Here is a 253,891-nt window from a genome sequence, read left to right as displayed (position 1 = left end):
TTAGCTCTCGTCCCCTAATGCCCCTACTCTACTTGCGCTACATTGATGACATCTTCATCATCTGGATCCATGGAAAAGAAGCTCTTGAGGAATTCCACCATGAGTTCAACAATTTCCATCCCACCATCAACCTCAGCCTAGACCAATCCACACAAGCAGTCCATTTCGTAGACACTACTGTGCTAATAAGCGATGGTCACATAAACACCACCCTATACCAGAAACCTACTGACCGCTATACCTACCTACATGCCTCCAGCTTCAATCCAGGACACACCACACGATCCATTGTCTACAGCCAAGCTCTAAGGTACAACCGCATTTGCTCCAATCCCTCAGACAGGGACAAACACCTACAAGATCTCTATCAAGCATTCTTAAAACTACAATACCCACCTGCTGAAGTGAAAAAACAGATTGACAGAGCCAGAAAAGTACCCAGAAGTCACCTACTACAGGACAGGCCCAACAAAGAAAATAACAGAACGCCACTAGCTGTCACCTTCAGCCCCCAACTAAAACCTCTCCAGCGCATCATCAAAGATTTACTCTCGTTCTATCCTGAAAAATGATCCCTCACTCTCACAGATCTTGGGAGACAGACCAGTCCTCGCTTACAGACAGCCCTCCATCTTGAAGCAAATACTCACTCTCCAGCAACACAACACACAACACACAACAAAAACACTAACCCAGGAACCTATCCTTGCAACAAAGCCTCATGTCAACTCTGTCCACATATTTATTCAAGTGACACCATCATAGGACCTAATCACATTAGCCATGCCATCAGGGTTCGTTCACCTGCACATCTACCAATGTGATATATGCCATCATGCGGCAGCAATGCCCCTCTGCCATGTACATTGGCCAAACCGGACAGTCTGTATGCAAAAGAATAAATGGACACAAATCTGACATCAGGAATCATAACATTCAAAAACCTGTAGGAGAACACTTCAATCTCTCTGGCCACTCAGTAAAAGATTTAAGGGTGGCAATTTTGCAACAGAAAAGCTTCAAAGACAGACTCCAAGGAGAAACTGCTGAGCTTGAATTAATATGCAAACTAGATGCTATTAACCTGGGTTTGAATAGAGACTAGGAGTGGCTGGGTCATTACACATATTGAATCTATTTCCCTATGTTAAGTATCCTCACACCTTCTTGCAACTGTCTAAATGGGCCATCCTGATTATCAGTACAAAAGTTTTTTTCTCCTGCTGATAACAGCTCATCTTAACTAGTTAGCCTCTCACAGTTTGTATGGCAACTTCTTCGTTCTCTGTATGTGTGTATATATGTTCCAGTCTATGCATCTGATGAAGTGAGCTGTAGCCCACGAAAGCTTATGCTCTAATAAATTTGTTAGTCGCTAAGGTGCCACAAGTACTCCTGTTCTTTTTCCTGAGGGAGGAGTTTTTTTGAGTAGCCAAGCTTAACGAGAATATTTGAGTGAACTTGTGTTGTACTCTTCAATGTAGGGCTACCTTAGCTGACTTGAGTAGGCCCAAGTTAAGACAAGACAAGCCTGAACAAGTAACTGCTGAACAAGTCTGAACTAGTAATTGCTGAAACAGTTAACTATTGTGAATATGTTTATAGTAAATAAGGGAGGCAGAAACTAACTGAGCTAACTATTGTGAATATATTTATAGGAAACAAGTAGACAGGTACACCCTGAATTTATTAACTTGCTTTATTCAATCTGCAAAGCGATTGGCCCTTTTTAGGGTCGCCAACTTTCTATTCACACAAAACCGAACACCCTTGCCCCGCCCCCTGCTCTGCCCCTTCTCTGAATTCCCGCCCCTTCTCCAAAGTCCTGCCCCCAGCTCACTCCATCCCCCGCCCTCTCTGTTGCTTGATCTCCACACCCTCACTCACTTGCTCATTTTCATGGGGCTGGCTCAGGGGGTTAAGGTGTGGGAGGGGGGGTTCGGAGGACAGGAGGGGGGATCAGGGCTGGGGCAGGGGATTGGGGCACAGGTGGGGGTGAGTAGTGCAGACTCTGGGCGCCGCTTACCTCAAGCACCTCCCAGTAGCAATGGCATGTCCCCCCTCTCCGGCTCCTACATGAAGGCATGGCCAGGCAGCTCTGCATGCTGCCCATCCACAGGTGCTGTCCCTGCAACTCCCATTGCCTGCAGTTCCCGGCCAATGGAAGCTGCAGAACTGGCTTTTGGGGTCGGGGCAGTGTGCAGAGCCCCCTGACTGCCCCTACATGTAGGAACCGGAGGGGGGACATGTCGCTGCTTCCAGGAGCCGTGCAGAGCCAGAAGGGACCCCTGTGATCATCGATTCTGACCTCCTGTATAAGACAGGCCATAGAATTTACCCACAATAATTCCAGAGCAGATCTTTTTGAAAAACATCCAATCTCAATTTTAAAATTGCCAGTGCTGGAGAACTGGTAAATTGTTCCAATGGTTAACTACCCTCATTTATGCCGTATTTCCAGACTGAATTTGTCTAGCTTTAACTTCCAGCCATTAGATCTCGTTATACTTTTTTCTGCTGGATTGAAGAGCCCATTGTCAAAGATTAGTTTCCCATGTATGTACTTACAGACAGTGATCAAGTCACCCCTTAAACTTCTCTTTCTTAAGCTACACAGCTTGTTCTCCTTGAGTCTATCACTATAAGGTATGTTTATTAGTCCTTTAATCATTCTTGTCGTGCTCCTATGGACCCTCTCCAATTTATCAACATCCTTCTTGAATTGAGGACACCAGAACTAGACACAGTATTACAGCAGCAGTCTCACCAGTGCCAAAAACAGAAATAAAATAACCTCTCTGTTCCTACTTGAGAGTCCCCTGTTTATGCATCCAAGGATCGCATTAGCTCTTTTGTCTACAGCACCACATTGAGAGTTCATATTCAGCTGATTATTCACCATAACCCTCATATCTTTTTCAGTGTCACTGCTTCCGAGGATTCAGTCCTCCATCCTGTAAGTATGGCCTACATTCACAGGCACTGTCTTTCCAATGTGCCAGGGAGGGCTCGACCCCAGGCCCCACCCCACTCTACCCCTTCCCCCAAGGCCCCACCCCACCCCATGCTCCACCCCCATGCTTCACCCATGCTCCACCCCCACCCCACCTCTTCCTGCCCATGCTCCATCCCCACCCTGCCCCTTCCTGCCCCATTCCACCCTCTCCCCTGAGCACGCCACACCTTTGCTCTCCCCCATCCCCCAGAGCCTCCTGCATGCTGCGAAACATCTAATCACAGTGGGTGGGAGGTGCGGGAGGGAGGGGAAGGTGTTGATTGGCAGGGCCTGCTGATGGGCAGGAGGCACAGAGGAAAGGGGAAGTGCTGATAGAGGGGCTACTCGTGGGTGCTCTACCCCCAGAGCACCCATGGAGTCAGTGCCTATGCCTACATTCTTTGTTCCTAGATGTATACATTTACATTTAGCCATAGTAAATAAATACTGTTTGCTTTTTCCCAGCTTGCCAGGTGATCCAGATCACTCTGTCAGTGACCTGTCCTCTTCATTATTTAATACACCCCCAATTTTTGTGTTATCTGCAAACTTTATGTTCTCTCCCAGGACATTGATAAAAGTGTTCCATAGCATAGGGCCAAAGAGTGAGTTGATTTATTTATTTAGATTTCAGTCTAAAAGAAACTCCACACCAAAAGACCCCCATCTAAAGTTTTGGGACATACGGAACATAGGTAATACAAAACATAAAATCATCAAAAACCGTAGCACTTCTCCTTCTTCTCCCTCCCATGTATAACTGAATCATGTCACCATGTGGACCCATACAGCTTACCTGCCCTTCCTCTTCCCCAGCACTTTCTCATTAGGCAGAGCACCAAGCAGTTTCCACTCTATCACGTGTGTGGTCTGCAGGCCAGATTCCAGTCCTCACTCTGTCAGCTTGGTGCTGGTTTGGCAGTACAAAACTGTTAAAACCAGTAGATCTGGGCCCTGGTGAACTCCCATCGTTATAATCTGGTGCAAAGGCATGTCTGGGAGAAAGAGGTGTGTGACTGGGCATCCTTATGTCTTGGTTAACCCTTCTGCCAGCACAGCCCCTTGGGGTCATAAGCAGCCCGGAGCCGCTCTAATTTGTACTAAGAATCAAGGTGTGTGTAAGGGTTGGTTACAGCTACCATTGCTGATGAGTATTGTCTCCTTATGCCACCTGTATCTGTTTGTTGTATCCACCTGTTGTCTCTGGTCATACTTAGATTGTTGCAGGGACCATCTCTTTCTTGTATGTTTGTACAGTGCCTACCACACTGGAGCCCTGATTCATGACCAAGAGCCTCAGGTGCTACTTTAATACAAATAATAAATGTTAATAATGATAGCATGAAACCATTTTTTATGCAGGCTGTGAAAGGTGCCTGCTCACATACTTAATTAGCTCAGAGGTGTTATGGGAATTAGTTAGTTCATTACAGAAGAGAACTTTGAAAATATAAAACACTTATGTAGTGTTGGGTATTATTCTGTCTCTTGTTAAGACATTTTTTACAGTTAAAAGTGCATACAAAAGCCCTGTTTTAAGCTTAAGGACCATCCAGTTCTACATTTTACATAATTCAAGAATTATCTTAGGGTGTATAACCTAGGTAGAATTCCTTATGTATTTCCTATGTTCCAAAATCCTTACTCATGGTGAGCAGCACCTTATTCCACAACTGCTTGTGTAGATTTCAATGGGAGCACTTGTGGAGTAAAGCACACTTCAACCAAAGTTAAGGTATCCAAGTCTGTCCCTAAAACTCATTGTTGATCTCTGTTATTCTGACAGGAGGAAAGTTTTAAGAAAAAATGGCACTTGCAAATTATATATTATTTCAGTTTTGTGCATGAGTTACATCCTCATTTATCTTTGTCAAAACCAAAATAATTTCACAACTGTGGTGTGCCTGACTCAGCAGGGGAGCAGGGGGACAAGTGACTCACGTGAAACTTTTTATTAGCTCCAGCCCCTGCTTCTCACCAAAATCAAGAAGTACAGCAACCCAAAGTATCTTCATGTGCTTTACGGAAGAACTTTCCAATCTTTAGGGTAAGTAAAGCTTTAGGGTTCTATTCTAAAAGGGCTTGAAGTGGAAAATCAGTTAACTGTTTGTAACTATTAAGTACTGATTTTACACTGTTAAAAAATTAAATTAATATTCCAGGACTAAGCATTCACTTTGAAGACCAGATTCTCAGCTGGTGTAACTCACGGAAGCTCCGGTAAAGTTAGTGAAGCTACAGCAAATCACACCAGCTGAAGATCTGATCCTAAATGATGGCGCTGCAGTTCAGCTTTAGGCTTTTTCCAGAACATAGGTGCTTCAATTGTACATTCATACAAATATTTGGGGAACTAATCTAAATGCAAGTTACATTTGGGATTTCCCACACAATTAACTCTGGCTGCAAACATACAAAAAATTACATTTGTGCTTGAAGTTAAGCATGTTTTTAAAGGTCTGGAGCATCGGGGCCTGTGTCCATAACATTGTGGGGTGTTGTTAGCAATGTTCCTATTAGAAAAATGTATACCTTCCTCCATTTTCTTTTAGTAGCTGCAAGACTTACTATCGCTGTCCCATGGCATAATCACTATGTGTCTTCTGTGAGCATCTGGCTCAGTATTGGATGTGTTTATAGGGGAGAAACTTACTAGCCTAAAGAATAAAATAAATCCATTCCACCTTGCACTATTTATTATCTTTACTGAGTCATATACCTCAAAGGTGGTCAATTGTTATTTGATCCTTATTAAGAACGTGTGGTGTTTAGATACATCTTTGTTTTTGTCTGTTTATGGATAGTTACTTTACCTAATTTTCTTTGTATTACCGTATGTTTCTATTTTAGTTACATATTCATGTATGTATCATAATGTATTGTAATTGACATGTGTTTGTTGCCATCGCTCCCCTCTCTAAATACAATTTAAATATACGAACCTTCCATTAAACACCAAGGGCCTGACTGAAGTCAGTAAGGGTATGTCTACATTGCAGTAAAACACCAATGGCTGGCCTGTATCCACTGACTCGGGCTTGTGGGGCTGCGGGGCTATAAAATTGCAGTGTCGACATTCGGGCTCAGGATGGAGTCTGGGATCAGTAAACCTCTGGGACCAGCCTGAGCCCAGACGTCTGCAGTGCAATTTTATAGTCCCACAGCCCAAGTCAGCTAACATGGGCCAACCGTGGGTATTTTATTGCAGTGCAAACTTACCCTAAGAGTCTTTCCATTGACTTCAGTGGGCTTCTGGGCCAGGCTCTAATTTCTGTGCTGAACGCCCCACACTTATCAAGCAATCAGAAGTTTTAACCAACTTTTCTACATTTATTTTTTCTCTTCACAAAACCCTCATAGTATTTCCTGGTGCTTTTAAAAAGGTGAAATAACAACTCTAAGTCTCAGTGTACCCCTGATGGCTGAAACGGGGTGGGGAGGTGGGAAGTGAATATTTTGAAACTCATATGTGATTTTCTTTTTCCTACTTTTATGTATTCTGTATACAGTCGGTGGATTTTAAAAAGCAAATTAGATAGCATGCAAAGCACAAGTATAATGCATGAGACAAAATCACAATGTCAAATGCAGCCATTAATAAAACTTTTGCTTTGTATAAAAATACTGTGTATTGTATGGGGAATGGTTTCATAATGCCACCCTTTCCTTATGAGTAATCTTTTGCCTTCAAGTAGCTGTTGAAATAATGGGGCCATTTGTGGTCAAACTATACTTGACTTTAGATAGGCATGAAGCAGACTGTGATTATGCAAGTTCCCACCCCCACCCAACAACTTGTGTATGGACTAGACAACATTGCAGTCCTTGGGCTTTTCCCAAGAAAAGTCTGTGTCAAAGTGGAGTAAGGATTTCAGTATTTGACTGTATGCCTTTACAATATGCAATCATGACTTTCAAATAAGCCATGTTTATATTGTTTCATGGTTTGATTTAGAATTTGCACTGACAAGTCAAAATATTTTGTGGAAGCTAGTTTATATTAGCTGACAAATTCCATTAATTCTCTCACTTTACATTTTTATGAGACAGAATTTTGCATGCTCCTTCCAAGGTGAAAGTCATTTTTAAAAAAAGGCAATAATGAATTTGAACCAGGGTAGTGAAGCTGTATATCAGTAATATAGCTCTCATTACATTATATATGTAGCAGACTACAGCATATAGAGATGTTTTCAGAAACGTTCCCATGTTGGTCTCCTTTCCCTTCGGCACCACTGATACTTCTTGTCTTTGATTTTAGTTCTAGAATATGAATGTGAAGTAAAAAGGAATAGCTAGATTATCGGTGATCAAGAGATTGGGAGAGGGTACAAGAAGCAACCTCCCCGACCTGTGATCCCGCAGAGGTGACAACTACCCAGCAAAGTAGATGATTATGAGGATTCCCATTTTAAATAGCTAAATTACAGTTGGGGAAACTGAGGCACAGATTCACTGAGTGACTTGCCTGAGGACACAGGAAGAATCAAGCCAGCACCAAGTCAGCAGTCTCTGGCTCCCATCTTTTGCTCGGATCACTAGGATCCACCTTCCCTCAATAATATATAGATGCTGACAGAAAATAGGAATCTAGTGGGGGAATTGCTTTCCCAAGCTGGTTTCTCTTTTTGTTATATATAATAGCAATGATCCCCAAAATCAGTGTATGCTGGGGAATACAAGGATAACCATGTTGCATTCTTAAAAGGAAGACATGGGACTTGTAAAAATGAAAGTGCAGGGTCTCTGGCGGGCAAAATGCTCCAAAACTAGGCAATAGACACAAAAGGATGAGGCCCTTTGGTGGAGGGCACTTTGCCTCGATATTACAGTAGATATAGAGGGGTTGTTTTTTCCCCTCCTACTAAAATGCGGTGTAGCCATATGTTAGCATAGCTTCACTGATTTACTTTTTCCATATTAGAAGTTCCAGAAAGCTCTCAGACTTTACCACTTGTTTTAAGGACTGACTCATGATTTTTAGCTGAACCATTTCACACAGATCTGTTTCTAATTCTGAACCAAGGTGTTAATTTCTAGCCCCAAGGATGATCAGCTGTTTTAGAGAGCAAGTAGCTGATGCAACTCCAAAGAATTTTTGGCTTTCAAGACTTTTGTTTTTTTTTGTTGTTGGTTTTTTTTTTTTTTAGAAAGTCCCCAGTGTTCACCCTTTTTAGTGATCCTGCTATATTCAGGTGATGACATTTTATATTTAAGAATTGGGTGGTGGGGGAATAAAACAAACAGCTGCTGAGCAGGTGGGTTGCAATCAGTGATAATTGTGTGATTTTGGCACTATTCTGAGTAGGCTTTGAGGTGGAGCTGTGGGAACTGGGGACGGGATTGTGCACAATCACTTTCCGAGCACTCCCAAACGCAGGCACTGTACTGACTGCCCTGGGTGACTATGGAAGGAAAATGGGGCTGTCAAGGCTGAATCCCGACTCTGTCACTTTGAGTACAGAAGGGTGGGGGCCCTCAAGGATTTTAAAAATTAATACTTGCCACTCCAGGCTTTTATTAAACTCCCAAGGTTACAGCTTTTCTCTGACCATAGCTTGGTAAACACAGCCACCACCCAAATACAAAAAAATGCCCTTGGACCTAGGAAGGAGCACTTGGGAATTCCTCCCTGTGGGGTACTCTCAAGTCCTTCACCACCACCCCTCAGGGGAAGAGCTGAGAAAGAAAACAAAGGAAAATAGCCATTACTACCAGCTAATCAAACAACATGCACAAACCTCTTAGGACACCAAAATCCAATCCTGTTCTTAAAAAAGGTAAATTTTATTAAAAACAAAAAGAAAGAAAATACATCTGGAACTTAGGCTTTTGCTAGATTTTAAAAGAGCAATTCCCAAAATTAAGCACCCAAAATAGCTTTCTTGGGGGTTAGCTTAAAGGTTACAAGCAAACAAAAGCATCTGGGATTAGCACAGAGAGATCCACAAGCCAAAACAAAGAAATAAACCTAATTGCATCTATTTAAACATTCCCTGTTCAATGATTTCTTCTAGGTATGGAAGATGAATTTTTATACCCGGTTGAAGCCTTACACAGCATTGCTGCTTATAGCATTGCTGCTCTGTCTCTCCTTCTCCCAAGAACAACAGAGAAATGGAAAGTTTCTTTCCCAATTTTAAAAGTTCTAGCTTTCCCACTGGCTCTTTTGGTCAGGTGCCCACTCCTTTTCTTTTAGCTGTGGGCTTGTTAACCCTTTACAGGTAAAGCAAGCAGAGAACAGACACCAAGAGGGATTTTACAGCTAACTGGCTGGCTGGGTGTTCATAAAAGGGAGCTCCCTGCCCCCACTCTTCATTTATCACAGGGGCCATGGGACTCTGACCATTAATAGCCCCTTGTGAATTCCCCACTGCATATCAGCACAAAGACTAGGGACAATCTGGCCCCGTATTTGCTAAACTGTAGTGAAGTGATATGCAAACACATGCCAATTTTTGCAACTCATAACAACAGCCCATTCTTCCTGGAATTAGACATTCAAGTTTGTTTTCAGAGTTTATGCATATTTCATGGATCCACCATCCTGGCTTTTCGTGTCCAAAGTCTTGCTTTGGTATTTCTTTCTCTCTTCATCTCCCTAATTTCAGAAGCTATCTTAGATCCGGGCGATCTTTTCTGTGATGTATGCTGAGCTCCCTGGCCATGTATTGCTGCCTACATATTTTTTGGGAGTATAATCATTAACAAACAATAATGCACTGAAGTATCTATATAATAAGGAGAAGAGGAATAGAAAATATGCTTGTGTAAAAGGGATGGTGCAAGAGAAATCAACCTTATAATTTGTGATTGTCTCACATTTGAGTGCTTGCCTTAATGTTACATTAATGCTAAAAATATGTGCATTTGATTTATATAAATTATTCATTAAAGAACAGAAATCCAGAACTTTTCAGTATCCTAGGTCAGATCCTCCAGTCATATCTCCATTGTGGCCCTCCAGTTCTGTGCTTGATTCCATTGTGGAGCTATGACAATTTTCACCAGCTGACCCATAGAACTTACCAAAGCTTCACCATCAGAGTTTGTAGTCTCCTTGTTCTGGTTTGCGGAGCTTATAAGCTTCGCCTGCTTCCTTAGCAGAGCTTAAAGATTTCTTGTACCACCACAGGACTACAGCTCTAAGTATCTTAGGAGTTTCATAGAAGGTCTCTGAGCCCAGGGCTGTCCTTAGGATTTATGGTGCCCTAGGCAGGATTATTAAAGTGGTGTCCCTATGCCTGACTTGCTCTTAGCAACACAAACATAAGCTTACAGTACTGGAAAACTTGCCACATGCACTTTATTAAAAACAGTTTAACTTAATTAAGCACACCGTAATGTTGATGGACTAGCACTAAAGAAGTAGCGCTATAGAAAAAATTCTGATTTATTGACAGAATGATGCAAATAATATATTTTTTAAAATTTGTCAACATTTTATTGGAAATTTTTATGAAGAGGTATTGAAACAAGGATTTGTTTTTAATTAAAAACGATTTTTCTGGCTTTTTTGGCTGCAAAATCAGTAATAATGTCATCGTATGACAAAGACAAAGTGATGTCTTGTTTGATTGTAAGAATAGCAAGACCAGTCAATCGTTCCTGACTCATTGTAGAACGGAGATAGTTTTTAAATGAGCTTTAGTTTTCAGAAACTCGGTTCTCCTGTTGCTACTGTTACAGGAATTGTCAGTAGAATACAAGTGGCAATGTACACATTAGGATATATGTCAACAAGTTTCCTGATATGAATAAACTGTACAATGTCCATCACTGATTTTGCATGTGGCAACATTGATGACAATGTACTCAATTCTTAGTACAGTTCAAGTCCATTTAAATCAAAACTATCACCGTGCTTCATGAGGCTCTCTAGGCTCTTGCACTCCGTCATTTGCTGCTCTTGTTTTCCTATTTCGTTGAATTTAGTTATGTCATACAAAAAGCCAAACTGTTCATGGTATGCTCGTAAGGTATTAAACCTTTCATCAACGGCAGATATTGCTTTATCCATCACAACATTAAAAAATTCAACCTCAAATTTCTTTTCTGGATCGTCTATGGGCTCATCTGCGCCTTCATATTCTGATTGCTGTTTTTTCCTTGAAACTCGTTTCACATTCAGACATGGAAATTTTGGTTCTACACCGTGTACCTGTACAAGCTCTCTTGCTGTAACCTGTGCTTCTTTGAATCCATTTTCTCTGTATTTCACTAAAAAGTCTCCTGTGTTGTTTAGTAAGGTAAGTGTTGAATCAAGCTGCATCACTGGACTCTGCATTATTTTGCTTACACTTGAGATTTTAACAAGAATGTCATACCAGATTAAGACAGATATTAGAAACTTGAAGCTGGATATTTCAGAGGCCAATGATTGTGCTTCACTTTTAGCTTTTGGATCTCTGGCTTCTTCCAGAATAGGAACCAGTGCTTTGTACACTTCCTCAGATTGATATCTCAATGTTTTTGCACTTTCTACTCTGCTTTTCCAGCATGTCTCAGATAGAGGCTTAACAGTATTGACATGTGCTTTGAATATTTGCCATCGTTGAGTGGAAGCTGAAAAGAGCACGTAAATGCGTTGCAGCAAACCAAAAAAAGAAATAGGTTCTACAGAAGACTTGGCCATATCACACAAAATCAAAGTAAGGCTGTTGTATGCACACAGAACAAAAAAGGCTTGTGGATTTTATGCCAGCAATCTAGCTTGCACGCCAGAAATGCATCCTCTCATATTGGCACCATTATCATAGCCTTGTCCTCTAATGTTCATTACGGACAATCCCATTCGTTTTAGTTCATCAAGGAGAGCTTGAAGAAGTCCAAAACCTGTAGTGTCCTCTACTTCTAAAAATGTGATAAATGATTCCTTAACTGTAATCTGTGCTGAATCACTAATGTTGACAAATCTCACTACTAACGACATCTGTTCTTGATGACTTATGTCCGGAGTGCAATCTAGAATTACGGCAAAATATTTTGCCAAAGTAACCAATTAAACAATTTTGTCTCTCACTTTATCACTCATTAGCGTGATCAGTTCATTTTGAATTCTTGGTCCCAAATAGTGCTCATGTATTTCATTTTCAGTTACTCTTCGGAGATGTTCACTCATCACTGTGTCAAATTTTTCCAGCAGTTGTACAAGGCCCAAAAAATTGCCATTTTTGGGCTGAAATCATTTCTTAACGCTTCCTCTAAAAGCAAGATTGTTTGTTGATAGATATACTTTCAATGTGGTGTTGTGCCTTTTCATGTTGGGGTAATATGTGACTAAGAGTTTTCCAATCATTAATACCCATGATTGCTATCTTAAAATTGCAACTATTGAAAAGCTTGCATTGGAAACAAAATATAGCATCCTTGCATTTAGAGTACACAAGCCACCATCTGTTGACAATTTCACCATTAGAAAGTCTTTTGTAGTAATTCTTTTCTGTGAATTTCCTACCTCTAATGTGTTTAGGATATTCAAGACCTTTTATTCTCCTAGGGCATTTCTTAAGTATAATGGCACAGAATTTGTTGTTTAAAGATTGTGGCCATGTGCCAATGTCATCTATATCCCATGCTAGTACAGTTTCAACTGTTGTAATTTCTTGTTTTGTGTCTGCATCTGTTTCAAATGATTGTTCTGTGTGTTGTTGCGTTTCTTGAGCTTCATCTGCATAAAAATTTTCTTCGGCAGTTACTTGATGATCTTGATCAACTTTGTTGTTTTCATGACATACAAACTTAAGTATAGAACCCTTCGGTGCTTGTACAGCTAATCCTATTTCATCTTTCCATTTTCTTTTTTGTGACACGGAAAGTTGTTTTCGATATGACATAACTTATAAGATTTTTTTTAAAAAAATAACTGTTTAAATTATCAGATTATCAGAAATATTATTTAAAATAACTAATATAGGATAGTCGTGAGTCTGTGACCTTGAGCTAGTGTGAAGACACCTCACAAGGCGCTCCGCCCTGACTGAGACACAGTAGAGTTGGACACCCATGTCATTTTTACAAAGCCACTTTTTAGTTTTAAATGTATAGTGGGCATCAGTCTTAATGTTAGTTACAACTCTCTATCAACCTTATACTGTAACTAGATCAATGGCATTATCCAGTTTAATCAGCTGGGTTTCCAAGCAGTGGGAAAATATAACCCTAGTTTTACTCCTAGGTAAAGCACAAAGGGACCAAAATGAAGTCAGCCCAGAATCATCTCCTCTCGATTAAGGCAGCACAGAAATGTGACAGGAGTCCTATTGTGCCTTATTTTTGTTTGGAAAGACATTAGCAATAGCAGCACATTTTGGGCACGGCCAGAAATACATGACAAATCACTGCCTCTAAAGTTCCATCAGAACCTGACATTCTCACAGCTCCAGCAAGATCTGCTGCACAGATTGTTCACAAGGAAGCGTCCCTGGCCTTTTTAACTCATATTAACCGTGTATTTACTTTATGAAAGTTGGACAAAACATTGTGAAAACGTAAGACATTGGCTGCTCAACCTCTAGGCTGGCAGAAGCTACACTGACTCACTGGGGAAAAAAAGCAAGAGACTCTTAGTACAACATATGGTCACTCTATACACTAGTAAGGAGCTGAGCATATTACAGTTGTTGGAGGGCTCTATTTAGCAGTAACAGGGCTATAGGAAAGCCAGTCAACATTTTTTGTTTCTCTGATGAAAACTGGCCCACTCCCTGCCCCAAACAAAACTTGTCACAAATAATTGTCAACAACTTAATTTTCTGGTTTTGGCTAAGATATTGATTTTTTTTAAAAAAATATTGAAATTGGATTCAAGATTGTTAGCAAGCATTTTTGGAAAACAAAGTTGTTAAATCTTCTTGTGGCACCTTAGAGACTAACCAATTTATTTGAGCATATGCTTTCGTGAGCTACAGCTCACTTCATCGGTTGCATCCGATGAAGTGAGCTGTAGCTCACGAAAGCTTATGCTCAAATAAATTGGTTAGTCTCTAAGGTGCCACAAGTACTCCTTTTCTTTTTGCAAATACAGACTAACACGGCTGTTACTCTGAAAGTTGTTAAATGACAATCTAAATGGCAACTCAGTACTGCTTTCATGCTTGGCTCACTCACCCCCCAGCCTGCTGGTCCAACAGCTGCAGTAGAAGAGGAGATAGGTGGAAAACTGCAAATCCACCTCTTGGGGTGCAGAGCGGCAACAGCAGCAGCAAACCCTCAGGTCTGATCACATGCCAATGGGCACCATCACCAGCCCAACGGACCAAGGTGAAGTTAGCACAGCATCTGATCTCAGGGACGGGGCACCCCCGGAGCCACAGCAGCTCATCCTGCCCTGCGCAGCTCCCCCCGGATAAGATGGATCGCTGCCAGCCCGGGGAGAGACACGCTCCCCAGCTAGGGTGACCAGATGTCCTGATTTTATAGGGCCAATCCTGATATTTAGGGCTTTGTCTTATAGAGGCACCAATTACCCCCACCTAGGGTGACCAGACCACAAGTGTGAAAAATCAGGATGGGGGTAGAGGGTAGTAGGAGCCTATATAAGAAAAAGACCCAAAAATTGGGACTGTCCCAATAAAAGTGGGACATCTGGTCACCCTACCCCAACCCCCACCCTGATTTTTCACACATGCTATCTGGCCCAGCCAGCTGCGTGTGACCCTTCCAATCCTGGCTGGCTGCCGAGGAAGTGAGTTACTTTCACTTTCATTCCTCAGCACGCACCCACTCAGCCCCCCCACCTTCCCCTCACCCAACCCAGCCCTGCCGGAGGGGAGGGGGGAGAGAGGGGTGCTCCGTGGCGGGAGTGGGGGAGAAGAATGGATGTTATGGGGGGCAACAAAGGATACTGCAGCCGCCGAGCCTGCCTCACCTCAAGCCAGGGGGGAGAGTCACACTCACAGGTGAGTTCCTCCTTCCCCCACCCCTACCCCCGCCCCTTCCCAGAGACCCCAGCAGCCAATCCCCTCCCTCAGACTGTGCTGCATTCGGCTCTCTCTAGGACCCCGCAGCCCTGCTCTTACATGCTCCACTCTCTCCGGACTCTCTCTCTCCGGACTCTCAGCTCAGTGGTGCCCTCGGCAGAGTGGTGCCCTACGCGGCTGCCCTATTCTGCCTGTGGCTAAGGACGGCCCTGTGTCAGCCTGCAAAAAATTGAACACCAGATCTATTTAACCTAACTCATTTGAGGACTGGAGTATTGTAATAGGGGCACGAGGGGCAGGAATCCTCCCACACAAGCTGTGGGGTAAAATCTCTGCTGCTCTTTAGATGCTACACCAGCCTAATAGGTGGAGTAGTTTCCACAGTCCTGGACCCACTCCCTTTGCTGAGGGGAAAGACTAAAGTACCTGCAAAGCTGCAAATCCTCTGATCCCTGGCCCTCTGCTGATCCACCTCTGTCCCGCCACTGTGCACATGGCTACTATTAAAATTTAAATACGTGTATTTGTTTTCTAACATGTAGATTAAAGGTTTCCTTATTACGTGAGACTATAATAATCCATTTACAAAATCCTGCTACAATAATAATACGTAAGTAATCCCTTACCCGTGCTAACTACCAGGACAAATTTTTTGGTGGCCTCAGAATAGGACCACCAACTCTTGCTGGTGGCCGCACTCACACTTTTTCATAAAATACTTAATTAGCTTTAGGAAAACCAAATAAATATGCATAAATTACAATGATTTGGACGTGTATTTATTTATTGCTAGCTAGTAAGTCTGTTGTGAAAAGTGATATTTACAAACATACAAGTATCACTTTTCACAGCAGGCTTACTCAGCCCTGGCAAGCCTGGGGACAAATAAAGCCCTGAATGGAGAGTCGGGGGAGGCAGTGGGGGCCAGGGGAGATGGAGGTTGGGGGCTGGAGGAGGTAGCAGGGGGCTGGAGCCTGAAGCCCTGCTGCCAGAGCCTGAAGCCTTGCAGCTGGAGGACGGGGCCTGGAGATGGAGCCCGAAGCTGTGGGGCTGGAGTCTGGGGCCTGCCGTCGTGCAGCCAGAGCCCAGGCCTGGAGCCTGAAGCCCCAGGTCTAGAGCCTGCCACCCCACCACCCCAGGGCTGAAGCCCAAAGTCTGAGCCCCACCGCTCCTGGGAAGGCAGGGAACTCATTGACTGCCTGGTCCTCCAGTGTTGTGCCCCAGGTGACTCCAGAGGGGAGCAGGATCCAATCCCTGCTGGTAGCCCCAGCAACCAACATCAAGGCAGTGCATCCAGGTGCAACAGGGAGGGGGGGGGCCCATCCCTCTCCATCACAGCCCAGGAGGCTGTGGCCGCAAGAAAAGCCCCTGGTGGTCACATGTGGCCATGGAGGCCACATCTGAGGAACGCTGAACTAGACTACATACTGTAACAGAGTTACTGTGCTGGCTAGGTGTTTGCCTGTGCCTCACATCCGTAGCCAGCCCCTAAAGGCCATGGCTCCTCCAGTTTGGAAGGACCCCTGGCTCATGGAGTAACATTGAGAGGAATTTTTCAGCAACAGAGTGTGATTCTGTCCCCTTTTCCAATAATAAATACATGTTGTGCGGTGACTGAGCTCATGTCATCATTCCAGGGACTCTGTCCTTGTGTACTAACCCACCAGAAAGGAGATCATGAGCTCACACAGCAATACATACAATGCATAAGGAGATGAGAATGCACACGATAGATTAGATAGGAAGGAAAGGAATACTTGTGGCACCTTAGAGACTAACCAATTTATTTGAGCATAAGCTTTCGTGAGCTACAGCTCACTTCATCGGATGCATCTGATGAAGTGAGCTGTAGCTCACGAAAGCTTATGCTCAGATAAATTGGTTAGTCTCTAAGGTGCCACAAGTACTCCTTTTCTTTTTGCGAATACAGACTAACACAGCTGTTATTCTGAAACCTGTAGATAGGAAGGAGCATCTTTTCTAGTGGCTAGGGTAAGAATTTGGTTTCTCCCATGTTCTCTTCCCAGTTCTGTCCCTGAGTCACTTATCTGAAGCCTGGCATGATACCTTCCACCTGAAGGTCCCAGAATACTTTACAAACATTAATTATAACGTTCCTCTGATGTGTCAAGCATTATAACTACCAACTGCTACTGCACTCATTTTACAGCTGAGTAAACTCAGGAACTGAGATTAAATGGCTTCTCCAAGCCTGATAGTGGTAGGGGTTCCATATTTCCAAAGAGCTGTTGTGCACCCTACATTCCCATTGAAAGTCAATGAGCGCTGAGAGCATGCAGGAGCCATTAGGTTATGCTCCACACCTGGATGGCCAAACCACAATGAGGCAATGACAGAGTGGAGAATAGAACAAAGAAGTCTCAGACTAGAACATAGCTGGAATCAGGGCCCTGCTCTAACCACTAGACAACTTGCTCCTCTCTTACTTTGTATCATATGCAAACTTGCTCCTCTCTTACTTTGTATCATATGCAAATACTGCTAAAACCAAATAAGTAACAACAAGGAGAAGAAGAGACACACAATACAATGAACGCTTCAGTGAATTCATAAACTCAAGTGCAAGTAAAATACGGTATTTGTATGAACTACTAGCCTAATTACTGGTAACCTGCTGTGTTCAGGCGAAAGAAAACCCAGTGTAATATCTTCAAATGATATTTGTAAAGACAACAGCTTCCTATTACAGGACAAAATTGCAATAGTTTGTCTTATTTAATTGGTATCTGACATAATAATATGTTAAAACTTTAATATGCATATAAATTTGTCCTGTATCTTTGGAGAAATCTCACTATAAAGAACATATTGTAAAAAATGAAGGGAAAAAAGGATGTGGTTGCAGGAAATATATTATTACCTAGCAAATGTTGATTTAATTTCACAAAAATGCTCTAATTTAAACACATACATACACACACACACAGCGGCACATAGGAAATAAGGTTATAGAGGGCAAGAGTGAGTCTTTAAGGTTATAGGGTTACCATATGTCCAGGTTTTCCTTGACACTGCCTCTTTTGCCTTTCTCTGTCTGGGAAATTGGTGAGAGATAAAGGACTGAATGGGCATACAGCTGGAGCTATCCTTTTGCACCATAGAAGTGATCCTTCTGGTTCAGAGACCTCTCTAGCTGCCCCTCTTCCCAACCCCTCTGCAGATTTTGTAATGCAAAGAGTTGTTGGTCAGTCAGTTGAAAGCATATTACTAATAGACTGCAGCTAACTGTGACTAATGCCATGTTTTGTTTTCCTTTATTTCTAGTATGAGCCAGCAGTGGATTACCAACCTTCAGAAGAAAATGAGAATTTTTGCCTCAATAACTCAACACATTTGGGGACTTTTTGTATCAGAGAGGAAGCCTGGATGGAAGAATCTGTTGCAGCTTTTTGCAGTTTGCTGTACTGTTAGCTTCATCATAAGCAGCCTCTTATTTCTTGGCTTGCATTCCTTTCTAGCACACTATCCTTTGGTTTCCTTAGCAATTTCTGGGTCCACCTGGATTGGCCTGTCTATTGGGTTGTGTTCCTCCAAGCACATGCGCTGCTTTGGCACGCTGTTTGTTCTTTCTTGCAGCTTGCGTGAAGGTAGAAATGCGCTTATTGCTGCTGGGACTGGTGTTGTGGTAGCTGGCACGATCCAAAATATTTTTCACAACCTAAAGATATTGGCAGACAGTATAGCTTGCAATCTAGAGATTGAGCAATTTGCCTTTATAAAACTCTATATTAAAATAATTCAGTGGATTTATAATGAGGCTAAACGTTTAAGTAACCCAGTGGAAGAAGTAGTATCACTGAGTGACAAATTCAGTGTCTCTTACTTAATTTCAGATGAAGATTTGAAAATGAAGTTAAACGCCACAAAACAACAAATCCAGAGTGTTACTAACCATATATCTTCTATACTGGCTATACAGCCCTATATAAGCCAGAGGCTGTTGCCTATAATAGGGATTCTTCTAGTTCCTCTTGGCACATACCTTTTCTTCAGAAAATTCTTGGGCACTCATAGTGTGAAGTTTAAGAATATTTACATTACAAAACAGTTCATTGAATTTGATGAGCACCAAAGGCAGCAAAGAAAGCCCTGTGTTCTTCCACTCAGTAAAAAAGAAAGAAAAGAGTATGTGATAGTCCCATCCCTCCGCCTAACACACAAGGAAAGGAAAAGCATAGGACGCATTCTAATCCCTATATTTACTAATCTTTGCATCTGGGTTCTGTTTGCAGCAGTAGATTATTTGCTTTACTGGCTAATTTTTTCAGTGAGCAAGCATCTCCAAGCATTACCAAAGCTAGAGGTTAATTTGAAAGTCAGGTACCAAGTAAGTACCTTACCTATAATACAATATATTGCTCCTGATAAGTTTTAGTATAGAAAAATTCCTCTTGACTTCAGTGGATGCTCGATCAGGCCCATAAATACTTCTCTCGACTCTTTCATTCCAGAGAAGTCACCGTTACCCACCTAGTCACGTATTTCTAGTAGGGCCATTACCATAGTGTCTGTGCGCCAAATACAATGCTTCAAGTAATTTTGCTGTATGGGACCAGACACCTCTCTGCTCTTTCTTTGGTTTCATATTTCTAGGGGAAGATATATAGGAGAAGGGACAGTTTCACCAGCCATTCTGTATGTTGATGTCTTATGGGGAAGGTCCACACAAAGAGATAAGTTTTGCATTGCATTCTAACAAGATGCTCTCTGGTGGTATGGAGTTCTACAGAGAGGTCCTTCTGCTTGAAACTCTCTGTCCTTTGCTCCCAAGAGCATAATCCATGAAGCCTATTAGTGATAATATCCCTGAAGGTCACCACTTTTATAGTAAATGATATTACCATGAAAGTGACATAAGAGATGTCTCTGTGTGCAGCTGAGTTGTTTAAAGATTTCACCATTTAACAGAATATTGAATCACCCAGGAGCAAACGTTAAAACTATTTTACCAGTCCCCCAGTGTTCCTCAAATATATTGCACAGTGACACTTACACATGTATTTCATGCAGTCTCCAATTTGGATTTGCTCCTGAGTGAGGAAGAAGATCTCTGTGACCACATTTTATTTAAAGCATTCCCTTGAGCATTTATAACATAAAAATGGCTCCCATCTAAAAGAACCGCCTGCAACTTGCAGTAGGCCAAAGTAGGGTGCCGCAAACAAAATCAGTCAGGTAAATGGGTGGGGTGTAAACTTTATTCTAGTTAGACCCTTACACAAAGTAAGTTCCAGGTCATGTCTTCCATAAGGAACTTCCAGCCTCCCTGTGGTTTCTATTCACAACAGCTTCCCCTTCATAAATTTGTGCCACTTGAGCCCAATCACCATAAACTTTCTGGCAACGAGTTACCCTGAATCTTCACGTATTGTTTAAATACAAACTCTTGGGAGTGTGACATTACTGAAAGATTTCTTAGGGGAGGGATTGAAATCACAGAATATTTTAAACAGGAACCCGTACTCTGACACAAAATGGTGATGCCCTTGGTTTATCACAGAGGAAGGCAACAGATGGAAGATATGTCTCAGAAGAAAGCTCTAGTGTTTAATTCCTCTTTATGAATAACTTCATTTCCTTTTAAGCACACAAGGATTCCAGCTCTCTATACACAGTACTTTTTGTACTGGAGGCCATTTTAACAATTTATACTCTTTATTCTGGGCTGCTTTACCCATAACAGCATCATCAGCCACCCAAGCTGACTAACAGGCATTGAAAGCTTGTGTGCTAGGAAGAGGATTCCACCTAAATGGTCTATGAATTCTCTGGTAATTGGCATTCTAAATACTTACAGTGGATCTCACAATGGAATGCCACAGGGAGGGAACAATCAACATTTTACCCTCAAATTCTGATACTTGCAAACAAAGTTCGTGATCCTGCAAGCTGCTCCATGGGTGGAGCCACATAGAGATCAGTGGGGCCTGCAAAGGCACAGGAGGTCTGCCCACCCCAGGTGGCTTGCAGGATTAAGGCCTAAAAACCTTACATAAAGTACACAACTTCTTGATACCTTGGGGAATCAAGAAGTTTCAAAAGGATTTCAAGATGTTTAACTATGTGTACAGTGTAGCACGTGTTCATTCCTCTACTGTTGATTTCTTGCTGCTCAGCAGGTACATTTCTTATTACTTCCTCTTGGGGTTAATTGTGCTAACTCTAATTCTCCCCCCCCCCCCAAAAAAAAAAAAAGAGTTCATTTATCCAAGAAGCAATTATAAAAATCTCAAGTGTTCTGAAGAGGAGGGTTCTTAAAATGAGGAAAATAATTAGGTATTTTGCTTCAAGTTACAACCAAACAGAAAGGGATTTAAAATTACTTAATATTCGATCTGCCAAGGGATTTTTTTCCTTTCTCTTACTCATTTCAATAAATAAAATAAAATTGATGGCCCCTCTTCGAAAGGGAAGTATAGAAGAAACTCACCTTAAAAACCCAGAGACTACCAAATTCAAATCCACTGCCTCTCATATTTCTGGGGGTGGTCTACAATGCTATGGAGAAAACCTGAGTTCAGGTTTCACTCCCAGTTACTGCTTTTTTATTCCCTAGCCAGTGAGCACTGCGAAGGATTCTCATATACAGTCCTTGAAATCAATTTGCAAAATTTCTGGAAGTATGTTAGCATAAACAGTATAATGGAATGAACTATGGCAGCTCTACTGCACATCAGGGCCACTCTGATCTTCACAGCAAGCATGGGGTAGAACCTCAGATCCCCCTTCTTCAAAGGGCCAGACTTCCTGCCTCTACAAATTTTAAGCAATAAGCATGGTAGGCCTGGGGAAGAGGGCTCTGGGCTACACTTGCTCTTCTTTGGGACCCACAGCTACTCAGAGGGCCGCCTGTGGGAGAGACCTTGACAACCCCAACCAGATGGCTGGGGACCTCCTCCCTCCATTCTGCATCTAAGCAGAGAGTTCTAATGCTCTGGCTTTCTCCCAAACTGCGTAAATAAAGATCCATGTGGGGATTTTCATTGTGTCACTCAGACAAGAACAGTGGCGTCCCTGAAGGATGCTCTTGGCTCTGAGCAGAGGGCTTTACAGGGAAGGTCCCACACCTAGATCACTTTGTAGGTGGCAGCCCCCACTCACAAAGAGGACTGTTGTGGGAACATCCCCCAGCACAGCAATAGGTTCTGTAGGAAGGGTGAGAGGAATTCCCAACACAGTGGGTTCCATGAAGATGCTGGTCCACTGCTCTCCTGAGCAGTGGCCTTTCTCGGGATAATGGTCCCTCAGCCTTCCCAAACAGTGTGCTTTATGGCACTCTCACACACTTCTTATTTTTTCAAGTAGTGGCATCTGTGAGTGTGCTTGTCTCCACCTCCACCCTACTATAAGCAGCAGGCTCTGTGCTTCTTTCTTTCCCCTCACCCTGCTACAGGAGTGGATGTGGATGGGGTTGCAAGGGAATGGGACTACTAAGAGGCAATTGCCTTAATCCAACCCTTCTTCTCCAAAGGTAGAGAGCTGTTCACTTTACAAGACTAGTAACTGCAGCTGGTCAAGAATTTGCAAACAAAATGTTTTTCCTGTTGAAAGCGTGGTTTCTGCACAATCAAAGATTTCTGTGGGAAAATTGAAACAAAACGTTTTGGATTGGGATTTTCCCCAGTTGAAACATTTCAGTTTGTCTAATTAAATCTACTTGTACCACTGCAGTGTCTCATGGAACTTATAGTTTGTGGGCTTCATTTTCCCCTATTGGGTAGGCTCTCCATCCAGATAACATACATGATACATTGCAGTTTCCCCTCTGGGTGGGCCACTGTGGGATATAATGGGAATCCTGTGGTCACGGTGCATCATGGGGGATGTAATCTGGCTGCGGGGCCAGATCCAAAGATGAGAATGGGGATATGAGGCACTAGAGTTGCAACTCCTTTGCGGCAGCAGGGCAGCTCAGGTGAAGGAATGCAGTTCACTGAGCGGAAGCAAAATGTTTCCACATTTCATTCAGGACTTTTAATTTCCCAAAAATACTCAATATTTGAACCTGGACATAAGCGATTGTCAAAATACCAGAATTTCATGGGATGGAGATTCTGACTTTTGATCAGTTCTACCTGTACTGGACAAATGAGCAGTATTGAGTCTCTGTAATAGAGGGCAGTAGCACACAAACAGGATAATCCAAACTGTGTTCTGCAGAGAGCTGTCTGGTCACGTAGAGATGGATTTGACTGAACAATGTAGCCTTCTGCTTACTGTTCAGTTTTCTGCTGTGTGGGAAATGAGTACAATTCCTGGTAGATTTGAGCCCAGGTGGCAAAGTTCAAACCTTTATTTCAACTTCCTTAAAGTCTATGAAATTTGGATCCTATGGAGCAGTTCTAATACCCTGTAGGCAGGTATCCACATGAAAAAAACCACCCTATCTTCACCACAGTTGGCCCCATAGTTGTCAGTCTCAGAGACAGAGGCCAAAGACTAGTCAAGCAGAATGAAGCCTGCAACCTCTTGAGCACTTAACTCCTGATAAAGGCAGGCATAATCTAGCTCCATTTTTTGTTATCTATGTTTCATATTGAATGTCTAATGTGGTCTTTCTTCTCTTATCCACTGGCTCATTTACACAGTATCTTTGTGAATAAATTTCCCTCACCCGCTCTTTAGCTACTAATCATCAGATATACCAAAGAGATCAGAGAAAAGCAACAAAAGTTACTGGGCGGGGAGTAAGGGGGTAGAGAGAGTAAATTATGAGGAAAGATTAAGAAGTAAAATATCACTTTCATTTACACTCCTGTAAATCTGGACTAAAGGAGAGTGTAATTAGCTCTTGCCTAACTGAAAAGTAAGCAGAGACATGACTACAAATATCTGAAGGGTGCAAACACCAGAGAGGAATAATTGAAATGGTATACAGTAGGAAAAGGATAAAATTAAGGAGCGGGACAATATCATCAAGAAAAAGCTCCTGACAGTTTGACCCCTTAGACTGAGGGACAGACTCCAAAGAGACATGGTGAAAATCCTATCATTTGGCACATTTCAAACACAACCGGAGAGTTCACTAGTAAACATACTGTTATGAACAATCCTTCATTGACCGGAGATGGGCTAGAATGATCATCATGTCTAATACAGATAACTCTGCACAGATGAATATTAAATGCAATAACTATTTTAAAAGTAAGTAATTAGTACTAAAACCAGCTTTTTCCCCCCATACAGAAAAATGAAAACACGTTTATTTTCAACAATGGGGAGCGCAAGACAATGAATCTTAACTTTAGCTCTTCTCTGTTTAAGCATGAATGCCTCCCTAAGCCAGAGTTTTTGCTCTCCTCAACATGGATCCAGCTTGGATGCATCATCTTTTGTCTAATAATATTTGCATTATTCTCCACCACCCTGATGCAACTTAAAATACTTGTGTCAACTTCATTTTATCCCAACATAGAGATGAAACGGATACATTATCTGCATGCAAAACTACTGAGAAAAAGATCAAAGTTTCCACAGAAAAATGTAAAAAGGAAATTGAACTCATTTGCTACAACGGTAAGCCATGAACACTATGGAAAAAGAGCTCTCTCTCTCTCTCTCTCACGCGCGCACATGCGCTCACACACATGCTTTCTCAGAATAACTGCACAGTTCAGATTCAGATCAGAACTTTTCCAAAGTCCAGGTGTAGCTGAATCCAGGGTTTTGGTCTGCTTGATCATAAAGGCCCCAGTTCAGGAAAGTACTTAGACGTTAGCTTAACTTTAAGCATATGCTAATATACTTTCCTGAATAGAAATGGACTTTAGTACGTGCTTAAGTGTTTTCCTGTATTGGGGCCAGAGGTAAGTTGCAGTTCTATCACCATGTTGTCCTATCCACACAACACATGAACTGTCTTTGAACACACAGGCACACCTAAACAGGCCAGATAATCATGCACTGGCACAGTTCGACTTCCCAGACTGAGCTCTTCAGGGCAGGGACTGTGTCTTCATATATGTGTGGAAAGTGCCTACTTTATAAATGGTGTTCTCATGATCCAAACATGAAATAACTGGTATTAGTAATCAGCTTCTTACTGTTAACAATGTTCAGTTTCTAGCAGATCAAGATGCACTATGGTTAATGCAGTTCTCTTTGTAAAACACAATTGGATGGATACTGCAAATAGCATATAGCGAGAAGAACTTTTTATTTTCACGTACAAAAAACAATGAACTACCCAAATACATATTTTAATGGATTTCTATGCAAAAATAGCTCTTGGTGTTTAAGATGCTGGACGGCAGGGTCTGTGAAGGACTGGTACTCAGTGGTAACATATCACTAACACACCTTTTCTGTCTTTTCAGCTCCACTTCTGGTTCCCAGTATTCAAGGCAATGGGGATGGTCAGGAAGAAAGAAAAAGACATGATAAACATCAACAGTGTTTGAAAAAGGCCAAGTAACCTTTTGGATAAGTTCACAGTTCTTTGGTTCAACAGGTCCCTGTATATTGCACCTGTATTGCTCCAGCTTTGTAAAATATTTCCATAAAGTGCTGCCAGTTAATTTGCATATTATATATACATTTTAAATAAGTAAAAATAGATGTCAAAAGATAGCAGCCTGCAATATTTTGGTAAAATTTGGGAAACTGTAATAATATTTAATCCTATTATTTAATCCATTTTCAACTCTGATTCTACACTGCCTTGTACATTGTGCAGACAGTTAGGGCCTGGTTACCATTCCTGGTACGACCACCATACGTTGTTGTGGAAGTATTACTCTGTAATTTACATTTGCACCCACCTTGAATACCCTGTACTCTGCCACAGTGTGTAAAGTGGCTCTACTGTAAAATAGGAATCAGGCTCTTAGTCTCCAATCCAACAGTATGAGCTGTCCCATGGAAATCACTGAGCCGAACATCTTCTTAAGTATCCTGCTGAACTGGTGGCCTTACACACATGTGAAGTGAGAGCAAGATGTTACTATTCTGAACTGGTAGCATCTGACAACCACTCTGGACTCTTTTTACACATACAGAAATGCTACAAAGTGCAAGGAACTGGAAAATCCAGCCTTCTGTGTCCTTGTTTTTTCTTGGATTAATTTATTCTCCCCCAAGCAATTTCAGGGGACTTCACTGGTCGTATATATGGTTAGGGTAATATAAGGTTGCCTGGGCAACCTTGATTCTGGCATTTCCTAACTTTCTTCTTGCAATATTAATAATGTTCTGTGAACATAGGGTTTTTTGTTTGTTTGTTTGTAATTTCCTAGGTTTTTAAAAAAGCAAACTGTAAAAACATAAATTCCATCATGTGGCAGCTTATTGATACTCACATTATTCATCTGCCAGGTGAGAATCTTTAGATCCATCACACAGACCTCTGACACTTGAACTAATAGAGTAACTGAGAGCAGAAGTAGGTTGTTGTCCTATATGTGGACCAGCATTAGAGGACAATGAGGCATACTCTTTGCCAGAACTTTACTGACAGTAGAAGAGTGGTGAGACTCAAAGAATCTTGGGTTCCATTCCAGGTCCTGGAGTAGAATGTGCTCAAATGGGCACAGAGAATCTCTGCCCATTTACCTCAAGATTGACCTCTCCTGCTCCATCCCCTCCAACCTGTCCTTTTCCCAGTCCTGTTTCTTACCTACTCTTGGTTCCTTGTCCCAGTCCCATTCTCTTTGCCTACTCAATGCCAGTCTCCATTCCCAGGTTTCTCATCCCATGCCCACTTCCCTTGTTCAGCCAGTCCCAGTGCCCCCTTACAAGTGCCTTGTCTGATCTGTCTCCCTCCACCCCATTGGTTCCCAATCCTAATCTCACTCTTTGGCCCCCTCATCCAATCTCAGTCTCCTTCCTACACCCTTTCTGGTGCTTTGCCCCAGTGTCTTTGCCCAGCCAGTCGCATTTCTCCCCTGCACCTCAGTTCCTTCTGAGATCTGAGTCACCTCCATCTGCTCTCATTCCCCCCACCCACAGATTCACAGTCTCTTTTTCCAGCCAGTCCCAATCTCCCATCTCCCCCCAGCTCCTTGTCTGATCTGAGTGTCATACCCCAGCCAATTGGTTCCCAGCCCCTCCCCAGTTTCCTTCACCAGCTCCAAATCCAGCCTCCCCTCCCTTCTTCCTGGCTCCCAGTCCAAAACCTCTTTCCCCCATACAGTTCCCAGGCCCAGCCTCCCCAGTCCCAGTATCCTTTCCCAGCCCGTCCCCGTCATGGTTTCTCTCTTCCTCACTCCAGTTCCATTCTCACCAAATTTCTTGTTACAATCTACTCCTTTTCCTCCCCTTGTCCAGCTTTTGTATCGTCTTTTGTATTCAACTCCTGTGGCTTCCTCCTCCATGCTGCCTGGGTCTCAGCAGGGATGTCATCAATCACATAGGAGAGTCAGGCCCCCTGCTCTCAGTTCCAGTGCCCAGCCCCACCCTGGCTCAGAGCAGCCATTATGAGAAAAGTCCAGCTTCACCCCTGTAGCCCTGGGCCAGAAGAAGCATGTTCTGCGCTGTGACAGGGTGGAGTATGCTCAGCTGCTCTGTGAAGATGGCATAGTAGCTGTAAGGGGATGGAGCATGCTCAGGTGCTCTGTAGGGATGGTGCACGCACAGTCTAAAAAGGCTATGTGTATACGACAGACCTTACAGCTGTGCCACTGTAAGGTCACCCGTGTAGCCGCTCTTTGCCAACAGAAGAGAGATCTCCTACCTGCATAATTTTACCATCCCCAGTGAGTGGCATTAGCTATGTCAGCTGGTGAGCCTCTCCTGCCAATATAGCACTGTCCACACCAGCACTTTTGATGGTGAAACTTATGGTGGCCAGGGGTGTGGACCAACAAAAGTTTTACCAACAAAAGTGGTAGTGTAGACAAATCCTAAGTAATAGTTGCTGTGAGAAGCTCAAGCATGGTCAGTGAGGATGAAATCTTTGGACATTTTAGCTGCTAAAGTAAAACAAGTCTCTACTGAGAATGTTCAAACTGTGATTTTTAAAGGCTTATAATTTGGCCAAATGTGGGTGGGTTTTCATGGGGATGGCAAAAGGCCAATCCCTGACACAATATGTCCTGCTTGCTAACTTTCAAGTCCCTGCTTCACAGCATGGAGGCTCTAGAGCTGCTCAAATAAAAGGTTGCCAGAATTTTTAATATGGGCCAAACAATATATTTCTCCTTTGCCTCCTTCTCATGAATGGCTAAACTATTTTGGCTAACATTTTTCCAAAAGAAAGGTTCAGCCTGAGGAAGCCACTTGGCATGTAAAAGTTCAGCCTAAACAGTTAAAGTTTGGCAAAGTTATAAGCAACTGAAAAAAGTGTTTTATAATGCAAAGTGTCAGGCAACCTTAATATTAGCCCCTCCTATAATAATAATATGTGAATTATACTTGGTGGATTTTCACTTAATGGCCGTAGGGAAGAAGCATATTTTCAAGTACAGTTATGGGAGGAAAAGTGAGCATATTAAAATGGCTCCTTCCCACTCCATAGATCACTGTGTGTATATATAGAGAGCCAAATATGCTGACTTTAGAGACAAACACATTTACTACATTTGAATTCTGCAGGGATTATTTTCTGGTTCGTGTATCACCAACAAAATTGTTGGTAAAGTTCCATTGACAGTATCTGTATTAGGGGGGGTGAGGCATGGGCTGGAAGGAGGACAGTTTGACTCGCAGATTCCAGGTTGAGTTTATAGTTCTTTCATTGTAAACTAAGCAAATTTGCTATGAACTCATCAACAGGCATGATAGGCATGTTAATTTTACAGTCACTTTTCAGGGTAGAAATGCACTTTGAAGGTGATTGTGATCGTCGGGCAGCTGCTATGTAATAATCTCAGAATTCTGAGTTGTAATGAAGTTATGAATACTGTGTCTAACCTAGCTATCAAGACAGCCTGTACGCTTACGTTGGAGTAATATCCACTCTTCCTATATTGCTTTAATTCAATGGGGGCTGAGGGAAGAACAAATGGGAAGGTAACTCAATGATTCTCAAGATCAGAACTTCCCAGCACACTCTTGAAAGACTTAAGCTATTAGCCTTGAGCATCCTATATCCTGTCTGCAACCCAAAGTGACACAGCTGTTTTGGCAATGCTGGGAACTATCAGACCAAAGGGCTATAAACATTTTAAAAATGACTTAGTCTCTGGGAAGGAGGGTGATCAAAAAGACTAAACAGCTTTTACAGTAGACTCTCCTTGCAGCTGGGGGGAGGAGTAGAATGGGGAGGGAGAAATGGTTTGGGAATGAAGGGAACAGACTATGCCAATCAGACCCTAGAGGTCTCAAGGGAGTGAAGCTATAGGAATCTTAGGCCTACCAGGCACCCCATGTGGAAGATGGATAGTTATCCAGTAAACCAGACGTGTATAGGACTGCTGTATTATTTTAATACAGGTTTTCTCTGAAATGCGTTGGTGCAAAATCATTAATACTCTGCTTTAAGAAGGCTGTTTCATTATTGGATACACTGCCATAGCTCCCAGACATAGATGAACTGCAGATAGTGAACCCAAGTCAGGCCTGCTGAGGTCATCACAGCTGATCAAAGGGGACTTCAGCCCAGAGCCCGGTCTGAGAGCGGAAGAGTTGCCTGATTCCACCCCAAGACAGGTGATGGCTAGAAGCCTGATACCTGAGAGGAGGCATGCTCCAAAAGACCAGGTGGGGTCAGAGTTGCAGTTAGCCCAGTAACTGTGAGAATGGGGAGAGAGGGAACATGGCAAACAAGAAAGGAGAGTGTTTCCAACACGTGAGGGTAATGGAGGGGAGCACAGAGGGAGATGATTCTGTGAAGAAGGTTTAGGAGGAGTGTATGTAGCAAGGGTAGGAGAAGAATTGTGCGGTACTTTGAAGTCTTCAATCTGAGGGTCTCAAATGGATTTAGCAGATGGGATTTTCAAAAGTACTTAGTATTGACCTAGCTTTATTTCCATTGAAGTCAGTGATAAAGTGCCATTAACCTCAATGGGAACAGAGTTAGGCCACTGCTGAGTGCTTTTAAAAATCCACTCTATTAATATTAATAAATTAAGCCTTCAAAGACCTACGTTACTGGAGGTGAAACTGAGGCACAGACAGATTATACCTGACTTGACCAAGATCACACAGGAAGTCTATTGCAGAGCTAAGACTAGAATCCAAAACACCTGAATTCCAGTCCTGTGCTTTTAGCCATAAGAGCATCTTTCCCCTCTACGCAACCTCAAAATAGCAATTACACACCATTACTCTGTACTTTGTGCATAAACCCCATTAAGTCATTAACACAAGGCTCTCCAACCTACAGTAATAAAGCCATATTTAAAGTTTTCCAGCACTGATGTATGAATATGTGGTTCCTCTCCGCAAATGGCTGTCTTATTAAGCTAATAAAACCGTATAGGCAAGTAACCCTGTTGCAGAGAGATATTGCTTTTCTACCCTGCTTCTGAATAGGTTAATCCCCCACAGAATGGTATTAACAAACACATACCGGCTACCCCAAACCACTCAGTTCTCCACCCTGTCCCATGAAGAAATTTATGATGGGTCAGCATGAATGGTGCATTGTGCAACACAAAGCAGTGCCAAGAAGTAAATCTGCACAGGATTAGTCATCATCAGCTACTTGGGAACGCTCTGATGCTGAATGCTGAACTGAACTTCCTTTCCAAGGCAAGTCAAAAATAGAGAACTGGTTTTAATTTTGATGTCTACTTTAAGCAGGAGTTACTGACTGCTGTCACCTGTTAGATCTCACATCTTTATCAAATGCTAAAGCTAAGCATCAAAGTCCATTTGGTCCATATATACTACTAATTCTGAAACAACACTTGCTCCTTTGTGGATATTGGTGGTGGGGTGACCCAGTGCATCAGCCTTTTGACTCTAGACACTTGAGCTCTAGAGTGTAAAGATAGGCTTCCTAGGGGATGTGGTGAATCAGTGTAATTTCTGAGTGTCCTGGTCATGACCCCGCCCTGGCTAACACTGCCTGCTATTGGCCAGCTACAGAAGTCCAGGTAGTCACCAAGTATTGCTGAGCTGCCTCTAGTTGGGCTAACAGCAATTTCACTTTGAAGTGCAACTGGAGAGTAAGAAGAAAAATGAGTGGGAAGAGGCCAGAGGCAACAGAGGGAGGAAAACCAGACAGTTAGCAGAAGAGTAACTGCTGTACTCCACCCCTGCAATGACTTCTCTCATCAGTATTACCCACTCTGCGTGACACACTAGCCCCAGTCATTGCAGGGGCTTTTTTAAAAAAACATCTCTGCTTGGCTCCCACACTCTGACCATGTGTGCCAGGCAAATCATGGAGGGTGGCTAGTAATGCGGGGGAAAAGAATGGACCAATGGTAAGAAGTACTGCCCTAATACTGGTGAAGAAGGAGAGAATGGAGCAGAAGGGCAAAAGTATAGGAGGAAAACTCCAAATTTCCCTCCAGTCCTGTAGCCTTTGGGGGTGTCCATCCTACGCTCCATGTATGAATGCCACAAAGCCAGCGGGCTACTCTGGCATCATTGATAGTCTTTGCTAAAATAGCATAAAAAGGGGTGTGGAGGGGTCACATTCCTCTGCCCTAGTTATTATATGGAAAGTGATAGGGGATGGCAAAAAGGCATTAATTCTCAGGAAAAATTGATCAGCAAGTTGACCAAGTACTGACAAACTCATTGCTGGTGTGATTCTTTGTGATCCCTGAAAGAAGAGCTTTTAGAGCAGATGGCTGGGGACAGGGGCTCCCTCGTCCTCCTTGTATTTCCTTCCATGGCGCTGATTAGGATAGTAAAGAGAAGCAGCTATTTTGGCAGACATACTAGTGTGGATGTGAAGGATTGTGGCATACTTGGTAGCAGGAATACAAAACTACTTACCTTGTATGACTAGTGTGTGCATGTGTCTCTCTCTGTGTTTTGTGCATGGCTGTTTACCTGGCTCTTTTTCTTGTATTTCTTTCTTCTCTGTAAGATGGCTAGGAAAGCTTCATGGTGCAATGGTAAAGTTGTCCTACAACAGCCGGAAGGGGATTATACTTGGGCTAGGTGCCTACAATGAGGGGTGTGGGGATTTTAAGATTAGGAGTTTACTACTAGATTTATACTGCATTCATGTTAGTGTTCCTTTAATGAAACTAGGCCTGCTGGGATAGCTGGTTGAGAAATAACAGCTTGTTGGTCCTTACTAGCTCAGCTGGGCTAGAAATGTTTACAAAGTGTAGCATCAGCTGGAAATGCTGCTGCTGCTAGTTGGAAGTGCTTTTCATTGGTTATTTGCTGTTTGGTTGGCCAATTATAATTTACTTAGCCTGACAATATGGTTGGTGTTTTACAAGAGAGAAGGTAAAGACAAATCTCTGCCCTGAACAGCTAAGAATAAAATTGCAATAACTATTCAGATGAGTTATAGACTCACTTTTATCCAGCTGCATGACCCCTCTCACAAAGAGGTTTCCATAAATGTAAATGGCTAGAAATGTACTACCAAAGGTTGGGTTAGTCTGTGAATTTAATGTGCAAACTCCAGGGTGCTTTCTCCTAAACTCTATCGTTGTTACACCCAGTTCTTGGAGGAATATTTTAATTAACTGACATGTCACTTGCTCATCTGCCCTCTTGCCTACCACAAACCACTAGTGAGGAATGAACGAGTAGCCGCTAAAGGATGATGAGGAACGCTATGCTGCTCTTCTGGGGCAATGCCAGACTCACAGCTGTCTTCCACATTCGGTTTCTGGGGAGCAGTCTGCCTGGTTACCAACATTTAAAGAAAAACAATTTCTAGGGAACATTCTAACAAAAGCTTGGCTATCCCAGGGGGAAAGGGAGAATTCTATGCTTCCTGATGACTTCTGTGTTCTAAATATAATGATCTTCAGGGCCTCAAAGAGACTGGGGCTCAGACCAGCACTAAGAGCTTTGGATACAGAACTGAACCTATGGAGGCTCCTTGATCCTCTGTTCCTTAACTACTAGGGTGACCAGATGTCCCGATTTTGGGGTCTTTTTCTTATATAGGCTCCTATTACCCCCCACCTCCTGTCCTGATTTTTCACATTTGCTATCTGGTCACCCTACTTACCTACCCCCTTTATCTCAGTTGCCTTCTGGGGTGGGGGAAGCCCAGTGGCCTGAAACCCTTCCTCCAGAACCTTCAGAGAGGAAAGACAGGTCTCTCTCCCCTCTGGAGTCTTCAGGGGACAGGTGGGTCTCTGGGCTCCCTGGTCTTTCTCCTGTTTGTCTCTGTCCTGTGAGTAGGGGAGGTTTGCAGTTTTCTTAATCTTCCAGTGTCCCCTCGGTGTGTTGTCTGCATATCCCCCTTCAGTGTTCCTCATCCCCTGGTGTGTATGTCCAAGTGTGTTTTCTGCCAGTGATCCTCTTATGTTCTCTTGTGAGTTTCCTGCAAAACATTCTGTTCCTCTCCCATGTGCTCCATATCCCCCAATGGGTCTTCCTTTCTCCATCTCCATGAACTGGGAAGGGGTGGGAAAATTGAACTACCATCTCCCTCATCACTCACAACAGGACCCAGGAAACTGTTGTATCTATTCCCAGCTCCCCACTGTGGCCCCAGTCACCGGAAGTCCACTTTGTTATCTAATGAGCTAAACCAGCTGCCCTGGACTTCACCTGGGATTGAGATCACCCAAGTTAGTCCTAGGAAAACCAGGAGAGTTGGCAGGTGTGGGCCTGCCTCTTCTGTACATTAACAGTGGTATCATTCTGTGGTGAATGTTCCCATATGGGTTTTCTGTGGGGAATTTTCTTTTTTTTTTTTTAATGGAGTTAGTTTGTCTTGCAAGAGACTGTACAAATCAGCTAGTGGAGATATTGAGGACTCATCAAAAAGGAATCAGTTGCAATGCATGGCAATTACACACTGGGTAACCCAGAAGAAAGGCTGACATGAAGAGTGAAGGTGAGAATAAATTATGAGGCCTGCATGTGAAAAATGAAGTCTGTGGCACTTCTGATATTATCAGACTGCAAGCTTCTTGGGGAAGCAACCTTGTGTCATACCTGCAAACTGTCATACATACATATGGTGCTATCTGAATAATCTTCCATTTTGATACATAGCTCATATTTAATTACAAAAGGTCTGTGCTGTGAAATCTGTTACCAGCTCCCTCTGTAAACTCTGTTCAACCTCTCTCAGCTGCAGACAAAGTCTAAGTTCTGGTAGGAGGGTTCATCTTCCATCCTGGTAATGCTTTTGGCGAGGAGGGTAACCCACTGTCTATGTGAGCTGAGGTCAAGTCCCCAGTGTACAGTGCAAAGTGTGGTAGATCAAACCCCAAACACACCATACGGCCCTTCCGTGGAGGAAGCATACCTACCTCTGACAGATACTCAAGGGATAGGTCTCCCTGATACTTTGCTGACACTTGCATAATTTGTCATGCAAATAAAGTTTCATTGAATTTAAATGAAAAATGTATGACCGGCACCTATGTCTGCAGGACCAGTAACACCTGAGCTCCTCTGACCATTTGTTTGATTCTGTGCTTAGGGAACCTGTGCACAGATTTGACTTGGAGAATGTAGGAAACTAAAGAGCTCAAGAAATAAGCTATCAGGGTGAATCATGATCATGGTGGGAGCATGAGATCTAGTTATCCAAGGGTCAGATTTTGTTATCCATACTCACGCGGGGTTGTATCTTACTTCATGGTTAGTCCCATTCATTTCCAATTGATTACCCAAGGAAGAAGGTCCTATTCCATGTGAGTAATGGTGGAAGAATCTGGCCCTATAATTTTATGCCACATCCCCCACCACAGTATTGTTCTGGTGCTGTCCTGCTTCCAAAGGCTGTTTGGGTCTCACTTCTTGCTCTTTCTCTCCCTTACATTTCCAAACAACACAGAACATTATATTTTCTCCCCTGTCCCTCAGCTCCTCCTTGGCTGTTTTCCTGTTTGTTTTGGTGGATTTTACCTCTCCTTTTACAGATTGCTCAAGTAACATTGGTCCCCCAGCCACCAGCCTTTTTATCTCAGTTTTTCCACAGATGTAAGACATTAATTTTTTCTTTCAACTCAACACTGACTCACTCAGTATAAATGTGAAATTAAGGGTTTTATTTATTTGCAGCCAATAGTTAATGGATTTACTCTGAGAGAGAGGTTGGAGGGGGTGGTCACAAGCAGCAGTGAGAGAAACACTAGGAAGTGAGTCCCAGAAGTACAGCTCACACAGCAAAGACTCACACTGAAAGAATGAACCAGACGGCTGGATTTTCCCTTTGATTCATCTGTCCCTTCTCTTTTGCCTGATACTCCAGTGCTCAGCTTCCCTATTTAGACTCCCTTGGTCAGTAAGGAAGGTGTTTCGTTTACTGTGAAAAATCCCCAAATCAATTCAACTCCTGTTTGCAAAATTAATGAAATGCTGACCTGATTGTCTATTGAGACTGGTGTGATCTAAGTGAGGGGAACAGGGATTCAGAAGGGTATTAACCATCAATGGTCTGAGTCTGTGTACTCTCTCCCTCACTACTAAATGTGCCATGCTCCAGCTTTGTCTTCCTTCAAGGCCAGGTTAAAGCCTTTGTTTCTCTGTTAGTGTTGTTGCTGAATTTTGTGTGGGTGGGCTAGTATTATAGATGTGAGGATGCAGGGCTTACAACGGGCTCTTACTCTGCTCCTGCCTTGCAAATATTGTGACATACTGACTCACTTTGTTTTCAGTACAGTCTAAATTGCCCAGAGGCAGTTACATGCTAAGAAATTAAACATTATAAAAAGCCTTCAGTTTTGTTTTACGTTATAAACATCCAATGGCTAGATGTTGAAGCTAGACAGATTCAGATTGGAAATAAGCCATATTTTTGTTAACAGTGGGAGTATTTGACCACTGGAACGATGGACCAAGGATCACGGTGACAATTTTTACATCAAGATTGGATATTTTTTCTAAAAGATATGCTGCTCTAGGAATTATTTGGGGAAAATTCTATAGTCTGTGTTATACAGGAGGTTAGACTAGATGATCATAATGGTCTCTTATGGCCTTGGAAACTATGAATTTTACAAAGTTCTAAAAGTCAGGGTGAAAAGATTAATCTGCACTTATTAAAATAAGCCTGAGAGTCAGGGTGTTACCTTAATGAGGGTGATCATAATAGGCTATGAAGTAGTAGAAAGTATGTAATGTACTGCCTAATGTCCTTGTGACCAACTTCCCTCTACTGCAGGGGTGGCCAACCTGTGGCTCCGGAGCCACATGCGGCTCCTTGTATAGGCACCGACTCTGGGGCTGGAGCTACAGGTGCCAGCTTTCCAATGTGCCGGGCGGGGGCTCACTGCTCAACCCCTGACTCTGCCACAGGCCCTGCCCCCACTCCATCCCTTCCCGCCCCCTCCCCTGAGCCTGCCGTGCCCTCGCTCCTCCACCTCCGAGCCTTCTGCATGCCACGAAACAGCTGATTGGGAGATGTGGGGAGGGAGGGGGAGGTGCTGATCAGTGGGGCTGCCGAGCAGGAGGCACTGGGAGTGGGGCGCTAATGGGGGGCAGCTGACATATTACTGCGGCTCTTTGCCAATGTACATTGGTAAATTCTGGCTCCTTCTCCTCTCAGGTTGGCCACCCCTGCTCTACTGGATATGTAATATCAGAACTGCCCTCCCGTGGCCCAGAAAAGATATACACCATAATACTACGATTGTCAGTGGAGATTCTTCTTTAGTTCAAGTCACAGCGGGTATCTACTTTAGGAGCAGGAGGCCTGGAATTATCTCACTACTGATGCCTATGAAATCTATGCATGTGGAGTAGAGCTTGCTGAAAGTTTTCATCCAAAGCTTTTTCTTCATCCAAAAAATAAATAAATAAATAAAAAGTGCAGATTTGCATTGACTTGCATTTTGCAGATTCATGTAGAATTTACCAAATTGTTTAAATTAAAAAAATTTCTGAAAATTGTAATGTTTCATTTTGTCATTTTTTAAATGAAACTGCTTGATTTTTTAATTCAAAACTACTTCAAAATTTACTTCAGTTTTATTAAAAAATAAAAATAGCAAATGTCAGACAAAACAAATTTTGTTTGAACCAAATCTAAATTTGTTTTGTTTTTTTTGATTTACCAAACATTTTGAAAAAAATTCATTTCAGGTTGACCCAAAACAATTTTCTTTTTTTGGTATGGCCAGGGAATCAATCAGTTATTCACACAGCTTTAATCTAGGGTGGGTGGATCTCTGATGAACCTGAAGTCTGATTGACTAAGGGAACTAGTATAAGTACTTGTGACTATAAAAGTGCACCTGAAGTCTCCTCTGCATGGACAATACTGGAGAGGAGGTAGGACACAGAATCAGAGTTGTTTCTTTTCACCCTGATGAAGAAGTTCTAACCGTTGTTAATAGTGAAAGGGTGTGATGACCTTTCTTCTCAACAACAATGTAACAAATCACTTCCATTTTAGGCTGCTGAAATCTATTGTTTATAGCATAAGTCCACTGCTTGGCAGGGAAGGAAAGCTAAGAAAGGACAACACCAAGAAGGCTGAGCTCTTTAATGCCTATTTTGCATCAGTTTTTGCTAATTGGGACCGATGCTTAACACAATTAATATTAAAGTGGAAGGAACACCAGCTACAATAGGGAAAGGACAGGTTAAAGAATATTTTAACAAGGTAGATGTAGGCAAATCAGCAGGGCCTGATGACATTCACTCTTAGGTATTTAAGAAACTAGCTGAAGCAATCTCAAAACCATTAGTGATTATCTTTGAGAAGGATGGGTGAGGTCCCAGATGACTGGAGAAGAGCAAACATAGTACTGACCTTTAAAGAGGGGAACAAAGAGGACCTAGGAATTATAAACCAGTCAGCCTAACTTTGATTCTTGGAAAGATACTGGAACAAATTATTAAATTATCAATTTGTAAGCTCTAGAGGATAAAAGGATAATAAGGAATAGCTAGCATGGATTTGTCAAGAACAAATCATGCCAAACCAACTTAATTTCCTTGTTTGAAAGAGTTATTGGATAGGAGGGAATGGATAGGAGGGATAGGAGGGAAGCAGTAGTGACGGATTTTAGCAAGGCTTTTGAGACAGCCCCGCATGACGTTCTCATAAGCAAATGGGGTCTAGATAAAATTACTATAAAATAGGGGCTCAACTGGTTGAAAACCCACACTCAGAGAGTAGTTATCAATGGTTTGCTGTCAAATGGAGAGGACATATTTAGTGGAGTCCCACAGGGGATTGTCCTGGATCCAGTACAAGGCAATATTTTCATTAATGACTTGGATAATAGAGTGGAGAATAGGCTTATAAAATTTGTGGATGACACCAAGCTGGGAGAGGTTGCAAGCACTTTGGAGGACAGGATTAGAATTAAAGATGACTTTGAAGAATTGAACTTAAATCATCAAGATTAAATTCAGGAAAGACATACAAAGTACTATACTTAGGAAGGAAAAAATCAAACGAACAACTGCAAAACAGGGAAATAACTGACTAGGCTGTAATACCACTGAAAAAGATCAAGGAGTTGTAGTGGATCACAAATTGAGTGTGAGCCAACAATGTGATGCAGCCGCAAAAAAGGCTAATATTCTGGGGTGTATTAACCAGAGTGTTGTATGTAAACCCAGGGGGTAATGTCCTGCTCTACTTGGCACTGGTGAGGCCTCGGCTCGAGTAACATGTCCTTTAAGGAAGATGTGGACAAACTGGAAAAGAGTCCAAAGAAGAGCAACAGAAATGACGTATGTCCTATGAAGAAAGTTTAAAAAAAAACTGGGCATGTTTAGTCTTGAAAAAATGAAGACTGAAAGGCAACCTAATAAATATGTTATGGTCTGATATAAAGGAGACCGTCACTGATTGATCTTCATGGCCACTGACGGTAGGACAAGAAGTAATGGAATTAATCTGCAGCAACGGAGATTTAGGTTAAATAAAAAGTTTTTCCCAATAGCTCTAAGATTAGTTAAACACTGGAATAGGTTCCTAAGCGAGGTTGTGGCATTCCAGTCACTGGAGGTTTTTAAGGGGGAGGTTTAAGTTGGATATTAGGAAAAACTTTTCCACTAGGAGGGTTGTGAAGCACTGGAATGCGTTACCTAGGGAGGTAATAGAATCTCCTTCCTTTGAGGTTTTTAAGGTCAGGCTTGACAAAGCCCTGGCTGGGATGATTTAGTTGGGGATTGGTCCTGCTTTGAGCAGGTGGTTGGACAAGATGATCTCCTGAGGTCCCTTCCAACCCTGATATTCTATGATTCTAAGAACAGGTTAGATAAACACCTGGCAGGGATGGTCTAGATTTACTTGGTCATTCCTCAGTGCAGAGGGCTGGACTAGATGACCTCTCAAGGTCCCTTCCAGCCCTAATTTCTAAGATTCTATGATTAGGGCCTTAGTGTCTGTATCTGCAATGGGAAAATGACCATTTAGCACAGCAAATGAGATGACCTAACTATCTTGCAGTAAATCATAAATTTTCTTGTAGCTAAAAATCATACATAAGGGCAAAACCCAGTTACAGTCTGTGAATAAAAGCGTAGTTTGTATTCATGAAATCTATACATTAGTTAAAAAGCTAATTACATTTAAAACATATATAAACTAATAGACATCTCATCCCTTCATTAATGACCAATAACCCAAGGCCTCCTCCTTTAAGGAGTACAAACTCTGGCATAAAGCTGAAGAAATCCAAATAGAAATGGCAAGTTTTGTGGTAAAGATATGAAATGTAGGTTCTTTATTTCTCCTGCCATAAAAATATGTGCAGGGAGCCTTCAAAGATTATATATTTTTCACAGATAATATACTTTCATGGTTTAGAGAGCTCAGTTTACATACATTTTTATATGACTCATAAAACTACTCTCTGTATCACACTGTGAAAACATCTGTTTTTGGAAAAATCACTAATAATTCCTGTAATGATTTGCAGCCTTCTGATCTCAGCAGGGCCACCTCAGACAACTCCTGAGCCCAAAGGACATTTGAAAATTCTGGGCATACTTACACTATCCAGCTGACTGACAGTCTTGACTTCCAGGCTCTAGTTTTGATTATCACAGAGTCACTGGTTGACCGTCACCCTGGGCAAGTCACAGAGGCCAACACTTTCAAACTTGAGATCAACATCTTTATTTAATTAGCTAAAAGAGTGGCCTGATGTGCAGAAGTGTTGAACAGTCACAGATCCCAGAACCATACAATCAGTGTAATGAGATCTATGAGCCTCACAGGTATGTGGTGTGAGGCTTTTAGACCCTTGGATGAAAGGCAGCCTATCAATGCAAATTACTATTTTTACATGCAAATGTTTATCTTCTCCTGTCCTCTCCCTGTTTTCACACTTCTGTCCCGTCATCTACCCCCCTGCCCCCGCCTCCCCGGCAAACAGCAAAAGATGTTAATAAGAAAATGTAGTGGCTCTGTGACTGACAGCAGAAGCCACAGAGTGGGGCAGACTGCAAGAATCTGAGGTTCCACGCATGTTTGAAGTTTCCACTCATCAGAGATGAAGAGAGTTATCACAAACATTTCAGCAATACTGTATGGATAAATTGCCCTGCTCCCTTTGCCATCTCAAAGCTAATCTGAGTAGTGGGAATCCAACTTAGTTCCTCCTGAATGTCCTTATTGACCACCCTGCTGAGATATCTCTACATTGTTATCCATAGGCATAGGACTTTATTGGCCTTCCAGGAGCTTATTTCTCCCACAAGCCAGTAAGTGACTCTGGGACTGTTTTTAAAGCAGAAGTCATGATTCTTAACTGTCAGATCTAGCATCACAGCCCCTACCATGCCTCTTCTGTACTTCTATTAAAGCTGCAGTATTCATAGATGGGTGGCAAACACTATCAGCCTCTGAGCTGACTTCCTCTCCTGCTTGGTCGATACATGAAAGCAGGGTGGGGACAAAAATCTTCCCACACCTCATGAAAGCTTCTACTGGTCCCACACATAGGACTGGGAGCTCCCTAACACTTCAAAGTTGGGACCCAATGGCTCCAAGCATGACAGAAGGTTTGCTGGGTTCACCACTCTCCCAAGCTTTCTGAAGCACATGCTTTCCCAGCAACTGCTGTCAAATAAGGGACAATACAAGGAAACATTCAGTTTTAAAAAAAAACACACAAAGCAGGATTGATGTGTAGCAAAGGCCCTACTTTTGGCTGCTTACATAGGAACAGAATACACATATAATGTCGAACCATGATATTAGCAGTAACATAGGCCTTCTGGGAATATAGTTACCTTCCAAAGAAGAAAAAGGGTTGAAATTTAAACAAATGAGAAGGTTTTTTTTGTTTGTTTGTTTTTTTTAAGAAACAGACTCAAGGAAACACTGACTTTTGTTAACATTTCCTTTGTCTAAACCCAGGTTTTGGTCCATGAAAAAAATCCAACAATGATTTTGAATAAAAAAAACATTGAAAATAGGTCTGTTTCAAACTCTGCAAAATTGAAAGTACTGCAAAAAAATTAAAATTTGAAGCTTTTTTTTTAAATCAGCTCTCATTATTGCTAACATACTCTGGACCAAGTTGCCCTGTTAAACTTTTATTGCATCCTGTACTCATGCTTCTCTATGCGTAGTGTGTGTCATTGTTCATTGTAGAACTGATCAATGAAATTGTTTTTAATTGTTCACTTTATTAATATAACTTCATAAGTAAAGTATTATGAATGGAACTACATTCATTCATAAAACCAGGTACCCCAACAACTGGCTAATTGAGTTTCACTTTCAATCCAATTGCTGCTTAAATCTCTGAAACTTGCACTGCTTCAACACTGTAACTTCTGTTCACTGTTTGCCATTCCTTACACTTACCCATATTTCAGAGTAACAGCCGTGTTAGTCTGTATTTGCAAAAAGAAAAGGAGTACTTGTGGCACCTTAGAGACTAACCAATTTACTTGAGCATGAGCTTTCGTAAGCTACAGCTCACTTCATGCTCATGCTCAAATAAATTGGTTAGTCTCTTAGGTGCCACAAGTACTCCTTTTCTTTTTACTTATCCATGTTGTAACCCAAACTCCATTTTAAAATGTTCACTTCATTTTTGCAAAACCCTGCTGTAATCTGATTAGTGTAGTTTAGATGTGTGAATGGGGTATGTATGGATGATAGAACCAACTTCCAGCCCCAGACTGTCCTGATGAAATAAAGTGTAAACACCAACGGCTGAAGATCCAGACAACAGCCCTGGCAAAGCAAGAAGAGTCCACCCTAAAAAGAAAAGAACAAAAGTACAACTGAAGAAACATCAAAGCCAGGTCCCAGGCTGAAAGTCATGTCTGCAATTGACGGGTGGTCAATCACACCGGACCCAGAGGCAGCGTGACACAGCAAGACCTACAGCCTCTGGATTCAAACTGAAGCCTACAAAAAGGACGGGTGAGATGGAAGACTTTGGAGGGTAACATTCTGCTGCCAACATGGAAGGGCATCAGTGCATGCCCAACAGAGACCCAGCCCTTCCTTGTGCCCGGCTTTCCTGGCCAGTTAGCCGCCACAAGCTACAAACCCAAGCCACAAACTCAAGCTACATTCAGGACTGGTAACTATCTAGCAGCTGCAGAACATTTTATATGTGTGTGTGTACATAGGTATTAGATAGTAGTTATTGGTCATAAATCAAATTGTGTTATTATAATAAACGTGACATCTTGTCTTGTCCCCTGAAACGCTCCTTTGCAGCTGGGTAATGCTAGCAGATTTGTAGGATCACCACCAGTTTTCTCACCACCTAGATTAGCCTGGGAGAGGGGATAAAAGAAGCACCTGACCAGACTGGTTGGAACAGATCCCCAGGAGGGCCAACATCTAGTAGTGACAGGTTTCAGAGTAACAGCCGTGTTAGTCTGTATTCGCAAAAAGAAAAGGAGGACTTGTGACACCTTAGAGACTAACGAATTTATTTGAGCATAAGCTTTTGTGAGCTACAGCTCACTTCATCAGATGCATACTGTGGAAAGTGTAGAAGATCTTATTATATACACACAAAGCATGAAACAATACCTCCTCCCACCCCACTCTCCTGCTGGTAATAGCTTATCTGAAGTGATCACTCTCCTTACAATGTGCATGATAATCAAGTTGGGCCATTTAAGCACAAATCCAGGTTTTCTCACCCCCCCCCCCCACACACAAACTCGCTCTCCTGCTGGTAATAGCTTATCTAAAGTGACCACTCTCTAGATCAGAATAATCTCTTGCAGCATCTAACTTCTTCCAGGAAGGCGGAACCAAGTACAGCACTTGATCGCAAGATTGCTGTAATTCATCCACAAGCTGTTGAACTAGATTCAGGAACTACTGGGAGAAATTTGTGGCTTGTATTGTGCAGAAGGTCAGACCAGCCAATTATAATGGTCCTTTACTGGCCTTAATCTGTGAATTCGTGAACACAGATCTCCTCTCTACCATGTGAAGCAAGAGATTTAGACTTAATCTATGGTGGCTTTATGGGGCGAGAATAAAGAAAACTTGTGTTTAAGCCCTAGAAAGAAATGTATTAAAGCCTTATTATTTTGCTCGACTAGGTGATGTTTTTAAAAAGTAAAATGTGAAGAAATACCATCCCAGCAGTCAGAGTTTAAGACTTTGCAAGTAGCTGTCATGTTAACATAGCTTTGCTTTTTTGTGTTACTCTTCTGTTATAAATGTTTGGTTCAACTAACTAAATTCCTCTAAAGCAATTACTAGAATGACAAGAGGTTTCAGAGTAGCAGCCGTGTTACTCTGTATCCGCAAAAAGAAAAGGAGTACTTGTGGCACCTTAGAGACTAACCAATTTATTTGAGCATAAGCTTTTGTGAGCTACAGCTCTGATGAATTGAGCTGTAGCTCACGAAAGCTTATGCTCAAATAAATTTGTTAGTCTCTAAGGTGCCACAAGTACTCCTAGAATGACAGCATTCACTCATTAAAGCATATTAAGATCTGTAGTGCCTATTTTGGCAGCTGGTAAATTTTGGCTCTTCAGAAGTTGATGCTGGACTTACTCACGATGGGCACCAGAATGCATTGCTTAGATGGGGCAAGCAGGATCATTTTCATCTGGCTTTATCTACAGAGAAACAAGGAAGACAATATGATACAATCTTTCAAAAGAAAGACTCGCTACTTTGCCTTTTGTCTCCTGAAGTGGTAATAACAGAGGGAGAGCACTAAGAACTGGAAAGAATGAGTACAGCTCCCTTGCTCTGTTGCAGATTTAGCCTTTGTTGCTCTCTGTTACAAGAGCTCTCTCCCCTATGACAGAGGAAAACAAACAACATGCTGTTCATTGTTACTGCAACTGATGCTCTGGATGAAGCTTCACACTGCTGGAGACGTTCACAGAACCATAGAAATTAAAGATAGAAAAGATAAGTCCATAATCCTGCCATTGCAGGTTTGTTCCCAGCAGTGTATTTATTCATTGGTGCCTTGTATAGCTGCGTTTTACGTGACTCAAGTAATGGAGCTTCTTCCCTGTCTCTTGGGATACTGTTCCACTGGCTAGCAGACCTCACTATTAGCAAATTTCTCCCCCAATGATCAGCCTAAGTTTTCCTTTGCTTACTTTTCATCTGATGACTCCTACGTGCTTGGCCCATCTTCAATTATTCCCCTGCCATGAGGCATACACCCTTCACATACTTGTTGTTTGCGGTCATTTTGCCCTCTCATTACTGTTTAGTGAATCGATAACTTTTTAAAAATTTCTTTCTGAGTCAATCCCTTCTGCTTCTTAAACACTTAATGGCATTTTTCTGTAGGAAAGAAAAGATGTGACCAATACCCTTCTAGTGGAGCCCATCTTCCTTGAGGCAAAGGTGCTGAAAATGCCACCACCAAAAAATTGACATTTACCAACAGTAGCCACAAGCAGTATCTGAAATAAACCTGCATTGCTCTGCTTAGAATAGGGAATAACAAAAAGAACTGTAACTTAGATACTAAGGTGTGGTAACTTGGTTAATGCAACTCACTTTACTAATGCACATTGTACAAATGTATCTACTTAGCATGCTTACTAAAGAGTATGAAATGTGTATCATCATAATTAATACTTGGCAATTACACAGTGTCTTCACTCACCAAAGCACATTATACACAAACACACTCATTAGGTAGGTAGGGCCTCCTTATGCCTTTTGAATATATGGGGAAACTGAGACATAGACAAGTTAAATGACTTGCACTAAGTCGCACAGTGAGAAAGGAGCAGAACTGGGGATAGAGAAGATTCCTGCTCTCTCACAGGGGACTGCACTGCCTTCTTATCATATCGTCAGTCAGCTAATATTAACTCCTTTCTTCTCTCTTGTACCTTCTGAGTCAACTAAAATGTCTCTGACATGGAGCTCATCTGTCTCCTTCTGACAGAGGTTTGTGTGCTTGCCAGAAACATTATACCCCTTGGTGAGTGTGTTGATTATGAAACAGGGGGGCTGTAAAATTCTTTTTTTTTTTTTTAAAGCTCGTTTTACTAAAAAACATCAGGTTATTTCCAATTTTTCAGTAAAATTTTGTGTTGGATTTTGAGCCATTCTGTGTTTAGATTTTGTTACTGCTCCTGTTGCTGTCTCAGACCTTTTCTACACTACTGGGGTAAGTCGACCCCAGTTATGCTACTCCAGCTACGTTATTCATGTAGCTGAAGTTGACGTAGCTTAAGTCAACTTACTGCAGTGTCTACGCGGTGCTGCGTCAATGGGAGACACTCTCCCGTTGACTTACCTTCCTCCTCTCATTCTGGTGGAGTACTGGAGTCGACCAGAGAGTGCTCTGAGGAGACCCACTAAATTGACCCCGCTGCATCCATCGCAGCAGCATCAATCCCCAGTAAGTGTAGACATGGCCTCAGACATAGCTCCCTTAAAAAGGGGCGTGTTATCTCAACAATCGACTTAGCGCAACCTTTTCACTCTTCCTCAGACCCAAGTTTCATTCAAGCACTTAATTCATCCAGGCTCCAGCTCAGTTATCCCATAGGATTTCCTCTGTTTGAAGCTTTCATCGGCAAGAGGTCTTCCAAAGCATAGGCTATAGAACCTGCCATATATTTTCATCAAAATTAAAGATACAGGGCACCCACCCTCCAGGAGTGTTCAGCCCACACAAACTTGTCACATACAAGAGGGCTTGCAATATTTGCTCTGCATATGTGCAGAAAGGTGCAGAAAGGAAAGTAGAAAAGAGTTACCTGGAAGAGCCACGCTTTAGGGATATGTCTATTTTCCGCCCCTGCTGGACTGGACTGAGCCCACTTCTCCATATCGTGCTCGCTCAACAGGGACAGGCTGGCAAACCTACAAGAGAACAGTTCAGTTCTTTCTTATTTGTTTCCCTCTGCATTTGAAAATTGCACGTAACTGAAAATGAAGCCCGTTATTTCCTAGTTGCCTATTTCATGCCTCACAACATTTTCATCAGCTCTCTTGAAAATCCCAACCTACAGTATTTCAAAGTGCCCAAGAGAGTTTGACACTCAAATCCTAACAACCTTTAACTGGGGTTGGTTGGCTAACTCCCTTAAGTGCTGTTGAAGCCATTTTTAGGAACAGCTGGCCTTCTCCCATCTCATTTTACTCTCACTCCCCTTCCACTCCCAGCCTGTAGTCCAAACAGGGCCTAGAGCATTGGGGGATCCCTCAGTAACTAGTCAATGTTGCTCTGATTGCAGGCAAGACAAATGGGTGCCCAATAGTGATGCAAGATGTCCCCTCCCCTGCAGATCTGCACACCACCCCTCCAGCATTTCTAGCTCTTGTCGGAAAGAGATCAAGTTTGATTGAAGTCACTTGTAAAGACATTTTCTCTTCATGTTTTGTTTAGGGAAAATTCTCCCTAGTTCTTTCTGATGGGAAATGTAAACTGGCACAGTTACTGTAGTCTCAGAAATCCTGTGACTGCCAAGACTGTCCTTAGCTCAATTGTGAATTTGCCTCTGAAAAGATACATACAGTCCAGTTTTGTTCTTTTGTTTTTCAAGTGCCACAACTAATCTCAATTCCACATGTGGGTTGTTGCTTTAGCCATAATACCAGAATCTGGATGTAATGGTGTTCTGATACCAAGGCTCAGCCCTGCTGCGGAGACCTGCTAAATGAGCCTCTCATTACGTATTAAATAAATCATGGACCTTTCCCAGACGTGTTGATGAACATCTTGTATATTTGCTGGTGTAATATGGCTCCAGAAATGGTTTCAGCAGTAAACTAGCATTAGCATTAAATGTCATTTATTTTGCATTAGAAACCCACAGAGCCAAAGTTAAACAATGAAGACAGAGTACTAGTAATAAATGCCCTGACTTGCAAAGTGCTGAATGTTTCCAACTTCCAATGAAATCAGTGGAATTCAGGGCACACAGCACCTTGCAGGTGATGCTCAGCACCTCACAGGATTGGGTCAAAGGTGACAATTGTTAAGCAGAGCTCTGGAAAAAGCTTGACTACTTTAGGAATGTTTGAGAAAGTACACTATAGATACATTATGTAAAGCAGAGGTTCCCAAACACAAAATTCTTATAAACATTGAAAGGGGAACATAATATATATAAGAACTTGGGGAGATGTTTAAATGAAGAACCTGATTTCAAGGCAAATATCAGGCAAAGAATCAAGAATAATTTGGGTCAGATCCTCATTTGGTGTACATCAGGATAGCTCCATTTTACCCAATTTACACCAATCTATACAAGATCTGTATAGGATCCAGCCCTTCTTTTTCCTTTGTGAAGCTAAATAAACAGTAATCTCCTTTTAATTCTCAGCAAAAAGGATATATTTTTTAGGTGGTTGGCAGAGAGAAAAAAGCATTTTGTAACCCTATTTGTATTATGTATGTCAATTAGCAGGCAGGCTACCAATTCCTACAGGAAATGCATTTACAGAGCGGAAGTCAGTTGGAAGAGAGAGCAAGACCCACTTAACCTCTGGCACATATATTTCATCCGACCAGAAGAGGGAAGTACTGGAGCAAACAATATACCCAATTAATTGGTTTGGAAACATTTCAAACTGCAAAAAGCTCACATGTATGTTGATCTGTTTCAGGGCTAAGAAAGTGTTATGAATATTACTGATTCAGGGCAGGATTTTCAAAAGCACATAAGCGCTTTAGAAGCACAAGTCACTTAGGTGTTTTTGAAATCCCACCCCCCGAGGCAGCAAAGCTAAAGCAGCAAAAATATGTCTCATGACCAGTAGTACATGGTGAACAGGCATAAGATATTCAATCTAAATGTTTCACAGATTTCCTCCTTTAGTAATTTAGACACTTGATCATGGAAAATGCTGAGCATCAGTTTGATCCAGCAAAGCATTAAGCACATGCTTAACTTTAAGCATATGTGTAGTCCCACTACTGGGACTGTGCATTGCTGGATCATAGAATCATAGATATGTAGAACTGCAAGGGAGCTCAGTAGGTCATCTAGTCCAGTCCCTTGCACCGAGGCAGGACTAAGGATTATCTAGACCATCCCTGACAAGCATGTGTCTAACCTGTTCTTAAAAACCTCCAATGACTGAGAGTCCATGATGTCCCTAGGTAATTTGTCCCATTGCTTAATCTGGTCCTCCAAAGTGCTTGCAACTCCTCCCAGCTTGGTATTGCCTGCAAATGTTATGAGTGTACTTCCTATGCCATTATCCAAATAATTTATGAAGATATTGAATAGACCCAGACCCAGGACAGATCCCTGCGAGACCCCCCCCCCCCTTGATACGCCCTTCCTGCTTGATTGTAAACCATTGATAACTGCTCTAAGTAAACTTTTCCAACCAGATGTGCACTCACTTTACAGTAAGTTTATCTAGACTATATTTCCCTAAATTGTTTATGAGAAGGTCACGTGAGACAGAATCAAAAGCCTTACTAAAGTTGAGATATATCACATCTACTGCTTTCCCCTTATCCACAAGGTTGATACTCTGTCAAAGAAGGATTTTAAGTTGGTTTGACATGATTTGTTCTTGATAAATACATGTTGAATGTTTCTTATTTTCTTCTACATGCCTACAAATCGATTGTTTGCTCCATTATCTTTTCAGATACCGAAGTTAAGATGACTGGCTTATAATTCCCTGGGTTATCCTTATTCCCCTTTTTATAGATAGGTGCTATATTTGCCCCTTTTCCAGTCCTCTGGGAGCTCTCCTGTCCTCCATAAATTCTCAAAGATAATCACTAATGACTCAGAGATCTCTTCAGCCAGTTCCTTAAGTATTCTAGGACAGTGGTTCTCAAACTAGGGCCACTGCTTGTTCAGGGAAAGCCCATGGCAGGCCGGTTTGTTTACCTGTCGCATCCGCAGGTTCGGCTGATCGCAGCCCCCACTGGCTGCGGTTCGCCGCTCCAGGCCAATGGGGGCTGCAGGAAGCAGCGTGGGCAGAGGGATGTGCTGGCCGCCCTTTCTGCAGCCCCCATTGGCCTGGAGCGGCGAACTGCGGCCAGTGGGAGCTGCAATCAGCCGAACCTGCGGACACAGCACGGCAGGTAAACAAACCGGCCCGGCCCACCAGGGGCTTTCCCTGAACAAGCGGTGGCCCTAGTTTGAGAACCACTGTTCTAGGAGGTATTTTATCAGGCCCTGCCAACCTGAAGACATCTCACTTGTTTAAGTTATTCTTAACTTGTTCTTTACCTATTTGAGCCTCAAATCCTACAGTCTTCAGCACCTTGCAGGATTGAGCCCCAAATATCTAACTATGAAAGAGCTAGAAAATTGCTGATCTTTTTTCACAATTTAGGATCTCATTCTGTGAGGGGCTGAACATCTATAACTTCTGTTAAGTCAATGGCAATTACTGGTGCTCAGAGCTTATCATGATTAGACCAGTGTGACCACTTGTACAATGAATGGGACCAAGATTTCAAAGGCACATGATCCCAACCTCCAACTTACACAGATATACCTGAGAACTGGAGTTAGCCCCAGGTGTTTTTGTGTGAAAAGAGGAAGAGCAACCTACAGCTTCACCTCAAACCTACAGCTTCACTTTCTCCAGTCTGGACACATTCTGATCACAAAGGCAAGTGAAATAATCACAGAAACCCAGACCTCCTCCCCGCACAACCCAAAAAAGCTAGTTTTCCTCATATTGCACAAAGATTGCAAGTGCTACAGCAATGTATTGTTTTAATTAACCTCATCCTGCTGCTTGATTCTTTTGTAGACATATTCAGGGAATGGTTTACGTGTAATGTATTTGCCGTCTCCTGCTGTGACATTGAAAACGCCACCTTCGTACACCACTTTGCCTCTTGAAATTGTCACAACTGGGAGCCCATGGCAGATCATTCCTTCAAATATATTGAAATTGTTGGCATGGTGATGTGTCTTTGCAGATATAGTCCTGTTTTCAAAACAAACAGAAACCCAAACAAATTACTATTATCCTTACATTCGACTCCAACATAAAGCTCTGAGAAATGGAGGGGGAGAGAATTTAGCTGTATTATTAAACTGCAGCTTTGCACTATAGATCATGGAAGCAGCTGTAAAAATAGAATACAGCATTAACATTTCATTGAAAAGTAATTGCATTTCAAAAGAATAAAAAGGGATTTCAAATGCAAGAGACTTTGCAGCCTTAAATGCAGAATTTTCCACTGCAAAGAGGTTAGTGTAAAAAAAACAGATCAGATCCTTGTTTTTGGATTTATCTCATAATTTAACAAATATGTCTATGTTCAAAATTACAGCCTGGAAAAAATGTGTCCTTTCAACCAAAGTGAGCTTGCAACCTCTGGTTTGAAAAGTTTGGCTCTGGCAAGTAAGAGATTGAGAAGCATTAACAAGACAAGACCCTTGAGAGTCAGAAGTTGGTAATGAATATTGGTCACTGCTAGACTGGCCTGGATTTGAACTGGTGACCTAGAGCTCAACACCATGTCCCTACGCTATGTCACTTTACTATACTGGGGCTATGATGATACTACTTTGCACTATTGTAGTACCATTCCTCCAAGGATATAAAGCAATTTATGTTAATTAAACACCACAATACTACTTTGAGGTAAAGGAGCATTATTATCTCCAGTTTATAGATGGGCAGACTAAGAGACAGAACTAAGGGTACATCTACCCAGTGAGCGGTTGTAAATCTCAGAGCCCAGACCAACAGACTTGGGCTTACGCTATGGCACTAAAAATAGCTGCGTAAATGTTTGGGCTGGAGCTTGGGGTCTGAAGCTTAAGGAGGAGCTTCAAAGCCTGAACTCCAGCCCAAGCCACATTATGCCTACAGAACTATTTTAAGTGCCATAGCCCAAACCCGAGTCTGTCAACCTGGCCTGTGAGACTCGCTGCATAGATGAACCTTAAGAGATGAAAGGACTGTCTTAATGAGGAAATTGACCAGAATAACTCTTCTGTAATAGCTCCCTGTCTGGACATTCTATTCTGGAATAAAAATCACCATCTTGTGAAATAATTAGTGTGATTTATGTATAGCTTATTCTGCAATAGCTATTTCCGTACTGAGAAGCCCTACGTGGCTACAGAGTCAGCAGTAGAGCTGGGATTAGAACTCAGATGTCCTGGCTCTTTTCCCCCAGGCCTGATGCATGGCCTCCCATTAAGTGTATGATTGGGAGTGTGATTTTTATTTAGCTATTTTTCGTCTCCCCTCTCAGTTTTATTTTTACTCAGGCGTTTTGCCTTTTCATTGTTTACATTTACATTTATGTTTTCACTTACTGAACATCTTTTGGAAGTAGCCGGAGATTTTCAGCCTTGGCCACTCATGTTGTACAAAGAGGTATTATGTATGTGAAAATACAGCCCTTAACATGATTTCAGAGGCCTTGGTTTGTGAAAGAGAGTTTTCAAAGCCAAAGCTAAGATGGTATTCCCTATGTTCATCAGTTTTCAGAAGAGCAATTATAAGCAATAATTATATTTTTAATAAGAGCAATACTAAAAATCTTAATATACCTGACTGACTTTGAATAAATATTTTCTTGAGGGTTTACCATTTTCAATAGTGTTCATGCTTCAAGTACTTAAAGGATTAATTAGGCAAACAGATGCAGGAAAATCTTAGTGACTGAACTACCACACTTTTCCGGGTTTTTTGGAAGAACGTGTAGTTGTCCTTTCATATTGATCTGTAAATCATGAAGACTTAGTGGAAGTGATTGCTTTCAAGCGTTATAGCGAATCTCAGTGGCCCCTGACTTTTCATTAGATGCCTCACATGCGCTGTATTCTCAATGGCTGCTTTGCCCAAGGGAAAAGATGCTTTTTTATTTAGCACACTTTAAGTAGAAAACAGACATGTACACATGCTTCAGTGTCAAGATCATCTTCTGGAGTCTTGCTTATACGCATCTCCAAGATTGAAGAGATGGAAGGAAAAGCTCAAGAACATTCTCTCAATATTGATCAATCCCACCAAAAACTTTGAACCAGCACACCCACTGGCATTAACAATAACTATAGAAAGAGTGCGTTTCTGTGAGTAGCTTTCTGCAGTATCTTTATGGGTACAACTGCCACAGTGCCCGTGATGGAATTATCTTTAGGGATCATATCCTATCATACATTAGCACTGAACCACTAAACTTGGAAAGGTGTCAAAAAGATGTGGAAGCTAGTCAAAAAAATAAGATGGTTAAAATCCTTACACTCATCATGGAGGCTACTTCAGCATACTATAGCAGAGGCACATCAGGTAGACATATCGCTAAACAAAAAGAGACATGAAATTCATGGGAGATGGCACAAATAAGAAAGAAATCCAATGGCAGTGATAAAATTTACTAGATGACATAATGGATTTTCTGGACACTGCCTTCCACAAAGCTCCTTTACACCTGTGTAATATAGGTATTAATCTCCAGAAAGTACTGCATAAGCTTAGTACAGTCTCCTTAATAGCCGTTGATAAAATAAATTAATTGATTGATTTTAAAAAACTCTCCATAGTTACATGTGACCCTTAGGAGTCCCTGGTAATAGCCACAACAGTTGAAGTGTCCCAGGACTTGCAAAAGTAGAAAGAATGACCAAACACCTGATTAAACAGAAGCCAGAGCAGCACTGATTGACCCAGAGAGCATGACAATACAATTTTGCATCAGAATGTTTGTGGTTATCATTGACAAGATCATCACTGAACATCATTATCAGGAAGCTTCTGAAAGTTCCTGTATTTGCTTTGAATGTCTGCATGATATTGACTGCTCAGCTAATGGCACTTGCATCTGAACTGCTGCTGCCAATGTTCAATCTAAGTGCCCAAATCTGCCATCTTTATTGGGGCTGCAAATGGCCCCATTTTGAGCAATGGGATTTCTGTTGGATTAAGGAATTACTCAATGTAAGGAAGGTATAATCTGACGGCAAGCATCCAAGACCTGAACAAGAGAGTACATTGATGAGTTTAAGTACTTCAACTTTGGTTACTAATTACATAGGTTCTTGTTCCAAGCTAGACATTATCAAATGCAGACTGAGATCAACCATAGTGGGACGGAATGAACACAGCCATTTCATTTAGTAGGATTATTAAAGTCATTAGGCCTGGTTCTTCTCTTGCTCACTTCACTGGAACTATACTGACTTCAGTAAAGCTACTTTTGATTTTGAGTGAGTGTGCGTGGGTATATATAGAAGAATAAGATCTGCTGAAAATATCATTATACATGTGTTACACACACACAATTGTATGTTTCCTAGTTTTTTAATGACACCTTTCACCATGGTATCTAATTGCTGGTGTTAAACGTATGAAGTGTTCAAAATTATGCTCACATTTCAAAGGGGTTAAGAACACCGTGACAGCACAAGTTGCTCTAACATGTTGTGTTTCTCTTTCTTAGGAAAAAATAACAAGCAGTCTCTTGGCAAAGAGTCGTGTGCAGCTGGGGCTGAAGACTGACAAAAAACGTGACAGATACAAGTCGCTGATTTTTATTTTAAATGAGTGCAGATTTGTCCACCAACATTAGATAAATGCATAGGCACTTAGGGCCTGATCCTGAGCCTATTGAAGTCAACATAAGGGCTCCAACTGATTTCAGTGATCTTTAGATTAAGCCTGTTAAAGCCTGACCCTACAAGAAGCTGTGCTCCCATTGCCTTTGCAGGGCCAAATCACTACTTGTCAATGTCTCTCAGGCATTAAAAGGTGTCAGTGAAACAAGAGCTGACAGTGTGTGTTCGTATACGCACATTGCTGTGCGCTCCCCACTGTCCCTCCCCTTTAGAATGTAACACTTAATTGCTTTTGTTTCACTGGGGTTTGGGTTGTCAACATGCACACACCATACAGCTGCCAATGAGAGCAATCAGGGGTGAGGGGGAAGTTTCAATCAACATGTATTGCACGTTCATGGGCAAAGCCTGAATTAAAAATAATACAGGTCAGTGAGTACAGCTACCCACACACATTTTCCCTACGACTCTTCATTCACCATTTAAGTACAGGATGTACGGGGGTGTTGTGTGTGTTGGGGTCTGTAAGAAGACGCCATGTAGCATAAATACGATAATATTACAGTTCTTTTCCTATCCAAGTGCTGTTTAATGAATACGTAAATATAGGAGCTTAAAATAATCCTAAATTGGTAGAAAATAAGTTACTACTGCTGCTGCCTTGGGCTTCCAAGTAATTTTTATTATATCTTTTCTAGTAGTTTTAATTAGTTCGTACATTTGACATGTCTCTGCTCAGACTGCTTGCCCCTACGCAGAAAGCATTACAACTAGGAGACTGAGGTTTTTAAATACATACACAACTGAGACTTATGCACCACACTTTTTCTGCAAAAATAACTAGTGAATCCTGCAGAAATAGGCCAAATATTTCAATGTGAAATGGACCCTTAAAATGGAAGTCTTGGCCAGACTGGTGGAGTGTTGGAAATGGAACCTGTGTCAAGTGCAATAGCTACTGGCTCATTGAGCTGTCACTCTGAATCCTATAGATTCTTATAACCTGAGGAAGAAAAGCAAAGCAAAGCAAAGCAAAACACTCAGCATGCACCGAAAACACCCAACTTGCTGTTACTGTGCAATGACACAGAAGGGTTAATGCAGCTGATTTTGTAGGTTTTTTTTAACTGCCTCACATCACCATTGGTAATCTTTCAGAGAGATGTCAGAATCTCCCCTGCAGGCCTCCTCTGTCAGGCTCCACTCCCAATTCTCCATAGTTACGAATCAGCACTTGACCAGTTCTTTCCGCTAGTATCATCCAATGCTTTAAAACTGCAGCCCCATTGCATCCTACCACGGGGACTGAGGCATGTTAGTGATGCTAATGATTTTGTTTCACATGGACCAGCATCTAACATTTATTAATAAATGAGAAGAACGCAGCTCTTATGAAATTTCAAATCATTGCCAAAATGCAACAAAGCTCGTGAGGCTGGCTGTGCATAATATTTCAAATGGTTGAAGGCTGTCAGCTAGCTTCATTTTTCCAGTAGGTTGTGTGTGCCCTCTTTAGGATTTTTGGTGAAACATATAAAGATGCTACCAGTGAGAATTAGCATCACCTATATACTTAGGCTGTGTCTACACTACAGACCTTAAAGCAGCACAGCTATACTGCTGCAGCTGCTCGGCTATAAGGTCTCCTGTGTAGCTGCTCTACACCAAGGGGAGAGAGCTCTCTCGTCGGCATAATTAAACCACCCATCAATGAGCAGCAGTAGCCATGTTGGTGGGAGAGCATCTCCCACTGACATAGCACTGTCCACGTCGGCGTGTCTGTCAGTCAGGGCCGCCGCTAGGCACCAGCTAAGCAAGCTGGTGCCTGGGGCGGCACTGCTGAACGGGCGGCACTCCGGCTGTTCTTGGGGTAGCACTCCGGCAGCAGCCCCGGCGGCAGCCCCTCTCTGTTGTTTCCCGCGGCGGCAATTCGGCCGCAGCTCCCTCCTGTTCTCTATGGCGGCGGCGTATTCAGCAGGTTTGGGGGGGGGGGGGGTTGGTGGTTTTTGTTTTTGTTTTTTTTTGCTGCTTGGGGAGGCAAAAAACGTAGAGCCAGGCCTGCTGTCAGTGAAACTTATGTCAGTCAGGGGGATGTTTATTTCACATTCCTGACGGACAAAAGTTTCACCGACAAAAGTACTAGTGTAGACATAGCTTTAGTAATGTACTTGTCTCACAAACCACTGTATGGGCTCAATTCTGCTCCTGCTACAGTCAAAGGCAAAGCTCCCGTCCCATGCAACAGGAGCAGGATCCGATCCTAAACAAAAAATGCATTTTCTGAACTTAAAATTCATCTGTCCAAATAAGGAAGCAGAGCCTTGCTGACTGAAAAGATACCCACAGAAAAACTGCACCTTTGTAGTTGGAGCTGAAACCCGTGGCAAAGAACTTATAACATACGTTCACCAGTGGGTGACACTAACTTAACTGGTTGGGGCAGGTCTGACACTAACTTAACTGAATGAGACCTGGTCTCCACCTTCTTAGACTAGGCACTAACCCAGAGCACCCCTCGCATTTTCCTTGAGTTCAAGGATTAGGATTGTGCTAGGGCCCTTCGCAGGGAAGCCAGGGATGCTTGTTTCCTGTTCCCGTCTTCTTGCACTGGTGGGAGGCTGAACTTAGCTAGCATGGATCATAGTTACACAGAGGTCTCAGTGTGGTTAGTGTCATGTACTTCTTGTAAGGAGTTGGTTGCCTGGCTGCTACTAGCTGGTCAGGCTTCTGTATCAGATATACATGGATTACAAAGCTTCCTTCTCAGAGATAAACTTCAGATGTGTTCACCATAAGGTCTTTTAATGCTCTGACAGGTTTGGCTAAGGTTAGCTTAAATACAGCATTTGACACCCAGCGCCACCTTGTGATTGAACTGTATAATAGAGTTTAGCACTCCATTAGTTAGTTTTACTCTTCAGACACAGGGGTATTTAGTATAATGTACAAAGCTTGTTGTTTTTCTATAAGGTCAGCAGTCCAGAAAAACATTTACAGTCTGTCCAGACATCAAAGACATCTGTTTAGATACACTACTGTAAGTGCCAAATAACCTGAAAATAATTTATGTGCAGTGCTGCTAAAATAAGACCTTCCTTCACCCCACCCTAGGGACTTATTGCACTACAAAATGCTTTCATATTTCCTTTTTCACATAAAAGGCTGGACGGACAGGATTGGATTACTCAGACCATACCTTGTAGCTTTTGGGTCCCAAATAACGATGTCAGCATCAGAACCCACAGCAATTCTTCCCTTCCTCGGGTAAAGGTTAAAGATCTTAGCTGCATTTGTGCTGGTAACAGCTACAAATCTGTTTTCATCCATTTTACCACTGTGCTGCAAAACAGTACATGGAAGCAAAAACACTAATTTTGTCCGGAAGGAAGGAAATAAATTTCTGTAATCAAAACCACATGGCTGAGTGGTGTAGAGGTCTCAGCTAACAACACACCAATCTTTTCAATAACTATCTGTGCTGTATTGATGAGTTTAAATTAAACATGAATGTCATGACATTGACACACACATTGTAATGTACATTAGCTGAGTTTGATACAATAATTTTCTTTTAACTTTCCAGAAGTGGTACTTCAAAGAGCAATGGATCTGATCTCAAAGCCAACCACTCAGAGTCTGCATCCCTGAACCACCTTCCCCCCGCCCCAACCCCCTGCCCCAGCCCAGATCCCCCTCCCACCCTCTGAATCCCTCAGTCCCAACCCGGAGCACCCTCCTACACTCCAAACCCCTCATCCTCAGCCCCATCCCAGAGCCTGCATCCCAGAGCCTGCACCAGAGCCTGCACCCCCAGCTGGAGCCCTCATCCACCACCGCCCGCACCTCCCCTGCCCCAGCCTGGAGCCCCTCCCGCACCCTGAACTCCTCATTTCTAGCCCCACACCAGAACCCATACCCCCTCCAGCCAGAGCCCTCACCCCCTCGCTCACCCCAATTTCGTGAACATTCATGGCCCACCATACAATTTCCACATCCAGATGTGACCCTCAGGCCAAAAAGTTTGCCCACCCCTGGTATAGAATGGTGGGGAGAGAAATGAAAGGAAAGAAATTGTGACAGCCTTAATTGCACTGGTGCTCTGGAAGGAGAAAAGTTTTAGCTATAAAAAAATCAGCATACCATTCTACAAGTATGAAAAGAGAGAGATGTCATGAAAAGAGAGAGAAGTCCCATTTGGTGATCTTTCCTGAAAAGTTACTTTGACCACAGTGTTACACTTTCAAAAGCAGCAAATGGTAGGTGTGTTTCATGACTCACTTGCATAGTAAATCTGGAGGAAATTCTGTCCTGATTTACGCCCTTGGGAATCCCCCTGACGTTACACAGAGTGTAAAACGGGGCAGAATACCACCTAGAGTGTATAAGATGTATATTTGCTTTGCATCCCAAGTCCAGGATAACAAAATAGATCATACTCAATAGAGAGAGGGGGGTGGGCATTTCTTAAGTGATAAATTAATATATTTTGAATGTACATTACCAGCATGAAATTCAGATTCACCAGGTAAAAGGAGTTCAATTCAAATTCAATTAAACCAGTGTTCTCTAGAGCCTTTAATAGTACTGAATTGGTCAGAGTTTTCTACATTCCAGTGCCAACTCACTCAGCGTGTGGTAGATAATCAACACTTCTGAAAGCCAGGTCACTTATTTAGATTTCTAGCTTTACTCATAAATGTTTGAAAAATGTGACTGCTAGCTTTCAGCTTTTGTTTTTGTTTATAGTCCAAAGGGCCTGATCCTGAGAGGTGCTGAGCACCTCCTTCGAGGGCACTGGATCCTGGAGTCAATGGGAATTGAAAATGTGTTACCAAAAATTGCATTTGGGTCCTTGCCGCTTCATCTAACCAGGTGCCGTAATAGCTACTCTAAGGGATCTGGGAAGCTAGTATTTTTAAGAAGTTATTTTAGCTTTTGTTGGGGGTACAGGGTGGATTTTTCTGCTCCAACATCAGCTTAATCATGAGGAAAAAATACTCACCACTCCTTTTTCCCATATGACAGACATCCTGTCCTCTACACCGTTCACCCCGTTAGGGATCTTGGTGAAATCATCCCTCCCCAGGGCTTTCTGGCAGATGTCGAAAGTGCAGTTGTCAGTTCCTGTCACAGTTAGGTCATCACTATAAAGAAACAAGATATGCCATGAAGTGAAGTATGCCATCACACTCCTATGGACATAAGAGCTTGTGGGAAGGCTGGCCATGCCCAGCTATCCCTCCTGAAAAGAGCAGCTAACCCTGCCAATCTGAATTCAGTTCCTTGCCCCCATGAAGAGTAACTTCTTCCAAGTAGAGACATCCAGCCCTCCTCTGCAATGCATTTCTCTCCTACCATACCCACATCCATCTTTTCTATGCTTTGTTTTAGATATTTCAAAGGCCTTCTGTGTGCAGGTAGCATCCCCACTTTGCCTCAACCAAAGGGACTGGTTCTGCTCTCATGCTAATTTTACACCAGTGTTATTGAAGTTCAATGGTGTTACTCTTCATATGCACCAGTGTCAATGAGAAGAGAATCAGGCCCCACATCTTGGGCAGATGACTAGGGAGGAGTATAAAAATATTGCTCGAGCATGCAGGAACATAATCAGGAAGGCTAACGCACAATTGGAGTTACAGCTAGCAAAGGATATGAAGGGTAACAAGAAGCATTTCTACAGGTATGTTAGCAACAAGAAGGTGGTCAGGGAAAGTGTGGGACCCTTACTGAATGGGGGAGGAAACCAAGTGACAGATGATGTGGAAAAAGCTGAAGTACTCAATGCTTTTTTTGCCTTGCTCTTCACAGACAAGGTCAGCAACCAGACTGCTGCACTGGGCAGCACAGTTTGGGGAGGAGGTGAGCAGCCCTCAGTGGTGAAAGAACAGGTTAAGGACTATTTAGAAAAGCTGGACATACACAAGTCCATGGGGTCAGATGCAGTGCATCCAAGGGTGCTGAGGGAGTTGGCTGATGTGATTGCAGAGCCATGGGCCATTATCTCTGAAAACTCGTGGCAATCGGGGGAGGTCCTGGACAATTGGAAAAAGGCAAATATAGTGCCCAGTCAGCCTCACCTCAGTCCCTGGAAAAATCATGTAGCAGGTCTTCAAGGAATCCATTTGGAAGCACTTGGAGGAGAGGAAGGTGATCAGGAACAGTCAACATGGATTCACCAAGGGCAAGTCATGCCTGACCAACCTGATTGCCTTCTATGATGAGATAACTGGCTCTGTGGCTATGGGGAAAGCAGGGGACATGATATACCTTGACTTTAACAAGGCTTTTGATACGGTCTCCCAGTATTCTTGCCAGCAAGTACAGTATTCTTGCCAGCAAGTTAAAGAAGTATGGATTAGATGAATGGACTATGAGGTGGCTAGAAAGCTGGCTAGATCATCGGGCTCAACAGGTAGTGATCAACGGCTCGATGTCTAGTTGGCAGCCAGTATCAGGTGGAGTGCCCCAGGGGTCGGTCCTGGGGCTGGTTTTGTTCAACATCTTTATTAATGATCTGGATGATGGAATGGATTGCACCCTCAGCAAGTTCACAGATGACACTAAGCTGGGGGGAGAGGTAGATACGCTGGAGGGTAGGGATAGGGTCCAGAGTGACCTAGACAAATTGGAGGATTGGGCCAAAAGAAAGCTGATGAGGTTCAACAAGGACAAACGCAGAGTCCTGCACTTAGGACGGAAGAATCCCATGCACTGCTATAGGCTGGGGACCGACTGGCTAAGCGGCAGTTCAGCAGGAAAGGACCTGGGGATTACAGTGGATGAAAAGCTGGATATGAGTCAACAGTGTGCCCTTGTTGCCAAGAAGGCTAATGGCATATTGGCCTGCATTAGCAGGAACATTGCCAGCAGATCGAGGAAAGTAATTATTCCCCTCTATTTGGCACCGGTGAGGCCACACACCTGGAGTATTGTGTCCAGTTTTGGGCCCCCCACTACGGAAAAGATGTGGATAAATTGGAGAGAGGGCAACCAAAATGATTAGGGGTCTGGGACACATGACTTATGAGGAGAGGCTGAGGGAACTGGGCTTGTTTAGTCTGCAGAAGAGAAGAGTGAGGGGGGGATTTGATAACAGCCTTCAACTACCTGAAGTGGGGGTTCCAAAGCAGGTGGAGCTAGGCTGTTCTCTGTGGTAGCAGATGACAGAACAAGGAGCAATGGTCTCAAGTAGCAGTGGGGGAGGTCTAGGTTGGATATTAGGAAACACTATTTCACTAGGAGGGTGGTGAAGCACTGGAATGGATTACCTAGGGAGGTGGTGGAATCTCCATCCTTTGAGGTTTTTAAGGCCCATCTTGACAAAGCCCTGCTGGGATGATTTAGTTGGGGCTGGTCCTGCTTTGAGCAGGGGGTTGGACTAGATGACCTCCTGAGGTCTTTTCCAACCCTAATCTTCTATGAGTCTATGATCTGCAAATACTGCAGAATGACAAATTAATTCCCTTCTTGAGGTTTGACTTACTTTGTTGTTTCAGTCACCAATAAAGCCTCAGCTTAAGCATTCTCCTCATGGCTGGTTTCCTAAGGGTTCCTGCGGGACCCCCCAGTCTCTGCTCCTACTTCCTTCTGAATAGAGGGTCATGCCACTGGAGTGAACAATCCCTAACTGGCACAATGAGTCAGCAGAATTTACTCAGCAGTTTGATGCAAGGTTCAAACTCCTGCTAACCAAAAGGGTCAGCCAAGGAGCCGGGCATCCCAAGGTGTGGTTACAGATCCTGCCACTGATTACACCTGCCAATGTGCAGCCTTGCTGCCCCATTACTGCTTTGCTAGCAACTTTATTTATTTATTTGAATACAGAAGTGCTGTAGCTGTGACCCGTTAATAAATCATCTAATAGGTCCCATACACAATACAGCAGGACTTGTCACTGCTTTTTAGTCTGCTTACTTGGCTAGTAAATTCATGAGGAAATCAGGTGTTGAAGGGTCTGGCCTCAGTGGAGGTCCCATGACATGTCCTGCGGCGTGATGCCATTCTTTATGCCAGTAGTGAGTGCCATCTGTACCAAGACTAGCAGCAATAGGTTCCCCATATACTATCTTCCCTGAAAAACAAACATGACAAGTTAATATAATCATTAAAAAGCATTTAAGGCAACAAATACTGTAAAATGCTGGTTTTGTAGTTTCTCTTCCCTGCTCTTCCTGAAGATGGTGGATTTAAGTTTGAAAAAACATGTATAGTCTCTGTCATCTTAAACTAGACACTAAGGTACAGTAGAATACAACATGTAAACTGCAATACAGTGTCTCCATTGTGAATATATTATTGATCATCCTCTGCTACGTTTTCTTATGTTGCTTGGGAAAGCTTTTCAATTATATTTCTGTCAGATATACTAGTATTGATTTTTTTGTATTGTTTGCTTCGTGTGTAGAAGACATTTCAAAAGGAACATAGTCCCAGGTTATATTAAATTATATCAGAGGTCTGGAAGTTTCTTCATAGTGGGATAAATAAATTTGGAATGATTGTTCTTCTTGGCATTATAAAATGTGTCAATTATGTGGTGGTATAGGTGTATAGAGAGAGACCTTCCAAGTTTACATTTTTAACTGTCTGAACTACAATTGTGTAACAGGCAATCAAGAGAACAAAACTAACTTGGAGTAATTTTGGAGAGATGTTGAGCTAAAAAAGCTAAGAAAACTTCTGATCAACCACAGGGACATTTTTAATCACTGTAACTTTAAAAGTCTTTTAACAAAAAAACAAAAAAGCCTCACAGGAAAATTCTACCCAGATGTATCATATGAAATTTCAGGGGGAATGTTTCTTTCTGGGGAAGGTGGCAGTGATGGAGCTTGAAAATAAAATTGTTACTAAAAGCTGCTAGCATCAAGCATGATTACAGAGTGGCTAATTCACCACACAATCAATGGAAAAAATAAAACAACAAGCATTATCAAAAACTTAAATGATATCAGATAATTTTAGATGACTTTCACTGGTATTAGCACTGCACATTCACTGATAAGGCCCTAGTTCTGGTGAACCTCTATAACAGAATATTGAAATCATAGATGCAATATATCTGGAGTCAGTAACATTACAGCTGGTTAACTGAAATCAGGCTGCCCAAAATATCATAATGGTTCCACGTGTGACTGGCTATGTTCCCTGGTGCGTGAGAATTTCATTCTGCTCTACAGCTGCCCTACAGCCTGTTTAAAGGAATAAACAGTAATACTTGTTATGTATCTATATACAGCACTTTAAAAGCATAAACTAAATAATCCTCACCATACCCTTATGAAGGAGATAAGTATGTTTTACTAACCCTATTTTGCAAATGGGGTAAATAAGGCAAAAATGGCTAAGCAACTCTCCCAAGATCACTGAAGGTTTCAGCGTCAGAGCCAGGATTGAACTCAGTAGTTGCTGGCACAATACTATACTTGCCCTTTTTGTGGGGTCACTGGTATCCCACTGCTGGGGAATTAATGAACCTTCATGGGTGCACCTACAAAGCTTAATGGAAACTTAATGAACTATAACTGTTTCTCTCGTGGAGAGCTGTCTGCATGCTTTGATATGAGCGATAGTAAAACAGGACTGCAAGGTTTGAACACTTGAGGTTTCTAAACACTGGTCCTCTGTTTGGTTCAGTGTTTTATTTGTACATGAGAATGCCACAGCACATCTACACCTGACCGCCAGACTGAAGGATGTAGGATTTGTTTATTAGCAGGCTTGTGTGCAGTGACACATTGCAGGATTATCATGATTTTTAAACATCACACTTGGCATGGAAAGTGCAGGGAAGGAAGGAAGGAAGGATGGTCCAGTGGTTAGGGCACTGGGCTTGGGCTCGGGCTCAGGGGACTCTAGTCCAGTTCTCTACTTTACCACAGATTTCCTGTGTCATCTCGGGGAAAAGCACTCACTCGCTCTGTGCCTTGAAGATTCCCATCTGCAAAACGGGGATAATAGCACTGTCCTGTCTCAGAGCGGGAGTGGGAGGAGAAATACAATAAAGGTTGTGAGCTGCTCAGATACTGCCCACTATAAGGAAAACTGGTCAGGAATTTTTGGATGTAATCATTTTTCATTAAAAAAAATCACAATGTGTCAAAACCAAAACTCTTGTGGGGAAAGGTTTTTCAGGTCCAGGATGGAAATTCTGCTCATCTCAAGGGCATGAGTTATTATCCAGTGCTGATAGCATTGTGCAGTATGAGGGAAGGATGTTGCACTGTGACAAGTGCTACCCCCAATTTAAGGTCTCCTCTGAAAGGCAACCTCTGCTTGTGGCTCTCCCAGTGGAAATAAAATGTCCACTCACACTTTCTGAAAGGGATAAGGCATAGCTTCACCAACAAGCTAGATCTCAATAGCCAGATTCTGATGTCTGTGGGACTGTTTTATTTGCACAGGCAGTTACTGCATTACCAGTGTGTAATTCATTTATTTGTGAAGGCCTGTGAGATGACAATGAAAGGCACTAAAAGCATCCCATTCATTCAATTTCAAGCTAATCTAGTGCCACCTGTTTAAGAGGGGCTCAAGTTTTCAGACATGCAAGCAGTGCCTTTCTTTGCTGATTGGCATTCTTTTAACTTACATTCTCAGCAGGTGTTGTACCATTATTCCTCAATTGCTCTGTGAGGATTAGGTATACAAAAATGCTCTATGACCATTTTTAAGCTTTGATCAATCCCGATATGCCTGCAACTATTAATTAGTGTATGGCTTCTAGTGCTGCTCTAATTTTGTTCTCCAGTTACACCCGTTACCAGATGGTTTCAGCATCTCTCAGGACATAGATATTAGTAATCTTCTCCCATTGGCTCAATTTGCTTTGCTTTGTCACATACTGGTGAATGTTATTTTTCTCATTATTACTTCGTCTTTGGCTTGCGGCGTTTTAAGCTTCCAGTCCCATTTATCTAATTGTATTATGGAGTTAGGCAAAGAGAGGAGGAGAAAGACACAAAGAGAAGAAGATGAGAACCCCAGGACTCTCTTCCAAGACCTAAGCAGTAGATCCTTTTCATTATGTCCATTTATTTTCAAACTTTAAAGGACGGGATTCTGCACTGCCTTCTAAGAGACACAGCACAAAATTCACATCCATGGTTCAGGTGGGTGGGGAGCGGGTGGTAATGTGACTTTAGGCCACAGGGGCCTCCCGACGTAACAGACATTTCTGAGGGTCTGCTGAGGTTACAGCAGCCTGTCTTCAGCTGCCTGTGGGAGGCAGTTCCACCTACACCTGCAACACTCCTCTCCCACGCTCACCATGCCTCCTACCCTGGGTCTTGTGGCGGCAGTGCTTACGCAATGCCTGTGCCGGGGGAATTCTCTCTTGCTGGGGCTGGCTCAGCAGCAGAGGAAAGAATTCCTCCCAGAGTGAACTTCACCGTGAAATACTGTGGAAAAAAGCCTGCAAAAACGGCACTGGGGGGTTCCGTGATTGTCTGCCAATAGTTCCATATCTGAGTTTCAGTGTTTACAGGTACATAGATGTTTTCAGTTCTTAGCCCAGCACACTCTGGGATGCATGAGTCAAGCTGGTTCTTTCTGGCTCATGTATCATCACTCATGATGAAGTTTCTGCAATCAGAACATAACCTGAGGTGCTCCCATGAGTTGCAAAGAGCATAAACCTGCAGATTCATTTTCAGTAATGGCCTTGAGTCTAGCATGCTGCAACTTTGCCAGGTTAAATTTGGACATTTTTGCTGATTTTACTATTTCTTGCATTTCATTCTGACCATGACTCACTGGATTTAGTGGTAAAATAATATTAGAAACTGCCTTAAACCAACAAGCAAGGACATTCTGAGGGAAGGCTCTAGTAACGCAACCTGCTTATGCCTAAAGACACTATACTGGGTAGTGCAGTGACAGATCAGACCCGTAATACCATTGCATTTTGTCACATTTTCTTGTATTTAATAAAAATACTAAGCAGGAAGCAAGCCCCTTCCGGTCTTTTTGACCGCTTTCGCTGTACTCTGGAGTCAGGTCTGTTTGAAAATAGGTTCTTAGTTGTCTCTTCACTAAACATTTAGCTGAGCCGGCACTGGCTGCTTCCCCACGAACTGGTCTATCCCCAAGCTCACTGCCTGCTTCAGATTTATTGTCAAATCTCTCTGCAGTTCAAGGAGAGGCATAATCTTGAGACCCATCAGCTGAAATCATGTCACACTTGAAGATTTGATCCTTGCACGTTGTTTATTGGGATAAAATTTTCAGAAGCATGTAAGTGACAGCCTAAGTCCCATTTTCAGAAGTGTGATTCACACATCTGCAATTCAGAGCCTAATCTGACCTGTCAACTGAGCCTTAGCTGGGGTGGTCTTTAAGGGCTTTGTTCTGTATGTTTAGTCCAGCAATCTTCTTATTCTACAGTGACATTCTGTTTATAATTTGGCCAATTTTAGTATGTTGTTTTTGGATCAATCTTTTAAAAATTCAGGGGGCTGGATTTTTTAATTGGTCAAAATCCACTCTCAGGCCCTATCTACACTAGAAAGGTTTGTGCTTTAACTGTTGTGGTTCTCCCCCCACCCCCATAAAACATGGACACAGTTATACCAGAAACCATGTACTTACTGTATATTGGTATAGCTGTTCTGTAGGGGAAGCAGAATAAGCTATACCAGTCACCTTTATACCAGTACCCACACTGGGGCTTTTACTGGTACAAACTATTTCAGTCAAAAAAACCTCACGTCCAACTGAAGTAAAAGTTTTTCCCTTAAAACTTTTTAAGTGTAGGCCAGACCTCATTTCTCTCATGTAAACCTGGAGCAACTGAATGAAGTAATTCCAGATTTCTTCAGGGTAGCAGGGAGCAGAATGCAATCAGTTTGTTCTTTGTGCCTAGTCACCAGTAATCCTACATGGACTCCAGGACATACATATAACATGAAGGAGACTTTATAAGTGTTATAGGTTTTGCCAGCATTACAGACTTCTGTACTGACACAGCGTAGTGCAAAACACTCTTTTCCTGTCATCAGGCCTTTACATTTGCTTGTCAAAATTTCTGCTTTCAGATGGATATTTTGACTGATTTTGCAGTTTCTTATATTTGATTCTGACACCACTTGACTGAATGAATTTGCAAAGGCATACAGCAAGTTAGATTCCACGTTACTACCAGGAGTGTCACCTAGTGGACAAATCTAGTTTAGCACAGTATTGATAATCTTTGCTGCTAAATAAGATACAGGTAAAAGATTCCTTTACATATTTGAATCAATAAGACAGAATCTTATTAGAATACCATAATACATTTGAAGTATAGACATACTGGAGATAGCCAAACAGGATGTGGGTAAACATTACTTTAATCCTATTTGTAACAATATTACTGTGCACGTCTATGGAACCTTCATCCACTATCTCAAAACACTTTAAAGAAATTAATCAAGCCTATAAGGTAGGCCGGTAGCCAAAATGTATAGGCAGGGAAACTGAGGCATACTTGGATCAAGTTGGATCAAGAGGGAAGCCAAGTGGGATCTGAAAAGGCTAGTAATCCATAAAGATTTGGGCCCCTTCCATCATGGTTAGAGCTGTGTGAATATCTGATTTTTCAGTTTGCTGGCGGGTCAGAAAATCTGGAAAATAATTTAATTCAGGTCAAACTAAAACCAAAATCCTTCAAAATTTTTGGTGAATCCAAAAGGTTGGAAAAGTTTCACATCCTGTTGACTGACATGTTTTGGTTTGAGTCATTTTTTGAACTTTGTTTAAAAGTGAAGAAAATGACAGGGGAGACAGTGCCCCCCCCCCCACACACACTTTAGCCCAGTGGGGAGAGCACTCACCTGGCATGTGGTGCCTCAAGTTGGGCACCCAAAATTAGTGAGCACTTTTTCAAACACTGGCGTTAGCCAGCATGTATGTGACATCCCGCAACTTGATTAAAAACCAAGTGCACTAATAATTCAGAACATCAGTGCAAGGGCCAGACTAAAGCTTTTGTACACAAGGGCAGCATGAAGTTAATGTACAGGCTACCCTCAAATGCTCCTGTTTCCTGCTATTGGAATTCCTCATATACCAAGTAGATAGTGAAAATTAAAGAGAGATTTAGCTCTTGCAATTAAACAAACTATTTTACTTTTATTAAAGCAGCAGCTGACTCAGAAAGTCACAGTATTTTTATATCTCTGTGCCATGACATAGCAGTGACCAACCGTGTATGTTTAACACACAGAGGACAAGTACACTCAACCTCTATACACTGCTCGGAGCCACTGTCTTTCTCTCCCCTGCAGCAGCAGTTTAAAATGCCCTTACCCACCCTCCCAACTATCATCCCCCCCCTCAACCCCTGACAGAAACCCCAATTGAGGAGCCAGCTAAGACACCTTCCTGTGACCATCCTTCAACAAGCATGACCATTACTCTCATGCTCTGGACCAAGCATGAACATGCCATAGGACAGTTACCTTCTCTTCGTGCATTAGCTATCACCTTTGCTGCAGATTTGCTCATTACATGAACTACATAAAGAGGGCAGTTCACTGAGTTTGCTATGGTGATTGCTCTCAGTGTCGCTTCTGCTTCCACCTCTTCAGGACGACTCAGTTCATGTCCCTCAGGGCCAGTTATCCCCAGTGCTAACATCTTCTTTGCACCCTACAGACCACACAAGAATGCATATATGTTAGCGTTGCTTTAATTAGCAGCATTAATTATATAAGTGCAGCAGTGGTTTGGCCAACTGAGCTGTCAGCTGATCTGGGTTCTAATCCAGATGCTGCAACCGACTTCCTGCGTGACACTGGGCAATTCACTTAGGATGGGATTTTCAAGAGCACTCAGCACTGGCCTACTTCTGCTCCCCTTGAAGTCAAAGGTCAGACTCCGATATTTAGGAGTGCAATTTAAAAAATGCCTAAGTGACTTAGGAGCACAAGTGCCACTGGCTTTCAAAGATGCTTAGCTGCTTTTGAAAAGCCCACCCTGAACATCTATATGCCTGAGTGGACCAATCAGTAGTACAGATACTTACCCACATTATAAAGATACCTAACTACCTGTGTAAAGTACTTTGGGGTCTAGGGATGAAAAGGGTCTAGGTGAGCACAAAGTATTATAATTGTCATTGTGTTACAAGAGCTTAAACACTCACTGGTTTGTAGTTTAGTGACAAATGCATTTCCTATTGAGGGACTCGGGAGTCTATTGAAGCATCTTTGGCTAGAGTAGTTGAAGAAACTCTGAAAACCTGGAGTTAAGTCCTAGCCTCATCATGCCACTGAAGCACTTAGCCATGTGTTCCTCCCACTGACCTCACTCCTGCTCTTCTGGGCTCACTCTTCTTGGCAGCTGTGTGGTAATGCTCTCATTATAGAAGGATCATTTCTCACCCTACCACATACTCCTGGCCCTACTCAGCGCTTTTCACTTTATGCATATAAGCACAACCACTAACTACTTAAGGGAGCTAAACTACATATACAATAAACAAACACAACATTAGCCTTCATGTTCATGCACAGTGGTTTATCTGACATGCTTAAAAGAAATTCAGAAACATTAAGGGCCTGGTTTAAAGCTCACCAAAGTCAATAGAAAGACTCCTGTTGATTTCAAAGGTGTCTGGGTCAGGCCCTAAAAAGAATTGGATGATTTACTTTGCACGAAGTAGGCTACTTGGCATCATCAAGCACCTATCCAAAATCAAATGGGCCCACTGGTTAGGACACTAGCGTAGCATTCAGAACACCTGGCTTTAATTCCCTGATCTACCACAGAGACTTCTGGCAAGTCACTTAACCTCAATTCCCCATAAGTAAAATGGGGATAATAGCACTTCCTACATAACTGTAAAGACATAAGGCAGCCAGGTAGTGTGGGAATGGGGGACATGTCAGTACCTTTGACTTCCAAATTTTAAATCATTGCATCCAACACCTACCTCTGCAATCAAATCCCCATTCTCTGCATGCACCTGAGCAATGGCTCCAATGTGCTTACACTGGGAAAAAGCTGCATACAGTTCACTGTCTCCAACCATATACAGATCTTTATAGGCCATAAACATCTTGAAGGAGTTGACCCCTTTGTCTTCAGCAAGAATTCTCATTTCTTCCTTGACCTGAAAGAAAAACAGTGTCAACAATTCCCACAATGCAGCTAAGAAAAATATAATTGTAATCTTTTCCCCTTCTATCAGCCTTGCTAAACTGCCATGAGGAGATGAGGATAATGAACAACCCAATGATATTTTACTTGCCCATCAAGAAAAAATGTACTCAGACCAAGCAAGCATGGAAAGTAAAATGTTTCAGAGCAATTTACATAGCTCCTTTTAGAGCAAAGTGCTTCACAAACTACATATACACACATACAGATGTCCAATACACAAAGGATTTTCAAAGACTGGACTTTTTACCAAAGAAAGTGGTGCAAAGAGCCTGGAATTTGTAGAAAGAGCCCTGCACCGTATGCTAATTAGTATTCAATTTCTCTCTCGCAAAAGGTCAGAGCGTAGGTCTGGGCAAGTTTTGATCCGGGAGTTTAGATCTTTCAGACCAGATGCTAAACCTGCTGTGTCCCTGCTGGGAATTAATCTCTGGCACTCAAAGAGTAAGGACAAATCTGGAATGACTGACAAGGAAAAGGTTTCTGCTCTTTAGGGGTGTAACCTGGGGGCTACGTAATATTCAGTCATTTGGGATATTTTGTTCCAGTTCTCGAATCATTATCTACATGGAAGCCTCCTTTGTCTCTTGCATGGATCCCAGGTCATGGGATCTCTGGGCTCAGTAGAATCAAAAGTCCTGATCACTAACAGTATATCCCGGAGCCGCAAGGGATTCATGTTTCATACCCCTGTGTTCCCTGCCCTAAGTACTAACTGGATCCAGAGGCGTCTTCTAAGCCCCCAGCCCTCTCCATGGTAACCAAGGGGTTCTCACAGGCTGGTGCTTTAAAAACTTCAGCTTGCTTTTTTTAATTTGTTTTGCGGGCAGGTTGAATTTTACTGTTGGGATTTACAGGTAACTTCTTCCCAGGCAGCTTGGGAAGTTAGCAGATTCTGGACTGACACAAGACAGAAGCAAATAGGAAGAATGACCCCCCATGTAGTGTGGTCTGTTAAATGTACTGGTTTAAAGGCATAAGCCTGTCATAGCTGCTAGGCCACCAGGGAACTTGGGAGAGTGAGGGCAACCAAGTGAGGATTTCCAGACCCAGTCCCTGTGTGTTTTGCAGATGGCTGAAATGTCAATTTATATTTAGGTTGAAAACAGCTAAATTACAGAATTTGGAAGAGACCCTGGAACTGGAGGGGAGAGAGGGAGGGAATATGCCCCATCTGGGAAACCCCTCTCGCCAATATCCACATATGTGCCCATCTGGGAAACCCCTCTTGCCCCCCTCTCCATTATTCCAGGGTATATGCCAGTCTGGGAAGCCTTTCCTTCCCCACGCTAGGGCGTACTCCTATTTGGACCTGAATATGCCTGATAAATTGCAATCTGTGTCATTAGTAGGAGACACATGACAGTATCACTTTGCTTGGTCTTGGTCACCCACTAAAACGGTTTCCATATAGTGATGTAAGGCAGTGTCATAGATAAGGAACAGTGCTGAACGTTCAGACACCTGGGTTCTATTATCAGAACTGACACAGACTTCCTGGGACCTTGGACAAGTCATTTAGACCCTGAGCCTGCAATTGACTCTGCATGGGGGGAACCACGGGGTTCTGCATAGGTGCAGGGATTTGCCCACATGTAGCCAGTTGCGGGGTTGGAGCATTAACTGCTCAATAAAATTAAGATAATACAATACTTCTGATTGTTAGTTTGCATGGTGCTTTGCAATCCTCTGAGGATTATTATTAAATGATCATTAACTATGATCTCTAACATCTGGGTGGGTCTATTCCAGGGAACCTATGAGACCCATTAAATCCAAGAAAGACTTCTGAACTGGATAAAAATATTAGAACGTTCGCTCTGAGATCAGAGATGTCAAACATTTAGCACACTTGCTATATTCATATAGGTATGGCGGGACGGGCAGCGGTGGAGATGACAAACTAATAGGTCTACTTTCTCTAAACTCTGGTCTGGATCTGGTAAAGGAATTCTCAAGAATTTAAGTTTTCTGTTGCATTAAATTAGAATTAGATGCAGTAGCTGCTAGAGCATGAGGAGCTGGTGGCATATCAAAAGGGCATGACATATGTACTTGTCTTCATCTGGTTTGCCTAGCTTTCCCTTTCTGTTTGAAAAATGTAGGGACTTCCATTTTTCTTGATAAATTAAATGCATTTATGCAGCCCAAGACTACAGAACAAAATGAATGGAATTATAAATATAAAACCAGGGCAGTTCACTAATTTACACTTAGCCAGCGTCAATGGTATTTTCAATGTATTTCTACGGTCCTAAGGCTGAGCTTCTAAGGCTCATGCATTAAGCTTTACTGGCTAATTTATTTTATACAATTACAAAGTTGTGACCAATGCATTAAGTGCTCAGTGCACAGAATCCCATGTCTGGGATGTTACAGGACTAAGGTCTCAGTGTGTAATTTGGGGAGTTAAAAATTGGAACTAGAAGAACCATATTCTGGTATTTAATATTAGTATCATACCATTATTAATATAGCACCTCATATTCTATATGATCCCAAAGAATGGGTCTCGTTCTAAGAAATGCAAAATTCCTGAAAGTCCCGTTGAAATCAATGGAAATTTTAGGTGATCATCAGGGTCTTAGCACTTCTCTTGGTCAGGCCCAGTATACACAAGAATGAATGGGGTTTTCCTGGAGATCTCTCACAGACCAAGACAATACTACTGAAGGCCTTTGCAAACACAGGTAAGTATTTATACATTTTACCTATGTTAGCAAGTTACACTTTACATCTGAAATCTAGTCATGAATAATTCAACTTAACATTCAGAAATCAATATAGCGTTAACACACTATTGTATCTACCTTGCTGCTCCACCATGTAACTGCCACATGCAGTGCATAATCACAGCAGACTTTAGGATCTGCCCAGTTCCTCCATGTGTCATAGGCTTCAACAAGGGAACAGCCTTTCTGAGGTATTGCAAAGTCGATGATCATAGTGGTGCCTCCTGCTAGAGCAGCCTGAAACCACAGGAGTTGCAGTTATTTAGCCATCAGTGAAGAAAGGTTCCTCTCACTCCTCCTTCTCCATAATGTTGATACATCTTGTATATCTTCAAAATCAAATTTTCCTCTCTATGCCCACCTTTGTCCATGCATTGAAAATCTATATGCAATTTAAGACTCATCTTGTATGAAATCTGAGTTTAGAGTGTGATGGTGCAGAGACCTACTTGGTTTCCATCAAATAGGACGTTAATTTTCTGCTTAGGTGTGTCACAGATGTAAAGGGCCAAGTAATGAAACAGGGCTGAGGACCGAGGTCCCAACCAGGCATTCAGAAGAAACACAGGAAACTAAGACTAAACAAATTAGATAGTTACACAGGCCCCACACTGCACTAAAGGTTTGAGAGTCTGCAGCATTCCTGCATCATTGAACGTCTCTAACCAGCTGGTACGTGAAACAGGGAGAAGAGTGCCAGAAACACATAAATCAAAGTGGATATGTTTTTCCAGGGTCTGATGAGTTGGCAAAATAAATCCAAATATCAGCAGAATAACAAGGGAAGCAGAAAGGATGCCTTTGAATTATGGTACCTCTAATACAGAACAGCATCAGTTTAAAAACCTGAGCCCTGTGGGACACCAAAATTACTTTAAACGTATTTTTAAATGCATTTTTCAATTGAAAAAGGGGATAACCCGGGGAAGTGGCAAAACTCTCAGATGACGCAAAGTTAGCTAGGTAAGTCATGACTAGAGAGGACTATGAGAGACCTCAGAAAGACGTAATAAAAGGTAGGTGATGGGCTTCACAATGGCAAATGAAATTCAGTGTTGAGGAATGTAGAGTAATGCAGGCTGGAAGAAACACATTGCTGGGTTCTTCCTTAACTGTAACCACTCAGTAAAAGACCTCCATCTCAATGTGGACAATTGAATGGAAACCTCCATTTAAAACAGCAATTATAATGCTTTTTGTATAAATCAGTGGAACAGCCCCACCTGGAATACTAAGTTCAGTTTTCATCACCCTATCTAAAAAAGGTAGCAGAAAGAGAAGGGATTCAGAGAAAGGCAACAAAAATAATTAGGAAAGGCAAAAATACAAAATGATTGAAAAGACTGGGACCATTTATTTTAGATAGGGAAAGACTAAGAGGGGACATGAGGTGCAGGGAAAACAAATCAGGTACTCTTATTTATCCTCTCTCATACATAGTGCACAAATAAGGAACCATTCACTGACAACTAATTTAGGATTGATTCAGGAAACACATTTTTAAACAGTCCACATTTAACCTCTGGAACTCATTGCCACAAGATAGCAACTGCAAAAGCATGGCTGTATTCCAGAAAGATTAGATAGTTACATGGAAATATCTTTTTTACATGGAAAAAAAATCTTTTTTTGGTGGGGACACAAACACTCATACTTCAGACATAAATCAACCACTATCTGCATGGAGTTAGGAAGGAACTTGCCTTCTAGGGAGGATTATTCATTAATTATCCACTGTGGGGTTTCTTGCAGTTTTCTTTGAAGCATCTTGTAGTAGGTCACTGTGAGAAATAGGATACTGGACTAAATAAAGCACCAATCTGCTCCAGCCTGTCAATGCTCTTATTATTTAGTTTGATCAGCCAGAAGCTCTCCTCCTCTGAATAGTATCCCTTTGCATAGCTGTTAAGCCCAGGTCAGATCAAAATACACTGGGGTTCACATTAACATTGCAATACTCTTTTCCTATTTCCATCTCAGTCAGCCTGTTTCTGCATCTTCTCCTTTCCTAAACCTGTTTGCAGAAGCCACCAGAATTTACCGTAGAGCTATTTCTTTCAACCTCACAGTCCCTTCTTTGTTTTCCAAAACAATTTAATATTCTACCTACCACTTTCTGGATGCCAGAATTGGAGAAATTTTTGCCACAACAGCTTTTCTGTTTCTCTTTGTGGATTTCAAAACAATGCTCTTAACAGAGCAGTCAGGAGACTTTTGAACGTTCAATTGGTTTGGGTTTTGCAAATCACTTTTGTCAATATCAGTGCAACTTTTCACACACATTTGCATTCACTTTATAGTGAATTTTATTTTGAAACAAAACAGCCCATCTCTCATAACACAAAATACAATAAAACCTTGTTGGTGAGCACTTTTAAAAAATAGGTATTTCCACCTCCTTAGTCTGTCTGCCAATCTTTTCTTCCTTGACATCTGCAACTACAGATATGCAATGCTTTTATTTATGAAACCAGAAGGACACAATTCAATCCCCTAGCTAATCATTTACTCACATTTCACAATGATTCTGATATAAATGTGGCCCTGTGATCCTTCTTGCTAAAGTATGTGCTTAATGATGCCTTAGGGCAGCAGTTTTTTATGTTGTCCGTACTATGATCCCATGTTACAACAGAAGCAAAAAAAAAAAATAAGTCCATCTTGCCAAGTATCCTGTCTCCAACAGTGGCCCGTACCAGAGCTTTAGGGTGAGTGAACAGAACAGGGCAATTATCCACTTGTCTTCCACTCCCAGCTTCTGATAGTCAGAGGTTTAGGGTCACCCCAAGCATAGGGTTCCATCCCTGACCATCTTGGTGTAGCCCTGGCAAATTAAGTCACTGTATATTTCACACTGCTTTACTGTTTATTGATGATCACACTTATATTTTATCCATTAACATAGGTTCTTCCCCAAATTGAGCTACACAGAAGTTTCTCTTACAAAGGATTCAATGTCTCTTTCTCTATAGGACCACATATTTCTTAATTCTTATGTGTAACTATGATCTAACTGCCTGGTTACTAGAGGTCCCTGGAGGGGACCAGGGGTCTCCACTGCCTGCGCCCAGAGAGCCGACTCCGCAGCTCCCACTGGCCAGGAACTGCGGCCAATGGGAGCTGTGCGGGCAGTGCATGCAGGCAGGGGCACCATGCGGAGCCCCCAGGACTGCAGAGACGTGTCGGTCACTTCTGGGAGTGGCGAGGGCAGGCAGGGAGCCTGCCTTAGCCCTGCTGCATTACCGACTGGGAGCCGCCCAAGGTAAGCGCCGCCTGGCCGGAGTCTGCACCCCTCACCCTCTCCCACACCCCAGCCTCCTGCCCGAGCCCTGAGCCCCCTCCTGCATCCAAACACCCTCCCAGAGCCCACACATGCTCCCTCACCCCAATCCCCTGCCCTAGCTCTGAGCCTCATCCTGGAGACTGCACCCTCCACCCCCTCCCACGCCCCAACCCCCTCCCTCCGCCCTGAGCCCCCTCCAGCACCCAAACTGCTTCCCAGAGCTTGCATCCCCTCGTGCACCCCAACCAGGCTCAGCCCTTAGTATAACTACTCTTACAAGGCCTCAAACTAATATAGCAGGCCCTTAAGCTTAGTAACCCAGTTACGTATGCATGTTCCAAACCAGCAAGTAATGCCCTTATAATATCTTCTACTTACAGCAGACTTTGAAACATGCATGAAACAAGGCCAGAGGTCAACACTGGCTAACAGCTATTGATGGACATATCATTCATGAATTTATCCAGTTCTTTTTTTAATCCAGTTATACCTTTGGCCATCACATCATCCCATAGCACTGAGTTCCACAGGTTAGTTGTGCACTGTGTAAAAAAAGTACTTCCCCTTTGTTTGTATTAAACCTGCTGCCTCTTATTTTCATAAGGTGAACCCTGGTTTTTGTATTATGTGAAAGGGAAATATCACTTCACTATTTACTTTTATCACACCATTTTTGATTTTATAAACCTCTATCATACATGTGGGATCTTTCCATTCCATCTAAACATAAAGAAAGGGAAGATGATCATGACTAGAGCTGTGCAAGTAACAGATGTTTCAGTTTCCTGAGAGTTCCAAAAAGCCTAAAATAAATTTGGGTTGACCAGGACCAAAACACAATGTTTTGAAATTTTCAGTCTCAAACAAGTTGAAAAAAATTTATTTTGGGTAAACAAAGAAAAACATTTTGTTTGACCTGAAATGTTTTGTTTAATTGTTGGGCATTTTTTTAAATAACAGCAAAGGAAATGAAGGGCTAGATTCCAAAAGAATCCCCTTATGACCTTTAGCAGGGACTAGGGAACTCACCTGTGATGTGAGAGACATTAATTCAAATCCCTTCTCTGGAGCAAGAACTTAAACCCAAGTCTCCCCTCTCCTAGGTGAGTGCCCTAACGATGAGTCAATAGCATATTCTAGGGTGTGTTGCTCAATTTCTCCTGTTGGAGCTATTGCACTTTGAATAAAATATTTTGGGCCAGAGAGAAAGAAAATGACTCTATAGCCTGGTGGTTACCACTGGGCTAAAATTTTTATGTAGGGTGGCACAACCACCTCCAATCTAACCACTCTACCCCACAATTATTTTGGGGGCAAAAAACATGCAGCAAATTAGTGTCAAATTCACACACGTTTTTGGGTTGACCAAAGATAGGTTTTCCAGCAAATGAACTATTTGTTTGAAAAATGTCACTCCGCTCTAGTCATGACCTCCCCTGACCTTTTTGCAACCCCTTCAAGTTCATGATCCCAGGTTGAGAACCCATGACCTAGGAAACTTTTGAGCAAACCAGCTGAAAAGTTAATCTAGCAGAATGTGAATACTATGTACAGGAATGAGCCCTTAAAAGGGAGATTATTTTGAATAGAAGTTTAAATAATTGTGTAATTTCTGAAAAACTGTTAGAATCAGCTTTGAAAAAATGTAAACTGGAGGTGTGAAGTCAATGCATATGCACTAAAGTGTATTAACCCTTGTGTGGATCCTCTCATTCAGGGGTAAAGTAGCCTTAGTTTCTTGTAACTTAATTCTCCAAGGATTTCACTGCATTAATTTCACATCCTTTCAATCCCTCTGTGCCTATGGAAGATCAAGGCACAGTAAATGGCCCTTTGAATGTGAGCAAATCACAACGATTGTGTTTTGATGTCATGTCAGTCTCATAAAAATCCACTTCCCAGCTCATTCTTGAAATTTAACATCAGGAAAGCTCAGAGGAGTGAAAAGTCACAATGTGCAATTTTCTTTCAGAAAAAAACCATAAGGGCAAGTCATGCAGTTTCCATTCTGATGGACAGTTGTCTGATTTTATATTTTCAAACTCAAATGAAGTGTGCAGAGGATCCTTTTTCAATATCTGAAAATGTTTTGGTTTAAAATAATTTTCAGTGGGACAGCTTGCATGCAATTGGAAAGTGATTCAACTAAACCAAGCTGGGATGTTAAAATGAACAATTGCAATTTAGCCTTATATAATGCTGAACAATTTACTGCAATATTTAAATGTTGTTGTACAATCAAACATTTATTATTGCTGTATTTGATCCTGGAGTTAAGCAATGGTTCAGGGTCAAGAAACTTGGCTCTATTTCCATCTCTGCCACATACTTACTATGTGGGGATGATTGGCAAGTCACTTTATTTCTGTGCCCCAGTTTTCCTATCTATAAAATGAAGATACTAATACTTCTCTAGCTTGCTGGGAGGCTAGGAAAATTAATATTTAAGCGCTGTTGAGAACCTCTTATAAAAAGACATGCAAAATAAGATATGTAAAATGATATATTCTATTCAAAACCAATGTCAAAAGAATCACATGGTTGCAATGTGAGGCATTCAGAAAATGCCACAATTGTTGCATTTACATTCTCCACTCTGCCTGCTTGTACACATGCTTTAAACATGGCCTGAAGTTCCATAACAACACTGGTATTTCTGCAGGACCCTGCCTTGTTCTTGGTTTTGAAGCCTATCTAAGCATATTATCTTATTCTTGCAATTCAGTATCTTTTACACATTTTAAACGGAAGCAAAGTAATAGCATCTCTCACTATATAACAAAAGTACCACTAAAAGAAAAGGAGTACTCGTGGCACCTTAGAGACTAACCAATTTATTTGAGCATAAGCTTTCGTGAGCTACAGCTCACTTCATCGGATGCATACTGTGGAAAATACAGAAGAGTGAAAAAACTCATATGTAAGTTGCATGGGGCAGGGACAATCTTTTTGTTCTATTTACAGCACCTAGCGTATTATTATTATGTGGCTTTCAGAGCATTATTGTATATTTCACAGCTGTTAGATTAGCCTTATGAAATACAACATATTACAGTAGGGAATAATTTTACAGCATTAGAAAAAATAGAAATGCGGTATGCAAATGACGTAAAGCCAGTTGCATGATGGGTGAGTTACTGCTGATGTCACAGTCTTGTCTCCTGATCCGGTAAACACTTACAATTAGGTGCAAAGGCACATGTTTAAATCATCTGCACAAGCAGGTGCAGAGGCTACTCAAAGAAGAGAGCATTTTGCCCAGTAGTATGTGACTGTGCCCTTAGTACCTAACAAAGCTTTCCATATCGGTTTTGAAATCAAGCCAAACATGGTATGAGAGAATGGGGGTGTGTGTGTAGCAAACAGAAACACACAATAGAAGATTTAGGTGAGGAAGCCTAGCTGTGCTACACTAATGAAACAAAACAGCCCTAAAGCCTAAAGTGCTGGCCATTGGAAGGTCATCCCAGTGAAAGTGAATCTTCCAGTGGTACCGTACCTCCTATACTGGAATGTCTTCTTGTGGTCAGCAGAGGGGGCATGGCACAACAAGGGGTATGGCCACAGCATCTCACACCTTAGCTGCTATCAGCACTCTCGGGCTCCTAAGAGCTGGCACAAATTAAAGCAGGCTTTGATCTGTTCTAATTTATGCTAGGGAACTGCCATGGTACACAGCTGTGCCAGGACTGTGGAGAGAGCAAAGCTGTCTCAAAGTCACGTTTGCGCTCTTGCTCCCAAGTTGTGTTGTGCTTACCTCAATCACAGCCAAGGATCTGACCCAGAGAATATAGGACAACGTATTATATACAATTTTAACTAACAAAAATCATGTTAAAACCTTAGAGAGACAAGGTGGGTGAGGTAATATCCGGGGACCGACATAGCTACAACTATACTGCATACAATGTATGTTAAAACCTTGTGATTCATCAGAACTTCATCCAAGCCTGCGCAGGTTAAAAGATGCACAACTCAGTGGTTCCAGGGACAACATAAAACACTTGCACTCTGTTCTTAATTTAGAACCTCTTGATGTATATGTGTTTATAGCCTCACAATCAGAGTTACCTGTGTCGCGTCTTTTATATGTCTATGTCCAGAGAAGTTGCTAGACTGTATGCATCTGGAGAGTTTTCATGTTTCTTTGCAACACAGGTTTGTTCCACTGAAATAATGTCTGGTGGCTATTGTAGTACATTTAAATAGACATTTGGAGCCAAGTTTTATTTTCCAGGGGAAATATTTATATTTACAAAATAAATAATTTGTTTGGTTTATTCTGCATGAATTAGTTATAGACATGAAGTAGCTACATACAGGGCCCATTGTTTCAAAACCTGCTCACATGACTAATAGAGGAAAAGTTCAGGCCCAAAGTAAACTTCCTAGAAAAATTAGGTAACTTGCATTAACCTTTCCAAGTTACCTAGCACAAACAATGCAATACCACTCCCGCTGCCAAAGTTTTCCTAATGATCAATTATAACAGTTTCATAACAGAGCTTCCCAATTTAATTCACTCAGGAAATAATGATTTCTCTGATTTAAGTTTAAGATTAAGATTTAGGAATTCAAGGCTGCTCTGTCAGTTGATAAACTGGGGAAACTACAGAGTGATATGTACTAAATGGCTAGCACTGAACCTACACTGGATTAGATGGGTATTAGGTCTAATCCAGAATGGCAAATCCGATGTTCCTAATGTGACCAAGGCAGAAGTAAACAGGATCACCATTATAAAGATTTCTGTGTCCACTTTAAAAGGAGGGTCTCTTAAGAACATGAGGGCTCTTCTTGACTACTCTCTGGTCACAGATAATCATGTCAAAAAGATAGACAAAGATATGTTTCACTCAGGTGTAAGCCACATAAGATTCAACCCTTCTCTGGGTAGTCAACCAAGCAGTTCTGTCTCCTGCAGCTAATACAGATCCATGGGTTCCACCATCCCATTTCTAAGAGTAGCCTATTCCAGATGCTTAAAAGGAAGTAAAACCAAATGAAATCTATTATGCAGCTGGCAAACTGTGCATATTCCACCATAGGGGAAAGTTTTTCTTCATACAGCTGGTGATCAGATTATGCTGAGGCACAAGGACTGACAGTTCTTTTTATCCAATCTACTGCATATGGGCATAAGCAACTAACACAAGAATTTTAATGTGTTTCCCAGCTGCTTCCAGGCCCTCTCAGAACTCCCGATCTCTCTCAGCTGCCTGCTTGTCTGGCCTTTATAGCCTCAAATGTGCTTCAGCCCTCTTGGCTGCCTGAGCCTGTGCACTTCATCTGTTCACATGCTGTCAGTATTTCACCACTATGTGACTAGGATGTGGGACTGAACATGTCATTAGTGTCATTGGTGGAGTACTTGTGTGGGTGTATTCTTGTTATTATCACTATCCAATATCAATAAATGTCATGTTAAATGGATTAAGAACTGTCTTACTGACAGATCTCAAAAAGTAATGGTCTTGGGGAATCATCATCGAATGGGGGTATTTCTAATGGGTTCTTCAGGGATTGACTTTAGGCCCAATGCTATTCAATATTTTTGGCAATGATCTAGAGGTGTAGTGGGGTGGTCACCCCACTCCGGCCCGGAAGGGGTTAAAGCAGCCCTGGAAAGGCAAGGCTGACTGGGGAAGCAGCCACAGCTGTGGCCAGCTCAGTCAGGCCATAGCTGGCCCTATAAGAGGGCTAAGGGCCAGGAGCTGAGAGAGTCTCACTCTAGCCCTGGAGTGGGAAGAGCTAGCTGCCTGGAAGCAAGGTACCTGAAGTGGAACAGTGCTGAGGAAGGGCAAAGGGAGCTGGAGAGCTCCAGCCTGGTAAACCCCCAGGCTGCAGGCCTTGTTTACAGCCAAAAGGTACTGGGTTTGCAGAGATGCAGCCCGGGGATAGGCAAAGGCAGCAGATCCTAACCCCTTGCCAGTGATGAGTGGCCATTACACTGCAGTCTGCCCCAGTGAGCAGGGGCTAGATAATGACTGGCAGTAGCCACTGAGGCAAGGTGGGTTTAGAGGGTTGGGGGTTCCCCTGGGAGGGGAGACCCAGAGTGTGGGAGTACTGCTGGGGCAGAACCCCTGGGTAAAGGGTACCAGGGTCTGGGAGGGACCCAGGGCCAGTGGCAGGTGAAACACTGGCCTGCAGAGGGCGCGCTGGGCTGGAAAGAGCTAATTCCCGAGATGACCAGCAGGAGGCATCACACCAGTGAGTCGTCACCTTGCTACAAGAGGTAACTATAAAATCAGGGCTGATAAAGTTTGGGAGAGTGGTGAATAATGATGAGGACAGGACAGTTATATAGAATGATATGGCTCTCTTGGTAAGCTGGGCTCATTCAGAAAAAAGTCACATCTAGGAACAAAGAATGCAGTCCATGACAGCACAATGGGAGACTAGCTCCTGGAAAGCACTTACTCTGGAAAGGATTTATGGGACATATTGGATAAAAAATGGAACCAGGAGCTCTTATTGCGATGTTGTGGCAAAAAGGGTTAATGCGGTGCTAGGATGTATAAAGAGGGGAATAGTGAGTAGGAGGAAAGAGACGATTTTACCTCTGCATAGGGCAGAGACTGATACTAGAATGCTGCATAGAGTTCTGCTGTTCACACTTTTGAAAAGGATGTTGAAAAATTGGATGGGGTGCAAGTAAGGAGCAAAAAACAAAAAAAGACTGAGGCTGGAGAGAAAGTCAGACAGTGAGACTTAAGGGGCACAATCTATTTAGTTTATCAAAAGGACCAAGATATGATTTGATCACAGTGCATAAACACAGGGAGAAAATACCAGGTACTAAATGGCTCTTCAATCTAAAGGGAAAGGCATAAAAAGATCCACAGACTTGGAAGTTAAACCTGGACAAATTCGTATGAGAAATAAGGCATAAATTTATGTATTTTAACACTGAGGGTGATTAACCATTGGAACAAACTTGCAAGGCAAGTGGTGGATTCTCCATCCCTTGAAGTCTTAAAATAAAGATTTTTTTTTGGAAGGCAGTCAAATGCAGGTTTACTGGTGTCAAGGTTCCTTCCCCACTCTGAACTATAGGGTACAGATGTGGGGACCTGAATGAAAGACCCCCTAAGCTTATTCTTACCAGGTTTGGTTAAAAACTTCCCCAAGATACAAACTTTGCCTTGTCCTTGAACCGTATGCCGCCACTACCAAGCATTTTAAACAAAGAACAGGGAAAGAGACCACTTGGAGACGTCTTTCCCAAAAATATCCCCCCAAGCCCTACACCCCCTTTCCTGGGGAAGGCTTGATAAGAATCCTCACCCATTGGTACAGGTGAACACAGACCCAAACCCTTGGATCTTAAGAACAAAGAAAAATCAATCAGGTTCTTCAAAGAAGAATTTTAATTAAAGAAAAGGTAAAAGAATCACCTCTGTAAAATCAGGATGGTAAATACCTTACAGGGTAATCAGATTAAAAAAACAGAGAATCCCTCTAGGCAAAACCTTAAGTTACAAAAAGACACAAAAACAGGAATATACATTCCATCCAGCACAGCTTATTTTACGAGCCATTAAACAAAAGGAAATCTAACACATTTCTAGCTAGATTACTTACTAACTTAACAGGAGTTGTGAGGCTGCATTCCTGATCTGTTCCCGGCAAAAGCATCACACAGACAGACCAAACCCTTTGTTCCCCCCGCTCCATATCTGAAAGAATCTTGTCCCCTCATTGGCCATTTTGGGTCAGGTGCCAGCAGAATTATCTTACCTTCCTAACCCTTTACAGGTGAAAGGATTTTGCCTCTGGCCAGGAGGGATTTTATAGCACTGTATACAGAAAGGTGGTTACCCTTCCCTTTATATTTATGACAATTGGGCTCAATAAAGGGATAATGGGATGAAGTTCTATGGCCGCTGCTATTCAGGAGCTCAGACTAAATCAGCTCATAGTCCCTTCTGGACTTAAAACCTAGAATTCTATGGCATGCTTCATGAGCAAGTGAACAGTGGCATAATATAACCATTGAACTTCAAGGGCAGCGTCAGGAGGGGAAGAAGAATTATCCCCATAATCTGATCCTCATTTGACAGGAAAAGGCATAATCACTTAGCTATCCACAGATTGGTAAAGGTGTTTTTGCTTCTAGTTGTTATCCATAAGTTGAGCTGAATCTACCAGGTACCAAAGTTTGGGTGACTCATTGATGAATAAAAGACAGATGCCCTCAACTGCAACAAGGTCATAGTCTCTGCTAGCTCTTCAAAATGTTTCCTTCTGCCAGCCAGCATCATCTAGGTTTCTCACAGATGAAGCCTGAACCACAACCCTGAGATTTTTATTCACACCTAGAATTTCACCCATTCAGAGTATATTCTGGTGAACAAGTTTATGGGCAGAAATGTCTGTGGTAACAGTAAGCCTTATGTTTTGGAGAATATTCACAGATAGGGAATGTTGTATATATTAACATGAATATTTAGTCCATAAACCTGATTTGAAGAGTTTTGCTTGTCCAATCAGGAAACAGAAACATGCCATGAGATTCATATGTCCCAGGAAAACTAACTACTTGAATTTTCAATTTCTAATACCCAGTACACACAGAAAGCTGCTCATTGAACAATTTACAAACCAAGAGTTATTTTTGGAAATTATTTGTATAATGACTGTTTTTGAGAAAAATGTAATCAGCTCATAGACAGCTTACAGATATAAAAGGTATGAAATTCATATAATAGATTCACTGCTAATTATTCTCTCATATCTACCAGCTACCCATCACAGAGCTTGGATTTTGAAAAACACCCATGATTAAGTTTAAAATGCTCTTTCAGTTGTCAACCTTAATAAATATTCATGAATATAGAGATTAAATATTTTAGTGTCTTTTAAAACTGTTATAAATCTACCTTAAAACAGGAAACATGACACGTTTGACATACAGGTTATTTTACTATGCTAGAAAATCACTTTGCTTTGATACAAAAATCATTCTTTACTGAACGCTTTGCAGTAAATTTAAGATCCATCTATTTTAACAATTGCAAATGGCCTTGGTGCATGTTAAGAAAAAGCACACTAATAATGAAAAATGCAGTGTAAGGATCCCTATACAATATGTTGTACTCTCAATATTAAGTCCAGTGTATATTGGTAACTTAAGGGTAACACTCATTACAAGACCGTTGTAATTATCCTAAAAAACAAACATTACAAACTCTGAAATTCAGAGTTAAGGTTAAACATAAAAGAAACCCAAATAGGTTAAAGTACGGAAATGCATAGTTAAGATACCCAAACGACTTTAACTCTGCTCTGTGGTGAAAACACAGGGTGGGCAAGAAATGAAAATCTGATCTGTGTTTAAAAATCAGGTAAATCTAATCTGTGATCACTGATACTAAAATGCCTTAAATCATAATTGTAGGGTTATTGCATGACATCACTACATAACAGAACTAAAGTTAAATTAAACTTATTGGATATATTTTACGATGTAAGGTATATGAAATAAGAATTTAATCTAGACTTAATTTAACCCAGTCCTCCTTATGAGGGTATGCAATTCTTCTCTTTTCTACAAACAGCAATTCTGCCTTTACAGGACTAGATGGTTCAGGGGACTGGTAATGGTATACAGACTCAGTTCTGGGACATCAGTTTGACTCCCGTGGAGGCTGGTGATAGGGCAAATTTACTGGAAGGGCAGAGTGAGGAATGCTGAGCAGCTGCAGTGCTGTAGCTGCTCTGGGGACAGAACTTCAGTCTCCAGGGCACGATATCAGCACTTTGCATAAGGAATTAAATTGATTCACTAATTTCAATAAATTCTAACATACAAGCACCTCACTACACTAGAGCTGCTCATGTAATTTACCTGGCTTGCAAAGGTGAAGCAAACAGAACCCAAGTACAGAACTCAGGAAAATGAGGACATCACTGACAGATATAAACTGGACCTTCCTCGGTAGAGAGACAGAGGTAGTAAAACATGGAAGAGAAAACGCTCCTCCTTCCTGTGCTGACCCTCTAAAAAGGGAGAGAAGGTGTTCAGGAGATGACTTCTCTCCTAGAGCAAGAGTTGAGATGGTGGTAATGAATTTTCCTCCTGGTAAAGACAAGACAGATAGATTGATTTACCTTTGTTCCCTGGTAGAAGTCATCTTTGGACTGGATGCCCATAAAGGGGAACTGCATGTGTGTGTGGGTATCAATCCCCCCAGGCAGCACCAGTTTGTTGCAAGCATCTATAACTAGGAGCCCAGCAGGTGCCCCAGGCTGCAGGTGTGGTCCCACTGCCCGCACCATTCCATCCTCCACATACACATCAGCCAACTGCGAGTAGTCGTCATTCACCACTCTCCCCCCTTTGATCAAAATCCTCTGCTGTAGGGGAGCCATGGTTTTTGCTGCAGGCTCCTTGCAAATGTGCCCCGCAGTGGAACCTGAATTCTGAGAACAGCAGGAGAAGCAGTGGCACTATCAGGCGTCAGGTTCAGGCTTCTCTTCTGTAGGAATACAGACTGGGAGAACAAGAACACTCTGCATGCATTCCTTTGGAATGAAACAGACAGATTCCTGGTTCCTCCTCTAAAACTGATCCCAGCAGTTCCTCCTGAAAGGTGCTTTGCTGCCCACTCTCCCTCACCAGTCTGCTTCTCTCAGCATGTCAAGTTATTTACATGTGGCTCCCAAACATAAGTGACATACTAGTATTTATATCTCTATCAGAGGACTCTCCTCCTGCACCACTAACTCCTCCCACTGCCCCCAGTTTAGCATGTAACATCTGCTGATCACTACTCTGAACCAGTCAGAGAAAGCAGGGGTTTCACCAATTTCTTTTAAAATATTTAAATAGTGACTGTGGGGCCACATTTTCAGAATAATGACAGGTTTCAGAGTAACAGCCGTGTTAGTCTGTATTTGCAAAAAGAAAAGGAGTACTTGTGGCACCTTAGAGACTAACCAATTTATTTGAGCATAAGCTTTCGTGAGCTACAGCTCACTTCATCGGATGCATACTGTGGAAAGTGTAGAAGATCTTTTATACGCACAAAGCATGAAAAAATACCTCCCCCACCCCACTCTCCTGCTGGCAATAGCTTATCTAAAGTGATCACTCTCCTTACAATGTGTATGATAATCAAGTTGGGCCATTTCCAGCACAAATCCAGGGTTTAACAAGAACGTCTGGGGGGGGGGGGTTAGGAAAAAACAAGGGGAAATAGGTTACCTTGCATAATGACTTAGCCACTCCCAGTCTCTATTCAAGCCTAAGTTAATTGTATCCAATTTGCAAATGAATTCCAATTCAACAGTTTCTCGCTGGAGTCTGGATTTGAAGTTTTTTTTGTTGAAGAATTGCAACTTTCATGTCTGTAATCGCGTGACCAGAGAGATTGAAGTGTTCTCCGACTGGTTTATGAATGTTATAATTCTTGACATCTGATTTGTGTCCATTTATTCTTTTACGTAGAGACTGTCCAGTTTGACCAATGTACATGGCAGAAGGGCATTGCTGGCACGTGATGGCATATATCACATTGGTGGATGTGCAGGTGAATGAGCCTCTGATAGTGTGGCTGATGTTATTAGGCCCTGTGATGGTGTCCCCTGAATAGATATGTGGGCACAGTTGGCACTGGGCTTTGTTGCAAGGATAGGTTCCTGGATTAGTGGTTCTGTTTTGTGGTATGTGGTTGCTGGTGAGTATTTGCTTCAGGTTGGGGGGCTGTCTGTAGGCAAGGACTGGCCTGTCTCCCAGGATTTGTGAGAGCGATGGGTCATCCTTCAGGATAGGTTGTAGATCCTTAATAATGCGTTGGAGGGGTTTTAGTTGGGGGCTGAAGGTGACGGCTAGTGGCGTTCTATTATTTTCTTTGTTAGGCCTGTCCTGTAGTAGGTGACTTCTGGGAACTCTTCTGGCTCTATCAATCTGTTTCTTGACTTCCGCAGGTGTGTATTGTAGCAGCCCCCCAACCTGAAGCAAATACTCACCAGCAACCACATACCACACAACAGAACCACTAATCCAGGAACCTATCCTTGCAACAAAGCCCAGTGCCAACTGTGCCCACATATCTATTCAGGGGACACCATCACAGGGCCTAATAACATCAGCCACACTATCAGAGGCTAATTCACCTGCACATCCACCAATGTGATATATGCCATCATGTGCCAGCAATGCCCTTCTGCCATGTACATTGGTCAAACTGGACAGTCTCTAGGTAAAAGAATAAATGGACACAAATCAGATGTCAAGAATTATGACATTCATAAACCAGTCGGAGAACACTTCAATCTCTCTGGTCACGCGATTACAGACATGAAAGTTGCAATTCTTCAACAAAAAAAACTTCAAATCCAGACTCCAGCGAGAAACTGTTGAATTGGAATTCATTTGCAAATTGGACACAATTAACTTAACTTAGGCTTGAATAGAGACTGGGAGTGGCTAAGTCATTATGCAAGGTAACCTATTTCCCCTTGTTTTTTCCTAACCCACCCCCCCACCCCCCCCAAGACGTTCTTGTTAAACCCTGGATTTGTGCTGGAAATGGCCCAACTTGATTATCATACACATTGTAAGGAGAGTGATCACTTTAGATAAGCTATTGCCAGCAGGAGAGTGGGGTGGGGGAGGTATTTTTTCATGCTTTGTGCGTATAAAAGATCTTCTACACTTTCCACAGTATGCATCCGATGAAGTGAGCTGTAGCTCACGAAAGCTTATGCTCAAATAAATTGGTTAATCTCTAAGGTGCCACAAGTACTCATTTTCAGAATAGCTCAGCTCCTGTTTAGGCAACTAATAAGGGCCATATTTTCAAGAGTGCTGAGCCTTGATGCTCCCTCTATGATGCTTATAGCCAGATTTTCAGAAGTGAGCAGTATACAACGTGCTGAGCTATTTTGCAAACCTGGCCACTTATTTTGCTGTCTGAATGGGAGCTGAGCTCTTTAAAAGCTAGTGTTTAGTGCTGGGGTGGTGGCTCTGGAGTCTGGCTTTACTCAGATCAGGGACAGCGTAAGCAACAGCAGTGCAGGCTTCACTGCCACCCACACAGTAGGCTTCTGGATTAAGGCGAACCTGGGCCCCAGGCAAAGTAACAATTAGGGTCACCTCACCACTGCACAGGGCTCCCTTCCAACCCTAACTTGTTCTGGCTGCTCCTCTTTAAAATGAGACCACCTCACTGAATCCATTCCCTATAGGGTCGTGGGGGACTGGCATTCCTACAGAGCCCATTTCTTGGAGGATGTGGGGGAAGGCCTTCAAACTCAAAAATTCCTATGCTCTGGGAAAACCCTTTCACCCCCATGCAAGGGGAGTAGCTATCCAAAGTCCTTCTGTTTAACTGAGAAGCCCTCACAGAGCTGTCTGGATTGTGGAGGGCCCCTCTCCCAATCTTGCCCGCAGGAGGCCTGCTTCCCCATCCCACCCCAAACCCATCCTTCTTGTCCCACAATAAGATCAGGTAGTGGCAAAGCGGTACCACGCTGCCCCCTTGCCATTCTTCCCCCAAGGTACTTGCCATGTCTGGGAGACCTTTACTGGGGGCAGGGCAGTCAGGACTCCTGCTCTTCTCCCCTTTTGGAATGGCTACTTCCAATGGATGGACTTCACTTAAATGGAAGGAGTTCCATTCTCCTGGATTCAAAATGGGAAAGGCGTGTTAGGAAGGCATAAAACTAGGGAGGAAAGGAGAAAGTTACAGCTTCATGCTGGAAGTGGAGGATGGTTAACACCTCACAGAATCAGGTCCTAAAGGAAGAAGGGGAATGACATTAAAGACTGAAAAATGGCTGCGTTATTTGTAAATATCTGTCCAACAAGAAAAATAAAGGGAGCTTGGCCAGTGAGGAAGCAATGAAGACCTTGTAAAATAGCTGTTTATAAAGCACACGTTAGAACACTGGGATAATTTTAACACAACACAATTACCCTCTCCTGCTAATATGTTTCCTAGTGTGACAAGGTAACTAGCTAAGAACTTAAACCACTGAGAAGTGCAGAGGTGATTGACAAATAGAATAATGCACCTTGAACCAACAACCCACATTTATATCTAACTCCACATAATAAGGATCTAGCTATAAGCTGAACCCCGACAAAGCGTGGGAGCACTGCAGATGTGGTCAGTCGTTCATGACCAGTTCCACCAGGCCCAGACAATCTGTCACGTAGAAAGGGATTTGATCGATCTCTACTGCCTCAAACATAGAGGACTGTAGCATGGTGCCTGCAGGATGAAGAAAAGAATCTAAATCCCACTGGCTTTCAATGAGGCACACTTCTAAGTGCCTAAGTCAATTAGGTGCTTTTGAAAGTTTTACCCTTGGAGCTAAATATATTGCTGGCAGATATCGAAGCTCTGTCCATTTATTTAGCTTACATAGACAAACAAGAAAATCTTGTATCAGCAACATTTACGTAAACTTGGTAAATGTTTAATATGGTCATAGTGCAACAGCACCTTGTTGGATTGGCCTGAATTACCCCCACTGGATAGAAGTACCTCCCACTGGACCCTGCAGGAAGAAAATTCATCATCATCTCCTGTTCCTGATGTCTTTCTCCTAGGGTGGATTTTTATTAAGCTCCATTGCCTTCCAGTGGGACTTGTTCTCCTACATCTTTTGAAAATCCCACCTCAACGATTTTTTCCAAACTTCCCTTCACTCAATTTAAAAATTGTCTTTATTATATAATCAGTACCTGACCCTGTACTGTGTAAAAGAGTTTGTTGTTAAGCAATGTTTGCTCATACTACACTCTTACACCATAATTCAGTGATTTGAGAGACTGTGTAAGAATAATTTGTGCCCTAGCATTTTTACTTCTCTGGAGCCACAGAAATATTGATAAAGTAGACATGATGGAAAGAAAGATTTAAAAGTCTAACTTGAATCAGACTCATGGTTTTGTGATCAGGAACAAAGTAAGTATTCTCAGGAAACTATACTTAGACATCTCTTGCATGACAAATACCAAGAAATATTAATAGGCAGAGAGATTGTGTTTTAGAGACCAATTTAATTGCATGATCTCAAAAGAAAGGCAAACCCAAACTAGATTATTTCTTACCAACAAGGACTCAGTTGCTGTATAACATTCAACATAGTCTAAGGAATGGGTTTATATTCATGCAACATTCAACGTAGTCTAAGGAATGCATTACGTAAGGAGGTGGTGGAATCTCCATCCTTAGAGGTTTTTAAGGCCCAGCTTAACAAAGCCCTGGCAGAGATGATTTAGTTGGTGCTGGTCCTGCTTTGAGCAGGGGGTTGGACTAGATGACTCCTGAGGTCTCTTCCAACCCTAACCTTCTAGGATTCTATGAGATGTGAGTGTGAGATTGCAAGAATTTAGTTTGTAGGATTTAATAAATCTAGTGAACATAATTTAAGGTGGCTTTGAGGCTGTACTAAGGTGGAAGATATTTCAATTCCTCTGAAAGGGATATATGCTCTCAGAATCCACTGATTTGCTCCATCACAGCCTAACTTTCAGATAGGCATATTATACTTTCCAGGGAAGAAGGTTCTGAGCCGACACTCAGGGATTAGTCAGTGGTTAACCACACTGCATCAATATAAGGGCTAGGGAGGTGTGATGTAGGAATCCCATGGTGCCAAGTGGAAGAGGATGCAGAGGGCTTTACAGGGAGCTCCTGCATTGTATATCTGAATAATATTTCACTGAAGGGTGGCATGCAATGTTTTTCCAGGAGCCGGTAGCTCACTGGTCATCGTAATCATTGCAATGTATATATTGTGACAGACCCAGACCAGTGGGGTACAGGAGTCTGGTAGAAGGCAAATATACTGGCCACTGGATGAATAGTTTTGTTCCCTGAGTGACCAGAGCAGGGCAGGGGCTGCCCGAGAGCAATCAGGAACCTACTAGAACCAATTAAGACAGGCAAGCTAATTAAGACACCTGGAGCCAATTAAGAACTTACTAGAATCAATTATGGCAGGCAGGCTAATCAGGACACCTGGTTTAAAAAGGACCTCCCATTAGTTAGTGGGGGCACATAAGGAGCAGGGAGTGAGAAGGCATGCTACTGGAGGACTGAAGAATACAAGTGTGATCAGGCTTCAGGAGGAAGATCCTGCAGTGAGGATAAAGAAGGTGCTGGGTGAAGGCCATGGGGAAGTAGCCCAGGGAGTTGTAGCTGTCACACAGCTGATACAGAGGACAGTGTAGACAGCTGCTATCCACAGAGCCCTGGGCTGGAACCCAGTGTAGAGGGTGGGCCCCAGTTCCTCCCAACTCCTGATCAGACACAGGAGGAGTTGACCTGGTCTGTGAAGAACACCAGAAGGGAAGGTCTAATTTGGAAAGGGATCTGGCCTGTCCCCAACCCACTAGGTGGGACACAGAGACTGAGGGGATTGTTCTCCATTTCCCCCATGCTGGCCAGTGATGAGGTTAGCTGAGTGAACGGTAGGTTTGAGCCTCTAGCAGAAGCAGCCAAACTGAGGGCTGCCGTGAACCTCTGAGGTGAGCAAATCCATGCAGTGGGTGGTGAGTGAGTGCAGGACCCACCAAGGCAGAGGAGGAACTTTGTGACACTATATGGATAATAATTAAGGAGTTTTGTATCTATATTAAAAGATATATGTTCTTAACGTCTTGCCATCAAAGCAAGCCACCAGGAGGTGACATGCCTCAGCAATGTTCCTTTCAGGCAGGAGGTAACAGATAGCTATCTCCTTCTCTGGTCATTTGTTGTACTATACACCTATTTGCGTACAAGCTACAGGTGAAATAAAAGACTGTGAAATCTATGAGAAAAGAAATCTACAGGCAGAAAAAAACAGCAGGGGGTTGTTATTTATTCAGAAAGGCAAAGAAGCTTGGGCTGCAAGGAAACATGGGATCCTTCACCTAGGCACAGACAAAGCTGTCTAAGGCTAAGGGCAGGTGGGAAGTGTCATATTAAGTCTTCACCACATGTTTCAACCTGTGAATGGCCAGCCTCACCACTACCGCATTAATCGCCTTTGTCTACTTCCATTTTTATGCCTATTTCCATAATGCCCCCTATTCATGGAAAACCCTCCCAGTGCATCACTTTCCCCTCATTCTTACCATGCAACTCATTCAAAAACACACAAGCGTCTTAAGCATTGTGGAAAGAACCTACTAATTGTCCTGGGTTTGGGATCAGGCTCTATATCACACAAAATAAAAATAAAAAGTTACATTCTATGTTAACCTATCTTCTGTATCTACCAGTGTGCTGTCTTACCTGTATCTGCCTTTGATTTCAAACCCGAGGCAGACAATGTCACCGTGCATGGCTTGTACCAAGCACATCATCAGCATTAAATGTATAAGTCTTTATTTTGTGTCAAAAAAGAAAATCAACCTTTTGTTGGTGGGATCTGACTCTGATGAAAATGAACATGCGTTGGTCTGCACTGCTTTGGATCGTTATTGAGCAGAACCCATCAACATGGAAGCAAGTTCACTGGAATGGTGGGCAAAGCATGAAGGGATATATGAATCTTTACCACATTGAGCACATAAATATATTGCGACACCGGCTACAACAGTGCTATACGAATGTCTGTTCTCACTTTCAGGTGACATTGTAAACAAGAAGTGGGCGCATTATCTCCTGCAAATGTAAACAAACTTGTTTGTCTGAGTGACTGACTGAACAAGAAGTGGGACTGAGTGGACTTGTGGGCACTAAAATTTTACATTATTTTGTTTTTGAGTGCAGTTATTTTTTTGTACATAATTCTACATTTGTAAGTTCGACTTGCACAATAAACAGATTATGCTACAGTACTTCTATTAGATGAATTGAAATACTTTTTTTTTTACAGTGCAAATATTTGTAATAAAAAATATAAAGTGAGCATTCTACATTTTGTATTCTGTGTTGTAATTTAAATCAATATATTTAAATATTTTGGATGGTTTCTACATTTTCAAATAAATGGTATTCTATTATTAACAGAGTGATTAATCATGCCATTAATCACGATTAAAAAAATTAACCGGGCAATTGTGATTAATTTTTTTAATTGCTTGACAGACCTATTAAAAACCTTTGTTATAGCAAGTCAGGTACTGGTTTCTATTCTTGCAAATTTAGTCTCTTCCTTCCTTAATCATAACTGTGTAGTCATTATCAACTGCACTGGAATAAATGAGAGCAGAATCTGACCCAGGAAATCTACAGTCAAAATTTATCCCAGTTTAAAAAAAAAAAAAAGCTAGGAGTGGCAGAACTAATGTGGCTAATAAGGGAAGCAAGAAGCAGAGTCAGAAAGATATACAATCCAACTGGGACACTGGAAAGATAAAAAACAAGCATAAAAGAGGGAAAAAACTTTTCACAAACCAAAGGAACTGGTCTCATCAGTAATAGATACACTAGAAGATCATTTCCTCTGAGCATCTGCTGTAGGCTATATGTATCTTCTAGATATGTTGTGAATTTGGTCCTCAGACATAAATAAAATATGTTTGCATAGTATTTCTCCAGGTCCACAGAAAGTGGTTACATATGTACGTAGGCAGTGTGACAGAACATTGCAGAGAGAAATAACTTTTGACTAAATTACGTATCTATGACAGCCATGTAGGACATCTATATAATTCTCTTTAGCCTTCACCATTCAGTTTTAAATACATTTTCTCGTTACTTCAGTGCATGTGCACTATAAAAATATTCGTTCTCATGAACAGGTGCTGCACTATTTTATTTGAATCAGCAGCCAAAGGTGAAGTCTCTGTTCTAGTACTATTCTTTTGCAGTTTTAAAAATATTATTTCTTCTTTCATCGTTTTGATCTCTGAAACTACTCAGGAAAAGAAAACTCTCTCACTTGTTTGGCGAGATGATAAACATAAAGTGGCAACAGAATTTAACTTTTTTTTTTAAATCAGATTTTTAACTAAGTTTGCTGAGCAGTCAGTAGCAGCCATTTCAAGGGTGCTTCCTTGGAGAACAAGCCACAATTGGTTGCGGGGTGGGGGGAAGAATCACAGAGACTATCTGCACTGGATTTTTTTTCTTGTTCCTTACAGGCTCAGTCCTGCTCCTGTTTAAGTCAATGGGAATTTGGCCATATATTTCAATGGGATTGGACTTTATTATGCAACAACTTGCCTGATCCACTAAGACAACTCCTATATTTCTAAATTTAAAGGTGATACATTTTTACACAATACTCCTTTGGAACCTAGTACCACAGGATGTTCTTCTGGCAAAGACCTTATTACGATTTTTTTTTTAAAGATTGGATGAACAATATCTAGTTAAATGAAGTAGGATAAAAACTTAAGGGATGTCAGCTCATTAACTGTGTAATTTTATGGTCTTTTTATAATTGCCCATTATGGACGTTTTTACACCTTCTCAAACATCTGGTACTGGTTGTTGTTGAGGCAAGATATTAGTGTCTGTCTTGTGACAGTGTTGGGCCGTATGGCTACAGGAGAGTAATAGAAGGCAGATATTTTAGCCCCAGGTTAAGTAGGTCCCTTTTCCCTGGGTAAGGTAACAGGAAAGGTTCCAGAACAATCAGGAACCTTCTGGAGACAATTAAGACAGACAGGCTGATTAGAGCACCTGCAGCCAATCAAGAAGCTGCTAGAATCAATTAAGGCAGGCTAATCAGGGCACCTGGGTTTAAAAACGAGCTCACTTCAGTTTGTGGTGTGAGTGTAAGGAGCTGGGAGCAAGAGGCACTAGGAGCTGAGAGTGAGAATGCATACTGTTGGAGGACTGAGGAGTACAAGCATTATCAGACACCAGCAGGAAGGTCCTATGGTGAGGATAAAGAAGGTGTTGGGAGGAGGCCATGGGGAGGTAGCCCAGGGAGTTATAGCTGTCGCCCAGCTGTTCCAGGAGGCACTCTAGACAGCTGTATGCCACAGGGCCCTGGGCTGGAACCCGGAGTGGGGGGGGCAGGTTTCCCCCAAACCTCCCAACTCCTGGTCAGACACAGGAGGAGTTGACCTGGACTGTGGGTTCATGTAAACGGCCAAACTGAGGGCTGCCGTGAAGCTCCAAGGAGAGCAAATCCGCCAATAAGCGCAAGACCCACCAAGGTAGAGGAGGAACTTTGTCACAGTCTATATTATATAACCAGTATACATACATAAACACACACACAAGATATAGTAAACATTTAAAAACTGACCTCCACAACCCCTTTCCAACCTGAAAAGGCACTCCATTGGTTTGCTACAATAACATGGAAGAAAAGATAAGCAAACTTGCCAAATCTTTTCCATTATATCCTAGGTTTTCTGACCCTTAGTCTCTAGCATTGCTATCCCCAACTCACCTGTCTCTTGGGGAAAGACAGATAACCAGGGCTGCTGCATGTACTGTAGGACAACCTGGTTCTTCAGTACAGTGACTAAACTCTGCCTCCCTTTCATTGGATTGAGTGCTTCAGTTTGCAGTGAGCTGGTTGAGGAGCAGCTGATCCTACACCCTATTCCTAGTGCTTGGAGTGTGGGAGATTGAGCGTAAGAGTGCTGCAACAAGCAAGGAACAAAGGTACCAAGAGCTTGATAGGATCCACTGCATGAAAAACAATGAGAAGACATTATGCTCTTTTGGTCACCCACTTTTTAGTGGCAAGGAATTCCTCCCATCAAGACCAAGAAAACAGTTTAACTCAAGAGGCAAAGTTCTGGGCTCCTAGCTGTTATGGAAAAGCAAGACTCACCAGATCTGCAGGCTGTTTCTCGAAGGGCACAGTCAGTCAGTCAGTCAAAGTGGACACATTTTCACAGAGTATTCCTGGAAATGGGATGTGTTTACGTGAGGGGGTTCATCCACTAAATTATCACCATGAAAGCATAGTCACTAAACTCAGTCTTGCTTGAAACTAGAGTATATGGGACCAAACAGTCAATTAAGCAAAGGTCATCCAGCATCTCTCTTTATAGAGGGCTTGATCTCAAAACCATGACCTTTCCCCTAAATTCATCTATTGACAGGAGGAATAGAAGAATGGCCATACTGGGTCAGACCAAAAGGTCCATCTAGCCCAGTCTCCTCTCTTCCGACAGTGGGCAATGCCAGGTGCCCCAGAGGGAATGAACAGAACAGGTAATCATCAAGTGATCCACCAATACCCAGCTTCTGGCAAAACCGAGGCTAGGGACACCATCCCTTCTCTAGCCTGCCACAGGACAATGTTGGAGAAGATGCTATTAGGAAGTAAGATATTCCATTTGCTTAGGATTGCACATTTGCCTCTTCCTCCCCACCATTGTTTATACCACTGTAGTATTAGACTCCCATCCATTTCCTTGAATAGAACTAGATATGTTCATGGAGGATAGGTCCATCAATGGCTATTAGCCAGGATGGGCAGGGATGGTGTCCCCAGCCTCTATTTGCCAGAAGGTGGAAATGGGCGACAGGGGATGGATCTCTTGATGATTACCTGCTCTGTTCATTCCCTCTGGGGCACCTGACATTGGTCACTGTCAGAAGACAAGATACTGAGCTAGATGGAGCTTTGGTCTGACCCAGTATTGCCATTCTTATTTTCTTGTCTCCAGACTTGCATCCAGCTTCTGCTACTGTCCATGGTCCTTCCCAAGAGGCCAAAAGAAAGGGATACGTTCAATCATTTAAAATTTTACTTTATTATCCTGGCTGCAAACCTTCTACATCCAGAACCAGCAGCTGAGGATTACGTTTGTGCCTCTGTTGCTGTTGGGCACAGCACATCCCCAGGAACATGCCTGTTTCATTCAGTGGCTTGGGCAGTCACCCCAGCACTTTTGGGATTCTCCCTGTGAGCTGCCCTGCAGGGGAGCTATAACAGCATAGGTCAAAGTAGGGCATTCCTGAACTGAATCTAAAGTTCTGACTCTCCACAGACAACATCCACATTTATATCCTTTCCCTGGAGAGACTTATCCTTAGTGTTTGGATCTTAATCTCAATAGCAAACTATTATTCTTCTAAATGTTGCCTAAACAGACATTATTAATTGCCAATAAGAGCCCCCAAATGAGACTCCTTCCACACCTCCTCCTGCCCTCCTATACTCAGCTCATATTTACCCACACACTGAGGAATCCCAGCATCTGGAATTGTTTTGGCTTTCAGAATAAATGCCTACTATTGCCTGAACACTGTCCATCTCAGAAGGACAACTTGTTTACAGAATCCTATTTGTGTATTCATCTTCTCATCTAAATTTTAGTCATTTCCTTCTTTACAGCTTCTCTAAATCACAGCTTCGCAAACATCAGTTCATTCAAAATACAGTGGTTTTTGACTGAAATACAGTCTTCATCTGGATGCCAAATTAGAGATATAGTTCTTACCCCTCCTCCTACCTCTATTTCTGTCTTGGCACAGGATCTTGCAGATTTCTTCCAAGACAACATTGACAAAAAAAAAAAAAGAAAAGGAGTACTTGTGGCACCTTAGAGACTAACCAGTTTATTTGAGCATGAGCTTTCGTGAGCTACAGCTCACTTCATCGGATGCATCTTCTGCAGTTTCCACGATATGCTATGCATCCGATGAAGTGAGCTGTAGCTCACGAAAGCTCATGCTCAAATAAACTGGTTAGTCTCTAAGGTGCCACAAGTACTCCTTTTCTTTTTTCTTTTTACGAATACAGACTAACACGGCTGTTACTCTGAAACCTAACATTGACAAAATACAACATGATCTTCCTTCTCACTGTCCCTTCTCTTCCTATGACTCTCTCCTACTTCTACCTGGTCTCAGATACAGAGGTTTGTCTGCTCCTCCTCCTCTTATGCCTCCATCTGCCTCAGTGACCCCTCCCCCATACCTTCTCCCTTGTGCCCACCTCATCCCCTAACTCTTCTCAACCTTTTGTGCTCCTTAAGCTCTTTCTCCTCATAATACAAACATGTTTTAGTCTCGCCCCATCCTTGACCCCACTTATCCTTCTCCCTTTAATCTTTTAGATCACTTTTGCTATTTACAATTGCTATTCCTCTCCTCCAGTTCCACCCAGGACACTTTCTAATTCAGCTTCTGCCCTTTGCGCTCAACAGAAACCACTCTTAAAGTCTCCAATTATTTCTTATTCAAATTCCAGAATCCTCAGCCTTTGACTTGTCTGCTGTCTTTGATACAGTTGACTGTGCTTCTTGAAACCTTGTCCTCCTTTGGTTTCTGTGACTCTGTCCTCTCTTCTTCTACCACTTTAATCACTCATTCAACGTGTAGTTTGGAGGATCTGCCTCATTCCCACCCCCATCCAGCCTACTGGGGGGGGGGCCTTTTCTCCAGACCTGTCTCTTTCTGTGCAAACTAAAATCTCAGCCTGTTTGACATCTTGTGGACATCTAGCCATCAACTCAGGCTCAACCTGGCTAAAAACAGAGCTCTTATTCTTCCCCACAAGCCTTTCCCATTACCTGCTTTCTTGATCACTGCCACTCAGGCCTGTAATCTGGGTGTTATCTTCAATTCAGACTTCTCTAGGTCTTCACAGCCAGGCTATGTCTAAATATTGCAGACTTTTTTTTGCACAACAGCTCTAAGACAACCTTTCCTATCCATCAACACAGCTAGAATTCTTGTCCAGGTTCTCATAATCTCACATGTTGGCTACTGCAACATCTTTCTCGCTGGCCTTGACAAATGTAAACTTGTTCCACTGATAGCCATTCAGAATGCTGCTGCAAAGATATTTTTCCTAGCCCATCACTTTGACCACATCACCCCCTCTCTTTGCATCCCTTCACTGACTCCCTCCTTTCTATCATTTCAAACGTAAGCTACTCATGTTCACTTTCAAGGCCCTATCCCCATTCTATCTATTCTCTCAGTCACAGTATTGAAAAGTTGACCCCTGCCTCCGATCAGCCTGTCGGACTCCATAGCCCATTTGTTCAATTCTCAAGCAAGCATCTTTGTGCTTTCTCCCATGCAGCTCCTCACACTTGCAAGAAGTTCTTGACAACATCCACAAAACAAATTCCTCCTCCAAAACTTTACTTTGCTGTGAGGCCTACAAAAAAAAAAATAAAATACTTGACAATGGTTGGGCTGAGACCTCTGCCTCAAATGCTTACCAGTACAGTCTGTTTCCTTGTACTCCATCTGTCTGCATCCACCTGTTACCTCTTGGTTTGTATTTAGACTGTAAGCTCTTCAGGGGCAGGAACAGTCTTTTTTCCCTGTGTTTTTACAGTACCTAGACACAATAGGATCCTGGTCCATAACAGGGACTCCTAGGTGGCACTATCCTCACTACTCCTTCCTCCTGTTCCATCATCTGGAGTTTGGTCAAGCATCTGCCATCTTAATCTGCCCAAAATCAACACTAAGGTCCACTCACTTACCATCTTTTTTGATGCCAGCAATCCATTGCTTCCTCTGCTTTACTCAGGGTCTCTCTTTCCAACCACCTTCTCCTGCCATGCTATCTTCATTATGTCTTCTACATTCATGCTCCATATGTGCCCAAATCAGTGAAGTTAATAGGACAATACTGATCAGGGAAGAAATCAATATACCGGAAAGGAAATTGTTTGGCAAATGATGAATTTGTGGTAAATGCTACTAGCAACACAATTCTTAGAATTAGGAAAGGTTCCACAGTTGATTAAGGATAGACATTTTAAATTTATACTGTCCAAACTGAATTTAAAGACATGCAGGAGATAGATCCAAATGTCAGACTAAGTGTCAAAAGTGTTTGGTGAAATTAGAAACCTAGGATCTGTGACACTACCTCCTAATCATGATGTTATTTACGTAAAACATGTGGCATCTCAAAATCCTTATATGTTTCATTTGCACTGTTATTACCCATGTTTGACCCAGATAAGCACGTATTTGACCAAACTGCTGCTGTCCACTCCATAGGTCACCTAGAAGACATTTATAAGGAATGACTGAAAGTACCTCTTCTGGTGGTGTATCAAGACACCCAAACATGGAAAGTCACACAAATTGCCTGTTCTCAGAGAGGGTATCAGTGGATCTGTAGGTGTACTGTGTTTGAAGAAACAACCCTACTATGTGGCCAGGTCGAAGGGTAACCACGGAACCTAGTGAAAGTCAACACGACATCGGTATTATGTCCAGTGCAACTAACCAAATTGAAATCTCCCAGAGAGCTGGTGACCTACAATGGAGAGGCACAATATCGTGTAAGAACTAATCACAAAGATTTTTATTATACTCAAATTAGGTGTGTGGTCACGACTCCAAACTTTTGTTTTAAGCCCAAACTACATATGATTATTGGGCATATGACAATCTCTCCTATACCTGGATTTGAAAACAAAGACTTATTACTAATTCAGATTCTCAAGATCTACACAGAAAAGTACCCCAATCCTTCTTGCAGATACACCACCATTAGATTTAGTTTAAACAGAAAGGAAAAATTCATATTTAATTGAAATTAGTAATACCATGGATCAAACAGAATAAACACTGAATAAGTTATTTGATGGAACAGATGAAGTATTGACCACCCTTGTAGGGATGGAAATTGGTTGGAAGGAGTGGATTGTTGTCCACAGTATCCTCACTAGGGGAGTTATTTGTGCCTTATGTTACATGAGAGGAAAGATTAGGACATTAAGTCAAGAAATGCCTAGGAACCAGCTGTGTTCAGTACACCCTATTTCCATTCCCCTTCTAGCCACAGTTAGTTCACTGGCAGCATCCATAGCCGCTGTAGAGAGGAGCATTTATGAAGAAATGCATAGCATAAACTTGCATCAAGTACCAGAACCTCCATATGCTTTGTATGTCATTAACAGCCCATAGAAACAGTATGTCAACCACCCAAGCTTCGGTACAAAGAAACAGCCAGCCCCTAATAAGCAAAGGATACTTATGTGTAACATGTAAGTTTTTTAAGTTATGTTTGTACTGAATTATAGTGTGTGCTGTGTATTAACATGTGAGAGAGATGGGGTTATTTTTCCATAATATTCACCCTATCAAGGGGGGTGGGGGGGGAGACTTGTAGACAATTATTTCACTTAATCATTTAATAGAGGATTTATTGTTGTGATTAATCACATATTGATTATATTAAATGTGTTAGCTATATAAGCAAAGTAAGGGTATAAAGCAAGGTATACAGGCTGAGGGCTGTAATATTTCAGCTTACCCATACGAGGCCTAAGCACTAGAGACAAAAGTAGGTGACTTAGGAATAACCCTGTACCAGTAAAGTTACAAGATTACTGTACAGAATGTGCAAATGGGTAATGCTGAGATCCAGAAAGGACATACTAGAAAAAACTAGAGGTCAGACCAGGAAAGGAGGAGAGTGAGACTGGTCATGGAAAAATAGGGTTATTGGAGAGAGAAAAAGGATTAACACTACTTAATTATTGAATCAGAAACTTTTGACTGAGCAGAAAAAAATTATTAGTAACCTATTCTGTAACTGTTGTTCTTCGAGATGTGTTGCACATGTTCATTCCATTTCTGGTGTGAGAATTCCCAGTGCACCAGCTTCAGAGATTTTTTTTCCCTTAGCAGTACCTGTTGGGGCATTGCATATGTCCTCTGATGCCTTGTGCTGCTGAACGAACTAATATAAAGGGGAAGGAAAGTGGGTCATAAAGGGGCATGTACAGCACACATAGAAGAATAACAGTTACAGAACAGATCAGTAACTTTTTAATTCTTTCAGTGATTGCACATGCCAATTTAACTTCAGGTGACCCATAAGTAGTTCAATTAGGAAGTAGAATTGGAGTCTACCTGAATAAAGACCAAAGCACTACATGGCCAAATCTAGGATGATCTCTATTCTGTTGAAAGATGGTATGATGAGATGCAAAATTATGTACTGATGGCCAAGTTGCAGATCTACAAATATCCCCCATAGGTACTTGAGCTAAAAAAGCTGTAGATGCTGCTTGTGATGTTATTGAGTCTGCTTGATGGAATCATGTTGGCTATGTTGTAGCACAAATACATGTAGGTGGAACTCCATGACAAGATTCTTTAAGGTGACACTGGAAGACCCTTTATCCTGTCCACGACTGCGATAAACAGTTATGAGGATGACCTAAATGGCTTAGTCTAGTCCAAGTAAAAAGCTAATGCTCTCTTGACATCCAGCATATGGAGTCTCTTCTTGCGAAAAAACCTCTCACCTATGTCTGAGCTATTGAAGTCCTCAAATCGTGGTTTAAAACTTCAAGGAGCAGAGAATCCTCCAGCAAGTGACCCGTGCTCCATGCTATAGAGGAAGGCGAAAAACCTCCAGGGCCTCTTCCAATCTGCCCTGGAGGAAAATTCCTTCCCGACCCCAAATATGGCGATCAGCTAAACCCTGAGCATATGGGCAAGATTCACCAGCCAGATACTACAGAAAATTCTTTCCTGGGTAACTCAGATCCCATCCCATCTAATACCCCATCACAGGCCATTGGGCCTATTTACCATGAATATTTAACTACCAAAACCATGTTATCCCATCATACCATCTCCTCCATAAACTTATTGAGCTTAATCTTAGAGCCACATAGATCTTTTGCCCCTACTGCTTCTCTCGGAAGACTATTCCAAAACTTCACTCCTCTGATGGTTAGAAACCTTCGTCTAATTTCAAGTCTAAACTTCCTGGTGGCCAGTTTATATCCATTTGTTCTTGTGTCCACATTGGTACTGAGCTTAAATAATTCCTCTCCCTCTCCGGTATTTATCCCTCTGATATATTTAGAGAGAGCAATCATATCTCCCCTCAACCTTCTTTTGGTTAGGCTAAACAAGCCAAGCTCTTTGAGTCTCCTTTCATAAGACAAGTTTTCCATTCCTCAGATCACCCTAGTAGCCCTTCTCTGTACCTGTTCCAGTTTGAATTCATCCTTCTTAAACATGGGAGACCAGAACTGCACACAGTATTCCAGGTGAGGTCTCACCAGTGCCTTGTATAACAGTACTAAAACCTCCTTATCCCTACTGGAAATACCTCTCCTGATGCACTCCAAGACCGCATTAGCTTTTTTCACGGCCATATCACAATGGCGGCTCATAGTCATCCTATGATCAAACAATACTCCAAGGTCCTTCTCCTCCTCCGTTACTTCTAATTGATGCGTCCCTAGCTTATAACTAAAATTCTTGTTATTAATCCCTAAATGCATGACCTTACACTTCTCACTATTATTTTCTGTGCACTACCTCCAGAAAAGCTAGCATGAGTCTTTCAACACAGCTGGAAGACTTGTTCCCAAGCTGCAATGTAGATATACCCTAAGTGTTTGCAGGATCAGGGCCTTACACCTGTTCCGTTAATTAGCACAACAAACCCGGAAGCCTCAAATTTAACAATATTCTTAAGCACATACTTAAGGTTTAGCAAGTGCCTAAGTAGCTTGCTAAATCAGAGCTGCAGTTTGTAAGCTCTTCACAGCATAAGACATCATTTACCTTTTAACACACTGTGGGACCTAATGAAAACAAACACCACCAGAACCCAGTAATGAAATTCTGTCCTCAGGAAGAACTCCCAAAGAAGCCAACAGGAATTTTCCACAGTAAAATCTGAACAACAACTGCTGGATTTGGCCTATTGTCTGTAAATCATTCTGAAATACTTTAGGAGGAGAAATGCTGCAAGGGATAGAAATGATAAATATTTCTTTACACAAGGCTAAGGTTTAGGAAAAAAATATGGGTGTTTATGTTAATATAATAAACACAGTCTGAGCATGAGGTTTAGGAAAGAAAGCTGGTAAGTGTATTGCCTGATTGATATGGAAAAGAGAAACTACTTTGAGAAATTTTGGACGAGAGCATAAGTATATCTTGTCCTTGTAAATGACTGCATACAGTGAGAGGGGTCGGGGATGGTGGTGGTGGTGTCAGATACCAGGGATCTCAATTCTCCTATTATCTTTGCAGAGGTAATTGCCACCAGAAAAGCTACCTTCATTGAAAGATGAAGCAAGAAGCCAGTAGCCAGTGGTTCATATTAGCCAATTAGCTTTGTTAAGGCCAGGTTTAAGTCCCATATATAATCGGCTCAGACCTTTCAAGAACCTGAAAGGGATTGGAGAAAAGTGAGTGATTATCAATCAGAGGGTGAAAAGTGGACACAGCTGCTAGGTGAACCCTGATGGAACTAACAGAAAGACCATGTTCTTTTGGCTACAACAAATAGCTCCTATACAGCATGTTCTGGACTAAACACCTTTTTGCTGAGTTCGTAAAGAGAATTGTTTCCATTTCAACAGATAAGTGCATCTAGTAGAAGGTTTTCTGCTATTCATGAGGATGTTTTGCATATCCTCTGAACAGACCTCCTCCTGAGATATTAACCATGGAGCATCCAGGCTGGAAGATGAAGAGCAACTGGGTTGAGAGGAAGAAGGTGACCATGGTCCTCTGAAATCAGGACTGGTTCTGGTGGTAATGTGAATAGATATCTAGTTGAGAGGCTCAGCAGAGTGGAAAGCCAGTGCTGACAAGGTCATGCTGGTGCTAGGAGGATCATGCAAGCGTGATGCTGCTTCAATTTTAACACCAATCTGAGAATGAGTGGAACCAGAGGGTAAGCATACATGAGTTTGTCTCTCCAGGGCAACAGGAAAGCATCCACTAAGACCCTAGACTGTGACCTGCTCTTGAACAAAATTGCTGACACCTTCTGTAGTGACAAGTAAACAGTTCTGTGTATGGATGGGGAACTCCCCACCAGCACCAGGCTTAAAAAATGAGTCTCAATATATCTGGCTGGAAAGATTACTCATAATGACTGATGAAAAATCTGCTCAAGCAGTTTGCCAGACTATTCTGGACCCTCAGCAGGTGGGAGGCTGAGATGAGTCACGTTGGGGTTGCAAAATTCCCAAAGCAGCATCACCTCTTGGCACAGAAGACCTGATCTGGCCCCTCCCTGTCTGTTGCTGCCATGTTGTCCGTCGGAAGTAGTAAATTCCCTCCCTTGACATGGGGGAGGAAAGCATAACAAGCTAGATGAATGGCTCTGAACTCTTTCGCATTTATTGGGAGAGCTAAATCTTGGCCAGTCTGCAGATTCTCCAGGTGGGCTAATGAACCAAGGACAGAAGTGTCTGTAACCAGAGACAATGAGAATTGTGGGGGAACAAAGGGAATTCTCACACATACGTTAGTTGGTCCATCCACCAGTTCAAAGAGGCTAAGATTCCTGTGATCCCTGGAATCAATATGTCCACTGGGTGGCAAATCTAGGAATAAATACACTGAGTTTAATGAACTCTGCAACTTCCTGAGACTAAGCCTGGCATGCTGAACCACATATGCACATGAGGCCATGTGCCCCCAAAGTCTCTCAGTTCTTTACAGATGTGGTTGGATGGGCATTTAGGTGAGACGGCCAACAGCCTGGAATCTGGTCTACGGAAAGGAAAGCGCTGGCCACCATAGAACCCAGGACGGTTCAGAAAATAATTTATAGGAACAAGCGAGAACATTGACTTTTCCCATTGATCAGCAATCCCAACTATATGAAGATGGACTGATTTCTAGGCCACACTGAATTTTGCCTGGCACCTGGACCAACCTCTCACCAACCAGTTGTCAAGGTATGGAAAGACTTGTATTCCTGTTTTCCTTAGGAATGCAGCCACCACTGCCATGCATTGTGTAATACCTCCGGGGTCACAGACAGGCCAAATGGCAGGACTGTAAACTGATAGTGGGATTGATTAACCATCAACTTGAAGAATCTCCTATGGATCTGATAGATTGCCACATAGAAATATGCACTTCTCAAATTGAGAGAAGCATACCAGTAATCTGGATCCCCGGGAGGGGATAATGGATACCATTCAAAATTTTCTCTTTATGTATTTGTTCAGATCTCACAAGTCTAGAATGGGTCTGAGATCTCCCTTTGCCTTTGGAATCAGGAAGTAATGTGAATAAAACCCTTTTTCTCAGTGGAGAAATCCTCCTCTATAGCTCCCAAATGTAGAAGAGACTGGACCTCCAGGAGGAGGACAGCCTTGTGAGAGTGGTCCCTGGATAGGCAGAAGGAAGGAACTGAAATAAACTGAAGGGTGCATTCCAGTTCCAATCTGATTAGATTCCACTGATCGGTGGAAATATGGCCCCAAGCATACCAGTGGAATGAACTGTTGGAAAAAATGTGCATACTGGTAAAACAGCCCTCGACATGGCAGTAAAACCAACTGGCATTTCTGGTCTGCCTAGAAACACTGATAGATGAAAATTGAGAAGGTGTAGGTCTCCTCCTATGAGCCTTCACCTTTCTCATAGACTGATCAGGCTGCCTGGGTGTAAAGGAGCGATACCACTGATATGTCTGAGGGTGCAATGGTATATTTTTAGGGAGAGGAGTACAGATCCTTTTTAACGTCAATGTAGCCTCAGAGTATTAATGAATTAGAAACTTCTAGCCAGTTTATTGAGAAAAGAGGGACAGACTGTCAAAAGATCCTTAACAGTCTGTTGGAGCTCAAGCAGCAGACCCAATTACTGAAACCACGAACATCAATGCATCGTAATGGCAAAACCCATGGCTCTGGCTGCTGAATTCACCCTATCCAATACTGCTTGGAGAGAGATTCTAGCAGCCAGCTTACCTTCCTCCAAAAGAGCCTGAAACTTCTGCCTCATCTCCTCTGGCAGTTTGTCCATGACATTATAGACATTATTCCACGGGAGAAATCGTATTTTGACAGCAAAATGCTTGCTTGTTCAAGATATGAAAATGCAGACCAGCAGTAGACTAAACATTTCTACTGAAAAGGTCAAGACTTTTTGCTTCTCTTGATTTGGGGTTGATGCGGGCTGACCCAAGCATTCGCTCTTGCTCACTGTCAACAAAACCAACGAGCCAGGGGAGGAAGGGTATAAAATTGCTCATGACATGAGAAGGAATGTGGTACCTCCGTTTGGTTCCATTGGTGGCAGAGATGAAGGGTCCACCATAGTATATTTGTGGGCTTCAGTATGGCCTTATTTACAGGCAGAGCCACATGGAAAGGTACGGCCTATGCCAGTTTGTCCACCTATCTATGGGAGGAATCTTGTACTAAGTTCACTTGACGGTCCAAAGAGGAAGCCACCCTCTTTAACAGGTCCTGGTATGTCCTGTAGTCATCTTGCATAGGAGAGCACACCCCAGATATCAACGCCTCACATGGTGATGAGGTGGAGGCTTCCACAGGTAGTTGAGGAGTCTCCTCTTGAACTCCTTTCACAGGAGGCTTTGGCAATCAAGTTTGGCCTTGCTCACTATCGAAATCAGTAATGGGAGCAACTTTTTGAGTCTCTTCTCAAGAGCCATGGTGATGTCTGCATGGGGATCTGAAGGGAGGAGGAACCAATGAGGACCTAAGGTGGGAGGAAACCCCCAGCAGTTCCAATAATGTCATTGGTAGGCCACGGGGCCCCAACTCCTACCAGCTCATTAGTCTGAGTCTCTGGACCAGTGTGAACCCTCTGATTCATACCATAAATGTAGTCCTCAATAAAAGTGAATGATTCCTACTATCCAAGAATGAGGGACACAGGAGCCTACTTCTGACTCTGAGGAAGAGCCCAAGTCTCCTGAACACAGAAGCACCCTCTTGGTAGTGAGGTCTGGCACTGAGTCTCCAGAGACTTAGGCACCATGAAGAGCATGACTGCCTCTTGACAGTAGCAGGCAAGACACTGGGTTGACTGAAGCAGGCCATGGTACCAGGGGATGCAGCACGCCTGCAGCCTGCATATCCAATGGCCCCGAATGAGCTGACTCCTGCACCGCTAGGAAATCTGGAACTAAAAGGAACAAGAAATCTTGCATCACAATGTAAGCCTCCAATATTGTTGGCACAAAGAGGGTCCCCTGATGCTGCTTTTGTTGCATCAGAAGGGTTGGTACCAAGGGTTGTGGCAATGGTTGGCCTCAATGACACTAACCTTGGAGCAGGAGTCTATGACCCTGCCTGAGGTACTATTGGCACCAGGGAGTGCCTCCTCTCTGAGGACACACTCTTCCCTGCCTACTTACTGGCAGACATTGCTGGAGATCTCAATCTTTGGAGGATGAGTCCTCTTCAAAACACCCTGACGATGTTTCTTTCTTGGCATTGGGGAAGAGGCTCCAGGATTCAGTAATGTCTGGAGGAGCACTCCCTACTCAAGTCGACATGTTTGGTATTGACACCAAACAGGAAGGCTCTGAAGTTGGATGCAGGGCAGCCTCCATGAGGTGGTGACGAAGCCTTGTCTCTCCATCTTTCTTGGTTCAGGGCTTAAAGTTCCTGGAGATCTGGCACCTGTCCCGGATGTAACTGCACTGAGGCACTTTAAACATGAGAATGGTTGTCACTTACCAGCCTGGATTTCCTGCAGCTGGTGCAAGCTGCTTAAAGCCCAGAGACTGAGGCATTTCTCCAGTGCTGGGCATCACGAGTGGGAACACATAGATCTATTAGCTATACTATGAAACCACTACAAAAATGAGTACCAACTATATACAAGAAAACAATTTTCCTGAAGGGGGGCAGGAATTGCTAAAGTGCTCTGACTACCAATCACAGTTGGTAAAAAGGGACTGAGGGAGGTAGGGGGGTGGCTCCACCCTTTATACCATTGCACAGCAGCACGAGGCAGCACAGGGGGCATGTGCCACCCTAATGGGTAGCACTAAGGGAAAAATATCTCACACTGGTGCAGTGGGTGTGCACACACCTGAAGTGAAGTGAAATGAAATGGACTTGTGCAATCACTCAAAGAACCTGTGGATTAAGTCCCAGTTGCAATGATGATTTAACAGTCATTGATTTGAATAATTAATATGAATTTCCCAGAATAAGCACTAAGATTACCAGTTTGAACAAGCATAAACTTTGCCTGGGAGTTCTGATTTTGTTAGCACGGTAGTAAATAAAACACAACAATAATTACAACTCTAAGGAAGTTGTTTTATTTTCAGGGTGCTCTACTGGAATTAATTTTGGAGCAGGGATGGGTCAAAAAAATTCACTTGTATTCATGCACATGTTGGACTTGTAAGTGGAAACTAGATAAGTGAAATAGTTGTGCTACAGAGAGACTCAAGCAACCAACCTTATATTTAGGACTGCATGATAGATGATGAAAGACAAAATGTGGTATGTGAAAGGAATAAATTACATTTACATGTGAACTCATTCTACATTTAGAAACTTTGTCATGCACAGAAAATAGAAACCTCTTATAAAAATTGTGCAGTCTTCAGAGCTGGTAGATGAACGTGATGTCATATTTAAAGAAAATTAAATTATAAATAAAAGAAAATTATAAGTAAAAGGTTTATTTGACAGCAACTATGTATCTTTAACATTTCCTTCAGATGTCTCAACATTTGCGAAAAGACAAATAAAAAAAACACTTCATGATATATTTCCAGCAGTTCAGACGGAAACAAACGTGTAGAGGTACAGTTGTCTGCTCAGAGTGCTAATGATACCATTTGTATTCCCAGTAACAATGAGCTTGATAGCTACCCTTAAATTATGTTGCATTAAAAGCATTGTAACAGACTGTAAATAAAATCTATATTTTCAGTGGCTAATGTCCCAATTCCCAATCATATCCTACTCCCATGTTTTCTGTCTAATTGTTCTCCTTTAGAAAAACTGATCATTGTACTTCACTTCTCCCCTAACAAATCTCTATATGCAAACCTATAGACTTTAATAGAATCAATACTGTTCACTTGTTGTTTGTATGTATATGTCTGACGTTTCATGAGGCCTTGTACTAATGCTTGATAGGAAGCAGTTATTCAAACAGTTTCAGAATCACTTTCCAATGTCATTGATTCAGTTAGGTTTTTTTTAAAAAAAATATTAAAATACCAATTTATATCAGAACATGGAGTGAAGAGTTTACTTGGTTCATATGTATTTTAGGGCCAGTTTTTGCTGCACCTTATTCATGCTGCATAGTAACTTGCTCCGCAAGTAGTCCCGCTAAAATAAACAGAATATGGTATTAGTCAATGAGGATAAGGGCTGAAAAAACTGGAGCTAATGATTTGTACCTTAACACCTCTGGCACAACTGAATTTAATGCTTGCATTTGGGAACTGAAGAATGACTAATTTCAAAGAGTCCTCAACACCTGTACTGCACATAGGTTCCTCAAAGCTCAGTGTGCAGGATCATACCTTGAGCTGGATATATACCTGTTACCTCTTGAGAATAAACCTACAGGTTGTAAAATTTTGCTTCATTTTCTCAGATTGCTGACTGTGAATGAAGAGAGCGAGCAAGCGAGATATCTACTATTCAATTTTTTCTTTTAGATGTGTTTGTACTCCATAGATGAGGGTTTAAAAAAAAATAAACAAAAAAACAAAAAACAAGTAGATCTTTGGGTTTATCTTTAAAAAGTACCTCAAAACATAACAAAAATTCATTTTAATTTTGATACATATTAAAACATTTTAGTCAGTTCTGCCTGACAGCATAACATGACAGAAATGCACAAGACTTTAAACATGCTTTAAAATGACATTCAGCAAAGTATTTAAAATTTAATAAATAGCATACAGTCACACACAAATACATTTTTCATACTGAATCACTAAGCCTACTCAAAACAGACTGGCAAAGAATAAATAAGACAGTAGTTGACAATTTTTTTTTGTTTTTGTTTTTAAAAGATGTAGATTCCTGCTATCACGCTAGTTGCCACACATTTACCTGCTTATCACAAAATTGGAAATTATAAACAATTTTTTTCACTGATCTGTTTTGCTCCAACTTGTAATTTTACCAAAAAAAAAAAAAATTTACATGGATATACTGAAGGGTTTTCTTTCTTTTTTTTTTGAACAACCAGTCTGAAACCAAGTAAATCAATTTTTTTAAATACAATGAATAAATAGGGATTTAGTCAAGGAAATTCAATTGTAACAAAATGCAACTCCCCAAGAAAAGAGCCATGGAAATATATAGCAATTGCAATATTAGAGAATAGTACTTAAAGTGATAGTGCTTGTGCACTAAGCTCATTAGAGACCTCAATATGATTTTAGTGCAAATCCCTTGAATCCAAATAAGCTTTATATCTATATTACTAGGGAAAGATCTATTACCAGTTGGAATGTATCCTGTTTAGTAATGTACCTATATCAGATATTTTTAAGAATGCATATTGTAACATCTTCAGTTATTTGATTTTTTGTCCTCAAACTGAGATAACGAATGACCTGGGATTTTATATCCTACTTAGTTGTACCATATTGGATTGCAATTTATTAAATGTCAGATTCCAATGTTATAAAGACTATAAAAGGGTTTTTGCCATTAGTTTATCTAATTATACCTAAATTTGATACATCTCTGCATTTTGAACTTTTGAAAGAAAAAAGTGTTATGGCGAAAGTCTCTCCCTTTGAAAAAGTTCACATGATGTAATTCAAGAATATTTAGACAAAATGTTATATAAACCTCAAAAGGAAAAATACACATTTTTACATTAACAATCCTTACCAGCATTTAGTATATTAAGTTACAAGTATGTTGGCAATAATACAATGGATTCAATTTCCAAAGGAAAAATTCTGTACAAATTAACCTGTTAATATGGGGTAAACAAACAGGCAGTCAATAAGTCTTGAGTAGCCATGTTTCTATTATGAACTACAGTACCAGGATAAACTAATTTGAAACTAACTGGATGAACCCTGGTTACTTAAAGAGTAACTCATTTATACTGGATACATTTATTCCGAGTCATTAAAACGTTCACTTTAGTAGTCCAGAATTACCCAGTATAAGAAATGTTTATTTAACCACACAGGCAAAAACATGTTAATCACATGATTTTACCTTGGACTTTTTAAAACTAGAATCTAGTTTTCTTAACTATGAAGTACAAAACAATGACTGATATTGCTCCAACTTGTATTCAATCTCCCCTATTCAATCCGTACCTAACAAAGTAACAATGCCTCATCGTCACTAGTTTCATTTTTCAGTGCTGCTTCTAAGCAAGTGTCGGGTATCTGGGCAGTGTGTACAATACCACAGCGCTCACATGGGCCATCTCGTTTACATGACCTTACTCCATGATGCATTGCACTGTAAGGCTGCCTAAGCCCTTGTCCTTGATCTGAGGAGAGATCAAGCAGGGGTCTTGAACAGTCATTCATATCAAAGTCTGATGCTACATCAGAAACTGGAATTAACATTTCAACATCGTCATCTTCATCTCTTCCACTTACACCATTATCAAGCTGTCTCAAAGGACTTTGGTTCTGATTTACTGAGCTTGATCTCCCTAAAGTAAAGCGTACCCAACGTAATCCTTGAGTCATACGACTTAGTGCACTAGTGAGCTGGTGGCGTGCTGGACTTGCACTTGGGGGTTCTACACTTGTCATTTCTCTTCCATTATCTGTATTACCACCACTGGTATTCTGAGCTGAGGAACTTCCACATGCTCCTACTGTTGCTTCTATTGCTGTTGCAGGTGGAATTTTTTGAGGCAAAGTGGCAGCAACACCACCAACTGCTCCTGCTGTGTCTCTTCTTTCATTTTCTGTGTCTGTGTCATCAGATTCAACTGAAAATAGACTTCTGTGAGTATTACTTCTTTCAGCTTCTCTGCTAGTACTCTGACTGGCAACAACATCATCTCCATCTGCTGAGACTACTGCCAGTGATCCAGAATGACGGGACCTTGCAAAATTAAAAATTCGATTCCAAATGTTACTTGACCTGCCAGCAATCGGAAGTCTGATTGAGGTAAATCCAAGCTGAGATCGCACTGCTAGTCTCAGGTTTTCCAAAACTGAAGCCTGAAAAAAATGACACATAAATTAGTCACTGAGAGCTGACAGTGTGCCAGAAAAGGAGGAAGATACAGCTCCTGCCCAAAGGAGCACACAACCTAAATGAGAGATGTTAGCATATAGGCTTGTTTGTCAGCCTGAGATAGAATTTTGGGTTTGACTTTTTTATACTTTTATATATTATACTAATATGTATGAAGAACAACGAACAAAGACACTGTGTTGCATTTCCCACAACCAGATGGGGCTTTTCGTACAATGGGAAGAGATAAGGGATAGAGCAGTTAAAAGTGTTATTGGGCATGGTGGGAATGTAATACATGAGCACACACACTTGATGACGCCATCAACTCCTTATCTCAAAGCAAGGTCAGGCAACCATTTGGTAGGGGCAAGAGAGGATGGGGGGGTACAAAAGGGGTGGGATGAAGACCCCTACTCAAAACCCTCCAGAACGGAACATGACGATAAGTTATAAGAGATGTGACTAGGGGCATGCATTCCAGGTATATCTGTGCCGGGTAAAAAGAAGGAATTGGGAATAGTAATGGGAGAATGGGGGACTGGGAATAGGGGAATGAGGAACAGGGACAGAGGCAAGGATTTGCAGCATCAGAGCTGGGAAGGGAGACAAAGGGTAAATGCTCTGCGGCACCAGAGCTGAAAACAGAACACTGGGAAGAGGGAGCTCCATTGGAGTGTGGAGCTAGGGGTTAGAAGAAGAAAGGGTTCTATTGGCATATAGAACTATATTTGGGGGAGGGGAAGGGGGAAACTATCACTGTATAAAGGTAAGCCTGACTGGTATGAAGGGCTTCGGAATATGTTTGCTTGGAACTAAACCCCAATAAACATCGCATTGTCTGCACTTCGGACTTCCGGTCTTTTGCTCTGTCTCTGCGTGACAAGAACCAGGAGAGAGGGTGAAGGGAAAGCCCTCTAACAAGAGAGATCTAAATCTAGGTGCTCAGATACTACAGTGATGAATTTGGGACAAGAACCTAAATTAAAATCAAATATGGTCCAGGCAATACACAGGCTGTAGATATCTTGGAATGCTGTTGGAATATTTGGGAGAACAATTAAAGGCTCCACTAAGTGCAAATTTTAGAGGGATTTAAATGGAGAGGTTGGGAATATGAGTAGTGGGAGACTATTCTGAGTATAAGATTGGTATGGAAGATGCCTAGATCCTGTAAGGTGTGGAATATACTATAAATGGGGCAACTAACATGACTGTTGGGGGGGGGGAGGAGGAAATTAGAACAGTAATGTAGATGAGATGTGGTTTTGCAAAATTCAAGGACCCGTATGAGTGAATGGACATGAAAAGGGATGTAATTCGGTTAGAAGAGCAATAGGGGAGGGTGAAGGAGGAGCTGCACAATGAAATGCAGGGAAGCTGAAGTTGTTGAGGTGCAAGATAACCAAGGTATATCAAGAATGACTTATTTGGAAGGCTAAAATAAGGGATTTTAGAAGTGCTGTTCAAAAGAAGTAACAAGATTTGGCAAATGTTTTGGGTCAGAAGGAGAATGAGACAGGAAAGTTGAACACAAACACCAAATTTTCTAAGCTTAAGTGATAATGAAGCCTATACACAAAGGTTAAGGTTTTCAAAAACAGGAGTCTAAAGTTAGGCATCTAAATAAATAACTTGTCATTTTAGAAGTGCAGAGCAGCCAGCAGCTTCTATTAATCTCAACAAGAACTTCTAGAAGCTCAGCATTTCTAAAACCCCCCCAACAAGCTACTTATTTTGATGCCCTAACTATAGATTTGGGTGCCTATCTGCAGTGTCCTATTTTTGAAAATCACCCTAAGTCACTAGTAACTTTTGGAAAATCTTAGCCATATACTTGTAGCTTAAATTCTAAAAAGTGTCTGCAAATTTGAAATGTGTCTGCTGATCAAGACATTAGGAATAAATACTTAAGACATCCTGATTTAACATTAAAAAGAATACTTAAAAAAAATCAATATGAAGAATTCTTTGTAACTTTACATATGCAGATTAAAAACCAGAAGAATTATTTTTCCTTCTCCATTTCATATTCCTATTTTGGAAGGTACTAGATGTGATTCTATTCTTCACACAAGTTTCACATCAGAATAACTACTGACATCAATGGAAAATTAGGAGTACATCCATTTTTGTAATTGGAGGAAGACATGGTCCTTTATGACTAGCTCTGGCAAATGACAAGAACTTAAAAAAACCCAAACCTGCATGAATTGGAGGGTAATTTATAAACAGTTCAGATAATATTCTCTCCACTGCCTTAGACAACATGCAGCTATTTTGTAATGTTGCATCTGTTCCTAAATAGGAGCTTCCCAGTTGTTGGCAAAGGAATGAAATTAGCTCTTAAGTTTTGCATAAATGCTTGCATACATTTAATATAAAGTGTAGGCTAAAATTTTACAAGGTATTAAAGGAGGTATTAGTGATTCCTTGATGGGTATCCTTCAACTCTCACTATTCTGTTGGAAGAGGAACTTTACCTTCTTTCATAGACTCTGACTGTGGTTGTTGTCCCTAAAGTTGGAAAACACCTTACCTTATGCAGCTCCTAGAGACTCATATCACTATTGAATTATGACAGAGGCTTTAGTAAAAATACTAGCTAGCCAACTGCAGTTCATGTTCTCAGTTTATATAAACCCTGATCAAACAGGATTAATTAAAGATAAACAATTGTTGGAAAAATGATTGCAGACACTTTGTACAGACCCATTATATTCCAAATATTCTATGGTATCATCAAGCGAGCCAGCTCAGAACAGCAGTGGATTAAGGGTTTGTTGTAATCCAGCCAAACACTAGGTCTTTATTGAACAGAAGATTGTGGGAATGTAAAAATTGCTAGGCTACCATGGATTTTTATATTTTTATATATATAAATAAATAAATTAAATAAAAAGAATCACACCTGCCAGAAATGTATACACATCTTTCAGCAAAGGCTACTCTATGAGTTTGGGATAGAATTAGAGACAAGGTATGTTGTTCTCTCTCATCAATGACACCCACTGAAAATAATATAGATTTTAACCCAAATCATAAACCAGAGTTTTAAAGATTGAGAGCACCATAGAATACATATGATTAGCCAGCTATTCAATAAAGAAACTTTTCTAATTTATTTAGAAATCAAAACTAAGTTTCACTGGCCTTCTCTCCCATGGTTCAAGTTAGAAAAAGTTAAGAAACATAATGCCTAAAAAAAAACCCCTTCTATACAGAAATCTAACCTTAACAGAAGTGATGGCACCTGGTCAATCAGGAAACAAAAAAGTAACTAACTGATATCTATCTTGGCAGACAACTTTCCTAACCCAAAAAATATCCATATTTGGCATACTGGGAAGAGGACCTGGATAGACAATTTATCCCAGAGTAATAGGGTTTGAGCTGGAAAAAGACGACCAGCAATCTCAGTTTGTAGCACAATAACAGAAAAATTCTTTAAGATACTGCTTCCATGGCTAAATAAATATATAAATACACATGTGCACACACACACAAACTCTCTCTCTCTAAATGAGGATAAATGATGGAGAAATTGGGGTGAAAAAAAGAGTTTTTATGCATATTACATGTGAATATGTTTTGTGATGTGATATCACTATATTCCGTGTTTTACATTTGGTAATTTGTAAATTTCAATAATCTGCAGTAAATCCCATTTATTAGTTTCTGCTGTACTTTACTTCCAAAAGTTATTATAAATGTTTTAATGCACTACCTTGTGGTTTATTAAGAAAATTCACATATACATTCTGATCTCATATTATGAAAAGAGGTAAACAAGAAGAGCCTGATTTATCTGCTTTGTACCATTCAATATTCTTTATACTTTTATCATTCCCTCTTACTTATCTCCTCTCAAAACTGCAGTATAGGCCTCTTCACTAAAATTATATCTCCTTAGAGTCTATGAGATTCAGAAAAACATGAAGGGCTATTGACACTCTATAAAATCTCTCTATAAATCTATACTACTGTTCAAATTTACTCCTATAAAGGAAGTACAGAGTCCTACACACATCACAGGAGGGTCACAAGGATATTTTATACAAATTTTAGTATACAAATTTATATATATTTTAGTACAGAACCACTTCCTCTGATCTGAAAGCAATTTTGGTTAAGGAACAAAAGTCATTTTGATTTATTTTACTGAATTCCCGACAGGGTAATTCCATCATCCTAGTTGCCTGAAGAAAAACAACTGTTCTGTGAAGAATATTCCTTCTTTTCTCTGTTACAGAGAGGAACTAATCTCTTACCAATTTCTATATGTCCTGTTATTTTCTTTATTCTGAATGTTACCAGAACACTGAAAGAACTTGGTTGTGTCCAACTGGGATTTATGATGTTCAGCTTAAACAGCCTGCATTCCTGAATCATAAGACAAACTGCCTATGCTTAAAATAGGAAAAGAAGTGTCAAGTTGCATGAGCCACATCTGTAAATACAAAACATTTTTTAAACAGGCCTCACATGGAGGCAGATTCTAACATCTATTACATATACGTTCAGCTCAGAATCCTATCTACAGCTGAAGTCTCTGTTGAACATGAAATATTTCCAGACAGAGGGAAGAACTCTTTTTGCCAAGATAAATATGGAGGATAGCATTTCCTACAAAAGCTGTGAAGTTATCTGTTGTTGACTTTGTGTCTCCACCTGCTTCCATCAATGAAGCCAGCTGTTCCTTTTTGGTTTAATGTGCACTATTAGGAAAGTAACACTCACCCAATTTCTATGCAAAACTATCTCAGTCACGTCTGAAACCTGGAATCTCAGATCACCAAATAGCTCTAATATGAGTTAACATTAAAAAGTCTGATGTATGGGTAGCTCTGTGTTAAGGAGAGTAACAAGTAGAAGACTTTTAACTTAAGACAAAACATTCAACATTAACTACTCCAAGTATTTATTAGCATCAAAGCTTAGGAGTGCTCTTTACATTAGTTGGACTGGTACCTAATGGCATTTTCCTGAAAATAATATGTACTTTGCAGTTCACCAAGTTTTCCCGAAAGGCTCCGTGAGAGAGTAGCCACTCAATGAAGTGTCAAGAGATTTCAAGATGTGCAGTTAAAGGGAAGTTTGAGGAAAGACGTTTTAAGTTTTTCTTTAAATACAGTCAGCTTTGGAAACTTAGGCATGTATTATAGACAGAGCTGGTAGACACCTTACTGGATGAAGAGTTTTAATTTTAGCTCTAGACTGTATCAACATGTGTATGCACAACAGATCAAAATTATGGTAAAAAAAAAACAAAAAACCCAACAGTTACCTACCTCTCCTAACTGTAATTCTTTGAGATGTGTTGCTCATGTCCATTCCAAGTAGGTGTGTGCGTGCCATGTGCAGTCGTTGGAAGGTTTTTCCCCTAGCAGTACCCATCTGATCGGCTGTGGAGCCCTCTGGAGTCATGTCTGCATGGCAGTGTATATAGGCTCCTGCCAACCTGCCACCTCTTCAGTTCCTTCTTGTCAGACACTCCAAGAGGGAAGGCGGGTGGGTATTGAAATGGATATGAGCAACACATCTCAAAGAACACCAGTGAGGAGAGGTAGGTAACCGTTTTTACGTCTTCAAGAACGCTACTTTCCAGGAGAAGTAGAGGAGGGAGCATGTTGCCAATGGCTTAAAAGGAGGTTCCATCAGTCCAGACAGCACAAGGTTGACATTGGGGAGTTGGCTGTTTTACTTGAGGAGGCAGACTGTTTAATCCCTTGAGGAAGCGGCCCACCATGGGGTTCCTGAAAAACTGAGCGTCCAGCTGAACTGGGGTGGAAAGCAGAGATAGCTGCGAGGTGCACATTTATTAATGATACTGACAGACCTTTCTGTTTTAGATGCAGCAAATAGTTCAGGATAAAGGAAACTGATGCCTGTAAGGGTGGAGTGTGTTTCTGTAATGCCCAAATGGAGAATTTTTCCACTTTGCCAGACAGGTGGACCTAGTGGATGGCTTCCTGCTGCTAAGGAGGACATCTCTAACAGGGTCTGAGCACGTGAGCTCCAAGGGATTCAGCCACGGAGTTTCCATGCCATGAGATGGAGAGACTGCAGATTGGGAAACTGGAGGTAGCTGGAGTCCTGGGTGATCAAATATGGGCTTAAGGGCAGGGTTATTGGCGTGTCCACCGACAGGTCTAGAACTGTGGTAAACCGGTGTTGGAGAGGCCACGCTGGTGCTATTAAGATCATTGATGCTTTCTCCCTTCTGACTTTCAGCAGTACCTTGTGCACAAGTGGGAAGGGTGGGAAAGTGTATAGTAGGTGGTCCTTCCAAGGGAGGTGAAAAGCGTTTGCGAGTGAGCCCGGGCTATGATTCAGGAAGGAGCAAAACTGGTGATGCTTCCTATTGTATTTCGTTGCAAACAAATCTATTTGGGGAAACCCCCACCGTTGAAAGATGTTGATCACAACATCCGGGCGGAGGGACCACTCGTGATTGTGAAATGACCTGCTGAGATGATCGGCCAACTTGTTTTGGGAATCTGAAAAGTATGATGCCTCTAGATGTATCGAATGAGCGATGCAAAAGTCCCACAGCTTAAGGGCTTCCCGGCACAGGGGAGAGGAACAAGCACCATGCTGTCTGTTTATATAGAACATTGCTGATGTGTTGTTGGTCAATACGGATACACGTGCCCTCCAGATGGGCCTGGAATGTCTGGGAAGCAAGGCGGACCGCTCTTAGCTCCCTGATGTTGATGTGCAACGAAAGTTCTACCTGGGACCAGAGGCCCCGAGTCTGCCTAAGTGTGCCCCCCACCCAACGCCAACGTGTCCGTTACTAGAGACAGCGAGGGTTGGGGCCTGGGAAAAAAAGCGCACTTCTGCACACACTGCTTGCAGGTCGAGACACCACCTGAGGGACTCGATAACTGGGGGAGTGAGTTTAACCAACTTGTCTAGGTGGTCCCGATTCAGCCTGTACACTGAGGCTAGTCACGCCTGAAGGGGACAGAGCCGCAGCCTGGCATGCCGTACTACGTATGTACAAGTGGCCATATGGCTGAGAAGCTTCAGGCAATTTTGTGCTGTAGTGGTGGGGTATCACCTGAGTTCCTCTATGATGGCGCCCATGGTGAGAAAGTGAGTTTCTGACTGGAGTCCAGGAGAGCTTTGATGAACTCTATTCTCCGAGTCGGGGTTAGGGTCGACTTTGCTACATTCAGTATGAGGCTGAGCCTGAGGAACATTGTCTGAACTAGGCTCACATGGGCCTCCACTTCAGCCCCGCACTGTCCTTTGATTAGCCAGTCATTGAGGTATGGGAATACTTGCACCTGCCATTTCCGCAGGAAGGCTGCCATGACCGACATGCACTTGGTGAACACCTGGTGGGCTGCAGAGAGGCTGAAGGGGAGAACCATAAACTCATAGTGAGTGTTGCTGACCACCAAGTGGAAAAACCATCTGTGGGACGGGACTATGGTCACGTGAAAATATACATCCTTCAAGTCGAAGAAGATGTACCAGTCCCCCAGATCCAGAGAGAGGATAATGGAAGCCAGGAAGACCATGCAAAACTTTATCTTCCTCATGAATTTGTTGAGGTTTCGCAGGTCTAGAATAGGTTTGAGCCCACCCGTGGCCTTCAGGATTAGGAAATTCCAGGAATAGAACCCCCTGCCCCTGAATTCTAGAGTGACCTCCTCTACCGCCCCAAGATGTAGGAGTGTCTGCACCTCCTGCATGAGAAGCTGCTCACGAGAAGGGTCCCAGAAGAGGGATGGGGAAGGAGGGTGGGAAGGCGGGAGGGAACAGAATTGGAGAGAATATCCTAATTCTCCCATGCTTAAGACTGAGTGGTCTGGGGTGATTTGTGCCCAGGCATCATAGAAATGGGATAGAGGATTCACAAAGGGAGGAGAAGGATCCGGGATCTGAACTGGTGCATCACCCCCGGGCACACCTTCAAAAGTTTGGCTTGGAGGCTGGGGGCTGCTTTGCTGAGCGCTGTCCCTGGTTAGAGGAGGACTGAGAGGGTCTCCGTCCATTACTTCTGCCCCCCTTCCTGCCATAGTCCTGCTTAGGAGGAGCTGGCTAGAATCAAGAAGCAAGCTGCGGTTTAAAATGGTTTCTTTGGGGGGCTGGCGTATGAAGCCCCAGGGACTTCAGAATTGCCCTTGAATCCTTTAGGCTGTGGAGCTTAGTGTCTGTTTGCTCCAAAAATAGCCCTATGCAGTTGAAAGGCAAGTCCTGACACCTGAAGCCATGGGCTTCTTCTCATGGCTATAGCTGTTGCCATGGTATAGGTTGCCGAGTCCGCTGAATCTAAGGAGGCCCGTAAGGAGGGCCTTGTGACAACCTTGCCTTCCTCAAGGATGGCAGCAAACTCTGAATGGGAGTCCGTCAAAAGTAGTTCTTTAAACTTGGACATGTTCCAAGAATTAACACTGTAGCGGCTAAGGACTGCCTGCTGGTTAGCAATGCAAAGCTGGAATATACCTGGAATATACCCCCAATAGAATATACCTTCCTACCAAAAAGGTCCAGCTTTTTTGCCTCCTTGGATTTAGGTGTCGGTCCTGGCTGTCCCTGCCTTTACCACCAAAGTGCCCGGCTAAGGGTGAGTGAACAGGTACTTATACCCTTTGAACGGCACAAAATACTTCCTCTCCACCCCATTAGTCTTGGTAGAGTAATAGGGTAGAGAGATGGGCATTTGCCACAATGCTTTAGTAGTGTTGTGGATGGCCTTAATGAGGGGGGCAAAGCCACCCTCGAGGGACCTCTCAGCACCAAAATGTTGACCTGGGAGTTGAACTCCTCCGACATCTCCTCTACCTGCATGCCCAAATTTTCAGCCACCCTACTGATTAACTCCTGGTGGGCTCTGTTGTCCATGGCTGGCAACATGGTAGATATGCCCGCCACCACTTCATCTGGGGAGGATGAGGAAGATGCCTACGGGGGTTCTGGGTTTTCCTGACCCTCTGGCTCGCAGGGATCCCCTTGCGCTGAAACACCCTGCATGGCACTGGGAGCGGTGCTGGTCTCCGTGCCCATCTCAGTGCCTGCCTGCGTGCCCATCTCCTTTCCCCAGAGAGGTTCCTGGGCTACAGATGTTGATGATGGAGGGGCCAGCACCTCCAAAACCACTGACAAGGATCTGGCCCCAGTGGTAGGCCCACAGGGTCCAGAAGGGCCACTGAGCCAGTGCCTGACACTGTGGTGGCCATGACATAATAGGCAATGGCTGCCTCTCCTCTTGTCTGGAATAGTGTCAGTTTCACCTAGAGGCGAATGATTCCACCTCCAAATCCCACGAGGACTCCGTCTGGAGCGGTGCTGCATCATTGCTTGCCCTTGGAAGGCACAGGACCGCTTTGCAATGCCGATGGTGGTGCTGGAGCCCGCACAAGGGATTGTGCCGTCATTGTTATGAGGTGTCTAGCCACCTCAAAAGGTGTCTAGTGTGGAGGGAAGGTCTAAGTTCTCCTCCCGAGGCTCCCGCACTGAGGAGTCCACTAGAACCAGACTTGACGGACTTCCTAGTGAGGCCAGAGTTGATGGTGTTGGCTGAGTCAGAGCTGAACGAGGGTGTCATGGCACAGGACACACATCGCTGGTGTTTCCTCATTCCACTGCTCTAGTGGGAGAGCAACCTCTCTTCTTGAGTCTTCTTCCTTTTGTGCAGCACTGGCGAATAGGGGCACTTACTTCGGAGGTCGTCTTCGGTGCCAGGGAGTGGCAATGCTGCGGATCTCTGGAATCTGAGTCCTTTCTCGGTGCCACGGCCTCTCTTACCGAGGCCGGTCCACTCCGCACTGAAGTGCTGGACTTAGGGTCAGATGCCACCTGTGCTGCCTAGGGATGAAGGGCTGACTCCATGTGGAGCAATTTTATCCTGAAGTCCCTCTCCTTTTTAGTTCTTTAGTAAAGCCCCTACAGATCTTGCACTTCTCAGTCTGATTGGCTTCCCACAAACACTTTAAACAGGAGTCACATGCGTCCTCCCTTTGGCATAGGCTTCAGACAGGACCCGCACGGCTTGAACCCTTGAGACCGTAGCATGCCATGGTCCCAGGGAAGGGGGGGGAGGGGGACTTTTGAGTGATTGACTTTGCAACCTTAATGTTCTTTGTATGCAATATATACACAACATCCACCACTGCACCTACCAGTTGTAACTTTTCACATAACATGCCTTTTACTATTGAGAGATATTGGCATTCCTTTAAAAAAATTGTTGAAATTGTTTGCAAAGTGATTCAGTTGTGTGCCGTCACCATCTCTTATGATGGAGAGTTGTCCAATATTTAAAAGTAATTGTGGTACAAAAATATTGATGTGGCTGACGAAAGTGATAAATCTCAAAACCCAAAACATGGTAGTTAGAAAGCCAAGTTTGTAAAAATTTAAATTGGATGGCCTGCTATTTTGGGATAATCAGAAACACCTTACCTGGTTTGGTGAACAAACAGGAAAATCTTCAACCGGTGGAATTAAGCCTTGAGCAATTAACTGTCCGTAAGATGGAGGAGCTTCTCTTCTTAACAACTCAGCTTCAACCCTTGACAACTGTGTTTCAAATGATCTTTCAAGAAGAAATAAAAGTTATATAGTACATAAACAGATAGCATGTATTCATAGATAGGGATTAGACCATAACAAAATTGATAAGATTCATATTATTTATGGTAGTAGAATTTTTAATTCAGTTTGATCACATGATTACACAATTCCAGTGCTACTCTCAGTATAAGACTGGTGACAAAAGCAGCATTCTAATTCATATTAAAATAAGGACAAAATTTAACACACGAGTCAGTGAGAGGTAGACACACTAAGAAAAAGAAGAATGAGAAACCCTGGCACATGACAGTCCAAAACAGAACAAGCTGAACACATAGAAATGCTGCCAGTCAATCATGGCAACAATATTTAATTTTAATTTACTTCAGAATGAGACCACAGCCTAAAAATTAGCACCTTTTCATTTTTTTCTGTTGGACAACTAAATATTACATTTTAGCTGCCCACAGGCAAGTGATCAAAATTATTCTTTCCCGTCATCTCCACCATCACTGCCAATAAGAATTTCAAAAATATAGAGAGGGAAGAATACCTTTAGAAGTTATACAATACTAATAAGACCATTCTTATTGATATATGCTTATGTCAAATTGTTTACTGTGTACATTATATAATTACAATACTTTATCTTAGCTTTGGGAACATGTGCTACTTACCTTCGTTCAAACATCCTCAGTGAATACAGCTTACAAGTACATCCCAGTGCAATGACAAGCAGCAATCCACAGATAAGGCTCCCAATGACAGCTGCTGTTATTACTCTGGTGGGTACAATGACCGGGCAATTCTCTTCATCACTACCATCACCACAGTCATCTTGAGAATCACATACCCAGCTCTCAAACACACAGCGATTATTTTTACAGTGAAAATTTCCAGGTTGGCAAAAGAAGCAATTCTTCTCATCTGAACCATTAGGGCAATGATTCTGATAGTTGCAGCGATCTGAACGAGGATAGCAAACACCATTTCGAGAGCAGGGAAACTCTTCTTTTTGGCACATGCTGCAATTGGTTTCATCCCTTCCATTTGGGCAATGCCAATAGCCATCACAGCGCTGTTGCTCTGTGTAGCAACCCCAGTTTCCACCACATGGAATTTCCCATGGCAAACAGAAACCATCTACTTGATACGTAGCATTAAATCCTCTTGCAGCATTTACTTTGTCAGCACAAAAATGCACTCTTATCTGCCCAGAAGAAGAAACAACTGTAAGGGGTGCATGAGAGTCAAATGCAGTTAACACACGCAAAAGCTTGCGTGGATTTTCCTCTAATCCATCATATATTTTGACATAGTCTCCATAACCAGCACCATCAAGTTTAAAATCAGTGAAGCGCAAAATTACTTTGCGATGATCACCAGTGTCTATTAGCCAGGTGCAGTTGCTTCCAGGAGGATAAAAGTCTGGGTAATTGGGAGAATTGAAAGTACCATAAAAATATTTTAACCATTGCCCACATGTTGGCACATCACAGTCTACTTCATCTCCTAAGTCAAGACAATCAATGTTTCCATCACATTTTAAAGATTCTGGAAGGCAGGTGTAAACTTTGGTGAAGCGAGAAAGACACTGAAACTGGGTGTAAGCACAAGGTTGAAAGGAAGAAGCTGTTGGAGGATTAGCTATGGCACAGATTTCTTCATCAGAGTTGTCTCCACATTCATCCATGTTATTACATTTCCAAGTTTCTGGAATGCATTTTCCATTAGCACAATGAAACTGGTTACAATCACATCTTGGTTCATCAGATTTTCCTGAAAACACACATTTAACAATTTGTAAAAATAGGTAACTTCTACTAGACTCCAGTACTTCTACTAGACTCCAGTACTCTGGTCATCATTGCATATTAATTATAAATATCATGTGGTTACAGAGTACCTTATAACTATTTCGGTCTCCGTAAATAATAGCAACCCCAAACACATCCAAATATAATACAGTATTTTAAACAGCAAATTCTGCCAATATGACAGCTTGAGCCTGATTCTCAGCTTCTTTAAATCAAGGTAGCTCCACTGAAGTCAACAGAGCCATGACAATTTACAACAGTAGAAAATCTGGCCCCCTTGTCTGCACAAAGATACCTAAAATGATTAGATAATAAAGGGTTAGATAAAAATCAATTCCCCCTCCCACCCAAACCACAAGATTGTCATACCCCAGTAACTCGTAGGGAACAGGCTCTTTTTCACTAGAGCAGCAGGCTCCACTCCCCTTCACAGCATGTTGTATGCTTCCCAGCTCCTGCTCTGCAACCAGGAATCCACAGGAAGGAGGAGGAGCTGGGAGCCATTATACCCCTCATCAGCCCCCCCACAGGACCAAGACGACGACCACTCTCTTTGGCTGCTCCTACTTTTCTCCTGCCTAACCTGAAACAAATAGGAGAGCAGAGCCCAGCAGCAGGCAGGCAGAACAGAAAACAAAAATATATAGCCAGGAAGCTGGAGATAGCAGGGGGTGGGCCTGATACCTGACAGGTATGCCTAGATCTTGATAGCCTTGGGAGATACTAAAACCAGCATCAAGGTATTTAGTACTGTATTCAGTATTAAGACCTATCCTGAGAGCCACACACTGTATTGGCCACTACTGTCTTCCAGAGCCATCTTGTAGTTGCAATAGCACTTCTCATCAAAGATTAATTTATTAAGACTTCACCTATACTCAGCTGTAAAGCATGGTTTGAGAACACTTATAATTTGGTTCTGCAATCAGATTGGGACAAAGACATTAGAACCATGTTTAAATAAATGCGAATAGGTTTTTTAAAAGAAGTTTTTGCCAAACCATGTTATAAGCTAGGTTAGTTGGATCCATATTTACACAGCTCCCAGATACTGTTTAAAAGTAGTATGATGGATGGACTCTGTATAGCACATCCTCAAGAACTTAGCTTGATTAACACAGCTTTAAACAGAACAATAGACACGGTGTATTTAAAAGAAACCAATACAGAGGCTGTATTCTCCAATAGTTAGGGCACAGGACTATGACTCAGGAGATATAGATTGTATTTCCAGCTCCACTAATGACCTGCTGAGTGACCTTAGGCCAAGTCACTTCTCTGTTCCTCTCCTTCAACCTAAACATCTAATGCTATCCTGCAAAAGATCAACTAAATATGAAGTTTATCATCTAAGTAATTAAAAAGGAAAGGAACAGAGTTACAGGATGACACAGCACCTCCAGCATTTTAAAATCTAAAGGCTTATTAAAAAAAAACAAAAAAAACAAAAAAAACAGAAAAATAAAAAGCAAACAAGTTATAAACCTAGTGAGCACTGACCAAGAGTGCTTAACTGACAAACAGATAGACATGTAGCGAGAGCAGGGCACAGAAGGGATATAAAATCAGGCAGTGATTGCGCTTTAGAAAATGCCGATCTTGTTAGGGCAGCAACTAAAGGAAAACCAGATTTGTTATTAGTGACATTGCCTTGTTTCACCAATAAAATACTGTTTAATATTAGCACATCAAAATATTTAACTAAAGGAACAGATTGACTTGTCTTTTTTTTTAAAAAGCCTTTTCACTGACGATAAATATAAACTCTAAACTGCAAATTAGCAGCTTGTCGTCTCTCTACACCCCCACACCATTATGGCACACCTACAGTTTGGAGTTACCAAGGTGTGTTTGACAATTTGAGATAAATTCCCAAAGAACCTAATGAAGGCCATGTGACTCAAGATTTGGATTAATACAATACTATCATTTTAGAAAAGTTGCTCTTTACAGAATTATTAAAAATACTGTAGGCATTTGCATTAAAAATATATATATATATATTATATATATATATAGGCCCTGGTCCGACAATTGGATCCATGTGGATGAACTGTTGGGCCTGCACTGATCATATTGCAAGACTGCAACCATAGTTTCCTTTAGTAATAAGTAAAGAAAGTTTTTTAAAATCCTCAGTATTCTGAATACAAAAATGAAAAAGGGTTGAACAACGAGACAGAAGACAGTTTCTGAGGGTTACTGGTGCTAAAAGAGGCAAGAATTAAAAGCAATACCATAATAATGAAGGCAGAAGTGATTTACATCTAAGCTCTTACTTTCACATGCTTTTAAATTTTCTGGAAAAAGTTACTCATTGGATGAAAAGGTTTCTTGCTATTCCTTACAACAACAACAACAACTCCTCTAATTACCTACCTATTCCACAAAGCATTATGGCGAAGAACTGTTATACCTGTTGTGCCTTTAAATCAAGCTCCTCAGGACACAGACTTGTTACTGGTTTGGCACGTTGACCTAACATACAGCACCACATTCACCACTGGATAACTTTAAATGAAAGAAATATTCTTAACCCAAAAATGAATTTCCTGGGAAATACAAAAGCATTTAACCCTTTAAAAATTATTATTTATATTAACATAGCATCTACGAGCCCTAGAGATGGGCCAGGACCCACTGTCCTACGTGGTGTACAAATGGAATGAAAAGATAGTCCCAGACCCAAAGAGCTTACAATCTAAATACAGGATAAGAAACAACAGATGGATACAGACAAGGGAATACAAGGAAACAATGAGAGAATATTGGGCAGCATGACAGACAGTGGCATCAGTGCATCCACAGCCAAACTGTTTCTCCTTAAGTTTTTTGTAGGCATAGAATCATAGAAACGTTGAGCTAGAACGAACCCAAGAGGTCATTTAGTGTCCATTCTTCTGCACTGAGACAGGGTTAAATAAACCAAGACCATCCCCAACAGGTGTTTGTCTAACCTGTTCTTAAAAACCTCCAGTGAATGGGTTTCCACTATCTCCCTAGGTAACCTGTTCCTAGGGAAGTAGTGGAATCACAGCAAAGGAGAGTTTTAAGGAGGGATCTGAAGGACGATAACAAGGTGGATTTGTGGATGTTTACCAGAAGTACTTCCCAGATGTGAAGGGCAGCATAGGAGAATGCACGAAGATGCTTGTTTGGAAATTTAACAAGTGGGTATCAGAAGCTTGTATCATGGGCCAACCATAGGCCAGAGATAACATCTCAGTATGATGAAACAAGATAGGTAGGGTGGGAGTTAGGCAGTGACGGATGGTGACAGTGAAGACAAGCAGCTTATATTTGATAATTTTTAGTTATTGATGCTGCCAGCCAAGTAAAATGCTCACTGGCAATTCATGTTTTATAGTATTGTGTGTTGTAATGCTGCTGAAAGCTGTAATGAAAATGGATGTTTGAGTGACCTTAGAAAGGGTTTGGGTGGTGCAGAGTCAAGTACAACAGCCAGAGCTAGAGCAGACAAACCAGAATGAGTGAACAGGAGAAGACCAGAATTCCCAGGGGATTCAAAGAGTCTAGTAAGCCATACATGGATTTACTAGGAACAAATCATACCAAACCAGCTTGATTTCCTTCTTTGACAAGGTAACTAGTTTGGTGGATAGGGGAAATGTGGTGGACATAATATACCTGGACTTTAGCGAAGCTTTTGACAGTCCCACACGACATTCTCATAAGTAAGTTGGAGACATGCAGGCTTGGTAGAACTACCATTAAGCGGATACATAATTGGTTAAACAACTGCAAACAAAGAGTAGCTATTAATGGAATGATGTCAGATTGGAGGGAGGTCTCAAGTGGGGTTTCACAGGGATATGTTCTGGGTCCGGTGTTACTTAACATCTTTATTAATTACCTGGAGGTAGGAATAGAGAGCATACTGATCTTATTTGCAGATGAGACAAAGCTGGGGGAGGGGAAATGCCAACACTTTGGAGGATAGAGATAAAATTCAAAAGGGATCTTGACAAATTGGAGAACTGGGCTATAGACAACAAAATGAAATTCAAAGACAAATGTAAGGCGCTACACTCGGAAGAAAAACCTAATGTACAAATACAGAATGGGGGAAAACTGGCTTGGCAGCAGTACTGCTGAGAAGGATCTGGGAATTGTGATGGATCACAACCTCAACACGAGTCAACAATACAATGCTGTTGCAAAAAAACAAATGCAATTTGGGTTTCATTAACCAGAGGCATAGCATGCAAGTCATGGAAGATGATAGTACTGCTCTGCTTGGCACTGGTTAGGTCACAGCTGGAATACTGTGTCCAATTTTGGACCCCAATGTATAGAAAAAATGTAGAGAAACTGGAAAGGATCCAGAGGTGAGTGACAAAGATGATCAAAGGGATGGAATGCAAGTCATATGAGCAAACTGGGTAGGTTTAGTCTGGAAAAGAGTCAATTAAGGGGGAGACATGATAGTGGTCTTCAAATAGGTGAAAGACTGCCATAAAAAAGATGGAGAAAAAATTCTCTCTCACCACAGAGGGCAGGACAAGAGACAATGGGTTCAAACTACAGCATAGCAGATTTAGATTAAATTTTAGGAAAAAACTTCCGAACAGTAGGACAATGGAACAAACTGCCCAGGGAGGTCATGGAATCTCCTTCACTGGAGGTTTTCAAAAAAAAAAAAAAAAAAAAAAAAAAAAAGGTTGGCTAGCCATATGTCTGGACCATCCAAGACAGAACAAATCCTGCATCTTGGCCAGGGGTTACACTAGATGACCCTTACAGCCATGGAGCCCCTTCTAACCCTATGGGCCTATGATTCTAAGATATATGGGCAGAACTGAGAGGGGAGTAGCACAATGCAGTAGCTGACATGAACCAAGGAAAAGAAGAGACAGGGGCTATGACAGGGCTCTTCGGTCTAGCAGACAAATGTATAAGAAATGGTTACCCACCTTTCTATAACTGTTCTTCTTAGAGATGTGTTGCACACATCCATTCCACTCTAGGTGTGCATGTGCCTTGTGCACAGATGTCAGGATGTTTTTTTCCCTTCAGTGGTACCTGTAGGGACGGCTTGAGAGCCCTGTGTTGCCACGTGCCACTGCGTGCTGGTATAAGAGGGCGGATCCACGCCCCGATTTCTCCCCAGTTCCTTCGTACTGGACATACTCTGATAGAGAGGTGAAGGCTGACAAGCCATGGAATGGATATGTGCAACACATCTTGATGAACTACTGTTACGGTAAGATAGGTAACCGTTTCTTCTTCTTCGAGTGATGGCTCATGTCAGTTCCACTGTAGGGGAGTCACCTATACAGCTACAGAGGGGAGTTTGGAGTCTATCTGAACAGTGATTGTAAAACCACCTGTCTGAAGCTGGCAACATCTCTGAATTGTCAGGTAATAGCATAATGAGAAGTGAAGGTGCTGGCTGAAGACCAATTTGCTATTTTACAAATGTCTGTAATTGGTACTCAACCAGGAAAGCTGAAGAAGCTGCTGGTGCTCTAGTGGAATGCACCAGTACTCTAGCTGCTGGGGTCATATTAATTAGTTGGTAGCATAAATGGATGCAGGAAGAGATCCAGAAAATTCTCTAGAAGGAAACTGGATTACCCTTAATTCTGTCCACAACTGTGACAAACAGCTGCACAGCAGTCTGGAATGATTTAGGATGCTCTAGGTAGAAAGTTAATGCTCTTTTCACATTGAATGAGTGAAGCCTTTCTTCATGCGTATGTGATGGGGTTTTTGAAAAAAATTGGGCGAACAGATGAGTACTTTTGTGAGGATTTTTGGGTGCAGCCTGCGATAAACCCTATCCTTATAAAAAAAAATTGTAAAAGTGGGTAAAGGAGAGCAAGTCATGAGGGTTTCAAAGGAGTGTCCCATTAGACTTGCCAGGACTTAGCTGAGATCCCAAGGAGGAATGGGGTCCCACACTTGAGGTTATCATTTGGCCAGGCCCTTCAGGAATTGAGTAAAAAGTGGTGGGAGAAAAGGGGCTTATTATCCATCCATATACGGAAAGCTGAGATAGCAGCCAAATGCACCCTTACAGAACTAAGGGATTCTGTTTTAGATCTAGAACACAGTCCAGCACAACATCCTGGTTTCGGCCACTTCTGCCAATCAACAAGGCAATATTGGAGCCGGTCAAGATTCACCTTTCTCATGAGACCAAATTGAGAAGCACTTATATTTAGCCAGGTAAGTGATCCTAGTTGAGGGTTTTCCACTATTTAGAAGTGCCTCCTGGACATTCTGTGAGCAGAACCTTCCAAAGGACATCCGTCAAAGCATCCATGCATGAGATGGAGAGTGTGGAGGCTGGAGTACAGAATGTGGTCGTGGTCTCGGGAAATTATGTCTGGATCCAATGGGAGGGATAGGAGGTGCTGGTGCACCACTGGTGCTATAAAGATGAGACGAGTATGGTTCTTTTTTATTTTGGATACTACTCTGAGGACAAAGGAATTGGAGGGAAGGTATATAGATGGCAATTCTCCCAAGACAGGAGAAAGGCATCTATTAGGGAGCCTGGGGCTGAGACTACTACTTTGGGAATCCATTCCAAGTTGGAAGATATGCCCAGACATATCATGGGCCAATGACCACTTGTGTTGATCAGTGAAGGATCAGCTCAGTTGATTTGCCATTGTATTCTGTTTCCTCAGAAAGTAAGTAGCTTTAAGGTGAATTGAATGGACTACAGAAGAGTCCTGACAGAGTTATTTTGATTGTGCTTCTCTTTGCCTGTTTAGATAAAACATGGCCGCCGAGTTGTCTGTCAGACAACATGGGGGAAGAAGATTAGGTGGACTAGACCTGTTGCTCTTAACTCTGACATTTACGTGAGCCTCTGAGTTCTGAAATGATCAAAACCATGAGTCTTCAGGGACTCAATGTGAGCTCCCCAACCTAGGGATGACAGGTCTGTGACTAGAGTGAGTGTTGGTAGTGTGGGAAGGAAGGGAACTCCCACACAAGCTTTTATAAGATCTGTCCACCAATCCAGAGACAAGACTAGCTCAGGCAATTGAACCACCTTGTCCAGGGCGTCACGATTCAGGGTATATATTTATGCTACCCATGTCTGTAGCACCCTGAGTCGCAGTCTGGAGCATTGTACTACATAGGTACATGTTGCCACGTGACCTAACCGACTGAGGCACTTGCATGCTGTTCTGAGTGGGTAAGCTTTCATTTGAAGTACTAGTTTTTGAATGGTTTCAAATCTGGTTTTTGGCAGAAAAGCCCTGGCCTTTGTGGAGTAGAGGACTTCTCCATTGAATTCTATTGTCTGTGCAGACTTCAGTATTAATTTTTCTCAATTCACTAGGAGCCACAGGGTGTTGAATATGGATAGAGCAGTTGATATGCTAGACAGGACTGATACTCTGATCGACCGCAGATAAATTAGTTGTCCATTACCCCTAATTTTTGAAGATTAGCTGCTAACACCATAATGCATTTCATGAATACCTGAGGAGCAGCTGCCAGGCCAAACAGAAGTACTGTGAACTGATAGTGACAGCCATTCACCAAGAATGAGAAACTTTAGATGGTCAAGACATATTGATATGTAAGAAAGCGCCCCTCAAGTCAACGGCAGCATACCAGTCTCCTTGTTCCAAGGAAGGGACAATTGATGCTAGGGTAACCACACGGAATTGTATTTTCTTCAGGAATTTGTTCAACTCTCTTACATCTAAAATGGAGCTGATGCCTCCTTTTAACTTGGGGATCATGAAATAAAAGGAATAAAAGCCTTTCCCCCTGGGTTCAATGGTACTCCTCTTTGGCCCCTGTCTGAAGAAGAGATTGGACCGCCTGTTGAAGAGAATGGTCCCTGAAGAAGGACGGTGGTGAGGGAGGGGTTTGAAGTAAATTGGATGGCATACCCCCATTCCCTTGTGCTTAAGATCCAATGGTCTGATGTTATGTGGATCCAGGTACTTAGGAAGCAGGACAAGCAACTGGTAAATACAAAAAAGGGGAACAGACAGAAGCGAGAAGACTGGTATTCTGTCCTCAACAACTTTGTCAAAATGCCTGCTTGGAGGAGGCAGCTGGACAGGATAAGCCTGGGGATGCTGAAGGGGACAGTGATGGAGTGTGCCTTCTATAATTCCTTCTTATTTTCCTGGATCCTGGGAATGGGGAGCAAAGCTAGGATGTTGAAAAATTGTTGTTGGAAGTGCTTTCTTTTTGTCACTGAAGTGTACATTCCAAAGGCTCTGAGTGTTGCCCTAGAATCTTTAAGGCTGCGAAGCCTGTCATCAATTTTCCCAGAGACAAGAGTAGGACCCTTCAAACAGAAGGTCCTGTACGGTCTGTTGGACTTCTGCAGGTAGTCGGGACGATTACTGATGCCATGTTTTGAGCTGCTGAATCTCCACTATACGGACTGATCTGGAGAGCAGTCCTGGTGACCAGTTTACCCTCCTCCACCATTACTGAGAATTCTTGTTTGCAATCCTCTAGTAACCTGTCCTTTAATTTAGCAACGTTCTCCCAAAGCGTGTAGTCATATTGACTCAGGAGCGCCTGCTAGTTTGCGATCTTGAGCTGCAGACCCTGAGATAAAAGGTACAGCACCAAAAGTTAAATCCCTGCAAGCTGCATGGAAACTTTTTAAAGACACCATAATAGAGACTCAACTTAAATGTATACCCCAAATTAAAAAACATAGTAAGAGAACCAAAAAAGAGCTACCATGGCTAAACAACAAAGTAAAAGAAGCAGTGAAAGGCAAAAAGGCATCTTTTAAAAAGTGGAAGTTAAATCCTAATGAGGAAAACAGAAAGTAGTATAAACTCTAGCGAATGAAGTGTAAACATATAATTAGGAAGGCTAAAAAAGAATGTGAAGAACAGCTAACCAAAGACTCAAAAAGTAATACCAATTTTTTTTTTGTAAGTACATCAGAAGTAGGAAGCCTGCTAAACAACCAGTGGGGCCACTGGACGATCGAGATGCTAAAGGAGCATTCAAGGACGATAAGGCCCTTGCGGAGAAACTAACTGAATTCTTTGCATCGGTCTTCATGGTTGAGGATGAGAGGGAGATTCCCAAATCTGAGCCATTCTTTTAAGGTGACAAATCTGAGGAACTGTCCCAGATTGAGGTGTCACTACAGGAGGTTTTGGAACAAATTGATAAATTAAACAGTAATAAATCACCAGGACCAGATGGTATTCACCCAAGAGTTCTGAAGGAACTCAAATATGAAACTGCAGAAATACTAGAACTGTGGTTTGGTAACCTATCATTTATATCAGCTTCTGTACCAAATGACTGGAGGATAGCTAATGCAATGCCAATTTTTTAAAAAGGGCTCCAGAGGGGACTCTGGCAATTACAGGTCGGTAAGCCTGACTTCAGTATCAGGCAAACTGGCTGAAATTATAATAAAGAACAAAACTGTCAGACACATAGATGAACATAATTTTTTGGGGAACAGTCAACATGGTTTTTCTAAAGGAAAATCATGTCCCACCAATCTACTAGAATTCTTTGAGGGGGTCAACAAGCATGTGGACAAGGGGGATCTAGTGTATATAGTGTATTTAGATTTTTAGAAAGCCTTTGACAAGGTCCCTCACCAAAGGCTCTTAAGCAAAGTAAGCGGTCATGAGATAAGAGGGAAGGTCCTCTCATGGACTGGTAACTGGTTAAAAGATAGGAGACAAAGGGTAGGAGTAAATGGTCAGTTTTCAGAATGGAAAGAGGTAAACAGTGGTGTCCTCTAGGGGTCTGTACTGGGACCAGTCCTATTCAACATATTCATAAATGATCTAGAAAAAGGGGTAAACAGTGAGGCAAAATTTGCAGACGATACAAAACTACTCAAGATAGTTAAGTCCCAGGTAGAATGTGAAGAGTTACAAAAGGATCTCTCAAAACTGGGTGACTGGGCAACAAAATGGCAGATGAAATTCAATGTTGATAAATGCAAAGTAATGCACATTGGAAAACATAATCCCAACTATACATACTGTCACAGGGTTGGGCCAGATGGCTACAGGAGAGTGATCCTATTGGGATCCAGGAAGTGGGCGGGCGGAAGCCCACCCACTGCTAAAGGATCCCCCCTTCAGCCCTAAGCGGAGGATCCACAGGACCTGGAAACCAAGTAATTCCGGGGGACAACTAATGAAATAACAGGGACAGGAGTGCGGTCAAAGGGTCAAACAAAGGGAACCAGATGGTACACCGAGCAGAGAACCCTGGACAGCGCCCACTGCTCCTCGAAGGTCTCAAGGGAGTCAGTGGATGCTGCCCAGAGGAACTCTGCCTGGATACGCAAATGGATGGAGGATCAGAAATAGGCCCCACAGTCACAGGAGACTCCATTGGCCAACCTCCTCACCCTGGTTTTATAGATGGCAATTTTAGCCAGGGCCAGGAGGAGGTTACCAGGAGGTCCCGTGACTTTGCGGGGCCACGGATAGGGAGTGCATAAATAAAAAGGTGAGGGGGAAAGTGCAACCAAAATCTTAACAAGATGTCTAAGAGGAGCTGGAATAGGGGCTGCAGCCTGGTGCACTCCAAGTAAAGTGTGATAGAAGGCAACTGATAGAAGGCAGATATATTAGCCCCAGATTAAGCAGGTCCCTTTCCCCTGGGTAAGGTAACAGGGGCAGTTCCAGAACAATCAGGAACTTGCTGGAACCAATTAAGACAGACAGGCTAATTAGGATACCTGGAGCCAATTAAGAAGCTGCTAGAATAAATTAAGGCAGGCTAATCAGGGCACCTGGTTTAAAAAAGGACCTCACTTCAGTCAGTGCAAAGCGCGCAAGGAGCTGAGAGCGAGAGGGTGTGCTGCTGGAGGACTGAGGAGTACAAACGCTGTTTGGCATCAGGAGGAAGGTCCTGTAGTGAGGATACAGAAGGTGTTGGGAGGACGCCATGGGGAAGTAGCCCAGGGAGTTGTAGCTGTCACACAGGTGTTACACAAAACACTATAGACCACTGTGATCCACAGGGCCCTGGGCTGGAACCTGGAGAAGAGGGCGGGCCCGGGTTCCTCCCCATCCCCCCAACTCCCTATTGGAGGAGTTGACCTGGACTGTGCGTCCCACCAGAGGGGAAGGTCCCTGGCCTGTCCCCCGATCCACTAGGTGGACCAGCAGAGACTGTGGGGATTGTTCTTCCTTTTCCCCATGCTGGCCAGTGATGAGGTTAGCTGAGTGAACAGCAAACCTCTGAGGCAAGCAAATCCACCAATAAGCACAGGATCCACCAAGGCAGAGGAGGAACTTTGTCACGCTATAAAATGATGGGGTCTAAATTAGCTTTTACCACTCGAGAAAAATCTTGCAGTCATTGTTGATAGTTCTCTGAAAACAACTACTCAATGTGCAGCAGCAGTCAAAAAAGCTAACAGAATGTTGAGAATCACTAAGGAAAGGATAGATAAGACAGAAAATATTATTGCCACTATATAAATCCATGGTACGCCCACATCTTGAATATTGTGTGCAGATGTGGTTGCCCCATCTCAAATAAGATGTATTGGATTTGGCAAAGGTTCAGAAAAGGGCAACAAAAAAGATTAGGGGTACAGAACAGCTGCTGTGTGAGGAGAGATTAATAAGACTGGGACTTTTCAGCTGGAAAAAGAGACGACTAAGGGGGGATATGATAGAGAGCTATAAAATCATGACTGGTGTGGAGAAAGTAAATAAGGAAGTGTTATTTACTCCTTCTCATAATATAAGAACTAGGGGCCACCAAATGAAATTAATAGGAAGCAGGTTTAAAACAAACAAAAGGAAGTATTTTTCACACAACATACAGTCAACCTGTGGAACTCTTTGCCAGAGGATGTTGTGAAGACCAGGACTATAACAGGGTTAAAAAAAGAACTAGGTAACTTCATAGAGGATAGGTCCATCAATGGCTATTAGCCAGGATGGGCAGGGATGCTGTCCCTAGCTTCTGTTTGCCAGAAGCTGGGATGGGCGACAGGGGATGGATCACTTGATGATTACCTGTTCTGTTCATTCCCTCTGGGTCACCTGGCATTGGACACTGGGCTAGATGGACCTTTGGTCTGACCCAGTATCGCCGTTCCTATGTTCTTAATAAAGTTTGTAACCAAACAAGTCTAGTTTTTTTGAGTCCTTGTTTTTAGGGGCGGAGGCTTGTCGTCTGTCTTTCCTACTTGTTTGCAGCTGCCATCACAAAAGAACCTGGGAAGGGATTAGTGTAAAAATACTCATACCCATTAGAGTGGACGAAGTATCTCCTCTCAGATTGTTTTACTGTGGGAGTCAGGGAAGAGAGTATGACAAAGAATTTTGACCGGCTCCATGACTGCCTTGTTGACTGGCAGAGGTGTCTGACACCAGGATGTCTACCAACTTGTGAGAACCCTCACATACCTCTTCTACCTGGATGCCGAGCACTGAGGCCACTTATCAGGAGGTTTTGATGGTCCTTGTGGTCTTCTGGAGGAGGTGACTCTCCCACTGAGTCAATAGCTTCATCTGGTGATGAAGAAAAGGATGCAACTAGCATCTGAGGTGGGGGCAACTCCATAATCTGTGATGGAGAATCTAGTTGATAAGGGTCTGGTTGGCCAGGACCCGTCACAGTACTGGACACTGGAGAGTGACATTCTTAGTACCCAGTCCCTATCTCAACATCGGGTACCGGGGAATGACGTTGCTGGTGCCATCATGTCGGATGCGCTCCCCACGAGTGTCATGATGAGGTTCTGGCAGAGGATAGACATATCATGGAGCCCAGAGTGGCCACTAGTATGGACCTGGAACCCATCCTTGTCCGGGCCATTGCCCCTTCAGAAAAGGCCACTCTTGGTGTTGTGGCACTGTCCATGATCCTGATAATTGTAAAGGAGGGTAAGCGCTGTGTCCCAGCCTCGGATGAGGAATCAGAGTCTTCCGATGATGGAGGCTCTGATGCAGGTGGTACCAGAGAAAGGTATCCTGAACCTGGGAATGGCGGTACTGGAGAAACCATGGGATAAACCTTTTGATAAAACTGGTTTGAGAAGAGATCTAAGTAGTAGTACTATGGGTTCTCGGTGAGGTGAGGAACCAGTTGGACAGTTTTAAATGCGAATTGGTACTAAGAAGCTAAGCAAGTCTCTTGCAGATGTATAACACCCCAGACTGCTGGCCCCTCAAATGTTTCTCAGGGGACAGCCTTGATGGACCTGTCACAGGCTCCAAAGGCAGCAAAGCCCTCTTAGGAGGTGAGGCTTCTGGAGAAGTTCTCTGAGCCTCACCCTGAGTAGAGTCCTCACCTCTGTCCTACATCGGTACAGCGGTAGATGAATGAGACGCTGAATCTGAGGAAGGTCTGGGTCTCTTCTTCGGTACTGGGGAACTTTGAGCCTGGTGGAGCATGCCATGCCAATACTGAAGTACTTGAAGCACTCTTCCAATGTGATGACTTGGCCAGCGGGGAGTCAAAGTGCTGTTTCCATAAGCAAGCACTTAAGCCTCAATGCTCTATCCTTTTTTGAATGGGGTTTGATGCCCTTGTCAATGTGACACTTGTCCCTAACATGGGCCACACCCAAGCACTTCAAAGTGAATGAGGACTATTGACTGGCACAGGCTTTGAATGTGTCCCACAGGACTTAAATCCTAGGGAGCGAGGCATCGTTCTAGTACCGAGTCTGGTACCAAAAGGAAAGAATTGGTCCCAAAGAATACAAAAACAAAACCTGGCATTAACTTACTTGAAAACTAACACTAATTAATTTCAACTATTTACAACGAGTGAGGGATAGACGTGTTTACTCAAGTGTGAGATTGCTCCAACAACTGTCACTGGAGGTAAGAAGGCACTAAGGAGGGTTGGGAGCAGCTCCAACCTCTTATACCAGCATGCAGTGTTGTGCAGCGACAGGGGACAAGCGAACCACCCCTACGGGCACTGTTGAAGGAAGAAAATCTCCAACATCTGTGCATAAGGCGCACACACAACTACAGTGGAACTGACATGTGCCATCACTCGAAGAAGGAACATGTTGAAGGTGGACGTTTAGATTAGAAATAAGGCATACATTTTTAATATTGAGGGTAATTAATCACAGAAAAGTCTTAACAAGGGCTGAGGGGGATTCTCCATCACTGGAAATTCTTAAGTCAAGGCTGGATGTTACTCTAAAAAATATGCTCTAATTCAAACATGAATTAATTCACATAAGTTTTATGGTTTGTGTTATACAAGAGGTCTAGACTTGATGATCACAAGGGTCCCTTCTGGGCTTATGATCTATGAATCACCAAACTTGCCAAGAATGGTGCTCATTAATGCTGGTTGTAATGGTGGCATAAATATGTTTCCTCGTCAGCTGATTTTGTGATATGGACACGCATCAACTCCACTCCCATATAGATTAATGATCAGATACTGTTATTGAACTGGCTGACCCAAATCAAATAGAAACTAATTTAGTTTATAGCTGGGTAGCTGAAGTATTGTAATGAGGTGTACTTTTGCCTTTTGTAAGTAAGCCACCACAGGTGGTACAAGTCTGTTGACACGACAAGATACCATTACTACTACTTATTTTCAGAGTGTTTGATTTTTTTTATTTCTTCAACATTTCTCTACTCATGATTAGGTATACTACATGGCAAATTACTATCATCACACAATGAATAATTTTTAGTCATAATTATGCATTATATACTTCCTATTAATAAGAGATTTCATTTTAAGAAACATAAGTGGGTACTTTTAGTGCTGCACACAATTATCAGATGTCAGTTATTTAGATGATGTTAGTATTCTTTAGCCACTGCAGAAGTACAAACTAGGGGCCTAATGTTACAACCTTTACTCATGGCAAATATATCCATTTAAGTTAATCACATCTTACTGTGTTTTCTACTGACCGTCTAGAAAGAAACATAGTGACCATTGCCTCAGCTATAGTGTAGACTTGTTTCAGTGAAATAACAGCTCTCTGCAATAGCTGCTTAAATGTACACATAATAACAGCTGGTATGTTTGAATGCTCAGAGGAAACTATGTTTGCGTTTCAAGATCTCCCTGTACAAACAGCAGGGTTCATACAGAGACAAGATTGGTGTGGATCTCCCAGTCCTTCCTTGTGCAAAGGACGCTTGAGGACTGCTTTAGTCAACTGAAGCAGCTACCGTACTAAATTTAAAGTTGAACATCTTCAAAACGGTGCATCAAGTTTATTAAAAAGTTAAAAGGAAACTAGTAGCTCAGGACCAAAATTTAGATTTATGTAAAGACTGTCTAACAACATAAATTAGTAAAAATATTTTGAATTAAAAAATGCCTGACAACAGTTTTGGATTTAAGCATTCCCTGAAGTGTTTGCAACTTGAACACTACAACAGTGCACTGGTTAAAAAAAAAAATAAAAATAAAAAAATAAAAAAAAAATCACTGTATGTAGAAACTAAGTCAAACTGGATTCTTTTTATTGTCTAAACTGAATAAAATGGATTAAGTTAAAAAACAACATAAATCATGAGAGGTTAGGTCTGTATATCTGTCTGTGCAATATATGATTGCCTTATGTCCTCAGGAGTAAGATCAATGGTGCGTAACACACAAGGCATCATAGTTTGAAGTACTTATTTTCCTGTTAAGTTTGCTGTATCCCTCTCGTTGCATAGCGTTAAATGCATTTCGCTTCAGCTTCTCCGAAAGAATTATTCTAACACCATGTCATCATAAAAAACATAAGTCAGATGATAGCCTCCCTTGCCCTTCTTTTAAAGCCAGAGAGCAACCAGGCAATCTACTCTCTGCCCCGCTACCAGCTTCCCTTTCTCTCCAATGGGAGAAATGGCAGCTCAAGAATTGCCCTCCAGGCTGGGCAAGGAGTCCCTGCCAAACTCTATTACCTACTGAGGATTACCTAATAGGTCATATGCACAGAGAGTAATTTATCAGAAAGAGATTAAATTTGTACATTTTTGCATGCACCATTGTTAATCTAGTACCAAGTTTGGACTAAGTACTCAATTATACCAAGTTTGAAATTTGTATTTACAGCCATTTGAGATACAAAATAAAAAAAAATTAAACCTAGATATCTAAAAAGTACTTCCTTCCTCTTCCCACAGACACTTAAGCAACACAAAAAAGTGAAACAATTTACTTAAAAACTTTACTAAAAGTATTCAATTTTGAGGTTCAGAATTTCAAGCCCAAGCAATTTTTAAAAAAAATTATGGGTGGCTAAACAGGCTGATTTATAATGGAACTCTTTTCAACCTAATTCACTTTGTTCATTACCATAAACTCTAGATCAGCAGTTATATTTTAAAGTTCCCAACCTATTAAAATACTTCAGGCAATGTATATTTCCCTTCCATCACAATGCACCATTACTTGAGTGTACAAGATACCATATTTTTGATGCTGCTGAAAGGAACTGTGCAGGTTATAAAATCTAGACTAGAAGAAACTTTAATGTACTAAGTAGGTCTGTCAAGTGATTAAAAAAATTCATCACAATGAATCGTGCTGTTAAACAATAAAAGAATACCATTTATTTAAATATTTTTGGATGTTTTCTACATTTTCAAATATATTGATTTCAGTTACAACACAGAATACAAAGTTGTACAGTGCTCACTTTATATTTATTTTTGATTACGAATAATTGCACTGTAAAAAACAAAAGAAATATTATTTTTCAATTCACCTAATACAAGTACTATAGTGCAATCTCTATCACGAAAGTTTAACTTACAAATGTAGATGGACCAAAAAAACCTGCATTCAAAAACAAAACTATGTAAAACTTTAGAGCCTCGAAGTCCACTCGATCCTACTTCTTGTTCAGCCAATCGCTCAGACAAGCAAGTTTGTTTACATTTGCAGGAGATAATAATGCTGCCTGCTTCTTGTTTACAAGGTCACCTGAAAGTGAGAACAGGCATTTGCATGGCACTGTTGCAGCCAGTGTCGCAAGATATTTACATGCAAGATGTGCTAAAGATTCATACGTCCCTTGATACTTCAACCACCACTCCAGAGGACATACGTCCATGCCGATGACAGGTTCTGCTCAATAATGATCCAAAGCAGTGCAGACCAATGCATGTTCATTTTCATCATCTGAGTCAGACGCCACCAGCAGAAGGTTGATTTTCTTTTTTGGTGGTTTGGGTTCTATAGTTTCCACATTAGAGTGTTGCTCTTTTAAGACTTCTGAAAACATGCTCCACACCTTGTCCCTCTCAGATTTTGGAAGGCACTTCAGATTCTTAAACATTGGGTTGAGTGCTGCAGCTATCTTTAGAAATCTCACATCGGTACCTTCTTTTCTTTTTGTCAAATGTGCAGTGAAAGTGTTCTTAAAATGAACAACATGTACTGGATCATCATCTGAGACTGCTATAACAGGAAATATATGACAGAATGCAGGTACAACAGAGCAGGAGACATACAATTCTCCCTCAAGGAGTTCAGTCACAAATTTAATTAACGCATTTTTTTTTAACAAGCATCATCAGCATGGAAGCATGTCCTCTGGAATGATGGCTGAAGCATGAAGAGGCATATGAATCTTTAGTGTATCTGGCACGTAAATATCTTGCGATGGCAGCTACTACAGTGCCATGCGAACACATGTTTTCACTTTCAGGTGACACTGTAATTAAGAAGTGGATAGCATTATCTCCTGTAAATGTAAACAAACTTGTTTCTCTTCGCGACTGGCTGAACAAGAAAAAGGACTGAGTGGACTTGGAGGCTCTAAAGTTTTACATTGTTTTGTTTTTGAGTGCAGTTATGTAACAAAAAACCTTACATTTAAGTTACAATCTCATGATAAAGAGATCGCACTACAATACTTGTATGAGGTGAATTGAAAATACTATTTCTTTTGTTTTTTACAGTGCACATATTTGTAATAAAAAATTATATAAAGTGAGCATTGGACACTTTGTAATCTGTGTTTTAATTGAAATCAATATATTTAAAAATGTGGAAAAACATCCAAAAATATTTAATAAATGTCAGTTGGTACTCTATTGTTTAACAGTGCGATTAATCGTGATTAATTTTTTTTTAGTTAATCACGTGAGTTAACTGCGATTAATCAACAGCCTTAGTAATAAGAAAACATATCAATGGTCCTTATATGAAACATACCAGCAAAGTAGGCCAATCTGAAGCCTTTCCTAGAGATAGTGTCATCCGAATGAAATCTGATCCAAACATGGTCTTGTGAAGAGATGTATGGTGATGGAATGGAGGAGCCACATGCTCTATAACCTTCCACATTCTTGTAGGTTCCTATTGTTAACCAATCCGAACTGCATCGTCGAGATCCCTGAACATCAAAATCTTGAAAACTGCAAAAGATACAAAGAGTCAAACTTTGCTAATGAAGTGGCTATTTTACAAGTTATTTGATAAATTATTTCTGTTTAAAATGGAAATGAGTGGAAGGAGTTTTACTGGTCTGACGTTGAAAAAACTAAGAAAATGGTCAGTCCTTCTGCAGACAGAATTTTACTACACACTTTGTAATGATGTAACGGAGATGGTCTTTCCATTACCAGGATCCTAGATATCCACATGCTTGTAATTCCCCACCCATACCAAGCAGTTAGGCTATTGCCCCTGACACTTAGCAACTTCTGTGTTTGACAGAATTTTAGCTTTCATTTTAAAAAAGGTTTTAACTCTTCCGGTTGCAAAGATACTTTTTATAGGCCCAATCTCTAATGATTTTGAAATCATATTAAGATATTTTATTTAAACCACATCCCAACATTGTTTCAGCTAAAGCAGCTTCCTATGATTGGGCTTGCCATTGTAGATGGAGCCAAACTGTATGAGAATTATTATTTTTAAAATAATTTGGCCCTGTCCACACTAGCTGACTGAACTGTGCTAGATCCTGTGCTAGATCCACTAAAAAGACAGTTGAGTCACGAGACTCCATTACCACAGAGTGGTTTGGCTCCCAGCCATACATATCTTTGTGCCTCGGCAAAAGTAGGCCAGTGCAGAGAACAAAGCACTAGACCAGAAACGCTAATAAAACGCAGTACATTGATAGAAGAAAGCTAGCGCTGACGTATAACAAACCTTATAAACCTAACTTAGAATAAAGATTTTAGGAAACATTTTTTGTGGTTGAACAGTGGCATCCACTGTACCCTGCAACTTCATGACATGCCAATGTAAAAAAAAAGATTTGGGTAGAAATAAAAGCTCTGAACTGAAACAATTTTTAAAAGACTACATTCTTAGCCAAATATTTATTTTGACAGAACCCTTCTTTCTGCCTGGGTCAGCAAGTCTGCACTGGGAACAAACAAAATCTGCAGCTAAAGCAGTTTCATAATCAGCACTGGACAGTGTACAGTCCCAGTTCTAACTTGTAAATTGTTGTTAAAACAAATTTTGATTTCCCTGGAAGTTATGGCGGGACGGGGAGTGTGTGAACTGATAAGTACCTGAACATATGGTACAGAAGACAGGACATTATTTCCTCTATAAACTTACAAGGTATATGAAATAGATATCAAAAAATAAAAGTAAACCTTCACAAAATGTGTAACTGTTGCCTGTGATTATTTTAGATTTCTAGAAGATGAAATCTATCAACATTGCAGCATTTTGGAATTTCCCATGTACTTTTTAAAAAAACGTTGACAAAACTGATGGATCGTAGAGCTACAGAGAAATTAAAAGCAAATTGAATAAGTATGAAAGCATGACCACTATTATGAACTTGTGGTTTAAAAAAAACTAAGCCAAAAGAAATTATTAATGGAAAAGCTGCAACAACTTTGTCTCTTCAGCACCAATGACTATATTAAAATGATCAAGTTTTCCATTATAACTTACCACTGAATGCAGGCATTCTATTTGACATTTATAAAATTAGCATTCTGTTTATTCCTTCTTTTGAGCACTTACATATAGAGCCCTGCGCATATACAAAATTTGTATCTGCATCGGATCCACAATCCGCAAAAATGATCCACGGGTATCCACATCTGGATACCTGCGGATATAAAGTGGATATCCGCGGATTTTCAGGGCTCCATTTACATAAACCCTGAATAACTTACTTGTACACCCAAAACTCCTACCACTTTCTCCGAGAAATTTGCATCAGATTTTCTGAAGTGCTCAGACCCAGACCTCGAGCCATGTTTCAGGTCTTCAGAAGCACTCAGATCCCATTCATGTATCTAAATTAAGTGACCAATTTTTAAAAAACAACTCAGCATTCAGTAGCCCCCATTCCTTTCAATGGTAGCTGCTGGGTACTGCGCTCTTTTGAAAATCTCGGCCTTTGAGTACAGCGAGATTGCAGAATTGGGCCCAGGTGACAAATGCTACAAGCCAAAAGTAGAAGTAAAATAGCTGTAGAAAAATATAAAGACAGATCTTGGGGTTAACACTACAAATACTGAATTCTGAATAGAGGAGGCTGAGAAATAAGTAATTCATAGTTAGCAATATGCAATTAATGACTATTCAATACACCAGGGTGGTACAAAGCAAAATTACCTTATAGTGATGATTTCCCCTGGGTTTGCATGGATATACCAGCTACAGTTGATTCTGGCAGGATATTCAAAAGGCCAGCCTGGACTCGTGATTACCCCACTTGGTGCTCTAATTTGTTCTGGACTATCTCCACAAGCTGAAAGATATTGAAAGAAATTTACTCACTACATATTTCGAAAACTAGCAAAACAAAATGAATCAAAGTTTACCAGAAAATAAAATAAAAAATTCTACTTTCACAGATTAAAACCATTGTATCAGTAGAAAGCAATGACATTAAGTCTGGATAACCACAGCCAGTATGGCCCATGAAGGGCACACGTCAGAATACTTATCTAGAAAGAGGTGTTTCCTGGCTTCCAATCCATGCTCAACTATCAATCCCAACTGTCGCAATCTTCCTCCATGCCCTTGGTCTTGCTACAAGCAACATACACCTGAGTTTCCCCATCTGTAGAATGGGGATATCACTATCTAGCTGGTGAGGGTGTTACTTGGATTACCCCCCACAGGAGACTTCGGTGCAGAGTATGCCATTTTCTCTAATTCACACTAAAAGATTGGAAAGAATCTACCACAACCCTTTTAATGCACACCACCACACTCCTCCCTCTTTTGGTTAGAGTTTCTCTTCAATATGAGAATTGGAACATCCTTGAAAATCTGACTCCTGATTTGCATGGGGTATGCTCACCTTTAAGAAAGCAATACTGTCTAAAGTGAGGCATACAGTAATGTGGGACATGATGCATTCTTTCAGTAAAATTAAACTATGGTACTCAGACACTATAGATGCTTTAGGAAAGAGTGCAATAAAGAAAAAAATAATAAATAGGTGAAATCCACCTGTGTGTGGAGAGCCAGCACAAAGCCCATCCACCACTTAAACCATATTTTGAGGAGTAAGTTGGATCTAAGTAGTCTGCACGGAGGTGAATTTTCCTCATGATAGCAAGTGCTTTGAAAGCAAAGTACTGACTGTGCTCAATATTAGAGTCAGAGTTTAAGGTCAGAAGGATTCACCAGATCATCCAGTCTGACAGCCTGTATATCACAGATCAGTACCACACTGCACACACACACACGAAACCCAACAAATGAAATCAGGCCAAAATACTACAGCCCACAGGAGATAAGATTATTAAATGCCATAGACAGAGAGTAGGAGGGACTGAAGTGCACCAATGCTTGAGAAAAGGTTAAGTCTGATAATGCTGATGAGTGATCTGATCCACACACTGTAGAGGAAGGCGAAAAAAACCAAACAAACCAACACTGCCAACCTGACCTGGGAGGAAATTCCTTCCCAAATCCACATATGATGATCAGTTAGACCCTGAGCATGTGAGCAAGAACCAGTCAGACAAGCACCTGAGAGAGAGAATGCTCAGTGACACCTCAGAGTCCTGGCCCACCCTGCCCAATGTCCCATCTCCAGTAGCGGTCATCTCTCATTCTCTGATGCTCCAGAGAAAGGAAACCAGCCTCTCCCTCCAAGAACCATTTGGGGGGATCCATTCCTGACCTCTGCAGGTGGTCACTTGTCAAAACCTTTGCTTAATTGCATTTACTTCTGGGACTCATTCCACCTCTGGACTGCAGTGACTACAAAAAATATTTCAGCTTTGCTCTCATGATCCAGGTAGCCACTATACATAATTATACCGTATAATTCAGTCGTGTTTTTCTCTATACCAATTTTGCTAACTTTTGCAATGTTATTGCAAATCTTGCTACACTGTTTTTTCTTTAAGCCCTAGACAAAGCCATTTGAACACTCCAGAAGCTAGGCTTTCATTTTCAACAGTTCATTGCTCTCCTGGTTGCAGATCTGGTTCAAAAAGCGGAAGGCACATGGAGAATTTTTTACTATAAAATATCTCAATTTTGCGCACAATTTTTTGTTTTTTGAATGTTTGGAATTGGCAATATTACTATAATTTCAACTCATATATTCCCACACACTAGAGGTAGTCAAACTTTTACAAGAAATATGAAATTTTGGGAATCATTTTCATTATGGACTGATTTTTTCAAAATTGTTTTGTGGATTTATAGATTTTTGTTTCAAAGTTGATCATTTTCAAAGACAACATTTTCAAAATCATTTGGCTATGACCAATCAAAATTGGCAACACAAAAAATACAACAAACGAACACAAAATAATTAACAAAAACGTGAGCTAAGTGGTCCAGAGAGGTTTCCGGTGTCATATAATAATGGACCACATAAAAGATTCAATTTATAATCTGAATAAAAAATTTTAAGACAATTAACTGGTTTCACAATTCCCGCCCCCTCCCCAGAAACAGGCCATTTAAAAAAATAAAATAACAAAAAACCCACCACACTTTTGTTTGAAAATGGTGGGCTAACTGTAACATACACACTATAGTTGTGATAACCTCCACCCCTTTCCCAACTTTAATATTCTGGTATGGCACAATCAATGTAAATCCATTTCTTTCAAGAGCTATGAAGTTTAAAAAAACCATTCAAATACTGGCAAATGTGCTTACCTTCTCTTTACCAGAATAAATATAATCAAGTAAAACAAGTTCATTTTGAGTATAAGAAAAAATTGCTTACAAAAAGTAGTAATTTTTTAAAAAGCTATATAATTAAATAGATGAGTTATATAGAGGTGCCATATTTATGGTACACATAAGATTTGGCTAACTATATGGAAAAAAAAGCAAATATCAAAATAAAGAAATATATCTTTTTATTCAGTATTCAATAAATTGTTCACTTAGTAAAAGTTAATTGGTTTAGTTTTCAGGAAACCCCATAGGTGGTGCTCTTACCCCATTATACTTTGGAATGTTAAATGCATTTCTATGTGCTAGCACTGAAATACACACTGTTTGTGTTTGATACTCATGTTACTGACAAGAATCAGACTCCGTGAATAGCAAGAAAAATGATTTTTAAAAGTTTACTATTTTCCTTGAATATCCTATTAACATGAACAAAAAACCACAGAGTAAGAGACGAAAAACACATCTAAAGATTTTAAATGAAACGTTATTCTTGACAAGTACTTTATTACTGACAAAATACAGACCTTAACTAAAAGTAGTTTATTTCAAGTAAAACACACACAATTAGAAAATCCATCTGGTTTTGCATGTTTGCAACCTGACATATAGAACTTTGCTATATGACACATTTTAAGAAACTTTTGAATTTGCTTACATATATAATATCATGGCAAGTGAAACACTGTTAGAACCCCAAAATATGCACCAAAACATCTGTTCATCAAATTTGTGAAGCTGAACTTTCTAAAACTCTACATTCATTACAAGACATGCATAACTCATTTATTAAGAAAAGGTTGTCCCCAAAACAGGCAATAGCTGTAGATCTATTAAGAAATTGTCTTACAACCTCTTCCCATTCTCAATACAATGTTTCCCCCTGTACAAAACTCCCCAACCACCCACAATTAACCTCTCCCAGCCATTTGCTAAAGAAATTAAATTGTAACAGTAAGTCATTTGTGCAAATGATGGCACCAAAAACAATTTTCACTTGTTATGCAAGTTTTTTAAAAAACATCGACATGAAAATTCTGTTCGTTTAGTATTATCAGTAAGAAAGTTGCAGTATTTATTAGCTATATAACTGACAAATTCCACAGACCGGTATTAGTATAAGGCCTTGAAACATGGCAAAAGATTGTTTCAATGCCTTAAAAGCATGTACATTGAAGCATATTATGACTACTGGGCATGAGTAGGGCCCTACCAAATTCATGGCCATGGAAAACATGTCATGGACCACGAAATCTGGCCTCCTCCCATGAAATCTGGTCTTTTATGTGCTTTTCTCTATACAATACAGATTTCAAGGGGGGGATCAGCGTTTCTCAAATTGAGGGTCCTCACCGAAAAGCGAGTTGCAAGGGGGGGGGATGTCACAAGGGGGTCACAGTATTTTAAGGGGGTCACGGTATTGCCACCCTTACTTCTGTGCTGTCTTCAGAGCTGGGTGACCGGAGAGCAGCGGCCATCGGCTGGGCGCCCAGCTCTGAAGGCAGTGCCCTGCTAGGAGCAATGCAGAAGTAAGGATGACAATACCATACCATACCATGCCACCCTTACTTCTGTGCTGCTGCCTTCAGAGCTGGGTGGTCGGAGAGTGGCGGCTCCCAGCCAGCAGCCGCTGCTTTCCAACTGCCCAACCCTTAAGGCAGTGCTGTCGCCAGCAGCAGTACAAAAGTAAGGGTAGCAGTACCGTAAACCTCCCCCCTACAAAAACCTTGTGACCCCCCCCCCCCACACACACAACTCCTTTTTGGATCATGACCCCTACAATTACAACACCATGAAATTTCAGATTTAAATAGCTGAAATCATGAAATTTATGATTTTTAAAATCCTGTCACCGTGAAATTGACCAAAATGGACTGTGAATTTGGTAGGGCCCTAAGCAAATCAGAGGCACCACAACCTACTGCATGTGATTTTTGTTCTTAAAGAGAAACAGAATGGGAGATCCTGTAACATACATGGTTACCTGCTAGGGTTTTTATTGCTTCCACTAAAAAAGAAAGATTTTTAAAGCATTTTTATGCTTTAAGTGCTGGATTCTACAATATATATATATTCTTAGAGTGAACTCCGCATCTTTATCCATTTGAAACGATGCTTACATTTCAACTATAAGTACCTTTGTCTAACAGCCTGTTAAAAACAAAATCAATTACAATGAAATTTTCTGAGTAGCTCAGAGTAGGCATGGCACTTAAATCCAAGAAATCTTAAAAGTAAGGCTGTCAGAGTGATTAAAAAATTAATCACAATTAATCGCGCTGTTAAATAATAACAGAATACCGTTTATTTAAATATTTTTGGATGTTTTCTATATTTTCAAATATATTGATTTCAATTACAACACAGAATACAAAGTGTACAGTGCTCACTTTATATTTATTTTTGATTACAAGTATTTGCACTGTAAAAAAACAAAAAATAGTATTTTCAATTCACCTAATACAAGTACCGTAGTGCAATCTCTTTATCATGAAAGTTGAACTTACAAATGTAGAATTATATACAAAAAAAACTGCATTCAAAAATATAAAACAATGTAAAACTTTAGAGCCTACAAGTCCAATCAGTCCTACTTCTTTTTCAACCAATCGCTCAGACAAACAAGTTCATTTACATTTGCCGATAATGCCATCAGCTTCTTGTTTACAATGCTGTCAGCTTCCTGTTTACAATGTCTCCTGAAAGTGAGAACCAGCATTCTAATGGCACTATTGTAGCCAGCATCACAAGATATTTACGTGCCAAATACACTAAAGATTCATATGTCCCTTCATGCTTCAACCACCATTCCAGGGGACCTGTGTCCATGCTGGTGACGGGTTCTGCTGGATAACAATCCAAAGCAGTGTGGACCAGCGCATGTTCATTTTCATTATCTAAGTCAGATGGCACCAGCAGAAGGTTGATTTTCTTTTTTGGTGGTTCGGGTTCTGTAGTTTCTGCATTGGAGTGTCTCTCTTTTAACACTTCTGAAAGCATGCTCCACACCTCGTCCCTCTCAGATTTTGGAAGGCATTTCAGATTCTTAAACATTGGGTTGAGTGCTGCAGCTATCTTTAGAAATCTCACATTGGTACCTTCTTTTCTTTTTGTCAAATCTGAAGTGACAGTGTTCTTAAAATGAACAACATGTACTGGGTGATTATCTGAGACTGCTATAACAGGAAATATATGACAGACTGCAGGTAAAACAGAGCAGGAGACATACAATTCTCCCTCAAGGAGTTCAGTCACAAATTTAATTAACGCATTATTTTTTTAACAAGCATCATCAGCATGGAAGCATGTCCTCTGGAATGATGGCTGAAGCATGAAGAGGCATATGAATCTTTAGTGCATCTGGCACGTAAATACCTTGCAATGCCAGCTACAAAAATGACATTCAAATGCCTATTCTCACTTTCTGGTAACACTGTAAATAAGAGTGCCGCATTATCTCCTGCAAAAGTAAACAAACATGTTTGTCTTGGCAACTGGCTGACAAAGAAGTAGGACTGAGTGGGCTTGTAGGCTCTGAAGTTTTACATTATTTTGTTTTTGAATGCAGTTATTTAACAAAAAAAAAAATCTACATTTGTAAATTGCACTTTCACGACAGAGATTGCACTACAGTACTTGTATGAAGTGAACTGAAAAATACTATTTCTTTTATCATTTTTACAGTGCAAATATTTGTAATAAAAATAATATACACTTTGAATTCAATTACAACACAGAACACAATATATATGAAAAAGTAAAAAAAACATGCAAAATATTTAATCTATTTCAATTGGTATTCCATTGTTTAACAGTGCGATTAAAACTGCCATTAATTGTGATTAATTTTTTTGATTAATCGGCAGCCCTACTTAAGTCACCACAACCTATTCTTCATTTGAAAATAATTCTATATTTTACCAGCACAGTTAAAAAAAACAAACAAAAAAAACAAATTCTAGCAGTTATTCCTGCATATCACTGAGGGAATTTTCCTCCTGAAATGAGGAAGACTGCTTTTTGCCACAGGTAGAAAACTTTAACACTCTATCATAACCTATCACTCACATCACTCAGCCGACTACAAGACAGAAGCCTAACAATGTTGATACCAAACCGCTCTGTCTTAAAACATGTATAAATCTCTTCCTCCGGATCACTACAAACCTCACTATACTTACCATCCCATAGGTCTTTAACTTATCAGATATACACTCAAGTTTGTGTTCTTGTGATAAGCCAGACCATTCATTGCTTGGCTTCTTAGCTTTAAGAAAAGTGTATTTCACTGAGGCTTGTTCTTGTTTGTCTTTCATGTGATGCAAGTAGGAATGCATAAATTTGACAGAGCTCACACACATCTTGTTTTTCTTGTCAATTTGCATTTGTACATGTGAGAGTAGATTTCTCTAGGAGTCACTCTTGGCACAGAATATTCAACTCAAATGAACTTCGGGATTTGATGTGCTGGAAGCAGATGGTAACTGCAGGTTAGCCACAAACGTTTTTGAAATTCTATCCATTTTTGTTTTATACCAGATATTTTATGAGTTTTAATAATATAACACTTTATCTTAACAGGGTGGTTTTGGGAGCATGAGAGTGACAGACAGATGATGCTGTAGCACTGGCACTAACCAGCTCAAACAACAGAGTAGCTGAATAAAAAGAGAAGTTAATCAGAAAATACTCCAGGACACACCTAAGCTTTGTGAAGGGGGAATGCAATTTGGTCACAATGGAAGGTGCAAAGGAAAACTGTAAAGACTGGTAGGAATTAGTGAGTGTTGCAGATTAGCTGATTTTATCACAAGTTTCTCTGAATGGCAAGGCTAGGTAAATGAGTTAGAAGAGTTCTAACCTAGAAAGTCTGCTGTACTGAGTGGCCTTAGTACATGATATCTGGTTCAGCAGTTCAGGTAGACTGCTGAAGAGGTGTACCCTAAATTTTATATGATAGCTACCTGAAGGAACAAACGAAAGCATTTACGAGACAGGCTGACATACTGCATAATATTAGAATAGTGGTGAATGGTAGTTCCATTTCCAAAGGAAGAATTAGGTAGATGTGCAATAAAAAGCAAGAATGTCCTGCCCAAACAGTGAAGCCAACTGGGTTATAATTAAGGTTAAGATTTTGTCATGGTTATTTTTAGTAAAATCACAGACCGATCACAAGCAACAAACAAAAATTCACTAGTGACTTCACTAAAAATAACCAGAGGGTAGGGTTGGGGGAAATGACAGCTGAGCCTCATGGAGGGGAGCCCCACCACCATGGGGGGAGGGTGGGAGCCCTGGCTGCAACCATGGTGGGGGGGGGGGGCCCGCTGCAGTGCCCCGCTTCAGCCCCAGCTGCAAAGCAGGGGTGCACAAAAAAGCTACGGGGGGGGGGGGAAGGGGAGGGAGGACCTCCACACCCACGCGGGAGAGCACACAGTGCTGGCTCCAGCCCCGGCTTCAGCCACTGACCTCCGTGACTAAATTGTATCCTTAGTTATAATTAATTGGGAAAATAGTGATGGAGGAAGTTGCCAATACATCCTTGCCAACTCTCAGTTTTACTGTGATTTATATTTTTAGCCTTTATTTAAAATATCCTGTATTTCCCATTGTCTTCCATACTCTCCCTGTTAAAATGGCTGCTGTCCTATTGTTTTCAGTTAAATTGATGTCAAGCAGCCCCTACTGAATAGGGTTCCATCCAGTGCGATCATGGGGAGGGAGGATGTGGGGGAGGGAGGATGTACAGGAGCAAGGATTGAGACTATGGGTGCAATGGAATGTATAGGCAGAACACTGCACTGAAAGATAAGTAAAAATAGGATTTAGAAGAAGAGTGATAGTGGTGGACAGGGAGACAGGAATATGATAAGGAAGGGAGACAAACAAAAAGAACAGCAGCTTCCTCATTCCCAAGGTTTGAATAAGTTAAACAAATTCCCTCCTTAAGTTTTTGCATTTGTGCATTTAAAGGTTACATTTTTTGCCTGAACTGATTAAACAAAGTTGGAGGAAAGAGGGAAATCTCCCTACAGCTTAATAAAATCAAAAGAATCAAACCAAAAGACAAGTAGTGGTGCAACCAGTGAAGGCACAACCCATATAGGATTAGACCTTTGGAGAGAAAAGCAGCTGTGGGAAGGGGCTAAGTTGAGTCAGTGGTGCTGGGATCTACTAAGAGAAGGGAATAAAGGGCTCCCTCCCCCCACAAGAATAGAGACATCCTGAAAATCATGAGGGAAGTTTTGTAAGATGCAAAAGGCCAATACTAGTCAATTCCTGGGGAGGGGAAGAGAGGAAGAAAGTTGGGTACCTAACTCCCAACTGACTTCTTTGAAAATCTCCTCCCATATTGTTTGTTTATAGGAACAGGATAGAATCTCTATATTCTGGTTGCTTGGTTAGTAGCGTAAGAAGAGAAAGAACCTGGCTATCATAGTTGAGGCCCACATATGGAATAGCAAGACACAGAGAATGAAGCAAGTATTCTTGTCAAGAACTGAGAGACTCTGACCCTTGTAGTTGTTTGATGTCTCTGAGTGGTTAATCGCTCCTTGGTGGAAGGATGGAGATAAATTGAGCTAAGCAGGGACACTTGGTATAAAAAGTCACTTGCTGGGCCAACTCGAGAGCCATAAACAGAGACAGCTAACTGGAGTTTTGGAAGGAATTGAGAGAGGTTGTGACAGTCTTTTCTTTCAGATACAGTGCTCGTGAGATTTCAAGATGGCCTGAGACTGAACAGTGGTGGTGATCTGCAACATCCATGGCATGTTCTCATTCCCCTGAAACAGGATCAGACGGTTCACCCCACCCCAAGTTCAAGGAAGAAAGGAGCTGGCCACCAAGGAGTTGGAGAGACAGGAAGTCAGTTGAGGCCTGGCAGTTCATAACCATCAGAGGCAAGAGGTCATGTGAGCATTCTACATGACTGGAGACTGATGAGGATAGGCAGGCTGTGGCCACCAGAGAGAAGACGACCAGGAGGAATTCTATATAGCTAGAAGTTTCCAATCGATACCAGGCCCTCAGTGTGGAAACTGTGGAAGATACCTCTCAAGATTCAGCCAGCCCAAGGGGATGGAGAAATGTACATCTACACCTGTGGATGGAAGCTCAGCCCAATCTGTAAGAAAAAAAATCAAGTTTCCCACAAAAAGTTCTCCAACTGTTCAACAAAGACAGAAAATCCTTGTTGAGGATTCAATACTCAGAAGAATCGAAAGAACACTTTGCAAGGGAATTGGACAACAGGACAGTGTGCCGCTGCTTTCCCAGAGCCAAGACATAAAATATCACTCTAATATTGGACAGGCTTGTGAAGTTGTTGGGCAAGGATCCAATGGTGATGGTTCACATCAACACTAAAGAATGTGTTGTGGGATAGCTCATAGATAACAGATTACTTCAGGAAACTTGGAAGTGTGCTGAAGAAGAAGAATATCCAGGTGATAGTCTCCCAGATCCTTCCTGTCCCATGAGCAAAGGAAGACAGAGCAGAAGATGCTGGAAGTAAACCACTAGCTAGGTAAGTGGTATAGGGTAGATGGTTTTGGTTTTGTAGAATATTGGTCCCCTTTCTATGGGGAGAGAGAGTAGCATTGTGTGGATAGGTTCCCTACAACTGGGGTGAAGATTATCTCCTTGGGAAGAGGCTGGCTAAAGTAATCAAGACAGTGTTAACAAAAGGGGAGGGTAGAAAAGGAAGATGAGAGCTCTGAAAATAGAGCACTGAGAACAAAAAATTGATCAAGAAAGGACATGAAAAGAAGAAATTCATTAACTGCCTTAGCACAAATGCAAGGAACATGAATAACAAACAAGATGAATTCAAATTGCTCATTTATGAACACAAATTAGAGATCTTGTTGCTATTACTGAAACCTGGTGGGATGAGTCACATGATTAGAACATTAATCGATGATTATAACCTATTTAGGAAGGATTAAATGGGAAAAAAGAGAGGGGAAGTATCTCTCTCTGTCATAAATTGCATTACCTGTTTCCGAATTATTGATAACTCAGAAGAAAATTATCTCAAATGTTTATAGATCAATGTCATAACAGACAAAGCACAAGATAGGATATTACCTGGTGTCTGTCACAGCTCAAATCAAACTAGCGAACAGATGACTGGCTCTTTATACACCTATCTATACCATGTATGAAAAAAAGCTGTGAGATCATGGGGGACTTCAATCTGAGTGACATATTGTGGTGGTCTCATACTTCCATTACTAAAACACCCTTAGGAAATTATTTAAAACATTTAGAACATCTAACTCAAAATGTGTTGCATCCAACACACAGGAATTCTATAGTAGACCTTGTCTTGACATCTAAAGAGGAATCGATCACAGAACTGAAAGTTAATAGTAGCTTAGGTACAAGTGATCATAACTTGAACACATTTATAATGTGCAAACAGAATAAAGTCCAGACAGTAATAAAATATATACTTGGTGTTTTAAAAGGGCCAATTTCACAAAACTGAAAACAACTATTAGCCAGATCAGCTGAGAGGAAGAATTTAATCAGAAAATGTGAATGATAATTGGGAATAGTTCAAGAACACTTTACTGGATGCCAAAAAAAAACCCAAAATCAAGGAAAAAGGCTGTATTCATTAAAAAAACTGGCCTGGTTTAAAGGGGAAGTGAAGGCAGCTATATATTATTTTTAAAAAAAATTAAAACAAATAGAAGGGGAAGCTGATAGTAAAGAACATAAATCAGAAACTAGGAACTGTAGAAAATTGATAAAGGAAGCAAACACAAGGATAAATACATGACCAGCAGAGGAGGAGTTTATAAAAGTATACTAGAAACAAAAAGAATCCTGCCAATGGTATTGGTCCATTACTCAATGGAAATGGCAGAATTATCAATAATAATGCAGAAAAGAACGAAGTGTTCAATAAATATTTCTGTTCTGTATCTGGAAAAAAAAGATATAGTCATACCATATAACATTCTTACCATCCTTCACAGATACTAGTGGAATGGAAAGTAGCAGCTACTAAAGTCAGACATTTCTAAATCAGCAGGTCCATATAATTTTTAAAATGAGCCAACTGAAGAGCTCACTGGAACGTTAAAGTTGATTTTCAGTAAGTTCCAGGAAACTAGAAGAAAGCTAATGTTGCACCAATATTTAAAATATTTAAAAAGCATATTTAAAAAAGCATATTTAAAAAAGCATAAACAGGATTTAAAAAGCATATTTAAAAAGCATAAACAGCATATTTAAAGCATAAAAAGCATATTTAAAAAACAGCATATTTTAAGCATAAAAAGCATATTTAAAAAAGCATATTTAAAAAAGCATAAACAGGATTTAAAAAGCATATTTAAAAAGCATAAACAGGATGACCCAAGTAATTATAGGCCTGTCAGTCTGACATAGATCCTGAGCAAGATGATGGACTGGCTGAAACAAGATTTGATTAATATAATTAATGCCAATCAATATGGGTTTATGAAAAATATATCCTGTCAAACTAACTTCGTATCTTCTTTTGCTGAGATTACACATTTGGATAATACGGGTAATAGTGTTGATGTAACAGACTTCTAAGACATTTGACTTGGTATTGCATGACATTTTGATTAAAAAACTAAAGATAAATTGAACCTGGCAAACATTAAATGGATTAAAAGCTGGCTAACTGATAGGTCTCAAAATATAATTGTAAACAGGGAATCATCGTCAAGTGGGGTCCTGCATGGATCAGTTCTTGGCCCTACATGGTTTAACATTGTTTATTAAATGACAGAAAACAAAATCATCACTAAAAAAGTTTGCAGATAACAAAAATTGGGGGAGTGGTAAATGATGAATAGAACAGGTCACTGATAAAGATAGTTTGGTAAGCTGGGTGCAAGTACAGTACAGCCTCACTATAACAAACCCCTGGGGATCTGAGCTATTTGGTCATTATAGCCAGCGGTTCATTACAGGTAAAGAGCCCTGTTGTGGAGGGGGGCAGCTGAAACCTTGAGCCCCGCAGCAGAGCTGAGAGCTCCTCAGGCCCCCCATACTCCTCCTCCTTGTGGCCCTGGAGGAGCTGTCTGCCCTCCTCCCTACCACTTGCAGCCCCACCACCGGACTGGACAGCAGGCAGGACTGGAGGTGGGATCCAGGGACCAGGTTTGCTATAGCCCAAGGTTCACTACTGCGAAGGGGGTTATAGTGAGGTTGTACGGTATGCATTTGAATAGTTAAATGTAAACATATACATCTAGAAACAAAGAATATAGGCCATATTTACATGATGGTGGGGATTAACCTGGGAAACAATGACTTAGAAAGACGAGGAGGGTATAGTGGATAATCAGCTGAATGTAAGTTCCCAGTGTGACGCTGTGGCCAAAAGGATTAATGTGATCCTGGATACATAAAGAGGGGAGTCTCAATTAGAACATAAAAATGGCCATACTAGGTCAAGAGCAATGGTCCACCTAGTCCAACATCCTGTCTTCCGACAAAAAGAAAAGGAGTACTTGTGGCACCTTAGAGACTAACAAATTTATTTGAGCATAAGCTTTCATGAACTACAGCTCACTTCATCGGATGCATTCCGACAGTGGCCAATGCCAGATTCATCAGGGGGAATGAACAGAACAGAGCAATAATCGAGTGATCCATTCTATGTCATCCAGTCCCAGCATCTGGCAGTCAGAGGCTTAGAGTAGGTCTACATTGCAATTAAAAACCCATGGCTGCCCATGCCAGCTGGCTCAGGCTAAAGGGCTGTTTAACCACAGTGTAGATGTTCGGGCTTGAGGCCAGACTCCAGGACCCTGAGAGGTGGGAGGGTCCTAGAGCCCAGGATCCAGCCCAAGCCTGAATGTTTACACTGCAATTAAACCATCCCTTAGCCCGAATCCAACAAGCCTGAGTCAGCAGGGCACAGACCAGCTACGGGTGTCTAACTGCAGTGTAGACATATCCTTAAGGATACCAGAGCATGCAGCTGTGTTCCTGACCAGCTTGGCTAATAGACGTTGATGGACATATCCTCCATGAACTTATCTAACTCTTTTTTAAACCCACTTATACTTTTGACTTTTGACAAGTTCCACAGGTTGACTGTGCGTTGTGTGAAGTACTTCCTTTTGTTTGTTTTAAACCTGCTTCCTATTAATTTAATTGGGTGACACTCTAGTTATTGTGTTATGTGAGGGGGTAAACAACACTTCCTTATTCACTTTCTCCACACCATCCATGATTTTATAAACCTCTCATATCTCCCCTTAGTCCTCTCTTTTCCAAGATGAACAGTCCCAGTCTTTTTACCCTCTCCTCATATGGAAACTGTTCCATACCCTTAATTATTTTTTTTGCCCTTTTCTGTACTTTTCCCCATTTTACGTATCTTTTTTTCAGATGGGGTGACCAGAACTGCATGCAGTATTGAAGGAGTGGGTGTACCACGACTTTATATAATGGCATTATGATACAGTCTAATTATCTATCCTTTTCCTAATGGCTCCTAACATTCTCTTAGTTTTTTTGACTGCCACTGACCATTGAACAGATGTTTTCAGAGAACAATCCACAATGACCCTAAGATTTCTTTCTTGAGTGGTAACAGTTAATTTAGAGCCCATCGTTTTGTACATATAGTTGGGCTTACGTATTACTTTGCATTTATCAATACAGAATTTCATCTGCTATTTTGTTGCCTAGTCACCCAGTTTGGTGAGATCCCTTTGTAATCCTTTATAGTCTGCTTTGGACTTAACTATCTTGAGTAATTTTATATCACTTGCAAAACTTTGCCACCTCACTGTTCACCCCTTTTTGCAGATTATTTATGAATATATGTTGAACAGCACTGGCCCCAGTACAGATCCTTTGGGAACACAGCTATTTACCTCTCCCCACTGTGAAAACTCATTTATTCCTAACCTTTGTTTCTTGTCTTTTACCCAGTTACTGATCCGTGAGACAACCTTCCCTCTTATCCCATGACTGCTTATTTTGCTTAAGAGTCTTTGGGTGGGACCTTGTCAACCGCTTTATGAAAGTCCAGCTACACTACACCCCTTTTCCATGTTTGTTGACCCCCCTCAAAGAATTCTAATAGATTGGTGAAACATGCTTTCCCTTTACAAAAATCATGTTGACTCTTCCCCCAACAAATCGTGTTCATTTGGGTGTATGAAGATTCTGTTCTTTACTAAAGATAGTAGAGAGTTTACTTTACCTCTACATTTTGCACTGATGAGACTGCTGCTAGAATACTGTGTCCAGTTCTGGTATCCACAATTCAAGAAGAATATTGATAAAATGGAGAGGATTAAGATAAAAAAAACACTAGAATGATTTAAGAATTAGAAAACATGCCTTATAGTGGTAGACTTAAAGAGATCAATCTATTTATCTTAACAAAGAGATTAAGGAGTGATGATTACAATCTATAAATATCTACATGGGGAACAAATGTTGGATATTGGGACCTTCAATGAAGGTTTAACAAGACCCCATGGCTGAAGCTAGACAAATTCAGACTAGAAATAAAGCTTACATTTTTAACAGGGTAATTAACCGCTGGAACAATTTACCAAGGGTTGTGGTGGATTCCCCATCACCGGCTATTTTAAAACCAAATTTAATGTTTTTCCTAAAAGATATGCTCTAGGAATGATTTTGGGGGATCCAAAAATAGGGAGGATTTCAGCCCCCCGCCCCCCCATTTTTTTTAAGTGGGGGGGGGGAGGGAGGAAATCATCAGAAATTGTTGACTCAGATAGGATTGTTAAAGGGGAAAAGGAGCCAGAAGAGTGTCTTTAGGATAATATTTACCAGCCACTAGAACAGGCTGAAAAAACTTAAGCTGAAATGCTGAAGGAGACAGCTAAAACGCTAGCCACCATCTGCACTGCAAAACTGACAATGTTCTCAAACAATGTTTATGAACAAGGCACACAGAGTGATTTTTTTTTAAAAAAAACAACAACTTTTTTTAAAACCACCAATACAGAGAGGTGTTAAAACTGTACAAGTTGAGATTATTTATTTGGTTTTTGAAAAACCGATTCAGTAAATTCAATTTCACAGTAAAGATGGGTCTGTAAAGGGTCACAATTATCAGCTTGCAATCTAGATAATTTAAATTGTAGGGCATTTTGTAGGGACTAGTCCTACTTTGAGCAGGGGGTTGGACTAGATGACCTCCTGAGGTCCCTTCCAACCCTGATATTCTATGATAATACCCCTTGCCTATTTGTGTGCTTCTATAATCACATTTATCATTTTAAAAATATATTTCTCTCACATGTTGCCATGTGAATGACTCATACAAACAAAGAGGTAAGGGGGGGGAACTTGAGTCATCACTCAGGGAACAAGATAGCAATATTAACTATATTGAACAAAATATATTTTCAAATGCAGCATATGAACAAGTTGAAATACTGAAAAAAATACTCCCGTCTTTTTCATTAAGTACTTCTTTACCGAAAGTGTTATTTACTGAAGAAATGCCCCCTTCAAGAATTCCAAACCGGCACTTCTCTCCCCCACCTGGATATTTTTGAATGTCCAAACACTGGTTATACTAATGGCAGCTGACACGCAAAAAACTGCTCATACAGACAATATGATTCTGTCTTTTAACGCTATGCTGAAAAAGCTATGCTCATTTATATTAAGGAGCAAGTGCTAGTCTGACATACATAACCTGTTACCAACAAAAACACCAGGGATCATGCTATTTTATGCTATTAAAGCATGGTTTAGTAATGTAGTTTTAGAATAGCAGCATCAGAAGTCTACAGACAAGTCAAGACAGCCATTTCATTCTAAACCCCTCTTCAATCACAACTTTCTGGAAAAAAAGTTTCATGCCGGTTTTTTTCAATGTCAAGTTTAAAGTTGAATTTGAAAAGATCAAAGGGCAAAAGCTTTTGGCCACCAGTTACAAATGTTTTTAAACAAGTTTTCTGGCTTTAAGGAAGTTGTTTTGTCTTTTTAAAATGTCCTAATAAAATTACTTTGTTTTGACTCACTGGGGTATGTAATCCTCAGTGAGGAATGATAAATTTTTGGGGGAGGGAGGGAAAGCTTTGAAAAGACAATTGTAGTTGTTTGAAAGGCAGGTATTGAACATGTGCAGTATGTCCTTATCCTTACTGATTTAAGTGCATACTTCACGCATCTGCAGTATAAGGCATGGACACATTTAAAAACAGGGTACAGATGGATCATTGGGTGTTTTTTTTCTCTCCAGAACTACTACTTTAACTCACCTCCACCCCTCTCCCTTTTAATCATTTTAATCATTACATTATATTGCAAAACAATCTGAGATTAATGTGCAGAAAGCATGTCAACGGCAAGAAAACTAAAAAAAATTCTGCATTGAAAAATCTCCACCATGCACATTTAGGAGAAAGAAGGTAATAGGTAAATTAAACTATTTATTTATTGTTTCCAGCTGGGAATATATATATTTGGAAACTGACATTTACAAAAATTAAGAACCATATTGCTGTCTTACTCCTCAGGATCTGGCAGCCCCCATGGGTATGTCTATGCTGCAATTAAACACCCATGGCTGGCCCAGGCCAGCTGACTTAGGCTGTCTAATTGTGGGGTAGATGTTTGGGCTCATCACACAGCCCAGCTCTGAGACCCTCCCATCTCACAGAGTCCTATAGCCCATGCTTCAGCCCAAGCCCAAAACATCAAAACCACAATTAGCCCCTCAGCCCAAGCCCAAGTCAGCTGGCACAAGCTAGCCACGGGTTTTTAGTTGCTGTGTAGACATATCCTTACAGTCTGCCCTAACACCACGGGGAGAAGTTGCGCTATTCCCTTTTCCTAGCACAGCACAGGTCACCCTCTGCATTGGCTCAGCTGTGCTGGTCAGATTGTTAGGGGACTGACCCAAGACTCCACCACTTTCTACCCATCCACACATGAAAAGGGGTAGCAGCAGATGCTTTCTCCCCCTGAATTGTGACACATGATGCAGGTTGTCACAAGGAGAAAAGGGATGAGGTCCAGGAGAAGAAATCCAGTAAGTTAACAAAAAATTGTGGCAAGCGATTTTACATTTTTTGTGAGGCTGGGTCCACCCCATTTTTAACAATGACCATACATAAGAGCTGTAAACATCTGTGCTATTTATTATTTATACATGCCTGGCACTTTACTACTTTGCACACCAAATCTGAGGAAATGATGATGATGCAGAAGCACTAGGACAGCAAAGGTCTACTGTAATCTGAATTTGACAAGTCATCACCTGACAAGCAATGGAAATAAAATAAGTAGTGTGATGGAGAGGGCCAACTAATCAGAAACTTACCTAAATAAAAGTATCTTCATATAAAATGAGAAGTTTAATCACGACACTATATCGCAATAAAAACAAAAACAAAAAAACCACACACACCAAGGATAGGATTTTCAAATTTTGTAAATCTCTTTCGCTGAGCAAAAGCGAGAGCTGAATTTACATCCTGGCCTCCTTCTCAAAAGACAACTTGGAAAAGGCACTGGTTCCCAGGAACTAATGGGAGTTTCCCCATGAGATTATAGGAGCTAGCTCTCTTCACCCTCAATTTTACTAGGCTCTGAGAATGCCTTTTGAAGTCTCCCATAATACCCCACACTAAGCAAGAAAGGTTTAATCCCGCACTATGGTCAGAGGAAGTCCCATCCCTCAGATCCTGCTGGGCATGCTCCAACTGCTGTGTTAGTATAAAGGAGAGCAGCTCAGCTCAGTCTGGGCTGGCCACGGATGAGGAAGCACACTTGGTAGAGGCTCCAGACCAGGAGCAGCTACAGCCCCTGACAGCAGGACCTAAAGATCTCAGGGACCAGACCGGAGACCTGCTACCCATAGTCAACCAGCAGGAGTCCGACTTTCAGGGAGCTACCTGGTTTTAGGAAACCCGGAGACCCGGACAACTGCTTCTAGAACCACGGTAGGAAGTGGCCCAGGGAGGCGGAGTGAATGGTATCTTCCACCTGTAAAAAGTCAGTTGTGTTGTGGTCAGAAATCCACTGACTGGGTGATGAATGTTCTCGCCACCGACAGTTGGCGGCAGCCCTTGACTCTGGCCACTACGCCGTGCAGCCCTGCATCCGAGGGCTGCTATACTGACTCTGGCAACTAGGCCACGTAGCCCTGAACCCAATGGCAGCCACCTTGACTCTGTCCATTGAGCCGCACTGTTTTGAGTCCCAGGACAGTCTGGTAGACTTGTAACCATGGTGCCACCACAACTCCACTCCACCTCAAAGGGGGACAGGGTGTGTGTACACTGCAACACCACTGCTTTGGGCAGATGTACCAGAAAGTGTGGGATAGATACCAAGAAGGCACTGTAATGGAAACCGTGCAGTACAGTAAAAAGATGGTTGCAAAGTAAAACTGCATCCCAAACAGCCAATTTGCACTACTGGTCCTTACATGGGTGCTATCTCATCTGTATGTTTACCAGTAGCTTAATTCTCTAAAGTACAGATATCCTAAATATATGTACGAGCCATGAAAAATTCTGCCCACAGCCCACCTGACAGCGTTTCAATCTACTAGCCTTTTATCTCTGGAGACAGAAGTTACAAATGAAGATTACTTGAGCATCACCTAGTCCCTTCATGGACATTTGTCCACACCACAAACACACAATTCAACACAAATCGTAGTTACTCCTCAGAAAAGACCCAAGAGCTACAATAATTAGAATGCTGCAGGCAGGACTGTGGTATAGTATATTGGCAAAGGAGTGGAGCAACCCTTTAGCACTACTTGTCCACACTCTGGCCTGTATTATACCAGCATCTATCAGTTCCTCAATTTCATGAGCTGCAATTTTTTTTTTATTATTATTATTATTATTATTATTATAGAAACTGTGCAGTCAAGTGAATAGTAGTTTCAGGTACTGTGTCAATCTAATCAAGCAAAATGTATAACTTCTGGATTTGTTATTCTTTGATAGCAAGAGTGTCCAAAATTACATTTCAATAAATTTCATTTCACAAAACTTTGCTGTGGAAAGAAAATATCAATTCAACTTAAACCAACTTTTCTCTTAGTTCAATGTTTGTATGGAAAAATAATTAAGCAGTCCACTTAGAAAAGCATAATCTGTTCATGAGCATGCAGGTATCAATTTTATCTTATGAGACTTTTTCCATGTTCCAGTTGCTTCATTCCTTATTACATGCTGCAAAAGGCAGTAATAATTTTTATAGCCAAATATCTCTTCTTAAGATACCAGGTGGCTTTCAATATTTACCATTTAAGTCATGCATGAAATTTAAACATTACAAAAAAATGACTTACCAGTTGACACTCCTGAAATATGCACATTTTCAGAATGTTCTGCAAGAGCACCATTTCCTAAAATTAAACATAATGAATAAACTAATTTCCAAGATAAAATTTGTAAAAATTCTTCAGATACCCTTCTATAGAAAAGAGAAAGAACAAAACTGAGCTGCTTTGATTAATATTCAATATTTGAGATCCTAGGCCTCTTCTACAACACCACCTTTGAAAGAGATTAGAAAAACACAACTATTGTACAATTATGAGGAAAACAAAGCACTTATCAGTCTGTATGGAGTGGTTGAATAAACTCAAAAATTAGGGAAGGAGAACCTGGTGAGTTTTGGGGTTTTGAGAAACTTCCAGTACATTTAAAAAAAAAAAAAAAGAGGATTTGGATTTCCTGCAACATTTTTACTTTATTTCAATCATTTTGTTTTTCAGAGGAAGTTAGTTTAATGAACCATTTTTTTTAAACAGAGAAACAAAAAGGAAAGCAATTGCTATGCAAACAAAGACATCCATGAGAGATAACTTTGCTAATGAATGCTGCCTGCTCATCTATCCAAGAAGATAAATTTCGATCTAACCAGTGACTAGCCACCAATGTGCACTGCAAATTAAATGTGCCATGCAAAGACTGTATGGAAAAAAGTGTATTAAAAACTGAGGGCCAAAAAAAGGATATTTTTTATTGCCAGCCACTGCTCTGCTACACTATGTTACAAATTTAAGTTCATGTTTCTCTGATGGAATTTGTTCCTCTCCATGTTAGGTTTTTTGCATTTGTTCATTTCATCCCATTTTATGTAATATTTATTTTTTTCATTTCTACTCCTCTGTTTCTTTGTGCATTTCTCCCTGTGGCACATCAACTTTCACTCTCCCTTTCTTTCCACTGCAATTTTTGTTAACCTTTACCACTGTTTTTGGAGTCTCCTAATAAGGATATATGCCTCTGCAGCAGCCCATTTACCGTATGTGAAGTTGCAGATCACACAAGACAGCTGTTTTCATAAATGGTTTGCATTGATCAGATAAAGGAACCTATAGCTTGAAACAGAGCAGTTTGCAGCCACAAACAGGACTCAACCCCAAAAAGATCTGTCCAAGTTCTTAATTCAGAACCTATGTTGGGGGGGAAAGGGTAGAAGAGGAGGGGAAGAGATGGGAAGAAGAGTTCTTCCATTCATCTACTGGAAAATATATAGAAAGTGACAGGACAAAGTATGAGGAGAAAATATGTGTTTATGAAAATTCTAACACAAATTGGAAAGCGTATGACCAAGAACACATCTCATAATGCTCAACAGCTGTGTTTAGTAGTTACAAAAAAATGCTTCCTGTGTGATAGCAAAGGAACAGCAAAGATGGAGCGAGACTATTCTTTCACTCACTTCCCAAGAAAAAACTGTACAATCATGGGATGAAAAAACACTGAAGAAAAAAAAGACAATTTCCAAGTTGTTTCCATTTCTCAGTATTTGAAAAGGATCCTTTTTTTAAAAAAATTTGTGAATGTTATTGAAAAGGTTATTGAAATTTCAGTTATGATTTTGATAGTTCAATAATATTTGTGATAAAAATTTTCAAGGAACACTATAGCAAAATCCAAAGATCTCTAAATTGAGTTTTGGTTTGTTGTTTAAAGAAACACCACATTCCAACAAAAAAGATTAATCTGAAAAATTTTAAAAACTTCATTAATGATTAATAGTTTCAGTCCAGCTGAACAAATAGGATTGCCAAAATTGAAAGGAATACCTATACCCATATCCAAAAATTAAACCCACAATTAATTCTTTATTGACCACACTACACAAAAGTTTAAAATATAGCCTTATATGACATATCAAATTTAAAGCGGTTTCCATTTTACACAAAGGGAAATCTAGATATTCACATTACAAGAAATTTTTGTGCCTCTGATTTATTTTCAAGTTTTTAATAACAGTTGGCCTTTCTGAGCCTGTACTGTAAGCAGCACTCTTGCTTTAAAGTGATATTATTTTGTGACAGTGGTGGTATGGTGGCCTTAAGGGATCACAAACGAACTTTGTCCTGTTTTTCTACTGGTTTAACAATTATAAGAAAAACATTATTATTAAATAATTAAACCTTTTGTTTTAAATTACAGACCTTTTATCCGGTGAATTGCAGTAGGGATTATTCAATATTTTCATTAGTATTTTTAAGCAGAGGTAACAAGCATTCTAAATTAAATTTGTAAATGTTATTAAATTTGGAGGCAAAGTGAACAGTGGAACAGATGAAAATGAAGGACTTTACAGAGGTTAGAAATATGTACAGAAAAACTAAAAGGTACCTTTTAGTCTGAAACACCTTTGAAATACCTTTGTCTGAAACAAGCCCATACATCTGGGAGAAAAATCATCCAAAACTGATATTCAGCAGACAGGAAAGACTTCAGAAGCAGCAATATCCAGAAGATCTAGACAATAAATGAGCTTGCTTTTCCAATGAGATGGAGAAAGGAAGAAAACCAAAGTAATTTTGGGCTTCATATACAGGAAAACGATGTTACAGACTAAGAAGGTAATAGTTCTGATGAAACCACATCTAGAATATGTCATATATTCTGGACACAATATCAAAAGCTATTGAAAAGCTGGAAGGAATTTAGAGAACAACAACAGAATTATAAAAAGATTAGCGGGAATGATTTAAGATTAAGAAAGTTATTTATAGCTAACTTAGACTGTCAGGAACAAACAGGAGTGGAAACATATAACCCTTAAAATAGCTGTATACACCAAAAATGGATAGGAATTGTTAGGACCACACAACAGGACATAAATTGGAAGTAATGAGGTTAGATCAAGGGTTCTCAAACTATTTACCAAAGTATTTTCCAAGTTTCAAAACAAAGCTGTGATCACTTTTACTAGGTCGTCAATTTTGGCTGACCAATTAAGATTGATTTCCTGCTACTTTGAACCCCCAAAATGATTTCTTATTTTCTAATTTGGTTTCTCTGTCCCTTAGCATCTCAGCTCAGAGAGAGAGAGAGAAGATATATAACTCTTCCTACCAGCAGACAGAAACGGTGGGGGGTGGGAGAGTTTGCAGGAAGCATGCAGTGTCCCTTCATAACAGCTTGGTCAAAGAACCAAAAAGCCCATATGCTCCCCACCTCTAAGTGTTGAAAGGGAACTAATATATGGAAAAAAGCCACGTAGAATAGGGAGTAGTTACTATTCAGGATATTTTCCTCACCCAATTCCAAAAGGCTTGGAACTACGTAGGAAAAAAGGTCAGGATAAGAGATGGGGGTAAAGCTGGGAGGAGTCACAGTAAATAGAATGGCTCCACCTACCAGACTGCAGATATAAAACAGACAGTCTGTGGAAAGTTAATGATGCTTGATGTTTAATTCGTTAATGCTTGTAAAGCACCTCAAAATCCTTTTAAGAAAGGATATAAATGCAAGTACTTTACTCATGAGGGAATTCTGTGTCACTGAGCATGCGCAGAATTTATGTCTCCCAGAGATTTGTTTGCTTCCCCGCAGAAAAATGACTTTCTGACAGGGAAGCAAAGGGAAGCCACAAGAGTGGTCATTCGACCCTCCCCATCAATATGTTTCGGGTCCCCAGGGCAGCCAGCAGAGAGGTAAATCACTGTGGGGCAGGAGGTGGGACTGGGGACGATCCGGCTGGTGGCTCCTACCTTGCGTCGGGCTCAGCTGCTAGTCACAGCTGGGCTGGGGAGGAAGGGACTTCCTCTTCCCCTGCATGGCATCAGGGGCCATGTCAGATCCACCCCCAGATTTTTCCCCCAGCTGCAGGATGCTCTGCAAACTCCTCAACCCTCCCTTCCCTGCTTCCTGTGCCCATCGCTCCTCAGCTGAAGGGGTAGGGATCCGTATATGAGGAGCTGCTCCCCCATCCACCCAACCCCATGCATCCAGATCCCCTCATACCCAGGTCCTCCTGCCTAGCCTTATTCCCTTGCACCTGGACCATCTTGACGAGCCACCAGTACCCAGATCCTCATCCCACCAAGCCCCAACCAGCTGTACCTGAATCCCCACCCCACTGAGCCCCACTCCCCCAGCATCTGAACCCCCCACTCAGCCCCCCTCACCCAGACCCCCACGAGCCCCATTACCGTTGCACCCAGAACCCCCAACAATTCTGTGAATCCACAACCATATCCCCCACTGAGCTGCCTGCACTCAGATTGCCCCACAGAATCCTCTCAACCCCAACCATAACCACATTAAGCCCCTCCACACTTGGATCCTGCTTGCTGAGCCTGCCTGCCCACACAGAGGGTCAGGGCCCTGGGGTATTTCTGGGGCAGGCCAGGTCCCAGCACTGAGTGAGGGTTGGGTGTAGCCTCACCTCTAAGTCTGTTTAGTACGGGGATGGGGGAGCTGCACAGTGATCTCCCACCTCTGTGCAGCCAGAGGCCTGTGCTCCCCACTGCCATGCTGGAGCCTCCACATTTATTTGACAAATAAAATTTGCAGAATTTTAAAATACTGTGTGCAGAATTTTTAATTTTTTGGTACAGAATGCCACCAGCACTAATACTTGGACACACACTTACGAAGTACAGAGATGACGCACACTTAGGTCACCTTGGAAGCAGACAGAGTTGTGACCCAAGCCTTTAATTTCACAATTCTTAGTTCTGACCAACATCCTGTCTAACTGGTTAGTGAATGTGGCTTACTCCTGAGATGGGAAGAAAGAATGCCTCGCCCAAATAATTAGCCAATAGTGATTCTTAGAAAGTACTTAACTCTGAACATGTAGTGCTGAAATGGTCTGCTCCTCTGATTTTTGCCCAAATTAATCAGTTGTCCAAATAGGATGGACATACACTTTTCTGGGAAGAAAGAAATGCCATGGCACTAGTAAAAAGTACAGGAAGTTACAGATTATCTGAAGTGCTCTGATGTAGGCAAAGTTCAGTGCAGACTGAAAACAAGAGAAATTTCTGATGAACAAGGTGAACAATGATACAAAAGTAAGCATCTTGAAGACTGATTGCATACAATTTTTCTTTGACTAACTGTGCCTTCATTTTCTATCAGAAGGTAGTCTTGCATAGACCAGTATTTCTATCCTTATCGATCTTGGGCTATCAGCAGTTACAGTTTGGAATTTTAAGATTAAAAATAACTAATTGTGCCTCAGTGTTGAAGAGCGAAATGGCAAACTTCACTTTAACTGTAAGCTCCTATTATTGTATTCGGATTGGACATATATATTGCATTTATGTAAATCCTATTTTAAAAGTGTTGAATATTTTTCAGTGCACACAAACTAAAACACATTCGTAATATATACATGCACTGTCTGGGAATACTTTACTGATTCAATTAATTAAATTAAATTTGGAGAAAATACGTAAAAACACACACACACTCACACACACACACAGACTGAAGAAATGCAAAGCCTGTTTTAAAGAGGAATTCATCTGATTGCTGAAATAAAAAAAGGTCTTTATCCAAGTGAAAAATAAGAAGAATTAACCATGCTATATTTTTGCAATCAGACCCAGTAATTATTCCCTTCCTCCCAAATTTTTGCAGACATGTCTTCTCACAAGCTGAAGCCTTCCATGTCAAGATTAAGTCTGGGCCATTATTTTTAATAGCCAGATTATGAAACCTAAAATAGAGGTTTATAAATTGAAGACCTGCCATGGCAAAATTGCTATAAAAAGTGATAACTATAGCTAATTTAACAAAAGCTAAAATGTAATGTGCTAGCATTATGCCATAGCACCACATTGGATGGAAGCACTTCTGTTGAACACATAATTATCAGGGATAAGGTGTCAAAATTAACAGCTCTTAATGCTTTACCACACCATGTGCACTTCAATTTGCTGTAATTTTCAGCACAATACATTGTACGAGCCATTCTGGTTGGTTTCCTTCAGCTGCTTTCCAAAGGCTGTCTATCTTTGTAACCTGACAAATATTAACTGAGCAAGAAATGTATGGCCATCCCTTTTGCAGGTCTGCTCAGTCACAATGCAGGTACACATTCACTTGTTTGTTATCAGAAAAGTCTTACCAAAGCCAAAACACAAAATTTAACCAGACTGCATCTTGAAAAAAATAGGTTGTCTAAAAATCTAAATTTTAAAAATTCATTATTTGTTGCACATGTATTCTTGTGTTACTTTATTACAGTCAACCACTTATAGAGGTGGAGCAAACAAAATACTTCTCCCACATATTTTTGCCATTATAACAAATGTTTGCAATCTTTATTTAAACTGTAACTCCTAAGCAGAGGGGATAGAAAGTGAATCTGACATAGGAGACAAACCTTAAATTAAACATGTACCTACTGATAGAGATTCACTTTTATTTAGAAGAATCGCAGTGGTTTGAAAAATCTTACTTCCAAACATGTGGTAAATTAAAATAAGTTTTGTTTTGTTTTTTTAAAGGATCTTCCAATGGTCTTAGTATCACTGTGCACGTATGCATGTCAATGTTATATGGCATTGTTTATCAGACTCAAATCTGGAAGACTGTCTTAATGTGTAAAAAAATCATCATTCAATATTATACTTCAAGGTGCGTACAAACCATGGTCTTGTTGACTACACACTTGCCTACCTGAACACCGAATGAGGCAGGGGCACAATCATCAACCTGAATACTGAAGGCCTAAATCTGCTCTCCATTACACCAATGTATGGTCAGAGTAAATGCATTTCCTTAGGCCATGTGTACACTACGAAAGTACTCCAATTTTACATAAGTCGATTTTTGGGACAGATTGTATAAAGTCGAGTGCATGCGTCCACACTAAGCACATTAATTCGGCGGTGTGCGTCCACAGTACCGTGGCAAGTCGACATTCCTAGCAGTGCACTGTGGGTAGCTATCCTGCAGTTCCCGCAGTCCCTGCTGCCCACTGGAATTCTGGGCTGAGCTCCCAGTGCCTGATGGGGCCAAAAATCTGTCGCGAGTGGTTATGGGTAAATATCAGTCAACTCTCCCTCTCGCCGTGAAAGCAACAGCAGACAATCATTTCGCGCCCTTTTCCCTGGATTGCCCAAGCAGACGCCATAGCACAGCAAGCATGGAGCCCGTTCAGCTCACCGCAGCAGTTATGACCATTGTAAACACCTTGCGCATTATCATGCGGTTTATGCAGAACCAGCACCTGAAAAACCAGGCAAGGAGGCGACAGAAGCAGGGTGATGAGGACATGAACACAGATTTCTCTAAAACCGTGGTCCCCAGCAATTTGGAGATCATGGTGTTTCTGGGGCAGGCTCATGCCGTGGAACACCGATTCTGGGCTCGGGAAACAAGCACACACTTGTGGGACCGCATGGTGTTGCAGGTTTGGGATGATTCCCAGTGGCTGCGAAACTTTCGCATGCATAAGGGCACTTCCATGGAACTTTGTGACTTGCTTTCCCCTGTCCTGAAGCACAAGAATACCAAGATGAGAGCAGCCCCCACAGTTCACAAGTGAGTGGCAATAGCCCTGTGGAAGCTTGCAACGCCTGACAGCTACCTGTCAGTCGGAAATCAATTTGGAGTGGGCAAATCTACTGTGGCGGTTGCTGTGATGCAAGTAGCCAACACAATCATTGAGCTGCTGCTATCAAAGGCAGTGACCCTGGGAAATGTGCAGGTCACAGTGGATGGCTTTGCTGCAATGGGATTCCCTAACTGTGGTGGGGCCATAGAGGGAACCCATATCCCTATCTTGGCACCGGAGCACCAAGCTGGCGAGCACATAAACCGCAAGGGGTACTTTTCAATAGTGCTGCAAGCACTGGTGGATCACAAGGGACATTTCACCAACATCAATGTGGGATGGCCGGGAAAGGTACATGACGCTCGCATCTTCAGGAACTCTGGTCTGTTTCAAAAGCTGCAGGAAGGGACTTTATTCCCAGACCAGAAAATAACTGTTGGGGATGTTGAAATGCATATAGTTATCCTTGGGGACCCAGCCTACCCTTTAATGCCATGGCTCATGTAGCCGTACACAGACACCCTGGACAGTAGTAAGGAGCTGTTCAACTATAGGCTGAGCAAGTGCAGAATGGTGGTAGTGTGTGCATTTGGACATTTAAAGGGTCGCTGGTGCAGTTTACTGACTTGTCCACACCTCAGCGAAACCAATATTCCCATTGTTATTGCTGCTTGCTGTGTGCTCCACAATCTCTGTGAGAGTAAGGGGGAGACATTTATGGCGGGGTGGGAGGTTGATGCAAATCGCCTGGCCACTGAATATGCGCAGCCAGACACCAGGGTGGTTAGAAGAGCACAGGAGGAAGCGCTGCGCATCAGAGAAGCTTTGAAAACCAGTTTAATGACTGGCCAGGGTATTGTGTGACACTTCTGTTTGTTTCTCCTTGATGAAAACCCGCCCCCTTGGTTGCCTCTAAATTCCATGTAAGCCACCCGTCCTCCCCCCTTCGATCACAGCTTGCTTGCAAAGGAAATAAAGTCACTATTGTTTAAAAAACATGTATTCTTTATTAATTGATTACAAAAATAGGGAGATAACTCACTAGGTAGCCCAGGTGGGGTGTGGGAGGAGGGGAGGAGGGAAGGAAAAGGCCATTTTAAAACTTCTTGAATGACAGGCTTCTGTGGTTTGGGCTGTCCACTGGGGTGGAGTGGTTGGGTGCCCGGAGCCTCCCCTGCATTCTTGGGTGTCTGCGTAAGGAGGCTATGGAACTTGGGGAGGAGGGAGGGAAGTTAAACAGGGACTGCAGCAGCACTGTGATCCTACTGCCGTTCATGAACCTCCACCAGACGCCGGAGCATGTCCGTTTGATCCCGCAGTAGCCCCAGCGTTGCCTCATGCCTCCTCTGATCTTCCTACCACCACCTCTCCTCACGTTCATCGGCCACTTTCCTGTACTCTGCTACTGTGTCCCTCTACACATTCTGCTAAGCTCTGTCAGTGCCGGACGACTGCATGAGCTCAGAGAACATTTCATTGCGCGTGCGTTTTTTTTCGTCGCCTTATCTGAGATAGCCTTTGGGACGGAGGAGGGAGGCTTGAAACATTTTTTCCTCCAGCAGCTGCAAAAGTGAGTGAAGTATTTTAAAAGATACATTTTACAGAACAATGGTTATACTCTTTCACGGTGAACAACACTATTCACATTACATAACTGTAGGGGGGTGGCTACCCTGCTCCTAAAATAGAAGGGGTTAAAAGCAGCCCTGGAGAGGGCTGTGACTGGGGATGGCTGATTGGGGAAGCAGCCGCAGCTGGGCCATGCCCCAATCAGGCCCCCAGCTGGCCTGTATAAAAAGGCTGTGAGCCAGAGACGCAAGGAGTCTCTCTCCAGGCTGAGAGAGAGCAAGGCCTAGCTGCCTGCCTGACAGGGTACTGAGGGTAGTACCGTGCTGGGGAAGGAGCAGGCTGAGCGGGGGTGCTCCAAGCTGGCAACTCCCCACGCTGAAGGGCCAGGTCCAAGGGCCACAGAGGTACTGGGAGGAAGAGGAAGGCAGCCAGTCCGAACCCCCTTGCCTATGATGAGTGGCCTTTACACTTCAGTCTGCCCCAGGGAGCGGGGGCTAGCTGATGACTGGCAGTAGCCCGGACTGAGGCAAGGTGGGGACAGTGGGTTGGGGGTTCCCCAGGAAGGGGAGACCCAGAGGCAGAGTGTGGGGGTGCTGCCAGGGGGCAGAACCCTAGAGAAAGGGACACGGGGGCCAGAGCTGTGCAGACCACCGGCCTGAAGAGGGTGCTCCGCGCTGGAAAGAGCTAATTCCTGGATGACCAGCAGGAGGCACCGCAGGGATGAGTCTGCTCCTTTACAATAACACATGTGATTTTGGTACAAGGTCGCATTTTGCATCTTATATGGAGTGCCTGCAGCTTTGGTGTTAGAGATCACACATGCAGTGCCAGGCAACAGAATTCGGCTTGCAGGCGGCCATGGTAAGCCATAGTCTTTCAGCTTCTGCAACCTTCATAACAGCAGCGCCCTCCTCTCCCATACCAAGCAAAGCACACTGAGCTGGCCATTTAGTGCTGCGGTTTTCCTATTAACTTGCAGCAGCAGAAACCAAACTAACCCTCCCTCCCCCCATCCAATTCTCTGGGATGATCGCTTTACCCCTCCCCCCACTGCGTGGCTGGTATCAGGGAAGATCCCTGCTAGCCAAACGTGAACAGCTCAACACCAATGCCCCTCCCCTCCCACGGCTAACTGTGGGGAGGATTTCTTTTCAGCCACTGGCAAACAGCCCAGTAGGAACGGCCACCTCTGAATGTCCCCTTAATTAAATTCCCCTATTTCAACCAGGTTACCATGAACGATATCACTCTCCTGAGGATAACACAGAGAGATAAAGAACGGATGTTGCTTGAATGCCAGCAAACACCGGGACCATACGCTGCCAAGCTTTGTCATGCAATGATACCGGATTACTTGCTACTAGCATGGCGTGGTAAAGTGTCCTACCATGGAGGATGGAATAAGACTGCTCTCCCCAGAAACCTTCTGCAAAGGCTTTTAGAGTACCTCCAGGAGAGCTTCATGGAGATGTCCCTGGAGGATTTCCACTCCATCCCCAGACACATTAACAGACTTTTCCAGTAGCTGTACTGGCCACGAATGCATCCCAAGTCCTCAGGGCTACTTAATCATTAAAAAACATTTGCTTTTATAACATGTATTGTATTTAAAAAGGTACACTCACCAGAGGTCCCTTCTCTGGCTTTGTTGGGTTGGGAGGGTATTTCAGTCAGGGTGATAAAAAGATAGTGGCTGTCGGGAAGAGCGGTGTGCTGTGTGCTCTCCTCAAGCTTGTCGTCGTCGTCATCTTCCCCATCTGCAAAATCCTCAGGCATGGCGGAGAGTACCCCAACATCGGAGTCCATGGACAGGGGTGGGGTAGTGGTGGTGGCTCCCCCTAGAATTGTATGCAGCTCAGCGTAGAAGCGGCATGTCTGGGGCTCAGTCCCGAAGCATCCGTTTGATTCTTTGGTTTTCTGGTATGCTTGTCTGAGCTCCTTAAGTTTCACGGGCACTGTGTTGCGTCCCTGCTGTAGCCTCTGTCCCTCATGGCCTCAGAGATTTTTTGAAATGTTTTGGCATTTCGTCTTTTGGAACGTAGTTCTGATAGCACGGATTCCTCTCCCCATACAGCAATCAGATCCAGTACCTCGCGTTCGGTCCATGCTGGAACTCTTTTTCAATTCTGGGACTGCATGGCCACCTGTGCTGATGAGCTCGCCTGGCCAAACAGGAAATGAGATTCAAAAGTTCCCGGGGCTTTTCCTGTACACCTGGCCAGTGCATCCGAGTTCAGAGTGCTGTCCAGAGCGGTCACAATGGTGCACTGTGGGATAGCTCCCGGAGGCCAATACCTTCGAATTGCATCCACACTAACCCCAATTCAAAACGGCGATGTCGATTTCAGCGCTAATCCCCTCGCTGGGGAGGAGTACAGAAATCGGTTTTAAGAGCCCTTTATGTCGAAAAAAATGGCTTCGTTGTGTGGAAGGGTACAGGGTTAATTCGATTTAACGCTGCTATATCCGACAAACTCGAAGTGTAGACCAGGCCTTAGAGAAATTAACACTGCAGTAACCGCAAAATAAGGTTTAAACCTACAGGATAAACAGTTTTGTTCACAACCGACTATCCAACCTTAATTTGGTGGGGTTCAGCAGAAATAAGATTATTAGGGCTCTACCAAATTTACAGCCATGAAAAACACGTCATGGAAGAATCATAGAGGATTAGGGTTGGAAGAGACCTCAGGAGGTCATCTAGTCCAATCCCCTGCTCAAAGCAGGACCAACCCCAACTAAATCATCCCAGCCAGGGCTTTGTCAAGTCAGGCCTTAAAAACCTCTAAAGATGGTGATTCTACCACTCAGGTAACCCATTCCAGTGCTTCACCACGCTCCTAGTGAAATAGTTTTTCATAATATCCAACCTAGACCTCCCCCACTGAAATCTGAGCACACTGCTCCTTGTTCTGTCATCTGCCAACACTGAGAACAGTCCCATGGACTTGGCATGTCCAGCTTTTCTAAATCATAAAATCATACAACTGGAAGGGATCTCGAGAGGTCATCTAATCCAGTCCCCTGCACTCACGGCAGGATTAATTATCTAGACCGTTCCTGACAGGTGTTTGTCTAACGTGCTCTTAAAAGTCTCCAATGATGGAGACTCCACAACCTCCTGAGGCAATTTATTCCAGTGCTTAACCACCCTGTCAGTTGGGAAGCTTTCCCTAATATCCAGCCTAAACCTCCCTTGCTGCAATTTAAGCACACTGCTTCTTGTCATATCCTCAGAGGTTAACAACAATTTTTCTTCCTCCTCCTTGTAATAACTGTTTACATCCTTGAAAACTTATGTCCCCTCTCAGTCTTCTCTTTTCCAGACTAAACAAACCCCATTTTTTTTCAATTTTCCTTTGTAGATCATGTTCTCTAGACCTTTAATCATTTTTGTTGCTCTTCTCTGGACTCTCTCCAATTTGTCCACATCCTGAAATGTGGCGCTGAGAACTGCACACAATACTCCAGTTGAGGCCTAATCAGAGAGGAGTAGAGCAAAGAATTACTTCTCATGTCTTGCTTACAACCCTCCTGCTAATACATCCCAGAATGATGTTCACTTTTCTGCAACAGTGTTATACTGTTGACTCATATTTAGTTTGTGGTCCACTTTGACCCCCAGATCCTTTTCCACAGTACTCCTTCCTAGGGAATCATTTCCCATTTTGTATGTGTGAAACTGATTGTTCCTTCCTAAATGGAGTACTTTGCATTTGTCCTTATTGAATTTCATCCTATTTACTTCAGACCATTCCTCCAGTTTGTCAAGATCCCAACTCTGCAGGCAGCAGAGCAGAAGTAAGGGTGGCAATACCATACCATGCCATCCTTACTTCTGGGCTGCCGCTGCTGCTGGTGGTGGCTCTGCCTTCAGAGCCAAGCTCCTGGCCTCCAGCTCTGTAGGCAGTACAGCCACCAGCCGTAGCGCAGAAGCAAGCGTAGCAGTATCGCAACCACCCTTTATAATAACCTTACACACACACACACACACCCCACCCCCTCCTTTTTGGGTCAGGACCTCTACAATTATAACACTATGAATCATGAAATTTACTATTTTAAAAATCCTATGACCATAAAATTGACCAAAATGGACCGTGAATTTGGTAGGGCCCTAATTATGATTCATTATATGAATTCTGTACTGTAGTTCGTACACACAAAGCAGAGAGTGAAGGTGACCAGAAGAGGGAAAAATTGGGCTTGTGTTCATATTTTGCTTCGTTATGATGTGTACAGAAGTCTTTAAATATTTCTCCGTGCAATTCTCTCTATTTCTCCTGCCTAAACATTTTTTAATTAGAAATTCAGGTCCTTCCTTGCCTGAAGATATCATAGCAATTGAACCAGCAGTGAGATGACATCACTAGAGTCAAGGGACTGAAAGCTGAGCAATTGAAAGGAAAGGCTGTTTTGTCAGAGCAAATAAAAATGTTCTTTTAGTATACATTTAACTTAATTGACAAATGAACATTTTGAAGAAAGAGCATTTTTGTTACAGCTTAGCTGAAAGGATGAGAAATTGAATCTGTGAAAGCTCACATTACACTTCCAGGAAGTGCTCCAGCAAAACCAGACTTGACATCCCAGATATATCCAAGTCAGCAACAACCAAAAACAGTCAAAACAGTAAACTGGCATGCACAAACCCATATTTTATTTTTGCAGTTCACAATTATCTTTGCTATTCTTTGACTTTTGTGTGCTTAATTTTGAAGCCTCCCATTCTTTTAATATTTTCATATTCTCACTCACACACACAGTATATAGAGATATCCCTCCACAACTCTGGCCCATATCCGTGAGATAAACTGCGATAATTGTGAGTTAAAAAAATTATTCCGACCAGTGAGTGCCTGTTCTGAACTTGGTACACAAATCTTTTCCCCTGAGATTTATTCTAACATCCCAAATCCTGACCCAACTACATAAAGCTGCCTTAAATTTAAACAATGTCCAACACACCCCAGAAATGTCTCCTCCTGCCACAGACCCAGAACAGATAAGATTAACTCTGTACCAGCAGTATGCTTAATACATAAATATCACTATTAAGTCTGATATCTTAAAGCCCTGCAGAGATAGAATCAGGGACTTTAAGCCGCTGAGAAAGGAAGATTCTCAGTTCAGTGAGTCCAACACTTGCTTATAACCCTGGAAAGTATCAAGCGTTAAACTGTGCCATTTTAGTTCTAGAAAAATTATTTTGGGTAAATCATAGCTTTTTAAGACTCACTCTATACTCTGTATATTGACACCACTAATAATCAAGGCATTGCAAAAACAGAGATAAGAGGCAGTTCCAGTACATTTTTTTTATATCATAAAAACTCTCCTAAAATAGGTATTCTGTGATATATACAAAATACATGATGGTGTAGTGTGAAAGTTTTAACGGCACTCATTTGAGGTGACCTGTGTAATCACTTACCTAGTACGAGTAAACTGGAAGAAAAGGATCAGGATTCAGGAAGGACTTAGCTCAGTGTGCCACTAGGGTCTTAGAAAAGCAAGTCAGGGAATTAAATAATTTGTGGCTTTCCCACTCATGCACAATACATGCATCATAAACTTTACCATCTGTGTAACTGTTGGGAAAGTAACAACTTCTGTGCGCCTCAGTCCTCCCACACTTTGACTGTTGTCCACTTAGACCAGGGGTGGGCAAACTACGGCCCGTGGGCCATATCGGCCTGCTAGGGCTTTGGATCTGGCCTGCAGAATTGCCCCCCCGTGGTGCCGCAGGCCCCACGCCGCTCTCAGAAGCGGCTGGCACCATGTCCCTGGGTTCCCGGGGGGAGGGGGGGGGGCGCGAGGGCAGAGGGCTCCGTGCATTGCCCTTGGCTCCAGGCACTGCCCCAGCAGCTCCCATTGGCCGGGAACGGGGAACCGCGGCCAATTGGAGCTTCGGGGGAGGTCCCTGGAGGCGTGGCAAGGGCAGCGCGCAGAGCCCTGTGTCCCCCCTCCTCCAGGGTCTGCACAGGGATGTGGTGCCGGCCGCTTCCCAGAGCGGCGTGGCGTGGAGCCAGGGCAGGCAGCGCCACTGCCACCCTGTAGCCGCTTTAGGTAAGCGGTGCCGGACCGGAACCAGAACCCCTCTTGCACCCTGCAGCCCTCCTGCACCCCAACCCGCTTCCCTGAGCCCCCTCAGACACTCCGCACCCCTCCTCTGCCCCAATCCCTTGCCCTGAGCCCATTCTTGCACACCGCACTCCCTCCCGGACCCCAACCCCCTAACCCGACCCTGCATACAATTTCCCCACCCAGAAGTGGCCCTTGGCCCAGAAAGTTTGCCCACCCCTGACTTAGACCGTACATAGGACTGAACAAACGTTTTTGATTGAAACTATTTGACAAAATAACATTTTTCGAAAAAGGTGCCGCCTTTCCACAACAATCTCTTTTTTGGGGAGAGAGGGGGAGGGAAAGGGGGTTGAAAAAACAGACTGGGGGGAGAAGAGAGGGCCAAACTGGGGACTATTTTCTAACTAGCTCTACTTGTAAGCATGAGTGTGCTGGATCCAGCTTTATGGGACTGTACATTGCCTATGACAATGGGGCCTCTCTCTTGTTTGGAGCCCCTAGTCACTACAGAAAGAACGATGAACCACACTCATGTATGTCCTAAATACAGTGGAGTTGCATCTTAAACAGGGATTAGGTTCTAAAGTCAGCGCATAAGGCAAAAGTCGCGTATAGTCAAAATTATCCTTGAAAATCCCTTAAATCTCCCATAAAGTACAGTATATTGTACATGATTTTGTGTATACAACCATGTACAGTAATGTATAAATGTATAATGTATACAGTAACGTACAGTATTTTTAATTACAGGGGATTGTCAGAGCTTGATGTTGACCCAGGAGATGGAGGTGACAGAAAGCTTGGGTGATGGAGAGCGAGTCAGAGACGAAGTGGTTGGCTCTGGTTCAGCTCGAGAAGTTGATTGCGTAAGCTCATCTGCTGCTGGTTGTTTTTCCTTGAAAAACATGGTGATCGGCAACTGTCACTGTTGTCTCTTGAGCTGCTCAAACATTTCTTGATAGTGTCTCAAATCGTCCATAATACTACGTGTGATTTTCAGGCTTTGTTCCATAGAGGGATCATATTCAGAAATTAAATCATTCAAGTGTTTCGCTGCTTGGAACAATTCAGCAAATTTATGAAGATTCCAACTTGCTGGCTCTTCCTGCTCATCGTCATCATCTTTGTCTTCTGTAGACGATTTTATCAGTTCCTCTAACTCTTCGTTAGTCAATGTTTCTCTATGGCTCTTAATTAGTTCTTCAATTTCTTCCTCAAGGATGTCAACAAAGCCATCACCACCCACTTGCCTGGCCACATAAACAAATGTGTTTCATTTCTTTGTCAATGGTCGGGAAACCCTTAAAATCATTCACACATTCTTTCCATAGGTTTCGCCAACATGCATTGACTGTTTCAGGCTTGACTGCATCCATTGCCTGTTTAATATAAGTGATGCAATCGGCAATGTTGAAGGACTTCCAACATTCCATCACATTAAGATTGGGATCAGCATCCATAGCACTACATATCCGTGAGAACGTAAGCCTTGTGTATGTGGCCTTGAAACAGCAAATCATGCCTTGGTTGAGAGGTTGGAGGATGGAGGTGGTATTGAGGGGGAGAAAGATTACTTCAGATTTGTTAGGCGCAAACTGGAGTGCCGCAGGGTGGCCAGGAGCTACAATCAGCAACACTTTAAGGTCAAGTCCTTTCTCTTCAAGGTACCACTTGACCTCCAAAATGAAACACTTGTGGAACCAATCCAGAAATAATGCTGTCTTCACCCAAGCCTTTTTATTTGATTGCCAGAACACAGGCAGGAGATTTTTGTTCTTGCCCCTTTTAGGGCACGGGGATTTGCAGCCCTGTAGACCAATCCCGGCTTTATTAAATGCCCAGCCACATTGCCACAAAACATCAGAGTCACATGGTCTTTAGCTGCTTTGAAGCCATGCGCTTGTCTTTCTGATTTCAAAATGTAGGTGAGGTTGGGCATTTTTTTCCAGAAGAGCCCAGTCTTGTCAGCATTAAAAACTTGTTCCGAAAGATACCCCTCTTCTTCTATGATATTCTTTAATTGTTTGGGGTAGGGTTTTGCTGCCTCTTCATTGGCAGATGCAGCTTCACCAGTAGTCTGCATATTTTTGAGGCTGAAGCGGTTCCTAAAACTGTTAAGCCAACCTTGGCTGGCTTTGAATTCCTTCTCATCAGAAGGCAGTCCCTCTTCGGCGGGAGGTTTGAACAGCGCATAGAGGCTGAGCCTTTTCTCGCAACGTGTTGCCATCGATAGGCTCACGTTTATGGTTCATGTCTTCCAGCCATAAGTTTAATGCCTTTTCAAGTCTTCACTGAAGTCTTATCACGCACCTGGCTCGTCATGTTAGCAGTTATTGGAGCACTTGATGCCACGGCTTGACGAATTTCTCTGTCTCAAATCTTGATAGCATGGATGCTAGATTCGTTGCGGCCATATTTACATGCCACATTGGAGACAGACATACTGCCTCTCAATAAGTCCAGCACAGCCAGTTTTTCCTCCAGCATTGGAACAGATCACTGTTTCTTCGGTTGTGCACCAGATTAAATAGTTGGCTTGCGTTTAGGGGCCATCTTGTACAAAAAATACGTATCTTTAAAACACTAGAATCACACTCAGCACGTAGAGATGCTCACACTATGAGAGGCACACGGGAACTGAGACCGACTGAGGGAACAGCAGATTCACGTCTCCCATCTCACTCTAGGGCATATGCTCACTGAGTGGAATGGCGGGCGGAATCGCCTGCACTATTTACAGGTATCTTGTTTTTTTTTTTTTTGCTGTGCTCGTATAGTTGAATTTGAGTAAGTTAAATGCGCATATGATGCGACTCACCTGTACTTACACATAATTATATTCACACAATGTATTTAGTAATACCTATGAGAAACTTCAGATTCTCTACTTATTTTATCATCAAAGTTGAAGTTCTCCCATCTTCCAAAATGCATGCAGCCCAAGCCCGGAAGTCTACATAGCAATTAAACAGCCCTACAGCCCAAGTCCTGCAAGGCCAAGTCAGCTGGCATGGGCCATCTGTAGGTTTTTCTTTGCTCTGTAGACATAACATCTACCCACTGTGCATATGCAAGAAAGGGTATATCACTTTCCACACAAATCTTCACTTATTTTGTAATGATTGTTAAATATCAATAGGCAATTTAAAAAAGGTATTGTGGATGGGGTGCAACTGGCTTTTAGGCATTATCTGTTCTGATCTATAATTTCCTGTTTGGCTGAAGAACACACGACAGGATCGTTGGTTAAATAAAATACGTAAATCTTGTTAACTGCATGTTCTCTATGATCTTTCTTTAGAATTAAGAATTAGGTTCTCAGGACTTTCAATTGAACTTTTGTCAAATAATGTTAACACCGTAAGCTGTTCAATAAGATGTTTGTTGCCACTGCAGGTAGAGAAAGGAAGAGGTAACCATTTGTTCTAATAATACAAAATTAGACACTCAATGGGAGCACAAATGCTCAGATAATTGAGTTACACTCCCGTGGTGCTATGCAAACATCAACCAAAGTTTCCTGCCTAACCAGGGTGAGCAAAAAAACAAGATTTCTATAGCTGAGGAATCTCTGCTGCAAAGATATTGTAAATATTATAGCTATAAATTTAGGGAACTGTTTCATGGGAAATGGGAAAATGTATGTTTCAACAGTATTACAGGTTGAACCTCTCTAATCCGGCACTCCCTGGTCCGGCAACATCTGTGGTCCGGCATAGGCAACAGCTCTCTGGGTGCTCTGGAGCTGGAGCAGAGGAGGTGCGGAGCATCCACTGGCACCAAACTCCCCACTGTGCCCCCTTCCTCCCCACGAGCTGGCAGCCCCACACTTACCAATTCCTCGTCCTCTCTCCCAGTGCTTTTTCACAGCATTCAAGCTCTGGGAGGGAGGGGGAGGACCTGGGGCTGGCCTCTGAGCCCTCAGGCTGGGGGTAAACAGCTGGGACCCCAGGTGGCAGCAGCGCCCCCAAGTGTGGGGCCACACTGGGTGCAAAGTCTAGGGGTGCTGCACCACCCCCCGCACCCCTACCTCCCACGCTTATGGAGACCTGCTTGCACTCTGAATTGACCTCCTAATTCTCTGGTTCGGCGCAGTCAGGTCCCGAGGATGCCGAACTAGATAGGTTCAAACTGTATAATAATGCAATTAATCCCCATTGATAATTTCCCTTTACTATTTAACTAAAAGAGTGACACATGGATGAGGATATCCTGAAATTACGGCTTACTTAAACACTCTTGTTTAAAAGATATACATGCATGAGATGCATGCACAAACATTAACTGTCAGAGTGCTGAATAAAATTTATACCCACACACAGTTTACATTACTTGGTGCAGTTATATTAAGGTTAAAAGTGTAACCGAGTGTTATTATTTTAAGTGCAATTGTGGTGTAATTTTTATTTTTAAAAAATAAGAAAACAATTAGAAAAATCAATTCTGTCATTAAATGACTCAGAATGCACAATCTTGACAATGTTCTTTTAATAACTACCTTATGCCATGAAAAATTGTTGAAATATACAATGCTGCTGAGAGTCTTCACTCTTGTGAAAGAACAAACTTGTGCAATTAAGATCTGATTTTCACAGTGTCCGAGCACCTGCATTTCCTATTGACTTCAAATGAGGTTGCAGTTGCTCAGCACTTTCAAAAGTCAGACTTTAAATTATTATTCATCTTTATCTCCTGTCTGCTTAATAATAGTGACTGGCCTAGAATCTAAAATCCTACTACGATGAAAAATTTCTAACACTATGTTTCTACCATACAGCTTAATATGAAGAATATAAAACGTTACATGTATTAAAAAAGAAACTAATTTTCTCTGCAAAACAGCATGTTTTTAAAGTGTAGTTTTAATCTGAAATATGCTAAGTATGACAAGCTGTAAAATCTGCTTCTTGTGTGTATACTGAGTAATATTTACTGACTTCAGTGACAACAAAAGTTTTTAAATACTTTTTAAATACTTGCTAGCACTGCAAAGCTAACAGCACAAGGACACTAAACTGGGTTCTTCTCTACCCACTGTAAACTCAGTTCTGTTGGCAAACTTCCAGTTGCAGAATCTTTAAGTATTCTAATTTGATGTAAAATTGATTATGTTGTTCATTTCAAAAGCAATATAAAAAACTGAAAGCACATTTCAGTTTACTACAGAATTTAGTACAATATCTCATTATACCAGAGAAAAACTAGAGGATTTGGCACCTTGGGGAGGGACTGTAGTGGGCAATTCGGAGGGGGGGAGCAGGTACCTTTGGCAGCTGAGAGAAAAAGGAACAAGAGTTTTGGAAGTTGTGGTAACTCAGAAGGAGGGGGTGACATACACCTCTTGGGTTCTCATTAGTGGGTGTTTAGTTCCTGACAACTTTCCCTCTTCCTCACCCCCATCTCTATTCCACTTCGCAAGAAAAGCAGCAACTCCTCATCTCTGCCAGTTGCATTTATTAAAGCAGAGAACATCTCTGGAACCGGTATTCAGCTGCCTCTGACTGAATGCATTTGCTCTGCTTGCTGGAGAGCAACTGACAGTGGAGGAGACAGCAGGGAAAACTTTCTAGAGACCCAAGCATTCCACAATTGAAGGAAAATTCAAGGTTCATAAATACAAGGGTCCATAATTATACTGGGGCATAAAAAATAACACCACAATGTACATGGTCACTTCAGCAACATTATATAACAGAGGGAAATTTGTGGTTAATGTCCCATGTATTTTTCAGTTTTCCTGTAGCTAGCCGCTTGGTGGATAGAATAAATACCAGATTTAAGACTGGCCAAACCTTTCAATTCCCAAGTATAATGTTCTCAAAATTCTACTTTTTCGGTATACTCGGTCTCAGTCAGGGAGCAATTTTTCCTGAGAGTTTTACCAAAACCAGTTAAGACTTTTTCCAGACATGACCAGAATGACGGTGGGGGGGGGGGGGGGGGAACCCACCACTTTCTGTGTCCACTCAAAATTTCTGCAATCTTTTTATGAACCCCTTTTTTGCTTTTAGCAGTAGATGATGGGAACTGGAATCTAGTCCATTGATACCAACTCCTGTACAAGTGGGCATGTGCTGAAATATCTCCTGAAATTAGGCCTTTGTCTCTAGGTTGTAAATGTTCCACTCTGGGGATCTGGTGAAAATGTGTTTAGGCTGTATTTATTTTACCAAGCTAGAGAGTATAAAAAAAAGGAACCTAAGACTGAAAACACTGACATTACTTTAAATACTGGATATAAATATGCTGGTATTCTACTGTCTCTTTTGAAGATCATGCATTAAAGTAAACAATTCATTTTCCCTTATATCTGCCTAAAAATAAATAAAAATTCAAGGAAATCAGTCACAAGGAAGCTAGCTAGAAAAAAAAACAACAACGAACAGTTTCTCCACCCACAAATTTCTTAAAATATCTCCTGCATAAGGTTTACACACCTGGTCTCAAAGCATTTAATCCTATTACATATAAGAAGGCAAATTGTTAGATTGGTGTTTTTTGAAAGCACTCAAATGCCAAATATGAATATATCAGCTTACAAAGAGAAAATGCTGAAATTTATTAGGTATCTTAAAGTTACAATAAAATTGCTACTTCTGTTAAAAAAAACAGAACATCCACTGTTTGGACCTACTGTACATTTTCAAAAACAGTAATTCTAGTAATTGGAATCCACAGTTGCAGAGAGAAAGTAGTAGCTTATATGTGAGAAAATGAAATGTTAGAGCACAGGCAAGTTTTGACATGTGAGCTGTCAAGTCTTTACAGACTGAGGAACTATGCTGCAACTGCTTTAGAACTATGCTTTTTCTTGCCACCATGCTGCCCACCTACTGCATGCTCGTTCCAGCTACTTATTTTACACTACCTTGGGAGCAAAATACTTCACTTCTGCTCTATACAGGATCAGACTAACCTCACCATTGATGCCTCAAAACAGGCAGAGTAAGTGGTAGTAAGCAATTGTCCACTCAGTTGCAACATTGTAAACAGCAGTGAGAATGTCTATTAGTGATCAGTGTACCATGGCAGGCCTGCATCTGGAGTCAGGATAACAAATTAGTATTTTACAAAAAAGTGTTCTTCACTACATATGCTCACAAGATTTGAAACTTTGTGTTAGTCTCATTTCATCAATGCCTGGACATACTTCTCCCTGAAAGGAAGTTCAGATAAACTAAATGAAACCATATGATTCATAAACTTGCATAAGAACAAATACAAAGCTACCTCACGCTTTTCAGAGGTTGGATCCTTCACCTTACTACCCCATGAAGAAGCTACTAAATCCTACTGGGAGCATACTGAACATCCAAAGCTTCACATTCTCTTCAATAATAAATGATGGCATGACTCACAGGGCTTCCTAGTTATTTTCTAAATAGGACACTTAACGAGGAAAAGAGTACCCGACAGGGATGGAAAACTAAAAAGGCTTTATGAAGAAAGCGAAGACAGCTCCAATTAACACTTTGTAATGGTATTACAGGCCATAGATATTATCCGAGCACTGGCTCAAACAAATGGCCGTACAATATACGATGAGACACAAAGATGACACTAAGGGTACGTCTACAGTACAAAATTATTTCAAAATTATTCTATTCAAATTTTTGGAAGCAATTTTATACACTTGGTCTTGTGTCCCCCCACTAAAGCGCGTGAATTCGGCGGAGTGCATCCACAGTACCGAAACTAGCATTGAATGTTGGAGTGGTGCACTGTAGGTAGCTATCCCACAGTTCCTGCAGTCCCTGCCACCCATTGGAATTCTGGGTTAAGCTCCCAGTGCATGATGGGGCAAAAACATTCTCGCGGGTGTTTCCGGGTGTGTGTGTCATCAGTCGCTCCTCCCTCCATGAAAGCTACAGCAGACAATCATTTTGCGCCTTTTTGGCATGCAGACGGCATACTGCTTTCAGCAGACGGTGCAGTATGGTGCACTGCTTCTCTCCTGGTACTATGAATCCACCTCACATTTCCTCTCATCTTTCTATGTAATCTCTATAAGTATCTACTCTTTCTCGTCCTCATCAACCGCTTCCGCTGCCAACTCTGCTCAGCCATCGTGAACCGAGCAGCACAGCTTCCGCTGCCAATTCTGCTCTCCCACTCTTACCGCGCTACCGAGCTTCTCCATGTTGTCTGTCCTGGGCTCCCGCCTCTGTGAAAGCTAAAGACGACAATCATTTCCCGCCTTTGTTCGGCTATTGTGAACCGAACTGCACCTCTTTCGCTGCCACTCTGCTCTCCTACATTTCATGCCCTTTTTCCAGGATTACCCATGCAGGCGCCACAGCACAGCAAGCATGGAGCCCGCTCAGATCTCCACTGCAATTTTGACCATTGTAAATACCTCGCACATTATCTAGCAGTATGTGTAGTACCTGCAAAACTGGGTGAGGAAGCGACAACAGCACAATTACTATACTGATGAGGACATGGACACAGCCGTTTCTAGAAGCACAGCATGTGGCGATTGAGATCATGGTGGCATTGGGTGAGGTTCATGCCATGGACCCAGGAAAGAAGCACAGACTGGTGGGACCGCATACTGTTGTGTGTATAGGATGATTCCCAGCTGCTGCAAAACTTTCATATGCGTAGGGCTTCTTTCATGGAACTTTGTGACTTGCTGTCCCCTGCCCCGAAGTGCACAGACACCAAAATGAGAGCAGCCCTCACAGTTGAGAAGTGAGTGGCCATAGCCCTGTGGAAGCTTGCAACGCCCGACAGCTACCGGTCAGTCGGGAATCAGTTTGGAGTGGGCAAATCTACTGTGGGGGCTGCTGTGCTGCAAGTAGCCAATGCAATCATTGACCAGATGCTATCAAGAGTAGTGACTTTGGGAAATGTGCAGACCATTGTGGATGGCTTTAATGCACTGGTGTTCCCTAACTGCAGCGGGGTGATTGACGGAACGCATATCCCTATCTTGGCCCCAGAACACCGGGGCGGCCGGTACATAAACCACAAGGGGTACTTTTCCTTGGTGCTGCAAGCACTGGTGGATCACAAGGGACGTTTCACCAACGTCAACGTGGGATGGCCGGGAAAGGTGCATGACACTCACCTCTTCAGGAACTCTGGTCTGTTTGAACAGCTGCAGGAAGGGACTTACTTCCCAGACCAGAAAATTACCTTTGGGGATGTTGAAATGCATATAGTTATCCTCTGGGACCCAGCCTACCCTTTAATGCCATGGCTCATGAAGCCGTACACAGGCACCCTGGACAGTAGTAAGGAGCAGTTCAACTATACGCTGAGCAAGTGCAGAATGGTGGTAGAATGTGCTTTTGGATGTTTGAAAGTGCGCTGGCGCAGTTTACTGACTCAGTTAGATCTGAGCACAACCAATATTCCAATTGTAATTGCTGCTTGTTGTATGCTCCTTTCAGGGTTACCTTCCCACTCTGAACTCTAGGGTACAGATGTGGGCACCTGCATGAAAGACCCCCTAAGCTTATTTCTACCAGCTTAGGGTAAAACTTCCCCCAGGCACAAACTCTTTGCCCTTGCAGGGTACACTGCCACCACGAAGTGATTTAACAAAGAATCAGGGAAAGGACCACTTGGAGTTCCTATCCCCCCCAAGCCCTTACACCCCCTTTCCTGGGGAGGCTAGAGAATAATATCCTAACCAATTGGTTACAAAGTGATCACAGACCCAAACCCCTGGGTCTTAGGATAGGGAAATCAGTCAGGCTCTTAAAAGAAAGAACTTTATTAGAAAGAAAACAGGTAAAAGAAGCACCTCTAAAATTAGAAGGGAAGCTAATCTCACAGGGCAATCAGATTTAAAACAAAGAGGATTTCCCTCTGAGCAAAAACTTTAAAGTTACAAAAAGAAAACCAGGAATACACCTTCCTCCCAGCACAGAGAAAATCACAAGCCAAAACAAAAGTAACCTAACACATTTCCTTGCTAGAATTTACTAATCCTAATGGAGTTGGATTGCTTGCTTTCTTGAACTCTCTCCAGCAAGTATACAGAATAGACAGACAAAAGCCTTTCCCCCCCACTAGATCTGAAAGTATCTTGTCCCCTTATTGGTCCTTTTGGTCAGGTGCCAGCCAGGTTACCTGAGCTTCTTAACCCTTTACAGGTAAAAGGATATTGTGCCTCTGGCCAGGAGGGATTTTATAGTACGGTATACAGGAAGGTTGTTAGCCTTCCCTTTGTATTTATGACAGCTCCACAATATCTGTGAGAGTAAGGGGGAGACGTTTATGGCGGCGTGGGAGGTTGAGGCAACTCGCCTGGCAACCAATTTCGCACAACCAGACAACAGGGCAATTAGAAGAGCGTACCAGGGCGCGCTGCGCATCAGAGAAATTTTGAAAGCCAGTTTCATGACTGGCCAGGGTACGGTGTGACAGTTGGGTTTGTTTCTCTTGAAGTTACCCACCCCCTATATACATGAAAGGAAATAAAGTCACAATTGTTTAAAAACTGTTCTTTATTTGTTGCACAACACATTGAGAGAAATCAGAAGGTAGACCGGGGGGGGGGGGAAATGTGGGGGGGTATTGCGTTAGGGGAGTGGAGGAGGAGGAGCAGCAGCAAAGGGCAAGTCCAGAAAACAAATCAAAATTTTGGATATGCCAGCTTACTGCTGCTTGGGCAATCCTCTTGGGTTGTGTGTGTGGGTCCCCGTAGCCTCCCCCTCCCATGTTCTTGGGCGTCTGGGTGAGGAGGATATGGAACTTGGGGAGGAGGGAGGGCAGTTATACAGGGGCTGCAGCGGCAGTCTGTGGTCTTGCTGCCTTTCCCGCATTAGATCCACCGTACAGCGGAGCATGACAGTTTGCTCCTCCATGAGTTTGGCCATAGCATCCTGCCTGCTCTCATCGCGCATATCCCTCCTCTCTTCATGTTCATTTAATGCTTTAAGGGACTCCACAATTGTTTGCCTCCACACATTCAGCTGGACCCTATCAGTGCGGAAGGACTGCATGAGCTCGGCAAACATGTCATCCCGAGTTTGGTCCAGAGTAGAAGGTGGAAAAAACAGACTCTGGGACGGAGTAGATAGGGGCCGCGTTGAAACATTTGTACCTGCGGGAGGAAAAAAAGGGAGGGTAATGTTTTAAAAGATACATTTTAGAGAACAAAGGGGATGCTCTCTCTCAGTGAAACAGGCAATTCATAGTACACAGCATATGTTCTTTCTGTACAAGGTCACATTTTGCCTCTTATACTGAAGTGCCTGCCACTTTGGTGTGAGTAAGCCATCACACGCGGCCGGGCAACAAAATTCAGCTTGCAGGCAGCCATTGTAAGCCCTAGGGGCACGGGGAGTTCTGCTTCTTCCACATTCATTTCAATGCTTTCAAACTGGGCCCCCTTTCCCATAGCAAGCAATGCCTGGTGGGTTTGCCATATAAAAGGAGGGCCTGCAGGCTCTCCGGGATGATCACTTCATACAACCCACCCCACCACTCCCACTCCCACCCCCACGACGTGGCTCCAATGAGGCTCTGAGCAGGGACGAGTCCTTTAAACTAAACGTGAACAGCCCAGCAAAGCTCGGTTTCCTCCCACCCCCCCACCACGTGGCTCCGATCAGGCTCTCACTCACCAGAAGTGCCTTCTCCAGGGTCATCGTCTGGGAGCCCACCTTGGGAGTGGGGGGAGGCTGTTGGCTCCAGCATTAAGACTAGTTCCTGCTACGGCAGAAAACGGATTCCCCACTTGCTGCCTGTGCACTGTCCTCCTCTTCATCCTCCTCGCTCCATGGAACTCCCCCCTTGCAGGTGTCCACGGACAGTGGTGGGGTAGCGGTAGCGTCACCCCCCATAATTACAAGCAGCTCACAGTAGAAGCAGCATGTATGGGGCTGTGACCCAGAGCGCCCGTTCACCTCCCTGACTTTTTGCTATGCTTGTCTGAGCAACTTGATTTTTGTATGACACTGCTCTGTGATCCTGGAGTAGCCTCTTTCCGACATGGCCCTGGAGACTTTAGCGTACGTATGTGCATTTCTTTTTTTTGGAACTTAGTTCTGCCATAACAGATTCGTCTCCCCAACATGCGATGAGATCCAGTACCTCCTGTTCGGACGATGCTGGAGCTCGTCTGCAAATCCGGGACTGCGTGGTCTCTTGTGATGGTGGACTCTGCACGGTTGCCTGGGATGGTGGACTGTGCTGATGGTGACCAAACAGGAAATGAAATTCAAAAGTTCCCAGGGCTTTTACTGCCTACCTGGCTAGTGCAGCGGAGTTGAGAGTACTGCCCAGAGCGATCACAAGGGAGCATTCTGGGATAGCTCCCAGAGGCCAATAACGTTGAATTGCGTCCATAGTACCTCTAACCCGGAACCGCGATCTCGATTTTAGGGCTAGTCCATTTGCCAAGGTGAAGTACAGAAATCTGATTAAAGAGCCCTTTAGATCGAAAAAACCGTCTGATTGGTCGTGTGGACGGAATCAGTTTTATTTTGAATTAACTCAGCTAATTCCAAAATAACCGCGTACTGTAGACCAGGCCTAAGGCCATGTCTACACTAGGAAACTTACAGCAGCACAGCTGTACTGATACAGCTATGCCACTGTAAGATTGCTCACGTAGCTGTGTTATGCCGATGGGAGACAGTTCTCCTGTCGACATAATAAAACCAGCTTAATGAGCTTAAGTATGTCGGTGGGAGAGCATCTTCCGCTGACATAGCACTGTGTACTCGAGCGCTTCTGCTGGCAAAACTTAGGGGGGTGTTTTTTCCCCCCCCATGCACCAGAGCGACAAAAGTTTTGACGATATAAGTGCTAGTGTAGACATGGCCTGACAGGAAAACACTGTATCCAACCTTTCTGAACGCATAATCATTTGAATGGGAACACAGTTACTAAAACCTAGCTCTTTAGCCAATTGAAGGCAGAAACGGAGTAGGAAAGAAATTTTATGTTCTTGATGTGATCAATAGTTGGGAAATTTAAAAAACCAAAAAAATAAAAGTCTACAGCAAGTCAGAATATGCAAATATGCTTCTTACACCACAATCATTTGATCAGACTGCCTATACATACATAAAATTGGCCATAAAATTGCATCCAATGATTCCTGCACCCAGTGACTCCTGGAGGGAATTATTTGGACAATTCTGTAAGGCGGCGGCTTTGATAACTTCAGAAATGTCCAATCCCCTGGAAGCACACTGCAAATACAGTAAACCTTAGAGTTACAAACTGACCAGTCAACCACACCTCATTTGGAACCAGAAGTACGCAATAAGGCAGCAGCAGAGACAAAAAAAAGCAAATATAGTACAGTACTGTGTTAAACTACTAAAAAAAAAAAAAAAGGAAAGCAGCACTTTTCTTCTGCATAGCAAAGTTTAAAAGCTGTATTAAGTCAATGTTCAGTTGTAAACTTTTGAAAGAACCACCATAAGGTTTTATTCAGTGATGAACAACCTCCATTCCCAACGTGTTTGTAACACTGAGGTTCTACTGTACTTCTCTCAATCTCCCCTTTTTATTATTCCCCTCATTCTTGCCTCTGTGCCTTTGTTATGCCACCTGTTACCACTGAACTCCCTAACACGCTTTCTGCTCCAGCTGAACTCCCTCTTTATTCAAATCCTTCCTGAAACATCACATCTTCAGAAAGGACAACATTTTATGCGGGGGAAAACACAACCAAAAGGTCTTGTCTCCTCTACCCTCTGACATCAAACATACAGCCTTAAGAATACTCTGGCAAACAGACATGCATTGAAATGTTAGCAATCCACAACTATACACATGGAAACTCAACCTGTGCCACCGATCAATTTTGCTAATATTGTCCGATTGTTTCCTTGTACTCCCCTTCTCCCCCCATTTATCTGTCAGTATTCATCTGTTGTCTCTTGGCTTATACTTAGATTGTAAAAAGTCTCTGAGGCTGGCATCGTCTTTTTGTTTTTTGTTGTACATCACCCAGCGAAATGGAATCCTGGTCTATGACTAGGTCTCCTAGACACTATAGTAATACAAATGATAAATAGTGCCAAGAGCAAAATCTTTATGGCAGAAGCAACGCATCTATTTACATCTATCTTTGGCTCAGTAAACTAAATAGACTTACTCAGTATTTTTTCTTGGTGTCCGATGTGTGTGTAATCTACAAGAATAATCTCAGACTGAGCTCAAGATAAAGTGAGATTTCAAAGAAAAATAATTTTCCAACTAGCTCAAACATCAAAATCCCCCTCCTAATCTGATGTGTCCAAGTAATTTGCTCAGATCAAAGGTTTCTAACTACACAAAAGTCACATACCGGTTTGACAGGTTTCAGAGTAGCAGTCGTGTTAGTCTGTATTCGCAAAAAGAAAAGGAGTAAATAAATTTGTTAGTCTCTAAGGTGCCACAAGTACTCCTTTTCTTTTTGCGAATACTGGTTTGAATGATTAACCACCACCTGAAGCATTGACTACACCTGAGCTCAAGATTCTTCAAGATTGCGTCTTTCAGTCATTAAACACACACACACACACACACATATATATATACCCCCCCACATTTGTGAAGCCACTAAGATCTCACAGTGTTATGTAACATTACTGTACGGAAGTACCACAGCTATGGCTCTACGTAAAAGTGAGTATAAACACAAACGTATACAGGAAGACAAGCAGAGAATTAGGTTCATGTCCAAACACTGCAGCCAGCAGGCTCAGCAGCTTTGGACAGCAGCAATAACTTGAACAGCAGATTTTGGTTTTTTGTGATCACATGCTCAAATTGGGATTAGACTTCCATAAGGGTCAGAAACAGAAGACCAATAACCCGAGTAAGAAATGCCTGCACACTCAGAAGAGAAAAGTGTAAACTCACTTGTAGCCTTGGGCTCTAGTAACACTGATCAATTCTGTCAAACACTCTTTGAAAGAAACCTCTCAAATTCCAGGTCTCACAAAGGAAAAAGGGCCAACTAGGTCAGACAAGAGGCTACCAAAGAATTTGTTGTCCATCTTTGGCAGCAAAAAAGCATAGAAACCTTGTGGATCCATACACCAATGAATTATTAGTGACTTCAGTTTTTCTCTGCTTGAAGTGCATCTGAAAATATTTGAACCAATGAAACCACATGATAAGACTTTGAATTTATGCCATGGGATATTACCAGGTAGTTAATACTGTTACACAACATTTTCTTAAATCTTTAAGAACAATGTCTAACTAGTAATAATATTTGTCAAATGGGACAGACAGCTGCAACATCTTAAGTCACCATAAAACAGCTAGCTTACTATAATTTAAGACTTTAACAAGCGGCCTTAGAATGGTAAATACTGTGTTTTTCATGCTATGTAGTTTTACTTTAGACTGACAAAAAACTGAATTCCCTTTAGGGCTGGGAGGGAGGGTCAGGCCAAAGTTCCTTTAGTACTGTTGCTCTTAGGCCCGCCCATTCTTCCCCAGCTGAAAAGACCCTTCTAATCAGCAGCAGGGGAAACAAAACCATATTCTACAGCAGTGGGTTTCAATCTTTTTCTTTCTGAAGCCCCACTCCCCCAAACAGACTATAAAAAACTCCAGGGCCCACAGGGGGCCTCCGGGCTTCAGCCCTGCAGGGTGCCAGCCACCGAGCAGGGTCCCTCGGGTATAGGCCTAGTTTGACATTTATTTGGGGACAGGGCAGGGCCCACTGGGGCTCGGGCCAGATCCCCTTACTCACCTCAGCAGGCCACCCAGCCTGTCTGGGTTGGAGGGGAGGGGGGCACAACCAAAAATTATAAATCAAAAAGTTGACAATGGCTCAGAGTGCAGATAGGGGTTTGCTAGGAGCTGTGCACAGTGAGGGGTGCAGCTCAGGGTACAGGGAGAGGGGCAGCTAAGGGCTGTGTGCAAGCAGGGGTGTAGATCGGGGGCAAGGAGAGTAGCAGCTAGGAGCTGTGTGCAGACAGAGGGGGAGGTCAGGATGCAGGCAGGGGGTCAACTAAGAGCTGTGTGCAAGCTAGGGTGTAGCTCAGGGTGCAGGGAGAGAGTAGCTAGAGGCCGTGTGCCAGAAGAGGCCTTCCCCACAGTCACTGCTCCCTGATGGCTCTGCCAGCCACAAAGCCAGGTCCCCCCGGCACCTGGACAGCTCTTACCAGCTGCACAAGCAGTCAAAGGGGGCTGGGAGCTAAAGAACAGCCACAGCCCTGGGCACCAGCAGCAGGAGACACGTCAGAGCAGCAGCCACCCCGCATTGCCCGGCTCTGGCTCCCTGCCTCTCACCTAGCCAGGGGATGGGGTAGTTTGGAGGGTGGGGGTGCAACACCTCCCCGTGACCCTCTGCAACTCTACCAATGGGCTCAGGGCTTCTGCCCCACAGAACACACAGGATCACAGACCTCCTGAAACTGGCTTGTGGCTCCCTACCTGCATTCTGTGTTTAAGATCCCCTCCCACAAGTCCTGCTTTATACTAGGTACTCATTATGACTAACAGACACTATCCTGTAAAATCCTACACAAGTTTTATGTAATTAAGATAAGTTTACTGAAGTAAAATCTTACTGAATTAGAATTAATACCTATTACTCCTGGGGGAATTCTGCATCAAAAAAATTAAAAATTCTGTGCACAATATTTTTAAAATTCTGCAAAATTCTGCATATTTTATTTGCCAAAACAACACTATACAATCACAGTAGTTTCAATTATTTTCTCAATTTATTTCAAAATACCTATCAGCAACTATGTCTATAACAATAGACACAAAAATTCCCCCAGAAGTAGAGAGTTAAGGAAACCCCTATGACGAATCAGTTCCTGTTTCTCTGCCCCCTCCTACCAGAGCCCAGCAGGGGGTCCAGAAACCCACACACCCCTCTCCCCAGAGCCCAGCTGTGCCCCCCGCAATCCAGACACTCTCACCCCTTCCCCACCAGAGCCCAGCCGCGGGGCCCGAGCCTAGCCCAGACCCCAGGGATCCAGAGGGAGAAACAGCTTGATGCTGGTTCCTGGGCTTGTACCGAGTTTCCTGTATTCCAGCAGTTCTCAAAGTGACACCAAAGTGAGTAGCAACCCTGTTTTAACGGGGTCACGAGGGCTGGTGTTAGACTTGCTGGGGCCCCGGGCCAAAGCCCAAGGGCTTCAGCCTTGAGTGGTGGGGCTCAGGTTACAGCCCCCCACCCCACACCTGGGGCTGAAGCCTTTGGGCTTGGCCCCTGCCCAGAGTGGTGGAGAGTGGTGCCCAGAGTGGTGGAGCCCAGGCAGGCTCAGGCTTTGGTCCACTCTCCTGGGGTAGTGCAGTAATTTTTTTTTGTCAGAAGGCAAATGTACCTTCTACAGTAGGGAGGAGGAATGCTAATGAACTTCCTCGATTATCAGCCTTTGAAATCTCCCTGTAGAGCTATTCATAAACTAGTTCAAACTAGATTCTCCAGAGATCAGCAAAGAAAAGATTTTTGGATAACAAGCCTGAGTTTAGGCTGCCTCAGGGCCTTCTTCCTGATCCAGCAATTGGATAGACCCCAGGGTCCCCAGAGACCCAAATCCTTACAGGAAGGATTGAAAGGACTTGCTACTGAAGCCTCATAAGACTTTGTGCTTGATCAGAGCTGAAGCTGTGAAACTTGTAAGCCACAAGGACTCCCCTAGGCTGGGGGGAAGGGAGGGATATCTGAAGGATTTATCCTGCTAGAATCCATGTTAGAGCTGGGATGAACTCTGGTAAGTTTATTAGCATGCATGTAGGTTCTTTTATTGTTTTAGTATGTTTTCTCTAATGTTGTTTTACCTTGCTTGGAAAAAACTGTGTGGTAACATATTTAGGGTTGCCGATTAATCACAGTTAACTCACGCAATTAACTCAAAAAAATTAATTGTGATTAATCTCAGTTTTAATCGCACTGTTAAATAGAATATCAATTGAAATTTAAATATTCTTTAACGTTTTTCTACATTTTCAAATATATTGATTTCAATTACAACACAACACAAAGTGTACAATGCTCACTTTATATTTATTTGATTACAAATATTTGCACTGTAAAAGCGATAAAAGAAATAGTATTTTTCAATTCACCTCATACAAGTACTGTAGTGCAATCTCTATTGTGAAAGTGCATGTTACAAAAGTAGATTTTTTTTTGGTTATATAACTGCACTCAAAAACAAAACAAAGTCCACTCAGTCCCACTTCTTGTGCAGCCAATTGCTAAGACAAACAAGTTTGTTTACATTTGCAGGAGATAATGCTGCCTGCTTCTTATTTTCAATGTCACCCAAAAGTGAGAACAGGCGTTCGTATAGCACTTCTGTAGCTGACATTACAAGGTATTTACATGCCAAAATGCTAAACATTCGTATGCACCTCCGTGCTTCAGCCACCATTCCAGAGGACATGCTGACAACGCTCATTAAAAAAATAATGAATTAAATTTGTGACTGCATTCCTTCGTGAGGAATTGTCTGAATCCGGCTCTGTTTTACCTGCTTTCTGCCATATATCTCACGCTACAGCAGTCTCAGATGATGACCCAGCACATCTTGTTCATTTTAAGAACACTTTCACTGCAGATTTGACAAAAGGCAAAGTAGATACCAGTGTGAGGATTTCTAAGCATAGCTACAGCACTCGACCCAAGGTTTAAGAATCTGAAGTGCCTTCCAAAATCTGAGAGAAAAGAGGTGTGAAGCATGCTTTCAGAAGTCTTAAAATAAAAACACTCCAATGCAAAACTACAGACCCGAAAACACCAAAAGAAGAAAATCAATCTTCTGCTGATGGCATCTGACTCAGATGATGAAAATTAACATGCATCAGTCTGCGCTGCTTTGGATTGTTATCGAGCAGTACCAATCACCAGCATGGACACACGTCCTCTAGAATGGTGGTCGAAGCATGAAGGGACATATGAATCTTTAGTGCATCTGGCACATAAATACCTTGCGACGCCAGCTACAACATGCCATGCGAACACCGGTTCTCACTTTCAGGTGACATTGTAAATAAGAAGCTGGCAGCATTATCTCCTGCAAATGTAAACAAACTTTGTTTGTCTGAGCGATTGGCTGAACAAGAAGTAGGGCTGAGTGGACTTGTAGGCTCTAAAGTTTTACATTGTTTTGCTTTTGAGTGCAGTTTTTTTTTGTTTCGTTTTTTACATAATTCAACATTTGTAAGTTCAACTTTCATGATAAAGAGACTGCACTACAGTACTTGTATTAGATAGTATTTTTCAATTTATTTCTTTTGTTTTTTAAAGTGCAAATATTTGTAATAAAAAATAAATCTAAAGTGAGCACTGTACACTTTATATTTTGTGTGCTAACCGAAATCAATATATTTGAAGATGCAGAAAACATCAAAAATAATTAAATAAATGGTAGTCTATTACTTTTAATAGCGTGATTAATCGCGCAATAATTTGTTTTTTAATTGCCTGACAGCCCTATTATTAGTAGCAATACTTTTATCAGTCTCTAAAGGGAAAGCAAGCAGGTCTGTTTAAGGAGAATGTCTTTACTGGGAAATACATAGTGAAGGTGGGAAACTGTACAGCCTGGAAATGTTCCAGTCAGAAGGGAGAGACACTCAGGTCTCCACCCAAGAAAGGCAACAGCTAGAAAGCTGGAAGCCTGAGAGTGCCTGACCCTGCTTGACCACTGAGGGGAAATACAGGTGTAGCTGCCCTGAACTGACACACTGAGAACTCAGAAAATACAGAAGTCTAGCGTCACTATACAAAACTGCATGTTACATACAAATTCCCAACCTTTGCGAGTATTTTTATTAGCAGATTATATTTGTGAAACACAGTGAATTTTGAAACTAATTAGGTTGACTGTTCTTTCAGTGTAAAATCATTTGGAAGAAGTTCAGCACCTAAAATCTCTGGTTTATGAATGAAAGCTCTTTTGCAAGAAATCCTAAAAGTAAGTACAAAAGGTAGTTTAAAAAAAAACTAAAACAAGGTCATTTGTTGTGAAACTCTCAATATTCAGACAGCATCTTTATCAAATAATTGATGTTACACGTTCTAAAATTTTAAATACAGTGAACATAACTAAAATATATATATTGAGAAGCAGTTGTATTCTTTAGGGTATGTTTGTTGTCAATTTGCATGAAAAGTACTGTTACACTTGTAAGGGATGTAATCTATTTTCATCAGTGCACAATTCCATATTGGCAACTTTGCTTATAATCAATAGTAATGAGCCATAGTTTAAAAGCACTAATTTCCTGCTGTGGTTTCTGTTAAAGAAGAGAATGACAGCACAAGGAGATCTATAGTTCTGAGAAGTATTAAGAGGGAGTTCAAAATATTTTATGGTACCTAATTTTCCATTTAAAAAAAAGTTCCTCTTCCCTTATTTACAGGATTTAAATGTTACTGAATAAAACTAACAAGTAGATACATAGATTTTTGAACGTAAAAGGCAGGCCCTATTCACACTGAAGTATTTGCCACAGAGATGGCTATAGTAGTACTGTATTTTATGACATTTATACTCAAATTGCTATCTGGTTCAGCATTAAAAAAAACTGATCCTCTGATATGTTGGAATAGATATATTGAGAATGAATGTGTCCACTACCAAATAACCTGTATATATGGACTCAGTCATCACCATGCGTGTTGGGGCAGCTGCAGCCAAGATGATCCCTCATGCAACCTGTATGTTCATTCTTGAAGAATTCACCTAGATCAGTCCCCAAATGGTAATTGTTAGAAATGCTGCCAGATAAAAATAAAACCATGGTATACACATTTGTTTTTGTTGGCTTTTTCTCCTAAGAAACTGAATCATTTAGAGCTGTTCAAAGGGCCAACCTTTCATTCTCAACTAGAAAGATGAATGACCAACACCACTGTGTGCTGTTTGCAATACAATATGGCAAATTCTTTTTTTAAGATCTACTTTGGGGAGTGGTCAAAACTTTCATTAACCACCAACTGAAGTCCACAAACCAAGGTGTTTTTTTTATTTAAACTAATTTGAATTGATGACCAGATAATTAAAGCATATAAATTATGTGTATACATATGTAATATCTAAAATTAGTTTCTTCACTGATTCTGAAGCACTTTCATCATAAGACATATTGATTTTACTAGAACATAAGACAATTAAGAATGGCCCTACTGGGTCATAAAATCAAAGAATATTAGGGTTGTAAGAGACCTCAGGAGGTCATGTAGTCCTCAAAGCAGGACCAACACCATTTAAATCATCCCAGCAGGGCTTTGTCAAGCCGGGCCTTAAAAACTTCTAAGGACAGAGATTGCGCCACCTCCTAGGAAACCCATTCCAGTACTTCACCACCCTCCTAGTGAAATACTGTTTCCTAATATCCAACCTAGACTTCCCACACTGTAACTTGAGACCATTGCTTCTTATTCTGTCATCTGCCACTGCTGAGAACAGCCTAGCTCCAACCTCTTTGGAACTCCCCTTCAGGTAGTTGAAGGCTGCTATCAAATCCCCCTTCATTCTTCTCTTCTGCAGAATGAATAAGCCCAGTTCCCTCAGCCTCTCCTCGTAAGTCAGGTGCCCCAACCCCCAATCATTTTTGTTGCCCTCCGCTGGACTCTCTCCAATTTGTCCACATCCCTTCTGTAGCGGGGGGGATCAAAACTGGACACAATACTCCAGGTGTGGCCTCACCAGGGCCGAATAGAGGGGAATAATCACTTCCCTCGATCTGCTGGCAATTCTCCTACTAATAGAGCCCAATATGCTGTTGGCCTTCTTGGCAACAAGGGCACACCGCTGACTCATATCCAGCTTCTCATCCCCAGGTCCTTTTCTGCAGAACTACTGCTTAGCTAGTTGGTCCCCAGCCTGTAGCAGTGCATGGGATTCTTCTGTCCTCAGTGAAGGACTCTGCACTTGTCCTTGTCGAACCTCATCAGATTTCTTGTGGCCCAATCCTCCAGTTTGTCTAGGTCATTCTGGACCCTAACCCTACACTCCAGTGTATCTACCTCTCCCCCACCTTGATGTCATCTGTGAACTTGATGAAGGTGAAAATCATCCTATCATCCAGATCATTAATAAAGATGTTGAACAAAACCGGCCCCAGGACTGACCCCTGGGGCACTCCGCTTGATACCAGCTGCCAACTAGACATCGAGCTGTTGATCACTACCCATTGAGCCCGCCAATCTAGCCAGCTTTCTATTCACCTTATAATCCATTCATCCAATCCATACTTCTTTAACTTGCTGGCAAGAATACTCTGGGAGATCGTATCAAAAGCTTTGCTAAAATCAAGGTATATCATGTCCCCTGCTTTCCCCATGGCCACAGAGCCAGTTATCTCATCATAGAAGGCAATCAGGTTGGTCAGGCATGACTTGCCCTTGGTGAATCCATGTTGATTGTTCCTGATCACCTTCCTCTTCTTCAAGTGCTTCAAAATGGATTCCTTGAGGACCTGCTCCATGATTTTGCCGATGACTGAAGTGAGGCTAACCGGTCTGTAGTCCCCGGGTTCTCTTTCTTCCCTTTTTTAAATATGGGCACTAATTTTTCCAATCATCCGGAACCTCCCCCGATCGCCACGAGTTTTCAGAGATAATGGCCAATGGCTCTGCAATCACATCAGCCAACTCCCTCAGCACCCTTGGATAAATTAGGTCTGGACCCATGAACTTTGTGCATCTCCAGCTTTTCTAAATAGTCCTTATCCTGTTCTTTCACCATTGAGGGCTGCTCACCTCCTCCCCATACTGTGTTGCCCAGTGCAGCAGTCTGGGAGCTGACCTCGTCTGTGAAGAGCAAGGCAAAAAAAGCATTGAGTACTTCAGTTTTTTCCACATCATCTGTCATTTGGTTTCCTCCCCCATTCAGTAAGGGTCCCACACTTTCCCTGACCTTCTTGTTGTTGCTAACATACCTATAGAAACCCTTCTTGTTACCCTTCACATCCCTTGCTAGCTGCAATTCCAATAGTGCCTTGGCCTTCCTGCATGCTCTAGCAATAATTTTTATACTTCTGCCAAGTCATCTGTCCAAATTTCCACTTCTTGTAAGATTCCTGTTTGAGTTTAAGCTCACTGAAGTTTTCAGTGTTAAGGCAAGCTGGTCGCCTGCCATATTTGCTATTCTTGGGTCAGACCAAAGGTCCATCTAGCCCAGTATCCTGTCTTCCGACAGTGGCCAGTGCCAGGTGACCCAGAGGGAATGAACAGAACAGTTAATCGTCTGGCAGACAGAAGCTAGGGACACCACTCTTGCCCACCCTGGCTAATAGCCATCGATGGACCTATCCTCCATTAATTTATCCAGTTCTTTTTTTAACCCTGTTATGGTCTTGGATTTCACAACATCCTCTGGAAAGGAGTTCCACAGGTTGACTGTGCATTGTGTGAAAAAATACTTCCTTTCATTTGTTTTAAACCTGCTGCCTCTTAATTTCATTTGGTGCCCCTAGTTCTTGTGTTATGAGAAAACAACATTTCCTTATCTACTCTCTCTACACCAGCCATGATTTTATAGACCTCAATAATATCTCCCCTTAGCTGTCTCATCTCATCCGACCACATCTGCACACAGTATTCAATATGTGGGTATATCATGCATTTATATCCAGGCAACATGATATTTTCTGTCCTATTATCTATCCCTTTCTTATTTATTCCCAGCATTCTGTTCGCTTTTTTAACTGCTTCTTCACATTGAAGCTATGTTTTCAGAGAACTATCCATGACTCCAAGATCTCTTTCTTGAGTGGTAACAGCTAATTTAGACCCCACCATTTTATATGTATAGTTGGGATCATACTTTCCCATGTGCATTACTTTTCATTTATCAACATTAAATTTCATCTGCCATTTTGTTGCCCGGTCACCCAATTTTGAGAGATCCTTTTGTAGCTCTTCGCAGCGGACCTGGGTCTTAACTATCTTTAGTAATTTTGTATCAGCTGCAAATTTTGCCACCTCACTGTTTACCCCTTTTTCTAGATCATTTATGAATATGTTGAATAGGACTGGTCCCAGTACAGACCCCTCGAGGACACCACTATTGACCTTTCTCCATTTTGAAAACTGACCATTTATTCCTACACTTTGTTTCCTATCTTTTAACCAGTTAGCAATCCATGAGAGCACCTTCCCTCTTTTCCCATGGCAGCTTACTCTGCATATGAGCCTTTGGTGAGGGACCTTCTCAAAGGCTTTCTGAAAATCTAAGTACACTATATCAACTAGATCCCCTTGGTCCACATGCTTGTTGACCCCCTCAAAGAATTCTAGTAGATTGGTGAGGCATGATTTCCCTTTACTAAAACCATGTTGACTCTTCCTCAAAAAATTATGTTAATCTATATGTCCGACAATATTATTCTTTATTATAGTTTCAACCAATTTGCCAGGTACTGAAGTCAAGCTTACAGGCCTGTAATTGCTGGGATCACCTCTGGAGCCCTTTTTAAAAATTGGCATCACATTAGCTATCCTCCAGTCATCTGGTACAGAAGCTGATTTAAATGATAGGTTACAGACTACAGTTAGTAATTCTGCAATTTCACATTTAAGTTCCTTCAGAACTCTTGGGTGAATACCATCTGGTCCTGGTGACTTATTGCTGTTTAATTTATCAATTTTTTCCAAAACCTCCTCTAATGATACCTCAATCTGGGACAATTCCTCAGATCTGTCACTGAAAAAGAATGGCTCAGGTTTGGGAATCTCCATCACATCCACAGCCGTGAAGACCAATGCAAAGAATTCATTTAGTTTCTCCGCAATGAGACTTCAGGAGTGAGATTTTTTTCAAAAGCGGTCATTGTTGACCTAACTTCAGGCCAACTGATATCAACTGTAAAAAACTTCCATTGACTACAACGAGGCAGAGCTAGGCCAAGGCTGTGGGTTGTGGTAAGATCCACCCCATTAATTATTGCCGATAATTAATTTTAAGCAAAATAGATTATATACTAGCACTTGCATACCAAAGAGATGTTCATATTAGAAATACCCAACACAGATATTATCCCTAACTTTGTCAATTGAAATTGACAACTAGGAGTTTGAATCAGGCCTGGTTTAGCATCCAATGCCCAATTAAGTCAATGGGAGTCTTTTCATTGACTTTAATGGACATTGGATTGGGCTTCCAATCCACAAAATGTTTTGTGATAACATGGAAGTTCTCAGCTTGTTCTTCACAAAAAACATTAATCCTAGCAGACAAGGAATACTGTTGCGCCAAAATGTAGCACTTTATATAATTATTTAAAAGACTGACACATGCCATAAAATAAGCTAGTGCAGTCATTGAGTACTCTATGCTGTCACAGAAGATGAAATCAAGCTCAGAAATTTCCTTTCTGCTCAGATGAGGGGAAAAAAAAAACAAAAATGGGTGAAGATTTCCAGTTGAAGGAATACACCTCGGCGGGTGAAAATTATTGAGTTAGGCTTCAATACACTATGTTTTACAAAAAAAACTAGTGTAATAAAAACATGTTCTACTCAAATTAAGAGCCTCTTTGCCAGCAAAATTCACAATTTGTTCACAATGCCTCTATGGAACGTCACCATAAAAACACCACCACTCTTACAGTGGAGCTCCTGATGAGCTAATTTCAGGTAGAGTGACTGGATCCTCTAATTTCTATTTCACTCTTTAAATTGCATTACCTTGTACAAAAGAATGGATTGCTTAAAATTCTATAATTACAGTATACATTTTAAACAGGTTACTAACAGCAGATTTCCAGATGACCAAAAATGTAGAACAGGATCAAAACAATGGTAATTTGAAACTGCAAAAGACTTGACCACCACCCTCAAATAAATGTTGTTAACCTCAAGCATTTCTAAAACATGTCCCTAAATTTCCAAGATTTCACCATCAGACCTCTTTAAGGAAGCGCTGAACAACTTGCTGGTGCTGGAATTTATATACTTAATGCTTCATAGTTTGAGGACCTCTGGTCTACAAACACGGCCTTTATATGAAGGCAAGAATTCAGCATCTTATAGTTTCTAAAGCTATTCCAATCCACTTTCTTCTCAAACCAAATTATAATCCTTGAGAAAAATTATTGCTTGAAAGGATCATGTAATTTAAATAATGCACACAAGACTTCGGAACTGTGGAAGTTTGTTTCAAATTTTAGATATATTTAGTAGTTTATTGCTAACCATACTGCACATTTTATTTACATTTTGTCGTCTAGAGAATGTTAAGCAATACCATAAGAAGTTGTCAAGGAACAGCCTTTGTGTAGATTCAGACTAGAGTTTGGAACCAAGCAGGACCTAAGACGAATAATTTTACTTCCTCTGTATTTACTGAGGCTGTTCATGGTTCTCAAATGCTATTGTATTTTATAGCTGATTTAGTTGAGTCCCCAAGCTCCACATTGTTAGCTGCCAAGTTCCAGAACCACCAGCTTTTTAGGTTCCTAACGCAAGGGACAAAGAGTTCTACAACAGAGGGTTACCAGCAAACCTATTCAATTGGTCCTCACCTATGTAATCATAGAATCATAGAATATCAGGGTTGGAAGGGACCCCAGAAGGTCATCTAGTCCAACCCCCTGCTCAAAGCAGGACCAATTCCCAGTTAAATCATCCCAGCCAGGGCTTTGTCAAGCCTGACCTTAAAAACCTCTAAGGAAGGAGATTCTACCACCTCCCTAGGTAACGCATTCCAGTGTTTCACCACCCTCTTAGTGAAAAAGTTTTTCCTAATATCCAACCTAAACCGCCCCCACTGCAACTTGAGACCATTACTCCTTGTTCTGTCATCTGCTACCATTGAGAACAGTCTAGAGCCATCCTCTTTGGAACCCCCATTCAGGTAGTTGAAAGCAGCTATCAAATCCCCCCTCATTCTTCTCTTCTGCAGACTAAACAATCCCAGCTCCCTCAGCCTCTCCTCATAAGTCATGTGCTCTAGACCCCTAATCATTTTTGTTGCCCTTCGCTGGACTCTCTCCAATTTATCCACATCCTTCTTGTAGTGTGGGGCCCAAAACTGGACACAGTACTCCAGATGAGGCCTCACCAGTGTCGAATAGAGGGGAACGATCACGTCCCTCGATCTGCTCGCTATGCCCCTACTTATACATCCCAAAATGCCATTGGCCTTCTTGGCAACAAGGGCACACTGTTGACTCATATCCAGCTTCTCGTCCACTGTCACCCCTAGGTCCTTTTCCGCAGAACTGCTGCCTAGCCATTCGGTCCCTAGTCTGTAGCGGTGCATTGGATTCTTCCATCCTAAGTGCAGGACCCTGCACTTATCCTTATTGAACCTCATCAGATTTCTTTTGGCCCAATCCTCCAATTTGTCTAGGTCCTTCTGTATCCTATCCCTCCCCTCCAGCGTATCTACCACTCCTCCCAGTTTAGTATCATCTGCAAATTTGCTGAGAGTGCAATCCACACCATCCTCCAGATCATTTATGAAGATATTGAACAAAACCGGCCCCAGGACCGGTAATCAAGCTACCCAACTCATGCTTTTAATTATAACTGTGAGAGGGAGTGCACACATAGGAGTGACAGCAGGGGAAAGAAGAGGCAGGGCCTGGAGTTAAGCAGCATGCATACTACCAGCAATCAGGTAACAGCTAAGGGACACCGAAACAACTTCAGCCAACATAGCAGCAACATTCAGGCCTAATTAGCTGGGTCCCCGGGGGAGGGGATATACTCAACAGTTAAGGCAGCTAGAAAGGGCCTGACCCAAAACATCATTATTTTTTCTGCACTCATGTCTTAACAAGCATAGAGAGGCCCCTGAGCAGCTCCAACACGCCCAGTAAAAGTCTGGGGATTGGATCATCTGACTATTCACAAGTAACAGCTTGCTCATTCACTGAATCAGGATGAACAGGATTCAAAATTTACTTGATAACTCGTTGCCTGAGGACTAAGCATAATTGCACTTGGGTATGCACAAGTTGCTTAGCATCCTTCTTCTGAATCAAGTGCTTCTGTTCCTTACTTTCCCTTCCTACTCTTAAAGAAGCAATGACTCAAATATTGACTTGATCCTCACTCCCTCCCAGTGAAAATAGAAGTGGATCCCTTACTTTCTTCTCTCTCCACCCTCCATTTAAAAAATTTAAAAGATTAAAAACAGAAAAGAAAACCAAGAGTCGGGGCCATATTGTTCCTTCTCATCCCTATTAAAGAGAACTTACTCCCTTGCCTCTCCCTCCCCAACACAAAAGTCATGACTGAGCCTTCTTGTGAAGGCCCTTCCCAATTTGGGATCCTCTGTCACCACAGCTTTTGCAGCCTTTGTGAACTGCTCTGCCCGGGGCTATTAATTAAACCTTGGCCATGGAATCGGTTGCTCTTTCAGTACCCTCTGACATGAAGCATGTTAGGGAAATGGAAAGATGTGGTCTCCACAACAGAGATGCCTTCACTAATTAAACCCACGATACAATTCAGCCCCAGGATATGGCATCCAGCTGCACAGTGCTGCAATTCAAAGATGTGAAATGATTATTTTACATATCCTTTTCCCAACTGATATGCTCTGAAACACCCCTTGCAGACATTCAGATTTAGCCTGCCTTACTTTACCATGTCAATATAAGAGATTTTAAATGTTATGTTTCCAAGCTAGTGGTAAATAACTATTCTGTTGGAAACAATTTGAGATTATAGTTGTATATAACCTGTCAAAGATATTTTCATTTAGTTTAAGGCAAGCATGCTACAGCAGTTTCTTCCCTAAACCCCTGCAGCACACACACAAAGAAGGATAAGTGGAAAACTAAATGTGCTGATTTGTACAGGAAGCAGACCACCCATCCTTGGTGTTCATAATACTGCCACATCTTGTGAATTAAGCCTCTGAGGTCATTGTGCGTTTGAAGACAACTTGCTTTAACTCTACCTAAGGGGGGGGGAAAGGTAGTCAGAACTACTGTTTGATAACAGTGAGTTTTGTTATATAAAAGGATAATTTGTATGCATTATAACCCTGATTATGGAAAACTTCAATTATTTACGACTTCCACCCAAGCTTCAGTGTCTCAAAAGAAACCATGGGAGCCTGAGGCTCCCTATGGCAGTACTAAGGGCTTGTCTATGCTTAAAATGCTACAGCAGCACAATGGTGCGGCTGTAGTGCTTCAGCATAGATATTACCTATGCCTACACGAGGGATTCTCCCATCAGGGTAGGTAATCCATCTCCCTTAGAGGCAAGAGCTAGCAGTCTCTACACAGGGACTCAGGTCAACTTAACTACACAGCTCAGAAGTGTGGATTTTTCAAAGCAGCAGGCTTTTATTGATTATTCTGATGTGCCAGACTTCAATTCCCAATCGTTTATTTTAGGATGTATTCATATTGTAAAAAGGGGAAAGTCCACATTTCAAGGGAGATCATCTCAAGCAGAAAGGCAGGCCTCATACTAGTGCACTTCAGTGTAGCTCACTAGAAAGAAGATCTCTCATCTAGGAATTAATGTGAGCTAATTAAAAGAATACACTACTCAATCTATACAGCACACTAAATGGCAACATTTGGATGATATGGTGAACATCAGAACGGGCACTTAAAAGGGGACCTATACAAGCATAAACATAGGCAGAAAATGCTATACTATATAAATATTAAGTAACTCCCATTCAAGGATGCCAAAGGTCTTTATAGTTGTGAATGAATTAAGCCTCCCAGAAAGGTATGGGAATAGTATCCCCATGTTATAGCTTGGGAAACAAGACAAAGGAAAGTTAAATGATTTGCACAAGGTCACAGAAGAAATGCATGGGAGGGAAGGAAGAACTCAAGCCTTGAGACTCAACCATGCACCACAAGACTAGTCATCAACATGAGGTTTAACCCAGGCAAATATAAACTAATGAATCTATGGTTAAGTAATGCGAAACACGTACTCAGCAGGAGGCAGATTCTTGGAAATATTAATGCTCAAAGGGCAGCATTAAGACAACCCAGGGTCCTAAACACACCACAGCCCCTCCACCACTTGAAAAGCAGCCCTGGTCTTCTCCGATAAGTATGGGACCAGGTGGGCTTTCTACCAAGCTCTAGTGCAGGGGTTCTCAAAACAGATTTTTTGGTGGCCTCAGAGTGTAGCCACCAATTCTCACTAGTGGCCTTTTTCCTAAAATACTTAATTAACTTTACAAAAAACAATTAAAAATGCATAGATTCACATCCAAGTCATTATAATTTATATTTGTAGGGGTTTTTGGCAGACAATAATAAAAATGCTGCCTCCCCCTTCAGCCACCCCTCCTCCTCCCATCCAGGGCTTAATGGGTCCTGGGGCTTGCTGTGAAACCTGATATTTGTTAATATCACAGCACACTTAGTAGCTACCTGGGAGGCTATAAGTAATATTAACAAGCATACAAGTATTACTTTTCCACAGATAGCTAGTAAGTCTGCTTGAAAAGTGATACTTGCATGTTTGTTAATATCACTTTTCTCAGCAAGCCCCAAGATCCATTAAGCTCTGGATGGGGGGGGCCCCCGAAGGGGAGGTAGCCAGGGCCAGAGGCGATGGTGGGACGGACGCGGGGCCAGGGGAGGCAGCAGAGTCCCAGGGCAATAGGGGGATGGATTCAAGGCCAGGAAAGCGGCGGGGTCCAGGGGCGGGGGGGGGAGGGGGAGGAAGAGTGGATACGGGGCTGTGGGAGACAGCAGGGGCCAGGTGTGATGGGGGGTGGGTGATAAGCCCCACTATCGTGTGGCCAGAGCCAGGGCCCGGTTTCTGCTGCCATGCAGCCAGGGCCGGGACTCAGTGCCCGTGGCTAGAACCTGGAGCTGGGGACAGGAACCACGTGGCTGGAACCAGGGATTGGAACCTGTTGCCACACAGCCGGAGCTGTGGGTCAGTGCCCAATGCTAGAGCCCACCGCTGTATGGCCAGAGCCAGGAGCTGGGTGCCGGAGCCCGGGGGTCAGCGTCCGCCACTACATGGGAACAAAGCTGTGAGCCGGCACCTGCTGCTGTGCATCTGGGGCAGGGGATCAGCACCAGGGGCTGGGACCGCACGGCTGGAGCCGTGGGTCAGCTCCTGCTGCCGTGCAGTTAGTGGAAGGGAACACCACCAGGGGCTGGGGACATATGGCTGGAGCTCGGGGTCAGCACCTGCCACCACATGGCCGGAACTGGGGGCCAAAAGCCGACTGAAGCTCCACGACTGGAGCCAGCAGTCAGCACCTGCTGCCCCGCGGCCAGAGCCAGGGTTTGGCGCCCAAAGCCCTGTGCTTGGAGCCCACCGCCTTGCAGCTGGGACTGGGGTCAGTGCCTGTGGCCAGAGCCTGGGACTGAAACTAGGGGCCAGCACCTGCTGCCCCACAGCTGAAACCAGGGGCCAAAAGCTGAAGCCCTGCAGTTGGAGGCCAGGGCTGTGTGGCCAGAGCCAGGGGGGTCAGTACCCGCTGCCCCGTGGTTGGAGCCCAGGGCCGCACAGCCAGGTTCCTGAAGTCCTGCTGTTGGAGCCTGCCACCCAAACCCCCTCCCCCCATTGTGGGTCAAGAACTCACCTTGCTTCTGCAGTGTTGCGCTCCACCTCTCTCCAGAGGCAGTGCAGAGCAGCGCATCCAGGAGCAACAAGGAGGAGTGCAAAGGGCCGATGCTTTGCCTCCCCCCATCACCACCCAGGAGGCGGTCATGGCAGCATGAAAAGCCCCTGGTGGCTGCATGCGGCCACGGTGGCCGCGTATGAGAATGTTGCGCTAGTGGCTGCTGCTCTTCCATTTACTGGAGGTTCTCCGAGTCTGCAGACATCACTGCATCAGTTACATACAGGTCACATTTTTGAGCATTTTGCAACCATGCAGTCTACAAACTTTTTAAATGAAAGCTAGGATTTAGGTTTCATAGTATGACACTGCAATTGGAGCCACAGACATGGGTCTATTGTAAGTATACCTAACCTGGCCCTGGTCCCAAAGGGCACCTAAGCACAATTTTGAAGAGCAAGTTAGCTTTATGCCCCCTTGCACAAAAGATGATGAAAGATTTTATTCAGACAAATTCTGGGACCCTTTGTGATAACAGACCCTAAAGTATATTTATGGGTTCGTACTATTAAATTTATTATTTTATTTTCAAGGAATACAAAACCATTCTAACATACTGGGTTTTAATAGTTGTGTTAAAAGTAATTCCAACAAACAATGACTGTTTATCGAAATATGCTTGTTGAGTAAATTGTAAAAATATTACTAAAAAGTAACTGAAGAATCTGAATTTAGTGTACAGCAATTTGTTACACTAAACGATCTTGTTGGGAGAACGTGTTTTGGCTCCCAAATCAACCTACATGAATTATCATTTCTTTAGGAAATTAACTAAACTAACCTAGCAAAGTTCTTCTCACCCACTTGCCTGAGTCAAGCAATTGTTTTTAAATGGATGAGTAAATTATTATTCCTCCCTCTCTCATCATTATAAACTGGTAGGGCAGTAAAATTTGTACCCGAAGTGGTATGTTTTCATGGCAATTCTGCAAGATGAACTAAAAAAGAAAAACAAGTAACTGATTTACAACAAGGTTATTGTAAATCAATCACTCTTTTATATCTCTAAAACCTGGACTGGTACTGGTCCAGGACAAAATACCTCAAGTCTCAGAACACAAATATTTTTTCCTACAGCAATTTATTTTCCTGGTCAGCAAATAAGTCAGACACCTGTTGGACAATGACTGATATAAAAGGAGGAGTCCTTCAAGAAAAGTTAGAGACAGCACCCAGGTAGAAGTCTCAGCACCCTTTTTCTCCTTGGCAATAGACACAACAGAGGAGGTTGAGATGCTCGGCAAAGCATTGCCCAGGGAAATCATTTGTGGAGCCCCCACACTCAGTTGTCCTCTTATCTTTGACAAGTAGGTCTTTGATAAAAACCTTGTCAAAACCTTGACTAAAGCGGCATGGTGTGATCAAGGAAGTTTTTTGTTTTTTGAAAATATACAGATATGTTAGACATCTTCTTGCAAAGTACGGGTATGGTTTTATAATACTGTACAAATACTGTAAATGACATCAGGAACCACTATTATAAATATGATTTCCTTTTTGTTTGGTTCAGTCAAAAAACCACAGAACAATTAAAAAAATTAACTCATCGTGGCTGAGTGCCATGCAAAATGCATGGATGGGCATACACACAGTTTCCTAAAAAATGAAGTCGTGTCTGCTTTGCATGGAAATTAAAGATCTCATAGTACAGGGGCGGCCAACCTGTGGCTCTTCAGAAGTTAATATGTGGCTCCTCGTATAGGCACCGACTCCAGGGCTGGAGCTACAGGTGCCAACTTTCCAATGTGCCGGGGGGGGTGGGGGGGTGCTCACAGCTCAATCCCTGGCTCTGCCACAGGATCTGCCCCCACTCCACCCCTTCCTGCCCCCTCCCCTGAGCCTCCACTGCCCTTTCTCGCTCCCCCCACCCCGCCTCTTGCACACCACTAAACAGCTGATCGGGAGGGGAGGTGAGGCGCTGATTGGCAGGGCTGCTGGTGGCTGGGTGGCACTGGCAGCAGGGTGGGGGGAGCTGATAGTGGGCTGCTGATATATTACTGTGACTCTTGGGCAACGTACATTGGTAAATTCTGGCTCCTTCTCAGGCTGGCTACTCCTGTCATAGCGCATTCTATAGCATGCCCAGTGCCTTGGGCCAAGATTTCCCTACCACTTCCTACTGTACTACGGATCAGTTTTCTTCCAATTGCGGCTTTATTTCATTTGTGCTGATGCCATATTGGTGCACATGCTCCAAACCTTGACCAAGTTACTTACAAAGTTATACTCCTTTCCCCTATCTTTGTCTTTACAGAAGAATGTGATACAAGATCAGGCCTCATTCTACACAGATAAACAGTCTCATGTGTGATTTCAATAGGATTACTCAGGTGTAAATTTAAACACATGTAAGGGCTTGTCCAAACTATAGATTTGTGCACCACTGCAGTTAATATAGCAGTAGCTACATCAGCACAGACCTCCAGGATAGATGTGCTGCTCTAATGTAAAATGGGGCTTGCACCCATTCAATTTACTCATTTCCAACTTGCAGTAGTGCACTGCATCTACCTTGCGGGGTTACAGTGCTGTCAGCAACGTAACTACATTAGAGTAGCTACACTGCTGCAAAAATCTTGGGAGCAGGAATCCGTAAGGTTGTGTCTACACTGCAGCTGTTGTGCCTCCCAGCCTGGGTACACAGCATTTGCACTAGCTCCACTCCCCCGTGCAAGCTAAAAATGGACATTGCAGCTCAAACTCTCAAGCCCTCCCAACCTGCTTGGTCTGAGCTCAGGTGGCTAGCCTGAGTGTCTGCCAGAGTTTCAATGTCCACACTGCTATTTTCTGTGCACTACCTCCAGAAAAGCTAGCATGAATCTTTCAACACAGCTGGAAGACTTGTTCCCAAGCTGCAATGTAGATATACCCTAAGTGTTTGCAGGATCAGGGCCTTACACCTGTTCCGTTAATTAGCACAACAAACCCGGAAGCCTCAAATTTAACAATATACTTAAGCACATACTTAAGGTTTAACAAGTGCCTAAGTAGCTTGCTAAATCAGAGCTGCAGTTTGTAAGCTCTTCACAGCATAAGACATCATTTACCTTTTAACACACTGTGGGACCTAATGAAAACAAACACCACCAGAACCCAGTAATGAAATTCTGTCCTCAGGAAGAACTCCCAAAGAAGCCAAACAGGAATTTTCCACAGTAAAATCTGAGTAACAACTGCTGGATTTGGTCTACTGTCTGTAAATCATTCTGAAATACTACAGGAGGAGAAATGCTTCAAAGGATAGAAATGATAAGTATTTCTTTATACAAGGCTGAGGTTTAGAAAGAAATATGGTGTTTATGTTAATATAATAAACACAGTATCATTACACAGGTTGAACAAAAACAAAAAAGCCAAAACGAGAGCACAGAGTTCTGGAATTGCTTCAAGGCTTTTCTCTGTGTGAGGATGAGTCAAGAACTCATCACATAATATTAGCATCATCATTTTATCATCTGACATAGTCAGGGGATCACGTCCAGCAATGACCAGGCCTCATCTGTCTCAGACTGGCCAGGCTGGAGCACTTTGCAGGGATTTATTAATTCAGTGACTTTTACAGTCACACAACGGCTCTGGAGTTTGCCGATGCGTGCGTAGGGGGAAGGAGGTATCTGGGCCAAGTCCCAGGCTGAGTTTAGGGGAGCCCCTGGGAAGAGTCCACCACCACGGACTGGAACAACAACAGGGAGATAAAGCAGAAGACTTTTGAAGAGAGGGCCTGGAGGAGGGGGTTTAATCGAGATCAGGCCCGGGGAAGGGGTTTGGGGGAAGAGAGGGTCGGGGTCATTAAACCGGGGCGGGGGTAGGGAACTAGGGGGACCTCTCCCCAGCAGTAGGGCTGCGATGCCCGCCCCTCATACACGGAGGAGAAAGGAGACAAAGGGGGGTTCATCCGCCAACCCCCCTGCCCAGAGGGCGGCCCGGGCCCCTCAGACGCGGGTACCTACCGCAGCAGAAGACGAGGAACAGGAGCTGCGCCGACCGCCAGCCTGGGGACCCTTTTGTGCTCCAACAAGGGGCCATAACACCGCCACGGGGGGAGGAGCTGCAGCCACCGAGCCCCGCGCTAGAGCTGCCGCCGCCGCGGGAGGGGCCAGGCGCCCCCTCAGACCGGAGCCCGGCGGAGCTGCCTGCCTCGGGGAGAGCTAGCGGCCCGCGCCTCATCCGTCGGCTCGGGGATCCATGAGACGCCGCCGGCGCCGGCCTCCTTCTCGCGCGCTCCGGCGGGGCCCAGTGCAGCTGCGCAGTGGATGGCCGAGCGCATGGATTTGCTCTCCACGGGCTCCCGGGCGGGGAGCGGGGAGCCGGGAGCCGGGAGCCGGCGGAGGGGAGAGGAGCAGAAGCCCGAGCTCCACCCCCCGCTGCTGGCCGAGGAGGGGGCGGGGTGTGAGGAGGTGGCTGCGCCGCGGCCCGCCCCCGCCTCGGTGTCCCCTTGCTCGCCGCGGGCCCCGCCCGCAGGTTCCCGTCCGCCCCAGGCCACAGCCTCCTGTAGGAGCGACCACTGCCCGGCTGAGAGAGCGGGGGTGGCTCCGGCCTCTCGGCACTTGAGGACACTGGCCATCGTGCGGCTTAGGGTTTGTCTACACCTCAACGGCTGCAGCGGCGCCTCAGGGCGGGCACTACCTGCGCCAAAAGGAGGGATGCGCCCATCAGCGTAGATAATCTGCCTCCTGAGAGGCAGGAGCTAGGCCAACAGGAGAATTATCCTGTCACCCGAGGGCTGGCAACAATGGGGGTGAGGTGGGTTTAACTATCCCCGGGGTGGCTTTTTCACAGTCCTGAGCAATGTACAGTAAAAGTTGTGTTATCCGGCACTTTGCCAACTGGAAAGCGCCATAAACTGGCATTTCAAAGATCTGCGTTGAAAGTCCGGTGTATAGTCCAGTTGGCGTGGGGCTGGCAGGCTCCCTGCCTGGCTCCACATGGTTCCCTGCTAGCGGCGACATGTGCCTGCTGCTCCTACATGGAGACGCGCCAGGCGGCTCTGCACACTGCCCCCGCCCCAAGCGCTGGCTTTGCAGCTCCCATGGGCCGGGAACCATGGCCAACAGGAGCTGCGGAGGCGGTGGTTGCGGGCAGAGGCAGCACACCTGGCCACGCCTCCGCCTAGGAGCAGCAGGGACATGTCGCCGCTTGCAGGGAGCCAACCGAGGTGAGCGCCATCTGGATCCGGCACAGCACACCCCTCCTGCACCCCAACCCCCAGCCCTGAACCCCTCCTGCACCCAAACTCCCTCCCTCTTAGTTAACCAGAATTTTAACTTACTGGCACCCCCCATTCCTCCAACATGCCAGATAACAAAGCTTTTACTGTAGTTATATTAACCTAATTTCTTAGTGTAGACGAGGCCTTCATGAGCAAATGCACAGCCAATATACATGTTAGGCTTAGGTGACCATACACAGGAAAAGCCAGGGCCATCTTACAGAACAAAGTGTTTAAAATACCTAAGGGTGTATTTTTAACTTTTAATGCTCATCTCAATAGATTTCTTTTAAGGTCAGGAAAGCAAGATTCAGGAAGATGTTATTCAAAATTCATGAGTCCAGTGCCCTATCTGCTACCGCCTACCTCAGTTACTGTAGACAACACCACGATCATGCTTGTCACTCAACTCTGCAAACAAGGGCATCATCTTCAAAACAAACCCCTTTCTAAGTGCACGTATCCAGGATACATCGAAATTTTACAGATTCTTTCTGCAGAATATAACATAAGAACAGCCATGGTAGGTCAGACCAAAGGTCCATCTGGCCCAGTATCCTGTATTCCAACAGTGGCCAATGCCAGATGCTTCAGAAGGAATGACCAGAATAGGCAATCAAGTGATCCATCCCCTGTTGTCCACTCCCAGCTTCTAGCAAACAGAGGTGGACATTCAGAGAGTGGGGTTGCATCCCTTACCATCTTGGCTAATAGCCATTGGTGATATGGCATCATCTCAACATTTCTAAGATACAGCCTTTCCTATCTACCGACACAGAAAAAACTCTCATCCAGCCTCTTGTGTCTCAATTATTGTCACAACTTTCTCTCTGGCTTTGACAAATGCAATCTTTTATCCCACTCATATTCCAGAATGCTGCTGCAAAGATCATTTCCCTAACCTGTTGCGTTCACCATGTCACCCCTCTCTCTGCATCTGTCCCCCTTCTCTGTCACAGCAAACACAAGCTACTTGTCTTTACTTTCAAGGTCCTTCACACCCTACCATCCCCTGTCTGTCATCTTTCATTCACTATCAAGCTGTTGACTTGCACCTCTAATCACTCCATGATGCCAGCCTCCATTACCCACTTGTTAAATTTTTAAGCAAGCACCCTCCATTCACGCTTGGGAGGAACTCAACAAAACTAACACATTATCCTCCTGCAAAACTCTCCTTAAAACTATTTTTCCATGATGCCTACAAAAAAAACTTAACAATTAGGTCCATAGCACATAGGGTGCTGAGACCATACCTATCAAGTTAACCAGTATTGTATCACTGTACTTTCCCATCAAGCTCTCTATTTGTTGTGTCTTGTCTTTGCGGCAGAGACTGTCTTTTATTCTGTTTATGCAGCACCTAGCACAATGGGGTCCTGGTCCTTAGGTGGGGCTCCTAGGTGCTATGGTAATATAAATAGTAAAAAATAAAACAATTCTTTAAAAGAAAACCACTGATTTTGAGCCTCTAAATCATCTCCTGGGCCTGTTGAACCAATTTGGTCACTTTCTTCTTTGAATGCCTCTACTGGCTCCTCATGTGCTACTGCATCAGATTTAAAATGACAGATTACTTCCATCAAGGTTTTGGGTAAATCTGGTTCTTCCCTGGATGAGCTGCATGTGAGCTGGGCAAGATTGGATTTGTAAAGACCAGAGAAGAGGATGTTAGGGGAATTAAGATGCAAGATAATGAGATGATGATAGCATTTGTCAGACTGTCAGATAACTGCCTCCATCCCTTCTTCCACGTGGCTCCTTATACACACCAGATACACAGATGCTGGAAAAAATTGTATAGTGGGGGTGCTGAGAGTCATTGAACCAAACTGTAAACCCTGTATATAATGGATACCAGGAGGTGCGGCAGCACCCCCAGCACCCTCATTTCCAGTACCTATGACACGTACCTCCACCCCTTCCATGAGGCCCTGGTCCTGCCCCGCCTCTTCCCACCCCTTCCCCGCCCCCATTCCAACGCCTTCCCCGAAGTCCCAGCCCCAACTCTACCCCCTCCCTGCCCCTATTCCAACCCCTTCCCCAAATCCCCGCTCCGGCCCTGCCTCTTCTCCGTCTCCTCTCCTGAGTGTGCTGTGTCCCCGCTCCTCCCTGCTCCCTCATGGAAAGTCCTAAGCACTGGAAGGTAGGCAGAGGAGCAGGGACACAGTGCACTCGGGGGGGGCGGAGACTGGGGTCAGGGGGGCAGAGCGGGGAGTAAGGAGAGTTATGGCGGGCCGCAGCGGCTCACAGGCCACGTGTTTGAGACCCCTGATGTAAATGGTAGGAAAGTAGAACTTAAAGGGGGAGATGGAATGGAATGCTAAACTGTATTATACTGTTTAGCCACTAGATGGCACTGTGTGTAGAAAGTAGTTTAGTTAAGGTAAACCAAGGCTCGGCAACCCTTTGGCATACGGCCCGTCAGGGAAATCCGCTGGTGGGCCAGGACGATTTGTTTACCTGCAGTGTCCACAGGTTCAGCCAATCGCAGCTCCCAGTGGCCGCGGTTCGCCATTCCAGGCCAATGGGGGCTGCGGGAATGACATGGGCCGAGGGATGTGCTAGCCATCACTTCCCGCAGCCCCCATTGGCCTGTAACGGCAAACCATGGCCAGTGGGAGCTGTGATTGGCCAAACCTGCAGACGCTGCAGGTAAACAAACCGTCCCGGCCCGCCAGCGGATTTCCCTTCTGGGCCACATGCCAAAGGTTGCCGATTCCTGAGCTAAACACAGCCAAATCTGGCAAAGCATTACAGGATCTTATGATGAACAAATTGAATAACTTTATGCTGGAGCAGAAATTGACACCATACTACTACTGTGCATTAAAACAGGAAAACATAAATACCCTGAAATGGCTCAGATGCTTCTTCTCAGACCAAACCCAGATTGTCATTATAGGTAGGCATTCCTCCACCCACAATTCAACCTGGTGGGTGCTGCTACAGAAGCAGTTTCAACAGGAAACTTTGGACACTGATGATGTCATCACACTATTTTTTAACTTGGGTTTTTACTCTGGATATTCTTTCCCTTCTACTGATTGGCTATTGGTTCCACCTTTGCTTGCCCCTTCCGTTACAATCACTTCATTACACTTCAGGCTTACTTCACCTATCCTTTATATTCCCCTCCTTCCTTCTATAGCTCCCTTTTCTTCCTTTCATTCCATCCCTATCCCCCTTATCTCTCTCTGTCTCTCTCTCTTCAATCTCCCCTTTCCCTTCTCTTTGTCTTGTCCATATAGATTATAAACTCTTCAGCACGGGGACTGATGCTTATTGTACGTTTGTGCAGTGCCTTGCGCAATGATTTTGGGCCCTCTAGACACTACCATAATACAAATAAAGAATAAGAGTGTGTGCAACTTAAGGTGTTAACTATGAATGATAAAGTCCTGTATGATCTGGGTCCCAGCGAACTGAAGAAATAGATCCCTTCCCATTGTGGCAGTAGAGATTATGAGAGGTATTAATGCTAACAGTCCTAAAGCTATTTAAATGCCCTGTGTGCTGGAGTTCATTTTGCCTGTAAGTTCAACAGATCCCAAGTCTGTGGAACACTAATATTTTTAATTTTGTGCTTGTGCCCCAAGTTTGTATAATTAAACTCATTTTATATATTTTAAAATAAATAAATAAATAAGCAATAGAAAATCAGAACTTCAAACATAACATTCCATTAGTTTTATAACACAACACAAACAATGAGCATGAAACCAAGAATATCACCTTTCATCTATTACACAAATGAGGTGTGTTTACAAGAAAACAGTTGTTTGCACAGCAATTGGGAAAAGGAGGTTAATAGGCAAGCTCTTTATTCAGCACCTGAGTTTCCTCTGAGGCAATGTCTACTCCAGTTCTAGAGCACACTCAGTAACTGCACCGCAGAATGATGAAAGGCAATAGAAGTTGCTGCCAGAAATGCCTGGACCAAGGCCACTGTGTTTAAAATATATAGCAATGACATCAGCAGGGTCTGCTTGTATTGTGCTAGGGTGTGTATTGGTATTCCTATCTCCTTTGGGAGAGAATTTAGCAGAATGCTCATGCAGTCATCAATCTCTCCTATGATTGAGTATTAGTAGTACGGTAGTGCCTAGGGACCAGTCAAGAATGGAGCCCCGCTGTGCTCAGCACTGTACAAACACAGAGTAATAGACAGTCCTTGCCCCAAAGAGCTTACAGTTGCCATAGCTAAGACAGATTCTGGGTAGGGGAAAGAGATACAACATACAAGCAAAGTGAACCGAAAGATGGTCTGCAAACAGTATTGATTTAGCTGCTCTTTAAACTCAGTTCCCCACCTGTAAAATTGAGATATTTCCTCTCTCCACCCTTCGTCTGCATTGTTTGTTTAGACTAAAAAGAAAAGGAGTACTTGTGGCACCTTAGAGACTAACCAATTTATTTGAGCATGAGCTTTCGTGAGCTACAGCTCACTTCATCGGATGCATACTGTGGAAACTGCAGAAGACATTATGTGGCAGTTTCCACAGTATGCATCCGATGAAGTGAGCTGTAGCTCACGAAAGCTCATGCTCAAATAAATTGGTTAGTCTCTAAGGTGCCACAAGTACTCCTTTTCTTTTTGCGAATACAGACTAACACGGCTGTTACTCTGAAACCTTTGTTTAGACTGTAAGCTCTTCCAGGCAGGGACTGCCTCTTACACGTATGTACGGTACCTTGGCAAAATGGGGTCTTTAAGCACTTCTTTAATATTACTGTTAGTATAATAGGCATAGAGGATGACATTTGGAGCCACATCATGAATTCTATTCTGACTGCTAATCTGTGGGTTCTGTAGTATCTATGATAGTCATGGTATCTGTAACATATGCTGACATGAATCATTGCAAGCTAATTTCTTGGTGATTACATTTTCACCCACTGGAAAGGTTGAAAAGGCTTCTGGGTCTCATTAAGGCATTCACCTGTTGCTGCAAGGGCAACATTCTCTGAAATCCAAGCACCTAGTAATACTCTCAAGAGAAGATCTGTTATATGAAGGGAAAGCCTGACTTAGTTCAGCTTTTAGCACTGTACACTTTGCTTGTATACCTGAAGAATCTACTGCCCAGAGACTCAGCTGCAACTAAGGAACACACAGCACAATTCAGGGTGTGTGCACAAAGGCAATTTAAGACACCTTTTGCTCTCACGTGATCCTGGGGAGTTCCTTGAGTGTAAATTTGACCAGTCTGAAGGCAATTCTTATTTGCATTATTTGCCAAGAAGTCATGCTTCTTACTTAGAATATACATTCTTTGGGACAGGAATTGTCTCTTTGTTCTGTGTTTGTGCAGCAAGCAGCACAATGGGGTTCTAGTCCATGACTGGTGTTCCCAGGCACTACAGAAATTTTAATTAATTAATTAATTAAATAATACCACCAACAGAGGGGTGGCCTAGGAATCACTACATCAGCTCTAGAGCACTGGAAGATACCTGCTGCCCTGGGTTCTGTGGCTGGCTACACTGGCTTTATGGCCACTTTATACTGGTAGTATAGTGCAAAGTGACTAGTGGGCAGACGAGGGCTGAGCCTGTGTATTGAGTTTCTTTAGATACCCACAAAATCTACAGTCACATGCTAGTCTTGTCATTAGAAAGATCTATGGCAGCTCTTTAGCAGCCAGCATCCATTACCTTTTTGCCTTTTGGAGAGTGGGGAGTATCTGCCCACTAATACACACAAACAATTTCTGCCACTAAACCACCATACCATTTTTAAAAATAAGCTTCAATCCAATCAGAAAACAGAAACAATCATGTGATATAAATAATCACACACCATGAATAAAGTGAATAGGTTAAGACCTAGTCAAAACAGACAATTGAGAGGCTGAAACGGGTTGCATAAAGCATTAAAGCAATTTTGAACAATTAAATCAGAAACAATATAAATCTGTTCACAGATTATTCTGTCCATGAATCAGGCTAACTATCAAATGAAGAATTCACTATTAATGGTTTTCCATCTGTAGGATAGGCATACACAGAGGGGTGAGGGAGACACAAGGAACTGGAGAGAAGGGAGAGAAAAGGGACATTCATATAGCAAAGCAGAGAAAAAGGAAAGACAAAAGTACTGGAAGAGAATTATGCTCACTACAAAAAACTAGAAAGTTAACAGAAGTTTACGTAAATGTCTTTTTGAACCAAAGCTGGCTAGCTACAGTTGAGGGAGGTACTTATAAAAAGGTAAAATCGTTTTTCTCAGGGATACTCCAAATATGTACGCAGATTTTTGTTTTTTAGGTTCTGCTTTGTTTTTCTCATGCATAGTTATTGAAATTATTATTGTTCCAAGCTGCATATTAAAACTGGCAGCGTCTTTGATTTTTAGCAATAAGGCTAAATCAGAAGCATCTTGTTAAAATAATATAAAATAAAATATAATTAGTTCTCTCATATCATCTTCTTTCCAGTCACTAGGGTAGCAATAGCTTTGGCTTAGTGAACTGCCCCTAATATTAAAGAGCTGTATAAACTCTACTTTTACATAAGTAACTAAGTTTTGAAGGAGTACTTGTGGCACCTTAGAGACTAACCAATTTATTTGAGCATAAGCTTTCGTGAGCTACAGCTCAGAAAGCTTATGCTCAAATAAATTGGTTAGTCTCTAAGGTGCCACAAGTACTCCTTTTCTTTTTGCGAATACGGACTAACACGGCTGTTACTCTGAAACCTAAGTTTTGAAGATAGCCATAGGCTGTGTCAGTGAAAAACTAAAAATCTTCATGCTTCATGCTAACATTTACACATTTGGGGCTCTGGCTTGTTGAGCACAGTTAGTAATATTCATACACTTTGGCCACAACTCCAGGATTTCAGTTCACACTGTGCATGCACAAGCTCCAACCTTAGCATTTGGAAAGGGAAAAAACAAACAAAACAGAACAACCTTGATTTTCATACACATTGTAAGGAGAGTGGTCACTTTGGATAAGCTATTACCAGCAGGAGAGTGAGTTTGTGTGTGTGGTTTTTGGAAAAGGGGGGGGTGGGGGGTGAGAAAACCTGGATTTGTGCTGGAAATGGCCCACCTTGATTATCATACACATTGTAAAGAGAGTGGTCACTTTGGATGGGCTATTACCAGCAGGAGAGTGAGTTTGTGGGGGGGGGGGGGGGGCAGAGGGTGAGAAAACCTGGATTTGTGCTGGAAATGGCCCAACTTGATTATCATACACATTGTAAGGAGAGTGATCACTTTAGATAAGCTATTACCAGCAGGAGAGTGGGATGGGAGGAGGTATTGTTTCATGGTCTCTGTGTATATAATGTCTTCTGCAGTTTCCACAGTATGCATCCGATGAAGTGAGCTGTAGCTCACGAAAGCTTATGCTCAAATAAATTGGTTAGTCTCTAAGGTGCCACAAGTACTCCTTTTCTTTTTGCGAATACAGACTAACACGGCTGTTACTCTGAAAGAACAACCTGAGAGAACTTTTAGGAGGCTATGGAATAGCACTACATTTCCTTTGCAAGTCAGCTCGAAACATCTATCTTCTTTTGCAAGGTTAGTCTATTTCCATAACACACAAAATAGAAAATTAAAATTCTAATTTTAAAATTCTTAACAAATATTAACATTCTTCTTTTCTAAATCTAGCACAAGTTGGTGCTCTACATTATGGCTTCTGGTTCATGCTGACATTTACTGGCAATGAAAGAATCACATGGTTCATCCTTGTAAAGGGAAATGGACTTGTGGCTCCAGTATGGGATCCCCCACAACTTCAATGGGAACTCTGGATGAATCAGAAGTCCCAGGAGGGATCAGGTTGTTGCAGTGAGCCCTTCCGCACCCTTCTGCCCCAACCATGTGGGCCATGGTGTAAAGTAATAATTTGGCTCTTAATATGTCCATCGATCTTTGGGGAATAATGACTGAAACAGGTCTGCCACATGATCAGAAGAGAGGAGAAGCTCCAGTATTAGCCCAAAAGAGAGGATATGTCCATAAAGATGGTATAGCTAATTTAGCACCCTCTATTTCCATTCTTATCCAGAGAATCTAATCCTACTACTGCCAACACCAACTATTCAAAAATGTGTCACATCTCAAAAATCATGAGATTGGCTTAAAAACCATGAGATTTAAAAACAAACAAACATTATTTGTGGGGGGGGGGATTTGCCTTTTGGTTTCTGAACTTTTAAGTTAGGCTTGCATCATATTTTCAATCTTTTCTCCACAACCATGAGGACTAGAAACTTCCTTTTTTTAAAAAATGAAAGTCAAGATCCACATGCAATCTCTTGGTTTCAGCAACTGGGACTTTAAGGGAAACAAAGATCTGAATTAGTTTATGAAACACCATTTTCTTTTAATAAAGGTAACTTTATTTGCTGCATATTATGTAACAACTTATTTCTGTTTGCAAAATCAAATTTATTATGTTGTACAGAAGATATAGAGTAAATGGCATTTCAGTAATATGTACATATTCAAAAGATGCAGGCTTATATATTAAAGTACATCATGCACAGTATCATAGGGAAATAAAATGTCACTAGGTTAATAGTTTAATATTCTAAGTGTACATTGTGACAAGAGGGATGTCTTGGAGCAAAGAAAGACACTTTACAAGTTTAATAATCAAAGTAACATAAATCATTGCTTTTATTAGCATTTCACCACCTCTTAATTAAATACAAGAAAAGCTATGTGAGTTATAAGATTAAATTTATAACTCGTGCACTGTTTGACCTGCTCTGACTGCCTGTTCTTTAGAGAATGTGCTACAATGTTTTTTTACTAGTAGTTAGAACTGTAAGGGGAAATTCTGAGAGGTACAAAGGGCAGCTAGGCACCTACTTCACATTGACTTTCTCATTTGTGGTTTTGAAAATACTCTCTGTAAGGAATATAGAAGCTGCATACCTGAAGGGGACTCTCTGATGCTCTATTTCCCATTATGGCAACTGAAATCAGTGGGTTGGAATGAGTGACCTTTCCAAGATACAGTTTTGAGAGATAGAGCCTTTCCTTCTCTTCCTCTCTATGTAGTCAAAAGTACATCAGTGGCTGCCTTTAGGGCTAGGCTCATGATCTTTTTGTTTCCCCTCTGTGCTGTGTGGTTTTGCATTATATTTTCCACTATATTTTATTTTGTTTTGCCCTTCCAGAATTTATTCCTATTCTGTTATGTTGCCTATATATTGTAAATTGTATTTTAAATCTATATCTGTTAAGGTACACAGAAATCTTTTGGTGTCTAAGTGAAAAAAGAACAAAGACATTCAGAAAGCAATCTAACTTTAAAATAACCGTTGTGGCTAGCATTCAAAGCTGTTGGTCAGATTTTTAGATTGTGGAAAACAGCAAGTTCCACTGAAGTAAATGGAGCTGTACTACTGTATGTCAGCTGAGGATCTGGTCCAGTGCTCCCTGAACATACTGTTGTATCAAATTTCTGGTTTTTATTTGAAAAATGTTCCCCAAATTGGTGATTTTTTTTATTTTCTGTACACCCCACCCCTGTTTTTTTTCTTGCAAAAATTGAAGATGGATGAACGTCAAATATATTTATTGAAAATAAAAAAAGCTGCCTCTAATGTACCTTGGAAACCAAACTACTGCTGATGGCAAGGAGGAGGGAAGGATAAAATAATCAAATTAGTAAGAAAATGATGGAACCTTGAAGGAAAAGCTTCCAATATCCAAGAGAATTTTTCCAAGTGGGGATACATGCGATCTGAAATGGCAATGATCATGAGACTCATTATGTGTCATCCTTTAATTCTCAATGAGCTGAAGATTTTCTACTGAGACTGCATAATTACATTGTTGGGGGTGTCAGGGACTGCTGGATAGGGAGCAGATCACTCTTCTCAGACCTATTGTTTCGATCTGTTAGAACAGGGGTTCTCAAACTGGGGGTTGGGACCCCTCAGGGGATCACGAGGTTCTTACATAGGGGGTTGCGAACTGTCAGTCTGCACCCCAAACCCCGCTTTGCCTCCAGCATTTATAATGGCGTTAAATATATTAAAAAAAGTGTTTTTAATCAATAAGAGGGGGTCACACTCAGAGGCTTGCTATGTGAAAGGGGTCACCAGTACAAGAGTTTGAGAATCACTGTGTTAGAAATTCAGGAAAACACTGCATTGTCTTTCATTCAGTTCAGTTTTTTAAGGGTTCGTTCACAACTCTCCAGGCCAAAGATTTAGGAATAGATTATCTCCTGTGGATGAACCGTTCATCATCATCCACAATCTTGTCTCTAATGAGAAACAAAAACTGACACAGAACCAGAACTGTCTAACAATGCAGAACAAGTGCTCTCACTTCATCTTCCCAATGTACCCTCTTTATTTACAACAGATTCACAACCAGGAAGGACAAATCTGGAGGCAGAGAAGCTATTCTATTAACACTATCCAGTCTCATTGGATCCATGAGTCCAGAGGCAAAACTAACCTCGCCATTTTGCTAATCCATAATTCTCCCAGACATATAAACCTTTCCAGAGAAGCCAATACAGATTCTGTCTGACAAGGGATGAAGTTCACAAGACTTGTTGTTTTGGGAGATTTCAATCTCCACAGAGAGAATGACTCTGACAGGATAAACCAAACCTTTTTATCCTAATTCTTCACCTTAGATTTCCCACAGGTCAACTCAGACCCATACACATAGTGGGCCATAACCTGGACTGGATCCTTTGATTGGAAGTGTACACAAAAAATGCAAGATCAACCCTCTGTCCTGATCAAGCTGCTTCCTTCTTTGGGAGGTAATAAAAACTTCCCATTAGAGCAGGACCAGAAACACAGCGCCTTCCCCATAGGTGCTAGAAGTAGAGGTGCTGGGGGTGCTTCAACACCCCCTGGCTTGAAGTGGTTTCTATTATATACAAGGTTTATGGTTTGGTTCAATGCCCCTCAGTACCCCACTATAAAAACTGTTCCAGCACCCTAGCCTCCTTCCAATAATTTGGCTCATTTTTTTCAGTCAAGTTAACAAAACACCTAGCATGACACTTTCTAATCCCACCTGTGTTACCTACAAGCATACTGGATCTCTCTTAATCAGGCTTGATACAGCGACAGCACTTGTTGCTATGGGGGATGACCTCTGGCTCGCCATGACCTTCCTCAACAGCTACGTTTTACCAGAACAACAAATCTGTTGTCCATTAGGATGAGAGTTTGAAGTGCAAGAGACAGGACCTACCTCGGAGCTGGACCTGAGAAGAAGGATAGTTTTGTTGCTAAGGCACTGGACTGGGGCTCAGGAGACCTGTTTTTAATTTTTGGTTCTGCCACATGTGTCCTCCACTATCTTGAGCAAGTCATGTAATCTCTCTGTGCCTCAATTTCCCAGTTGAGGAATGGGGATGATAAATGTAGTCAAAGGAAGTATTTCCATTTAAATTGTAAGCTGGTTGGGGGAGGGTCTGTCTCTTACTAAATATATGCACTGCACCCAGAACAATAGGGCTGCGGATCTGAGTTGGCGTCTCTAAGCGTACCCGAATGCAAATAACAAGAATGACTTGGACTGTGGAACTCCCTCCCATGAGAGACAAGTATTACCATAAAACTGCTGTTCCTCCCCACCCTGGTCTGGGGGTTAAGCTAATGCATTTGGGTAAATGCAGATTAATGTTGTTCTCCTAATCTGCCTTCCTCCATCTCTGCCAAAAATCCCAAACCACTCCACAATAGTGCAGAAGGAACATCCAGGAGCACAGACTGTTTGAGAGCAGGGATTCAAACACCTTGAACAGTCACCCTATCTCCTGTGCCTTCTGCATGGTGAAACCAAATGAGAGCCGCTGCACACTGATTCACTCTGATGCAGCTTAGTAGTACCTGCATAGTTAGGAAAAGCACAAACAAAATGCCATCCCCAGGTGCACAGAAGGGAAGGTATCCCCTGCCACCCTCCGAAAGTACAATTTACAGGTACTAGTGCCAATTTGTCGCAAGCCAGAAAAGGTTCACAGACCTGCAGTTTCAAGCTCCTTTTCGTTTTTCCATCTTTTTTTTTCTGAAAAAGATCCACACAAATGTTAATACTGTAGAACACTGAATTTGCATTCTAGAGCTCTCAAAAGCCATGAAATTCTACAGCTATAAATGCATGTACAACCTTAATTCTGCCCCCTTGTCTGTTTATTCATTATGACAATCATTAAATGGTATCCCTCAAATAATACAATATTACTTATTCTCATAGAGATTTCTCTAGACAAGGAGTAGACAATATTCCCAGAGCCAAGTGTCTTTAGAACTGGTTGCTGATGTGTCCAAAAGGGTTTGTTTGGAAGCTATATGTCTGGGCTAGGAGAGCTGCTGAGAGACCCTGGTGATTAAGTAATGAAGATGGTGTCAAAACATCTGGTGATAAATAGCAGGTAAGGGAATATATGGAAAAATACAGTATATACAGATGAGCAGGTCTGGATGATATGCAGCCCAAGGTTTTAAGTGAATTAGCTAATAAAATTACTGAATAATGAGTAATTATATTTCATAAGTTATGGAGAGCCAGAGACATAACTGTGGAGTTGAGAAAGTAAATAAGGTATTGATCTTTTCTTATAAAGAAAAAAACACTAGCAACTACTATCTGGAGGCTATAACTGGTATCCCTAGTAAACCGAGTTAATGTAACAAATACAAAAATCTATATGTAGAAAGATTAAAGAATGTAGCCACGAGTCTATCTTTGTTATTTCTAGAGCATCTGGTCACCTTGATATTTAAATGCAGATTTTGCACAACGGATTGTAGGATGTGACTACAAAAACTCATGGGACTGCAATCCTGGCTAGAAACTGTGAATGTTAATTAGTGGGAATAAAAGCACTGAAGTATAAAAGTATATTTTCTTTGTTGGGCCTGTCCTGTAGTAGGTGACTTCTGGGTACTCTTCTGGCTCTGTCAATCTGTTTCTTCACTTCCGCAGGTAGGTATTGTAGTTGTAAGAATGCTTGATAGAGATCTTGTAGGTGTTTGTCTCTGTCTGAGGGGTTGGAGCAAATGCGGTTGTATCATAGAGCTTGGCTGTAGACAATGGATCGTGTGGTGTGGTCTGGATGAAAGCTGGAGGCATGTAGGTAGGAATAGCGGTCAGTAGGTTTCTGGTATACGGTGGTGCTTATGTGACCATCGCTTATTAGCACCATAGTGTCCAGGAAGTGGATCTCTTGTGTGGACTGGTCCAGGCTGAGGTTGATGGTGGGATGGAAATTGTTGAAATCATGGTGGAATTCCTCAAGGGCTTCTTTTCCATGGGTCCAGATGATGAAGATGTCATCAATGTAGCGCAAGTAGAGTAGGGGCATTAGGGGACAAGAGCTGAGGAAGCGTTGTTCTAAGTCAGCCATAAAAATGTTGGCATACTGTGGGGCCATGCAGGTACCCATAGCAGTGCCGCTGATTTGAAGGTATACATTGTCCCCAAATGTGAAATAGTTATGGGTGTGGACAAAGTCACCTACTACAGGACAGGCCCAACAAAGAAAATAACAGAATGCCACTAGCCGTCACCTTCAGCCCCCAACTAAAACCACTCCAACGCATCATCAAGGATCTACAACCTATCCTGAAGGACGACCCATCACTCTCCCAGATCTTGGGAGACAGGCCAGTCCTTGCTTACAGACAGCCTCCCAACCTGAAGCAAATACTCACCAGCAACCACACACCACGCAACAGAACCACTAACCCAGGAACCTGTCCTTGCAACAAAGCCCATTGCCAACTGTGTCCACATATCTATTCAGGGGACACCATCATAGGGCCTAATCACATCAGCCTCACTATCAGAGGCTCGTTCATCTGCACATCTACCAATGTGATATATGCCATCATGTGCCAGCAATGCCTCTTTACCATGTACATTGGTCAAACTGGACAGTCTCTACGTAAAAGAATAAATGGACACAAATCAGATGTCAAGAATTATAACATTCAAAAACCAGTTGGAGAACACTTCAATCTCTTTGGTCACTCGATTACAGATCTAAAAGTGGCAATTCTTCAACAAAAAAACTTCAAAAACAGACTCCAGCGAGAGACTGCTGAATTGGAATTAATTTGCAAACTGGATACAATTAACTTAGGCTTGAATAGAGACTGGGAGTGGATGGGTCCTTACACAAAGTACACTATTTCCCCATGTTTATTCCCCCCTCCACCCCCCACTGTTCCTCAGACATTCTTGTCAACTGCTGGAAATGGCCCACCTTGATTATCACTACAAAAGGTTCCCCCCTGCTCTCCTGCTGGTAATTGCTCACCTTAAGTGATCACTCTCGTTACAGTGTGTATGGTAACACCCATTGTTTCATGTTCTCTATGTATATAAATCTCCCCACTGTATTTTCCACTGAATGCATCCGATGCAGTGAGCTGTAGCTCACAAAAGCTTATGCTCAAATAAATTGGTTAGTCTCTAAGGTGCCACAAGTACTCCTTTTCTTTTTGCGAATACAGACTAACATGGCTGCTACTCTGAAACCTGGTTTAGGAGAATGATCCTTCTTCAAGCTGTTGTATTATAAGGTGTTAATGGCATCCATCAATCACAGACTTGGATAAAGTCAGTGGGTGTACTAAGCACACTTCATTCAGGCTAAATGAAGAAGCAATTAAAATCCCCTTTGTGTAGTGATAGCTGAAACAACAGAAAGCTATTGCCCAAGGCACTGGCCAGCATAGCAAGGTCTGACAGACGCTAAACCTGGGGTCTGATTGCAAGCACAGGGGATGGAGCATCAATTAGTTGCAGCTATGTGTGTCTTTGTGTGTCAGAGCCAGAAAGCTAGCAGATAGCAAGAGAAGCAGTTGTGAGGGTAGCCCTGAAAGGGAGCAATTATAGAACTCTTTGGGATACACAACTCACTAGAAAGGCAGGCTTGGAAATTGTGAGCAATGAAGCTGCCTGCTGTGTTCCTACTGTCTTCAGAGAAACAACCTGGCAAAGCCCAAATATTGGCTAATAACTTGGGCCTAGGGTCTCCAATATAAATTGTGATACTGGTAGGAAAATTGCTACAATAAACATTTTTTTCAAGCCACTCCTGGCATTCTAAGGATCTTCTCTGTCTGTCTGTCTGTCTCTCTCTCTCTCACACACACACATATACACCCTTTGCCTTCCACCACTTTCAAAGTTCCCACATCATGAAGTACATGAAAGGTGTAATCACCAAAGAAAGAGATGGCCCAGGGACAGGGAGAGAGTTCTTTCCTAGCGGACTTCCAGGTTTCAAAGTAGAGCTCAGCTAAAGATTATGTAGAACAATGACCCACATAATAGATGGAAAATTGAGCGCAAGTGAGGGAAAGAGGGGGAGAAAAGTGGGAAAGCATCCACCTCCTAACTCATGTTATGTATATTTGTTGTATGTTTAAAAAGAAGATTGGGATTTGGAATTATCCACCTGCCTCTTGACAGGCATGGAGAGGGGATATGTAATAGGAGTGCTGAGGAGAGACCCAGGAAAGAGAGTTGAGTTACATGGAATAGAATTAATTACTCACTTATTGGGAGAGACAAAGTAGGTGAGATAATATCTTTTATTGGACCAACTTCTTTTGGTGAAAGAGACGAGCTTTCAAGTGCCACAATTCAGGGACTAACATGGCTACAACAACGCTTACTTACTTATTATTAGCTTACTTTTGTGAGATCAGAGCACAATTAACTTTTTCCTCCACACTTCTTTTCCTTATGTAGCAGCAAGCAGATTTTCTATTCTGTGCTAATGAACAACTAGCATGTATAACCCAGAAGATGGTATATATTTTCCTTCTGGATAGAGCTCCATATTCAGACCTAGTTACTAAAGAAATATTAAGACACAGTATGTCCATATTTCTTTGTGCATTATTTTGGGACTGAAGATTATATCATTCAACAGTCAAAAGCTCTTCATTAGGAAGACGGAGAAGAATCTGTTTTGTTTTGTTTTGTACTGAAGTTAGCTGATTTATTACATAAAATATTTATTTTATTACTGACTGATTTTCTTTCTGTTATAAGCATTATGTATTTTTTAGGTTTTCAGTATTTTGTAAATTATAGATAGAATATGAACTAAACTAAAAATAGTGTTTGAGCTTTGATTCATTTTATTTTCATTCTTGTTGGAAACATTTTTTTTTTTTGCAGGTAACCATAAATCTTTTTCTGAAATGCTCTGCCAGCTTTAATAAGTACAGCACAGTAGCCAATGCTGGTTTTCAGTCACTGTAGCTGAATGTTAAGCAGCATTGGAAAATGTTAAGTTGTGAGATAACTGACTAGTTTTCTTAAAGCTCTTTAGGGACACTGAGAATTAACAATGCTTTTCACCTCCCTCTTCACACTCCAATAGAAAAATGCTAATTTACTATTAACCTAGTCACAGCTGCCTCATATTCCATTTTCTCCACTTCACAATTCATACAGGAACGTATGCACTAGTACTGTGCATCTCTGATAGAAAAACAGCTGGAATTCCCTTTGGTAAGGATTCTGTTCACAAAACCCTTAAGCAGCTTTCATGCTAAGAAGATAGGAAACTTACGATATTTGCAGAGTATAAAACATATTTAGAAATTAAGATGCATTTTCATGCTATTCTGTTCACAACTTTCTAATGCTCTCTGTTCAAGTTCCCTATCATCATTTGTATGCACCTTCTGAAAAATAAATAAGGAACTCAATTCCCTTAACACTTGCTACAACAATATTCATGCTAGTGGGAAGTGGTCTCTACAATGTACACAATATGGGCCATATGTACCATATAGGCCAAATCCTGAAGGTTTTTGCCAGATTTTCTGCAGAAGTCAATGGATGTTTTATTGGAGTAAGGACCAAGTAAAAATATAGAGTAAGGCCTTCAGGTTTTGGAAAAATATAAAAATACACAATTTCAATCTCGTCTGTTGCCTGCAGAGTTAAAGGGAATACACATTGCACATTTTAGCAGAAGCTAACAGCCTGGCGTGTAATGTTACAGTAAAGATACAAGTACTTTTACTGGTTTGGGGTGAAATAAAATGTGCATGAAATGAAAGAAAAAATTAATTACTTACATGTATCTTAAAAGTTGAGTTTTTAACTGGTGCTTCAGTTCATCTTGAGAAAGCACAAAAACTTGCACAGGGATTTTATCCACAATTATTAGAACTGGTGATAAAAATTGCAAGGAAGTTTTTCAAAAGCACAAATGCAGGTTATGCACTGAGATTTTGGCACCCAATTTCTTGAGACCCTTTGAAAACTCCAACCTGCATCTTTTGAAAGGGTCTATTAGATAGAAAATGCATTGATTTTAACAATCTTGGAAACCTCTGGAGTCCTTTCTACAAAATAAAATATGAGACTTGATACGGCTGATGGCTCAGAGGTTTCTCAGTGACTTCTGCTATATTTTTGGTAATAAAAGTTGAGATTACATGTTGATGTTAACAAAATGTCATTCAGAAAAACTGAGTAAAGTCATGTATAGACGTATTTAAAATATTTTGTGCTGCTATGTCATAAACTGAAACCGTAGCTTTTCAACAAAAAGTATTAATTTGAAGCATATGTATGAGCTCTGAGCAGTATGACTGCTCAGAGCTCAAGTATGAAACTGCAGAAAAACCTGAGTGTCTCTGGATTAAGTTTAGAAGTGTGCGCAACAAGGGTGATGTCATGGTGGGAATCTGCTATAGACCACGAGACCAGGGGGATGAAGTGGACGAGGCTTTCTTCCGGCAACTCACGGAAGTTACTATATCGAAGGCCCTGGTCCTCATGGGAGACTTCAATCACCCTGATATCTGCTGGGAGAGCAATACAGAGGTGCACAGACAATCCAAGAAGTTTTTGGAAAGGGTAGGGGACAATTTCCTGGTGCAAGTGCTGGAGGAACAAACTAGGGGCAGAGCTCTTCTTGACCTGCTGCTCACAAACCGGGAAGAATTAGTAGGGGAAGCTAAAGTGGATGGTAACCTGGGAGGCAGTGCCATGAGATGGTTGAGTTCAGGATCCTGACACAGGGAAGAAAGGAGAGCAGCAGAATACGGACCCTGGACTTCAGAAAAGCAGACTTTGACTCCCTCAGGGAACTGATGGGCAGGAGCCCCTGGGAGAATAACATGAGGGGGAAAGGAGTCCAGAGAGCTGACTGTATTTTAAAGAATCCTTATTGAGGTTACAGGGACAATCCATCCCGATGTGTAGAAAGAATAGTAAATATGGCAGGCGACCAGCTTGGCTTAACAGTGAAATCCTTGCTGATCTTGAATACAAAAAAGAAGCTTACAAGAAGTGGAAGATTGGACAAATGACCAGGGAAGAGTATAAAAATATTGCTTGGGGATGCAGGAAGCAGGAAGGCCAAATCACACCTGGAGTTGCAGCTAGCAAGAGATGTTAAGAGTAACAAGAAGGGTTTCTTCAGGTATGTTAGCAACAAGAAGAAAGTGAAGGAAAGTGTGGGCCCCTTACTGAATGAGGGAGGCAACCTAGAGACAGAGGATGTGGAAAAAGCTAATGTACCCAATGCTTTTTTTCCTCTGTCTTCATGAACAAGGTCAGCTCCCAGACTACTGCACTGGGCAGCACAGCATGGGGAGGAGGTGACCAGCCCTCTGTGGAGAAAGAAGTGGTTCGGGACTATTTAGAAAAGCTGGACGAGCACAAGTCCATGGGGCCGGATGCGCTGCATCCGAGAGTGCTAAAGGAGTTGGCGGATGTGGTTGCAGAGCCATTGGCCATGATCTTTGAAAACTCATGGCGATCCGGGGAAGTCTCGGATGACTGGAAAAAGGCTAATGTAGTGCCCATCTTTAAAAAAGGGAAGAAGGAGGATCCTGGGAACTACAGGCCAGTCAGTCTCACCTCAGTCCCTGGAAAAATCATGGAGCAGGTCCTCAAGGAATCAATTCTGAAGCACTTAGAGGAGAGGAAAGTGATCAGGAACAGTCAGCATGGATTCACCAAGGGCAAGTCACGCCTGACTAATCTAATTGCCTTCTATGACGAGATAACTGGTTCTGTGGATGAGGGAAAAGCGGTGGACGTGTTGTTCCTTGACTTTAGCAAAGCTTTTGACACGGTCTCCCACAGTATTCTTGCCAGCAAGTTAAAGAAGTATGGGCTGGATGAATGGACTATAAGGTGGATAGAAAGCTGGCTAGATTGTCGGGCTCAACGGGTAGTGATCAATGGCTCCATGTCTAGTTGGCAGCCGATATCAAGTGGAGTGCCCCAAGTGTCGGTCTTCGGGCCGGTTTTGTTCAATATCTTTATTAATGATCTGGAGGATGGTGTGGATTGCACCCTCAGCAAGTTTGCAGACGATGCTAAACTGGGAGGAGAAGTAGATACACTGGAGGGTAGGGATAGGATACAGAGGGCCCTAGACAAATTAGAGGATTGGGCCAAAAGAAATCTGATGAGGTTCAACAAGGACAAGTGCAGAGTCCTGCACTTAGGACGGAAGAATCCCATGCACCGCTACAGACTAGGGACCGAATGGCTAGGCAGCAGTTCTGCAGAAAAGGACCTAGGGGTTACAGTGGACAAGAAGCTGGATATGAGTCAACAGTGTGCCCTTGTTGCCAAGAAGGCCAATGGCATTTTGGGATGTATACGTAGGGGCATTGCCAGCAGATCGAGGGACGTGATCGTTCCCCTCTATTCAACATTGGTGAGGCCTCATCTGGAGTACTGTGTCCAGTTTTGGGCCCCACACTACAAGAAGGATGTGGAAAAATTGGAAAGAGTCCAGCGGAGGGCAACAAAAATGATTAGGGGACTGGAACACATGACTTATGAGGAGAGGCTGAGGGAACTGGGATTGTTTAGTCTGCGGAAGAGAAGAATGAGGGGGGATTTGATAGCTGCTTTCAACTACCTGAAAGGGGGTTCCAAAGAGGATGGATCTAGACTGTTCCCAGTGGTAGCTGATGACAGAACAAGGAGTAATGGTCTCAAGTTGCAGTGTGGGAGGTTTAGGTTGGATATTAGGAAAAACTTTTTCACTAGGAGGGTGGTGAAACACTGGAATGCATTACCTAAGGAGGTGGTGGAATCTCCTTCCTTAGATATTTTTAAGGTCAGGCTTGACAAAGCCCTGGCTGGGATGATTTAGTTGGGGGTTGGTCCTGCTTTGAGCAGGGGGTTGGACTAGATGGCCTCCTGAGGTTCCTTCCAACCCTGATATTCTATGATTCTATGAAATGAGAAATTAATGAAACCTAACAGCTGTACACTATCAGCAGTGCACATATAATACACTGGCTAACTGACTGTGGTCACGTCTCCTTCTAGTAGCCAGCCTATCATAGGATAGCTGGGCTCTGAATCTTCACCAGGTCCAGCACCCCTATGCCAGAGCAGGTGGGCCTGATTGAGCCAATTAAAGGGGTAGGGCTAAACCTCGGGAATATAATGTCTGTCAGAGGGCAGGAAGAGCAGTGATAGCCTGAGTGTTTCAGGAGTGGGAAAATGGGACACATAAAGCAGTTCTGCCCCTTGAAGAATGAATTTGAGAAGAATGGTATCTGTGGGGAGGGGGAGGCCTGAAGAGTGATGGAAATAATCCCAGGTAGGGCTACCAAGGCAACGAGACAGGGGAGCAGAAGCTCATGCTAGAGGCAAAACACTGTAAACCAAGGACTCAGACACATAGTGCTGGAACTAGGGATGCTGCAGCACTCCATAGCTTGAAGTGATTTCCATCATATACAGGGTTTATAGTTTGGTTCATTGGCTCTCAGCACCCCAACTATAAAAATGGTTCCAGCACCTCTGCTCAGACAGGGCCAGAAGCTGATCAGTGTATAAGGCAGTGTATAAAGGTCTAGAAAACATGACCTATGAGGGAAGATTGTTTGTTTAGTCTGGAGAAGAGAAGACTGAGAGGGGACATGATAACAGTTTTCAACCACATAAAAGGTCGTTACAAGGAGGAGGGAGAAAAATTGTTGTTCTTAACCTCTGAGGATAGGACAAGAAGCAATGGGCTTAAATTGCAGAAAGGGCGGTTTAGGTTGGACATTAGGAAAAATTTCCTAACTGTCAGAGTGGTTAAGCACTGGAATAAATTGCCTAGGGAGGTTGTGGAATCTCCATCATTGGGGATTTTTAAGAGTAGGTTGGACAAACATCTGTCAGGTATGGTCTAGATCAGTGGTTCTCAAAGCCGGTCAGCCGCTTGTTCAGGGAAAGCCCCTGGCACGCCGGACCGGTTTGTTTACCTGCTGCATCCGCAGGTTTGGCCGATCGTGGCTCCCACTGGCCATGGTTTGCCGCTCCAGGCCAATGGGGGCTGCGGGAAGGGCGGCCAGCATGTCCCTTGGCACACGCTGTTTCCCGCAGCCCCCATTGGCCTGGAGCGGCGGATTGTGGCTCCCACTGGCCACGGTTCGCCGAACCTGCGGATGCGGCAGGTAAACAAACCGGACTGGTGCGCCAGGGGCTTTCCCTGAACAAGCGGCGGACCGTTTTTGGGAACCACTGGTCTAGATAATACTTAGTCCTGCCTTGAGTGCAGGGGACTGGACTATATGACCTCTCGAGGTCCCTTCCAGTCCTATGATTCTATGACCTGAAAAAGGGGTTGTCAAGGTTCCTTCCCCACCCTGAACTCTAGGGTACAGATGTGGGGACCTGCATGAAAACTCCCTAAGCTTATTTTTACCAGCTTAGGTTAAAACTTCCCCAAGGTACAAACTATTTTACCTTTTGCCCTTGGACTTTATGCCACCACCAAGCATCTAACAAATATATAACAGGGAAAGAGCCCGCTTGGAAACGTCTTTCCCCCCCAAATCCTCCCCAAACCCTACACCCCCTTTCCTGGGGAAGGCTTGATAAAAATCCTCACCAATTTGCATAGGTGAACACAGACCCAAACCCTTGGATCTTAAGAACAATGAAAAAGCAATCAGGTTCTTAAAAGAAGAATTTTAATTGAAGAAAAAGTAAAAGAATCACCTCTGTAAAATCAGGATGGTAAATACCTTACAGGGTAGACAGATTCAAAACATAGAGAATCCCTCTAGGCAAAACCTTAAGTTACAAAAAGACACAAAAACAGGAATATACATTCCATTCAGCACAGCTTATTTTATCAGCCATTTAAACAAAACAGAATCTAACGCATATCTAGCTAGATTACATACTAAGTTCTAAGACTCCATTCCTTTTCTGTTCCCGGCAAAAGCATCACACAGACAGAGAGAACCTTTTTTTCTCCCCTCTCCAGCTTTGAAAGTATCTTGTCTCCTCATTGGTCATTTTGGTCAGGTGCCAGCGAGGTTATGCTAGCTTCTTAACCCTTTACAGGTGAAAGGGCCAGGAGGGATTTTAAAGGTGTTTACCCTTCCCTTTATATTTATGGTGGCAAGTAAACAAACTGGTCTGGCACGCCAGGGGCTTTCCCTGAACAAGCGGTGGACCGTCTTTGAGAACCACTGGTCTAGATAATACTTAGTCCTGCCTTGAGTGCAGGGGACTGGACTATATGACCTCTCGAGGTCCCTTCCAGTCCTATGATTCTATGACCTGAAAAAGGGGTAAACAGTAAGGTAGCAACATTTACAGATGATACAAAACTACTCAATATAGTTAAGTCCAAAGCAGACTGCGAAGAGTTACAAAGGGATCTCACAAAACTGGGTGACTGGGCAACAAAATGGCAGATGAAATTCAATGTTGATAAATGCAAAGTAATGCACATTGGAAAATATAATCCCAAGTATACATATAAAATGATGGGGTCTAAATTAGCTGTTACCACTCAAGAAAGAGATCTGGGAGTCATTGTGGATAGTTCTCTGAAAACATAGGTTCAATGTGAAACAGCAGTCAAAAAAGCAAACAGAATTTTGGGAATCATTAAGAAAGGGATAGATAATAAGACAGAAAATATCATATTGCCTCTATATAAATGGATTTATAAATCATCATATAAACAGAGGCAATATGATACCCACAATATGACACCCACATCTTGAGTAGTGCATGCAGATGTTGTCGCCCCAGCTAAAAAAAGATATATTGGAATTGAAAAAGGTTCAGAAAAGGGCAACAACAATGATTAGGAGGATGGAACAGCTTCCGTATGAGGAGAGATTAATAAGAGTTGGACATTTCAGCTTGGAAAAGAGACGAGTAAGGGGGGATATGATAGAGGTCTATAAAATCATGACTGGTGTGGAGAAAGTAAATAAGGAAGTGTTATTTACTTGTTCTCATAACACAAGAACTAGGGGTCACCAAATGAAATGAAGAGGCAGCAGGTTTAAAACAAACAAAAGAAAGTATTTCGTCACACAACACACAGTCAATGTGTGGAACTCTTTGCTGGAGGATGTTGTGAAGGCCAACACTGTAACAGGGTTCATAAAAGACCTAGATAAATTCATAGAGGATAGGTCCATCAATGGCTACTAGCCAGAATCTGGGAATGGGCAACAGTTACTGTTTTGCAGTTACAAGTCTGCTGCTCTTATAAGAAATTACATTCACAGGCTTTGCAAGGTACCCCATACAAAACTGCATTCACCATACTACAGAATATGTATAAAAAGATCTTATCTGTTAATAAGGTATAGGATTAAGGAATCCTAGTAGTAAGGTATAACTCTAGGGTTAATTGTGTAAAGATAGTGCTTAATGATAAGCTAGTTACGACACTGTACACATCTCTATCACCTACGCAGGCTGCATATTCAAAACAGATTAATATGTTAATTAAATGGTCTATCAAGCTGCAGTGGGTGAAATCAATGGCCACTGACAGCAGTGTAATAGAGATGGATCTGAGATTGCCCTAACTGTGTGAGTACAAGTTTAAATCAAGTTGCCTATAGACACAAGCCACAGCATTTTGGACCCTGATCCAAAAAAAAGAATATGAGGTATTCACCTTTGGGAGTTGAGTTCACTATACAGTTGGGACCAGCCCAAAAGTTAATGGTTGGAGACCCGGCTGAGTCCCGCTAGTGGACAATCACAAGTCTGTTGTAATTGGACCCAACCTTTGGCTCTTCCAAACCACCAGCATCTGGGCAGCATCCAGCCACTGCATCTAGCTCTTTGCCTCTAAACAAGTGGTTCTCAACCTTCTATTATTTTAACCCAGGGACAGCTAAACTTAAATAGATGGGCCTGCAGACCCTGAACCAGAGGCAACACGGGGGGTGGGGGGAGGAGAAGGGGGTTTGCATATGGAGTCCGTTGCTCCCTCCCCAGATTTCTGCCTTCCGTTTGGCCCAGTTTGCTGAAATGCTGATGTAGCAGGGCAGAGCAGTGGTGTGTCTCCTCGGCTAGCTGCTGCCTGCTTGTGGAGTCAATGGCTGTGAGGCAACCCCTTCTGATGGCAGGGGGAGATCTCTCTTCTACAGTGATGCTGCAATTTTTGGTTGCTTTCCCTCTCCCTCAACCCAAACAGGCTCCATGACCCTGAGGCAGAGGCGATGCATGGGGGAGAACATGGGGTCAACTGTGCCCCCCTAGATTTTTGCCTTCCATTTAGCCTAGAGGTTTTCAAACTGTCACCTACTGCCAGGAGCTCGCAGACTGGAAGCTGGTGGAAGCTGCCTGGCTCATTCGGGCCCCTGACTCTCTGTAGGAGCTGGGGTGCTGGCTAGCTGCCCAGCAGCCTTCTCTGCCCTGCTTCCCAAGTCAGGCCACTTCCACATGGCCGGATGCTCCCCAGAGAGCATGGGCAGCACAGCTCTGAGCTGCGCCCCTGATCTGATGCGTTATTGCCTCTCCCCTGCAGAGCCTGGCTGTCATGAGATGCTCCCTGAGGTGCTCGCTCACCACTGCCTGGGGTCAGATGTTTGGCTGCGTGTGTGTATTTTCCCTGTGTGCTGTCCCAGCTCTGCGCGGACAGTTGGCACAGCAGACCTTGAGAAAACCCCCCAACGACAACAAGACCCGTTAAGGCACAAAGGCACCCAGCCAGGTTTTTTGTCGACGAAGCATGGTAATAGCACCTGGCAGACTTTAAGAGTCCTCAAATCATGATTTACACCTAAGACATGTCTTCCTGTGACAGTGGACGCAGCTCAGTCAGTGGCGGGACTTTACACTGCCCCCTAGGCTAGCCAAAGATAATCCCTCTCAGATACATCTTTATACCCTAATATAAACAAGTTATGTCAGTGTGTTCCTGTTATCCTTGGGGAATGTTTTTGTACCATTCTTGATATCGGGATGTTCTGGTACCACTTGATATCGGGATGTGTTTGCGTGAGTACTTTGTACTTAGCACTTCTTAGGAATGTGTATTTCTGCAATAAGAAAAAAGAAAAGGAGTACTTGTGGCACCTTAGAGACTAACCAGTTTATTTGAGCATGAGCTTTCGTGAGCTACAGCTCACTTCATCGGATGCATAGCATATCGTGGAAACTGCAGAAGACATTATATACACACAGAGACCATGAAACAAAACTTCCTCCCACCCCACTGTCCTGCTGGTAACAGCTTATCTAAAGTGATCATCAAGGAGGGCCATTTCCAGCACAAATCCAGGTTTTCTCACCCTTCCCCCCGCGCCCCCCACAGACACACATACAAACTCACTCTCCTGCTGGTAATAGCCCATCCCTCTTTGAAACCTCTCTTTATAATGCGCATGATAATCAAGGTGGGTCATTTCCAGCACTAATCCAGGTTTTCTCACCCCCCCCCCCCCACACACACACACACCCCCCTCCAAAAAGGGGTGACACCCAACTTTGTGTCATCTGAAAATTTTATTAGCACACTTCAACTTTTTGTGCAAGGTCACTATTAAAAATCTTAAAGAATGGTCCCACATCACATTTTTTTTAAGTGTGAACCTAGCCAGCAGCTTCCTTACTTGAATCATCAAAATTGTCAGAAGACTAAAGTATAATCACAAACTAAGGTTCAAATCCTGCACTCCTCCTTATTTGGGCAAAAATTCCAGTGACTTGAACAGAAGTTATGACTGAACAAAGCTAGAATAAAGATTGCAGGGCTGGGCCTGCTTTTTTCTCTAGTTCTAGAAGGTAGCTATTTCTCAACTAGTCCCTCACAAAATACTCAATTAATGATCCTTTGGATTCCTAGGAATAACAATGAGATATAATCCTCAGGATATGAAGCTGAAACACGATCACCTACGGAATACTAAATTGCTGGGCAAGTATAATCTTGCCCACTGAAGAAACTGATCTTTTACTGAACTGCCCCAATACACAGGCTGTCTCTCATGCTCACAGATGACTCTCATTTCATTTTGCTGCCAAAACATAGCATTGCTAGAAATCCAAATGTTAATCACAGTACTTTAAAAGAATGACAGTTGTACTGATTGCACAATGCTATGGAAAATCTGTAATTATCAAGCAGCATCTATATTAAATTGTTTAGTATTACTTTAATTATCAAAATATTATTGACATCAGGAAGTTTAATGAAATAGTTGCTTATTAAATTGGCATTATTTTATTTTATGCTATGACAGAGTCTATGGCAAATTTTCTAAAATTCCTGTTTTCTTTTATGACTGTTACAATTTTCTTCTATTGGCTCCTACAAATAGAGAATTAAATATAAATTGGAGACTAACTAAATTTCTGTTAAAATCAGACTGAGCTTCATAACAGTATTGAAATTTCATTTCATTTCAGTTAGGAAAGGGACTTCTCCTTGTGCCTGGAATACTAACTGCTTTTTCAGAATAATAATATTTAACATTTATATAGCACTTTTACCCACAAATCTGAAGGTACTTTATAAAAGTGGATTTTATTACCTTCATTTTGTTTTGGGGAAACTGAGGCACGAAGAAGTTAAAGCCAAAGTTAGCAATAGCCTTGGTTGAAACTCAGCATTTCTATTCTGACATTTAAAAACTTACTTTTCTCCCAAATCAGAATGAAAAGTGGAAAATTCCCATGAAACAAATTTTCCCCAAAATTTTGTTTCACAAATATTGAAATGATTTTATTGAAGATCTTTCTTTGAACTTTGTTTTGACTATTATAATATAAAATTTGAAATGAAGCCCTTCAGCCTTATTAAAATGAAATGTTTTGAGAATTTTTCAACAAATTTTCAATTGAATCAATACATTCTATAAAACCCTTTTATTAAACTTTTTCAATTTTTTTATAATGAACCAAACAAATTCTAGGTGCCAACATATCAAACAATAATAAAAGTACTATACATCAGGAAAAAAGACCAAGATATTTACACAAGGCTTGGATTCTCATGTATTAATTTAATATTCCCAGCACATGGATTTTTATGGCACATATCAAAACAAAACCAAAGAAACAAAAAGTTAAGGAAATCAAAGGGGAGCAGGTCAGGGAAGGGAGACAAGGAGAGGGAGTGTAGATTTAATTCCCACTTCTCACCCAAGCCTTCTGTAGTCGATCAGTACCAGGAAACTTTCCAAGTGGATTGAAATTTTTCTGGGCTTTGCTATCATTGTATGTGATCCTTTTCTTTGCAGCCAGGTCCTGCAGTTCATTATACCAGCCCATGTGTCTTGGGGAGGATTTACTTGTCCAATGTAACAAAATTTGATGTCTTGCAACGAGTAAAGCTCTATGTAGCCATCCCCTTTGATATGGTGATACTTGCATACAAGGTCACATACCCAGTAAATAGAGGCTATCTGCTTTCAGTTCAAGTGAATTCTCTGGATCGTGTTAATTCTGGTTTTAATACCATCCCAGAAGTTTGTAACAATAGGTAATGCCCAAAATATATGTGCAAGAAGAGCTCCTCACTCCCATACCTCCAGCATTGATCTTTGCGGTAGCTTTAATTTTGTAAAGTTGAGTGCATTTCGGGTGACCAATGCACTCGAAAGATTGTTTTTTTGATGAGATGTCATTGGAGTTTAAAATCTTGTATTGCTCTATTCCAATGTGGAGGTTAGGTATTCATAGACAATTCTTAATTCTGTTTTTTTCTCATTACACCTATATTAATTCATGGGTGGGTCATTAGGAACTCATACAGTGTAGCTGTCAGTCTAGGAAAATAGTATATCTCTCTCTAAAATGTGAGGAATTCTGGTGCTTTGGACATTGCAAATGCTTCCAAGCTGAATTCTGAGGTGAGGAGGTGATAAATTTGAATATGTTGCCAGAAGGTTATATCATAGTTGGAGAGAAGTAAAAGCAGCTATTGATTGGGATATATATTCTGCATTTCATCCATTTTTTCCACTTCATTCCCTCCAGTTTTTTCCACGGGATTCCCTCTGATTGGGGTCGCTACATGGAATGAAGGGTGGAGTTTGTGTTGGCATGCTAAACTGGCCCATATCTGACAGGCCACATGGATTGTGGGGATTTGATCTTATTTTAAAATATCTACAGTATACCAAGCACAGGATAGCTGTGGGGACCGTTCCTTCTTGATACTCACCCATACAGGTATCTTATTTGTGATAGCATACGTCCATTGCACAGCCTTGTTTATTATGAAGGTGTTATGATATTGCCTCAGATTTGGAAATCTAACCCCTCTAGTTTAATTTGTGACTGAAGTTTCTTAAGGGAGATATGTGGGCAGTTCCTTGTTCTCCATACATTTTTTTATAAGGATACCATTGCTTTTTGAAAACAGTGTTGGGGTATTTGGTGTGGGAGTCTGCTTAGTACCTATATTAATCTGGATACTGCATTCATTTTTATCAGGTTTATTTTTACCCAAAGGATGAGGAGAATAGCTTCCCATTGAGTCATGTCACATGATTTGTGTGATAATCAGGTCTAAACTGATTTGAGCTATTTTCTTTAATGCTCTGGGGACTAGAAGTCCTAGTTACTTTAATGCCACTGGAAATCTCACTGACTAAGCAAGACCAGATAAATATAATTTGGTTAGTCTTAAAGTCTCAGACTTGATCCAGTTAATCTTATATGTGGACAAGCACCTGAACCTTTCAATGAGTTTCAATTGGGGAATCAACCTTAGAGAGTAGAATTAGCCCACTGTCTGAATACAGCATAATTTTTTTTGTTCTGTATGATCAATCTTAATACCCACCATACCCACAGAGCCCCAGATTGTGCATGCCAGCAGTTCCAGAACTATGCTGAAGAACAGCAGGGTTAGTGGGCAGTCCTGCTTTGTTCCTCTTTGTAATGAGAATGGTTCTGAAATAGTCTCTGGTGATCACCCAAGGCAGGGGTCAATATAGAGCAGTATAATCCAATCAGTAAAGCGGTCACTGAATCCCATTCTCTCACGGAGCATAAAAACATAATTCCAAGCAACTCAATCAAAGGCTTTTTCAGAGTCTAGTGATGCTACTAATGGTTCCTTTGAACACTGTGAGGTTGCAATCATATCAATGAGTTGCCAATGAGTTTTACACAGTCATTCTTCTCTGAAAGATGTGAAGATTCAGGTGTCAGCCTTTAGGAACTCTTGAAACTATAATACTACATGCAGAAAAAAATCTGTTATCTTACACACACAAAAAAAGCCTTAGAAGGATTATGAAATATCAGCGTTCTTTGTCTGTAAGTACCTAATTCATTCAATTTAGGTTCTGCTAATCTTTTTTCTCTTTTTTTTAAACTGACCTGATGTGTTACAAATTTGTGTACATTTCAATAGGCACCAGTTCTGTAGTCATTAAGAAAAGGAAAAGATTAGTTATATATAATAGAGTCCTCAAGAGTTGCAAACCAGTTTTAAATCCTACAAAACAATAGTCTGTAACTATGTTAAGTGGTCTTTTCACAACATTACTGATGAGAACATTAGAATTCTTTCCTACATTAAAAGAGTTAATCAGGTACCAAATAGGAAACTTTTAAGTTCATCTGATTCCATCAGAACAACAGTGCAGATATCAGAAAGTTTGGATTATGTACACATTTTCAAAGGACAAAAATCATATTAAAATACTACATACTCAAAACAAAGATCCTGCCCGCTCCTGCACCCCAAAACCTTCATCCCTCGCCCCACCCCAAAGCCCACACCCTCAGCTGGAGCCCTCACCCCCCGCACCCCAACCCCCTGCTCCAGCCCGAAGTCCTCTCCTGCACCCTGAACCCCTCATTTCGGCCCCACCCCAGAGCCTGCACCCCCAGATGGAGCCCTCAAACCCTCCCACATCCAACTGCCTGCCCCAGCCCAGTGAAAGTAAGTGAGGGTGGGGGAGAGCGAGCGATGGAGGGAGGGGGGCTGGAGTGAGTGTGAGCAGGGCCTCAGAGAAGAGGCAGTGCAGGGGCAGGGTCTCGGGGCAGGGCTAGGGCAAGGGTGTTCGGTTTTGTGCAATTAGAAAGTTGGCAACCCTAGCCTGTAGTATTAGTTTAGGACAAAAATAAAGTTAAATAGAAATATTTCTATAAGTCTTACATTTTATTTTTTGTGGAAACTGTGAGCCAAATATGACCTGATAATGTCTTTTTAATGGCTTGATAATGGCTTCTGCAGCAGATTGGAGAGGACAGATTGTCTAGGATTAGAGTGATAACTAGAACTCAGAAGATTCCGCCTCCTGCCGCCCGTCCCCCCCCCCCCCCGGCAAGGGGGTCATGATTTGACCAGAAGTGGAGTTGTAGGAATATAAACTAAAGCCCCAGGCCTAAAAAATTATGTTTATGCTTTGTACACATGAGTAGTCTCAAAGACTAAATCTGTGCAGGACTGCAGTATCATACCCGTACAGTATGATAGCAACAGAAAAAGTGAAATTCTTAGAGGGTAATTTAAAGTTTGGCTGATATATAAATAAACAATGAAGAATGACAGGATAGTACTAATCATAGGTAAGGATTTTTTTTAAAATTTAAGATGAAGGGGCCAACAGCCCAGCCATACAACCCTCATGGAAAAAACAAACAGATGAACGAAACAAGCCTCGTACCAAGACCCTCTAGCTCCAACCACGTGATCTATAGCTATGCTCTCTGAAACCTTCATTTATTACTTCTGTTTGTCTGCTTAAACTTAAAGGAGATGTCATTCCATTTTTTGTAAACTGTACCTTTAAGTGTGCAGACTTCTTGTCTACAGCAGGGACAGCTGCCATTTTGTGTGTTAGTTTCCTTGTATAATGCCAGAGAGAGTCACCCTCAGAGATACAGGGACAGTGAAGGCACTATCAAAGAGGCTTATTTTATTTGTTCTTGATTTGTGTAGAATTTGAGATTAATACAGAAAGGATATACTGGACTACAGAGCACCTGAGAAGAATGGGTGGTAGAGATCAGGCGGCCCAGGCTAGACTGGAGCCAAATGGAAACATTTTGTTAGGTAATTACACTACTCTGGTGGAGTTTACACCCTATATAATTTACAGCATTCCAGCATGCTTCTCGTCTATTTTACAAATCCCAAATATGCTCTGACTAATACTTACAAGAATTATAAATTCAAAACACATTTAAATAAACAGAACATTATTTATATTTATCATAGAAAATAACCAAAATATATTTAAAAAATCTATTAGTATGTTCATATTCAGTCAATTTCAATCAATTTTTCACATGACTGGCTATTTAGCCAAGGTAATTATGTGCCAGATACACATAATTGAGGTCAAATGTCTATTCTTCTCTAAACTGCAAAGTCATAAAGAGATTAGATGTAACATTGATGGCAGCAAGCTAGCAGATAGTAAGGCTAAATACATTTTAACATTGTTATATTTATATAGCACTTTCCTCTAGATGAATCCTAAATGCTTGATATAATTTACTAACTGATTATTAAGGTTAAAATTATTATTTCAAAGAGATTATATAAATAGGAAAGATGGAATTTTGGTCAAAAAACAATCAGACTAAGACAATTAATGCCCCTACTCTTGTCATGGAATCTTTAACCACCACAAGTGGTTAGGACCTCAGTTTTATGTCTCATCTGCAAGACAGCACCACCAGCAATGCATCATTTCATTAGTGACTCAGAGAAAAGCATGCCACCAACTGAATTACTGCCAGCAAGTCCAGCAGCACCATGGCTTTCCCCAGAGATCTCCCATCCAAGCTTGGTCCAACTCAAGACAGCCTACTTACAATGGATGAAATCTTGGCCCCATGGAAGTCAATGGGAGTTTTGCCATTAACTTAAATGTGACCAGGATTTCACTATCTGTCGTCGAGATCTATCCAGATAACAGCTAGAGGTGGTATAGCTACAGATCTTCTAAATGATCCACTTTGGGCATGGTATCGTGATAGGTAGGAAGGTGAGTTGCTAAACATGCCCTCTAAAAATTTAAACTTTCAAATTATCCTCCGGAAATAGACAAATAGCTCTTCATTGTGTGACATAAGTAGGGCCCCATAAAGTGGTTATTTTAGTATAATTTAATAATCCAACTATTTGCACAATGGAATACTGCAAATATTCCAGTTAATTATCACCTGAATCTGTCAGAAGAGAAAAAAGCTCATCTTACATTTTTTTTTAAAAATATGAAAAATGTAGAAAACTTTGAAGTGTGATACACTCTACTTCTACAGCTAACATACAACGAAAATATGGAATAGGAGGTTAAAATTATTATTTCAAAGAGATTATATAAATAAGAAAGATGGAATTTTGTAAAGTGGGTTGGCAATCCCTAAAATGCTAAGTTTCAAACCATGCAGAAAAGCAAAACACACTGTGAGGTCATATTAAGGGAAGGTAAAGGATGAAGCACTAAATGGGAACAGGAAATATCAAAGTAGTTTTGTGCTGCATTACGTGGATGTCAAAAACCTTAACTCTCGTGGATAAAATACTCTTGATATAATCTGCACCCTATACTATGTTTGCATATATGTGTGTATATGCCGGCAGCTATTTCATATATAAGCATAATAGAAAAAAGTACGAACATGCACACATAATCTGAAGCCCTGCTTCCTGTATTCACATACCAAGTACCTGTTTAGAATATTAGGGGCATATTCTCAGATGGTATAAAATTGCCATAAACTGTCATAATTCCTTTAAAAAGAAAAGGAGGACTTGTGACACCTTAGAGACTAACCAATTTATTTGAGCATAAGCTTTCGTGAGCTACAGCTCACTTCATCGGATGCATACTGTGGAAAGTGTAGAAGATCTTATTATATACACACAAAGCATGAAAAAATATCTCCTCCCACCCCACTCTCCTGCTGGTAATAGCTTATCTAAATGATCACTCTCCTTACAATGTGTATGATAATCAAGTTGGGCCATTTGAAGTCAATGGAGCTATGACAATTTATATCAGCTGAGGATCTGCCCCTTAGTTTTCAGACAAATTCCTTATACTTGGACACTGCTTCTATGATTATTATTATTAGTTTATGTGTATTGCAATAGCACCTAGAGGCCTCGGCAAAGTGGGAGCTAAATCGTCCCACTCTGCAGATATATACTAAATTATAGTCACTGCCCCAAAGAGTTTACAGTTTAAAAGAAAAGGCATGACAGATGAGTGAGACAGACAAACAAGCAAGACGTGAGGTAGGAGGAGGAAGTAACGACAAGATGTTTTAATACAGGCTAGCTGTTTAATATAAGAAGTCCAGTGGGAGCAGCAATCACAGGAAACACAGTATGTTCACTACAGCCAGTGAACTATTCACAGTTAAGAGGGCAAATTTAGTGTATTTTCTTGTTCTCATACTACGGGAAACAAAGGGGATTTTTGTGAATGTTTGTTCATTACCGTGTTCATGTTTCAGATTTTCAAAATGTTTTTTAACCCATTCCCACAAAAGGCTGATTTTCTGTTTGCAAAAATGTTCACAGATACTGTAAATCTCAAGGATACTTTTGGGAATTCATGTTTGTCAAGGTTCCTCCCCCACTCTGAACTCTAGGGTACAGATGTGGGGACCTGCATGAAAAACCTCCTAAGCTTATCTTTACCAGCTTAGGTCAAAACTTCCCCAAGGTACAAAATATTCCACCCTTTTGTCCTTGGATTGGCCGCTACCACCACCAAACAAATACTGGTTACTGGGGAAGAGCTGTTTGGACACGTCTTTCCCCCCAAAATACTTCCCAAAACCTTGCACCCCACTTCCTGGACAAGGTTTGGTAAAAAGCCTCACCAATTTGCCTAGGTGACTACAGACCCAGACCCTTGGATCTTAAGAACAATGAACAATCCTCCCAACACTTGCACCCCCCCTTTCCAGGGAAATGTTGGATAAAAAGCCTCACCAATTTGCATAGGTGACCACAGACCCAAACCCTTGGATCTGAGAACAATGAAAAAGCATTCAGTTTTCTTACAAAAAGACTTTTAATAGAAATAGAAGTAAATAGAAATAAAAAAAAAATCCCCCCTGTAAAGTCAGGATGGTAGATACCTTACAGGGTAATTAGATTCAAAACATAGAGAACCCCTCTAGGCAAAAACCTTAAGTTACAAAAAAGATACACAGACAGAAATAGTTATTCTATTCAGCACAATTCTTTTCTCAGCCATTTAAAGAAATCATAATCTAACACATACCTAGCTAGATTACTTACTAAAAGTTCTAAGGCTTCATTCCTGGTCTATCCCCGGCAAAGACAAAAAATAGACAGACGCACATATCCTTTGTTTCTCTCCCTCCTCCCAGCTTTTGAAAGTATCTTGTCTCCTCATTGGTCATTTTGGTGATGTGCCAGCGAGGTTACCTTTAGCTTCTTAACCCTTTACAGGTGAGAGGAGATTTACTCTGGCCAGGAGGGATTTTAAAGGGGTTTACCCTTCCCTTTATATTTATGACAATGTTTGTGTGAAATTTGGCAACCGAAGTGTTTGAGCAGCTATTGTCTACACATCTTGAAAATGTATTTGCATAAAAGTGAACACAACTTACTTAGCTATTTTTACATTTCTTTCATCTCCCCCTCTCCTTTATAAAAGTTTCAGCAATCCTATAAGTGGAAACAATACCTCGTGACTTACCTAGTGACTTGCCTAGTGAAGCACACAACATGAGTAATGAATAGCAAATAAAAGATATAGCTAAAATGCTTGATAGGGAAACAGTTCAAAGGTCTTCAAACAAACATGTGTAAAAATTAGAGATATCAAGGATTTAAAAAATTAATCACGATTAATTGTATGATTAAAAAAATTAATCATGATTAATCGCACGATTAATCGCGCTGTTAAACAACAGAATACCATTTATTTAAATATTTTTGGATGTTTTCCACATTTTCAAATATATTGATTTCAATTACAACACAGAATACAAAGTGTACAGTGCTCACTTTATATTTATATTTTATGATAAATATTTGCATTATAAAAATAAAAGAAATATTATTTTTCAATTCACTTAATACAAGTACTGTAGTGCAATTTCTTTATCATGAAAGTTGAACTTACAAATGTAGACTTATATACAAAAAATAACTGCATTCAAAAATAAAACAATGTAAAACTTTAGAGCCTACAAGTCCACTCAGTCCTACTTCTTGTGCAGCCAATTGGTCAGACAAACAAGTTTGTTTACATTTGCAGGGATAATGCTGCCCACTTCTTGTTTACAATGTCACCTGAAAGTGAGAACAAGCATTCACATGTTACTGTTGTAGCTGGCATTGTAAGATATTTACGTGCCAGATGCGCTAAAAATTCATATGTCCCTTCATGCTTCAACCACCATTCCAGAGGACATGTGTCTATGCTGATGATGGGTTCTGCTCAATAACAATCCAAAGTAG

General features: G+C 42.1%; 3 protein-coding genes and 1 pseudogene across 4 annotated transcripts; 1 reads left to right on the top strand and 3 right to left on the bottom strand.

The window, feature by feature from the left end:
- Positions 1-10,817: 10,817 nt before the first annotated feature.
- LOC141981216 (zinc finger MYM-type protein 1-like) lies at positions 10,818-12,831 on the bottom strand (annotated as a pseudogene).
- Positions 12,832-18,202: 5,371 nt separating this feature from the next.
- Positions 18,203-25,337, top strand: DCSTAMP (dendrocyte expressed seven transmembrane protein). Its single transcript, XM_074942984.1, has 3 exons — positions 18,203-19,264; positions 24,124-24,453; positions 25,254-25,337. The coding sequence occupies exons 1-3, from the start codon at positions 18,203-18,205 to the stop codon at positions 25,335-25,337; spliced, it is 1,476 nt and encodes a 491-aa protein (XP_074799085.1).
- An 18,484-nt stretch (positions 25,338-43,821) lies between these two features.
- Positions 43,822-86,348, bottom strand: DPYS (dihydropyrimidinase). The gene is made up of 10 exons (XM_074942983.1): positions 86,088-86,348; positions 72,770-72,928; positions 69,733-69,912; positions 68,258-68,447; positions 61,734-61,890; positions 58,819-58,960; positions 57,013-57,155; positions 50,022-50,229; positions 46,071-46,176; positions 43,822-43,946 (listed from the first exon to the last, which is right to left on the bottom strand). Exons 1-9 carry the CDS (start codon positions 86,346-86,348, stop codon positions 46,099-46,101), a joined length of 1,518 nt encoding a protein of 505 aa, XP_074799084.1. The 3' UTR covers positions 43,822-43,946; positions 46,071-46,098.
- Positions 86,349-109,876: 23,528 nt separating this feature from the next.
- On the bottom strand, positions 109,877-217,274 carry LRP12 (LDL receptor related protein 12). 2 transcript variants are annotated; one of them, XM_074943963.1, is made up of 7 exons: positions 216,985-217,274; positions 166,438-166,494; positions 146,586-146,721; positions 144,204-144,406; positions 124,944-126,045; positions 124,156-124,288; positions 109,877-113,720 (listed from the first exon to the last, which is right to left on the bottom strand). In XM_074943963.1, the coding sequence occupies exons 1-7, from the start codon at positions 217,199-217,201 to the stop codon at positions 112,854-112,856; spliced, it is 2,715 nt and encodes a 904-aa protein (XP_074800064.1). In that variant the 5' UTR covers positions 217,202-217,274; the 3' UTR covers positions 109,877-112,853. The 2 variants fall into 2 exon arrangements, with proteins under 2 accessions (XP_074800064.1, XP_074800065.1); XM_074943964.1 differs by lacking the exon at positions 166,438-166,494.
- Between the last annotated feature and the right edge of the window lie 36,617 nt (positions 217,275-253,891).

Source organism: Natator depressus, chromosome 2 (assembly GCF_965152275.1).
Source record: "Natator depressus isolate rNatDep1 chromosome 2, rNatDep2.hap1, whole genome shotgun sequence".
Classification (NCBI taxonomy): domain Eukaryota; kingdom Metazoa; phylum Chordata; order Testudines; family Cheloniidae; genus Natator; species Natator depressus.
Note: the sequence above shows the minus strand (reverse complement) of the source record. Positions and strands in the feature narration are given on the sequence as shown.

Bases quoted from the DNA above. Each gene is read 5' to 3' on its own strand.
- DCSTAMP (XM_074942984.1), top strand. From the start codon at position 18,203: ATGAGCCAGCAGTGGATTACCAACCTTCAGAAGAAAATGAGAATTTTT. The intron at 19,265-24,123 runs GTAAGTACCTTA...CCCCCCATACAG, and splicing joins ATTTGAAAGTCAGGTACCAA to AAAAATGAAAACACGTTTAT. The intron at 24,454-25,253 runs GTAAGCCATGAA...CTGTCTTTTCAG, and splicing joins TGAACTCATTTGCTACAACG to CTCCACTTCTGGTTCCCAGT.
- DPYS (XM_074942983.1), bottom strand. From the start codon at position 86,348: ATGGCTCCCCTACAGCAGAGGATTTTGATCAAAGGGGGGAGAGTGGTG. The intron at 72,929-86,087 runs GTAAATCAATCT...CTGTGGTTTCAG, and splicing joins ACTTCTACCAGGGAACAAAG to GCTGCTCTAGCAGGAGGCAC. The intron at 57,156-58,818 runs GTGAGTATTTTT...ACTGTTTTGCAG, and splicing joins TCATATGGGAAAAAGGAGTG to CACAGTGGTAAAATGGATGA.
- LRP12 (XM_074943963.1), bottom strand. From the start codon at position 217,201: ATGAGGCGCGGGCCGCTAGCTCTCCCCGAGGCAGGCAGCTCCGCCGGG. The intron at 146,722-166,437 runs GTAAGTCATTTT...AATATCTTTCAG, and splicing joins TATTTCAGGAGTGTCAACTG to CTTGTGGAGATAGTCCAGAA. The intron at 126,046-144,203 runs GTATGTTTCATA...GTGTGTTTTCAG, and splicing joins CAGATTGGCCTACTTTGCTG to GAAAATCTGATGAACCAAGA.